The sequence below is a fragment of the Pomacea canaliculata genome, linkage group LG5 (genome assembly GCF_003073045.1).
Source record: "Pomacea canaliculata isolate SZHN2017 linkage group LG5, ASM307304v1, whole genome shotgun sequence".
Lineage (NCBI taxonomy): Eukaryota > Metazoa > Mollusca > Gastropoda > Architaenioglossa > Ampullariidae > Pomacea > Pomacea canaliculata.
Window position 1 is genome coordinate 11,148,353 of NC_037594.1, and position 243,094 is coordinate 11,391,446.

A 243,094-nucleotide genomic window follows, 5' to 3' on the forward strand; every position below is an offset into this window, starting at 1 on the left:
GATAGACGTTACACGCGTTGACCTCTTTCTGAGTTGAGGTTCACGAGGTAGATACAAATCCCAGAGTTTACTTTCAGCTTCTGAGAATACACTTTAGGAAGTGAGGATTGTAGTAAGAGTGTGTTTAGAAGAACTGGGGAGTAGTTGTATGGCAGGAGGACTAGCATCACACTATGGCGCCACTATTGTGGATAGTGATTATAGTTTGGTGTGAATAACTTATTAAATACATTCACTTGAAAAACGTCACAGTGTGTCAAGGATATACACACATAAGCATAAACACAAACAACACTACATAACACTTCACCTCACACACACATCATTGCACACCCACGTAGTGTCGTAACTACATGTGAGCGAGTTTGTGTGAACTGTGTGTGGGAGTGTCAATAAGAAAACAACATCCTCCCACCCCACTAACCCCACCCCACACCAGCTGTCGGCGATAACGACGCTTTTCATCGATTGTCCCGGGTTTGACCTCCGGCACTACAACGCATCGGCATTCAGACAAAACACAGAGTAGAGACCTTTCCTGTCTGAGATTCGATGATAAGTCTGACGAGAGCGGGAACGTACACGAGGCTATGAAATGTGGTATAACACTCGAGGGTGTAACGATGTGGACATGTGAGATAAGTAATGAGCCAGCAGTAGTAGTTGAATCGTCCCTCCTCTCTCTGTCTTTCTCTCTCTCAGCATGGATGTGTGAGATAAGTAATGAACTGGCAGCATTAATTGCATCCTCTCTCTCTTTCCCTCGGCAATTCTATGTCTTCTCCCAGAGGTCCATCTCCCCAGAGTCCTATGATAAAGAGTTCCATAGGGTAGTTGTCGTACCTTGGTGGTTCAGGGTGTCTAGGGCTCGGTAACCCTCTTTGTCTCGACCTGCTGTGTAAGTACCCGAGTGTACAGCCAGCATGATGCATCTCGGGACTGTCTTCTGAACAAGCAGCAGCACTTCTTGGAAAAAATAACAAAGTTAGATAGAAAAGAGAATGTTCCGGATTCCAGTTCGCAAAATCGCATTTCGGGTGAGAAGATTGTCTTCCAGTAGCAATTTTTACTTTTCTTTCATTATACCGTATTCTTTTCAGTTTTTTAAACATGTCAGCAGTATTTGACATTCCATAAATTTTCAAGAATAAAAACACACCCTCCTAAAACACTATTCATGATACTGGACTTAGAGAAAAGGAGAGATTCTAGACGTTAGGACAATAACAACAATTTACATAGCTGTATGTTAGAGAAATTATTGTTATTATTATTATTATTATCTAAAATAGCGTTACCAACTCATTCCTTGCTGTAAGTACAAATCAAGCGAGTCAGAAACTTAAAAGCAGGTGCCAGCACTCAGCAGCGTTAGTGTCAAAGGTCAGAGGTCACACTTACCCTCGTTTATTTACTGTTGTCCGTGTAGCACTGACATTCTTCACCAGCAACTTTTTAACGTCGAACGTTTGAACAAGCTCAGACAACCTTGTGTGTGGAGGGCTCAGGCAACCAAGGATTCTGAAACGAACTTTCGGGACATGCGAAGTCCAAACTTTTCCAATATATTTGCCAGTAAATTTGCCAATACAATGGCGCTTTGGCTAAGAAAAGCTTTTTGTAGAATACGTAATTATGAAGCTTACAAAAAGGGGAAGAACTGCTGGTGGCAAGTAGCGTCCCTTTAAATGCATCGTTAAACATCGACAGATAGCTTTACAGGTAGTTCTTTAGGATGCTTAAACTGCTTTTGAGAAGGTGGTCTGATGGTGTAGGTGGGTCTGAAGCAAAGCAAGAGTATTCAATCGTGTAGCTACTTCAATTTACAAACGAATGAAAGGAACAGATTTATAAATGGAATAATAAATACAAAAAAATGGTCAGTATGTGCATCCATCCTTCCATCCATCCATCTAAAAGCATCCATTAAGCTGACAACCCAGTCAGACTAGTGCTTACATAATCCACATCAACCTCTCATAACTTCAACAACCGCTTCCAACATTTCCACATTTGCTGTAGTGCTTTTTAATACGGGTATTATTTTAGGATTTTATTGTCCAGATACGGCCTAAGCTACCCGGTCATTTTTCATGGCCTGAGCCGGAAAGGAGTCAGGTCTTATCACTTTGAAACACGCAAAACTTGTTCAGATCATTTTGGATGCATATTTTGGGATCGGTCTGACTCGATTGCATACAAATTAATTATGGATGTGCCAAGATATTTGAGAATCATGTTGAAAGAACCATATAAAAAAAACACACACACAGGCTGGACGTCGTGCGAACAACCTTCAAATACTTTTCATTTCGAGTTTCTTTATATAACAACCATCTATTTATAGAAAAAACTCTTGAGCGAGGAAAAAAGAGAATTTGATAACCCGACGAGAAAAAGGTGAAAGAAAAAAGAGAGAAGAGAGAAGTGAGAGAAGATTGATTGATAGTCTCACTTTTTTCCGACTCCAGTACTGGTTCACCCCAACGATGTGTTTTATCCCCGCTTCTGTTTATCTTGTTTACCAACAGATGTCGCAGTTCCCACGAGGGTCAACATCTCGTCACATTCTCTGATGACACTGAACTGTTTTCTCTTCTTAGCTGGCCAGTAGATACCCATGGGTAGCTTTTGGGGACTTAATATCCTGGAGCGACGGCAATGTCTTAGGAGTTAATGTGAGTAAAACCAAAGAGGTTGTCTTTGATTTCTGTCGGAATTATCCATCAGGTCCAGTAAGTGTCATCCACGACAACTAGCTTGCTATGAGATTTAAGCACTTTTGTTTACCTACTACAGTTAAGAAATATTAATTACTTACCAAGTTCAACAGGACAGATACAAACATGTTCTTCTTGAAAAACACACTCCTTTTTAAAAGTTACCGTTGCCAAACATCCAGGTAAGTTACAGACCACAGCTCTAGCAACGACAGCAATAATGGATGGGACTTGGAATTGCTGGCACATCAACATCAATACAATTTTCTTCCTGTCCACACACACACATGCGCACACACACACGCACACGTACACACATATTATGTTAATCACGACACAGATAAATTGGCCATTAAGAATTTTTGTACTTAAGGGTTCAGCGCCAGGAAAATATATTTCCCTCACTCGTTGCCCTCTTTGCACCGGAAGCCCTGTCTCGCGGCTGGCAGGTTCGGCTAATGGAGGCTGCGCTAAAAAGCGGCGCAGCGAGAAGTGGGAGTGACGGTCGGTGAGTTGATGCGAACATCGCCGCCGACAAAGATGAAAGTTGCGAAGCATCACCGAAAAAAATGAAGCCAGTATCAAGAGCAGAGAACTCATGCAGTCGAAAATAAGATGCTTTGGCCTCCCAACTCTGGCGAAATAAAAAGAGGATGAAAGTAGTCTCATTAGGGGAGTCAAGGTTTCCAAGTACAGGTGGGATGGTGACCTCACAAGTCCTGTGACTAACATTTTTCTAGTGACCAAAGAGCAACGGATACGGGGCTGACACCGCGGTTGTGACCATGCCCACGGAAGGCCACGAAGTTGCCAGAAAAGGACAGGTGTCCCGACCCTTACAAGGACTGGTGACCAGGCCCAGACAGACACTTTACCAGCCCCGTGAACATACCATACCCAGAGAAAAAACAGCGTGCCCAGGACGAGAACTGAACACGTTCCCTGGGAACATAGTGGGCCCCTGGAAGACATCTGAATTCGCGCCCTTACGAGCCTCAGTGCAGGGGCGACGAGCACTTGTTTTACCCATCGCACCACTCGACTGCTCCCCCATTGCCGGATCGAGAGTCAGTCGTGAGAGAAGTCACTCAACTGTCACTAACGATGCCACGCTCAATTGTTTCTGACCTGATTATGATCTCGGTCACTTCTCGGCTTTTCCCTCTGGAGCTGTAACGGAAACCTGCGAATGCATCCAGAGACTTTGGAAGAGGCAGGCAGCACAAACAACTAAAAAACATCGCAAAAAAGCAGTTACAGAGGACAGATGACTTGCATTGGTTGGTTATTTGTTGTGTTGTTTACAGTATGCTGTGTTATTATTCTCTATGCTACAATATAGCAAGAGATTACAAGACTGTTGTTATGCTAGACTAAACTTTTATCTCTTATCTAATAACTGCCAACAAAAATCACTGTTACTACCTCCTGGATTATTTTCTGGATTATTACCATCAACACTAACTTGACAACAGTTTTGAAAAGACTACTTGTACATTCTCTACGATGTTGTCGATGTTAACTTAGGAGCTGAGGCTAATTTGGGGAGAAGCCAGACAGATGAAACAGTTTGTGATCGCAGTGCGTGGGAAGCAGAAGAAAAGAAGCCAGTCACACTATGGCCGCACCTTGTGAATACACGAGTCCACTTTACAAAAATAATGATGTATGACAAAGCATCCAATCATCACAACACTGTCTTTTATACGAATATGTCAAGAAAAGATAGTTTGACCATCAAACACCATGACAACAACCTTCCAAGTAGTCATCAGTCTTCGAGTCTGTGAGCTGGCCTTGCTACTTGCTACTGTCGACAAGTTTATCCCACGTGGAGACCTAACACGAGAGTTCACTGTGGCTGTGAACAACCTCTTACAAATAGCAAACCAGTTTTTTCTTGGATCACGTGATGTACAGCTTCGTCTCAGCCTTGATCCTGACTTGTCCAAACTAGGCCACGGTCTGGGGAGCATCTCGAAGACCCACCTAAGCTGTTGGCAGCAGGTGGGGGAGCTACGTGACGGCCTCGGCAAGAAAGATGGCCACTTTGCAGGAAGTGGACAGAGCGGCTTGCCAAGGGTGCATTAACTGGCACGAAGGCGCTTGACTCGTTTTGTCTTCTCCCGTGCGTCCGTCACTCACCATCACTTTGCCCTGCCACACACTTCTTTTTAGTTCTCGGCCACTCCAGGCAATTTGCGTCGACATATTTTGCCAGCCTTCCTTCGTCGCCGGGTGATGGCATCCAGAGGATGAAGTGCGGCACCAAACGAGTCCAATGTAGGGCTCTGTGTCTCCTCGCAGGGTGTAGAGCGCCTCGTCAGACGCAGACATTTGCATATCGTCTGCACGTGCAATAGAGTGTGGCGGTTGTAGGACGCGCAAATGGATGGCTGACCGCACGCTTTCAAGAACACCAGGTCATTGCCCTTTTCTTGAGTCCTTTGTACGGTTGCTGGGCTTCCGGTGACGAGTCTACCATGTCCTCTGCAGTACTGTTCTCAAAAGACATTGGAATCAATAATTTCGTATTAAAAAATTCCCGCTGTTTAAGTTTTCACTTATGTTTGAAGGGTGGTGGGAGACAACTTGAGAATCAAAGATCATAGGACTGACAGACGACCGTCTGCTTCTATTGCCGCTGTAATCATAGGAACAGTCTCAGTTCATGACACGATAATGAACGTTGCAAAAAATGTGTCAGCTGATTACACGAAGAGTGTATATGTTAATTTAAAGAAATATCGGCAAAATAATACTTGCTAAGTTTTCACAAAATACTTAACTAAGAAAAGCCAAAAAAATAAAACCATCCTAGCTTGTGGCACGAAGGAGTGTATCAGTTTATTACACAGAGCCTTGCCAGCAAGACTGGAGGAATATGCCAAATTATTTCGCAAAATTCTGACATCAGTACTGGAAGAGTTTGAGCTCGTTACACGACATCTTGCGGGCAGAGCCTGAGGATTGGCTGAGCTCATCACATGACACCTACAGGCTGCTTGAAATGACACTAGTTATCGCGCCATCAGGCTCATGCAGATCATGTCCCGCAGAAACAAATTTAGTCTTACGCACATTTCTGTGCTGGATAATTAGTACCTACAGCATGTATCAGGTTCCTTTGAGTGTTGGATTATTCCAAATGTCAATATCCTCCAGCTTAATGTAAACATTGCGAGGAAAAACATCATACACTAGAGTGTCTAGTTTGCCTCGATATTTCATCTGGGCGAAAGGACAGGCCACGTCAGCACGAAGGGTGGCATGGAAATGCCTGGGTGTCCACATTAATCAACAGGGTTGTGCAGGAGGATCTGACACTGTACTATGGGAGCAGTGTTCTGAGTGAAGAGCTAGGAGTTCTGTGAGAAGAACAGACCTTGTAGAAGTAGTGTTCGACAGTAGGGATAGGGGTTCAACAGAATTTGCCCCTGTGACCCCCAGCTCGCAGTGAAGGACCTCCTAATGTGTGGTTTTTTTTTCACTAGAGACCGCAGGAGTCCCTTGCTAACGTTTCATCGAGGTTGATGCCAAGTAGTGTTTCGTGATTCTTAGCAATATTCTGATCACGTGACACTGAGCTTGTCCGATGTGACCGCCATGTCACCTGTCCCACCAGACGGCTTCATTACCTGATTAATGAGCGTGTCTGTAGGGGAAGGCATAACAGTTCGTTAGCGATAACGACTTTGGGGAACTTTATAAACTGTAAGACTGGAGTCTGTTTTAGTTGTTAGACTAGAAACACAAAATGGAATACATTTCACTGCTGCACAAGGTTTGTTGACGGAGGAACCCTTGGAGAGAGAAAGAGCTCCTTAGTGGCTGAAGCCGACTCCCTGTTGTTCTAGTCCGTGGTCTGAGCCTTTATCTTTTGTTCTTAACAAAATACCGGGTAATTGGCTTCCATGTGGAATAAGTTCATAAAAGTAACACCACACGCAAGTCACTGCGGTTCACTAAACTAATTCACTGAAAACAGCAAAGTCTTGCGTTCTAAAGAGCAAGATATTTAGGAACTATGTATATTCCGTATAATTTACAGAATAATTGGGTATAAAGTAGATGGTATGTTTATATTTATGACCCTTTTGGCTGCAACAGTAACCGACTATCTTGTAGTCAATCAGCTCATTGTACTGACATTTGTATGCGCATGAAAGTTTCTGTCTTTGGTCTGTCTAAATAATAATAGTGGAAAAAGAAGAGGATGGGGATGAAAAGGAACAAGAATATTTGTGAGCAACGGTTGTAGACATTGTCATGATTACAATAACTATAGTTGCAATAACGTGTGTTTAAGTTCTTTGCCCTAACCACACCAAACGGCTGTCCACCTTGTGTACTGGGAACAGAAGCAGGACACTCCAATTGTCTTTTAGAGGCTGTAGGCCTAAGTTATTTGCTTTTCCAAATAGAAACTCTAAGATCTGTCTGTTACTACCTCCTGGCACCCATTCGGCATCTGAACCAGTCAGAGCATTCCAGTCACCCGGGTAATATGGAGAGATTGTATCTGATTTAAGAGCTAAGTCCGACCATTCCTGGCTTCGTCATCCTGTAATTTGATGTAGATAAGTAAACCAGTGTAGCTGAGAAGCTTAGTTGATAAGAAGACAGGCTGATAGGTGCACCGGTATGGTGGAGTGATAGTACAATGATGAAAATGTAATGGTTCATATTCTGGACACAGTGATCAGCTGCTACTTCATCACAGAAAGTTGCAACAAGGACCCGCCAGTTCCAAGACCAGACTGTCACATTCCTTTGCATGGAAACAGAATAGACATAGAGTCCAAAGAAAGTCCACAGAAAGTCCACACAAACCTTTCCAGAGATTGACCCTCGTCACAGCAACTGACCGAGTCAATAATATTATTAGTATTAGTATAGAAAGCAAGCAAACATCGCTCTGGGTCTGATCCCAATGACGATGAAGACACGGACAGGACCGCTTGATTGACAAGAATCAATGCTTGGGGAAAGTTAATTCAGCCTGGAATCCTGGGCTCTGTGTCTTCAACTTTCCCATTTAACAGGTCAGCTACCACAGCTACTAAGTGCTTGCGATGGTCTGTATCTCAGGCTGGCCGTCCTGTCGGGTCTGGCGTGAGCCCTAGGGTCAGCCTACCAGTGCCAAACATGCTTCCATCACGATCCGTCTCTGTTTGCTTGAACCTCGAGTCCTTCCGATAACTCTCGTGTGGAGAAGTCAAACTTAGGGTACGTGCTGTACCGGCCAACGAGTCTCCTCCCTTGGAAAAGTCTCACCCTATGTTCGGGTGACAGTGAAGCAAAAATGCAAACAGTGTGGGGGTAGTTTTCTGTACTTTCGTGGCTTTCTTTCCAAAAGGCAATATTTTTGCTCTTTCCTCACTAATTCTACTGATATTGTGAGTGCTCACACAACTGATTGCATTGCTTGAAACAAGCCGGCGAAATTATTTACATCATGGTAACTATGGTGAAAAGACTGAAGTAAATAAGCTATTTTTAAAATCTTCCTCGTGCCTATTAACAACATTTCTTTCAACTGTAATTTTATCTTCAAGCTTAATGAGTAACAAATGTTAACTTTGTAAGGTGACCAAAGCCCCAAACAGTTTCGTTAAGTGAGGTCTTGTAGAAATGTAAGTAAATTATAAGTACAAGCAGACAGACAGACTTGCAGGCCCTCAGGCACAAGAGAGAGAGAGAGAGAGCGTGCCCCCCCCCCCCCACACACACATCCCAACTCCCAACACACATATACTTCCACTACAGCCACATCAAAATAGAATATCGTATGTGAAACTTAAATAAACATTCATAATTAAAGTGAAGCTAAACAAGAACAACTTCTATCCTAAAGAATGTTTACTCCAGTTGAATGTCAACATCTTTACCTAAGCTCACACCTGTATTCAAGTACAACATCAGCCAATATTCTTCATCATTTTCTACGAAAATTTCTTTTAAAAAACAATTCTTTGACGCACTGCTTTCAAGAAAATATCCTAATGTTCTCCATGGCCGCCTCCTCCAGGTGCAAAATACCGTTAAACACCTGTGCACGTCTGCTGCTGACGTCACGAGTAGGAGGCGCTCCTTGACATGGCCTTGCTCATCGTACATCTAAATGTCTTTTTGTAAGATTTTATTTTACAGGCAAAGACCTTTATAAAAGCCTTCATTGCCATGCTTGTAATTCTTGAACACAGTTATTTCTTCTTAATGCAGACAGAAGACAGAAGGTGTGGGTTACACTGACTTGCGATTCTCGCTCTCTGGAGAAAATGAAACCAAAGTATTTAGCAGAGGAAGAGTTTATCTTTTATTCATAAGAGTTTAGTTCTGTCAAGCCGTACTTAAACTCTCTCTCAAACACAAAATTCACATAGACACGCAGTCGTAATATAATCACAGACATATCTCATTGCAATCTTTACAAATAAATAACTCTCATGGACGCCAAGCACCGCTACTACATAATCATACAAAACAATAGAAAAAACACTTTTTAGAAACGTTCTTTACAAGAAAGCTTTTAAGGCAGTTTTTTTCCCATTCATTATTCATATATAATTCTCAGTAAAGGTGTGTTTTTGTCTCAAACATAAAAGCGAATGTTTCCACACAAAAAAAAAAAAAAGTTTAACAACCTCGGCGTTTGCAGCCACAGAGTAGAACTGATGGGTTCTGGCAAACTCACTTCTGTTTAATTGTAATTTTAAATTGAGTCTCTGTCGTAAATGAAATAACAGGCAGAAATATACTGGACCATTAGACCTGTCAGAAATAATAGGAAATGATCAGTGTTTAAAGGCAGATTGATTAGACCAACAGGGTTAAATATTTCAGGCTTTTGTGTCGGTGTAAAGTAAAAGTAAAGCATTGAAAAAAGCTATTAGGAATCAGAATAATTAAACTTTAAGAATCAGTATAGCTAATCAAACTTGTGCAGTACACAGTACACACATAGTACATAGTACACAGTACACATAGTACACAGTACACACATAGTACACAGTACACAGCCACTCACAAAAGCTCTGTATTATAACTTTGTCAAGATAAAAGCTTTGTTATCAATGAGTGCATCTGAACTCCATTTGTATACAGCTGACATCCATATTACTAATCAGTATCGCTTAACTTTTGTGAAATATTCAGCTGAATTGTATTATTGATGTGTACACTTGAAAACAATATCATCGATCAGGACACGTGAAGTGTGTGAGACTACACAGCGCCCTCTCTACAACACAATTCACAGTGTACCGCACGTGCTGCTGGAAAGTTGAATCATTACTTTTTAATTCTCCACATGTCATAGACTTTACCCTGGGGGGACATCACTCCCTCCCCTTATGTTGTTTTCAAGTGATGCGCGTGAGGACCTGCTGATACTTTATCTGTATTGCGAGTGTTAGCTGTTTTGTTACATCATCATCATCATCATCATCATCATCATCATCATCATCATCATCATCATCATCATCATCATCATCAATGTGTAAGATATATATATATCGAGAGAGAGATACGGAGGATAAGGACACTGGAAAATACTGAGAACATCTCGCCTGACGATTTCCAATCTCGCGACTAGTCAGGCTTCAAGCGGAGCCAGCCACTGTCTGTCCATTAGTTTCAGCTCAATGGTCATTCATCTGCACACAGTGCCACGTAGATATGCTGGCTGAGGACACTGTCTCCGGTCAAGACGAAAGGTCAGAAGGAGGGGCAGTCAATCGTCTCCTCTCTGGCTTCTTGATGACCACGGCGTTGCATGGGCTCTCGCTCCTCTCAGAAGCTGGTCTGTCTGGCCATTTTCATTTGAGGTCGTAGGCTTTCCTCTACTTTTCTTCTATGAAATGATTTTGTCTTTCTTCTGAAGGAACGAGTCATCTTTCCCTATTCTTTTATTTCAGTGTTCCTTTATCTTCGCAATTTGTTGACTTGACTGTCCTTACCCCGACATTAGTGACTCAAGTTTGTAAAGTAGTGGACATCCACGATGGTCACTGTCATAATTTTCTCTGTATTTAATATCTCTCTTCGATGACAGCATATAAAAATTGCCAGAAAAAGATAACCCCCTTTTGGACGAAAGGGTAAATTAATTTAAATCTCCTTAAGAAAACTTCGTGACAGGCTCGATCTAAAATGCAAGAGCAACTTACCTACTCACTTACCTGTTCAACCGTCTTTTAATTTTTAATGTGTTTGCAATTTCCATTTCAGACCTTTCTACTATTCGCGTGTTCCTAGAAAAAAATCGAAGACGAGTCCTCAGGAACCTTCAGACTTCTCGCGTGTTCGTTACTTTGTTGTGCGCAGTCTAGTAGCCTCCACTAGAAGCGGGTAGCTCTGTACTGAGAACAATGGCACCCGAACCTGAATGTGGGAAGAATAGCTGGTTCGATGTACTGTCATCAATTTACTGTGCTGTGCAATGGGGACATAACTCAATTGAGGGTTTGGGGAATGTTAAGGCAACGAGGGGAAGGAGATAGATACCACCGTTATAAAAAAAAATTGTCTGGAGATAAGTGGGAGCTTTTATACCTTCTTTCCCGTTACTACACCTAGTGAAAATACTCTGATGGTGCCATCTAATGGACATCCCAGAGCCGTTCTCCGAGGCAGCATGGTCATCATTACACGTCTTTAGTGCAGAGAGGAAAAGAAGGAACCCAAGCTCCGCACCCTCTGGTGATGGTAGTAGCTTCAAGTGCTACCTGTCGTACACCGGAATCACATTTTCCTCGCTGTTTCGTCGAGTGCATGCCCTTCGCTCAAGATCCCACGGTTTTGCTATTCTGGCGATGAAGGCCCGCCTCACTTAAAGTCGTTTACCGGTTGCTTTTGCAGACATTCTAATTTCCTCTATGCAAATGCATCACATTAGTTTGTCAGGTTCGTTTTCCTACTCGATTATCGCGACAATTCTCCACCACTGCACAAACAAATACGATTTTTATTTATTTATAAACTACCTTGTCTACTCTTTCATTCCTTCTTCATCTGCTGGAATAACAAGGATTGCAGAGAATAATGAACTGCAGGAGACAGTTTACGTTTGGCGCCAAGGAGCGTCCATCGAGTTGTCACCCTTGTACACATGGTGGCCTTGTCGGTGCCCTCCCTTTTCGCGTTAGAGCTCATGCTCCTGGTTTACGGCAGCCGTAACTTGTATCGTTGCTCTGGAAGATTCTGGCATCAGACAAGAGACAAGTCCTTGTCCCAATTCATTTCTTTGACCCCCTGCGATGTTGTGGACATCGATTTCCTGTCTACGTGCGATCACCTATCTCAGGGAGATAAACCATGGCACTGCTTACATGCTTTTCTACTCTTTAAAGTCATTTCTTAGAATGTTTATTTAATAAACATACAATTGCATAGTAAATTATCAAAGCCTTTACTTCGAAAGTAAACAATTTCTTTTCCTATAAAGTTACTAAAGTTTGGTGTCATTATGGACAATGTCTACTTCGCCTCCAAGATGAAACTAAATTAAATTTTATTCAAAGATTCCATAAATACCCTTCACACCATGAAGGTAGAGAGCAAATATAATTTGACAGTTTAACATATTTGTTTCTTTGTATAAATCTCTCAAAACAAGAGACATGATGACATGAGTGTCTACATATTTTGAGTGTATTATAGCGCGTATTTGCATATTGTTTTCATTGTTTTGTATAAAATTGTTTTAACATGACATTATATATTTGGAAGTAAATTTTTTTCAATATTACTTTCAATAGAGCTTCCACTTCGTACATAAGTAGGGCAGAACTCTAAAGGTATTCGGTGCTGAAAATATATACTCACTATCGCCAACACCTGCAGCTTCTGGAAATAAGTAAACCTCAGGCAAAAGGAAAGAATAACACAGCCGCCGAGAAATAAGTCAGGGCATCAGGGTGATTCAAAGGTAAATAAAAATCAAGTCTGATGGACCCACAAAGGTTGGATGGCTTCCGTATGTGGTGGACACGTACTAGATGTTCCCCGATGAGTAATGGAGTCTTAGAAAGCTTTTGTGGTTAACAGCAGAGATTTTCTTTGGAACAAATGTCATCAGCCTCGCTTCAATCAAAAGTGAAGAGATAAAGGTATAAAAATACCGCTTTTCTCCAACACGTAATTTGATCTCGACAAAAAACAAACTCAAAAGAAAGAAAAACTGGAAAGTCGTCAAAGTGATACACACAAATATCTTTCATCATTGTGATGAGCTTTCAAATTTTATGTTCTAAATGTTCTAAATTTAATGAAATGTTAAACATCAACCACAAAAAACAACCCTAACCACTCTTATAGTGTAAGTTCTTGCAAATACATTGATGAACACATACGCATGACGACGCACACATTCACTGATTCACTCACTCACTCACCCAACCGCTCCAAATACTCAAATCAAAAGGTCGATAGAAAAGGAGTGAGAAATAAAGGCACGGAACAATGATTCATTTGTCAACCGCATTTGACAAACCTGTTCCTGCTCTTACTCCAATTTATTTCCATGACAATTGTAGCTCTCAGCAATCCGCATCCTAGTGCCCCAGGTCACTACTCCGCTCGCACGTGAGGAGTTGCGATGTCAAAGGTCGCTAGAGTTTTTCAGATTATGTAAGCGAAACCTTGATATAATCGAAGCGAAACGAGCTCACATTCTTCATGTCCACAATACACACCATTTTCTTTCTGGTGAGCTTTCTAACACTTCACGTGGCCGTATACAGTATCCCACTAAGCAACGGTGTTAAAAAAAAAAAAGAAAAGAAAAGAAAGCGGTGCTGTTGAAGCTAACAAATAATTCCGTGTTGTCCAGTATGACAGCTACGTCAACGTTTAGCTGACAGCGTCCCTCCAAATAATGGAAGATGTGACCAGAGAGACCGAGAAGAAATCCGCTCTCGGACAACTCTCGTTAACGTGAAGACGTCTCCAGCCTCGGCAAGACGAAAAAATCTCCTTCCAAACACAAAAAGAGAGAAAACCTGTTAAGTCTGAGCTTTCAGTGACACCGGGCTTGCATGTTTGAAAGCTTCAAGAAAGCAAATTTTGCAACCATAATTTACAAAATAATTATAAAAAATAATCATAAAAGCGCCTCTGGGCGCATAACACATGGAATCTTTGGTGACGTCATAACCTGACAAAGCCAAGTTTTTTTTTTTGTGTGAAGATTTTGTTTCTGATAATGTTATAAGGCTATAACAGAGGATTCTGTGAGATTTCTAATAAGGCTTCAGCAATGACGAACCTTTCAGTCATAGTATCATATACTGATGTTTTATTTAGACCTGACTTGGTCAGACCTGGATTATCTCGACAGGAAAACGCGGTTTCTGAAACACATTTTGCTGATGGCAATTAAGCAAAACAATTCATAATTAAATTTTTTTTATTTTCTTACGCTGGTTCTGCAATAGAAATCTATAATAGAAATATTTACTCTCATGCAATTTGGCAACAATATTTTTTGTCAAAGACCGAAACATCGCCTCTACGTGTTATGTTTGTACAATATATATATATCTATATTATGTTAGAAACGTATTTTATATTGTATTTTTTTTTTAAACCGCGGTTTCACTCATTCACCTGTGAGGTGAGAGCACTGCCGTGAAGAATATTTGCTGCTGAGTTTTCAACTTCTGCTACACAGCTCGTAAAAGCATTTGCCTGTGAAGAGTTACATGTTTCTGACAAAGAAAATTTCTTTAGTAAAACCGGGTGATGCCCTTTTTGTCAAAGTGCTTGGCTACGGCTTCGTGTACCAGGCAACCATTACCGGCGCCTGGGGCTCCAGGGGGAGACAGGCAGAACAAGAATTAGCCAAGACCGTCCCTTTAGCAAAGCGATGGCTTAGCAAAATGGTTGCCTTGGAAAAATAGCGCCTTAGGGGACAGTTAGAGAGGTCCGGTGGTGTGGAGTTAACGATGAGCCGCAGTCAAGATGGCAGCCCCATCATAGCTTGGGGACCGTCAGCTTGCTTGAAACAGTGACCACATCACGGAGTCTGTGTACGACACCATGGATGTGTAGGTGGACTGCTGTCTGTCTGCCGAGACCAACGCTTAGCCTCTTGCGAAGTTCTCCGCTGTTAGTCTCGGCGAGCCTAAACAAAGAATGTGACTAAACCGGAAGCTTTGTACAAACCTGCCTCGTTTTAGTAGCTAAGCTGAAATGTGAATAAACCGGAAGCTTTGTACAAAGCTGTCTCGTTTTTTTTAGTGTTTTCACTCCTGAAGAAAAATATTATGGACAATGTAACTGGAACGTGACTTGCCCTTCTGAAGTCTTTTGAAGGCTGACAGCAAGCGCATGACAGAAGTAAGATGATCCAACTCCGACCCTACCTGTAAGAAAACAACGCCTCCGCAACCCACCCGACCCTGGGCTGAAAAGCCACCCGTCTTCAAGACTGCAGCTCTGGGTACTGCCACGCCCTGACTCTCTCAGTCACCAGGTGCAGTTGCATTCGTTCGGTGAATTCAATATTTATTTAAGAAAGAACTAGAACTCAAAAATCTCAGACTTGAAAATAAAAGATTTTTTTTGGGTCGCTTAAAATTTTTACCATTTGACCCATTAACTCTCAGTTTCGTATCATAGTTCATGGGGTCACTAAGGTGAAGCAAAGGCACCGGATGCCAAGAGCCTAACATCTACAGTTTTTTCTAGTCACTAGTTATACTTTGACTTCTGCTTAGCAAATATCTTCAAAGAAACATAAAAATTCCCGAAAATGTCGAACAATTTTTTTTTACTCGCTATGTTTTAACTTCTGCAAAGCACATACCTCCATACAAACATCAAAAAGCCCGAGGATGTCTAATTTTCTGGGATTACTGAGGGAGCGAAGAGGACGAGCACAGGAACCTTATTTAAAGACTACCCTGCAGGGCTACTTGCAGGCGGTCTGGCAGCATGGTGCTGAGGAAATGAGGAGTCTGGTCGTCATAACGACATTTTATGCTCTCCTCCTCACGAGAGCATTGCTCTGGTGAACAATGGAGGCACGCCAAGTCCTGCTGGTGGATACTGATATCAGTGTAGGTGTCAAGTTTTTGTGTTTTTTTTGTGTGGTAAATTCGACTTCTCTCATTTTTTTGTATTTGGTTTACAGGGTGCACAAAGGCTGAATGAAGGGATAAAGAATCCTATCCTCGACCACAAAATGCTAGATGGTGTGAGTATTCTGAGGTAGTGACAAGTTCATGCAAACAGACATTTTTAAAATTATTATTTTTTTAAGCATTCACTCACACAACCCACGCACATACAAAATAATATTTGAGCAAGCCAGTTGGAAAAGAGAATTTTTTTTTAAAGAGAACTTGTTTTCATCTAAGCACATAATAGACAGCCATTCTAAGTAATTATTTACTGGGTGTGTCAAAGCTCTTTCCCAAGACGAGAGCTGAACCCAAGACAGCCAACCCTCCCAGTATTGGATACAGGCGTTAACCGTTGCGACACCGGACCACCCGACCGGCGAATAATTATAGAAAAGTGTTATAATATCATCAAATAATTAACATACAACTATCAGTACTAAAAGCGCCTGAAAGTCGTATATGCACTTTATTATCAACACCTATATTTTATTACCATCCCCCTCCTTTTGTTATCATCGCTCGCCTGTATATCTAGTTTTACTTGTAAGTTATAATGAAACAAAAACTGTCGTCAATGATGATTGTATTATATTACTGGTTTATCTTTATTAACAATATTTTCATAACCAATGTTTTCTACAGGAATTTTTTTTACAGAGAAGTACTCAGTTTGTTTCCCCTGTTCTGTACTAGCCAGTAGTGCTCATTCTCAATTTTTAAAAAATTTTCTTGAAGATTTGCTCACAGAAATGGAAGACTGAAATTTTGTCGCAGCAATGTGGAGACATAAAGAAGTGTCAAGGAAAAATCCGCCTGGTGATTCAATGGGAAAATATTATTTTTACTTTCCCGATCGACCAGCGCCATCATCCTTTTAACGGATGATTCGGCTGGAGATAGTTTATCGCCTGTCGTCTTCATCATCTGATGAGGAGCGAAGGCTGGTGGTAAGTAGCAGGCCTGCATGTGGTCGCACAAAAGGTCGTCACGTGATCCGTGTTTCTGACGTCCACGAGCTCCATGGAGAGATGACAGCTAAGCCGTCTACCACGACCGCATCTTCCTCCTCCTCCTCCTCCTCCTCTTCTGTAACTCATAAATAACACTGATGAGAAGGCTTTCAGGAAAAAATGATGAAGCAGAAACGGATCCAAGAACGAAGTGCTTCGCCGATGTATGAAATATAGCAAGAGAAGGAATTATTGGTGGTTAAACAGAAAATTGTTCCAAGTTTTGTTTTCGACTTGCTTGCCGAAAAGGATTTGTATTCTTTTAAGTGAAATTTAATTTAGTTTTTGATCTTATAATTGATGATTTCTTTCGCGAACAAGGAAGCGTTTGCAATGCAACTGCCGGTAAACAATTTTGTTGCTGTTGACAAATTCATTTTTTTACATTTCACGTTTTATTTATATTTTTAGCAATAAAATATTTTCATATTTTCGTTGCTTAGAAGAAACGATTATTGATTTTGAAAACATGTAAATAATTCATACTAAAATAACTAAACAGAAGATTATAAAGCTGAATTGCTCAGACTATCCTGTTATTTTGACCTTTGAACTGCTTTTGTTTGTTTTTCCCTGAGAAGAGAGTAGTTGAGAGCATTGAGACTGCTTACCTGGGAATTAAAGCACTCACACACTCACACACTCACACACGCACTGTACTTAATGAACTGAATCGTCCTTTGCGATAACCTAAACTGGTCTTCAGAAAGAAGAGTTAATGTTTATCTATCACATTTTTTTCAATCCAACTCAATCAAAGCCAGTGTTGAGAGGACAGCGGCTTGAAATGTGCTTTAGTCAAGCAGAACCTGTCAAACAATGACAGATCAACCACAGACTAAACTTGGCGGCGAAAGTTGTTTGTATTTGCGAGTTTGTAACTCCGGGTAACCATGGCTACATCCCAAACAGCACAGCCTAGAGAAAATGTTGTTGTCGCATCTTATCTTATCGGGTTGTGTGTGTGTGTGTGTTGTTATCTTAAAGATGAATTTACTTGCAGTTTGGTGTCAAGGTTTGGCTGTATCGATATTTCATCAATAAGAGAAAAATTGAAAGTTTAATAATGGGTTCTTGTAAAATGCCACGATTGACATTACTTGGGAGAGTATTCATACACATATCAATTCGTTCTGTTAGCTATTTTGCTGGCGCAAAGTTTCAGACGACAAACGGTTACCATGGTAACAAAATTATTTTTGGGGTTAAAAACACTTTTAGCCACACATCATTGCTTATTAAATGATGCTAAATAAGTTAGCTAGCACACTCTATCCCTAGGATGAGTTTAATGTTCCGAAAAATAGTTTCTTTTCCTGGCGAGGGACTCCCATCCATAAAATGCTTAAGATATTTTCGGACTCGTAGTTAAAATTGTGTTGAAAGTTTACAGAGCCTTAAATTTGTTGGAGGCTTCATCCTCATCCCTCACATAAAATGGACCATACCATATATTTTAATAGTTTTAAATTGTTACAATGAAAGAGAAAAATAGTGAAACAGTTTTTAATGTTTTTTTCCGTTTTACAAGCTACGTTGATGTACTATACATAATTATTGACTGTACCAACTACCCAGCACAAACTATGTTGATGTACTATACATAATTATCGACTGTACCACCTACCCAGCACAAGCTACGTTGATGTACTATATATAATTATCGACTGCACCACCTACCCAGCACAAGCTCACCCCTTCATCCTGCTCAACCCGTATTAGGATGCGCGCGCATGTTAGAGGGAAGTAAGCGGTTGATTAGTGCTCATCCCACACAGTCGGACTCAGTGATGTGAGCGGTCGTCACTCCACGTGGACATAAAGTGTCCTGCCACTCCAGCCTCATCTGAGACCAGCTCATCAGTGCCGACCAATCGATAGCCTCGTAACATCTCTCAGTCTGTGACTAAAGACTCGGCGTTCAAAAGCCGGTGCGCGGGTGGAACGGAAATAGTTGCAGGTGCAGGTAATGCAGAGAATTACATTGTGGTGCCGTGTTAAGAATGATGGAGGGGCTGGCCTGAGGGCCCGCAGACCTTGCGTAAGAGCATTACGGAGCAAAAGATCGGATTATCTAGCAGCTCGTCGGGATGGACAGACAAAAATAGCCTCATAAACACCAAAAGTGCGCAGTACCTGTGGTCACCGAGCTTCTTGTGTTACCTGATGGGAGAGAGTAGTTCAACTTCAAGACTGACACCACATCGACATATACACTGGGGTTTCTGTACATGGAAGCAAGTCTACAACCATAGGTGTTTTACTTTTGTCCCATTTCTTCCTGTTTCAGCTTTAATGTCTGGTTTTCGTAGACAGTGGTGGGATTTTATACTTCCCTACTTTTTTCTCTCCCTCACTGCTGAGGACTTTGAGTCACGATGTTTGCCATGGGTTGCCTCTGCCCTGGTGATTTCTGTCAAAAATTTCTCCTCACTGCGAATCACTGTCAATAATATCTCCTCACTATAGGGTACTGATGATTTAAATCACAAACAAAATACCCGGAGTCAAGACGGCTTAGATACGGCCTTTGAGACCCTTAGTCGATACAGAAGACAACAATAGGGAACCGACTTAGGAAAACAGTTGAGAACAGCGGCAGGCGAACGCAACTAAAAGCATAGATCAACAGTATTCAGAAAGAAAAGAAAAGAAAAAAAAAAGAAAAGAAAAAGAAAAGAAAAAGAAAAGAAAAGAAAAAGAAAAGGAAAAAGAAAAGGAAAAAGAAAAGAAAAAGAAAAGAAAAGAAAAGAAAAGAAAAGAAAAGAAAAGAAAAGAAAAGAAAAGAAAAGAAAAGAAAAGAAAAGAAAAGAAAAAAGAAAATAAAATAAAAGAAAAGAAAAGAAAAAAGACCAAGGAGAGTTAGTCCCCTCCACACTGGAAGGCGAAGAGACATCATTAAAACATTGGATATTTTACAAACTGTCATGTCCCATTGGTAGTGTTTGCGTAGCTGTATCAATGCCAGTCATGACCATGGAATAAAGCAATGGATGTAGAAACTTGCTGGGGAAACTCTCGATGGGATGCGAAACTCTTGACCCCGAACACTGAGGGCTGAAGGCAGAGTAAAGCTGTCACCACGAGACCATCTCTCGGACTCTCCACGCTTTCATTAACGGACGAGTGGTTTGGGTGTCGACCACTCAGACGTGTCTGATCAACCTTCTCTCATTGTGGCCGCGCGAGAAACCACGAGAAACCGCGAGAAAGTGGGGAGAGGCAAAGAAAATGTTACCTAACTCCTTTCTTCTTTCACGCTTGTTTCGTTCTTTGTATTTTTTACTTGCTTGTTTTTCCTGTGAAATCTGTTATAATCTCTAATTAGTGATTTATGAAAAAATAATAATTCATAGAGGCCTAGTAGCAGCATCGCGAAAAAACATTTTTCGTGAAAAATTAAAAAGGCTTTTTGTACATTTACGAGTTTGGAATTTGCGGGTACCTAGCAACTGAGGTGATCAGTCTGCTTCTTTCTGATTGGTTAGAGCTACACCAGTGGTACTTCTTCCTACCCTGAAGTGCTAACTCGTGTCAGAATTACTGTTCCAGAAGAAAGGACACAACTGCAAATTCGCCAATCTCGCGAGACTTGCCGGCTAAAACAGACATTTATAAAACGTAGGAGTGGGTCATTGCAATGTTTTTGATGGGACACAACTCGACTATCAGAGCCTCCCTCGTGTACAATTCCAGCAGCATAGACTTTCTGGAACATAAGTGCACAGACCTACTTCTGTATGCAGTCAACAAGATGTATATATGTGTCGAAATGAGCAGGCTACCAACCTACCTCTCCTAAACTGAATAAAATTTTAATTCAATTCAGCATGCGAACATTTCATTGATTTAAATATAAATTTAGTTTTCCATGTTTATGTGCGTTTCATACTACTTATCATTCCTTAAGAAAGATTTCAGACTAATGAAACAAATAATTTTGTGTTCTAAATGGGCAAGGGTTTGGTTAATTCTGCAATAAAACAACATTTACGGTAATTATATTGTTGACATCAAAAGTATCGTTGAATTCCATCTTCGTGTTTAGTTCTGTCAGCTCTTCCGGAAGTCATGTGGTGGGCTGCTCGCCGAGACTAACAACAGAGAACTATAGTTTGTCTTGGCAAACAATCATCTCCACCTATACACGTCCGTTCTTTCATCCATTTCATTATTTTAATCTTCATTTTTTCATGTTGGTAACTTTTTAACATTTTAAACCCAAAATCTTTAATTGCTTGTCATTTCCTTGTTATGATAACGGAACACCTTTCACGTGCTTTAAACGTGTTTTTACGTTGTTCATACCGACGCCAGACCGATACCTAAGAAGATCGATTGACTTTAATTATAACCGCCAGTCTTAAGCAAAGAGCTTGGGACAGAAATAGAGACATTATTTCTGGATAACGACTCTGAGCGAGAGAAAGAGAGGGAGAGAGAGAAACAAATACGGAAATAGTCTGCTAAACTCAATATTCCGCATACGTCAAAGTAAGTTCACTGAACCTCGTTACTCAGCCTCGTCGTGGAGGCTGGCGGTTATTTAACATCATCCACGACGTAAAAAGACGTGAGCATGACGATACCTGGCGGTAAATATCTTGTATGACGTAAGCCCCTGACATTTACAGCGCAGTTTAAGGCCGTTACCGAGCTCACGTTTTGTAAAAAAATAAAAATAAAAATAAAGACCCCTCAAAAAAAAAAAAAAAAAAAAAAAAATCAGCGAAGGAAAACATGTTGACAAATCTTGTGTAATGACAAGTTACGTTTCCTTGTAAGAATTTGAAAAGTGTTGCAGTCTTGTTTCGAGGTGACAGGTACTTGACATCATGGAATTGTAGACTGGGCGATCGTTGTAACCGGAAGAGAGAGAAATAACGCATGCCACGAGGGAAAGAAAGTAAAAATATCTTTTCCCTAACCTTTAAGTCATTGGTTCTCGAAGTGTTTGAGACTGAACTTTTCTGGAGGATACGTTTAGTTTGTAATGACTAATCCCACTTCTTCATCCTTCACTACCTTCCCAAACACACTACTAAATCCTCAACTTATTCAACTATAGGGAAAGTCCATTGCGCCACACAGGTTTCGAACCTCCAGACTTCCGGGTTCGGACTCCCGTGCTCTAAGCACAGGCTGTCAGCGTTTCTGTCCTTTAGAGTCTGTCTTTTTGCATGCCTCTCACACCAGTCTTCATAGTTTCTCGGTATATAAACAGATACTCTTACTAATGTAATACATTAACAACTTCACATTCAAACAATTATTAGGGGAGGAGAAATGCGAATGTCGAACAGGACGAAATGTGAACCTAACACAGTTTATCTCTCACCTAGTTTCTCTTTTCTTTATTTCTCTTTTCTTCAAACTTTCATATATTTTTTTAATTACTTGAGTTTCCTTCTCATCTGTTTGTCTCTTTTTCCATCCTTCGTTCTATTTTCAGTTTTTAATCGCCTAGGTCATGGACTGTAAAAGTAAAGCTGACATTTCATTAAAATATGTAGAGGAAACTAAAATAAAAAATAACTTACGTCTTAGGTTTCCATATTTTTGTACAAGCACAGACATCCGATCAAATCAACAAACATATCAGTTTAAACCACAAACACACCTGTTCAAACGAACAAAATAAACCAAGAAAGTGAACCCACTCACATACCCGCATCCCGTTTCTCTCAGCATGACATAAGGTTTTGTCTTTACCACCGTACTAACTCATGGGTAGGAAAACAGTTGGACTGATGATCTTATGTTTATTTGATGGATAGTAAAGATCAGGAAGACAACATCTATGCTAATCTCTTTTGTGTTTGTGTGTGTGTGTTTGTGTGTGTGTGTCCCTGAGGGAATTAACCATACCAATGAACAGCCTCTTCCAACAAACGTGGGTAGGTCCTCGACAAGAGTTATTGAAAAATGTTTTCTTTTCTCTCTCTCTCACACACACAGAAAGAAGATCGATGTCTGGCCAAGAAACGACCGCATCGATGTACTGAAGGGCTTGATCAGACTGCGACCGGCTCCCGAAAACTAAAACTCAGACTAAAATAAAATGAAGCTGCCTCCCAGCGCCTGCACCTGTCTGCGAGCCTGCTAGCGGGGCCCACCGTTCGCCGGCGACCACGTGACCCGAGAGCCGGGTGGGGAGAGGGGTTACAGTCGTCTGCACGAGCACGTGCTCATCGTAACGCCACGCGTACGTGCACCGCCGACTGTGTGCGTGCGCGCGCGTGCGAGCGGTCGCTGGCTTCTCTGGCACCCTCCTCCAGGCTCCGGAACCATCACTGCTGCTGGCGCTGGTAACCATCGCTACAAGCTGTACATCTGACGCTGGTAACCATCGCTACAAGTTGTACATCTGACGCCCTCGTTACATCTCGGACTTTTCTGAGGGCGTCTTCCGTTTTTCCTCCCGACTGCCGGAGCTCGTGCCGTGGCGGCTGCTTTAAATGTTTGTCCCTCCCGGGTTTTTTCTGACCTCTGGTCACTTTGTAGTAGTGGACTTCTTCCAAAACGGTTTTTGGCAAGAAAGAGCGAGCACGTGGAAGTGCGGATTGTTTTGGAGTATCGTCACAGTCGTCGACTGAGGAGTTTCCTGTCATCTGCATCAACGTTGTCATCCGCCAGTGAAGTCAAGTACTATCCTCCCTACTTCCCCCTCCATGGCTAGGTCATTCTAGTGTGCAAAACGAAGAAAGGGAAACTATATTACCTTGTCTAATTTATTATAGAGAGGAATGATTCTTACATATAATTAGAACGCTTTCTTCAAGCTGGATGAGGTCTTCACCGCTGCTGGATTGTTTACAACAAAAATGTTTTGGTAAGATGTTCATGAAGATTCCAGAAAAAAAATTCTTCTGCGGTGTGAAAGGGAAGACAATGGCTGCTCTTCCAAAGTTAGTGAAAACAATTTCAACTCGGCGTAACAAAGCCAAACTTGTGTTCTAGATACACCTCCACCTGTCTGGTGCTACGAGGTAGAGGTGTAGCAACTATCTGCTTCTTTTGGTTGAAATAAGCTCTTTGTACATTGCGGACGTATTGACAAAAGACTTTCACTTCAGTCAACATGGAAATTTTTACAAACTGTCTTGCAACCAATCTCTGGATTTAGACAGTTTAATTTCAACAAAAATATTCTCACTTTTCATCACTCCATGCCATAGCACAGTTCCAGACAGGCATCCATGCTTAGTTAAAGGATCTTCCCAAAGATATTTGCATTTCCCGGCTAGCTGTGAAGGAGGAACATTATCCAAAGAACTTATTTGGTTAGGGACAGCCCAACCCATGTGTGACATGTTTATAGGTGCAGTCTTGGGAAAGTTTGTTGGGGTCACAGGTCCAAGTGACCGTTGGAAGTGCACGTCGTTAAACGTCTGGGAAGCTGCCTCCGTCGTCTGCTTTGCTAACTGAAGGCAAGGAATCAGCGCAGCTGCCTCATTCTGGATTACACGTCTGCTTTCGTTTTTGGGAGGACGTCTGCTTGAACATGAAGTAAGTTTTTGATGAAATTTTAACAGGTAAATATTGCGTGTAATGAGTAATTGTTTGTTTAATACTCAATGAGTCGGCAATTTGAAACAAGAGTTGACCGAGCATCATCACACTTGTAAGTTATATTGATATCATCTTTAAGTCCAAAACTTCGTATTACGTATTGTGGTCTAAAGAACCTGTAAGTTACATTTTCTTGCTGTCTGATACACCTGGGACAGTAGTTATGAAGCAGGGGTAAGTCATTGCCCTGGGGCAACAGAGGATTCAAACGTTTTGTTTCCAAAGTTAATCAGTCCGCGGGCCCCGCAGATGTTTTGTACAACAAATTGGTGGCAAAAATATCCTAGGTTCAAAAACATGTCTGCTGAGTGTCAAAACCGTTTTATAACTTCGAAAACAAGATGTTTCTCCTTGAGTTCTTTATTTTTACCCAGAAAAATGACTTACTCTCGCTTGTTAACTGTGGCCTCGAGATTGTCTTCCCTACTCAGAAACAAATAAAACATCTTGTCATCATTGTTACCCGACAATAAACAAAGGCAGTCAGTAATATGCTCATCATTTAGACCGTCCACTTAGAAGTAATACTTAAAATCAAATACCCGTTAAACAATTTTAATGTGAAGTTGTTTCTCAGTGTTTATTTCTCGTCATCGCTCTCTTCCTTCTGGTCCCAATCCTTCCTTCCTCCTTTCCGTCTTTCACCTATCTGCCCTCGACAACCCTCCCGGTCGTTGCCGCTAGCTTGCAATCATCGTGTTTATCTCGTTTCCTCACCATCTAAGTGTTCGTTGCACCACAAACAGTCGGGCACGCACCGAGATGGCATCGAATCCCTGTCTAAAGTCCTGAAAACAAAGGGCATTGTCAGGTCTGGCGACGACACACCGGCAACAATTGCTCCTCCAGCGCCGGCTGCAGCATGCTGTATTGATTCCTCCCCCTGATGTGCAGGAATGACATCGCGTGCCGCACTCTTTGTTCTGGCGGAGGCTTCCACGTGGTGCCGCCTGACGCCGCTCTTACGAATAATAATATTAGCCTCGCAGCGACCGTAAAGGGCAACCAGACTAGGATGTGTCCAAACTCTGTTTACTCTCTTGAGAGAAGAACGAGTTCTGTACAGTCGCAGCTGTTTGTTTTCCACTCACAAAATTCATTTTGTTTCTCTCTCTCTCTTAACTTGAAAACCCTCCGGCGAGGACTAATCTGGCAGCCAGGAACAACATGGCGGTAAATATTGATTTGAATGCTGTTAATGACCAGCATCCATAGTTCTGCACGTTTCTTTTCTTCCACAAGCTGTCCTCCAAATGAGAATTTAAGCTTTCTTGCATAGCATGAACATGTTGGCCCTGTTGATAGACATTTAAGATCTTGAAAAGGCTGAAGACAAAAATCCGACAGTCGGTGTGGGTTGGTGATTCATCAACCAATTAAACACCTAGCAGCAGTTTGTGTCTTCTCTTTCCCACGAGGAGGAAGATTGGGTGCTCATCGAAGAACGGATCAGTCATGTGATATAACAGGGCGCGATGATTTTTGAAATTTTTCGCTGAAATTTTGACAAGAGTCTTCATCCACATGCTTTGATCTTTTCCTCTTTTTCATCTCTCTCGTTTACCAATAAATAACACTGCGCCATTGGCCAGACTTCACAAACAGGATGTTTGCGCCTGTCAGGTTGGTAGCTACAACCGGCGAAATGAAAAGCATGGGCAGGTCCCGGCGTGTTAGGATCCATTAGGATCCATGCTGGTGCTGTACTGTTGGTGAGAATTCGTGTCACGCAGTGTGTGGTAAATAAGGAGAGCTGGCTCGTGAGAGTGAGTGTGGACAAGCCTGAGTGCCCGGTGTGGCCGCCATCAGATAGATTACAACACGAGTAGTGAAACAACATCTGCTTACTGACCATCGACAGTGCCACACCCTCCGGCAGCTATGGGTCATTTGTCACAGGTCATGGATCAATGGCCCAGCTTCGATAATGAGTCATGGCCGTTCGTGCAGACGGGGTGTATGAGGTGTGACCGGTCCCAGGAGACTTAACAAGCCAAACAAGTCCACTAACTCCAGCTTGCACGATTTTCATCGATACACACAATACCTGCATCTATATATCTCATATTATCTCATTTACCAACATACATGGACACGTGCATACCTACACAAGTAAGTAAATACAAACATAAACATACTTGCCTACAATCGTCCTTTCAATTTTTTATCTCTTAACCATTTCACGGTCTTCTCTCCATAACTGCGATTACGTCCCATTACAAGATTAAGAAATGGCAACAAAAATATTTATCTCATGTGTAAACAGAAACAATTAGAAATTGTCGTGCTATAGCGTATGTTGAGTCCCTGGCATTAAAAGCTCCTCCTTCATATTCCTGTAAGCTTCCTGCAAACATTATTTTATGAATACAGTTCAGCTTCCATTACTTAGTCCAACAGTCCACCATCCCTCAGGCTCCTGGAGAAAAAGTTGAAATAAAATTTTCGCAAACTTTCCGAACTCTTCTTACGCAATATATCCGTAATTTTTTTATACAAATATAAGAAAATATATAAATTATTAAACTAATAAAGTGTAAGTGCCAAAACCTTATCGAGTACTCGGTCTATGATGAGGGAAGAAGGGAGAAAGACGAGCAAAAAAAGTAAGGCAGAAGCGAGTGCTAAGTCTTAACTTGAAATAACAATAAACAATCTTCAAAACTGCTCCACCTACTCATCTTCACAGCCATCATCAGTTCCTTGACCCTAAACAAGATTGCCACACTCGTAGCACAAAACCTCTACTTTCAACAGGCAAGCGACAGAAGCTGGTCTGGTCTGGTCATGTGATCTTGTAGAAGACTATCCTTCAAGGCACCTTCATACACATTCATACACACAGAAAGACAAGGTTGCGAACATGAGATGAGAGGCGATTTGAGGATATTGCGACCAACACACACACACTCTCTGTATTCTCTATGGCGGGTGAATGACAGACAGGCAGGCTCTCCACTTTTGGTCATTGTCTGCAGTTTCCCTTCCTTTGTTGGCCTCGTTCCCTGCAGGATCGTCTTTGCAAGACCCGATGCCCTTGACAAAGTACACTCACCACTTTAGTTTGGTCGTCTGTGGCCTGGAGGTCTTTGCTACTTGTCTGACTAGCTTCTACATCTTCTCGATGTGGTCTTCAGAGTGAGGAGGAGGTTGTACACTCTTGAAGGTGCCATCAATGGTCAACACGAACTTAGGTTCTTGTGACGGCCATATTGTTGGTTTCTCCCACACTCTTTGCTACTTTATCGTACCTTCCTTCTGTCAAACATTGGGAACTCTTTTTTTACTCGACACACTGTTCTCTAACACTTGCTTTTCACGAACAAACAAAGAAATACATAAAAATATGAAAGCAAACGAAAGAAAGCCTTCCCAGACCACACACCAAATCACCAAAAAAAAAAAAAACAAAAAAAAAAAAAAAAAAAAACCAAAACAAATAAGTAAAAATAAAAATTTTTCTTGACAAAAGACAAATACCGGGCGGCGCTGGGACTGGGACCGTCCTTATCTTTTTGTGCCTCGTTTTGATTGCTCGCCATACATTTTCACTGGAGCTACAGCGTGCTGAAGGTTTTACAACCCCGCCAATGGGTCATAAATGATGTACCCCGAGATCGATTGGCGGGTTCACGTGGAGGGCGACCAGTGCCCTCTGTCCTCCCGCCACCAACCCCAAACAAGGCAACGTACTCGAGATGGTTCGCTGGCCGTGGGAAACCGATACTTGGCGACTTGCACCCGCCGTAACGTGGCCACTACGTGACCGCGCCGTCCGGATTATTCATCTGCGGACAGTTCATGGCCACGTAACATCCAATATTCCACAGTAGGACTGCCTTAGGTCCTTCTTTTTGTGAGAATGTCCGACAGTGGAGTCGAATAGCAGGGAGCAGTCGGCTGGAAATCACTTCCCCAGGGAATAGTTGTTGCTGCTGAGCTTACTGTAGTCGGGCAACATGAAGTAGGTGGACTGAAACCATGCAGTAGTTCACATTATTTCTGTGCTGAGCTATCAGGCTAGAGGTGGATTGTATTACCCATACTACAATCCGCTTGATCGCTGTACTTAGTTAATAGCCTCGTGTGTCGTGGTGCATTTTATTTAATGGTTATTGGAAGTCTGGCGTATTTATGGGCAATGGATTGGCATGATGGTGACGGCAATAGTTCGAGAACCATACGGTAACTCCACTCTTTTCCCTCTCTTTTTTTCATCTTTCAAGAACTTCAGATCACAGAGAGTGGGTTTGCGCAGAACAAAATTTTATGATTTGTTTGCTTGATGGTTTACTAGGGAGTCAAGACAAGAAAAAGCGGTGAAAAGTGTTCCCCGGGCAATCCACGAGAGTCCGTTTGTTCAGGCAATGCATCAGTTATGTCTGCTCAATCTGTCCCCAGGACCTCAGTCAGCTCTAGATTGTTTGACCTTTAGGTCAGATTGTTTGACCTATAGGTCAAATACCATCAGATGGTGTTTGATCTATAGTTCTAATAGTTTGTCGTGGAGCTGTGGTCCTTGGAAAGGATGACTCCTTGCTCCACGACAGATACTCTCATCAGGATGGCAACAGTGGCATTGGCGAGGCTGGGCAGGAGCTGGAAGAGCCATAAATCAGGTTTACTACACAATACAATCTGTAAAAACCCTTGTAGTTCCAATCCTGGTCTGCGGATGTCAAAAGCTGCTTGCCGATACGATTCGAGAGCAAGTGCCGGATCCGGATCTCAGGGAACATAAAACTAATCACTTTGTACGAAACATGGTTGACACACTTGTAGGACACCTGGAAGCTCTACTTGCAACAGCTAAGCTACGGAAGCTGGTCTGGTGTGTCCACGTGATCTTGGCATGTGACCTTGTCGAGGACTGTCGTGGACGCCGTGATGGTCAGAAGAAAAACTGATTTTAGATGAAAGACTGAACTGGTCGTCGTGTGAGCAAAAACACAACTTATTTTAGGTCTACATTTCCTTTCATCCAACTTCAAGGAGAGAGCATCCTGGAAACAGACCGCTTCACGTCTCTGGGGAGCATCCTCAACAAAGATGGTGGAGCGGATGATGACATCAAAAGCCGCATCAACAGGGCCAGGCAAGCTTTCAACAGCCATCTGGAACTCCAGAGCATTCTCCTTCCACAGTAAGACCCGCATCTTCACCACCAATGTGAAAGCAGTCCTGCTGTATGGTTCTGAAACCTGGAGAGGGACAAACACGCGTACCAACGACTCTTTCCTTCTGGATGACCGTTACAAGATGTCACAGCAGGTCCGGGGAACGCAAAGTATCGACAATGAAAATCAACGTTCGCTGCAGAACTTGTGGAACCTAGCAAGTTCAAATGAATGAACTTTTTTTTGTATGCGCATGTGTGAGAGAGGTTTACATGTACATGTCTACAGCAAACCGCTAGCTGACTGAAAACAAGACAAAATGGAGTGCAGTGTTCTACAGGAGTCGTTCTCTACTTGACCTTACAAGTAACCCTATCCCTATCGATCTCGCGGTTCACGAGGTCAAGTCCTCAACCTTTATTCCTCCGCTTAGCGGACTCTTTGAACTCTGCCCCGTCCACCTATCTCCTTCATCTTTAATTTTGTCTTCATCTCGGGCAGGGGTCGCGCTGGTCACTTCATAAGCTGGGGACAAATGATTCTCAGTGTTTGAAGGATAAATGCATGAATACTGAATTTCTTGTTCACTTCTTTTTATTTTTTTTGAGCCGATGCGTGAGAAAACATCCTGGGTTCACTGAATCGCTAAGATGAACGAACCTTCAAGAAGCCAAGTTCAGTGTCGTGCTGACTGTGTCATCATAACTGTCTGAAATATTCGCATCTCAGTGTTCTGAGAAATATGCTGCTTGTGCAGGCACCTTCGTTAGATGATGACATCAGCTGTCAGAAGAGTTATTAACATGCAAAAATCGTTAATTTCGTGTGAAGTGTTATTTTTTTTTTCTTTATCCGAATTTTAAAGCAAAACACGTGCGGTTATTCAGTGCGGGGAGAAATGGGAAAATTGTTGTCAAGCAACTAAGGCAACATCCCGGCAAGGAGGCAACCCTGTAAACAGATGGCACATGCAGAGAAAGAACAGCGAGCCCGAGACGAGAGCTGAACCCAGGGCATCCAGTTCTCATTGTAATGGCGACAGACGGGAAACATTGCACCACCGATCCACCCTATATTCTGTACAGATTGTGTCAAGCAAGAGGTGAGGTTTGATTGATAACTGCCATGTCAAGTCTGTAGAATCCCCAGTGTCACCTGTAAGGTGGATGCTTGCATGCATGTCATTGGCTGAAAGCTGTCTTGCTGCCTTCCAGGACGTGTGCAATTTTAGGAGAATATGGACAATATTTGGGAAGAGCAGTAGAAGACAAACACACGAGAAACAACGAATTGCAGAGGAAGAGAAGTGAGGACGACAAAGTAGCTGTAGGGAAGGGCTGCGAGAAAACAAATGTAGACAATTATTTCCCTTCACTGGTCAAAGGTCAGGACCATGGAGTCAGCTTGTGAATACAAATTTTAAACTCATGGGATGTGGGTGGATTCTTCGCATGCGTGCGTGTCAGTCTTTGATCTTGCGTGACTTGCGTTTGCATAATGAAACTAGAGATCATGTGACGTAGGTGGAGGAATTGCCAAGACGTCACTGTATCGAGTGCTGGGGTCATGTAGTACGGGTCATGCGAGGGAGCGGCAAACACGCAAACATTGAAGCAAGGACGTTAAGGTGCAACAGCCTGAACCCTCGACGAGGTTTTAGAATACCTTCGTGAACTTATCACTGTACGCGCTCAAACATTACTCACAGTTACACAGTTGTCTATTACAAATTATTGTTACACTTGCCAGTTTACATTCTGCACCTTCACATCAGATTTGTCGTGTTAACTGCTTTGCGACATTTAAACTCTTCAACAATACAAAACTCTACCCCATAACAGCTCTGAAAAGATTTCAAAAAAAGTTCGTTTGGTTCTCGCGAGAGCGCATGGGACTTGGATAACTGTTATTGCTGCGCAGATTAGAGACCAGATACCCGAGAGCGGATGCATAAGAAAAACGAACCTTTTATCTGTTTGCCGTAAAACGACTGGGAAGCTGGTTCTGGAACAGCAGCACGCGAGTCATCAACTTGGCCGCCATGCTGGGGTGGCCGCACACACTCCCAACCCACCCCGTTATCCCGCTGGTGAGCAGACTCGGTTCTCACAGTACAAACTTTGTTTTCCAGCTCAGTGTTTCTTCCTCTCCAGGTGTACTAAGGCTGGGGTTTGTTTACACAACGCACGCTTGTAAACAATGTGGTTTTTCCAGACACGAGTACTTTGCTTTCAATTCCCAGGTGAGGTTTGGAGAAAGGTCAAGTGTCACCTGACCGACGTGAACCTTGGAGACGTGTCGCGTGGTTTAACGCGAGATGTGGAGAGATACTGCATGCATGCCATACTGTACCATAGAGAGATAGCTATTGGACTAGGTGCTCATCAAACAAATAAAGAGGAGTGACTGCTCCGTGTCTGTGGTTTGGGAAAACATTTCATCTATCCGTGTGTCAGGTGAAAGAAGTCTCCAGTCACGAGCCACCAAACCTCTTACTTCTCTTACTGACCTCAGAAATTTTTCAGTCTGAAAACTGCTCATTGCCTTAACTCTCATCTCTCCTTCTGGCTAAAGTGCAGTTCCTCAGGCAGTATTTGAAAAAAGTAAAATGTCATGCAACATTTCTTGAAAAGCAAAGAAAAACTAATTCATTAGCTCCGAGCAGGTTCAAAAGAAAGTGAATGAGGATGCTCACTGCCTCCCTTTAGTTTTCTAAGGAAACCAAATTGGCTGCCTGTTTCTTGGCAATAAGTTTTTCATCTTTGTGGATTTGTGCGCATGTGCAACAAAGGATCGTCGTCTGCCCGCAGCGAGAATACACTGGGAAAGAAACAAGACAAGAATTGGTAATGAAGATAATCATTTGTTGTCCGCCACTTCTCCCTTCTTTTGTTTAGTTGCTGTAGGGAAATGCTTGGAGAGACAGGATTCTCTGACTGATTTTGGCAATGGCCTGACAAATGCAGTTTATATGTTCAGAATTCTGTAAATATTTATGGAGCAAGAACTTTTGGAGAAAAAACCTCACTTTATACCATTTATAATACAGTTATTTATCATGAACATCTTATTGTAAGCTAGCACACAGAAAAGATTTTGAATACTATACGGTATTAGAATTTTGATAATTTCGCTATTTTGTATATTTATTTTAATAACAAGGATATATGGAAACGACAATCCAGATAACAGACTGTCACGTGACCTGCTGGTGTACCAGTCTGTGTTCCACAGTCTCAGTTCCTTCATGTAGTTTGTCTTTTAAGTTCCAAACTCCTGGAGGCAGATGCAGAGTGTGTTGGAGTGCTGGAGAAAAAGAAGGAAGACACAAAGAGAGATTGAAAAAGAAACAAAATAATTAAAGGGAAGATAACCCAAAATGACAACAAGAGGAGATAACAGCACTGATTTACATCTTTTTAAAGGCAGTGTTGGGGAATGTTCCCCCTGCCCACGCAGCCCAGGGTGCAAGAAGCAAGTGTCAGCAGCGTCTGTCGCCAGGAAACCACACAAATTACAGAGTCACGTGCGTGGTGGTGTGAGAGGTGGTTTGTGGGTGTGGAGGAGGTGAAGAGCAGAGTGGGGAAGGTCAAGGATGTAATTACCATTCTCTAAGTGGCCAAGTGTTAGTCCATTTGTCTGTAGGCAACCGTGTCTGCCTCTTCCACACAGAACAGAGTCTACATTTCTTTCTTTCTTTCTTTCCTTCTTTCTTTCTTTCTTTCTTTCTTTCTTTCTTTCTTTCTTTCTTTCTTTCTTTCTTTCTTTCTTTCTTTCTTTCTTTCTTTCTTTCTTTCTTTCTTTCTTTCTTTCTTTCTTTCTTTCTTTCTTTCTTTCTTTCTTTCTTTCTTTCTTTCTTTCTTTCTTTCTTTCTTTCTTTCTTTCTTTCTTTGCTGGACTCTATCCAATAATCAGCGAGCAGTAAATGCTTACTCCCAAGTGTACATTGAGAACTTCTGTTCGCTAACGCATGACATCAGATGTAGAAGGACCTGTAAGAAACACAAAGATAATGTTGAGGAATCCGATCATGCAAAGACATGGTCATACAGCATCCTGGCCACTGTCGAAATTCTCGCCCTTCTCGTGGTCCACCATCATGTATGGAATCTGGCCACTGCTGTTTGACTGCGTGTCACCCTGGGTTAAACTTTGCCAGGACAGACAGGCTCGTGGGCAGGAACTGAGCAACTGAGACGGACACAGAAGAGGAAATAAGCTTTGAAGAACAGAAAATGTGAAATAAATTCTGACACCCTCAGACTTAACAAGACCACATCGCCTTCATGGAGATGACATGGACTGAGATAACATGCGAACGCCGGTGCGTATGTGTGTGTGCGCGCGCGCGTGGGTGTGGAACTTGATAATCTGCTGTAAGAAGAGGAAACCAGCCCTAAGCAGCAGCATCAACTTCACAAAAAAGAAAGAAAGAAAGAAAAATAAAACAAGAGCAAAACCCGGAAGAGGATTAATGAAGTCTAATGGATACTGGGTGAAAAACAACAAGATGACCCGCATTTGTCTTTGTTGGCAGATGATTGCTTGTTCTCGAGAACAAACACGTGAAGCTGTATATCTGTTGTAAGCCAGCTGTCCTTGATATATTACATATTTTCAAGACATTGAGAATGAGCAAGTTTTGGGATCGAGGATTAATATCTTTAGCTTTCAACCGCTAGTCAACCTAACAGCTCGGATGATGTGTACAAAGCTACCTTCCTCATCCCCATTGGCATCATTCTCGCAGTCGTTGTCAAAGTCATCGTCGTCCTCAATTTTGTTTTCTGCTAGTCTTCGATGCTATTGCCTTTATTGTCTGAAAACAAGTAATGCCGAGCGCATACCTCCCCGCAAACACACAAACAATTTTATGTATTCATAAAACCAGAAAATTTATTATGCGAATTGTTTTTGGAGGCACAGAAATTAGATGCCCATCAAAATAATTCAAAACAAGGTTTTTAACACAGGGCAGGTTGAGGTCGAAGGTATCGCTGATATGTGCTCATAATTCTTTTTTTTTAAGTTTTATCTTTTCTACTTGAAAGAAGCTGGCACATGCATGCGATCTTGTTATCGGCAGCGACCGGGTCAGAGAAATCAGTTTATTTCATGGCAGCCAGCATGTCTGTCTTTTGACGGTTTCTGTCATTTATTCTCTTGTGGCATCATTCTGACATCCGGGCTTCAGGGAATTCTGGCATACGTGGGTGTTCATGTATCTCTCCTCTCACTTTCTGTCTCACAGAGAGGAAGAGAGAGAACAACTGAGAACAATACGAAGAGAGATAGAAAGGAAAGGTAGGGAGAAAAAAATGAATATAGATGAAACAACTGAAAACAATACGAAGAGAGATAGAAAGGAAAGGAACTGGAGAAAAAAAAGATGAAAATAGATGGAATGTAATTACAAGTCATACTCAACTGTTGGATGTGTGTAATATTTTTTTACAGGTTTATGGTGAAGCTGACTACCCACCAAATGTCATTTTTTCAGCTGTCATCCATTTAGTAATTTCCTTTTGCAAGTCCATTGCTTGTCCTCAGAAGAAGACATGTGGGATTTCTTGTCACTCTAAAATACTTTTTTAAAATTTAATTAGAGACTCTCTGCTTTGAAAGGCGATTTGCTGGTAGTCTTTTTCACCAACGATCATTTGTAAGTTTGTTTTTGCCATGGAGACCAAGGGAAGCGCGGTGAGAGAAAGGATTGTGGGCTGACATCTGTCTTGTCTTAGCTTTGAGTGCATTACTCTTCTGGATGTCTAATCTGGTTTGTGGAAGAGCGAGGATTTCGGCCACATACACACTTTTTCTGTTGACATGGTCGCTTAAAAAGTCTGAAAAAGCTTATTTCATTCTCGAAAAGTATGCTAGAAAAATTAGCTATTCTAGAAATATTTCTAGAAGGTATAGTCCGGCGTTTAAACTTGAAACCAGAAAATAGGTTGAATAACTACTGGCTGGTAAAAGAGAGCCTGAGGGAGGAAGGAGAGGGAGTGGGAGGATATTTCTGATGGTAACATACATTAACACCTGCTGGTGAGCAAGAATTGTTTTCCTTCTCTCGATGAGACTTGCCTGAAGAGATTGTCCAGCGTGTGGAGAACCATAAACCTTTCGCAAAGAGGAAGGTTTACGATGGTAACCATGTCATGAAGCGTTCAGCTGCTACTGTCTGCTGCAATCTACAGACCTCTTGGTGTTTGTGTGTTTGTTTGTGTGTTTTGCGTTTGTTTGTGTGTTTGTTTGTGTGTTTTGCGTTTGTTTGTGTGTTTTTTTGTGAGTTTGTGTGTTTGTGTGTTTGTTTGTGTGTTTGTTTGTGTGTTTGTTTGTGTGTTTTGTGTTTGTTTGTGTGTTTTTTTGTGAGTTTGTGTGTTTGAGTGTTTGTTTGTGTGTTTGTTTGTGTGTTTGTGTGTTTTGCGTTTGTTTGTGTGTTTGTTTGTGAGTTTGTGTGTTTGTGAGTTTGTTTGTGTGTTTGTTTGTTTGTGTGTGTTTGTTTGTGTGAGAGTGTGTGTGAGTCATGTGCGCGTGCACGTCTCAATATTTTCTTTCTCATCAGCTACTTTTGTTAATCTACTGTGAGCAGTACTGGACAGTATTGTAAGCAATACCATTTCTGGAAATTTGCAATTAGTGGTGTAAAAGCAAGCACTTCTGTTTTCACTAACTATTACTCTCGTCATACCAATCTCCTCTCTCTTACTGATAAGAACAATTTAATTATAACTATGAACTTCCTGTAAACATATTTTGCTCACAAGACAAGTGGAAAGTAGTCGAGGTCAAGAAAACAAGATCTCACCTAATTGAATGTAGTGTGTGAAAACCCGCATTTGTAAACTTTCCTGACAGACAGTAGCGTTGCCATCAACAGATGTGGGATTGTAATTATTCCACCAGCGGCTCCATCTTTGTGAACCTTCCAGCTGCCAACCGGAATTGTGACAGCACCGCGAGAATGGCGGTCAGGAGGCAAGATGGCGCAAACTATTCTTGACCTCTGAGAAGAAATTATTTTCCCACCATAAATATGACGAAGAATATCTCAGCCACTTGCGGTTGTATAGATATTACCTATTTAATCAAATAGGTTAGTCTGTAACATTTGTTCACAGATTGCAGTGGAGCAGAAACAGAGGAACGCTGACAGTTTGTGTGAGTTCGATCCCTGGAGGTTTATTTGATTTTTCTAGATGTGTATGTTTCTTGGTTGCTGTGGAGATATTTTGTGGGTTTTATTAAAGCTCTGTAACTTTAGGATTATTGCAGGAGTAAACTCGGAGTTACAGATATCCATGCGGGTTTCTTGACATGTTCACATCAGTAATTCGTCACTGGCATTCGTCCACGATATACAATATAATTGAAAACCTCTTTTAATTTAGTTTCGTTCATTGTTTGCATATTTCAGCCCCTCGACTGTCGGTGTTCCCTCTGCGAGGAAAAATAATTCCGCTTCCAAGGAGATAACGTACATGCGCATAGAAACGCGGCACGTGACTCGCGTGCGCAGGCGCAGTGAAACGTTAAAGCTCTACAAAGACGATCGGATCGGCGCGGGATGGGCGGGGGAGGGCGTGGAGGTGGGGGGCGGGGTTGAGGATGAGGCCAGAGCGGGTATCGGGAAACTGGGGGCAAGAAAGGGACACGTCATCACGTGATGAAGTGGAAGTCGGGGGACTGACCTCCAAGCCGGTGTTGTAGCCTGTGTGATGCCCAAACGTGTGAAGGACATTCGTCATCTCACGGGAGGTTGTCCAAGGCAGAAACACACTGCCGCGCGTGAGAAACACAAGAGCCGTTGATCAGCATGCATCAGCATTCCCGGCCTTGACACTAGAGGAGGAAGTGACGTAGTCGCCCTCATTAGCAGACGAGGGGTATACGACTACACTGGAAGCTTCTGTCATCCGGACGGCCTTAAAAATTTCTGTTATTGAAGTGTAAACATAAGCATCGTGCTTGTCCGCAAATTGCAAAATGGGAGCATGTTAATCAGAAGTTGAAACATGTTTATCACGTGTAAACAAGCGTGAACAATTGCCGAAATGAAATGAGAGGCGAGGTATGGCACTAGACCTTGCAAACGCCATTGGCCGATGGACGCACATAGGCACCTGCCAGACATTGATATCGAGTCTTGTGATTTAGAGGGATACTTGACATGGAAACAAGTCCACTTCCTTTAATAGACAGAACACATTATATACAATTGTTATTTATTTATTTTTATTGTCTCTGCTGTAGAAAACAGTTCCTACAATTGTTATTTATTTATTTTCATTGTCTCTGCTGTAGAAAACAGTTCCTTAACGTCCATTCGGCAATTTTTTACCGATGAATTTCTCAAAGAGTATTTATGACACTGAATCACAATTTCCAAGTCAGAATTTGAAATACAACAACTCTTAGACTGGAATTAATGTGATGCCATCCAGATAAGAGAATTTGGCTTTTCATTCGTCCTTTCCCTTCTGTCAAGTCCTGTGGGGCCATAAATACAAAAAAATCTATTCTGTTCCTGTATAACATGTTAAGCTTCTCGCAGGACTGGTGAGCATACAGGGAACACAATCGAATCCCGGTTCCGCCCCCAAGAGCCTCGTCTGGCTGTGTAAGCCCACCATGGCTCCAGTGGTTTGGCACCCACTAGTCTTCGCACAAGTGCTCTTCTTCTGTACAATGTTCGCCGGAAGAATGGTCCTGCCACTCTCATCCTCTCTGTGAAAAAAGAAGCTGACATAGCCGACGTGAAAGAGTGAGCACAGTTCACAATTCCAGACCACCGGACAGAGACGATCTCGGGGACTAACGATTCTTGTGGTTAGCGAAATCGATCTGCAATAACATTGGCCAGTTGAAGACAGAAGAAGCGAAAGAAAAAAAATGATGATGATGATGCTGATGATGAATATGATGATGATGTCATATCAAGACATGCAGACGATGATTTTTTTGAGAAACAGGAAAAGAGACAACCGTGTGTTTGCACACATGTATCATGCGTTTGCGTGCGTGCGTGCGTGCGTGCGTGCGTGCGTGTGTGTATGTGTGAACTGAATGATTTATTTTCCGCCACAGTTCTCGTAACAATACTTCTGCCACTCAGCCCCGGCTGCCGCTGGCTAATACACCACTACCGCAGTCATCTTCGTCATAAACTCAGAGATAGGGGCCTCGGCCATTGTGCTGAAAGAGGTCAATCGCCATTACTCGTGAGCACGTGGTCACGCAGACCGCTCTCGTCGGCGTCATCGATGTGAACAGTCTCCACCCATGTGTAGACAGCTTCTACAAGTGCTCGTGCCGTAGACAATGTCATCGATCACCGTCAGACGGCGGTCGTTAGATGTTGTTGGCCACATCCGGGGTAGCACTGAAACCTGTCCCCGTGGTACAGACCACTGATTAATTTTCTTTGACTGTGCTTTTCAAAATGAAAATTATTACATCTTGGGGAATACTTTCCAGTTTCCGTGACATTTTCTCACTTTTCGACATGCAGTAGTTTAGGGGTTCGGTCTATAAGGTCGTTTTAATTAACCAAAAATATATTTTATGTGACACTACACCTCAGCAGGTAATTCATCTTTCAGTTTCTCTGAGGTTGTCGGTCCTTCTAAATCTTCCGTCGTCATGGCGGCAGTGTAGTTGTAGACTCCGTGAACAGCCACCATTGAGGATCGATTCATCTTTTTCTTTTAATCCCCTCGCCATGCAGGGCTGAAAAAATCTGTCTCGGTTTCAAAACGAATGTAAACATATTATGTACAGTCTGTCTCGTCTGCAAAGCATGGAGTGAGTTTGAAAGATGGTAAACTGATCAACTGAAGTTTGAACGGACGGACAGACTGGAGCGAGGAGGAGAAAAATTTTAGTTTTAAATTTCTAACAAATGTATTTATTTTAGTTCATTCTTACTACATTTAAACCTCATCCGAAAGTTTTGTGACTAGGAATGATTATGATAGAATTCTCTGTTTCAGCTGAGCCAGTACACAAAAGGTTCTTTGGAACGAAGGTCTCTGTCTTTGGTGCAGACGTGTCACGGAGTAAGATGGCTACGAAACTGTGGGAGGCACTCGTCTTAGACTGCTCTGCCTCCTTCTTTCCTTTCCTCTGAGGTAAGATTCTATCTTGTTTATCAAATTCTATTTCTGTGTAAGCTTGTGATGCATTTCTAGTGTGTACATCTCAATTGATAATATTATTTTGTTTGCGGTTCATCGACGTTTAAGGTATGGGACCGTAAACTTGCGTACATATTGAATTTCTAGTGGTTTGATGACATAAAGCTACAGTAGAATAAAGCTTTTGTCCTCGAGGTCATTTTCAAGTGCATGATCACGAAGAAGCATGTTCTCATCATCTGAGACAAGAAGGACAAATGGTAAAAACGAAAGACGAAAGGAAAAACCAGCCGTGCAGACACGTAATCAAAGACAAACATGGAAGACTTGTAGGGGAAAAAGGAAACATGCAATAAGGATGGAGAGAGGCATAAATCTGCAGAGGAAGACAAGCAGGCGGACTGGTCAATAAACTATAATCACGACTATTGACAATTAATCAATGGACGAAAATAGTAAGAAAGGGTTAGAAAATGGTCTGGCATTGGTGTAAGGAGTAGTGCTCATGGAACAGATGTGTTTTTTACAAGATTCGATGGTGAGTAGGTGGCTGATATAGAAGTGAGGAAAGATCCGTTGTTTTGCAGCACAGAAACCAAAAATCTGGAGACAGAGATTGTGAGGGTATGGTCATCAGACAAAGAGTGGAATTGTCAGGCTGGGATGTAGAGGAAGATGAATTCATAGAAATTGTCATAAGAGGAACCAGCAAAGATGTGCTAAATGTTTCATTGCACTGACAGAAATTTTGACCATAGTTCAAATGTCTGGAACGTTCCCCCTAAAGCATTAGTTACCTTCACATTCACACAAACTCGAGGCTACGGAAGCTTTGTTTATTTTTTGAAGTACTTTGGCTCCTAATGAGCTAACTTTCTCCTATTTCTCAGGTCCTTGAAGTTTTAATAAGTTAATTATCTCTCCTCTGACAAGTTCCTTTGGTAATTAGTCCTGTAAGTACATAAGAAAAAGGGTATCTTGCTTTATAAGATTATCGTATTATTCTTGGTTTATTATTTATTCACATGTCTCTGTCTATTTTCTTTTTCTCCTTCACTCACCCACCTCTTCCCACACAAGTAGACGGAAAGGCAGAGGAGTACAATATGTTTCATTATGAGTCTGTCTTCTGTTCACTCTGCGAGTCCTGTAGGTGATGGCCGGAGCCTGGCTTACTTCCCTTGTACCGGTTTTCAGCATCACGCGAAAGGTGGAGGCAGCCAGAGGTAGACTCGAGCCAGGCTTTGTGTCTCTCACATGTTTCCAATGTCGCGACTGATACAGAGCCTGCTGTAAAGTTGGGTGGATGGAGAGAACAAACTTCTGTAAACGAATCATCGCACGTGCGAGTCTGTTCACGTGTGTTGCGAAAAGAACATTCGAACCCCGGGCTTTCAGAATGTTGGATGCAGCGGGTTTCATTATCTGGGGAGATGCACAGCCTAAAAGTCAAATAATAATAATAATAAAAATAATAAAAATAAATTTGTAAAGCTCATACTCACACTCCTTAGGACCGTGCTCTTAGCGCTGAAGAACAAGAACGAAACATGGACAGCATACGACGGACAGGAAAACAAACAAATAGCATATGAACTATAAAAAAAAAAATAAACAACAGTCCTAATGAAGAATAAAATGGAATACAGAAAACACAAAGAGGAACCAAATAACAAGAACAAGAGCTGAGAGTAAGATGATATGGCAAAGTACAGGTACGCTGCGTGTTTTAGGATGTCCATCGCCGCCACCTACAGCTTCTGTAACTGTACACCTCACTACACACACACACCCTCGGCCAAAAAGTGCGGACAGTTATACAACGACAGCCAGTGACACGTATTTCTTGTAGCGACTACAGTTACAAATAGTTATTCATGTTGGTACAAGTGTTTTAGTCAGGTGTCATACGCTCCACGCCATGTTAAAGTGCTTTAACAAGGGTCGGGTACGAGGACATTGAACTGAGAGAAGTGAAGCTGAGCAGATGGAACTGTCCTTAATGAACTAAATGATTTAGATATTTTAGACTGTTTGTAACTGTTTAAACTACCTCCTGCACTATGGCATCACGTGTCACCCAAGTAATGCATATATTCTGTAATTATTGACATTTTACATGAAGTAATTTTACACGTAGTCTGTTGATTTGATTCACTACTCATTTCTCCATCGAGGACACAGATATACTTGTGACGTAACTTCCGCCTATCCCCCATCACCGTCTAACTAGCTGGTGGTAATGGGTACCAGAGTCCATGGAGGGTGGGGTAGGTATGGCAGTGAGGAGGATACAGGCACCGTTCTTCCAAAAAGCTGGTCCGGAGGAAGGTTGGGGAACTAATACTTCACTCTCCTAGACCAAAAGAATTTTAGGGGAATTTTAAATGAAACAATTTTTTTAAAGCACAGAAAAAATCGGCGAGGACAGTCTTAGCTTTAAGTTCAGTCATTAGGGGTGGGGGGTGGAGTGTAGGGATTAGAAATTAATAGAAGTAAGTATAGCGGCTGTTAAATTACAAAACAAAAAAACAGAAAACAAACAACCCCCCCTTCAAAAAAAAAAAAAAAAAAAAAAAAAAAAAAACGAAAAAAATTGCTTTTGATTCCATCTGATTTTAGGCAGCTGTTCGCAAATTGATTTTTGTGGATGTGAAAAATTCACGACTGTGTCATGTAAGGCCGAGCGGAAGTCTGAGGAAAGAAAACAAAAGTGGTCTCTCGCTCGGGTACGTAAAGGTTCTTTGTTGGCGCTAAAACGGTTATTGACTGGTATGATACAATTCCACCCTCTACAACACTCCATGTTGTCAAGCATCAGAATTAGAGGATACAGAAACATTTAGCAGTCAACATTATCGTCATATTCTCTTGCGGATAATGTGTGAGTGGCACTTGTTTATTTATTGATGTCACAATAAGAAGCCGACGGACTTATATTGTTTAAAACATTGCCTCATTTTTGTTACATAGAATCATAGATAACCCAGGGAACAAAGGTTAACAAATTCTGCACACGAGCATGTGGCGTGTTGATAATTTTATTTGTGACGTCACACTCGCTGTGGAGTGTAGAAATGTCTCGGTGACATCACACACGCCGTGGAGTATATCTTGGTGACGTTACACACAATGTGGAATGTAGAAGTCTCTGTCGCGACACACGTGCTACAGAGTGTAGGCAATATCTTGGTGACGTCACACTCGCTGTGGAGTGTAGGCAATGTCTCGATGACGTCACACACGCCGCGGAGTTTAATATTTTTGTGACGTTACACACTATGTGGATTGTAGACGTCTCGGCAACGTCACATATGCTATTGAGTGTAGGCAATATCTTGGTGACGTCACACACGCTGTGGAGTGTAGAAATGTCTCGGTGACGTCGCACACGCCACGGATTGTGTGCAATATCTTGGTGACGTCACACACGCTGTGGAGCGTAGACAATGTCTCGGTGACGACACGCGCGCTGTGGAGTGTGGATAATTTATTTGTGACATTTCACTCGCTATGGAGTGCAGAAATGTAGCTTATAGTCGTGCGACCTGAGGTCACTACCCGCTGATGTACTAGTGGTTCGTGACACGGAAGATACCCCGGGGATAGCGGGTTATATTCTCTGCGCTCGTGAAATGGGTTCGACTGCCGCTGCTGCTGCTGCTGCTGCTGTGACTGCGACTCCGACTGGTGGCGCTATCGATCAGAGTGCAGTAGGGTCACTGAATGCCTGCCTGTCAACCACAACCTAGTAATGCTACGTACTTATACTAATGCCTGCAGGCGGATGTTTGTGAACATGTGTGCGTCCGTGCGTGACTGTGCATTTGTGCGTCTCACGTGCGGAATGTTCGAGCATGTTAGTCTGTGCAGGCGAGGGTATGAATGCCGTATGAAGGCCAAAGGTCGCGCGGCTGGAAGTAAGTGACATAACGGCACTCATGATCAGCGTTATCACGTTGTTCAACATGAGCTGCACGTCACTAGCAAACCCTGAATATAGGACAAACGTCACATCATTAGAGAACGTGTGCGTCACTTAGGTTTAGCCATTCAGTTTTTTCATCTCATTCGAAAGATTCGAACCTTGCAATAGTTCTTTCAACCTAACGTCTTCCAGCGCTCACATGTGACGTATTTACCCTGGCTCACCCTCCACCACAGGCTGGCACCACGTGCTAAACTGTTAATATCTCAGAAACGTTTTAGCTAATTGCCAGGGAATTAGCCCTTGGGCTTGTGGCTAACGGCGTACCGTGAACCTGGCCCCTGGACGTCAGAGCATGACTAACGGCGTCAGGGGCAGGTAATTAACACCAGCGCCCTCTGATGACGGTCAGCTTAGGCAGAATCTATACGAACTCGCCCCAAATGGGCAGACTACTCAGCACCTGAAGCATGTGATCGTTTGTGGATGCAGCATCCAGAATGTCTCGAGGTGCAATAAAAGGGAGGCAACGCCAGCACTTCCACGTCTTGCGTCTCCAGTGGCGACAGAGGTCGAAGATCTGTCATCATGGTGCTGATGGCCCACCCTGGACAGACCCGGATGTTGCCAGTCTTGCGGTTTAGAAGATCGATTCGTTTGAAGCCTTTAATAGTTTCGAATTGACCCTCGGTGCTGAGCATTCTACATTTCACATGTCTACACATCTTTTTGTTTTTATTAGGATTTGTATTTTTTTTTTACTGGCCATTTATTGAGATCGATGTCTTCATTCTCGGCAATGTTTAGAGCATCATGATAAGTGTATTCAGGAGTTTATTGTTTTTATCCGTGTTGGGGAAATAGCTAAACAAATGGCAATAAAAGAGAAAGATTACAAGATAATAGAAGATAATAACAGAGGAAAAAAGCGATTCGATATTTCCAAGTCCTGTTTGTCTGTTGATAAAGCGATTTCATTCTTGCCATTAAATCTTGATCGAACTGATTCACCCTCGTAAACAACACCTGACTGTAACATTGAAAAACATTGTGATTTTTGTCGAGTTGTAATTGCAATCATCAGAACAATTTAAATATTTTATCGTTGTTTTATTTGCTAAGATCACTTTAACCCATTCTTTGAAGGTAAGCTAGGAAATGCCATTGCCAGGCGGTCATTAATCACTGCACGGAACATCATAAAACATCCATTGAAATACATTTGACGATTTGTCTTTTACTCTTTTGCACTCTTCTTGTTGGTTTTCAATGACTGCCATTCCAGATTTTTGATAAACGATAATTTCAGTTTATGTAAATTTTCTTGAAATGACTCTACTTTTGAATTTTTATTATTTTTATATTTAATCCATATATACATTTTTCATTCTTTCTTACTGGCATAGTTACGTTTAGAAAATACTGATATAAATCAGTAGAAACTATTTCAAGCGTGGCAATCATATATTTCCTCAAAGAATAATCAACATCTTAATAGCTTTCATTTCTTGCTAATAATAACACCTGTGTATTTGAACTTTTATTAGCATTCTTTCTTTTCTCTCTATCATTCATTTATTACAACATTATCTCTGTAAGTCTTTTTTTCTTTTGACTAATTTGTAGATGACTAGATCCATAAGTATGTTATATTAACTGGTGAGGATGAAAATGGTTTGGTTTTTAAAATTACTTTAAAAGCGTGGGAGTGCGTTGCGCAGAATATTATTTTTTCTCGTTTATCACTTCAGATGTACCAATACAAATGCAATAATCATACATCATACATACATGTATAGACTAAACACATACACCCAAAAAACGGAACAGAAGACAGCATCTCAAAAAGGTCGAGATGGTCCAAAATGCAGCTGGACACTCTTCTGATTCCAGTTAATACATCTGGCATTTGAACGTGAGCTAGAAACAGTAAATACCTGTTTTTATTCTCTGGCTGTTTGTCTCCTCTTGCCCGTGGTCCTGATGCAGACACATATCATTGGTAGGGACAAGCCGTCAGCTCCGCACGCCCTCTGTGATTTAAGGTCCGGCTCTTGTAGGGCAGCGCCACACATCCTGATATTAGTGGCACCATCTCGGGCAAAATGTCTCAAATTAGGGCCTCCATCTCGCAGACTTCTAGACACTGGGGATCAGACCACCAGACGTAGCCCTTTAATTATATTTTAATGGACGCAGTAGCATACAACCAATATTGTAAAAGCCAGTAAACATTCCGTGTGCGTGTGAATTTCCTTTTTTCTTACAGAAAAATAGTTCCGTCCTCCTCCTCTTTGTGGAATCTGACTTTTCATACTAGACTTCAATGAATCCGACATGCTCTTGAAAGAAGCAATTAGAAAACAAAACAGATGTAGTAAAGCTAAATAATTCCAATTAACAGGACATTTTTCACGGTGTGCATCTCGTGAATAGCGGGCCGCAAGAGACGAGCGCGGAGGACGGCGGGTGACCCAACAGACAGCCAACAAGAAACTTTAATTCACTTATTGATCTCCAGACATTCAAAGGCGTTCCGCCCTCCCTCTCTCTTCGATTTCTGCCCTCTGCTTCCCCCGCCTCTCATCCCTCGACGCCATGAAGCTCAGATCCGTCTAATGTGGCTTAAGGTATTTTTCTTCCACCTTTTTCTCTCTAAGCCTCCAATGCAAGCGTTCTCCTGCAAATGAGGAGAGTAAAGTCCAAGCAGTTCCATAGTTTGCAAACCTCTCACGGTATTTCTCCCCCAACCACCACACCTACCACTGGTAAATTTTTTTCTAAATTAGTAAGTAGGGGAGAGAGGAGGTAAGCATATTAAAAAAAAAAAAAAAAAAAAAAAAAAGAAGAGGGACGGGTACCGTTGAGATCGGAATAACAAAAATCAACATGGCGGTTGATGTCGGTGGTTGGGTGAGTGGACTCTCGCTCCAGCAACTACCAATTTATTTTTCACGTCCGCCGCGGTTATTCACTTAGGTTTAGCCGCCATTGCCACTGCAGGAAACCACCTGAGTTCGTTAAAAAGTCTGACCACAGGGGATGCCAGGCAGGGATGAGGTGGAGATTAGGTTTGGCCGCATAGACTAGGCACAGGAGGACAAAGAATTGCAGCTTTTTACTCTTCCCGAGAACAACAAGATGAAGATGCTGACGGAGGGAGCGATTTTCAGTAAAGTGAGTGCAAGGTCCACTATTTGAAAGAAAGAAAACGAGAAAGCTGTCAGACCTAGAGAAGATGTCAGATATTAGCTGCATGCTCCCAAGAAGACACAGTAAGAGCATCAGATGATATGTAAGACATCTGTCAGATCATCTATAAACTATTAAAATCACAGACCATCAGACGGTAAGACCTACAGAGCGCTGTATCACATGACAGATGTGTCATCGATTGCAATGTCAGGTAAGATCGCAAAAAATTTCAAAGTGAAAGGTAAATCTCAAAGGTCAGGAGACTATTGTAGGACAAGAAAATATCTATCAGATTAGAAAGCGACAACAGTGGATACAATTCTAAAGCATCTGCATTCAGTCATCGTTGACAAGGTCTGTGACTGGAGGGGAAATGTTATCATCATGGCGACAGGAGCTTGTGTAGCCGGCATTATATTTCTCTAGGATGGTTTCAGTCACGCTTCTTAGGTGTGCGCTGACAGCTGACATCGTGAATCAATGTGGAAAATGCAGGGCGGTGTGCACCTCTTTGAACTCTCATCTCATTCGTTTGAACTTCCTTTGTCGCTTTATTCTGCTCCTGCATTGATTCTTTTTTTGCTGACCACAGTGTATACACATATCGAAAATATACCTATTTATAGATTACCTATATATATATATACACATATAAAAGCATCCATATATCACACACCTTCTTTCTATCCATTAACTGGTACCGTTAATTTAACCGTAGTGGGGGAGACAATGAAATGCAGCAGAGGTGAACGCCCACCACCGGTGGTCTTGCGCCCCCAAGGGACATCCGGGCCACTGCTTCACATTTGTTACCCAGCTTTTTAGTTGTTTTTCATTTGTCAAGGCATCAATCGCATTCACCCTTGGAGGACCATCTTAGACATGTCAGACGACTTGACCGAACCACGCCATTGCTGAGCTTGACGGTAGAGCAGAGACTCCACATTAGAGGAAAACAATCAAGAAAATGAACATAAGAAATATAAATAATATTATATGTTTATAATAAATAATATGTAATTATAATAAAAAGACTGATTTATATTTTAGAGAATAAAAACAAACCCCCTAACGGCTAACTTTCTTTCAGGTGGTCAGCTGGGCATCTGTCACGTGACCCGCTGATATGTCGCTAGTGCCGACATCGCCATGTGGTCTTCTCCTCACCCAAACCCAACAGCAGCAACAACAGCAGCAGCCTCAGTCGTATCCTCTCCACCAGTTCCAGGGCCCACCTGGAGGGGGAGACAAGCCACGCTCCCCCAGCCCGAGGTCCGACCTCCTTAGCATCCCCGATGGCACCTCGGGTGGCGTCTGTTCCGGTGCCAGCAACGGCAGCGGGGGCGTGAGTAGTGGGGCTGGGGGTGGGGGCAGCTACACGGGGGGCACCCACATCCCAGCCACTAGCCCTACCAGTCTCACCGTACCTCTCTTCTACGGGCAGGTGCCAGCTGGTGCAGGTATGCTATCACCTGTCTGTCGTCATGGTAGTTAATCAGTCTACCTGTATAATCATAATCTTGTCTGACTACTTGTTTCTGCATTGCATCTACATCCTTCTTGCTGTGTTCGTCTTTTTATATTTCTCACTTTATATCTCTCTATCTGCCTTTGTTGTTCCTTTATCATGTCTACCGAAGTATCAGGATGAGCAAGAACTAAATTGTAAACGAAATGTGAAAGCTTTTAAGTATAAAATCTTTATAAAACATCGTAAAAACTGTTTCGTGATTTGTTTTTATCCTTGTCTTTAGCATTATTAACATATATTTGTTTTATTTTCCACATTTTTTGTTGTCGCTGTTGTTACCCTGCACATAGAACCTTCCAGTTTTTTAAAATTGAAAGTTCTTCAGTTCTTTTGGGAAATCGTCCCACTGTGACACAAAAATCCATTTGTCTTCATTCTTTCATTGCTTAGGTGAAGGTTCACGGCATTGATTGCCCTGCAGCATACTGTTCCACGAACACAGATAACAAGCATTTAGATAGTTTGATTATTTGCTTCGGTGGAGAACTTCGCAGGGTTCGAATTTTTTTTCTTTCCTTCGCTCTATCTCTCTATCTTTTTCCGTTCGTGCTGTCACGGAATGAGGACTGCAACTAGGCTTTTTGACAGTTGCCTATTGGCAGGGGCTTGAGCCGAAAAAATGCTATTGACGTCTCATGAAAAGTCTTCAAACTGTTCTCGGAACTTCATTACCAAGGCCAATTCTGTGGCGGTTAATATTCATGTCGGAAACCGCTGTTCTGTGCCGTCGGTAAATCTCCTTCTTTCTGCTTTAGCTCGAGCGTCAGTGTTATTCTGCCATAATTGATTTTCTCTGTCTTCTGACCCTCATTATCGGTCTCTCTAACACACCCACCATCCCTCCCCACCCTACCTCCACCTCGGCGTCATGCACACCTTCGGCGACTTGTCTGCAGGCCTTTGGCGTCGCGTGAGCAGCACCTCGTCCTCCATCTTTGACCTGTCGGCGGAGTGCGAGCAGCTGGAGCGGTCCATCCGTGACAATGACGTGGTGGCGGTGAAAAAGTTCCTGCAGATCCATCACGGCAAGTTCCCAGTGGACCTGGCTGGAAGCTTCCTGGACAAGTCCAGCTGCGATTCGCGCAGCAGACGGGTCAGCCACGTCAGCCATGTCAGCCAGGACGTGGAGATCCTGCTGCGGAAAAGCCAGACGCTGATCGACTCGCTGGACCGGAGGGAGAGCTTCGGGACAGAGAGCGAAGTGCCCAGCATTTTCCGCACCTCCTTGCACCTGGCCGTGCAGCACGCCGCATATGACGTGCTCAAGCTGTTGCTCAAGTACGGGGTCGACCCCAACGAACCCTCGGCGCGCGTGACCTTCTCCTCCAGCAACATCCGCAGCAGCCGCGCTTCTAGCTGCCAGCAGCCGGAGTTCCTCATGCAGCAGCTGCAATACTTGCACTACGACCGTCAGATGCATTTGCACCATCAGCGGGAGAAGCAGCAGCAACAGCAGCAGCACAATCTTCACTTGCAACACGACTCCCTGTCGTGGGACGATCACAGTCACCACAGCGGCGGTAGTCAGCTAGGAGACTGCACGTGCTGCACGCTGCACCAGACCGTAGCGCAGGGACAGAGCCCAGGATCACACCACTCCACCACCCCTCTCATCACGGTGGCGCACGCGCTGTCCAGCTCCCCTCCCATCATCACCCCTGCTGTCACCACCATCTCCCCCCATTGTTTCATCTCCGTCCCGGCAGAGCAGCCCGCGCAGTGCTGGGCGGACACAGACCCGATCGCAGAGGGATCAGCCGCGGCATCGGCTTCCGGGTCATCGGCGATAGACGAAGGCAATGACAGTGTCTTCATCAGTGTCGACTCCAGCGCCGTCCTGCCACACAGCAGCTGCCAGTTGCAGGAAGAAGGTCACAGTTCAGCGGCAGAAGGCGACGTGCGGCACCAACGGCGGGAGTCTTCTCCGTCGGAGAGCGTGACGGCAGCACAGAGTCTCGCCGCCGCACCGCAAGGCGGCAGTCCGGCGTTCCGCGCCGTGGTCAGGAGCGCTGCAAGCCCCGAACCCGTCTGCGGCAGTCAGTCGGCTAATCAATGTTGCAGTCAAGCGCAGCAGCAGCAGCAACAGCAGCTACAGCAACAGTCCACACGCCCCTCTCCACGGACCAAGCAGTCACCCCCAGCAGGGCAGACCCCCATATCCACCTCCTCCTCCTCCCCAGCCACCCTGACGGTCAGTGTTAGCGGCAGAGGCGGCGACGGTTGCCCCGCCAGCCCCACCGTCATCGTGTGGAGCGACACTGGCGGCGACGTGGAAGTTCGAGCAGACAGCAGCAGCGTCGTTCCTGGGTGCGTGGCCCGCCTGCGACTGCCGGATATTGCAGAGTCGGAGAGCGAGTCCGGATCAGTACTCGACCTCGGGGTGACGTACAGCGGCGGAGCGGGCTGTGACGACTTGCTGTGCCTGCCGCCCATCTACCTGGCCGTCGTGGAGGGTCGCTCGCAGGCCCTGCGGCTGCTGCTGCGCTACGGCGCCAGTCCGCACGTGCAAGACCGCCACGGCTGCACGCCCTTGCACCTGGCCTGCTGCCCCGAGTTCTTTAACGCGGATTGCGTCTTCTTCCTTCTACGTTACGGCGCTAAGGTCAACGCCCAGAACTGCGTCAACGTTTCACCTTTCCTTCTGTACCCCAAAGTGGCCGAGGAGCAGCGGGCGCTGGTGTTCACCGCCCTCTCGCGCGTCCACGAGCTCATGTCCAAGCAGTCCAGCGGCAACAGCTCCTCCACTTCCGCTTCCACCCCTACCGCCCGCGCTGGCGGAAACCCGGGTGGCCACGACCACCCTGGTGCTGGTCATGGAGTGGGCGGCACCCAGCGATCGGGTAGCATCTCCCGATTCTTCAAGCGACTCAGTAGCGAGTCCAGGTCGCGAGGTCGCGAGCGAAAAATCACGCGCGATGAGACAGCAGCGGCAGCGGCTGCGGCAGCAGCGACAGCGGGCGGAACTTCTGCGGTCAGCGCGGCGATGTTCAGTGACGTGAGGGACAGGACATCGTCCTTCAGCTCCTGCAAGAGCCTCCGCAGCCGCCATCTTTCCAGCTGCGTGGTGGAGGATTTTGAAAGCGACGTCTCCGTTGTGAGTAACGTCCCTTGTTTTTCGTTTGTTTTTCGATCTCGAGTGTCTTGACCAATGAACTTCCATGTCAATCCGTCTTCTGTTCTGTTTAATATCCGAGCTATGTAAGGTCTGCACATTTAAGCATCACCATTGTTGTCTTCCCTTCTGCTTATTCAATGTTTTTTACGTGCATACATATATGAACATGTCTTCACCTTTTGACACATGGTAAAGAATGGAATGCTGTCCGTTTGACTGACACACGCGCGCGCCCATAGACACACACCCCTGCCCCCAACATATATAAAATACAAAGGCAGTATAACCCCCTAAAAACATCATGAAATTTTGGTAAAAAATATGATTGATGTTGTGAACACACTTTCGAGCTTCAGTTCTCTGGCAGGGAGCATTACACAGGAATGACCTTTGACTTTTTGACGCCCAGTCAGTGCGAGCTGCGACTACCGTTGGCATGGAACTTAAAAATCCTGCAGATGGCGCCATAACTTGACTAAATGCCAATAGTTACATGAACCGACTTTTACTTTTGAACTTTAATACTACGACCGAACAAAGGTCTGGAATCAATCAAACCAGGTGGATCTGTCTCTCGTCGCTTCCCAGCATTTTATTTAGAGAACTAGTGGGGTGCCTCCTGTAAAAAATTAAAATGATTAAAGCTCAGTGCAAGCCACAATTGTTTTTAGATGTAGGTGAATTGCCCTGATCCGTTCTCGAGAAAAAAAGATAAAAATAGTGTTGTCTTGATATACATACTAGCTGAGTGCTACCCGTAAACACCGGGTACATACATATCCATGCAATGTCCTGACGTCTGCGTTGTCTTTGGGTGGTGATGGTTGGACCTCAAGAACGACAATTGGCGTAGAGGTATTCACCTACATTCTAGAAACTAGTATATTGTACTGATGTTTATCTTATCATCAGAAAAAAATTCACACATTAGTCATTCAACTTCATCCATTAGCTCCGATACATTCCTGCGTTCCGATGGCGATGCCAAGAGTTCGATTAGGTAAACAGGACACACCGTTGGACGCCAGGAACAATAACATAAAGATTCTTTAACCGTTTCAATTTGTATTCGACGTCTGCTGTTAGCACAAAAAAAAAAAAAAAAAAGCTCAGGTCTGGACAATTTCGCTCAGGAATATGGATTGTGCGTGACGTGTTTAACAAAGAGCAAAGCGATTATGAAAAAAAAGATTGCGCTCTTTACTCGCATGCTATTGAAAACAGCAACTGTGTTGAGCTCTGCCGGGATTTATATTACATAAAACTACCTGCTAAATGGCCGAGGCAAGAGAGAGAGAAGTGGGAACACAGAGAGAGAAAAAAAAATGGGAAGTGAGAGAAAGAGAGCCGAAAGGAAAGGGAGAGGTGGAGGGGATGGAGGTATAAAAGTACGACGTACTCTCTGATCACGAAGACAGACAAAAGAAGAGCTGTTAAAGGTATTGACAGTATCGACATGTGGAGTCTTTCAGCTCGTGGGAAACGCGGCTTGCCCTATCGAACAGTTGCCTGCACGAACTTTAATATTCCTTATCTCGCGCAATCGTTGAACTGGCAATTTGCATAATGTCTGTGTTAGTGCTTTTTTCTCAAATTTATTTTCTTTGGCGGGCAAGGCGTATAATTGATTGGCCTACTCGGAGGTGGCGCCTTGGTTATGGAGGCATCACGCCTGATTACTCTCCACTGACATCCCAAGGAACCTTTGCTGACGTGTGAAGTAGCCAGGATGGTCTGGCTCGGCCATGGTTGGTTCACCTGGTCAAGGAGCGGTTTAGGGGTACCCGGTGGTACTGAACTTTAACACTCGGGTGGCATGTCTTTTGTGACACGTGTTCGCAAGGAAGGCGTCAAGGGGTTTCTTGGTACTCCGGTGCCCTATCCCTTTACTACCTTTCATTATTCCTTATTTTCACAGTTTTATTTAAGTTTCCCGTGATAGAATCTTGCAAATATGCAAAATAGCAATGTAAGTGCTCAGATTTTTCTGCAAGAGATCCACCAGCCGAACTGTGTATATCTTTCTTTGTGTGTCTTCATGTCTGTCTGTCTCCATTCGCCATTCCAGCTGTCACTATAGTGCGCCCACCTCTTTTCAGACCGGCCACCCTATTTTTTGAAGGGTGTAATGCCAGAAGACAGGATTACTTTTCAGAATAAAGTGTTCTCCTGACTCCACTACGTGCTGGGGGCGTTGCATTTCCTCCGTCTCCATGGAGTGAGCAGGTCAAAGGCCAGATGGAGCGCAGCAGCCGCATGCTGGGAGTGATAGCTACACTCGCCCTCACACTGTAATGAAGGCACTTCATTCCGCATTATCATTCATTACCATTTTTGTCACGAGCATGCTAATGACCTCATTATTTCCTCCCGTCCTTATTCCTTCACTCCTTTATTCCTATTGTCTTCTGTTCTTTCTGAGGGCAGTTGAAGCCGATGGGAAACACAGAAAGTAAAAGTCACTGTGTGGGCAAAACATCACAAAAATGCCACAGGAACAAAACTGAACTAAACATTAATGTTTGACATGATTCATGCTGCTTTAATCAAACTGACATTAATAATAAACTAACAACTGTCGTCTTTGCTTTCATTCAGGTAACATCACATCTGTCTATGATCTGTGTAAATCAAGTCATTGGCTTGTTATTGGCAATTAACTAGGAGAGCAACTAAAGAGTGATATATATATATAGACATAAGTAGCAAAAGGGGATATATTTTGTATTTATACACTTCTCTATTTAATTACTCAGTTACACTGCAGTAGACTTCATGGACATTAAAGCAGGCGGTGTACACTCACTCCAGTCTGTTGCCTCGACTACCAGACTATCCACACAAAAATAACTTTAAAGTAATAAGAAACAAAAATATATTAAAATGTATGTTATTGAATAATTAAATAAAAGATATCTTTTAATATTTAAAAATTAACCGATTTATAAGTCTGTACAAAAACTTTTTTTGTTTTAAGATAGTTCAAGCGATGTAAATTTTTAAGGAACTGGCTTAAAGAAAGACTGGACGAGAAGCTTTTAAGGTATTATCATCAAGAGGCATCAGAAGACTACAGCAGCATCAGTGAACAATCCTCTTCATAACTTATGCGTCGGTAATAAGGCCAGTAAATGAACGAGCACAAATAATGAATGAAACTAAACTGAGTTTTGTAAACAAATAGGAAGTGCTGGAAAAAATTATTAATTATTATTTTATTATATTCTTATGTATATGTAAAACCGTTTTGCACAACTGCGCGCTAGTCTCTCTTTGTACCTGTGTGTTTTTTTCACTGAACTTGTCGATTACCGGGATTCGTACCACCCATGAACAGCCTTAATGGAAAAATCCTAATATTTATTTTGTTTCACATTTTTATACGGTTTTCCTACATTCCATGGTGTTCTGTCTTGTCAGTCCTTGGCTCCTGCAGAGATGTACACAACACATGCAATCTCACTAAAAACTATGCATGTAGACAGTGTGTATGTGTGTGTGTGTAAACAGTAACTCCAATCTCAATACTTTCAAAGAATATTTGCATTTAGTTTTAATAAAGATGACTTGGAAGGTTATTGAAAATCACAAGGAGAAGCAGGATTGGTAGTTAGAGGAGTCGCTGCCAGTCTCAGCAGGGAGAACTATTTCATTACTTTTATCGTTGTGTTTAGTGCTTCGTTGCTAACACAGACCTTTTAGTGTCTGTAACTTCTATGGAGGCTTAACAAGCCTAAATAAATTCAGTAATACTACAATATCATAATCAGATTGTTGTGCATTGTCTAAGAAATCCTGTGACAGGTAAACTCATGAGGAGGGTGGACAAGAGAAAAGATAATTCCATTTAGTCCTTACATCGGAAACAAGGGTTTTGTTCAACATATTCCCTCATTTAAATTTAATTTTAGTTGATGATTGTTATGTTTGTGTAGTCTTTGAAGTTCAGTCCCTTTGTTACTAGCTTTATAGACTTCTCTCAAACACAGTCGATTGGAACTAGACAATCGTGTTTTAAAGAGACAGCATGCTTTTACCTTCTAGTCTTTGAAGAAAATAGCCTTGAAGTAGGATAGACTTACCCGTCTAACAACATTTTACTCCTTCTTTACGATGCCAGTTTTTTCCCTTGTTAAACGTGGAGATTTCTCTATCCTCACATTTGTTTGTGAGAGAGAGAGTGAGAGAAAAACTTTGAAAGATGAAAAAAGCTACCAATTTGTCATTCACTAATACAGACTTAAGGAATAATACATAAACAATAACACACACACATATGAACGCGCACACGAACGCACACACACACGGCGCCACCTGCTGTCTGAAAGTCAACAAGGGAGCTCACCCGGATCTTCAGGGAGAATTACATGTGGACAGAGTCCATTGAACGCGTTTGGCTTCTCTAACAAAAGAAGGGTAAATCTATACCCGGGCCTCGTTGTGGAGATTGAGGGCGTAGCAGACCAACAGTTCAGTGGCCCCAGTGACGCCTGGCCAGACCAGCCCCCTGGCAGCCTGCAATCAACGGAATTCGATTCTCCAGTGACTCCACCAAAAGGTGGTGTTCCTTCAGCTCACCAGACCCTCCTTTCAATGAGACCAGTTTGTCTCGTGGCCGTCTCCACTGGGCCCTCACCAGCGCCTTTCTCCATCCCAGAATCCGACTGAAGAAAAAAAAAAAGATTGAAGGTGATAGTTTCTGTTTGATTGCTTAAAAGGGATAGGTTTAAGAAAGAAAAACACAACAAAACATCAACACTTGCCTTATATACGTATAGGGCTGAATATGAGAGGTTTGTTTAGTCAAAATGTGTTTTCTTCCTCATCTCATTGCTCTGATTCTTTCTTTTCTTTCTCTCTCGGACTCTATTTTCGTGTCTCTGTCTTTTGTCATCTTTCTTCATTTTCTTTTTACTTTGTTGGAAGCCAGGAGACTTTACTGCTACATAAGAACAGTCTACCTACTTCCGGAAGTGTTAACTGTACCTTTGGGATCTCATAATCAACTTGTTGTCCATACTTTCCGGATGTCATTTTTCATTGATTCTGGTGTCCGTGGAGATGCTCACTTAGCTCACCCAGTAACAGTCACTATTCGGTGAGAGTGTCTGGACATTGGGAGACCTTGCCTCATCCAGCACTACCAAATCGCTTTCAGTAGACGGGAAAAGCTGTCTACGGGTGTGCTAAGAGTCCCCAGGTGAGCGACAGCAACATCATTTTCTTGTCGAGTTCCTGGACGATGGCCTGTCTGTTTGGATGATTACATGCCCCTTCTGCTCTGTTCGACTAACCTTTATTTGCACTAAAGTTGTTACCAGCATTTCGTTTGTCAGTCTCAGTAAGAACCACGACTCGTGTTCGTTGTCTGTATCTTCTACCTACTCTTTCGTTTTCTTTCTTTTGTCATTGCCAGAGCCTCACAGACTTGTAAAAACTAAGAACAAATTCTTCTCGCACTTATATTTTCTTCTTATATGAGACTTTTAGTTGTTTACTTATTCGATCTGAATATATATATGTGTGCGTGCGTGTTTGCAGTATTTCTTGTACTTCGATTAACGCTTATCGAGTGTTTCACTATCCGCGTCCATGGATCCAATCATGACGCAGAGACTCGGTCACGTGGTGCCTTGCACGCCGCCTAACGAGGAGCACTATAAACCTTGTACTTCATTTTCGACTTGACTGCGCGGCAGTGCAAACTTTTCCGCTTGATTATTTGCCCCTGACTTTTTTTTTGTTCCCTGGAACCTTCGATCTTTTGTGTTGCTTCTGCGTTCTTTTGATTCTGGCAACCCAGCCCATGGCACTTCCTTGCAGTGCTTCGATAACCGTTGTTTTGGCAACGATGGCGATGAAAAAAAAAAAGTTTAAATGTTTGTTTTGCACGTCTCCATTACCTCAACTGTAAGAGAAAGAGAGCAGTAAACTTTGAAGAGTTTTTGACCGTTCTGGTTATAGTCGACAATATCTTGTAGTCGTCTGCCAGTTCGTCTTCGTTTTTGTTTGTTTTTGTTTGTTTTTGTTTGTTTGTTTGTTTGTTTGTTTGTTTGTTTGTTTGTTTGTTTGTTTGTTTGTTTCCTGACCTCAAATCCAGTTGTGAAGTCAACAAACCAGTAGTCAAGTCGACAAACTAGTGGATGCCTTAAAAAGTCGTCTTTGGAGAAAGAAACAATGTGAAGATCATGGTGTGTGGGTAGTCTCATGCACAACCAATGAAAATGCAGGTGACAAAGAAGCAGGTAATCACGATAAGTATTGGGTTGCTCAGTCAGGTAATGAGCGGTTTTCACGGGAGAGAAGGCCATACACGGCAGTAAAGCTGCTTTATTGGCAAGCAAAGAACTGGATGTCCACGGAGACAAGTGTCTTCCTTCTATAAACTTGTCAGCCTCATATCCTGCGTGCAATTTGTTTGCATAACGAGCACTGCAACAACCAAGCTCTAACAACTTCCACGAGAAAAAAAAATCCGAACTGGCTAAATCCTAGTTTAATAGGGTTGACTGAGTGTATTTTTTTTCAAGTGTATGATATTATTGTAGCTCTAACTGCAGCCTGAGCCAAATATTGTAATTATTTAGAATACACCGCACTCACGTCTTTAGAAGGAAAGACGAAAACCAAAATATCAAGAATGAAAGAAATGTAAGCACGGAAACAAGACAACCAATAAAATCAAATAAAAAAATAATCAGACCAACCGTCGGAAATATGGAAGAAAAAAAGAAAACAAAACCTTGTTTGGCGTGACAATGTTTGTTCAATAAATGTCTGTCAGTTTAAAGTCCTGATGTGTGTGTGAGGATGAATGGCTGCGGACAATTTCTCTGCCATGCACTTGACACAGACAGACAGACTGGAATATGCCGAGACCAGAGACCACATCATTTTGTCTTCATCTGAAATATTCATGAACAGGATAGTCACACTGTATAACGAGAGCATATGCCACTTTGCTGGTGTCCCACTTTGCTGGGGTACCTCCACTAACCGCATTAGTGCCAGGACAGACCTCCCAGCACATGGAGAGAGACTACAGAGGAGGTCTCGAGGGACGAGGTGCGATGCTTTTGCTTCAGAGGTCGTGACGAGGATTTGGACCGAGCACTGGCAATGAAAATTTGGTAGAACTTCTGTGAGAGTTTGCTTGTGATGTAGGAAAGTGTTAAACTAATAAAGATGCAAACATTATACAGCAACAAGGTGTCAAGTGATTTCAAACGAGACTTTTATGAGCAGTGACACACAGAGGGCAGACCAAAGGCTTCCTAATAATAATTTGATGTTTTTCTTTCCGAGATAACATTTATTTCGTTTATGGAGTTATTTCTTTTTCATCACCTCTTGATCACAGGACACTCGTTTTTCCTGATGGAGAAGCGGATAACCATATGGTTAGACACTGGCATCTAAACCCGGAGGACGTTGGTTCGATACCCGTGCGACACAAGCCTTTTTCTCTTTCTGGTTTATTTTTTAAAAATGACATTTAACCCCTTCTTTCATCGGGTTCTGGAGCATCGCTTTGCTGTCAAACCTTAAAAACTGATTGCAAATTATTCCATTATTTAGGCCATTGCTGTTACTTTTATCCCTTTCTTAAGATCTGGGTTACCTTGACTGTCTGCCAGGTAACAATTGCTTTGACACTCAGGTAGCAGCTGTCCTCTGGGGCACACAGTGTCAGCTCCTGCAGGCTGAAGGAAAGAAACCCCGAGACCGACTCCCACCTCGGGTGGCGCCGCGGTGTGGCAGGCGGCAGAGCAAGTCTTTACCTGTGATCGATGGCTGAACGCCTCACCTGTGAACGGGGGGCCCACGGGCGCACTCGGTGTGGCTGGCAGTGGGAGATCAAATCTCACCGGTTAATGAGTCATTGATTGCGGCTTGCGCACCAGTCGCACCCAGCGGGGCTGTGTCCTCATTGGGTCCACACACAAGAAAACTAAGAAGTAAAGGGAAGTCCATTGCAGCCTGGACCTTGTATGGTTCGCATCTTGCTTCTGTCTGCACTGTGGTACTCCTGAGAAAAGAACTTTATTTCAAGTTGTATTTGTGAACCGCAATTATAACACCTGGCTGATTTAGATAACGGTAATGAATGGTTGCGTGAGATTTACGTATGACTATGAAGGAAATAATCTTCGACTGATACACGATGAATAAAAAGTATAAAGCAAATAAGGCCAACTGTGCGGCTCCCACACATGTTCATAACCTAGACACTCGATTAACCTTAGTATCATGAGGGTTTTGAACCACATAATCAAATCGTATGTTTCTTTAAAGTACAGAGAAAATATGAGAGTCCCCGACACAGACAAGTCACACCCGCACACACACCCAAACCCACCCACATACACACCACACAAAACTCACACACGCAACACATAATAAAAAAGCAAACACTGTCTCATATTGACCTGAATCCCCATACATATTCTTATTACGCAGAAAACCTGACAGATTATTCCAGAAACTTGGTTAACGATGCCTGCACAGCATTATGGGTAGGACCAGCATCCCAATGGAGGAAGTCCTCTAGAGAGCCGGCTTGCTGGACATGAACTCGCTTATGATGAATGTTTAGTTGAGGTGGGCCATGCATGTGTGTCGACTTTGTTGAAATGGTCCTGCTGTTAGTCCACCTTGAAGCCTATCCCACAATAAATTTGAGATGTATTCTACTGAAGCCTAAGCTGAAGTTTAAAGCGGTTGCCAACAACATCTCAGGGAGAACATGGGGCTAGTCATCACAACAATGACTGGAGGACGACCGCACGAGCCAGATGATGACTGCTTCACCAAGATGGTTCTTCCAAAGTGGAAGAAGGTATTGTTGTAATACACCTAGTGCGAGGTTTTAAAATGGAAAAGTGTCAGCAGAGAAGTATGAATCTCACTGCCAGTTTATTTTACCTCTGTCTGTCTGTCTGTCTACCTGTCTGTCCGTCTGTCTATTCTCATTGCAGTCCATCTCTCTGTTCAGTGTTTCCTCATCTGTTCCAACCTTTATTTTCTCGCTCTGGAACTACGACCGCACGGTTATGCAGTAAACAATTTGTCAAGCTGACAGGTATATTTTAAAATAATCCCCAGCAATATTTTCTTCGTTTCTAAATCAGACCATAACCACCTGTAAGCTTCAATGTTTCGATTTTGCCTTCCTGAATGAAATGGTCTTCATTTATTTGCTTCTTCCTTTTACAGAAGCATTGATTCTGGATTTTACACTTATTGTGTGCTATATAAGTCATCGTCATCGTCATCGTCATCGTCATCGTCGTCATTATTATTGTTTGAGTAATTCGGGTAGATTTTACAGAACACGAACTAGAAATAGGAAAAAGCTAAATAATCTTTGACTTTCTGCAATTTGTAGGGAATCCAGTTCATTCTGCACAGTAACTGCGGTGCTTTAGGTTGTCTTAATGACCAGCATGTCATTATCCAAACTCAAAATTGAGCAACACAGCTTCCTGCTGTCCTGTTCACAGTGTAATTTAGTTGTCCCCCTCTTGCCTGCAATCAATGGGAACAAAAACAGTTTTTTGCCATTTCAAAGTTTCTGCCCAAAGTTTCTTGTACCTCAAGGATCTGTCATTACTAACGTCTTTGAAATAATGCTGACTGGAGAATTTTTATGATCAGAGGCTGCCTGTCTTTTTGTACTTCCCCTAGATGTTTTTAGAGACCTCATTAGTTTTTTTTTCTACTTTGTGGTCACCTTTCCTTTCTCTCAAAAACTTTTTGTCGGTTCTACTGTTGGTGAAGGCAATCTTCTCATCCCGTTCCTTCTCCTTAGTTTTTTTTTCTTCTTCCAAACATATGGTGGCCATGTAACATGTTAGATATTCTTGTACTTAAACCCATCAGTTATCATCGAAACAGCAACTCTGTTGGTAACAAAACTCTTTTACAAAGTCTTATAATCGTACATATTTATCACATTTTAGCCCTAAAATTTTCCTGTCATCTCATTGATCCTCTACATCCACTTGAGAATTCTAAGAAGGCAACAAAGTCTACTTTAAAAGATTGACATCCCTCTCTTCTAGTCACTCTAAGGCTGTTGTGTTTATAGAAATACTGTATATGTGTTCTAAGATGGGGAAACAAGTGTTTTGCATTAATGTCCATTCTTGAACGATGTTTGTTTTGTATCGTGCGCTTGCCTTAAACATCGTCTGCTCTTCTTCTTCCTCTACAAAAATCTCAGCCTCTTCAGAATATGAACTTTAAAAAATACCTGTCAGTTATTTAAGATGCTGCTTTGGTTCTGGCTTCTTTTATGATCGTAAATACGGCAGCACCTTGTATAAAAAAATTGCAACTTTAGCATGGATGTTGTTTAGAGAGATAACTGACCCTCGGCCATGCAGGACAGTGTCTGAGGATGTGAGTGGCGAGGACTCTGACAGTCTGTAGTTACAGTTCACCAACACTCGTACTCAAAGCCCGGCATCCAAGTGCAGTCTACCGTTAATGCCGCCACACCATCGATCTGCTGCAAGCAAAGATGTTCCGCTGCTGCTGCTGCTGCTGGTGGTGGTGGTGGTGGTGGTGGTGGTGGTGGTGGTGTGGTGTGGTGGTGGTGGTGGTGGTGGTGGTGGTAGTGGTGGTGGTGCTACTTAGCACAGGCTCCTACAGCTGCCACACTAATGTTTTGGTTGTGGTGAGATTGGTGAGGAACATACACAGTGAGGACAGGAATGAGTGGCGGGATGAGTGTATGTAGACATGTGCACACACACAGACACACGTACAAACTGTAGCAATCCGGAAACTCTCTCTGCTACCCAACGGGAAAAATTTCTTGTCAAAAGAAGCGTAAAGGATCCGATACCTAGTTGTCCTAGGGGCAGCGGATATAAGTGGTTCACCTTGTCTAGGCACCTTGTGTCCTCTCCTTACGATGCGTTTACCTTTCGTGATTATTCGAATGGACAAAGAAGGGAGAAGATTCAGTGACCCCTCCAGAGTCCAGTGGACATATCAGAAGGATGAAATGATACAGATTTTTCCATTCTCCTAAAATGTCCGCATCCTTACCCAAGATACGGACACTGTCTGAACCACCAAGAAAAGCTGGAGTCAGGTTGATGGTAGGCAGACTGTAGGCAAGATGCAGTCTTTGAGTATTTTATTGTCTCGCTGCCAGACACAGGCCTCATGTTTCATCTGCTCTGGTTCGTGCAGGCTGCTTGCATGGAGGAAGACAGCACAGCAGCAGAAGATGTGGCCTGGAGCGATCACGTTCTCATCCATCATCTCCGTGTGTGTGTTCCATCTGTCAATGGGGCCATGTAGAGTATGGCGCCGAGCTACTTTAAAATAGTTTATTGATTCCAGTCCTTGCAAGTCAGAACATCCTTTTGTCTGTCCCTCCTTCCTATCTGTCCAGGTTACGTCCGTCGGCATCTTTCAATAACAACGAAGTTTTGTTTTTTTCATGGGATGTGTGTCGGGGGCTAGTCTATCAGGGCTGCTTTTTGTCAGATTTCCATCAATCATACCTACATTTTACCCTCTGATCTCGACAAGAACCAAGCCTGACAGACTGCATGATTCTTCAAAATATTTGAGAATTCCAGTCCGACATTTTAAAGATTTGTATCTGCGCAGTTGACTTCAGGTACAAGGATGTTGACCACAGTCGTGGCAGACAAAGTGTGAGGTCGGAGGTCAGCGAGTACCCTGATCAAGCAGCACATTTCACCCGTGAGTTGGGGGAGGACTGCTTGTCACCCAGTGCAGTTCACAGAGGTCAGCAGCTGCAGGGATTGACTCCCCCTCGGCTGCGGAGACAGCATGTCTGGAGTCCTCCCTCGCTGCACACGAAGCCACAAGCATCTGTGACCCGCAGGGTGGCTGGGCTCCCGAACGGGTCACTCGCAGGGTAGCTGGACCCTGAGAGTGGAGAAAAAAAGAGAAAAGGAGGAGGCGGATTGTTTACGAGAACGCAGGCGTCAACCTCGCTCTGTTTGCAGGCGACGAGGGAGGGGAAGGGTTGGGGGTGGGGTCTGCGCGAGCTTTCGTTGCACATCATCGGATAGATGCTTAACTTGTGGGAGGCTCACGGCATCGATCGCATGGGTGCTGATGGGAAGGAGAAAGTAGCACCCGCTGCAGCCTCACCCCCCACTCCAACGTCCCTCCTCTTCCTCTTCCATCTCCATCCCCTCCCCCACGGCAGCCCCAAGCACGTGATGGTGGCCCCATTCATCTCTATACCAAACACAATCAGTGCCAGGACAGTCTGGGGGCAAGCATGCCAAGCAACCATCTCCTCGCTCATTTTTTTTCAAATCCCTGTCCGTTGTTTTATTTATATTTTTCCTCCTTAGCACGAAGTCGAACGAAGAACAGACTTCGTTCCGATGAAATTCAGCGGAGAAAGGGCAGGTCACTCTCTTTGTGTGCGTACGTGCGTGTGGTTATCTGTGTGTGTCTGTGAGAGAGACAGAGCAAGCACCCTAGTATTAAACGTTCATAGTTCAGTGTATGTATGTAGATACCGAGCACAGTGGACATCAGATAACACACAGACGGATCGCTTAACGATGACGTCACGAGGTGTTCCTCCCTCATCTCCTCCCAACACTCCTCACTCCTCCACGCGCTAAGAAAGTCCTCACAGGTGAGGAGCACCGTGTTAATGGATTAATCAGGACGGGAAACACTTCTAAAAAACACCCACGTGCGGTCTTTCCATGTCCTCCCACCACGAGTCAGAAGTACACCATTTACTCTGGTTTCTCAAGCCTCGGTATTTCCATGAGAAAAAAAACAACCTTCGCATTCTCGGAATTTCAGAATGTAATCAGAGCGACACGTGCAGGCACTGGCAAGACAAACAAACGGTCGAGAGCCAGGTTCTAGTGCCAAATACATATTTCAAGTAACCGCACGATGGCATTCATACGTTTGATGATGCAAACTAGTTTCCACAAGTTTGGATAAATTGCTCCCCTGACTAATATATTCATCAAAAAGAGGTCAAAACAGAGGTCACGATGTCTGTAATTTTAACATAGGTTCCCAGCCCACTAAAGTCATCACAATGTAACAACATTCTTGTACTTTACTGAAGCTGTTGTTGACCTTTTTGCTGTACAGGATTTTTCTGGAGTGTATCTAAAGAACGGGATGAGTTCACCCAGATTTGGGGAATTATAGTTTGCTGACCTTTACTTAATAGTTGGAGAAAATTGTTCATCCTAGTAGTCCTTTAAGCAACGATTTCTCTAACCAGCCTGTTCATAAAAAAAAACAAAACTGGGCATAATGTAAAGAACTCAGTATGTGTAAACACAAGTGCGAGTGTACTGTAAACAGTGTTTACTGTAAACAAAGTATGCAGTCTGCAGGCATCGTGCTGGCACTGCCAAAATGGCGTGAACCTGCTTGCCAGGCTGCGTTCATCACATTCTTAAAGACCAGCCTGAATGTTTGGCGCTTTTTACAGGTATCGGTAGCTAGAGGCCGGTCTGTAAAACTGCAGGAACATCACAACACCACGTACTCGCTGATGCGGAACTCAGTGACCCGCGTGACGTACTCAGGCGTGACGCGCCCTCAGGCGGCCATGTTTGCTGCACGGTCGATGCCCTCGTTACGGCTGCTTTGTTATCCTGGAGGTCACAGGCTGCAGACTGGTGCCATCAGCAGCAGAAGTAGGGACGGTGGTAGTGACAGCATCAGCCATCGCTGTCCTAATGACTATCAAAGCTCCGTTCTGTGTTCTCACAAACGCGAAAATGATGAACACACGCAAAACTCTCTTTTTCCCTTGACCTTCCTGTCACACTGCATGGTCCAGAACCCAGCCACCTGTAGTACCCCTAATTTAAATTCAGATCGGTTCTGGTATGTTCCTGTCTTCATCGCTAACGACCTTTGGCAAAGACTTGAAAAAAAGAAGAAAAAAAAATGTGAAAGATAAAGCCATCGAAGAACATAGAGGGATCTGATTTCTGGAACATTTCGAGTGAGGATGCTGCCCGCCCCGCCCCTCATCTCCCCTCCCTGTCCACGAGGGTCAAGGTCTGGATGCTGGAGGAAAACAAGCAGTGCAGACAAGTCTGTGGGAGAATTATCTCGAGTAGTTCTCATGAGACTAAAACATTTAGTCGGCTGAATTCCCAACTTTATTCAATTATCGAAATTTATCTTTTGTATTACTTCCTGCATACAAGGCATATTCTGTCAAAAGTTGAGTGTCACTGCCGGAAGTGCTGTAACAACAATAAACACAGATCCTTGCTTACAACTAGCATTTATTGAAAACTAATAATGGAATGTCATTCTTGAAAGATTTTGGTTTTTTTGCAGCAGTTAAGTGCTAATGTGTGAGCTCGTGATGTTTAAGTCAGTATGAAATGGGTGAGGAAAGTGTGAATACACTATTTGCTTTTGTTCTTTATTTTTCCTTACTTCAACCCAAATGAACTTTATAAAAGCCAGTAGCCTAATGTAGGAATAAATCTTTAATTTAAAAAATATTAAAATATTTTTAAAAAATTTTTAAATTAAAAAATGGTATTATCAACTATATATCAACAGCACACTCCAGACTGTTCGCAAGAAAATCCCTAGAACATTCTACCATATTAAGCACAGCATCCGAGCTCCGCCGTGATGCTTATTAGCAAACGTGTAATGTGTACTCGACACGCTGACATTTACCTGTCTGGGTTTATGTTTGTGTTTGTCTAGTATGTCTTTGTCCTCAGGTTTGTCTTTCTCTTTTTTAAAATTTCTTTCTTATGTTTGCGCTATTTCATTCTTCTATGCCCTTCTCTGTCAGTCCCTCCTCCCCCATTCTCTTTCTCTCTGTGCACCAGAAGAGTTGCTGCCCATACTTTTCCCTCGTTCCGCTGGTGGCGCTGTTGTAGACCAGTTGGTACAGCACGTGCAGCGGGGCACGTCGCAGCTTCCATGAGACTGTCGCACGGCCGTCCAGTAAGGCTCTGCAGCACGGCGCAGCACAACACAGCCAGCAGGCAGTGAGTTCCCACTGAAAAAACGAGTCGATTATGTACTGGTACCAACCAGAGACTTGAACACACAGCTCTAGTATTGATGGGACTGCAGGTCAGCGACTACCGCCTGCTGCACGCATGGCGACTCGTTAAACTCGGGAAAAACTGTAATTTAAGGCAAAGAAACACATTTTCTCTGCTCTCTTTCTCTCACACACGTAATTTCCTGTTGAGTCTTGTTAACCCACCCGACAACCCACATACTTCCCACCCCGTCCCTAGCTGCCAGTCTCTGAACCTTGACACACTCTACTGAGTAAAGCGAGCCGTTCCACACCACTGCCTCGAGCATTGAGTATGCATCAGTGGAATTTTGTCTCTAATGCCGGACGTGTGCGTGCGTGTCCACACACCCACTCTCTCTTACACACACACAAAGCCACGTGCGAGTGTGTGTGTGTGGCTTTGAATCCAACGGTTTCTAGTCGCGCTGTCCAAAGGTAAGAGCGCCAGTGTCCCACAGGCTGGTGGAAACGTGCCTCGATGCTTCCGTTCAGCCGACCTGCCAGTCAGACACCACACACGCGCGCGCGTGGCAGAAGAGTGGACAGGAAGGTTTGGACCTCGGCTCTTAGAAAAGACAACATTCCTTACCACGGGAGCAAACTCGGTGGTCAAAAAGTAGTCCTGGGATAATTTGGAGGGTTTGTCGTGTCTCGTGTGTCAGCTGCAAAGCAAAACAAAGTGATCGCAAGTGCTAACACACAAGTACTTCTGAACAGGAACCGCGCCTGGAATTTTCCGGTGAAGTCAAGCAAACAACTGTCTGCTCGCAGCTGCATCTTTGCCTTCCGATCTTTCTTTCTCTTCCTCACTCTGTGAGTGAGTGAGTGTGTGACTGGCTGCCAGCCATTGAAGAAATGCAGTTATTGATTCCGAGTTATTGTAGGTTTAACACTTGTTGCTGGAGCCAGTCTAAGAGCCTCCAGGAAGCAGGGAACTCTAAGCCATTCTGCTAGTGATGGCTTGGCTGGCAGGACGAGCTACCCTGGACAGCAGCTGACCACACAAGAGGAGGTAACTCTCAGTACAGGACAGGACATTGTGAGTTTGTGCCAGAGTTGCTGCAAGGTTCCAGACCAAACACAGGCGGGCTGTCTTCTAGCGCCGGGCGCCGCTGGCAACTTGAACATCGACTGTGTGAGGTTTGGTGAAGCCAGCACGGGTATGGCTGCGGTGTTGTTACTACGGGGGAGCTGCATGCAGGTCTGGGGAGAGATGTGCAGACAGCTGCAAAGCTTCGGTGCTTCGCTCGTTGTGTGGGCTTCCTGTGGATACTAGGCGCTCGGGGTCACCGGCATGTGTGAGTGTGACACCTTCATCCCTTGATTACCATGATGATCTGTCTGTCTCTCTGTTTACAAATAATACAAACATAAAGTTTATTTGTTTACTTGATTGGCCGCTATTTTTTTTTTCTTTCTCTCTTTCTTTTATCGAGTCGAAAAACTTATTTGACGTATTGGATATTTAAATTATGGAAATATTTGGGTAATCTCACCCGGAGTAAACAAATGTTAAAGAGATTTAATGGGTAAACAAAGGGTGTGGGAGGCAGGCAGACACAGTCGCAGATACACAGATACACAGACACACAGACTAGAATGTCTGAGGACGACTGCATGACCTGTGGACAGGGTGTCTACCCCAGTCAAGCTGACTGCCTCGCATCCGGGTGACTAATCTTGTTGCGCGCCAGGCGTCAGAAATGTTTGACAAGCTCATTGGTCTGTGTCTGATGTTTTTTTTCAAACTTTTTGAACAAATGTTGGACTGCGGGGAACGCATAGTCACAGTCTGACACACCGACATACTGTCACATTATCTGACACCAACTGGATACACCAACTAAACATCTGACGCACACTGCTGTACACAATGTAACTGTTTGTCTGATCACATTTGTCGTTGTCAATGTGATCAAGACCATTCAGTTTTTAAACAGTTAAGTCTTTTTTTAAAAAAAGTACTCTTTTATAAAGAGAACGAGATATCTTCGAAGACTAGTAGGCCACAAAATTTTCTTTGTTTTTGTTGTGTCTATTTATCTTCATTTTACCTGATCTTTCTCTTCTTTCCTTTCTCTTTCTTTCTCTTGATCCTTCTTCAAGTCACTCCACCCGTCCTTCTGTCCAGCTTCCCAATCGACCTTTGACCTACATAATGCACCAAACGACTTTTGACCTACACACCGCACCGATCGATTCTCCCCTTCCTCTCTCTGCATCCCTCTCTCACTCCCTCTGATCCCTCGTTGTACTTATTTACCTGATGTTTACCTGCAACTTAAACTCGGTCCAGTCTTGTTTGTTTCCGGTGCTTTGTGTAGCTGCTCCTCGCTGGTATTAATCATAAAACTCTTAAAATAATTGGGAAGTAAATCATGATATTTGTCACCGCAGGCGATGGCGATTTTTACCAGAAGCACCGCCAAACATCCGTGGCCGGTCATTTTTCTGTCAGTCTGTCTTGGGGTTTCTGTCGGGCGCCTGATGTATTGATTGTTCTTCTCATTTTCAACGGGTGCTAGACGGGTGCAGGCGGGAACAGCGAGGTAAACACTCAAGTCTGACGGCCACAAAGTGAGGGTGGCGAGGATGTTTTTCCGGCCACCCTGGTATAGACACCAGGCACCAGGCCTACCCAGGCACACTCCTCATCGGTCATCGCCGGGCAGAGGGCAGACAGCGTGACAACCTCGCCGCTCGTGCGCTCGAGACATCGCTTGTCACGGATCGTCGAAGTCAATTTTCGTCGAATTCGTTATCTTTGAAAAGCGCCCTCGCAAAAGACGCCACTGGGAGGGAACGATGTTTGCTCGCCATCCTTCCTCCCTCCCACTACTTCCATCCTCCCATCCTCTGAACATGTGACGATGCTGCTTGTATTAAAACATCGATCTACTGCGCAGGCGATCCGTTATATTGCGAATGTTAATTTAGCCTGTGGGTCATTGTGATGCGCAGGCTAATGCTAGTCTATTGTGCATGGTCATTTAGCTCCGCAGGCTAATTTAGCTCACAGGCAGATCCCTTTCTGCGATTGGTTGATTGCTGGCTTAACGACTGGCTGACTTGAACATCGTAAAACCAGAGTGAACGAGATGGTAGAGGTTCATTTATTTATGTAAATCATAGGCTGTAAATTTTTTGTCTGTATTTCGATTATTATCCAGTCACGTGGAATATAAGAAAGTTGAACTTTTAATAAAATGAAGAGATTTTCTTCTTATAGCAGTAAAAGATCACGAACTGTTAAAACCAATTACGATAATTAAATTATGAAAATTAATCATAATGGTGTACTCATATTTCCGGAATTATTACTTTAAAAGGAACTTTAATCCGATCATAAAGAAAAATGTTGTGCTCGTGTTGTCATTACAAAAACAAAAAAAAAAAAAAAAATCGCAGCCCCGTTCACACGCTTGCCTTCGTTTACTACACTGTGTCCGCCATAATCATCGCTCGGCAAAGTACTCATTAGTCACAGACCTCGACCACCAGCCTCGTGGTGAAATATTTCAGTCAGCACGGACGGAATGGCGCACGAGAGTCGGACATGACAGCGCGCGGCTGGCAGACCGCGAGACTTGATGACAACAGCGACTGAAGCACTGGCCACCATCGTGACGTAGTCAACTACACCACCACGAGCCGCGCCTGCAAATCAATGTCTACAGACCCAACCCTCGTCTTTCTCCGTTTGTGCTTGCGCTCCCCGACGTGCGTAGAATAAACAACAATTGTGCTAATTGTGCTTTTCTTTCTTTATTTTCTCTTTTTTTCTCTCTGTGCTTGTTAGTCCAGCGCATTAACCCTGTTGTACACCGCTGACGTAAGGGGTTAACGAGAGCCAAGCATTATGGTGTGGCAGCGCCGGGACAGACTGCAGTGACTTCCGGTCTGCTTATTAGTCCACCTGTCTCTCTAGGTGCGGTGAGCATTGGCAGCGTCGTCATTTATTTATTGTTTATATTAATATTGATACCGACACCGCCTGCATTTGCATTTTCCACAGCTAATAGGAACATTTCCTGAACCTCCACAGTACACACGACCTGGGAAAATGCAGGCTGGAATATCAGAGTGGTTCCACTCGTCCTCACATATATCTCTTTCTCTCCCTCTCTCTCTCGCTCATTTATCGCAGACTCGTTGTTTAATTTCGCATTAATGTTTAGTCATCTCTTTTTGCCTTAATTCAGTTCTTTGTTATTAAAATGTTGTGTATCCTGAACAACAAACTCCTTTCATTTGATTTATTTTTATTTCTGGTTGTTTCCCCGCCCCTCTGTGCCTCTGTGATTGTCTCGGCCTCTCTATGTCTCTCAGCTTTATAGTCACAAAATCAATTGTCTCTTACTGGAAGGCATGCTCTGAATCCAATCACCAGTATTTTTCATTGTCAGTCCAGACAGGCGGAGTAGAACTACTGAAAAGCCTGCAATCAAAGAGCATGAACGCGAATCGAAATGCAAGGATGAAATCCATGTAAAGCTGCTTTTGCTTGTCGGCAGAGATGTTCTATTAGTTAAAAAAATCAGTTTCTCGCTCTGACATCAAATCTCTCTCAATAAGTTTTGCGCGTTGTTTACGTAACACAACTTTCACAGGAAAGCCTTTTATTTATTTATTTTTTATTATTTATTTATTTATTTTTTTTAGTACGCACCGTGTGATGTAGCCATCGTCGTGAATAATTTCAAACTTTCGTGACTAACCGTTCTCGAAATAGCTCGGCTGGTCACGTGGAGACGCGAGAGACTCCTGAGAGCCGGGACCCGTTGCCAATGGTGACGCGATGACAAAGTGTGTTACGCTGGATCTCATCTTGCTGATGTTAAAGGACAACGCAAACGCTCAGCGAACATGGCTGGAAATAGAGCATAAAGTGTCACACAAGTTATTCCGGTGGTATGCTATGACAAACATTAATGTTTTTCTCTTAATCACATCTGGATTTGTCAAGAAGACAGGAAGTGAAGAAAGGAAAGTATTTCTAAAAATAGCGATGTCTGCATAAGCTGAATTCGAAGAGGAAAGATGCAATTCTTTGTAAAAGAAAACAGACCAGGACACAATGTGCTGTTGCTGAGTGCTCTCCTCGACACTCAGATGGCGTTTGTAGTCATTTATAAAATCCTAAAGATAAAGGCAACAAACTTGGATTAACTTTGTTCACAATGTGTAAATACAGAGATCTTCCTACAGCAGTGCCAACCATACCAAAGCACGAGCTCTATCAACAAACTCCCATTGTTGGTGAAAAGCTTAAACAAAGACCAAGCATCAGAAATTCAACATGGACGGTTTCTACACCATCTGGTCTCCAAGTAACATCGTGACACAGTCACACACACACATCATCAGTCGTATCCATATCCAGCACAAATCTTAACCTCAGTCGATGTTTCTAAATAAATTTTGAATCTGTCGGGATGTATTCCAAAATCAACAGTTTCATTTTCTGGGCAAAGAAATTGCTGCTTGAGAACCTATTCGATTTTTTTTATTTGACTCGAAGACATGAATATGATTGGTGAACTGAGCCACACTCACTGTTACAAACACTACTGGCGTGTAACAGACTCTCCAGTGTATGAGAGTAGTTTTCTTCTGCTTTCTTTGAGACTGATGAAAATGTTGATATTTAAAGGCTTTTATCTTGGAAATTAAGCTTAATTGTGGACTCATATTTTGGGGGAATTATTTTTTTAAAAACGAATTTAACCCGAGCAAAAAATGTTCACTTGTGTTGTCCTTTAAATTATGGTCATTGTTCGTCATCTGATTCTTCAACGTGGGGGTGGAGTGGGGAGGGCATTGTTGTTGTAGTCTCGCTGCTATTGTACCAGTAGTATCCACCCTGCCGTTTCCCAACATCCACCCACTACGTCTGAACAAATATGAAAAGGTTGATGCATAGATACAATCAAATGATGGCGGGAGCGAGTAATGCAGTTGCCAGACGGTTGCTGTCCGACTCCACTTGTGTTTCTGTCAGTGAGTTACCGTCCATTGAGATTGTTTGGATAAACTGTTCTAGTGAAACCACGGGATTTGAACGCAGAAGTGACAGCCTACCAAACCGTTACACCACTCATTAGTTCTCTAGTTTGTTTGTTTGTTTTTCCTTCGTTCATTTCTCCTACTTTCTCTGGCCAGCTACCTCCATTTAGATTGTAAATCCATTTATTTAGTGATGTTAGGTTGTTAGAAATAATACCTAAAATTTTTTTCTCTCTACCCTCCAACCCCTTCAAAAAATGCGATTCAAGCCGCCATTATAAGTACGAAAAACATTTCAAAAATAAAACGAAGTGGCGATCTAGTCCTTTAGTCTATCTTTTCGTTTCCCATGTGAGCGACACGAGTGCCACATCCTTTCCTTTATTCAGTAATTACACAGTTAATTAGTTGATTTGATATTCAGTCAGTTGAGATTATTGTCAGCATGTCTGCCGTTGATTATCTGTTGAAAACGGACCTAATGTCAAGTCGTATAAGAATCATAATGAACTCCTCAAAGCTACAGAAAGTTAGTGCTTAATAGAAAATTCGTAGTTGGTATTTAAAAATGGAGGTGGCCAGCCGACCATATTGGCAAAATGTTGGTCAATGAGAACTAATATTGACAGGAGTGATCGAGGCGGTGTTTCACGGGACTGTCGTCTGAAGTTACACTAAAGGCTTCCGTGGTTAGTTTGCTGAATCCTTTCAAACTATTCAGTCACATGCACACTTAGAATATTTTATAGGCATCCCTGTCCTCATGCCCTAGTTCATAAACTCTTTTTTCTATTCTAGGTCTTTCCGCTTTATTTCAGTCCTCAGTGCTTGCGCGTGTAATTTTGTCATCGTGGTGATTTGTTTCTTTATATCACATATGTCAGACTGCGCTTTTAGTTGGACTCTTGAGAAGAAAACCCACTTTCTAGCATAGCAACAGTAATTAATGTCCGACTGCAAACAGTTGTGAAGACAGAGAAACGCCAGTCCACCACATTTTCCAGAAAGGTCGACACTTAGAGGAATTCTCTAAACACCGCCAAATCATGAATGTTACACTGACACTGGTGACCACCAAATAATCAAGTTTAACACATTCTCTTTATTTGTGTCTGACCTGATAGTTGCAGTTTCTTCCTTTCTTTCTTTCCATGTGCATACTTGCGTAAACTTTCCCATTATTTTGTTCATTGAGAGACGGAAAGGGAGAAAGAAAGAAACTGAATAAATGTATCTCTGTTTCTCTAAAAATGGAAATATCAAATTGAACCTAAAATTTTTGCCTTTTCTGTACTAAATGAGGATTTTAGAAAAACAAAAGTTAAAAATAGTGCAGTGTAAATCTAGGTAATTAATATATTATATAAAGGTGTTTGTTTTTTTAAACAGTTCTCTTCTTCCTTTTGTTGTTTTTTTTTTTCATTTGTACATTTCTCCTACTTTCTCTGGCTACCTACCTCCGGTTAGATTGTACATCGATTTAATTCTAAGATGTGTAATGGAATGACTACATAGTGGCTGCATTCCATGTTCCACACACATTCACTGTACCCAAGGACCAATAAGACTGCCGGGTTAATCAAGCCGTTAGAACCTACCTTCCTTCAGACATTTTGCGACCTGCGTCATCAAGTCTGTGCCGCCCGTGGTAAACTGCCATCTGCTGGCCAATCCCGCCATTGCTGTAGGTATCTGGATGCCATCCATTCTCTTGAAACTGGTTGTTACATTACCCCATATGTTTTTATTCCTCTCTTAGGGTCCAAAAAATTGCACATTCATGTTTCATCTTCCTTTTCGCGAGGAATCGCAGAACCCGATGGTTAAGTCGAAGGAGTCCAAACCCGAAGGAACGCACGCTACTTTGATACCAGCGTACCTGGGTATGGGAACGGGTATCTGATGTAGGTAGAAGAGCAAGGTGACACCGATATATTTAAAAAAACGATTATAAGATGACCTCCTACCTCCTCTTTTACCTGTCTCTTTGTCCATCAGGACACGATGGACTACTCAAAGTTCTGTCTACGTAGTCACTGGATGATGAAACTTAATTTCCGCCTTCATTAATACAAGATATGTGTGTCAGGTGACAATGGTATATTTGTAAATAAAATGCCATTGTCACCAAACCAGGAAGATCTTTTTTTTTTTTTTTTACATCGCAAGCAAACTGATCGTAAGATCGGAGTAAAGCTTCAGTGTTTCTATATGATGCATACAAATAAGAAGTTGCTTTATTGAAACAGAAAAATAATTACTGCATCACGAGCAAAGTTGATATTCAGCTTTGGAAAAATATGTTAATGCGAAGTTTTTGTCTTTCATCTGTTGATACCAGTTTTCAGTTTTTAAAGCGGGTGTAACATTTTGCCATTGTGTTGGACTGAACAGCCGAAAGATGATGTCCATACAGCTGTGTATGACTAATAATGACGACTGACCTCAGTATGTTTATCACCGAAATAAAAACATTCACTCATTATTACAGATGTATGGCGATAGGCGGAAAATTCCTGTGTGGCAATGCATATGCGAATACGTGTGTGTGTGTGTCAGTCTGTGTGTGTGTGTGTTTACGTGCGTGCGTGTGCATGGTGGATTAGACCGGGTGGCACAAAGATCGATTTACTGATAGAGGAGCGCCAGGGGTGGCGATAAAATCTCTGACAGTTTCAACTGACATGGACAAATGTCTCACTTTGAAGGCAAAACACATTTTTCTTGCAACACGCAGAATGACATCCTCACGTGCGCTGCTGCTCCCTAGGATGCGCGCTGGAATAAAATGTCGGATCGATGCAATTGAAAGGATGTATGGTCTCAGCCGTGTGTAGCAGGGTCATTCCAGAAAACATTTGCTTCCCATTGCTCGTGCTATTAGCATGGAAAGGACAAATCATGCGGCCGGCTGCTAACAGGCAGCGGAAAGCCACGGGTGGATCGGTGACATGTCCTTTTCTATCGCGGTCAAGGCTGTCCTGCACGGGTCACGGATCTCTGACCTCGCCGGGAAGGTCGAGAGAAAAATTCCACCGGACAGTGACCGAGGAGTGACACTGGAAAACAAGGCGAGAACCGTTGTTGACAACAGGATCTGTCAGAGAATTCAAGGGGAGAGGTCGTTCAAGTGCAGAGGAAGCAGGATATGGGAGGAGAGGGAGGTAATGGCATCACCAGTAGAAAAAGTGCATAGAGAGAGAGATGGAGAAAAAGCTTCTAAGGGAAAGAACTCATCGTAACCTCTGAACTCTTCTCAATGGCGCCAAGGTGGTTCCCTCCTTTCTACCATCTAAAAGAGAACCTATCACATGCTTGAGAGTGTTAATAGAAAATAAATAAATGCATATCTAGATGTGGTGGGTGAGGTGATGGCTTAGACAGAGTTAGGTTTCGTTTAATGTGAATTAAAATTTTATTGTTGGAAATGCCAGCCATTGCGTCATGCATAATGCAAGAAGTTTCATGCAGCCAAGCTCGCTGAAATGGCCATTTGAACCTTGTTTAGGGATGAAACCTTTTGGCTTTTATGGGGTGCCAAGAGGGAATTCCTCCCACACCATGTTTTGACTAATCGCTGATTTATACCCTTCTCTCTCAGCCCCCAAAGCTCTTTACGCCGGGAAGTTCATCCATACAGAACACCAGGGTCAAAAAAACGAATTCAATGCAGATGACATTTGATGTAAACATGTAAATGACAGATAAAAGAATACATACAAAGCTAAATATTAAAAAGAAAGTAAAGATAAAATAAAAAAAAAAAGATGGTTAAGTTAAAGAAACGCTTTATCGTAATTTTTAGCGTAATCCTGTCTTCTCTCTACACTACAGGGCTGTACTTACAGGATTGTATTTACAGGATTGTACTTACAGGGCTGTACTTACAGGATTGTACTTACAGGAGTGTACATACAGGATTGTACTTACAGGGTTGTCCTTACAGGATTGTATTTACAGGGTTGTACTCACAGGATTGTGTAGCGAGCTTCCAGAGGGCACGGCTCAAGATTCAAGCCATGAAATATGGATGACCACCTCGGCAACCTCCCCAAGGAAGTCGCGAAAATCTATTGATTGCGCATGCGTGACCTAACCCAGGATATACAACTACCCGCTGAGCGGCGCCACTGGCTGGAAACATGCAGCCCTCGGGGTCTTTCTTTACAGGACAAATATGGAGGAACCTTTGATCCACTTTGCCCCAAATGAAATATAAAAACTCGTTCACTCAGTAAAAAAAACTGCTTTTAGTCCTGGCAGCCCTGGGCCACACTCGCGCCTCTGGAAGGACATGTAGCATGGGAGGGTCATCTGGATGTACAGGTTCTGCACCACTAGGGTGGTATTGCTAGACAGCACCCAGGCAAACGTGGTCTGAGGTTCTTCGCACTAACAGCAACTTAGCCACAGGTATTTTGTGACTGGGTGGGTAGGGTGGGGAGCTAGTAGAAGTGAGCAGCTAGCAGCTAGTGAGCTCAGCAGCCTGTGTGAAAGCAAGACAAGAATCTTTCTCGCCATATTTCAGAAGTAGTGGATAGAGCTGCTGGATATAAAATGTGTTTGAAGCATTAATTAAAAAAACCCGCCAGTAGTTTCAAGTACGAGTTTTTGCTTTAATTTAAAAATCCCTTAAACCTCTAGATGGTCAAGTGCACACCAGTGAACATTGTCGAGTTCATGAACCAAATCCTGGTCAGATGTGAAGAATCAACTGGCTTTAAAGGTCTACAGGTATGATTTTTTTTAATGATGGGGCTGAGTAGGCGAAAGACCAGAAAATTCTAATAGAACCTGGAAGATACTCTCACTGACATCAGGATTTGCCTGAGTATTCTTACTCTGTCCGGAATACAGCCTATTGGAGATCGAAGATTGTATGATAATTAGTTTTATTCATGGCCATTACGACTGGAACTGGCGTGGTTTGCCTGCTGGCAGTGATACTGTTAATTATGTTGTAATGCTGGATACAGTAATAATTAGTCAGGTGGTTTGCCGTGCATTAGAAGTCATAGCAGACGGCTTAGATATCTTTCAGTCTATAAATCATGACAGGGTACCTAACAGTAAACAATATCAATAAAATACAAATTTCACGTGAGACAAATTTCACATGAACACCCAGGTGACCATTCCAATTCATCATTCCATTTACAGAAAACTCTGGATGTTAAATATATTTCCGGCATCTGTACCACGAGATATAAATTTTACACGAAATCTTAAATTTTTAATGTTTAGCTTCTTACATGGGTCGGAGAAAGTTTCCGTCAGGTCGTGTATACACGTTTCAGACACTTACTGAACATACAAGATATACTGCTCTTTGAACCTTAAACATCTGTGTATCTTTTATGTCAAACCACTGACAGTTACACCCAGGGTATCAGAGATGTTATCTCCTTCTTTCTCCACTCTCTCCTTATCTGTCTCCGGAGGGTGTTTGGGGCATACGTGAAGGAAAGTCGCCCATGATTCCATGTTTGAAGACTGGTTTTAAAGCTTTGACATTGTAGGCCCCGTTACACAGAAAGTGTATGTTTCAAAGCTGGGTAGATAGTAGTCACATAACATTTTGTTAACCTCCGACCTCAGATGATGTAACCTGCAAGAAGGATAAGACTGATTCTTTATACCCGGCCATGTAAACAGGGGCTACATGATGTAAAGAACAGTGTGCTCGAGACAAGATCTGAACCCAGGACACGATCATCTTTTAAATATTGCTCCTCCTGACTCCTCCTGACTCCATGGCACCAGCGAGGGGAAGTCGTTGCCCTGGAGAAATCAAGGGGAAGCGTCTTGTCTTATTAGTTATAAGCGGCGTCCACACTCCACATGTCCTCCTGTACCCCTGAGGTTGTAGTAACAAGAAATGATGGCCTCTAGTAAAGTAATATCAAGAATTATTTGCGGGGTCTTGACAGTCCATCGTAAGTCGTTTTCCCTTGACCTCCCCATTTTGTCCACGAGTACCGACTTCATGAATACTTCTTCTGAAAAGAGAGAGAGAGAGAAGGAAGGAATAAAAATGAAAGGCTGTTTGAGAAAAATAATTAAACTGTAAGTTCCAGCGAAAAATAAACGTTTTGACCTGAAACATCTTTGGAAGCCAGGGTCTCGACTTTGAAAAAAAATTTATATTTTTGTGTATTTTCTGCTCAATCATTTGGTTTTTACCCTCGTTGCCAGTAAATTCATCTTTAACCAATGCTTCTACCCTCTAGCTGTTCTCTGAGGCCAGCATTCAGCGCTTGTCGTCTGTTTAAATGTCAGTAGAGACGGATTGGGCAGATGAGAGATAGGAGGTCCTTATAGTTTATCTCCTCTTTTCGTCAGCAATTTTTCCTTTTTTTTTTAAAAGAAAAATCTCATCAGTTATTTTCGTCTTATCAGATGCAGAAAAATGCTCTCGAATGTCAAGGATAATGTGGAACATCTCAGTATTTTGACCTTTTATTCTGTAAAAGTTGTCTTATTTCTAACACTAGTAAGATGACTTTTACATTCTAGTTCCACTTCATTTTTCTGTCATTTTTTTACTGTCATCATGTTGAACAAGGACCAGGACATCCAGCAAAGAAATCTGATGATGAAGTCTGTTTGATGAGGAACTCAAAAACTGTTTTAAAGGCCGTTCCAAACCAGATGGATTGTATATGTACTAGTACAACCTGTACACGAGGACTGGGACATGTACGAGCGGACATCATCGTTGGCTTCAGAATCAATATCTCAGTGATACTCGATGTAGTCATTCATCTGCTCACCAATAACCCGGTCCTGATTAAAAACAACAGCAGCAGTAGACACACTAAGACACATGAAGACACCGAGACACATTAGGCACCACTCTAACTGATTTACTCGTCCTCTCCCATCCACTCCCTCCTATTACATATCAATAAATTGTCGGTATCTATCATTCTCACACTCCCCAACCACCCTCGGTCTCTCTTTCTTTCTGTCTCAGCGCGCAGCGATTGGTCACATGTGGGAGGAAGCAAAAACAACCCTCACCAAAGGACATTCTTTTATTTTATCGTAATTTTGCCTTTGTCACTTTGGTTTTTTTTCTGTGCTTTGGGTCAAACCTGCTGTTAAAGAACTTCTCTAAAAGCTGTGTGCACCAGGGAGGTTGGTTGGTCTGACAGAGACCTCCACAAACCTTCGTCCTGCAGACCGACAATCGCAGACACTAAACAGAATTTACTGATGGACATGAGTGTCGGCACTTGCGTGTAATTGTGTGATTGTGGGAGGGCAGGGGATGGTTCTGAACTAAGTATGCATCGATGAATATAGCGTGTGTGTGTGTGTGCACATAATGAACTATAGTGTTAATGATATTCTATCGCCTTGACAAGATAAAGTTAAATTTCACTGAAAAAGATGCACCGGCTTATCCGGAACAAGCCCAACAGTTCAGTAAACAAATTTATCGGGCTTTTCTTTCTGAGATAACAAGGTTGGCAGACTCCGATATCCATTTCTATCGAGATAATGTCAAGTCATTCCAGAAAGCAGTGAACTGTGAAATTAAGAGCAATTCTGTCTGTCAGTTAAGACAAGCTGCGAGGATGATAAGGAGCTGTAAGTTTTCCAGGTTTGGCTTCACAATGGAGAAGCTTTTTGTTTGGACAATCTTCTGTCGTGGGCTTCTGCCCGTGATGAACAAATGTTTCTTTTTGTTCAGCAGTGCTTTTAGGCCCTTGGTCACCCAAGGTTTGTTGTTAGGATAAACATACACTGCCTTGATGGACTGGTGCAATCAACACTATTTTACTCCTCACTTTTACTCCTAACTGTTTGTTAAATGTCTGTATGGGTATGTGAGCAAAGACAAATTTCTGTCCTCCTGGGCAGACAATAAAGTCTGTTTTGATTTGATTTTGATTTTGATTTGATTTGCTTGTCTTCAATTGATGTTTTTGTTGTTTCCACGTGTGATTGTATTTCTCCCTTTTTCCTTGTCATTGTCTTCGCTTTTGATCTCCTTGTTCTTGCTTTTTGTTTTCTTTCTCTTTCTTAAACCATGGAGATTGGCTGGATCCAAGAGGTCACTAGCAGGCTGCTTCCAGCTTCCGCCGTTTGGATAAATTGTGAAAAGAGAGTTGTAACCGAGCTCGTCCAGCCTCCCTGTGCTTCACATAGTTACCGAGCTCTCTGTCTCCTCCCTATCTCTTTCTCTCTCTCTCACTCGAACCATCTCCCACACACGTACATGTCTTTATTTATGCAATCTTACAAAAAGCCAGCAGGCACACTCGTAAATTTAATCCCGAAACGCACTGGTTGTCCCTGGTAATGCTGATATATATATGTGTTGTTGTTATTTTTTTTCATTAATACTGGTCAATGACGCCTTTGTCGCTTCTCATCAAAGACCCTGTAGTTATTTTTACCAAGAAAAATTCTTCACATGAAGCCAAATCTGTCCGTTGTGGGGAAAAAAACATCTGTGAGCTATGCTAATGAAAAAGAGAAGAAAAAATGATGACGTCATCGACGACCGCCATTTCTTCTCCATGAATGGGTCCGAACCTCTCACCAAACGCGCAGAAGTGGTTCCATGGAGAATAAAAATGTAGGTAATTAGGATCTTCACAAGACTTTCACCTTCCCAGAAAACACTTGTGTCACAAGGAGAGCGTGCTGGAGACGAGGAAGACGAGAGTGAGTGAAGGAGAGGTGGCAGACTAGGCGAGGGCGAGGCGCACAAGTGGCAAATCTTAGCCATGGTGGGGTGCATGGCATGGGGTGTGATGTGGGCATTTACAAGGCCCTGACATAAGCACGAAGACGTGCAGCAATAAAGATTGAAACTGGAGGAGGACCAGAACGCATCCTGCTCTCCTCCTTCACCCTTCAACCAATCGCTTGAGCGCTGGGCTGTGTCCTTTGCTGTTTTGTATTTCTCTGGCTGCTGCCTTCGGAAAGCTATCTTTCAAGACCCCCTGAAAATTAGGGCAGATATTTAAACTGAGGTTCACTCAAAATGAGATTTCTTGTTTATCCTTAAGGCAAGGAAACTAGCGCGCGAGTTATTTCGTGAAATCACCGACATGAAAAATGTTGCCATACACTGGTACCACAGACAAGAACCAGGACTGGGCCGGCTGACCAGATTGGAATGGTATTTTTTTACCACCAGAAATATCATACATCACATGGAACAGTTTCTCTATCTCTCGCAAGAATTTTTCTTGAATAGTTAGAACTTAGAAAATGTTCAGCAACCCTTAACATCAATATAGATCATTTGTTCTCTTTCTATTTCTGTCTGTGACCTCTGACATAGGATTATACTATTTCTAAAAATATGTTAATCACCGATTAACATTCCACATTCCGTGTAACTGGCGAACAGTGGTGAGTGAAAGTAGGGCCGTGTATGCTAGGAAACTTTTGAGTTTTGTAGTTTGAAAAATCTCTCATTTTTACAGACTTTGCTTGATTTTGTTATGTCTGCCAATACACAAGGATGTATTTTTCACGGTTGTTGACCTTGCTGCTTCGATGTAACAATATAACCCGTCCTCAACCTGAAAATATACTGATTCAATACGTTAAATTTCAAATTTAGGTTTTTTATCTCCCTTTTTAACCCACAGTTATTTCCCTTTATTCCTGTACGTGCGTCAGTTCATCTCATTCTCCTGCGCATGCACACACACACACACCTGTGTGAATAAGTCTGTATCTACTTTTTCTCCTCACCATCACGAGAAACAGTAGCAGGTCTGTTGTCAGCAGCTTGCAGCTCAGCGTGTACAACCGACAGGTCAAAGTGCAAAGTCTGATTTTTTTTTTTCTTTTTCTCGATTGAACTTACGCATGGCAACGGGGGCGGGTCACGGGGTCCTGCTTATTCATGCCGTTGAACGTGTGAAGAGCTACCCGGAAATGCCCGCACGCTCTGCTGCTGCTGCTGAGCCAGACATTGATTTTCGACACTCATCACGGCGGGTCAACCCGACTGCGTGACAAGATAAATCCCTTTTGTCGCCCCCAGGCTCGGCTCGTGCTCGGCTCTGGCTCAGGGTGGAGCGCAGGCACATTTCTGACTCTTTTTGATGGAGTCTGCTCGCCCTGCGGTGTGCTAGCTTCTTCCTCCGGCGGTTCTTCGCCAGAGACGTGAGTACCAACGTCTGGGTGTCTACCCGGCATTCAAGTCCATCAAATCAGGGAGGATACAAACATGTCTGTCTACCCAGGTACCTGTTCCTCCGCTCGGCGATTCATCCACCCGGGTCCTCTTGAAGGATGGAGGCGAGTCAGTTGTCGTGGTTCTGCAAGAACGACCGTTGGTGCACGTGACCACGAGACGACCAAGTAAACTCCATGCACACTGACTCCACCCAGGAGAGGATTTTTCTGATTCAAAAATTTTTGCCACGTCATGTAATGGATAGTCAAGACGACGAGTTCTAAAGACATCTGTTTAAATGTTCGGCTGGTACTGGAACATAAAGACAAACCTCTCCTAATACATCACAGACGGAAGAAGCGTTGTCTCCTTTCTGATGGAGTGAAAGATGAGAAGGTGAGAGGTTGAAGTGCTAAGGTCTTGTGTCAGGACTGTAAGGCGTGCTGAGGTTGATTGAGATGTTCACATTCGGGTGAGTAATGTGTTTACATTCGTGTTCAATCGCATGTTTACATTTGGCTGACCTTATGCTAGTCTTGTAATCATGTTTTCGGAATCTTTCTTTCTTGTCCACAGGTCAGAGAAATTACTTATCGATTGCTATGTCATGCATGATAGAGATCATAAAAATGGCAGAAATGTGACGGACATATTTTAGAGTTTAAAATTAAAAATTTTATCGTTGAAAAAGGGGAACGAAAATTATACGCGAGGGTAGAGATGTATTTTATTCCACTGCCTAGAGACCTGTACAAATGTCATGCTACTAACAATGGATTTTTTTGTCTAAACACTTCTAAACAACTGTAAACAGACTAGCATGGTGTGCAGCATGCAATACAGAAGTCGCGCCCTTAACCTTTGAGGAGTGGAGACAATTAACCCACTGGCACGACACACCGCGAGTAAACTCATCGAACTCCAGTAGAGATAGTTGATGGTTCTTGCTATTTTCCTCTGTCTACAGGAGTCTACAAAGTGCATGATGTGTGTTATTGTAGGGTGTGCTCCAGGATGCTATTGTAGGATGTGTCCATATGAGTAGATATGAGTGAAGATATGTCCTAGATAATGAGAACGGAGCACAGCTGGAGGAGGTGTTAAACTTTCAGTATATGGCAGACATCCTTTCCAACAAAAGCTCGTATTAAGGACAGCAGCGATGAGAAAACTGGACAAGATATGTGGCAGCAGCCCCATCAGACCTGCTACCTAGTGTTTTAGTCTTTCTTAGTTCTACTTCTGCTTTACAGATGTGGGATGTGGACTTTGTTCATACAGAGAGGAGAATTTAATGTCTTGGACACAAAATGCATGAGGAGGTCGTTCAGAATCTTCCACAACCGATGACTCTGTAGGAAGCACTCCAGTGAACCACAGGAACCTCTTCTCGCAACAGAAGAGCGGCGCAAGCTTACATACTGGGTTCGGTCACGTGACCCGACAGAACACCGACCGTAGTACAAGGTGTTTTGTACAGGGGTGGACACAAAGGTGGACAGAGGAAGAAGTAGCTTGCAAACGTGACTGGTCGTGCCGTACGAGACCTTGTCACCAAGACAGGACCACGTGACAACCCTCATCTGTCGCTGCACCCCTTTCCCCCTGACGACCAGTACTGGCGGACTGGTATAACTGTTTGTCCACCGGCATCGATTAAGGGATGAATGACCTGCGACAGGATGTGGGATAGGGAGTCGGAGGGATGGATTGTAGCCTTGCATCAATTTTAATAAATACAAAAAATTAAGCTAGTTCCGTAGTCCATTAATTACAAGAAACTGAAAAGCCTAGAATATTGTATGTTTACTATAATTTCTTGCATAAATAATATCTTGTGCATGCAAAAACTCAGAGAAAAGTAAAGCATATATAGAGTTGTTCTAATAAATAAGAATATACGATATTCGCATGTCCATACTTATCTGCCTCATACACACATACATAGAAAGGCTGACAGATCGGCAGGTAGTTAAACAAACAAAAATATGTCAAGACAGACATTGATTCTCCTGTCACGTTCTCTCACTCGGCATTAGAACCAGAGCGAGAACAGGCGAGTATCATCATACAGGAAGCTGACAGAGAAACATGAGGAGTCTGGTAACAGGTGGAGCATCTATGCCTATCATTTCAGTGTTTGGCCTCGTGTGCTCGAGCGTAAACAACACATGTACCTCTACATCCGTCGTTCACTTTCTGTTCACACCACAACCACTCTTCCTCCCACATCTCTCCCTCCCTCTCTCTCTCCCCCTCTCTCTCCCTCCCTCTCTTCCTCCCCCTCTCTCCCTCCCCTCTCTCCCTCCCTCCCTCTCTCCCTCCCTCTCTCGGTCTTGTTCCCTCCCCTACTCCCCGTGCGTCAGGTTGGTCTCTATGACTGCGGAATCAGAAGGCTTATCGGTTGATAACAGGGTTACATCTGTCAGTGTGCACCGTGCTTCCTGTTCACACTTGCTGTGGTGATGCAGTGTTGTGTGTGGCTGCCCTTGCGGACACCCGCGTGCACGCTCGCGTAAGCATGTATGCACGTGCGTCTGCGTGTGTGTGTGTGCGCGCGCGCATTAATGGAAGCTCTAAAGCATGTCTGTGGGGTTCTATGGCGATGTGTGGGTGTGCATTGATGGAAGCACTTAAACGTGTCTGCGTGGTTTGATTTAGAAGTGCATGAAAGCACGCAGGGCTGAGTGCGACATTTTTCTTGCTGTAATCTTCTAAAAAGATTTCCGAAAATCTGCACCAGGCTGTGAGGTCTTCATTCATTCAGTTCTTCCCGTAACTGGCACCGGAGGTAGGATAGATATGATCAGCTGGTCCACGACCTCACGTCAGTCACCCACCCTTTATTCTCTGCAAGGTCTTTAAATCTTTAAAAAGCTTCGAACGGACAGCCTGGTTCGCAGATAGTGTGGCAGACAGGCTGACTTACAGACTGACACAAAGGCTGAATCGTTCTGGATAGCATTGGTCTCTCCTTAATGTTCTTAGTAACGATCACGATGGTTTCTTCCAAACATTTTCTCAGCCCACTGCTATTAGTACCACTCTGCAGGTCGTGATGCCTTCTTCCGTCCATTTTCTCTAAAATCAACCACTAATACCCTCCCCTTGTGCAGTACCCACACAGAGGCCAAAGGGCGCCGTGTCAAAGGCCACGAACATCGCTCTTTACTTTTCTTCAATTATTTTATCGATCTCTTTAGCTTTGCCGGCGGAGTCATGGAGACTGAAGAGTGCTCACGTCGATTTGGTCTTTAGGGATCTCTTAGAGAGATCGAATTGATGAAAAAGTCAGGGACGGTCAAGAAGAGACAGACACGCAGAAGCTGGGATCCATTTAACAAGACAAGGAAACGCGAGGAATAATTGAACAGCAAATTACAGACCAGAAAGAAAACAAACAAAAGATGCTCTTTAAATGAGGAAGATAGGAGAGAAAGATGCTCTGAAAACAAGATGGCATGAGTGACAAAAATACAGTGTGAAAATATAAATTCATGTTTGTGGCTTATTTTACTTCTGCTTCTGAAGCAGAGCTGTATACATTCTGGGGGAAAATGTTATTTTAAAAAAGAAGCTCGGCATGATGCTTTCTAAACTCTTCACACACTCCAGTGATTTACTAGCTGACGAAAGGGTTGAATATCATGTTGTGGGAATTTTTCTACATCATAAACTTAGTTCGCTACTTATGTTATGCTCGAATCAAAGTCTGGAGCTGGGGTCCTCCTAGTTAACAATGAAACTGGAATCTTTGATGATCAGCAGATATTCCTGAAAGCTCAGCTTTACCCAGCTTTATTTGGATAAAGGGCAGTGTTTGCTGGGTGTTTGTTTGTTTGTTTGTTTGTTTGTTTGTTTGTTTGTTTGTTTGTTTGTTTGTTTGTTTGTTTGTTTGTTTGTGTGTAGGAGGTAACTTTTAGTACCAAGCTGGACATTTCTGACTTCTTCAAACCCGATCTGCTAGGATCAATACTGCTTCTAACAAACATTCCCCCTAGTGACGGGTCAATAAACATCAATCGCTATATTTTTTTTAAAGTTACAGAAGCTAGCAGCAAGTTACATCTTACAGTGGACTCATACAGTGAGTTGGTGGTCATCCAAGCCTCGTTATCACGAAACCCACTCGTGCCGATGTCCTTCTATCCTCTCAGGTCACGAGACTGCCCGAGGCCTTAGAGCTTGCGTCAGAGCGTTTCTAGGAGACTACCGCTACTTAGACTGAGCACAGCTTTCACGATGGCCATTCTTCACGAGCTCAAGGCTCACCCTGGATTGATCGGGTGACGTCAACGACACGGGTACACATCAGGTCTGACTTTACTCTGGGAATCGCTCTCGCCATCCGCGCTCGTTCACGATCGTTTCCCGTACTTCCCTACCTTGCTCAAAAAATGGAAGAAAAAAGGGGAAAAATTTTTTTTAAAAAAAGGAAAAACAAGAAAAAAAATTGGCTTAGTTGTTTCCACTAGAAATTAAAATGGACCGTTATTTATACTATTATGTAAACGTTCATCCATTCGTTTAACGAATTAACAATCAGAGTAGATTAAAAATGACTACACATTTAAAGAACAGTTTATTGTAGAAGACATTTATTGCTATCATTTGTTTAAAGCAAAATATTAGCCAAAAGCTGAGGCAAATATTGAAAAAAAATGTTGAATGAAGAAACTATTGTTTTGCTTCCTTATTTCACAATAAAACGCAGTCTAAGAGAATATGAATTTTTTATGTACTTCTCTGTATTTTGCTCATTTTGTATTTCATTGTTCTCTGTTGTTCCGTGTTACCAGAGTGATAAGTCAGCTTAGTTACAACTGTTTACAGTTACATCCTCCGTCTCACGGGAAAGGGGAATATCTTTCAGCAGACGATAGCTTTTTGCGCAGTGCTTAATTCTTATAAATACGATTGTAGAGCCTGCAGACGACTTTTTCGACTTATGACAGAATGCGATTCCTGTTCAACCATTAACACCAAGAGCAGACTATACGAGGTCTCGTACTGACGGAGATACAAAAGATCAAGATTTATGGTCTTTTGCGTTTTTGGTTTATTGTCCTTAAGCCGTGAAAGTCGACATCTTTTGCCAAAAAGAAATAATACAAAAACAATATCTAAACTAAGCAACACAGTTATTGCAAGTACACTGCTCACACTTAGAATTTACAGGTGATTCCGGATATTGGTTGTTTACGGGGTCACCAAGACCTCACAGCCTTCTTCGCGAAAAGCTAAGAAGACCATCAGAAGTCAAGTGAGAGATTTTTGTCCTCTAATGTCCTCTACCGTGGGATTTTCTGCCCATAGTCTCAGCCCCTACAACTTTGAATTTTAATGTAACCTCGGGTGCCATTCATTTCTGTGTTCATGGTGACACAGATTCTAGAACCAACCACACATCTCCACCGCAGTTTTCCCGAAGCAAGTGGAGATGAACCAGAATCCGGTTTGCATTCACTGGAATCGATGCATTTCTTATTTCGAGGAATCGAATCCGGATTCAGCGGCACGAAAGAGATTTTCTCTTTATTTTCTCTGAAAATGGGGAGGATGCAATTTTAGAAGCTGCAAAATTCTCCCTGGTTCTGTATCCTCAAGTGATTTAAAAACAAAATTGCTGCCATTGCTGCATATATCGGAATTCTTTTGAGTTTTATCACCGAGACTCAAAATGCTGCTTTTAATAATAATAATAATAATAATAATAATAATAATAATAATAATAATAATAATAATAATCGTCTCTGTGAGCCTACTAAACATCAAAGCCTGATAAACATAGTGCCATCTGGAATATGAAAAGGTCCTGGTTGCGGGTATCGTCAAATCTCTCGGTAGCTCAGCTGCCGACGTGGACGGGTAGCCTAAGCACTCCCATATCGTCCCCGACCTCATTTGGGTCGCTGTGGGTCGAGAAGGCACGTTTCCATTCCCTGATTATTGAGTGGCGTAGAGTGGTTGTCTGAACATTGGTCCGACCCAAGAGCTGGCCCCTTGCAATCGATACACATTCGCAGAGTTTGCTGTCACGGGGTGGGGTGGGGTGGGAGAGACGGAGAGAGAGAGAGGGCAGGTCACACGCGCTGTCCTCCAGTCCTAACGGTCACACCACAGAAGGTGTCGACACCTACGTTGACCCTGTCCTCCAGCATGTGGTTTTCGCTAAAAACAACAATAAAAGGATAACATACCCGTATTGCGCACCCGTGTATCGCGTCATGGATCTCACCTGCACAGTGTGTCAGGTAATAGCAAGTCCATTAACCCCCAGTCACACAGAGAGGCGGTGTTCTACTGTGACCTGGGTCACTGACCGGCCTCACGGTCTGCTGCACCATCGAATGGAAATGACACAGTCGAATGGACACAAGCCCACGACATCGATCTTAATCGGCCATGAAAGTTCTGTGTGTGTGTGTGTCTTGGGGGAGGAGGGGAGATTCAGTGGTATTGAAAAAACTAGGAAACAAGAGAACGATGTTGTGCTATAAATAAACCCTTGCTTTACTCTTTCTACCTGCTGTCAGGTGCCCTACCCGGATGGTGAAGTAAGCTGTAGGTCAGCGGTTCTCAACCTTTTACATGTGGCGACCCCCCTGACGAACACCGGTACGTCCGCGACCCCCTTAGCCAGCTAGGTCGGTGGAAGAGCGGGGGGGGGGGGGGGAAGCCTTAGCTAACCTCGAACGCCGCGTCGAGGAAATCAACAACGGAAGAACAAAGTTCGTATCTGCAAGAAGTATAACTGTTAATGAAATTTTACTAAAGCAAATTCTGTGGTGCTAATAAATATTATTTTATTGGACACTCACTTTGATTAATGAGAAGGTTGAGCCTGCTTGCTGTTGCATAGAGAAGCGAACCTGTGTGCGATGTTCGTACCCACTGCTATTCGCAGCTCAGCCTCTGCGTCCACACGATTTCTGTATTGAGACTTCAGTGCTGCCAATGCTGAAAATCCTTGCTCACACATATATGAAGTTGAAAATGGCAGAAGAACTTTCATTGCTTTCTCAGAAAGGAGAGAATATTCACCGTTGATGCTAATCCAGAATGTTGGCACTGGTGTTGTTTGGAAGACCATTTTCAGGGATTGGTCACTCGAAAGGTCGATGAGCTGCTCTTCTTCTTGCGTGGACAACCCGCTTGTGCTAGGATCAGCCAGAAATGGATTACGAATCCAATCGTATTTAGTCACATCAATTTCAGCGAAATAATGCTGAAACCTTTCTTGCAGTCCGCTTAGATGGGCAATAATTACATTCTTCACCTGATCAAGATTCAAGTTAACGTCAGCCTTGCACTTACACAAGCACGGAAACATATCAAAAATATTTTCTTGGAGTATCTTCTGCGTCCACAACGAAATGTTTCGGACGAAAGCATTCATCTTGTCAGTTGTTTGTAATATGGTGGTGTCCTTCCCTTGTCTGGTCATGGCCTTCTGTCAGGGACCTATAGAGTACTAGGACTGAGCACGTGCGAATGAAAGGGTGTGAATGATGGACGTTTCCTGAATGCCTGCCTTTTAGATGTTTTAAAAAAAAGAGAGGTGTGACTGGAGAGGGAGAGGGGAGTCAGCGATGAGAGATTGGGGAAGAGAGAGGGCAAAAGGTGAGAGGAGGGAGATTGGAGGCTTAATTGTTGAGAGGGGGATTGTGTTTTGAGTTTTGGAAGTGAGAAGTCACTGCATTGCCGAGACAGTGTACTTGAATAGGGAGAAGAGATTTGGAGTTTGATCGCCCTCACCACTCGGTTACACAATGTAAACTAATTTCACTAATACCAGTATAAGAAACTTTTTAAAAAAATGACCACCTTCGCGACCCCCTTGTAGGCACGTCGCGACCCCCCAGGGGGTCGCGACCCACAGGTTGAGAACCGCTGCTGTAGGTATTCCTTTTTTAATTTTTCGTCCTCGTCATTATCATCTGTTTACTTCATCGACGGTCGTAATTACTGTTCTCCGTGCTCAACAATATTAGTCTCCACCATTTTCAGCTCCGTTCCATCCTGAGGGATAAGACATGAGCGGCTGGCAGATTGTCTAAGGAACAAAGCACCAGAGACACAGACAGGGACAGACATGGACACAAGGAAGAGACACAAAAACTCAGCGACACCGCCAGACTGGGACAGACACTCAGATGATGAAGACCGGAAGTTTATTTCAGCTGAACCATCTATCGTCTTCCAGCTCCATGCGCCTTCGGCAAGTCGTCTCCAACTCCTCCACGTCTGCAGGTGCACCTTCCTTGCTTCCAGCGACTCCTGACAGGAACACGTGACAACACTTGCTGGTCTGCGGGCAAAGGTTGTGGCCCCCGGGTCGCCGGGTGGCAGAGGCTTGTGTCGGTTATATTTGAAGACTGGGGTAAACGACTTTGTGTCTGCAGCCAGACACTGTACGTCCATTGCTCCTCTTAAATGAAACACATTCTTCAACCCTCCAGTCGGTTTTTTTTGCGGTTGATCGAGGAGACACAGAGGACGAGCTTCTTTAGTGGCATTAGACAGAGAAAGTCTGTACATACTGTCCATGCCTGACTTGTCTTTTATTGTCCTTTATTGCTCCATATTAGAGTTATTTTGAAATTTTATCTCCTTTGTCCCAGATCCATTCCTTCTTCACCGACTCCCCGCTCATGAAATTCTTCTTCTAATTGTCTTATTTCTTTTTTGTATCTCTTGCTTGTCCAGGTTCCTCTTGTCTCCCTGTAAGGATTTGGCACTGCTAACCCGTTTACAATCCATTGTGAGGAAGCAGAGCTGAACATCAAGTATAGCAATGTGTTTAACTCGAGATTAACATCACGGATACTACCACTACCCGGATACAGCCTACATGTAGTATATAGATATTTAAATTTACAGCATATGTGTAATGTATACATATGTAAAGATCTCTTGCACCGACTAGAATCGTGACGGTAAATGTATAAAAAATGTTGGATATGTTTGTACTACTCGATACTTTTTCTATTACATCAACATCCGCCAGGAAAAACAAGATCAAAGTAAAACGAATTTTATTTTGAAAAACCAGAAATAAATATATTCTGTCGTTACAAACAAAATCAGCACCAGCCAACAACGACAGTAAAAAATTACGAGAAATAAAATACAGAACATATAAAATAACAGAAAGAAAAACGTGGCTTGTAGAGAAAATGTTTTTTTTTATCATCTTGCTTGGAGAATGTATGTCTTCGCCTGCTTGTGTACATAAAAAAGTGTAGTCTATCTATTTCGATTTTCGAATTTTTAAGACGTAAAGAACGTGTTTTCAAATGTTTCAAAGGTAACTTTTTTTATCAAGGCTTTTGGAAACAAACTGCACTGCTTTGCATGCTATGAGCTAATGAGTTCTTGTACTCGTCAGTCCCCACACTCAGCCGCCATAGTGTCTGTAACCATGTAAGACATTAAAGAATACATACTGGACAGAACGAAGCACTGCCATTGAAGTCAGAATCATTTATACATTGTATTTTCTCCCATCACTCCCGCTGAAAATAATAATAATAAAAACAAACAAAAAACAAAACAAACAAACAAAAAAAAACCAAAAGAAGAAAAGAAAAGGATGGAGGCTGCCCGTCCCGCTGGTAAATGGCAAATTAACTTTGCTGACGCACAGACGAAGCTACGTTTGATCTTGTGGATGGCAAGGTGCCCCGCGCTCAGCACGAGGCGCAGTGGTTCACTGGCTCTAGAGGCTGTGACGTCTCCGCTAGAGGCTGAACGTGCAGCATGCGTACAACCCTCGTTTTTTTTTTTCTTCTTGAAATTTGCTTTGAACGCAAGGCAAAGACCTAAAAGTAGATATTGATTCCACTAGATGTTTCAGACTAGTTTTTTCCCTCCAAAGGTTGTCGGAGAAGTGTGTTTGCATGCTGGAGCTATTAATGGAAGGTGTGTTGGTAAGTCGGTAAGTTTACCTGTTCGCAGGGATGGCGGTCTGGGGTTTTCTTTGAATACTCCGGTTTCCTTCCCCGTCCTCCTTCTCCACTTAGAGTGCAAAAATCATCTGTAGCTGGAAGTACAAACCAAGCAAGTGCGGGATGGAAAGAGCCTGGAGGGATGAGTACCGACGCGTTATCAAACTGTAATCGCTCTTGAATTAGAGTATTAGTCAGCGTGTCTGAAAATCTGTTCAGCATCCTGTTTATCCAGATTTTAAGGGGAAAAGAGGTGCACAGTTACCTTAGAATTTTTATATTCTTTGTTGTTGTTTTTTACTAGAGACACTCTCAACAACCAAGTCTTTGAGCTTGGGGAAGAGACACGTGTCTTTATTTATATCAACTTTATTTTAGTTTAGAGGGACCCTAGTGTGTAAATGTACTACTTGGATTGATGTTAGACAGTTTACAAGAGTGAACAACTTTCCAAGCTTATATCAAACGTTGTTATTGATGGTCTGCCATTTGTCTAATGCACCTCAAACAACTTTTCAGCCACGAAATACGGGTACTTAGCAAATGGCATTTTATTTAGTGTTTCTCGCCGGAAATGCCAATGAGTTGCAGTACGACAGAGATTTTGAAAACAGACTTGTTTGTATCCCAGTTCAGTGTAAATCAAGACTTCTATCAACTTAGTATTCTGACCATCATGCAAACCAATATATTAAAAGATGACAAGTGATCACAGTAGAGAATTATCGAGGTGTCCTTGTCTGTATGAAACTAGGCACAACAGAAATATTACATCTCTTGAACCCTTTCAGTTATGAAATATCCAGTTAAAAAGCTTGGAGCTGACTTAATTTTCACTTTCCGTTTTTGTCTTCAAAGAGACATTCTCGAATATCCTGTCTTCAAATTTTTCATTTAACCACGAAAAACATTTTACAGTAATATTTTGAAATGTCGTATTATATGTATTATATGTTTTGTTGTCTTTCCATGAACAATCTGGAATATCTTATTCATCTTTTACATCTGTTTCATTACAAGAACATTTAGGATTCTTATTATATCATCTCTCTTTGCTCCCACAGGAACATTCTGGAATATCTGAAAGAACAGGAAGCAAAGGAAGAATGAGTCTTCGGAAGGGAGATAAATCAAAGCAAAGGGACAGTTACTGTGCTGAGCAAAATGGTAAGTTTACATTCAACTTCAACTTATCGTCCAAAACTTTTGAGGTGTCCCTCCATCTGTCTATCTCTCGCTCACAATATGAACAATACAATTTTTTTAAGCATCGCCTTCTTGTTCTCACGTGCTCTGCTAACCTTAAAAGCATTTCTCAGGTGAAGAGGACTAAGACAAGAAGAGATTCATTGTCCATTCCACCTGATCCCTCCATTAGCCGCGCGCTTGTCAGTGCAAAAGAACACCCGAACCCACCATCGAGGTCTTCGTCGCCCATCCTTACATCAAAGACTCTAGGGGGCGCTACACGCGAAGCAGTGGGTAAACTACTCATATTTTATGAGCATTTGAGCTAACTACCTTGTGTCTGCCCTTCACGCGAGGGGTTGTGCAGTGGGCCACACGCTGCTCCCTTCTCAGTGCAAACAAAGTGTAATACTCTCACGAAACGGCTTTTGCCATTGGTCAGGGGGACACAACTGGAAATGTGGGAGATAAGGGTAATTGGATTCCTGAACCGCTGCAGGAATGATCTGACTGCAGCAACCTTTGATGCTGTGACGGTCTGAGTTATTGTGTTCACTCAACAGTAGAACCTTCTCGAGGTCGCTTGTACCTTGTAAATCACACTTCCGGTGACTTTGGGGGCCAAACCTATGCGGGTCCTGTAGATTAATTTTTCTATGGCTTGTGTATTTAGCTCTGTAACAGCCCCTGCCCCTCCAAAATTCTCCTTCCCCCGACCAACTTCCATCCCATTGTCTTCTTCCCTCACTCCCTACTGCGTCCATTCCGTGTTAAGTGCATACCGTGGCTATAACTGAAAGAGAGAGAGAGAAAAGATTGAAAGGGCCTGGGGAAAAATACGATAATGTGTTCAAAGTGCATCCAGTCCTAGATATTTATTATCCCTGGAAACACGTGATTCAAACTTCTCAACCGTTGGTAATTGCAAGTTGTATTTCATCCTTCGTGGTTTTGTACAGACAGAAATCCTCTCACGGCCATAGTTCACGAGTTGCTTTGTCGAATCCCTGAAAATATGGTAGTTTACAATGACGGCGACAAGTGACGTCCCTTGGGTTGCATTCTCTCCCTCATTGCCTCCCGGGAGCCTGGCCAACCGCCGCACAAACAATCCACGTGGTCGGCATCCGCGTAAAAACTCGGTCCTTGCCTCTCGCGATCGATGGGGCTCCTGATATAGCCTGGTAACACAATTGTGTCCGGCATGCAGCTTGATATTGTCTGCATTACACGCCTTTGAACAATCCTCTTGACGTGACACGCTCACGTCACCACGTAGTTGCACGACCTACGTTCACCAGTGCGGAGGAGGCAGACGGTGAGAAGGAAACCAACTCCATGCTTGCATCCATCATGACAACGGTATTGTGCATGCAGTGTGCACCGGTGCAGCTGGAGAAATCCTGGGATAAGAGGTGGTTAAGGCCGTTGTTGTAAAGGTAAAGCTAATAAGGGAGCTCAAAATGGCGGCTTGCTAGGCAACGTGTGCGACTTTTGTTTCGACTTGATGTGTCGATGTTGTTACAGTATTTTCTGTCGGTATCCTGGATTTGCTGACTTAGGAGAACAAGTTGCGCTGAAATAATCAATTTAGGCAAAGTGAATAATACTCTCCAGCCTCTAGATGGAGAGACTTATCATGTCTACCTAGCAATAATTTCGAAGGTTTTAGTTGGCTTCTAACCATCCTGCTAGCAGCGTGATGTTTCCTTTTACATCGGGTTTTACTTTCTATAAAAAATGAAAAAAATATAGCCTCTCTTTCTCCTTTTTCTGTAATAATCTTTTGACAGTAACACTCTAACAGTATATTGAGGTCTTATTGTTATTGAAAACCATTTTAATTGGCAAGGTCCTGCCGGTTAGGGGTCCAGAAGTCAGCTGCAAGTGGTTCACCATATCTGATAACCTGAAGAGAAAATATTAACCTTTTGCATCCTTTTAATTTTGATAATAAATAAGAAACGAGGGTAGTCAGATGGAGTCTACTTGTAGACTGGATCTCATGAACCTCAAGGTTTGTGTGCAATGTGGTAAATCTTTTCAAATTGTGGCGAACTCGACCTCTCAGTTTTCAATCAATTTTTCTGTTCTACATGCGATGTATATGCACACATCCATCAATCCATCATACAGCGATGAATATGTAAGTTTATGAATAAAAAAAAAATAATGGATGTCTGTCGTAACAGCAGGCAGCTAGGTTCATTCGTCCGTTTCCTACCGTCAGCAGCAGGTCTGATGGACGGCCAGGCGGCAAGTTCTGATAGACGAGCTGGCAGCCCGGGAACTCATCTAATCAGACCGTGAAACATAGTTTATTAGATGCCAGAGCCATCTAGAAGCTCATTCTCACCTGATCCGGAAACTGATCTTGACGGTGTGCAGAGACTGCCGCCATGCGCAGTGCGACTTCCTGTGGCGCTGTCACTTCGGATTTTAGTCAACGCTCCTTTTCATGTTTCCATGCACTCGGGCTACTGTCTTTCTCGAAATTTGATGCGGTTTTACAAATCTCATATGTTTTCATGCATTCCTGCTATTCTTCCCTTTGATGAGGATTGGCTGGTTTTACAGGTGTCCATCGACTCTGACTGCTGTTTCTTGCATTTCCACGCATATTTACACGTGCCTCAGGTTTCCGTGCACTCCAGTCTCTTTCGCACCCTCAAGAGGGTTGACTAGTTTTACAATTTTCTAAGCACTCGAATTCTGATGCATGTTTACTAGTATGACACGGTTCATTACAATCAGGCCGATGCCTCTTGATGTTTGACCCGCTTTTAGCGGTTTCCATGCACTCCAGCTGCTGATGCCATGGTTAGACTCTCGAGGACAGAAAGGTGAGGAGCTAGTGGAGAGTAGGGGGAAGGTATGAACAGGGGGTAGGGGAGTAGCTCAACACTAATCAAGCGTCCGAGGGGGGAAATGATGGTAATGGCTCGTAAAAGTAAAGCGAGGCCCACAAAGGGTGCAATTAATGCGATTCGATTTTCACTCAGGAAATGAATCCATGATAGGATGATAGTAGTACATAAAAAAAATCCAGAACGTGGATATAGTCAAACTGGTAATTGCTAAGAGAGGAATTGAATACGAACACAATGATTCATTCACACCTATAACTCGTGACATTAGCTCGAAGTAATTAATTGTCAGTAGCCCGTTAAATACGACCAGCAGACAAAACCACCGGCTGCTTAATTTTAAACATCAACTTTAGACAGAGCTACAAGATCACAAACATGAATACATGCCCTCTATCAGTTTATTTTCAAAAGCAAGTGTGGACAAATGGACAAGCTACACCTTCTATCACGGTTCACCGATCGACTTATTTTCCTAACATGACAAAGACAATTTTTTACTGAAATGTCAAGGGTCATTCGGAGGGGCATACAGAACGATGGAGTTTATCACAAAGGAGTACATCTTGCAAGGACTGCAACATGCCAATGACCAAACTCCACGTGAGCTGGTTCGTGCCTGGCCTTATCAAGAGAATCTGCCATTTTGTTCCAGATCGCTTGTCGAACAGCATCTCCCTAACCGCGAGAAAATGTATATAAAATGGTGTGCAGTGCAAAAAGCCCGGCAATATGGCTTGCAGGTGCGTGATAAAAAGCACATGATTGCAATATTTCACGGGAGGGAGGATAGTCGGCTCTGGCTCGTGTGTATCGCGCACGCAGCTGTGGGAGCCTGCAGGTCAGCATCGCCATCTCTCCAAGACGGAATGTACAGAAGTCGATAGCTTGTCAACCGCTGGCAACGGAAGCTGTCGAAAATGATAAATGGAAATCACAACCCCTAAAAAAGTAAAATTTCACAACATGAAGATTACCCAGGTTTGGAGATAAACCCACGTGTTGTCTAGGACAGTGGTGTGAAACGTCTACAGAAGACAGGTATAGACAGGACTAATTAATTCCACTTCTAGGGTGTCTTTATTTTTTTCGTGGTTCCATGATCTGTCGCCATTTTTTTCTTGGCTTTTCTCATGGAACTAAAAGCAAAGTTCTTGGCCAGTGTATTTCCAGTGTAGACCAAAATGTCACTAAAATACATCCTGACCATACTTTCCTTTCGGAACTAGGTCCGATTACCGTTAGCCCGATAAAATTAATCGCGACTAACGTTTGGAAGCAGCCGGAAAGAGATTGTGTGTGGAGTCATCCAATACATCCACAAGTCACACACTTACTCCTGGAGTTATCTCCCTTGACGGCAATTCTCTCGTCTTGTAGTGGATGATTCCCCTTGCCGTCAGCGCTGCTGAGGAAAGTGATCCTCCCCTACTACTACCGTCTGATGGAGACAAAACGTTTCTACTTCTAGTAATCCACAGTAGCTGGCGCTGGTTAGACAGGCACTTTAGGCAGAAGGGGACAACACTTTAACTTCCTGTGGTCATCCTCAGCAAAAAAAGCAAAAGGTAGGACGATGTTCTGGTCTCTTCTGCTGGTCCGTGATGAGGCCTCTAGTGATACCTTCCAGGAAACCTTGTAAATGTCTTTTCCTCTTCATCGGAAAACACACACTTGCACGGACGTACGGGTGCGCACACATACACCGGAAGTAATCTAAACTAACGCCATTGTGTTTATTCTTCCAATGAAAAAATAATAAGTACACGTGCATCACTTTTTTCCTATTTGCTTTTTATTTCTCCGTTTTTTCCCCTTTTTAACAACCAATCTATCATAGCATATAGCTTGGGATCTGATAAGCTAAATTTTTGTTGTTGTTGCTGTTGTTGTTGTCGGGATGGCCACAGAAAAATTGCTGGCCTTGTCGGTCTGTCGATACACTACGTCAATAACAGCGCCACCTGCCCCGAACTAGCTGCCCAGGGAAAATGACTTAAGCTTTATTAACGAAGTCGCATCACCCATAATGGAGTTTGGCCCCTTTTTTCCAGCTTCAGTCGGTTACATATTCTCTGCAGACATGCACCAGGAAGTCCTGGAGGACCGACACGCCGCCTGGCGATCAAAAGACCGATTGGCAAGCACGAGAAGCCGGCATCCGGTAAGGGAGACAAACAGCCTGACCAGCGCCACCGTCGTGTTACAAGACCTTTTCCCCCGCCCCTCCACAACCCTTTCCTACATCACATGCCCCTCACTCCAGTGAAATTAGAATTAGAAGGGCTTCAGGCAAGAAGTCCGCAGCAGCGCAAATATGCGAGGAAGTCTAGACGCATTCTTGTACTGCTCCTATCTAAGGTGCAGACAGGTCTTAAAAGTTTGGCTTTTAGGTTATTGGCGCTGCAGGGCATCGAGCAGCCTCCTGTCCTGCCCACCATCGGGTCTGTTGGTCTTGCTGATAATCCGGAGGTCGGCATAGCAGCTGCACGGGTGGCTTCAGGAGGATGGCAGCTGGGTTAGGCATTGCAAGCGCTTGCTGATCCAGACTTCCGACCAGATGGCGCTCAGCAGGGGGAGTAACTACAGAAACAATTCTTCCCGGGAGGTCCACAAGCATCACTTGTCATGCTGATGATGTGTGGGGTGGGATGGAATGAAAGGGTAATGGTGGCGTGTTGAGTCGTAAAAGTGATTATTTCATGACCTATTATTTTCTTCAGTTCTTGTTTAGAAGTATCCCGTTCATTCACCTGCCATCAGTAACCCTTCTTTTCAAAGAACACTGCCTGACCTCTCTAATGCAAAGGATCGAAACTAGAACACACACAGAGAGAAGTAAGGGCTGAGAGAGAGAGAGAGCGGTGTGAACAGCAGAACAGATAATGACTCAGATACAGCATTGAAGAGAAAACCTTTTATCTTGTTAACTTGGGGAAAAAACCAATGATTTCCATAGCTACATGGACATTTTAAATCTTCGGTTAGAGCGGATATTTCATTCTTACAGCCCTAAATGCATTTATTGCCGCAATGCTTTACAAATTTGTAAAAGGAGTGCATTGATGTCAGAAATAGAAATCAGAGTGCACGGAGGCCGTGTGTACTTACCGATGGAGGCCATGACGCAGGACACGATGAAGCCCTCTCTCAGGAGAGGAAACACGAACAGAAGATTCACTGAGTTCTTGGGTTAGACCTTTGGTTACTTGTAAGTCGGATTGTTGTTGCTGCTTTTGTCATCTTCTTTCGGTCATCTGTTATGTGTAAAAGTGGGGCACAATGCTGATGATTTCAGGGCAATATCATTATTTCTTTGCTAGCGCCTTTGAGAAACAAAACTAAACACCAACATGTAGCAGTGTTCTCGATTGCAAAGAATAATGTGTTCAGTGATTAGCAATACCCATCTGGAATAATAATGCAAAAATAACAGAGTAACAAAATGTATGTAATATTGACTAAAATTGCGGACGTGTTAATGACAACGACATATTAGTTTCAAAGAAAGACAAAACTCAAAAGATCTTTTAAAATAAAAAAATTGTCTTACGTTCGTCCGTCAGAGAAGCAGAGATCCTGTTTCAGTGTCGCACCTGTAGAACTAAAAGCTGGCATCAGATGGAGGAAGAGGGATGTTAGTGGAATCTCTGTGGCCACACAAGTTGATTTTTTGGGAGGTGGACATTACCTGCCAGCTCGCCAGAGTCCAGGTCTCGTCAAGAGCTCAGAGATATGGCGATAAATTTCGTCCTCACAGGCCGGCTGGCAGCCACTTCAACGCACATTTCCTCCTCATCAACAGAGTCAACACTTCAAACTTGCCTTACACGTCTCCCTACTCCAGCAGAATAAAAAAAAAAAAGCTCTTTGAGTATGAGATGGGCAGAATAAACAGACTGCAAACGTGCGAGGAATGTTCTAAGGACGCCAGGAATGGGGTGTGCTGCAATTGTGTTTGGGGTGGGTGGTAGTGGATGGGGAGGTCGCTGAAGAGCGGACAATTGGTCTGTTCTGTTTAAATTGCAATGCAAAAGACCCTGCGAGCGGGTGCTGCTAGAGACTTCTGAATGAGCCTCGAGAAGATCTGCTTTTTTTTTTTTTTTGGTTTGTTTGTTTGTTTTTGTTTCCTCAAACACGGCGATCACTGACCAGCGCAAGAAGCGAGATGTCTGCAGAACCCAAGGAAATGTCCGTTGATGCTACCTTCTTGCCTTTCTTTTGCACTTTGAGTATCATTGTTTTTTTCGATAGAAACTAGTTCAGTATTTGGCTAACTGTCGTCTACCAACACCTCTTATTGTCTCCGCATCGTGCCTAAGAAACTGAAAAAACAAATCCATCGAGGACGCATGCGCTGACCCGGTGACATCTGAGTCCCTGGACGCAATCAACGGTTTGCGGTCGCCCTGGAGCTGAAGGAAATCTTTTCCGACTGATGGAGTTGACTGCGTTGCTAAGAGCGATGTAAACTGCAAAGCCCACGACTATACTTAAAACACAAAGCCCGTGGTGTCTCTCTTTTCTCTGTAATCCGATTTCTCCTCAATTTTTTCCAAAGACGACCCGCCTGGAATAGATGGAGTGGTTGTGGTTGGTGGATGTGTGGATGAGGAGATGGAACCAGAATCTGAGGGATGAGTATCTATGTCTTTGGTAGAGTAAAAGATTAAGATAGACAATTCTGTCACTCTGTTTACTTCTACAAACAGTCGGCTTAACAAGGTTTCACTCACAACAATGGTAACCCTAACAGCCCTTTGATGAAATTCTCCTGTCCTCTAAAACCTTCTAGTATTTTTCCCTGGTTTTCTTGACTCGTTCTCTAAAAGCAGTCACTACACGTTAAGATTCACTATGTCCATGCTCTTTGTTAGCAAGCACTGAATCCTACTCAGTCCCGTGTTCATCGGAGAGGATCATCGAAATCTCCCGACAAGCTTTTGTGATGAAGCAGCAGCTTCTGGCGAAAATTTTGCTGAGCATAAATTTTATGTAACCATCCGTAAACTGTGTTTCTGAGGTCCAGAAGGAAGGGATGGAGCTAGTATCCTGTTTGTGTTGGAAGAGAAAAACCATCGTCAGTACTGATGGCGCCTTCATGTGCGCCTCGTTGTTGGTAATGGTTTTGCCTATAATTCCTATGTTGCCAACAGGCGCTGCCGCCTCTTCAAAGACATCCAGGTCAAGAATAAGGCAACAGGCGCGTCCGTGGTTTCCTGCGACCACGAATAGTAAGGAGAGGAGAGCGGGGTGGGGCGTAAGCTAAATCCAATCTGCAGCAGCATCTCTAGTGGAGCCTGGAAAGAGCCTCCTCCAGTTTGGCTTCAAAATCGATTTCCATCTTTCTTCATATTCTGGTCGTTGCTTCTCCCTCCCATCTCTCACAACGCACCCTGCCCATACCCCACTACCCTCAGCTTTGAGTCTGTTGTGTGTTCAGGGTTACAAATGTCTTCCCTGTGCATCTGTGGAATGAAATATAAATATGTTACTTTATCCCGAGAATTTATGGAATGATATATATATACTGAGAATCTATGGAATGATATATATATATTAAGAATCTGTGGAATGATATATATACTGAGAGTCTGTGGAAGAATGAAGTGGTACTTCAAGAAGAGGTACAATATAATCTAGCTTTCTAAAGAAATTTCAATCATTTTTATTTTACGCCCTCAGGTATAATGCTAGCACGGTGTATTACATATTGTGCTATATTTCATGTAATGGTTAGTATTTTCACAATCTTGCGTTTGTTGATACTATGACTTTTATTATATCAATATAAGTTTAATTTGTGTTGGGTAGGTGATGTATATAGGGTTTATTGTATTTAGACGTTGAAGTTTGAGGTTTGTCAGGGTTTTGGCTAGAAAACTCAACTGCCCACCCAGATAATGTGTATCATGTTTTTTGTGGGTAGATGGCCGTATTGCCAGCAAGCTTTGGGACACTTACCCTGACTTCACATTGCTTTCTGTTTTGATTTAGTGGCAGTGCATGATAGAAACTGTCATTCTAGTAAAAGCAACATGAATCACTATCGCTATTATAAACTAAACTCATTTTGCGCTATTAAATTCTTTTGGGATGTTTAAATAACATTCATTGCTCCCTCACCCACGTATCTGAGTAAATGTTATGTAAATTCAGTTTTTGATACATAAAAACTTAAATAATAACCAGTCTTGAGTTATTTAAGTCCACTCTTTGAACTTTCAGAGAGTTGCCCCTCTCTTTACCACAGTGTATGGCTCAATTCATGTCGCAGCAAGTTTTTCAGACATCAATCCACTTTTCTCTTTTATTCCAATGACCTTTAATACTAATGGCTGTGTGTAGTGAATGGACTAAGTGCATAGAGGCCAACATCAATCCAGACATCCACATTTGTGATGATCACCTCATTGTACAACACTGATTGTGGTGATGACCCTATTGTTCAGCTTAGGTTCACAATTTGAAATGTTTAAAAGCAAGGTAGACAAAAAAGGAAACTGTTTACCTAGTTTGTGACAGTGGACCTCTCATTCGTAAAGTATTCTTCTAGATAACAAGGAATTGTTTGGGCTGTAGTCTCTTAATAATTGTAAAATTTCGTCAAAGTCTTTTGCCAGAGTATTTCTAAACACTGCTACTCTCTTTCTAAACCTTTTACAACTTCTAGCTGATGTCACTATAGCAGGGACTGGATGTTCCAATAATATTTGGATGTCCCAGAATTGTAGTTGCCATAAATTTGTAGCATCTGTTGAAGATTTGTTGAAGAAAGGTAGTCTATGTGTCTAGAGATTATAAAATTGCAAAACTCGTGTCGTTTACTAAAATACAATGTTATAAATACCTAAAAACTGATTTTAAACACAATTTTACCCTGGAAAAGTTATGAAGAAATAATTCTTTAAATAGTCGAGATGCTCAAAAAAAAAAAAAAAAAAAAAAATACAAATCTTATGTGGTCCCTGTTCTCCCCTCCACAGAGTGTGTGATTGTAGAAGGAAATAACATAGACTTTGGTGGAAAGAATGTAGCTTATACACAGTTTCCGGAAACTTTAAACAAGGGGTTGGAGGCAAAAACGAGAATGATGGAGTGTGTTTGCTACAAAGAAACTGCTGTTCTTCTTCTGATGCCGCCATCAATCAGACTGTCTGCAAGTCTCAGCATTCCCACCGCAGCTTCCACCACAACCAGCCTGCGCCACCGACTTTTAGGAGAAATTCTTTGGTCTATCAACAAATAAATAATGTAAACAAGTGCTTCAATGCGCGTGTGTGCGTGCACGTGCACGAACATTACATGCTTGCTATTACAACATTTCATGATATCACACGATACAATATTGCGTGGCATGCTATCTCAGCATCACGTGATATTACATGGGATTACAACATTGCAGGACGAGATATTACATTACAGGGTGTTACACGGTAGACGAGAGACAGTTATGAAGCTGTTTAGAAAAACAGAGGATGACAGGTAAACCAAGAACATTATTGTTATTTTATTCGGTGAAAAAAAGTCCTCCTTGCACATGTACGCGTTGTTGACTTCAGACAGAAATAAAGGACCGGCTCGTCCTCTCTGATGTTTCTTTACAGTCAGAACTGTTTTCGTCCTGTCGTCCATCCATCTTCCCAGAAAGCAAGGTCGTTTGTATGTTGAAGTATTGCCCATACGCTTGCAGCTAATCGAAGCTCGGTGGGTTTCAGCCATTTCCACCGAATGCTTCAGCGTTTCTGTCGGAGAGTGAGTAGTATTCACTCTGTCACAGTGTCCGTGCGGAGCTTTCAGCTGGGTCTCTTCCTACAAACTTTGGCCGCTTGAAAGTATTGTCTAGCACGCCATCGTCTCAAAAATGAATGAAGCTATTTTTAGCAGCTCATCCTCGACGACCTGCTACGTCATCGCGTCGTTCTTTGTCAACCGGTGGAAGCCGAGATGACACATTCACCGGACTGTTTGGTTGACCTTTTTCCCAAACAGATGTCGTGTCCAGACACAGATTTATCACTTTGTTTTGCCCATGAGAAACTCAGCAAATTCATCATTTGTTGAGCTTTATGTTTTCTTTTTGGAAAGTTTGTCTTTCCGGACGCATCTCTGATGTGCGTCTGTGCATCTGTATCAAATTCTTTTATATCTTTCTTTCTGTCTCTGTCCATCGGCATTCTTCTCTACCCATCAAAAATTATTTATTTATTCTTGTGAAGCAGTGCGGGGTTTTTTCTTTATGAGAATTGACGTAAATTGAGAATTTACACTTGAGAATTCCGGTCAGAAGAGCCAATCAGGAACGTCCACGTTGTCGGCATATGTTTGTTTAGAAGCCTTATCTTGCTTTTCTTCTATTCCTACTGTGGCTTCCCCTAAACTTTCTTCTATGCCATTTTTTTTTAATCTTAAAGATGCTACTGGAATGTTTATTAAAAATGCAATCACCTCTCGTTAATTCCAAGTGAAAAGAAAGTGGCATAGCAGTCTGACTGATGTCGCTCTAGAACCATGCTTTGTGTTGTATCTGTTTCATCAACCTTCAACCTCAAGCAAACATTTTTTGAGCCTAGCAAAGTAGACTGTGTTTGTGCACACAGAATGAAAAACATCCTATCGGTTTAACGGCTGTCAGCGACTTTCTGGCATGCAGTCAGCACCTAACCTACAACGCACCAACAAATGTTATCAGAATATTAGAATGTTGAGCGGAATGTTGATGAACCAGATTAATATCAGAAACGCTGCAGGTAAGAATCCCTCGCTTCTTATAAAAAAAAAAAAAAAAACCAACGGGAAAATATTTGCTAGACGTTTTCCATATTGTTCGAAATACATACATTGCCACTTGTTGTGCCGAGTTCAAATCAACATATATTAGAACATAAGAGTAGGACATATGGATCTGTTTGCAAGGATTACTGAGATAATTGAAGTCGGAGGATTAGGTAGAAAATGATCAAAATTCTCATCTCTTGAGGCTAGCCACCCAGTTACGAGCATAAGAACTGGCTGCAGGTGGAATGAAAAAACTGGGATGGGTACCTTCTCAGTAAACCCGCCAGCGGCACGACACCGCGAGATGTTCACGGCCATTTGACGAGCGCCAATAAGTCCTGTCTCCAGCACGCCAAGGAAACTGAAAGGAGAAGGGGAGATAATAGCTGCAACTTCCCCCCCCCCTTACCGCTTCCCTCCAACCCCTCCATCCCAACCCTAAGCACCTCCCTACCCCTCCCAAAGCCCTGCCTGCGAGTCGCAAGAAAACTGCTTTTCACGAGGACGCGGTGCTGCGGAGTTCATCTCTGTCCGCCACGCCATTTGTGAACAGGCTGTTTGTGAACGGAGGCCATTTGTGAACGGTTGGCCATTTGTCGTTGGTCGGTTTAGTGTCTGAGCCTGAGGCCCGATCTACCTAAGGATGATGCCATCGGTCTGATCCTCTAACCCCGAGGTCTGGCCTGAGGTGTTGCGGCGCGCGCTTGCAGGACTTCGTGACTCGGAGAAAAAAATATGGTTTCTTCTTGCTCGGCTCCTCCTCACATCTCGGCACCACTCCTCCGTATGTGACGTGCAAGCACTCCTGGAGGACACATCGAATGATTCTGCCTGGCTCGCAGGATCACGGTGATTTTTTTCTCTTTTCGCTTTCGTGTGAATTCCCGGAAAGGTGTTGATTGATCTTGAAGAAATTCGCTGGCACGTTGACACCAGCCACCGTTCCTGTTAGCATCCTCTCTCCACTATAGCAGCAGCAGATGAAAATATGTGTGGTTGGAGCTGACAGTTCGCAGTCACAGAATGGAGGACATCATCTTCGGGTGGTGGGGTTGTCGGGGTGTGTGTGTGCGTGCGTGTGAGACCAGCTTTAGCTGTTGTCATGCAGGCAACACAGTGCCACCCTCATGGCCCTCGTGGCCCTCATGGCCCTTGCAGTGAGATTGGCTTGTGAACGTCGTCGATGTCGCTCATCAGACTTGTTGTCGGTACGAGGAAGAAAACTTCCCCTGGTCGGCTGATGGTGAAATGAGGTGCATTGTTGATGGCAGATTGTACACCGGGTACTGTCCTCCTGGGCTTGCTTCTGATTGTGAGTCTTCTCTACATGGAAGCTTGGGCACTAGCGCAGTGCGTCTCCAAAGACTTTTATTATCATTATTTTTAATTGAACAACTTTCTCTCTCATTCACTCTCTCTATTTCCCTATCCTTCTCTCTTTCACAATCTCTCATTGTGTCTCATTCTTTCTACCATGTTTTCTTTACTCACTTTTTTTTCTCACTTTCATGCTCCTCAATCCTTCCTTCTGTTGTTTGGATTGTTTATTCACACATTTACTTTTTTTCTCACTTTCATCTTTTCATCTAGTTACTTAACATTATGGAATTTTCTTTTTCTGTGAAATTCACTAGCTTGTTATAGAATGAAAACTCGTGATCTTTGGATTTCTTCATGCTATATTTTGGAACATAGCTTTTAGTTTGGTAGAGTTTCTGTTGACTACCCGACCTGTTCAGTTTTCTAAATTTCTAATATTTATTCCTCAAATTTTTAAAATGGATTTTTGTTTAAGTGGTCTAGTATATATTTTGTAGTGTTTCGGAAGGATACTTGGGATGGTTCACACGTCTTCAGCCGACAAGAAACAACTGTTTCTAAAATGCTGTAAATTTAGCCCTGAGATTCAGGTTTTCATTGCTTTGAGTGCATGAAATCTTAATACCATATTGCCTTCTCCACTTTCCACTTCTCATTATAATTCTCCGCTTTTTCCTTTGTGATTTTCGCCATCTTTTTCTTTCTTTTGATGTGAAAACCTCATATTCTCTCTTTTCACTTTTGATCATGTTCTTTACTATTTTTTTTTTTCTTGTTCGATTATGTCTTGCCATCAGGTCGTATTTTATTTTCCAACAGAAAGTTTGTTTTTTACGGATTCAACAAGTCTATACCTTTCTTTCTAGAACACTTAATATTAAAAGACTAGTATATGGGCAATTTTAATTACTTATAATTTAGTAAAAGTCAGTGAAAGATAATATCTTCCCAAATCTGGATGCAAATTCCCATCAAGTTCGGAAAATAGTATCCAACATTGAGCTTCATCCAATCATTAGATACAAACATTTGAACTCCACTCGTTCTTTAATAAAAGTCAGGCTGTTTGGCTTAGTGATTCTTTAGTTGATAATGCGAGAAGGATGAGAGTTGTCAGTGGTGATGATTACAGCATAGGCGGATACAAAAAGTCCATGGTTACACGGATTTGCCAACAAAAAGAAATTATACTAACGAATTCTTAATAACTTTAATGCATTAAGGCGATCAGCAGGGCTCACGCCATTTTTTGAACATGTTTGATGGCATTTCTCGAGAACTAGAGGTACGGAAAGATATTTTAGAAGACTTGAAATCAGAGAATAGGAAAACAGTGACAACAAGAGATTCTGTAATTCCTAAGACGAGAAAATCGGAGAGCTGCCAAATGAGATTCTAGAACTCTTTAAACCACAGAATTAGGTTAGGTTCCCCACAATTGAAAACATATTTTTTTTGGTGGGGGTAGCGGGGTGAGACATGTCAAGACGAATGTACCGCGGCATTTTCTCGCGCAGGGAAGAAAAACCCATTGTCATGAAAAATGTGTAACCAGATATTTCTATGTTTGTTTAAAGAAGAGTGTTTCGTCTGCAAAATGCCGATGTGCATTTTTTTTTTTATCGCGATGTTCCTCAGAGAAGATGTAGCTTTGGTGGAAAAGACAATTCTGGGGTTGGGGAATCTGGCAGCCAGGTCTTAGCAGCCATCCTGCTGCAATACGTGGCACATGGCGGCCATAAATGTGTCAATTTGCAGTAGGGTCCGCCTGTGATTAGCAATTTGGGTTGCCTTCAAAAAACCGCAAGGATGCTAGGGCGCTGATAAAGGACCGTTATTATGATTGGCTGTTTGAGATGGCCGCTTATTATGATTGGCTGTTTGAGATGGCCGCTTATTACGATTGGCTGTTTGAGATGGCCGCTTATTATGATTGGCTGTTTGAGATGGCCGCTTATTACGATTGGCTGTTTGAGATGGCCGCTTATTATGATTGGCTGTTTGAGATGGCCGCTCATTATGCTTGGCTGTTTGAGATGTCCGTTTAGAGCAGGGGTGGGCAATTAATTTTCCCAAGGGGCCGGATGAGAAACTGGGATGGTTCTAGAGGGCCGGACTAATATAGTTAACTCAGTTTTACCCAGTACTGTATATATAGTATATTTACTGGTGGGCGGCCAGCGGGCGGGCCGGTCAGAGACAGGAGGCGGGCCGGATCCGGCCCGCGGGCCGGCGTTTGCCCAGGTCTGGTTTAGAGAGTTCGTTCGTGGAAGCTGAAGTAGATTTCTGGGCCTTGAAGCTGCTTGTCGGAAGTGAGCTTTAAAGAACAAAGTTTTTGTATTTCCGACCTGGTGTCTGTTCCAATATCTGTTTCTGATAGTGCAGAAAGCTGTCGCCATTAGGAAGCAGAGCTGGTAGATGTGCATTTGTTTTGATGCCTCCAATGGTATTTGATCGATCTGTTTATTTCGCAACTCATATATCACACGATTAAAGCAATTGATTAACAATTTTTCTTAATTACACTCAGTCATATGTCTTTAAATCTTTTCAGACCCGGTATTTGTTTAAATTTCTGAATCCAATGGCATGCTCGGTTCTTCCTGATGTTGACAGGAGCTAATCAGGGGAGGTTTGGAGCGAAACCAAACGAAATCAGACATTATTTTGCATAAGTTGATTAATAAGCTCTGCTAGCAGTTATTTCATGAGCCTGCGTGACATGAATTACATCATTCATTATTTCATGGTTTTATTGCACTTTAGGGGAGATAAGGGATTTTAAAATGTCCATCTTTTGCTGGTATCCTGGTTTTGTTTCTAACTTTGCAGTATTTTTGTGAAAGAACTTGATAACTTTTTGTTTACGATTTCATCGAGTTGCTCTGTTGTGTATTTTTTTTTTAATTCAGTAAAATGTTAGGACCCTATTAGTGTTAATAGCTGTGATTAACGAGCTGCCATCTTGCAAATAATTCTTTTCAAAAAAGTATTTCTTAGATGGCTTCTATTGCCATGGAAAAATCATCATCATAATCATCATCAGCCATCAATCATCATCTCGCCTTTCACAGCTTGTCTTTTATTATTTTTTTTATAAACTTTCTCTCTGTCCTTTGATTCACAACCCTGTAGGTTTATTCAGTCTCTGAGTGCACCTGCACCAGTTGGCACCTGGACATCTGAACCAAAGAAAATTCAGGACTTTATGTTGACTTCGACTAGTGAGAGGTTGCAGTAGAAGTAGTCGCAGTCAGCCTCCACCAGGAGATCGATGCTGAGCATGCAGGTCTTTGCACGGCCGCCCGTGTGCACGCCGCCCTGCAGTCGGCAATGGACGAAGGAGGTCGGCGGCTACCTTCAGATCCTTGGGTCAGCCAGCAACTTTTTCACGGCTCTGAACAGCAACATCATTCCAATGCCGCGAGCATCGATCCCCTTTTTTTGTTCCTCCCACTCTCCCAAGTCTCTCTCTCGGCAGATATTTCCCGGCTTAAGCGAGCGAGATTTACGTGCAGAGGTCGATACTGATAACCTGTTTGATGTTCCTATTGGGACTCGCGTCCGCCCTGAAAAGCGAGCAGGCTGGCAACCACCCACGTCATTGCCGCAGATGGTCAAGCCTGGCAGCGGCAAGTGGTTTAACGGATGTACAGCAGCCGGGCAGTGACCGCCGCTCCGTGTAGTGCAGCTCGTGATGTGCTCAACCATGACCAGCATCTTGCTACTTCAGGAACGTACGTCATCGGTCATCGGCTGGGCAGCTCCTCCTTGTGTTCCTCCTTGTGTCAAGCTTTTCACCTGATGACCCGGTGTTTGAGAGGCTGGTTAAGCTGCTGGTCCGGCTTTCTGATGCTGTGTGATTTTTATGGTGTGCGACAGTGAGTCCTTTTGTCAAATCTGCTTTACACGAGGATGCTAATTGGCTGCTGGATAATTAAGAGGACCTGACGAAGAGGCATCTGGTTTTATTCTTTAATCCATTGATTTTAGTATTTTCTGTCTTTAGATGTTGCTTTGATGATATAGGGATTATCTGAATATATGAAAATTATTCATTCTTGAAATTATTTTATAGTATTAAGTCCTACAAATCACTTTTTTAATAGATTTTCTAGTTTACTATAAATTTCTTAAAACTGTCCTTCTTCTCTTCCTCTTCCTCCTCCTCCTCCTCCTCCTTCTCCTCCTCCTTCTCCTCCTCATCATCCGTCTTTTTCTTCTTTTGCTGCTGCTGCTGGTTTTTTCTTTCGCTTGTCTTTCTAGTCTAGTAGATGAGATAAACCGGGTCTTTGATAAACTGCGTCCATCCCATCAAATTTCTCTTTTCTTCCTACTGGATCACGTGCTACGAGCAGTTTCGCAGAAGGTATTCAGAGTATTCACAAAGTATCTATAGAAATATCTAGAACATGGTCTACGTCCCTCGTTTATGCGCAGACCTTTCTCAACCGCGTACAACCGTCAGCTGGCTGCTCGCCAACCGGCGGCCTCCCGTCTGCTGATGCTAGACGCTTATATCATAAAAAATCTTTTTCATTGGCACTGCATATTTCATTTATCATAAGCCTTTCGCTGACTCGCCATTTTTTCTTCTGTCGTCGGAAGATTTTTTCCAGAGCCACGGCGATGTACGTCGTAAGCCTTTTTTCCACTTCGATTAGCTTTTCTTAAAAAAAACAAAAAACAAAAAAAAAAAAAACTTTGCTCATTCGGTAGCCATGGTATTTCATCACTCTGGAATACGCAGAAAGCGAGCCCAGCCTTTACAAAAAGACGCATGCGCAGAGAAGGATTTTGTAATGGGTGTGGACAGAAGCCACAGGTCTTGGGAAGGACTGAATGATTAATGCCTTACATTTAGAATGGCAAGCTGGGTATTTTTTTTTAATTTCTCAACTGCCACTAAATTTTGTTGAAGTTTTTTTTAATGTTGTGGCTAATGATAAATTTTCTTATAACTATGACTACCATTTCTAGTCTTTTAGGGCGTTTATGAAAAAGCCCGACTTCTGTGAGAGATTTTACTTTGTAGTCAAAGACATTTTTGTATGACAACATCGGATGTTTCTCTATTTTTTTTAGTCTGATTAGGAAGCCATGAAGAAGGATGCCTTTGATTACAAATCCAAATATTGCGAATATGGATCCGAAAGAACGAAGAAGCTGAATGTTAGCAATAAAAACACATTTCGAAGTGTTGTCACCACAAGAGAGGAAAACACAAATCACCTTTACTCTTGCCTGTCATGTGATTATATGAAATGTTTTTTTCTTGTTCTGTCACGAGAAGAAAAACATTTTCAAGCGTTGCTGGGATTCAGGAACTCAGCTAAATATGACAGAAATGTTATCAGTGGGTTTGTGACATCAGCCAGCTCAAAATTGACTTTATTCGTTCAGGACTTTTCTTTGTGTACGCCATTTTGTTCTCTCGTTTTCGATTTCTTGATCGGAAAATGTTTGGACCGCCTAGGAAAAGCAGCAATGTGCAACGCAGAGTCTTCTTAGCATGTCAAACTATTTATAAAAACACATGAAAGATAAAAGATAAAGGATACTCTTTGTTAAAGTTCAGTAGAGTCGGTTACAATTACAATAAGAAAAGTAGCAGGTATTTGTTCAATGTCAGATAAGTGCTAAGAACTCAAAGGATTTTTCCATCTGATGCTTAATGTCGACTTCCTCCCGTGCTTTGGTCTCCTGCTGCCATCTTTTACTCATTAATTTTTGTCTAGGGGTAGATTAATTTCATTCCCTTCGAAGGAGGTTCTGAATGTCAAAATTCGTAAAAATGCGTTAAACGCATTCTTCTTCAGTCAGGGTTATTCAAGAATTTGAACAATTGAAAATCACGTGACACAAACGCCAACAAAATCATATGCAACTCACCGGAAATTAATCTAAAAAAATGAAATAAAAATAAAGTGAAATGTAACTTCGTGATCGTGCGTTGATTAAACTAACATTCATTAGGATAAAATCATTTAGGACTGTGATGTTCTGGACCGATCTCTCTTGAATATTGATTTCTAAAAAAAATTTCCGACACAAGTGAATATTTGTAAACAATGAACTGACAAGATTAGCAGCAGTATGCAAATCATTTTACAAACAAAGTGTTAATCAACGGAACCTATCCTCAATGTGTCAGCAATGTCATCCGATGACTTTTTAATTGGCATGTGGTCTGATTGAAAATACATAGTCTGAACAACATCCTGGAGAAATCTTGCAGAGTCAACCAATGTTCTCCAATGGCCGCTTTCTGACACGAGTTGTGCCAGAAGCACTTCACATCCCTGGATGCCGATCCAAGAATCGAGTGTCATCCTCCGGATTGTCAGCGCCACACTATTTGTGAAACATTTCCGCCAGCTCCATCTTAGCAACAGAGGGCATTCCACAAACTGTTTACGGTTAAAGGAATCCTCCACCGAGCCCACGATTCCAGCTTCCGTTGTTAAATAAACACAGGAGGGCGCGCGGTTGCGTTCGGTCTTTATTCCTTGTAGACACTTACCCTCGCCATGTCTCCACGTTTACTCTGCGCTGTGTTATCACAAACACGAGAGATTATTTCACAAAGACTGAATTTTTCTTGGGTATATTTTATTCCTTTGCATCCGTCCTTTGCTAAACAAGAGATTAAAAAAATTAATGGCGAGGAGTATTTTTATTTTCTTCAGTTGGGTAAAAAAAAATGATTCTGAGGAAGACCAAGTCTGGCGAAGATGTATTGCTAGTTATGAGAGTTAACAAGGGATGATTGTTTCTCAGGCTACTGATATCCGTGTTCCTGTATTGGAGAGATAAAGATTCACTTTGTCAACTTTTAACACAGGAGTCGCTACTACTTAGATACAATAAATGCCCCAAATGTCGAAGTTTAACAAAAATTTACTCGAAGATTCAAAGAAAAGCTAAAAATATCAAGCCTCTCACAGAAGTAGCATAATGATTTTGTTTTTGCATAAATAGGAATTGGAACAGGAATAAAAAGTAATAGTAACCATTCTGTATTCCAAATTATAAACCAAAATTCACTGACATGCGCAGTTAGTGTAAAAAAATTAATAATTAACGGGCTCGCGACAACAAATTCTTCTTTATTTATAATACTCGTCTTTTCAAAGTCTGGACTTGTTTCCTTAAATACCGTTTTAGCCTGACAAAAATGACACAAACCTTTTTCGCTAGAAATAATTCTCGCACTTTGTGCTTCACGAAGTTGTTTTTTTCTCGCGAGAGTTCAACGTCAGCTCAAAATGGCGGAAACTCTATCTCCAGAGTTCAAGCAGCACGTACAGAGCCTCCTTCTCCTTTTTGTTGCATGTCCCCCTTCCTATTCTCTAGACAAAGTCTTCAATGATCGTCTCGTTGGTGTATCAGGTCAGTCTGGCAGTCGAGCGAAACTCTTTGAACTTCAGGAAATCTTGTCTTCAATGGCGAGAGACTGCAACTTGTCATATCAATAACATGTCAGTCTTTTTTATTGGCCGCCCGTTACAAGTAAGCTGGACGATGGCTGTCGCAACAATCTCCTTCATCTTTGTTTATGGATCGCATAAATCGTTGCCACAAAGTAAAATAGGGGAAATAAGCATATTCACCTTGCTGTGCTCTGTAGTGAAGAAGCAGTGTTCAAACCCCGCGGGTATGCTACTTAGTCCCAGGACATATTTGTCGCTGCTTTATAAATCTGCCCTAGTAGCAAATCAGCATCCGCAAGGTCTGGATACAGTTTCCTAACTACAGAGACAAAAAATCTTGATTTTGACCAACCCAGGTTGCGACTAAATAACCGTTTAGCTTCTTAACTTCGGTTGTTGGATTTATTCTGTGGAAGTGCTTCAGAGACGTGTCCCGACTCCAAGCTTCACGTGGTGTGGTAGAAATAAATACCTGGAAATTTGGCCAGCCCACCTACCCCACTTTCAACCCTCAAAACAAAGGAAACTCGAATTCTATGCGAGCAGTTGGGAATTATAATGTGTTTTCGTTCATACCAAGGAGAAAGCTTTGGCTTGGGAGGAAACAGCCTGAGGAAAAATTCTCCTGATTGTATGTATTTCGCGAGAAATATGCGATGAATATGTACATTAGAGGCAGACAGAGCCCGAGGCAACACCCTGCGCAGCAACATGGACTTTATTTGAGTCAACAATTTCAACCCTGAGTGTGTTTAGATAGCTCGCATTGGTCAGGGTGTAACTTAAAATTAGTTCGTTTGTTTTTCTGTTGTCCGTGTTTTTAAGCCACCTTCTGTCGACTCTCGTGTATTGTCTCTCATGCTTTGCCTCGCGAGAGTCCTCTCGTAGGCTGTTGATCATCATAGACGTAGGTGGTGTTGCTGGTGTGGGTATTATTTGCCAGGTATTTGAATTGCTTGAGAAGTGGTGGTCTTCACGGTTGTCATGCAGATCTGTTGATGGTCTTTTCAGGGAGCATTGTCGTACTTTTAATTCACTACCGAATGCGCAAACATTTTCGCTGGTTGTCATAAATGGTGCTACAAACAAACTCAGGATGCAGGCTAAGCTCTCTGAAGCAAAGTGCTTTGATCTTGCCGCAAATGCCGGAGGAGCTTGATAGAGTGACCACCAGAGCACCTTGGTGCACACTTGGATGTACTGAGCCACGCTGGACATCGTGTCATTGACCTCCATGATCCCAATGGCCGACACCTCCAACTGTCTGTTTCTGCAAAAGCAAGGACTGGAGGCGATTCCAGAATGTGGTCTTCCAAGTGCAGAGACGGGTCCACCCTGCTTTCCGATGCCAGCAGAGCTGGACTCCGCAACCGGAAGTCCACCTAAGGTCAGGAGGGGTTTGCACGTCACCAGAAGCCCCATGCTGGACATGTGCAGAAGTCCCTTGCTGAGCTTGCGGCGGAGTCTGAAGCTGGGCCGCAAAACTAGTCCCTGTGACAGCCCCGCCAGCAGCCCTAGAAACAGCCCCAGGCCAAGTCACAAACGTAACCCAAACCCGAGCCCTTGGTCTAGTCCCCGTGCACATCAACACTCGCTACGAAGGGAGGCAACTGGTAAGAACTGTTGCTTTTGTTGCTTTTGAGTTAAAGAGATGTTTTAGATTGTGTTTAAATATGATTGTTGATTGGTTGGTTGCTTTGGGGGTGTATGTGTGTGTGTGTGTGTGACGTAAGCGATAGGGATTATTAGCTAGCAGTAGAAGTTTAATATTTCCCCAAATACATCAGGTATACTGTCCCATAATTTTACACTAGTATTGTTTGCCCATCGTGAATATAGGAACATCAGGAGGAGCGGGCATTAAAACTGTCGATTTAAAAGCTGTATGAACGGAGAAGCAATTGATCGTTCTAAATGAGTTCGTCCACCTGTCACTTCTGTCGGGTGCATGAGGAAGGACAAAAAAACAAACAAACAAACAAACTAGTAATGTAGAAATGTTGCTCTGACACGATGTACACCATATTCTATAACAGAAAAAGCTCCAGGTATTTGTTCTTCTTCGTCTTTCTATGTACAGAGCTGGTTTGAGGACAATAATTTCTGACAGTTATTCATCGTCACATTTTTGTGAGCTGCCTCCACAAAGTCACATGATCGTGTGAGATATTTCCTGTCACATCTTCGTTTGCCAGGGTTTGACACATCTTATCACTAAAATGAGGAAAATTTTATTCGTTAAGCTCTGTCGTTACTCTTAAAAAATACAATTATTGATGTCTTCGTGTGTTTTTGAAGTCAGTAATTTATTCATTATTCGGATAATTGGCTCCTTTGTTGTTTTGTTGGTTTTTTTTAGTTGTTTTGTGTTCGTGTGTTTGTTTATTGCTCTGTTTCTTTTTTGTTTCTGTTTTCGTGTTTGGTTTTTGTTTGTTGGTTACTTGCTTTTTGTTTGCTGTTTATTTTTGTTTGTTTACTTTGCAAGTTTGTTTGTTTGCCCTTTCTTTCGTTTGTTAACTCTTTTATTTTATTGTTTATTTATTCGTTCTCTTGTTTTTGTATCTGCTCATTTGGTCTCTCTTTAGCATGCACCTTTACGTAGTTATGTAGGTGACTATAGAAATGATATCCTCCTATATGATATATTTGACTGTATACACGAGTGAGAATATACCGACCTTCCTGTCACTCTCACTCTCCTGCACTCTCTCACACACACACAAGCAGACACAAAAGCTCAAGTGGTCAGGAGAGAGTGATGGTGAGAAAGAAACAAAGGTCACGCCAGTCTCACTCCCTCAAACCAATGAAGACCTTTCTCAGAAGAAATGAAAGAAACCCAACTGAAGCTGAACGGCGAGCCCGAGCATTGTGACTCCGCCATCTGGAAGATGTGTATGAAGCAATCAAGTCTGCTTTCCTCGCATGCGAGAGCTCGCACAAGGAGGGAAAGAAAGAGGCAGTAAGATGCCTGCAGTTACAAATCTAATTGCTGCCTTCCACTGCATGGCATTTTCTGGGTGTGCAAGCTTGCTTCCAGCGAAATCATGGCTGACTGCCTCCATCCTCTCGTCACGTGACGCTTGGGATTCCCTGACACTCTCTTCAGACGAAAAAGCTGTGGACAAGGCTTGAACGATCTGAACGCTCAACTGGAAATTACTGAAGAATCGCAAAACTTTCAGAGAAAAAAAAAAGCGAGCAACATATCACAGAGAGGCATGTCTGGGGAACTGAATTTTTTTATTTTAAATTCACCAAATACTTGTAGTTGTCAACGATGCTTCTTCACTTTCATGGAGTAAAGGAAGCTATCACAAACAACATGCTTTATCCTGTTTAGAATTCGCTGACAAAACAAAGGGTTAAACACTCTCACACCTGGATTGCATCTTATTCGGTTTTAATTACTCCACATGTAAACATTTCCTGATGCAGGTTGCATGAAAACATACGTACACCCGCCATTCGCAAAACTTCTGTAACAACATAGACCTGCTCCTGCAGCCCTCCACTTGTTTATTTACAAGAGAATGTAGTTTCTTACGTTTAATTATTGCTACTTTATGAGGATTTGACTAGAATACGATTATTTTTAATGGAGGTGGTCCAAAACTTTAAATGGGGACAAAAACAGAAAGTTGTAACAAAAAACCTGCTAGATATTGTCTGAGTTCCCTTTAAAATTTATTGGTTAATTTGCTGAGGCAATGGATATATACTTGGTTTTCTTATTTTAACAAACTCGAGACTTTCCAAAAGAAGCACGATGTTTTTGTTTTTTTTACCTCTTGCAAATTTTTTCTTCGGTATTTTTATTTTGTATGTCTGCAACCTGACGTCACACGCTTTTTTTATTTTATTTACAAGTTTGAAAGATTGTCATCCTGCAGAATATCCCTGAGAGACTTTCATTCTCCTGCACAATATTGCTGCTGAAAAAGTTTCAATTATTTAATAATTTTCCTGCATCGCTCATTCCTCAGTCTGCACTGTTCTGTTCGTACCCCAGGGGTAGGGGCGCAGCCAGTCCTTCTCCCAGAGTTTGTTTGTTAATCCGCGAGGCCGCCGACTTCATTCAGTGAACTAAAGCTGAGAGATGGAGTAGTCATCTTACTCTCCTTCCTTGTTTTCACCTTTTACATGGCCAAGCTAGAAGGCATCTAACAAACTTCACATTTCAGCCCCCAGGCATGGTGCTGGACTGGCTGAATGATGCCAGAATAATGCACTAAAACAGCATGAATATTATACCCTGGGTCTATTCTGCAAACAGCGATTCTCTATTCCTTCCCTTTCACTCTCACAACCTTACCACAAAAAAAAATAATAATAAATAAATAAATAAACGCAAACACTGACAAAGTGACTGCAAAGGACAACGTGTGTCTAACATTGCTCTCTTTACACGAAGCTTGAGTAAGCTGGATAATATTGAATGTAAATGTCCCCTACCCAAACACACACACAAACACATATGCATGCATGGGTTACAGGTTGCTGTTCTATTTTATGGCGGTGAATTGTAGAAAATAAGCTTGTTCTTTGCTGTAGACAACCACTGTACAGTCTCCAGAAGTAGATGCCCCGTAACAATGGTCACAGTCAATTAACAAAAGTAGGCACTTGCATACACAAATACATAAACAATTTATACAAATACGGATAATATTTACACGACAGACAGACAGCAGTGGTTATCTCAGTCCGATCGTACTGCAGTCAGGCATTGGCAGGTGTGTGTTGTTACAGTTGACAGCAGGAATCCAGTTCAGTTCACTCATTTCAGCAAACTTTGTAAATTTTCAGTTTTCATCTTCATGGTTTGTAGTCTGCAGATTTTCAGTAAAACAGTTTGACAATGGACAGTGGACTGCGGTCAGAATTAATCGACTGGAAGAAGTCATTTTGAATAACCTTTTAGCGCATCATATCTCAGTTGTCTCTGTCTCACACGCCCTGTCTCACGTGCTGTCTCACGCAGACTTTGTTTACCCCGCCCACGTGCTCTGCTCCACACCAGCGACACCTTGCGGCCTTGTTTACCAAACTGTTGAGTAGTCACTAAGTGCCAAGGAGTTCCGCACATCCTTCCCTGTGACACACATCCTCTGTATCTTCAAACATCAATAAGAGGCTGTCATTGCAGAAAACACATTTAAGCCGAACTTTCAGACAAATGTCCAAACTGCAATATTCCACTTCATGTTTAAATCATTTTCGTCAATCGTTTTTCGTTTTAGACTTTAAGAAAGCAGTTGATGAGTCCTGGCATGTAGTGGAGGCCGCTGACAGTTTTGCTATCGCAGAAAAGGAATTTGTCATTTTCTCAGCTCATCGATAAATGTCTTCAGAATTGAGCACGAAGTTACAAAAATGGAGTTCGCTGCTCACAAAAGGCTGCAACTGAACGAAAAAAAATGTTAAAATATTTTCAGGGTGTCTCCGGGTTTGAACTATGCGGGTTTAACATCGTTTGATAAAAGATCCAAACTAAAGCTACTGTTACCCAACTGGAAGAAATGTGAAGGAGGTGGAGCAGCACTTACCTGTACAGGTGTTACACAGTAAGGCATGTAGGATATTTTAATGATTCTGTATCTGACTGTTTGGCATTAATCGTGGTTTTGCTGAATCAGGTGGTGCGATCGCACTGAGCATCGACCCTAAACGTCAACAACAAAAAAACAGATCAAAGAAAAGATGGAAAAAAGTAAAATGCATAAGGAAACAGATAAAAGGAGGGAAGAGCGAAGAGAGTTTGATTAGCGAGAGTGAAGAGATGGGAAGGAGGAGAGGGAATGAGACCATCAGAGGATGGCTGGAGGACAAAATTCTGTAACCGCTGGACAATCACAGTTCTGTCATCGATGACGAGCGAAGACAGGCATTGGTGTTGAGGGGCATTTAGAGACCCAGTGGTGCTAGTTGCTACGAGTCTGACGGGCGCTGACGAACCTCGTCTGCAGCTGACGCTCGTTAGTCAGGCACCAGAGCGAGGCTCACACCACGCCGTTGACTGACGTCACAGCAGAGCAGCGGTCTGGTGTTTCTCCTCACACTCAGGCGTACAACAAACATACATACAGTTTTATAATTCACAGGAGTGAGAGAGAGAGAAATGTGGCCAAAAGAGAGAAAAGAACAATAAAATACGCGAAGACAGATTACAGATTGAAGAAAACAATAAAAGGAAGGAGTGCCAGAGTTCAATGAAACGAAAGAATGTTTTGCGTTGCGCAGGCTGTCATTTATCTTTCTGTCAGCAAGCCCAGGTCTATTGTTCTTCTTTCTTACTCTACTCTCATGTTGGGGTCTCTGGGTGGCGCGGTGCTTCATCTTTTGTTTGTCAAACCATTCGTCGGTTATAACCCTTTGCCCTTTACACCTTGTCTTTGCGGATGCTTACATCCATCTGTGTGCCTGCGTGCATCAGTCGAGAAAAATTCTGTCTTCGCTTCATCATTGTGAATTTTATTCCCCTTTTATTCAAAATCTGTGCTCTAATATTCAATGATGATAATGTTTGTGGATATCTCTGTGCACGTGTGTGGGGTAGAGAGAGAGAAAGAACAAGTGGTCAGTACCCTCCCATAAGCATTTGCCTGATCTAGTTTGTTTCTGTTATATTTCTTCATTTAATTCCTTCCTCCAGGTTTTCATTTTCTCTGTTCATAAGAAAACTAAGCCGATTTTTTTTTTCGGGCTAAACTTCTTTTCAGTGGCCACCAGTTTCTACCCAGCGCAATGAAACATTAACGCTCCTGGGTCAGCCTGTCCACAACCCCGAAACTGTTCTCTCATTATTTATTATTCGCTTTCTTTCTTGCTCCCTTGGAACTCACCCTTCGTTTCCCAGCAAGTCTGGGTATTAATCATGCAATAAAACCAAGTCTTATCAACCGTGAAGATTTTTTTCCTTGAAATAACGGCGAGCGAAAGCTTGCCTCTTCTGCTTTCTTCTCCACATTTATTTATGTTGTGTTATTTAGCGAGAAATAATTTACACTTTTTTTTCATTTACACAATTTCAATTCAATGCCTATTCCTAAAAATGTGTGTTTAATCAAAGCAGACGTTTTACATGCGAAACTACCCAAAATTTGGCATTTAAGCATGTTTTATATAAAATAGTATCTAAAACATTTTATTGTTCGGAAGCTAAGTTGTTAAAATATTAGGAGTAAGAGATGTAGACAGTGTAGATATTTACACTGTTCATGTTTATGATTATTAGTCATGTGCATTTTTGTTATGTCATTGAAGCATAGCTTAGCTGCTGGCGCGGCGTAAAATCACTGAAGCATCACACAGGGTGGCCCGGTGGCGCAGCGGTTAGCGCCTGTCACCAACACAGTGAGGGTTGGATGTCCTGGGTTCAGCTCTCGTCTCGGGCATGCTGTTCTTTGATTCTTTTTACAGTTCTCGCTGCCATGCCGTGATATAACCTTAGTTGCTGGCTCGGCTAAAACACTAATTACCTCCAACCCCCAACTCACTCATGCATTAATTATCTCAGCTGACTCCAGAAGCTGTGATGACAGTGCACAGGCAATGATTAAGATGACTGCAAGAGCCACCGATCTTCGAAAATTTGCATGCTTGACTCTTAGAGCAGTCGGTACTATATTACACGTGCGTCAACAAATAAACAGAAATGTGCAAACTTTAACCTCCGCACAACCTCTCTTGTGCGCATGCGCGATTAAGGTGCACGCGCCAGTGCGCTTTTGAACAAGAGACGGTCTGTGCCTTGAGGATGGAAAAGTGGATGGAAGCGACAGTATCATCAACTCACCTTCATCCCTCACGTTCTTGGGGAATGTGAACTGCTCTGACGAAGATCAAAGAATGTAAAGCCTACTGGACAGAACTCGCCCTGCGAATGAGAATGAAACTCGAAGACTTTGAGAGATCGCATGAAAAAATACCGATTTTTCCTCCCTTGAGGCGAAAAAGTAATGATTCTATCCAACACTCTGTTTCCCGCACGATATCCTAGCCACATAAATATTTATGAAGCATTCCATCAAGTAATATTAAGAATTGATTGTTTCTCCTTTCTTTAGATGAAAAGAGTTAAATGTAGCAAAGCACAACTCTGGAGGTAATTTCCAGCGACTAAAAGTGATCAGCACGGTTGCTGCTTTCATCTGTAGTTGTGGAAGTTCACCCTGGAGTGTATAACTCAGTCTTCCACCCACACACGGGTATGAAGCACCCCTAGTTCCCCTAATATGTGGCATGCTCGGGTACTCTCGTCTGATCTTGAGCCGCCATGTGTTTACGAGTCTGAAGTCCCAGCGGATGAAGAGAAATTATTCCAAAGGTAATTGCAACTAACCAGTCCTTGGTCTCAAGAAAAACCATTCGTATTTTTGTTTTTGTGCGCTGGCCATAAGGAAAGCGGTTAATGGCACGCACAGCTCTTGAGTACGGAAGGCAGGGAGTGACAGCCAGCGCCACCTTGTGTCCGCCAACTCATATACTCGGGATGTGTCTATGGACCAAGGCACGCCAGCTGCTGCAACCCAAATCGATGCCTTCTCATAAGAACCTTCTAGAAATAGCTGCATGCAAGACCTTCTGAAGGTCGTGCTCTTGGAGAAAACAGTGAAGTTGATTTAACTCCAGGTGCAACAGCTGGGACACATTTCAGAACATCTACCCTGGAGTTCTTTGTCCGGTTAAAAAAAAAATACTTAAACTATAGACATGTCAGATCTTATTGCTTATTATTAATTCTTTGAATAAAAATAGTTCTGACAGCTTTCAAATTAACAGCTCCTGTTGTGTATGTCTTTCAAATAAAGTCTCTCTTGTCCACATTGTCACTACCACAACCACGTCCTGACCAGAGAGATTCCCTGATGTTGTGGCTGCGCCATTGTCTGTCCAGTCTGGCCATTGCCGCTGTTGCTGATGTTGTCGTGGAGCTGCCATGCCTTGGAGAGGGTGGCTGTCAAATACTTAAAGCTGATTTTCTCTTCCAGCCGTATCCCGTTCATGTAAATATCGGATTTGCTGTCGGCAATGACCATGACTTTACTCTTGTCAGTGCTTGTCTCCATTCCATTATGTGTTTGAACTGTCCTGTCAGTCTGCAATGTCTAGCAGTTCCCTATTAGTGCTTGTATTAGATTGATGTTGTCTGCAAAGTGCATGCTGTAAATCACCTTCGACCGATAAAAAAGCGTGATGGTTGTGGAGGGTTTCACGTATGACATTCTCCAGAAAATTATTGGACCACACAGGTGTTACTGTACACCACGAATCTCTTATTTGGTTATTTACTGCCCTCATTGAGTTAATATACAGCACTTCATTGACTTGGACGAGACCTTATTGGATGCTAAATTTTTGCATCACCTGCAGTAGCCCCTCACGACAGACCGCGTCAAAGCCTTTTCAAAGTCTATGAAGCTGCGGTAGGGTCCTGCTTATGTCGAAGATTCTTGTCTATCAAGGATGTCTGTCTATAGTTAAGTGTTTTAATAAATGCTCAGTCCTTTTCTGAAGGCAGTCTGATTTTCTTCAAGCATTCTCAGCAGTTATGCTGATTCGATTCTGCGTAATTTTCAACATGGATTGGGTGGCATTCGCACCATTTGGTGATTGCAACTGCTCTAGGGTATGGTAATGCAGGACACATCGACAGTATGGTTGGTGAAAGCAGTTCCTTGTGCTTCGAGGTGTTCCCTTACAGTCCACCAGTTGGACACTTAGTGCTAACCAGTAGTAATGTAAGTAACCCAAACCTTCTCCCTTCTTGACTTTGAGAAGCGTGAGATGGGATGTAAAGTATGTATCACCCACCCATAATCAACACAATTTCCCGAATATTTAACATAATACTCTACCCAGAAGGAATAACATTAAAAACTAGATGTTAGTTAAATAATGGTACAGACATTTTCAAACAGTTGGTAGAAAAATTAAATAATCATAAAAGACGGATGATTGTACACACTGACAATACCTGGAAAACCTCTTCAAACACGTGGATTAAGGAATTCATTTTGAGAGCTGGTAACATTATTCTCCTACAAATCTTTTCGCGTCCGCTAACCGGTCTCTGACCTCATCAATAAAGGTCATTACCACACTGTAATTAAATATTAAACAACTCTTTTTATGGTAAGAGAAGAGTTTGTGTGTTGATAGGATTATCAGAAGTCGATGTCGGCGAGGCAGACAATAAACCGGACATTACTCAGGTTTACTCAGTAACAAAACCGTGATGTTGAACTGTAGGCGTGCAAAGGATGCAATCCACGTTTGCATATTTGAAGGTCTGTGTGTGTGAATGATGTTTCTATATTAACTCTGCCTGCTTCTCAAATTGTTTCTATTTTTGTTCATTTAATTGTTTGTACTCATATTTCTTTCTTTTTTTTGTTCTTGTGACTCCTTCTCTAAGCCAGGCTGTTCATTCACTTACTAATGGACTTTTGTTGAGCTGCTTTCCACGAGCAACTATATTCTGTATTTGTAGCGATTTTCTGTATTTATCTCAGTGACTCATCACGCTCGTCGTCGTTGTCATCATTATTATCATCTTCTCCTTTTACACCTTGTCTTTCTTCTCTAACTTTTCACTTGTCATGTCATAATGACGAAGTTAATGACACTAATGTGTTAAATGTCATCGTCTATTGCTTTCTTTCTCTCTCTCTCATTTTCTCTCTCATTATCTATTCTCCCCTTTCTCCAAACAGATGAAAAATGATTCCATCATCCTTCCTCCCCACTCCCCTACCCTCCATCTCCCGGTGTCTATTCCTCTGAGTCTTGACATCTTGTTGCACTCGTTCAGATGTGGATCGTTGCCTCAGAGATGCACCACCTTCACCCTCCCTCACCACCAACCCACCCAGCCACCCAGCCACCCCGACAACAGAACTGGAATTGCTCTAATAGTTGGAATTATGCTGATGGTTTGCGCTTGCACAGCAGCCGGCCATCTTTTATTGAAACCTTAATAATCGAATTCCGAAATTTTCCTCACTGTGCACTTTTTTTTCTCTTTTCCTTGCTTCTATTGTAAACGCGCGGTGTGTGATGGGAAAATCAGCATGAAAAATCTACTTCCATTTCATTTCCTTTTCTGTCATGGAGAACATTCCGGCATATGTCGGGTATCTGGCAGAGTCTTATTGCTTTAGTCAGATCCTCCCACATTTACATTCATCCTTTCTGTGATCACCCCCACCCTATACCCTTATTATTTTCCTCGCTCTGTCCCTGTCATCGTCAGAAGCCTGACCATCGACATTATTTTCAGCAGCCCAGTAAATTAGAAATGAAATCCCACAGTCCTAGAGTTGTTTGGAACATTCAGGACCATACCATGTTAAATAAGATGGCGATTCCTTCAGATCGTTCCTCGCTGGATGGACAAAGCCCAACCCTTCCCTCTCTCCCTTTACGGTTCTGTCTCGGTTTGATCACGCTAATTCCCCATCTGGTCTCGATTAGCCTTGCTCAATTAGATGCCGATGAAAGGCGAGTGGAAATGTATTGATTTCTGCTCTTGTGATGAGTAGTGTCATGATGCCAAGCACAGCGTCTGTGGGCGGCCACCTTCCGTACTCGTGTCATAGATACACACCCTCCATTCCTTCCTGTCTTCCTTCACCTTTTCCTCATGCAAGCCTACACATCTGCAGGAATGAAAGGGTCTAAGGAAGAATCAAACAAATCAAAACTAAGACATAGCACTTTTTATGCACTCCTTCCATCCTGTCTGCTCTAGGCTCTCTGCTCTACCAACAAGGTCGATGCTTTCATGAGCATCAGCCAAACGACGTAGTGAGCACGTAAAGGACGTAGAGTGAACAAGACAAACTAGTGACCGAAAGCAAACCAGAAACCGTTCGTTGAGTCCTGTTCCCGAATAATGTCACATTTCGTAATAAGTGTGACATTAACGCTTGAAATAAATAAATATTCATGTAGGCCCAATAAACATCCGTTCATATATAATCAAGCTCGTTTTACAAACTGACTTGTACAATCATTTTCATTCAATTTTGTCGATTCTCTTTCAGAATTCAACGAACTTTCGAATCACTCCAATAAAAATGAATGAAAAACAAAATCCAGGATGTTGAGAATAACATTTAATTACAACCTGTATTTTTCTGTAAACGACCGGCATTCACGAAGCCATGATCTAACATTTGTGTCCCTGAAAAATTCATCACTCATTCGTGTATTTAGCTTCACTTTACTTCTTCACATATGCTCTTGTTGTTAAATTATCTACAGCTCGAAATAAATGTCTAGATAGGTTGCTGGGTCGGCTTTTTAACCCCTTGTCACACCAACACCACCCCACAAATTTCCCGCGAGATCTCACTGAAGTAAACGTTTAAGAAAATGTAAACAGATATAAAATTTGGCGAAATGTTTACCTTCGTTGAAAACAATAAAATTATATAATCAAAGCGATTATCTTTGTATCTAGCCAGCTGACTTACACTGTGAGCAGTTACTCTTACTCAAGCTACGAGAATGAATGTAACCCTCGAAACAAGAAAGGTGTTTTGCAAGCAATACTGTAACATCTAAAGAACCGGAAATTAATTTGTCTGGAAACTTGGCTTGGAGGCTGTGTCCTCATAAGAAACAGTGCTGAATTACTGACGGTACTATTTTTTCCCATGCAGGCAAGGAAAGGGGCACATCCTTGATAAATTACTCTGGCTTTAACCTCAACGGAGATATCTATGGCGTCTTCAAGCCATTCGTTTTCTCCTGCACGGGACCGAGGGGAGGAAGAAATCCCCCGTCCTTTTATGTAGCTTGTGCGCACGCTTAATTATAGACCTTTATCTTTTTTCGGTCGTGAAGAAATCGCCAGTCTGATGAATTATTCATCCTGAAACAAAATACAAGACTAGCTTGGGCCAACAAAATCATTTGTCCTATAGGCGGTCCGCCAGCGGAAACCTAATCAGACGCCTTCCTCGACATTAACAGTTCTGTGGCCTGGCTTGACTCGAAATTACCCGGAGGCTCTGGCTGTGGAGGGGTTGGGGTCATAGAAGAAGTGTCCGAAGGGGAGAGGAGGAGAAAGGGTTAATGGAGAAAAAAGAGCTGAGGTGTTGGCTGGTCGTCACAGATGGTGGAGAGATTGCAGAGGCGGAGCCTAGGTGTCAGGAGTGACTACCGGTGATGGAGTCACAAAGCGGAAGTACTTACTGCTGGACGTTCTGGACGCTGTCTTTCAAGTCGGGATACGAATACCTAATGAGTGAAACCAGAAACCTGGTTCACAATGAACAAGAGTGTGGTTTGATGGCCAGGTGTTAAAGTCCAGATGGTACAATGAGTGAGGAGGTCAGTGTTTGTTATACAAATTGTGTCATGAGGCTCAATCCATTGTAGTCCAGATGACACGATGAACTAGGTCAGTGTGTCGATGGTAAGAGATATTTGAGTCATTGATTTGTAGTACAGACAGCAACAGGAATGAGAGACTCATTGAGTTACAGCACAAGCACAAATGAATAATTCAGAGGATCGATGTGAGTATGAAATTGTGTATATAGAATATCAGCATTGCAAATATTATTAGATCATCACAACCCATGACAATACAAGTTTTCAATCTATAAAGCCATCCGTGGAGTATAAACAGTATCGCCATTACTGGAGGACAAGAACAAAGACGAGAAACGCTCCAAATACTGAAGTATTCAACGGGAATAAGCTGGCTTCTGACATCTAAACACCTGCAGAGGCTGTGTGCTTCCATCACCATGCAGGCAGACGGTCCGTGCCTCTGAGCGCTGTGCATGGTGGGAAGCCAAGCCCATCACGTGATCTGGTCTGTTGCAGAGAGGGCGCTGGCGGAAGATGTGGAGAGCTCGCTGCTGTCGCTGGTGCGTCTGGCGGAGAACTGGGAGTGCGTGCCCATGATGCTGGACGGTCTGGCGGCCTACGTGCGGGGCCTGCTGCCTCTCATGGAGCAGCGCGAGACACCCAACATCGAGAAGGGCATCAACGAGCTCTTCAACCAGATCGTCCAGGTGAGATGAGGGGCAGCAAAACGTGGACGCCGTAAATGCTTCTTCCTTGCTCATCATAAAATGTAAATCTAGGTAAAATGTAATTCTGAACAAAATGTGAATCCATGGCAGGTGTAAATATTTGCAAAATTGGTAAAAGCATAAATATTTGTTAAATGTAAGTAAAATATGTAGAGAGTGAGATACTTTCTTTTACTTCTATTCTCAATCTATTGGATCTCTAAGTACAACAAGGTAGTGTTTTAGGTCAATATCCATTGTAGTGAAAAAGTCTTAATGATTTAAAAATAAAAAAAGTTTCTTTTTCTTAGTTTTACTGTGCTCTTGAACCAACTGTTTTATGACTTTGTTTACCAGACTTGCTACGACCAGCTTCAGCAAGCTGTTTTGATCGACTCCAAGCTCGCCGTCTTCCTGGAGCTGTCCAAGCTGCTGCAGGCCGCCTTCGAGCTGCTGAAGGGCAAACAGGTGATGCACTTCACGGCCCTGGCCATCCTCAACCGCATCATCGACATGTGCATCGTACACAGAAACTACGAGGTCGGCTCGCTGGCTTGTCAGTCAGAAGTGGGCGCCATGTTGGGCTTCCCATCAGTGGTCAGTGGTCTGGGGCTGTGCGGAGGTGGGGTCGGGGCCAGCGAGAGCAGGACGAGCACCTTGGGAAGGTCAAAGGACAAGGATAAGGACTGCCGCAGCGGCACGTGGCCGGAAGGTGCGGCAGCCGAGGGTCATCCCCACAACCAGCATGGGGGGAGTCGCTACCACGGACGGTTCGAGGCCGCGGAGGACACACCTCCACCTCCCCAGCCTCTACCTCCCAAGCCCCAGCCCAGCTGTCTGGGGAGGATCCCATCGTTGCATCGCCGTCGAGCAAGCGTGGTCACCCCTCACCCCGACGCCAGTGTGGACGCTCTCAAGCCGGAGGAGGGCGTTGGCGGAGGAGGAGGAGGAGGAGGTGTTGTTGGTGGTGGTAGTGGTGGTGGGGGTGGTGGTGGTGTCGGCAGCAGTGTTGGCGGTTTGAGTGCCCACGTGACTCGGACGCCGTTGGAGTTGCTAATGGCCATGGACCCGGGCCAGATTATGTCGGTGCTGCACAACAGCATCACCATGCACAAGCGCATCATCGGGACGCGACAACGCTGCACGCCCGGCGTGCGGTGGCGCCACTGTACGCACCACTGCCTGCAGATCCTCAGCGCGCGCGTCCTCACCGTCATGTGCCACAGCGCGCACGTGCAGCACAAGGTGGTCAGCGCCGGTCACCTCAAGCCCCTCATCGACGCCTTGGATCCCAATCACGATCCCGTGAGTGCTCAGGCAGGCAGACATAAACACACAGATACGCGCATGGAATAAACAGATACAAAGACACATCACACTGATAGACAGACACACAGAGAGATCGACAGATAGAAGAACGCAAAGACGCAAAAGCACACACACACACAAGCAGACAGCCGTCGTCGACATAATTATCACTGCCATCGTCATTATTGCTTTGGAACTTTAAATCAGGACATCTGTGTTGTTTGTTGACTATGTTTACCAGAGCTTTTGTTGACTGTTTACCAGAGCTTGTAAATCCATTGTGTTTCAGTTTGAAAAAGTCACGTGTGTATTGTGTCCAACTGTTTGTGCTCTCTTGCGACTTTGAGCTAAAAATGGCGTTTAAAAATACATCAAGTGCATTTTTCAGAGAGCATCTTTCTCTACCTCAGTACACGTGCACTGATTAATTGCTCATATCTAGGGAGTTAGCTCCCCTATCAATTTTCAATCGTGCAAAACAATGACAGAATAAGCATTCTTGATTGAGTGAAAGCACAGACGACAAAAAAGCGCTGTGGTACGGTTTTCAGACCTTTATTTTCAGCATTTAAATAAATGAATTTGCATTTATATGTCTCTAAAGTCGTGGTTCCTGGGCAGACTGGGTTACTTCCCCTCTCAGTTCATCGCAGCCTTTCTATAATACTTACAGGTTTTATGTAAACGTCTGAGAAGTAGCAGATAATTTGATACATAGACTCGGAAGTTTTAAGTGACAGGGAATGGGAAACCTGTAGCACTTCGAAAGATGATATCGATATAAATGCTGTCCTTAATTTTTTAAAGTATATATTTATACTTCAATATCGAATTGAGCACTTGCATCGTGAGCCTCGTTTTCGCAGTGTCACTGTTTTATTTAAGGTCAGACAAAGCTTTACAATATGATGTGGACAGAAATGTTTCTGTGACCCGAGGTGCAGAGAAGATACTGAGAGGTGATGCGAGCAGAGAAGATACTGAGATGTGATGTGGGCAGAAACTTGTTGCGACCTGACGTGGGCAGAAGTGCACTCGTGTGACATAGGTTATCGACGACTACAGCTACACGCACTCAGCTCCTCTTTTTTCCAATCGTAAATCACGGTTTGCGCAATCAATGCAAAAAACGATGTTTTCATCTGCTGCTCTTGCAAAAGGTCATCGCCAAGTGCGTGGCGCTGCCTGGCTGACTCTGGTCACGCGCTGCTCTCAGTTCGCAGTCGTTTTTGTTTCAAAATAAATGCTTCACAATCAATTATAGTGTCTGTTGCTGCAGTCGCGGCTATACCATTGCTGCTTCCATGACGACGACGAAAGTTGGCTTTGGCGTTGACGTTGTCCTCGCTACTTCAGTATGCCACCGACTCTCGTCATCGATAACCTTTTCTCATATATCACATCGGCGGTCATAAAACTCAGCTGATTCTTCAAGACGAAAGTTTGCTGTTTCATGGACAAGGTTAAGGAAAAAAAAAAAGGAAAAAGTCGGACCCTAATTTCTAGGTCGTTTGAAGTTGAGACCTCACTTTTCTCGGGGTCAGGGGTCAGGTCATCTTCCACTGCCTTATTCTGACCGACTCGTCTGTGGAGTCATGTACCTATTCCCGACAGCAAGGTGGAGTTGAGCAAAGTTTTCTCCACCAGTGGGTTCGGAGTCCAGAGCTCTAACCATTCGACTACCTTCTTCCATTTTCGTTGAAAAAGGTTTGCCGGACAGACTTTTCGTGTCAAGGTTCTATTAATGGACACGACTGTCGATTGCAAACTAATGAACGGAATTCTTTCTTGAATGTTCAGCATTATTTTTAATTATAAATTCTCCAGTTTCTTCCAACCTTGCTCTGTCTACACTGACCATGATGGTGAAATTTATTTGACTTTTGCAGCTTGCTGGACTTGTAGCTGGCACCAATTTGTGTAATACAAATCAGCATAGCCTTATAGTCTAGACAGGCCAAGTAGTACTTGTGCATAATGCTCTTACGTGTCGACAGCTCCCTTCTTCACTTCCATCAATCTGTCTGGGTCGGTCTTGGTCCTACCAGACCTTACTACCTTTTGAGGAACCAGGTGTACGGCACGCATTTAAAAAAAAAGTTTTAACATGCATGGTCTACCGTACGACTGAGGTAGCTGTCACACGGATGTGAAGTCCACGTATTCTTTATTTGTTTTTTCATCCAGTCCTGTTTGCTCGTCATTGATCGTGGCTTGACAGCTGCTAGCAGCTCCCAAATAAGCCGAAGACATGTGAGAGAAGCTTTGTGTACACTCTTTTACAAACATGCCATTTCTGCATTTACTCGGATGATCTGATTAAATATTTAAATTACAAAATGGAAGGAAACTAGATCCGCATAAATATCGCCTTTCTTTCTGTCTGTCCTTAGTATGTTGAGATATAGTCGTGCAAAACATGTTGTAGCTGTGAGACACACTTATTTGTTTATTTACTTAATAATGAAGATTCTCTTCATCCATGTGGTTAATATTTTCTGCGTCTTCTTTGTCGTAAGGTTTAGTAATTGTGTGCGCTTGTCATACATAATTAGTGTTTACAAGAGAAAGATCTGAGTGTGTTTGTTATTATTATTAATTTTTGGAGGTCACCTGATCCATATCAGCATTAATGTTTGTGTGTGCGTGTGTTGGGGATGATGGTGGACAGAGAAAAGGAGAGTTGCCACTGAAATAAATTATATTAAAGGTAAAGATAAATAAATTACGTACGCACACACACAAACACATACACACACACACACACGCACGCGCACACAAACACGCTCACGCACATACAAACACACGCACGTACACACTAACACACACACGCACGCACACGAATACGCATACAAACACAAACCCACTCACCAACGCACGCACACACACACACACGCACACGCACACAAACACAAGCACACCCAAACCCTAACGCACACACACACACACACACACACAAACACACGCACACACACACACACACACACACACACACACCACACACACACACACACACACACACACAGTCCAGTGAAGGTACGGGTACCTGCTCGTGCCGCCAGCGCGCGGTGTGGCGAGATCAATATTGTGCCCAGCAAGGAATCAAAACATTGTATGGCGGGGGCTTGAGGCCGTCAACGTTTTAAATCATGTTCCTTCCCGGGGCTTTCCACCTGCCACGGTCAACACTTTGGCCATGACTGATCGCAAAGAAATGGCCGGAGGAGGCTTGGGTTTCCTTGCAGCTCTGACCTCAGTAATGCAAAGGGAGACAAAAACTAGATTGAGTTACGCACCCGCTTATTAGCAGGGAGCGTCGCAGGCCCACCCTGTTTTTTAGCGCAGATGTGGCAACCTAATCACGACTGCGGAATTTCATCGGAAATGTGTGTTCTGTGTTAGTCGATGACCGCAAGATATTTTTTTTTTTGTCAACGGTTTCTGAAAGAGCGGATCGGGGTTGGAAACGGTGTGTGGGTGGTTCGGAGGGAAAGGAATAATTCAAGAAGAGAACTGCAGGACTCGATGAACTTTGCTGAAACAGAATCCTGAATAGTTTGGCCCATATTTATTTATTTATCGACGTTTTGTTTATTCAAATAACTGCATATCTATCCATTATAAAGACCAATCCTAATAAATTTGTTCCATCCAGTGGCTGACGCATTAAAACAACCTTACTTTTCCACGTGACCAAAGCTTGAACCGACAGAACTTATCTTCTGATTTAATTGGGTTTTATTGTTACCATTTATTTATTTTATTTATTTAATTTTAAGTTATTTTTGCATTGATTTTTTCAGCCATTTATTCTATTATCTGATTATTTACTTATTAAATAATTTATTCATTTAAATTAAAACCATTTTGCCAATGTACATTTTTCTACCGCTCTTCCAGTTGAACAAAAACAAAGATGATCTTACTGATGTTGTTGCTGTTGTCGCAGCATTTGCTGTGCCTACTGCTGCAGTCGCTGGCTTGTCTGGCGCTCAACCCCGCCTTCCACGGCGCCATGAACGAGGCGGAGGTGGCCGACATGTTGATGCAGCTGTTGCTGCCGTCGGACGAGTGGTACTACACCAACCACAGCACCAAGTACGCCAAGTTCGTGAAGTACCACGCGGCCAGGATTCTCGTCTACATGGGGCTTTTCCACAAGCTGGGCGGCCGCGTGGACCTCTTCGACCGCCGGCGTGAGTAACGTGGGCACCAAGCAAGATTCGAACACTACTCCCTTGGTTCTGTTGGGTTTTTCACGAAACTCGGGTCACCCTGGTCCATTTATTTCAATTTTTCCTTTCATCTTCTTTGTTTATTTTTTTTATTTATTTTTGTCCATGAATGATGTAACTGTCACATTTGTCTTGTTTTCTTATTTCCGTGTAAGAGGTTACACGCTGGTAACACTGGTTTTGAAATGTGATGAATGAGTGGGTGTCATCGCTCAAAGGGAAATTGCTGTTCTTTGATGTCCTGACATGTGGGTGGTTTGCAGCGTTCATGGAGTCCAACACAAGCACCTTGCTGCAGGTTCACTCGCTAGACGACAGCTTCATCGAACTCATGGCCATGGGCCGCATCATCCACTTGAACGACAAAATGCACTTACAGGCCGCCTCTGTGGAAGGACTGATGGCGGAGCTGATACAGGTACAAGCTGAGGTTGAACTCAGTCAGGAACTTTGTAGAGTCTTTAGTCTTTGTGAAACTGCATTTAACTTAGGAAACATTTTAATGACCGAAAAGTATCAGTAAAGCTGGAAAGAATCTGGCATCCGTTATCCGATTTCTTACATTCATTAATTTCCCTTTTTTACATTTTATCGCACAGCAAGTGACAAGCTCCTCCATAATCAGATATAGGGAGTTGTAAGGCCTGGTGCCCTTTTCTAAAGACTTTATTAGAAATAATGAGCAAGAAACAAAACAAAAAATAAATAAGAACATGCCGATACCATGGCTGGAGGGGAGAGTCAGGGGATAGCACCACTGATCGCCGCTTTTACCATGGTAGGATTTGCTTCCCTTGGCTTAAAATTTTTCTGGGCTTTCTTTCCTTTCTTGTGTAAGGCTACGATTTTCTTCTACATCTAGGTTCTTTAAATATGTTACTATTATTATTATTTTTAATATTTTTTGCTTCTTATTTTCACCCTTCCTCTGTCTCACATTATTATTTTTTTCTTTTTTATTCGTTAATCTACTCTTGGTCTAGCCTTAATTGGCACAGAATAAAAGACAACCAGCCAACCTCGTTTAGCTATGCAGTTATTTTGTAGGATTTTGATTTATGTAAAAACCTATTGATTTTCCTGCCTCCATGCTTTATGTTTATTAGCTTTATCATTAGCGAATACTGTTTGATGTGACACTTTTTAAAAAAAAAATCTCTATGTTGGCGAAGAATAGCATTGAAATACGTTTGCTATTAATTGCTTCCACAATTCAAATGAAATCAAAGTTTGATTAGGATATCGCACACCAAAGCTTTCAAAACGGAAATTTATAAAAGCAATAATTCATAATAATTTTTGTCTTAGTGGAATCTCACTTTTACGCTATTATTAGTAGTAATGGGATGATGATGATTGATGATGATGATGATGATTATTATCACAGGAAGCGGTAGCGGAGGAAAGAGAATCGCAGACGCCCTATATTCACCTCAGCAACTCTCTCAACAGCCTCAGCACCATGTCAGACCACGACTTCGCGACTCACCTCGGTCACCGCCACCGATTGGTGTCCCCCTTCATTTCACCCTCCGACTCGATGGAGTTCCTCAAGGACTTAAACCAGCAGTCGTTCCGGGAATACCTGTTTTCGGGGCTGCCCATGGTCGTGCACCCTATCATCGTGCTGCGACTGCTGGCACACCGGTTGTTCGGCAACATGATCCGCCGCAAGACCCTCCCGTCCGATGCCAAGCTCAAGCCGCCCAAGGTGGACGACAAGATGGAGTGTCCGCCCAGGAAGGATTTCGCGCAGCTGCGCGAGGACAGTAGGGACTCGCTGTCTCGGCGGCGCAAGGCGAACCTGCAGCTGCAGATCACTGGTCAGCCAGGGGAGAAAGATGACTCCCTCCTGGAGCTGTGTGAGACGCTGGAGGCAGCGTGTGCAGGGGCAGGCGTGGTCCCAGTAGCAGCGGCAGCAGCAGCAAGCCCAGCAACCACAACCACGTTCAGTCCAAGAACGGTTCTACGAAGATGGCGATCAAGAGCATGGTGGAGAGCTTGGTCACTCGCTAGACCTCGGAGTCATATCCCAAAACCCGGAGGCCACGGGCTCACCCACGCAGCTGCCCGACCCGCCGGACTCTGCCAGCGAGGTCAAGCCTCCCTCCAACACCCGCACCTTCTTCCGGTGGTCGAGCAAGAAGCGGTTGTCCAAGTCGCATGCCAACGTCTCCTCGTTGGCGCACCGCGACAGTCTGGTCAGCCAGCCCCCGTCCAGCGCCTCCTCCGCCAACGACGTGGACATCGCCGCCTTCCAGCGCGAGCTCATCAACCTGCCCACCTTCGTCATGGACACGCCGCCAATCGACGTCTCGCCTGTCTTCTCGCGCTGCAGTTCCGTGCCAGAGAACCTTGCCGGCCGCAGCAAGTCCCCCCAGGTGGGTGGTTCATCGGGAAAACTGGATTCAGGCCGGTGTCGAGACTGAGTCTGAGCAGAACCTGACCAAGGCCAAGTTCGTGCTGGGTGGTGTACCGATGGGCAACTGTCACCACCACGGCACAACGGGCTCGCTGGTGACCATCACCACCACAGACATGGACTACAACAAGGACGAGTCGGCCGTGGTCAGCGACGTCGATTCGCCCGCCGACGGACTGACCAGCATCGTAGTGCACTTCGAGGCGCCCTCCTCCCCACAACTGTCCACCTCCAGCCAGAGCCCGGACGCCATGGTCTTTCAACTTTCCCAGCATTCCCTCGCCGAATCAGCCTACCATGCCCACTAGCAACTTCCTGTCCCCTCACCAGGAGTACGGGGCTTCTTCCTACGGATTGCCCGGTCCTGAGCGATCAGTGACGTCGGCGTCCACGCACACTGTCACGCATGCGTGCTCTCCGACTTCCGACAGAACGCTAGCGTCTATTGTCACCCACAAGAGCTCCGTGGTGTCTGTCCCTTGTGAGGTGCCCGTGCAACATCGGGGAGTGCTCAAGGTCTTCGAGACCTGGGTGCAAAAATGTCATGTTGACCTGGATGGTAACTCTACCCTGGCCATGGAGACAAGGGAATTTCTGAAAAAGCTGTCGGTGCTGGGCCATGAGTACAAAGCTTGGTGCCAGAGAATGGGATCCATGCTGCATCTGGAGGTAAGACTTGTGAAAGGTGTAGTCGGGATAGCATTGTTGATGCGTATTTCAAATCGTACTTAACGATTTTTGTTTATTTTATTTATTTTATTTTTTTAGAGGGATGGGGAGTGGAGATTGTTTACAGCTTTACTTACAATTTGTCACTCGGTGCTAGAATTGTTAGGAATGGCCCAACTAGAGGCCTCTCCTCCTTTCCAAATACACCAGTCTCGTGACTTGCTCGTTGGACATTAGGGTTTAACCGTCCACATCTTTATTTGGATCCATGCACAAGTGTTTTGGGCTCCGTGTGTCGTTAACCGGCGCCTGGCTGAGGTTGTCGCCACGTGCGGCGTTGCTAGAGCAGAAACACGAACCAGCGTCTGCGTGTGAGGGAGGGAGGATCGAGGGAGGGTTGGGGAGGTTGGGGAGGAGTGGCCAACAGGACGCACGTACTGCCGTCACATCCTTGAAGCAGACGAACTCAAAGCCACCGCAGACCAGCTACAACTGCTACATCATCCGCGGTCAGACCTGACAGTAATTGAAATGTTGACGCAAAGATACTATTAATAGAACGATGGACTAACGTCAGGCTCTGATGAAGCTTGTTGCACTCAGGTGTAAATGCAACTGCAAATTCGTGTTTCGTTTTAAAATCTGCTTCAAGTGGTACAAGTATTGTGGTAATATATTTATTTGTCTTCATCATTTGCAAAAAATAATAAAAAAAAATTAATAAATTATAAAAATTGCGGATTGAACCTCCGTGAAGTCTCATTAAATCAGGTCCGTGTGATTTTAAGGATTTTGTTTTACTCTGCGCCACCTGAAATTTTTTATTCCAGCTTTATATTTCGTCCTAATATAATATCAATATCAATATTAAGCTTATCGCAAAGCAAAGTCGTCCCCAGTTGACAGGTCAAAAAGTGTGCCAAGGGGTTATTTCAGTCTTTCTCTTCAAGACTGTTAATTAATCATCCTTTGCAAAGGTTTGGTACAATTTTTCTCTTTTCTTTTCTCTCATGCTTATACAGACTACCTAAACATAGACGTTCGTACGGACTTTGTTAACATGCTCGGTGCTCGGTCTCTTGGCGTGCACGATGACAGACCGGAAGTGCGTTATTTGGAAGCACATTAATTGCTTCCTGTTGCCTGCTCGTGACCGTCCGCGACCTTCACGCTTCGCGACCGTTGCCTGAACTGCGCGCTCGCAAAGTAAATGTGTGAGCAGATAAAAATACAGTGTTTATATTTTTTGTGAATAATACTGTCAGACCAAGAAAAAGGATTCTAAACCCGATCAACCATGCCTCATGGGACACGAAATGCTTCGGTCAAGCGTTTGGCTGCTTCTCGACAGTAAGCAACTATAAGTTTAGAATTTACCTGCATGCAACATCTTCCTCACTGTCTGCATCCTCCTCCCTCACCTCCATTCCGTATGGTGAAGAACTTTGTGTGAAACCTGTCAGGATTTCGTGACAGTTTGTGTCATTGTTGTGACTGAAGCCAGAAAAACCGCGGTACAGTTGATGTCGTCACTGTCACCATTTCTTGCTCGTACAGTCACACCCGCTGCCTTTAACCCCGGATATAGTTCCTATGATCACACCACGAGGAACCACCGAGCCATCTATAGCTAGCTGTTCGTAAAATGTCGTTCGACCCTTTGACCCTTTGTCGGTGCACGAGCGGTGTCAAAGCAATTTGCAGTAATAGCCATCATCGCGATGCTCCATCGATCTGACGTCCTCCCCCTGACCTCGTTCTGGCCTCCACGCTAGCCTCGTGGTCAGAACAACTTGCTGCCGCGTCTGCTCGGTGACCGTTCGATTTGGGAAAGTGCACTGGTGTGACCTTAGAGGTCGCCTCTGCGTGCCTGGGGTTCTGCCTTCCCAGTGAAATTTTGAAGGAAAGAGTTTTGAGTCTTCGACGTTTGTTTTCATATTGTTTATTTCTTTATTTATTTGTTCTTTTTTTGTATGAGAGTTTTCAACTTCTTTTTTGGATGGCGGTGTGTTGGCTGGTTGGATTCATAAATTGCCCAATAGATGGTTGATCATTACGTTTTAAGTTTGTACAGGAGACAAACACATCGCGAGGTACCTCAGTTCAGAAAATTAGGGAAGATCCAGAGGCTTGTGGACATCTGTTAAGTGCTGTTGTCAAACTGAGGTGAAGCCTGTTAGTTTTGTCCTTATCCTGTACCACCAGAGGATCAGCTTTTGTGAAGAAGCTTTTGTACACGAGCGTTGTGAATAAAGCTTACTGTCTGAGGGTCCACTCACCGCATGCAACCTTCTTATTTGTTGAAAAAAACTCACCAGAGGAAGCAGACAGCAAGTCTACAAGTACGCCTATTATTTCCCAGCCTTGACCTCCCGACCGACTTTACTGCACTCACTGGCAGGAGAACCACAAGGCTTACATGAAGCACTACTGGCCACTAGTGCCATTCTTAACAAGATACACATTTTTGTACTACAAGTTTGAAAAACTTTTTATGTACCGTCATGTAAACATTTGCCAAACATCGACAAACTTTTCCAATGAAGAAAAGGTCAGAATTTTGTAATGAGTGACCCGGGTGTCTGGAGGTGAAGATGGTTAGCGACATCATGGCCAAGGAGGTTGGAGACAAAGATTCTCTCGATTGCTCTTAGAAATGATCGAGCACTTCTTTGTGTATTGGACTGTCAAGTGTGAAGGTAACTCCAATAGATCCATGTGACGTGTACACAACAACTGTATATATATTTATATTAACCTGGCTAAATTGTTAATTGTATAAACTGTAGGTCTGAAGGTTCGTCCCAGGTGTCAACATATCGTATTTACTCATATCTTCCATGTACTCAAATTAGATTATGTTCTGAATTCTTTACAATAATTTTGTAAATTAACTAAGAATGTCCGCTAGTAAACAATTGCACTGACTGTACCTGTCCAGGAGTGCATAGCTGCAGACAAGGCGGCGGGCGCGAAGAACGAGGGAGGCAGTACACATGTGCAGTACAGAAAGGTAAGGCGATGGTATGTGTGTTGCCTGTACAAGTTTACTGTGGTGAAAGGTAGATATGTTCCTTGTATAACAGTGAACATAAGTCCCCTCAACCTCAGTATGATTAAGTTAACCTTAGTATGATCAAATAAGAAGAATAATTTTAATCTGTTTGCCTGTCTACCTTCCCGCCTTCCTGATAAAGAATATTGTAAAAGCTTAAAGTTTCTTGAAGTAACATAAAAATCTGAGTTTCTTGCAACACAAGAAACCTCAGTAGATGCCTTCAGATATTCTTTCAAAATATCCATTGTACAAAATGCAGAAAGATTTGTGTTTTGGAAGTTGAACAACACGCTCTTTCCTTTTTTGTTTCGTTCTTCCGCTTATAAAGTTTTTTCTCTCTCTCTCCCTCTTCTCTGTGGCGTTTGCGTGCTGTCTTTTCCATGATCGGCTGAAAGAAACAATAATGCCTTAAAGAAATGATAATGCTAAAGAACTTCTCAGGCTAAAAGGGTTCACGAGACCTCGTGAAAGGAGCGCCGTCTCTCGGCGACTGGCGTACTCAGACCATCCTCCCTCCCCACAACCATCACCACCCTCCCACCTGACATCGTTAAAACAAAATACCACGAAGGAGCAAAGAAATATCGCGAAGAGAAAACAAAGCTTGTCGTTAGCTGTGTGTCCACGGCTACGATGGGATGTGGAAGGAAGTAGGGGAGGCCACTTACCAAGCAAGTTGACGGTTGCAGAAGACGGCGCCTTCAGGTTGCCAGTGATGTTGGCACGCGCACTCGCCCAAGAGCCGTTTGTAAAGTCCTCGTAACAATTGGGCGCCTAAGTGGAGGCAATCAACTGCCTCTCTCGGAGTCGTAAGTCATTGTTATCAACGTCTGCTTCCTGTCTCCTGGGACTGTGGACTGGCGTCCTGCCATTGTACACTGCGGCGGCCATTCATCTCTCTGGACAAGGTGTTTACTCTTGTCGTTTCGGATTGCAACATCGCGGGCTTATGGTCAGTATCGTCATCAAACCTAGTGTGAGCGATATGTCTGTAGGTGCATGTGTACTTTGCAAGCACCTGGCGGTTGATGTGTACTTCTTTCAGTAGCTGCGCGTGGGATGTCCTCTTGAAATTGTGAAACTGTAAAAACCTTCATGATGTATAAGTTATCATTGGATATCATGTATTATTGTATACTTTAACCTAGTTTCAATTTCTCTTCTTTGTCAAACGTGGTGAGCCTGGATTTGGTTAGAGTCCTTAGTAAACACACTGTTTATTATCAAAATATTTTGACGTTTGACATACATGCACAGACGCCATTACAAACCACACACACACACTTGTAACGAGACTATTTTTAGGAGAGAACGTCTCTTCCAGTCTAGAAAAATATTTTTTAAAAAATAATCACTTGTCTTGAAATACAATCCTGCAAATATATTTGTGAACACAAAGAGGTCAAAACATTGACAGGCAGTGACAGAGCTCTCAGCGCCATTGGTCCATTCGTGGGATTTTTAAACCTCTTTGTGTGCGTTGTAACATTTTGTTGTCCTGTATCTCCACAACATAAAAAAGAATTATTTAATACAGCGTTCAGTCCCATCATGTGAAAAACCCAGACTGGAAAAGGACATTTCAATGCTAGTGTGGTGCAAATCCTTTTTTTTTTTTTTTTTTTTTTTGATGGCTTGGGACCCAGTCATGAAAACCAGGCAGAACTATAAAACCTCGTGAACTCTAGAGAACCTTAGCTCGAATTGGCCCATTATAATATTTAAGGTAACTATCCTTAGCTCTCGAATCTTTGAGGCATTGTTCGTGCAATGTTTACATGCAGGTCACGTGGGCGACAAACCAGATCTTTACTTGCAGATGTGGCATTGAGCGCAGTCAAAGTTTTAAACGTACTTGACCTCTGACCCTCATGCTGAAGGACGCTGAGACAAAGAGGGAGACTGTGGGTGTAATGCGAACTACAATAACGATTTGAAAGCAAGGGGTTGCATATTTGTGCTTCGGAATGTGCTTGGTCGATTTTTTTTCCGACAGTTGCATTCATTGTTATTCAGATTTTCTTGTCCTTGTCTGGTGTTCGCCATGGTTCTGTAGCTCTCATCACTCCCCTCCTCTAGTTTCTTATTGACCGGAACACACGTGCAGACAGTCCACTGTGTCGCTAGGTGGCAGATACAAGACTTCAGTACAAGACCGATGCACTGCGTTCACTTCTTGCAGGGAGGAGATGCTTGCGCCCACTAATCGATCTCTTCCATCCTGGTTCATCGTATTCCTCTTCTTGATGATGAAACCATTTTTTGAAAAAAACCCAACATATTCGCCAGGTAAAACTACAGGGGGTCAGTCATCCAAGTGATTACACTAGGAACATTTTGTAGACGAATGGTAGAAGAAAATAACGATTTAAGTAAATGATGATGATGATGAGGAGGAGGAAGAAATATGGAATACAGATGACAACTTTCGTACCTTGTGTGATGTCAAAGAATTTGGGAGGTGGGGTCTGGATTGGAAAGGTGGGGATTGGTGGTGGTTGTGTGTGGGGGGGTAGTGGTGGTAGTGGCGGCAGTTGTTTCTGGACAGTGAACGATCGGCGTTGGGGTCTTCTCGCCGTTGCTGTCCGGGCCACGCATGCGCAGCCGGAACATTTTGATTGGTCAATCACTCAACAGGAAGCCACGGCCGTCAGCGTTCGATGCGGCCTGGTCCGTCAGGTAATAACCTGTTTTTTATTCAATTATCGCCACTTCCGCCTTCCTCCTCTTTTATTATTATTATCATTATTTTTGTTTTTGCTGTGCGCCATATTGCGTTCCTTCTCACCGGGCAGTGGACAACTCGTGTTTTGCTGAGTCGGGTCGCAGTCTTCAGTGGCTCGTCACAGAGAGGGAAGCTGAGGACCAAACTTTGAACTTCTTAAGGTGCACTCACTGTCTGCAGTTCTTAATGTCAGTGTGTGTGTGTGTGTGGACATTGAAATTCCGTGGATTCCTGATCATCCAGTCACAAGTCGAAGGACGAGAAGAAAGTGGGCGCACATACCTCCACACAGCCGTTGTCATCTCAATATGTTTCATTTTGCGTTGTTCAACGATGAATGGGTGGCGTGAAGCGTGAAGCAAATATAGACCCGACAGGAAATGTTGCATGGATTGTGGAGGATGGGTACGAGTGCACTTCTTGCACGGGAAGAGAGTGACACTGATGAGAACATGTGCAGGACAAAGGAACAGTGTGTAGGTGCGAAAGTTCCCAACAGCCTGCTAGCCATCGCACATGTCTGAGAAATAGAAATATCGGCGCGCCGTCGTCGTAAAATTTCTGGAATCTTCTTTTTGAAAGGCTGGCAAGGATAATCATATGCAGCTCCAGAAGTCACGGTAACTGATTGCAAAACGCGGATTAGAGACGGATGTGACAATTGCACAGATAATGGATACAAGAGCCATAGAGGGACAGCAGGTAAGAAGACGACGACACACAACACAAATTTAAATGAGCTAGTAAATCTAAATAATTATAATATTTCGGTTTTTTAAATGAAAATAATAATCGTCCGGGATAAAAAAAAAAGCTTGAATTTTGCTGAATTTGTCATTAGTTATTCAACATGATGTAACTGCGCATGCGTCGAGATTGATCACGTATATAATAAATGTTTTACTAGTAACATCTGTAAAACCAGCGACTTCACAAGAAAAGATTAATACCTCGTGGGCTCTCAGGATTCTCTGGGTGACATAATTATAGACGACGAAAGGTCCAGACTTCTGTAAGAGTTTGCGTTGGATATGAACTGTGGAACCTACTCTGTGAAGTATCGATACTTTTTTTCTTCCCGTTCACCTGGTACTTCTTTTCACTAATAAGTACTTTTATTAAAACAGGTTTCTCATTTCACATTCAAGATAATGACATAGCTACGATATATTACACGATTCTATTGTTGTATCAGATTCACTTACTACGTAGTTGGGGTTTGAATCTCGGAAAGTAGTCTGTCAGACATCCTACCAGATGGCATGTCATCTGTCACATGGATAAAACATTCTAATTTTCTGATGCTGCTCTTTCCCTTTCTTTGTCTTTACCTTTGTATTTCCCATGTATATTCATTTCTAATTGAAGCTCGAATTTCCAATCAAACACACACTCACCAGTTGCCATGACAGCAGTCACCTTACGTCCAATTTGGTCAGCTGCCACCACTCTTCTCCTCTCAACTAAGTTTTCTTCTCACTCTTGTCTTCCAAGGAAGACAGCAACAGAGTCATCATCACGGTATTATAACCTCGTTATGTCGGTGACCAAACGCCTGATGTTGTTCTCTGAAAGGTATTAGAAGGCCGGCGGATGTCCGTATGACTGCTGGTGCGGTAAAGGTGTGAGTGTCGATGTGACGTGCCTACAGATCCGAGGCGGATCTGGTGTGAGCACCGGCCATGCAGTGCCCTTTGCTTGTGACGTAGTGTTTGTGCTGCAGCCTGCAGTGCCGCACGTGTTGCTGCTGCAGCCAGGAGCGTATGAGTCGCAGGCGCTCGCCTTGGTGAGTAAGAGCTTAATAGTTGTTTACCTCTGACTGTTTACTTCTATTGATTTCAACGAAATCGTCGGTCGTCCGTCTTCCTGTCTTTCTTTCATTTACCACTCACAAACCTCTCTCTCCAACTCTCTCATTACAAACACTCATGTCTCGTTCTTTACCTCCTTCACACTTCTTTCGTGGTTTTTGGTTTCGTGTCATGGATACCGAGGGTACGTAGACCTGGCAAAGACCTAACAGTAGCAAAGTGTAGCAATCGTAGTTCAAGTCAACACCAACCGGACACCTGTGCCACTCACGACAAAAACATCAAATGTCGTCGTGATGAGTCTATTAATTATGTAGTCGCATATTCGTTATGCACGGTTAGGTAGATCCTAGGAGACGGCAAGTCAAACACCATTTGAGACCTAACTATAAACATTGTCGTTCTGAATCTTTCCCACTCAAGCTTTCGGGTTGGCAAACAATCACAAATATTTCTCTCTGGCGATAGAGGGAGGTCTCTATGTTTGGTTATTAATAATGTCATCGAATCCATTTGGTAAGGTAACTACTTTCATACTTCTGGGTTTTCGAGAACATAGGCTCAGCTAAATAGGCTCATCATTTGTATTATTTGAAACCCGAAATTTGTAATGGAAACTTTTCAGAACATCAGTATTATTTAAACCCATTTGCCACCAAACTTGCTTTTTCCTTTAAAGATTCAGTCTTCATCCTCTAACCTCTAACACCAAACAGCGTTGAGATGAACATTTCGGTGGTTGCCAAGCAGGCAGTGACTGGTAAATAAGGCGTTTGACATGTTCGACCTGAGTTTCTTTCGGGAAAAAAATGGTCTCGATTAACTGTTGCAATATTCTGTCTGCTGTTGATGCATTGTTTTACCTGAAAACCAATTTCTGATGTGAATGTAATAACAATAATGCAAAACAAGGACAGAATCCTGCAATAACTTCATTAAAAAACGATGTGTTCTCGTCGCCACACTAAATGACTCAGTGATGAAGTCAAACTTACATTAACCCTGTCACTGCTGCCAGGACAACGGCTCACTTGGGCAGACAACTCATACATGGAGTTGTCCCAGAAGATGATAAAACTGGTCAAGCAGCTGCTTTTCCGATCTCAATTTAACTTCACCTGTTTACAAAGGATGACACAGCAGTTTACCATGAAAACAATCACAGTTAAGTGATGACGTAGTAATATCAGTGTGGTTCCGGTGCTGCTTTTCACGTTTGGCTGAATTAATGGATTTTGGATGGTGTCCGTCTGGATTTCTTTTTTACTTCGCCTTCTGGTCGGCCATATTTTGTCCAAGGAACAGGTCTGCGTATTGACGTAAGTTTCTCTGTACGGTGACGTCAGTAATTATGATGTCAATTTGCTTGATGGTGACATCAGTACGTAATTATGATGACGTCATTTGCTTGATGGTGACATCATTTCCTATATTGTGATGTCATATTGTAGCCGACCTGGTTTACTGTATTCCGATGTTGATCCACCGTCCCACCCCAGAACTCATTGCTGTAAATGTTTCAGAACCTCTTCCGGTTTCCATTGAAGCACCCCGGGTTAACGGGTTTTATTAAAAAAATTTGTTACATGCCGTAGCATGACCGACACATCGTCTTGAACGTCTGTCCGACATTGAATAGTGTGTTCAGCTGTAGCTCAGTGCCGTGTTCAGTCCTGTACCCCGGGTGTCTAAACGTGTTTCATCTTACCACTCGCCCGAAGTCTCGTTTCGTCGGCGGAACGCTGTGGCCCTGGCCTTCCGGCAGTGAAAAGGTTAAAGTGGCTCCCGCTCGCTGCCGCGTGCATAGCTCTGACGTCACGTGATGTGTTGGACTTCATTTCCGCCGTGGGGCTGTGTTGCGCCCCTTTACTCCCCCTCCCCACGCTCGTGCGTGCAGCAGACCGCTGGGGGCGTGCAGACAGACCGACAGACCGCGAAATACTGACGGAAGAGTTTTTTGGGTGAGCGTGTGGCGGCGGGATGTACAACAGACCACGTGACTACTGTGGACGATGACTGTCACCAGCTGGGCGGACTCTTTCTTTACTCCATTAGTATGTTACACATTTGTGTACAGTACCAGATTTTGTGTTTATTCCTGTACGTCTGTGCTATTAATCATAATAATATCCATAATTTATGTCTGAGTGGATCAGCAACGGTATAGACAGTAAGCAAGGGGAGCTCTTTGTCGATAATAGTTACGAAAGCAATTTTTTCAGAAATGTTATTTAGGAAAAAAGTATTTTGCCCTGGAAATGCCCCTACAAATGTCGTTCGTGGCATAATTTCTGTGGTATGGAAAATTTTCCTTTGAAATGACACATGCTACAACCACGCTGTTGTCTGGTGAACTCGCTAGAAATTACTTTTACCACATCTCCTTTGTTGTCTGGAGAATTTCCGTTCAAAAGGGACAACCTACAAAGGGCGGAGAGCGAGCAGCCACATCCACTCTACTGTCGACTGCCAAATTATTTCATTTCCACTACTTTCAGAAGTCCAGGGCATGAAAGTACTGTAGGTCACTAGGCCGGTCTAGTCATTCACTGACAGCAACAATGAACCCGTTTATATCAGATATTCTCCATACACCTTGTAGAGAGAGAGAGGGAGGTAAACAGTGTTTAAGGAAGTATATTGTAAACAACACAAAATCCACATGCAGTCTTCTCACCCCAAGAGCATACACACACCCGTACACATACACATACACACCTCACTACCCCTTCTCTCTGACAAGGAGAAAGAGTGAGATTGTGTTCATGTGTTCGTGTGCGTGTTTCTTCACCACCCAAAGCTGACTTTACATTCCTTTACAACAACAAACACCCTTGACTCTCATGGCGGGAGGGTTTTGTTAGGGTACATACACACAGAAAAAGGGTACAATACACGAGATACTGGGTGAAGGACGGGCTAGGGTGTCATGAAAGTACAAGAAGCTTTTCACCTGTCGCTGTGCACCGGAGTGTAACGACCAGGTGATCTCTTCCCGACCAGAAACTACAAGACGTTGCTAATGTTTACTGCAAAACAAGTGTTGTACCCGTCCTTCTGTCCGTTCTGTCGGCGTGTTCCGGGTACGACAACAAATGAAATGATTTGCTGGTTGACTGAAGTGTGGATTGAGAGTCCGTGTGACTGAATAAAATGATGAATTCCCGGTCACTCCAGTCTTTTAGAGACGCCAAACACTACAGTTTATTGTAGAAAATGTTCTTCGCTCACTTGTTCTCTCCTATATATTTATATTTTCTTTCTTGTCCCCTCTACTCACATCAACAGACGGTGTATCTGTAAAACATTTCTTTAACTTCTATGTTCTATCTCTCGTGTCCCGAGACGGGATCTGAATCCTGGACCTTTCGGTCATCACTGCAGTCTTACTGCTATGTTACCGGACCGCTTCCTAGAGTCAGGGACGGACAAGTCGCCCACTGACGGATTGAGTGTGGGACTAAAGACGATTGTCTCTTGTGGGACTGACTTCGTCACGCGTCGCTGAACTCACCTGTCCTGCCGTCTGCCTGTTGCTGTCTGTGTCATCTGGCCCCGTATGCATGTAGACCGGAGAAGGGGTCTAATCGGTAATAACGCTCATCCGGGTGGATAGGAGCGAAAAATTCGTATGCACGAGAGCCCGGAGAAGCTGTCCGGTCTGGCTTCTCGCGTATAAAGTTATCGGCGGTCCCGGGGCTGTGTAACTCGCTATCCGGGCGGAAAAATGGCGGCCTTCACTGTGTTTACTAGCAACAACGTCGATTGTCGAGACGAAATCGGTGTTTGGTGACAGATCGCACCCGTTTGAAGTGTTGGATGAATTAAAAACTGTATTGCAAACTTCATTTTTAGACGAGAGAACATTCTAGCGATGACCGCTGTAGTGGCATGCGAAGATCGCTGTCACAGTCGGCAAGGCACACTAACATCGTCACTACAAGTGCTTCATCACTTTACGATATTTTGCCACAATATCAAACTTTCAAGAAGTGTATGGAGAATTCACTGATGTAGACAAATCGACTGTTATTAGTACTGGTGGGAGAATCACCAATGGTTTGCATCGGCGAGCCCCTAAAGGAATTTCATTACCTGGATCAAGGTTGTGCTGAAAAGACAAAGACATGCAGACACATCGGGCCTGTGAATGTCTTAATACTTGGATTTAATCGACAGCAACTTGATTTCAGACTCCAATGAAAAATAAAGTAAACTTATCCATAAATATTAATACTTGAATTTGTAAGGCGCTGTGTAAATGTTTGCTGAATGCACCACACATGAAGTATTGCAAAACAAACCTACAGTACAAAACATGTGTACAAGAAACATGTAGACAAAATGAAACCCTAGAAATGAAAGGCTCTACATACTTTGTAATTTCATTATCTATTCAACTCTAATCAACAAATAAACAGACCCTTATTAGATGAGCTAAGTTTGTTTACTTAGGACGGTAATCTAGAAGAATTAAGTGTGTGGAGGCGGGAGGTTTACATATTTATATATCAGTAAATATGAGTATATGCATGTGTGGATGTGGGTAGTATATCTATAAGCAAATATATGTATGTGGGGAGATTTACATATATAAGCAGATGTGTGTGTTGGGGAGGCATTAAAATATATTATAGATATGTAGGGAGAGGGGGATTATATATATATATGCAATATGAGTGCGTAGGGTGTGTGTGTGTGTCAGGGGGTATTTTATATATGCAGATATATTATATAAAGCAGATATAGAGACTATGTGTGCCAGGGTTATAAATAAGCAAATATGAGGCTGTTTGTGTGTGTGCGTAGTTGGATTATATATATGCAATATGAGTGAGTAGGTGTGTGTGGGTGGTGTATATATATATAAGCAGATATGAGGCTGTGTGGGGTGGGACTACACCTGCATACATAAGCAGAAACAAGTGTGTATGAGTGGAGGGGAATTATATTTATATATGCTAATATGAGTGAGTAGGGGGAATGTGTCGGGGGGATATTTTATGTAGATGCAGATACATGTGTCTGTGGATTATATACATATGTATATAGGCAGACATGAGTATGTGTGTGTGTTGGGGGGATATATATATATAAGCAGATGTGTGCGTGTGGATGTTTACGTATATATATACATAAGCAGACATGAGACTGTGTGTAGCAGGATTATTTTTAAATATACAGTGGAACCTCGGTTAACGAACTTAATCCGTTCTGGAAAGCTGTTCGTTATCCGAAATGTTCGTTATCCGAAACAATTTTTTCCATAAGAAATAAAGGAAATAGATTTAATTGGTTCCCAGCCCCTGTTGACTCGCTAATATTTGAAAATTTGAAAGTTACAGGCTATATAGGTATTTGTTTTAATGAGAACAGCTATAATGCAATATAAATGGAGTTAAATAAACATCAAAACATTAACGAAAGCATTTAAAAATCAGAAAACTTTCCGTTTTGACGGCGTGGTGGAAGCAAGGGTGGGGAGGAAGGGGTGGAATTACTGCTTTGATTCCCCCTCGATGAGCACACGTGACATTGTAAAATCGAGGGTGACTTCCCTTTTCTGTAGCTTTGAGGTTAAAGGAAAAAAACTTGTCCAGTGTCTGTTCCTTCTGACTTTTTTGTAAAACTCTTCAGCAATACGACATCACATATCCGACAGACGCATGCCACCTTCATACTTTGAAATCATTTCCTTTTTCAATTTATTTGTTGGCCGCTTCCTTGTCATTACCTCACTACTATTAATTGCTCTTAATCTAAAAAAAAATAAAAATCACTAAATAAGAAGGATGCGCACAGATAAGGAACGACCGATCGTAACTTTGTCTCGAGCGCGAATGATGAAATGCTGGTCGGTCACGTGAGGTTCACGTGGCTGTTCGTTATCCGAAATTTTGTTCGCTATCCGAGACAAACTTTTAACGAAATTTTTGTTCGTTAACCGAAATATTCGCTATCCGAGGCGTTCGCTAACCGAGGTTCCACTGTATATACACGTATGAGTAAGTAGGTGTGTGTGTCAGGAGGTATTAGATAAATATATATGTGCAGATATGAGTAAGTGTGTAAAGGAGGTTACATGTATATATATAAAAGCAGAGATGAGTGTATGTGCATGGGGGGTTTACATCTATGTATATAAGCAGATATAAGGCTGTGTGTGTGGGTGGGTGGGGGTTACACATGTATGCATAAGCAAATGTGTGTGCGTTATATACTGATATGAGTAGGTGTGTGTGTCGGGGAGGTTTATATATATGTGTGTGTGTGTGCATGTGGCTTGTGTATATATAAGCCTCAGTGAGTAAATGTGTAAGGGGGGGATTTTAGATATGTATGCAGATATAAGTAAGAATGTATGTGTATATATCTGTGTTTAGGTAAGAATGAAATGGAGGGGCAGAAACATTCCCTCCAAAACTTTTTGCTTGTGTACATGTGTTTATATACTTTGATTTATTTGATTACACATGCTGTGATGCAATTTGCATTAAAGGGCTAGATTGCTAGAAGAAGGAAAGAACAAGTGAGTGAGGCAAAAAATTAGCTTTTAATGTATTAACTGTTACAAACTGACCAGTGAATGTGTGTAAGTGTGAGGGATATTGCATGTAAGATATATAGTAATGCGTGTGAATATCTCTATAGACCCTTGAAAGGGTGAAAAAAATAAAGATTCTTGAATCATAAGCTTCACAAACTGATGACACTCTGAAAAACATGAACTAAGTGCACTGGTGAAGATGTAAGGAATGAACCAAGTCAAAAAGTGCTAGATTACACAAATTGTTTCTTCAAGAATTCTTAAAGTAAAAGGTTATAAAATCAAATGCCCACAAATACAAGCACTGGTTAAACATGACAAATGATGTGCTTGTCTGCCCATGATAGGAACAGCTTGAACAAAATTACCCATGTTAGTTATAAGATCATTGGTGTCAAGCAGAAGAATTTGGGTTTTTGTTGCAATTAGTAAATTGCAGGAAATTGGTATTTACTCAATATCTGAACATGTCGGTGCAGAACTTGTTTTATTAAATTGAGGCAAACCTAATGCTATTCCATAAGTGCAGAAGCAATAAATATATATATACACAAAATCATTTCCTTTATCATTTCAACTGCTGAATACTAAGTGAAAGGTGAGTGAGTGTGAAGGGTATGGTCCTAGAATAGATGCATATATTCCTAGAATAGATGTAGGAAACTAGGATTTTTTTTATGAAGCCATTCATTTTTTTTATGATGTACCACTTTGTTTTGTAACTGAGCACTTGCTTTGTAACTTAGCAGACTTAAAGTTAACCTCTGGTATTTCTAATGGTTGTCATTGGTCAATGACATAAACTACAATGTTGCCCTCTCTAAATGCCACTCTGTGTGTTTAGCATGTGTGTAGACACTTTGTAAATGCAATGAACTCCTCTATCGATGTGTGTATACTAAATAGTCACTTGCTTTCAACTGTTAAATTATACATCATCTTGATTATCTGTGTAATAATGTAACGAATTAAACACAACCTTTGACTAAACACAGGCTATATATTGTCAATATTTACATTTCAAGGCTTAAGGCTCTTCATTTGTCTTTGCACTCAGGGCACTTCTAGTGCCAACCCACATGCAGGTATTCACCTTTTGCATGTTGACTCCTCATGAATTTTTTTTTTTAGGTTATGACTGTGACTGTGATTACCAAATAAAACAGGATGCTTGAGGGAGATTTCTACAAGCAATGGCGGAACGCCTTGCCCATATGTTTATTTCTTGAACATTTTAAACTTTTGCACATGTAATATAGTCACAAGATACAACTCCCTTTGGTAGTTGACATCCCGTCTACTCTCTGACAAATCCTTTCACCAGCCCCTTTGTTTATTTTCTTACTTTTTTTGTCTCCGCTAGTAACCACGCAAACACACCAAGGTGAGAGATCGCTGCCTCACACTCTGAGTCACTTGACTCACTACAACAGGGTCAAATACCTAACATTTAGACAATGACTTGCTAATTAAGTAGGTGGGACCTCAAAGACGACAGTTCGATGTAAGGAAAGAACGAGGTGACGATAGGAAGTAGTTAGCCTCCTTCACCTCCACTGACAACCACCGGGTTTTCCCGCAGCCAGGCCCGGAGAGCTAGTTGAGGGCGAGTAGCGCTTCGTGCATGCGGAATCCGGAGAGACCGTAATCGGGAGTAGGTCCCGACTAGCTTTCCGGGACTAGCAGCTACTTGGAATTATCCTCAGTCGATTTTCATGCATACGGGGCCTGTTCTCATCGCCTGTCTACCACAGCTCAGGTCGCCGACCAGTCCCCAGTTTTACCTCACCTCCCTCTCTTCTTTTTATCATCGAAAACCTGAAGAGGTTATCGCTGTTCATCAGGTGGCGTCACCTGCCTCAGGGCACACTTCTGCTTATTTTCTCATCGCCTTTCAGAGACAGAGAGACAGAGACAGAGAGCTGCTCAGTAGGTTAAGTTGCCGGAGACGTGAATCATTAACACTTTATTGTCCTTCTATTGCTTGCAGTCTAAAATTCGAGTTTGTTAAATAAACAACAACATCCCAATGCTCCCTGACCACACTGCTGTGTTGTTATATACAGTAACTTGTGAATCTCAAATCCGGAAAATTTATAACATCACGACAATAATTCCAAGATTTATTTTATCTGTTTGTGCGCGTGTGTATGTATGTGTGTTGATCGAGATACAGGCCCTTGTACAAGTGTATGCCATTTAGAACACGGATTTGATGTTTATTGTCACGTATTAAATGATATACATAAACTCTATCACATCATCAAAGATAAAACGAAGCACAAACACTGACTTGAAGATAGCATGTCTAGCTACTTGATAGGAAGAAAGACGAAGTAAGTATGGCCGTCGTCATAACGACCGTAATCTCAATACAACCCTCGTGTTAACACACCTTCATTGTCACAGGTAGCGATACATCACATTTGCCTACGGGGATGCTTCAGACTCCCTGTGTACCTGAAGTGAACGCGTATTTATAACATTACTCATAAGCTTTGCTCCTTTGAACTTTATGAGCAGTGTACGTGTAACTGATCGCCTCCCTTGAGCGCAGACACACACACACACACGAACACACACACGAACACACACACACGAACACATGCAAATCGAATTTTACTTACACTCGTAGGACTTCTCACTATGATGGGCTTTGTACCTTTAAACTGGTGCCGAGACGAAAAAGCAAGCACCTTGAGGGAGGGAACCTATAGGGAGGGGGACTTACAAAGTGTCACGTGATTTGTTTTATGCCGCTGTAAGCAGATTGCGTGTCGTATGTGTGATGATGAACATCTTTCCAGCTTTGATGACCAGAGGCTAGTATCGGGAAACTCTTGCCGCGGTACTTCCTATTTACTGAGGTCATTGAGTTCATTGCAGGACCTTGTCGTCTGTTATCTATGGATGCTTATGTCAGTGCACGGCTTGCGCCGGGTGCTACTAATTGACTTGCCACGTCAGGTGGAAACAGAATGTTAACCAGAGACACAACCTGGTTCAAGTGGTTTTTGGTTTTTTTTTTCCATTTTAATGTCGTACCCATATTTACATTATATTTTTTAAAAAAAAGTACAGTCAGGCTTAACTTCTTATCAATTACCCTCACTATGGCCTGGCAATAAATAAATAAAGATGTGACTGGCAAGGAGGTGACAGGTGTTTTGGAAATATCACCTTTTGTAAGTCAACGAGTTCAAAGAAATTAGCTTCACCGTCTTGGACTGGAAATGATTTGGTGACTCGCTTCTCTACCTGCAGAACCTTAAGGGGGCAAAGGTCGACAGTTTTGCCACCCGCCGCTCCTGGCGTCGATTTACTTTGCACTCAGGTGTGCGTCAGGCCTGGCAGGCGATCTTTCTCTCTCTCTCGTCGGGGGGCTGCACCCGGGGTGATGAGTGATAGACTCCAAGACGATCGAGAACACGAAGCCAGTTTTCTTGTGCATTTCCTGGCGAGCTGGAGCAGGTAGAGGTGATGTTCTCGCGAGGCTTGGCGGACACCTGCACCCGTTTCTTTTAGCGCCTAAACTTGACCCGGTTGGGAGGGCGCGGGGCAGGTGGGCTGCGAACCTCACTCGTCCCCATGCCTGCGCACAGCCCGCTACACCTGTGATTGTTACCTGCGCCGTAGAATCGCCATGCGTCGTGGACCGCTGATGGTGTCGTCTACTGCTGCTCAGTCATCCGGCTTGTCGTAACCGATGTGTGGTGTCTCCACCCGCGGAGAGAAAGAATACAGTTCATGGATGAGGTAAGTCCTGAGGCCAGCCTGTGTGTATGAAATGTTTGTGTTTTCTGTGGTCATAGGAGCAATCGTCTGCGCTATCAAACCTTATCCCGGTTAACCTGATAGAGTCTACAATGTCGTACCACTCCCATGTACCTGTTCAGAAGAGGGTTTGACACGGTTAACCCTTCCACAGGTGTCGCTTAGATGTCTCAGTCCTCACGTTCTGGAAACTGTGCTTCATGTCTGGCGGCCACTGAATGAATGTAAATAAATCATAATATTCAATGCTCAGATCATTTTGTAAAACTATACCACATGACATGACAATACACACTAGCTAGCACAAACACACAGAGAACACCTGCATCCTCTCCTCATCCAGTGACATATACACGATCGTATTTTAAGAAAAAAAAACTGTTGTCTTCATTCTTTGCCGACAATTTTCAGGTGATGACATGTAATATACACAAAGTGAGATCTGTTATAACAATAGGAGGAATGAGACAAGGGTCATTCGACAAAGGAACCAAAACTTCAGTGTTGAAGGCAAGAAAATTCTGGCGATTCGAACTTTATTGTGACATGATGAAAACAAAAGTCACACACACTATTGTCATCACATTCACTACACATGGAAGGACACTACTCTTTATCTCGCATATGACCTCTGACATGGAAACGGTTGTCTAATAGTTCCGTTACTTCGTGTTGTTGTTGCTATTGTCATTGGTGATGACAGTCGTGGTGGTTGTTGTTGACTCTGCTGTGGCTGTTGCCGAGGGCGAGGACTGATGATTCCTCCAAAGACTGAGTTCAACCTTCACTCGTTCTCGCGCTGTGCGTGTTACTTGGAATTTCCGCTCATTGTTTGTTTGTTTGTTTTACTCGTGGCTAATGAATGATTTCAAGGCTTGACACCTTTGTTCCCCGCCCTCTCTCTCTCCCCGTCACCTATTTCCCACTCTCTACCCCAAGCACATGTTGACACACTGATAAGGCACTGAATATTAATTTGTCACGCTCCAACATTGTGTAGTGTGCAAACAAAGAATTTTTCTGAGTTCATGCGACCCAGGCCTTGAGAAGACATTCTGTCCCCTGACTGTGGACACAGGGATAGCGAAACCCGCAAACACTGGCATTGCAAGATTGACGACCTGTGGTAGCAGCCATAATATGGGGTATACATCAACCCGGTGTTTGGCCACAGGTCTGTGCCGGGTGCCTGAGTTCCCAGGCAAGGGCAGCAAGTCGCGGCGGACACAACACTGGAGTTGTCCTCCCCTGAATGGGGTCTTTGGTGAATGTAACAGTGACTGTCCTCCGTTCGAACTTACATGCATTGGCTTTCTTTGCAGGTGGTGATGAATTATAATCGTCGATACATATCTATGTAAACCTACCTATACTCAGGTAGCCAGGTGAATAGACGCTTTTGTTGCTACCTGCCAACGTCGGAAAGAGAGAGAGTGTGTATGTATACATTATATATATATGAGAACAAGGGCTGACCACGCGTAAATGGTGACACCTGAGAATGCTTTTAGTATAAATAGGTTTTTCTTACCTGACAAAAGAGTGTACCACAGGGGAACACCTGAAATGCTTAAAGTATTTGAGGTCTGTTGTAAGCTGGCAAGGAAGAAGTCTGTCTGTCTGTCTGTCTGTCTGTCTGTCTGTCTGTTTTCGTCAGTCTTGCCTTAACGAACATTGATATTTCTAGGAATATATATCTTGGCAATATTTCACTAGAGTCAGAATAAATCTGAAGAGGACCCTGAGGTCACAAGTGAAGAATTTATAATTTAACAACCTTCAGGACACTCAAAGGTAATATGTGTGCTGTACAGTTAGAGTACCCGGATCGGGCGGGCAAGCACTAAATGTTTACCTGGAGAGTAAAGTGGATTTAAAAGCTATCACTGGATGGTCTTCTTGAGTTCATCAAGTGTAAAAGGAAAAGCTGAGATGTGGAACTCGAGTGCACAGCTGTACATGTGTTTCAATCTGTATTTTTATATGGCTGTGGTTGAGTGGTCTAATGTTCTTCAGTTCGAGTTGCGTGGCTTGGAAGAGGTTTGAACTAGTGAACACGCGGAAGGAGTCTTCAGCTGGAGTGGTAAACCGGACCTACTACAGCAAAGCTGGACTCATAACCTCACAGATATTGTAAAATAAAACAGCCATCTGCAGACCAGTTTGGACTAAGCTCAAATGTATCTTGTCTACAATCTCTCAAACTAATTGTGTCAACGTGTGCGCCAGGCTTTAGAAGGTGGATGTCGAATGTTCGTTGTAAGCCTGTTGATGGCGGATGTTGCAATAGCTGTTTTGGACTCCATGCTATGAATGCTAACATCAGATTTTTTGCAGCGTTGAATACCTCAGGCGATGAAATATTCACATCTGATAAATGGCTGTGACATCACCAACGGGAACGACAGAGCAAAGGCTTCAACGTGCGAATCGCATTTTTAAAAAGCTGGTGCAAATGTTCGAAGCTACAAGAGGACAGCAAAGTCTAATTCTCTTTTTAGTACTTAACAGTAAACTGAAATAGGTTTATAAATATTAAACGGATCTTATTTAAATATTTTAAAAGTGAGACAAAGTACATATTTGTGTTAATCCTCACTGCGACACAGGGGTGTACATTGTACATGGATACATTATGTTGCCAAGGCCGCACCCGCTGAAAGATCTCGGATCGTATGTCAATTAGGCAGGGTGAGAGGTCACGACTTTGAATTTCTGATCGTGGTGAGGTTTGTGAACGTGTATCTCAACTCGAGAACACAAAAGGGTATTCATCCACCTTTGGGAAAATAATCTCTTGCATAAGCCTTAAAGTGATGCCACACGTGCTTTGGCAAGCACTGGTTTCCTGAAACAGTTTCTGAAACTGTTTTTCGTCCACAGTGTGGCAGCACCATTACCCAGTCGTTAGAACAGCAACGATGCTGGTTTCACACTGACGCGATTTCACGCCTTGGCGCGATTTCACACTGCTCTGCGAGTCCTATATGGGATGCAATTTCACACTTCGCCACTTTTTCACACTGTGATCACGATTTCACACAACCACGCGACGTCACACTGTGGTGAAGCTTTGCTGATGTTGTTGGGTCCGCCTTCCCTCCTCACATCGACGCGTGTTCTCTGAGACTCGAACCCTTCGAGCGTTTACTGAGCGTTGGCTGTATTCCCGCCTAGAGGCACGGAGTATAATTGTGTGATGCAGAACCTATGAACTTTCAGAGAACCATGCACAACGTCAGGGGCAGCAAAACAGCAGATAAGCACTCGACAAACGCATGCACCCACGTGCAGAGGTAAAGTGCACGGGTGCATGTAACCGCCGCTATCAACGTTAAACGACGCTGCTCGCACTCTGCTTGTTTTGTATTTCACGTCTAGCAACGACAAAATGGGGATGTAGAAAATATCTTCTTTATCTATATATATATATAAAGTCATTCTTTTGCAATTGATGGACGTTGAAAACACCAGCAGTAGACGTAACCGAATTCACCTCGTTATGCTGTGGTTTTAACAGGTCGCCCAGTTCCCCATTAATCAGCCCATTGTCTACCGGGGTCACCAGCGTTTTTGTTGTTGTTGTTGTTGTGTTGTTGTCATTATTTAAAAAGAGATATACAAATAACAGGCCTGTCCGCGCCTGCTCGCTCCGGTGACCACCAGGTTGCCGGCAGATCCAGGAAGAGCATCGTTACTCTTGGTGATTTCCCCCGACGACCTAGACCTGAGATTGCCATAGCAACGAAGATACCCCTGAATCCCACGTACAGTCCGATATCGAACGGTGCCAGCCTCCTCCTCCAGCACGGAGCAACTCGATGCATACCAACCTCCCCCCTGACCCAAGTCGATGCAGGGAAGGGGCGAGCGGAGTAGTCATCTTCACACCAAACGAGTTTTGTAACAAAGATGTGTTTCACGCGTAGTCTCGTGACTCCTAGTATGACTAATTAGCATCGAAGACAATGTATTTTTTAATCGACATGTGGACAGGACAGAATCTTTGAAAAAGCATGGTGTGCCTGGGTGGGCTGGCTGCCGAATGGAATACAAATGGGTTTAGTATGACGGCAGATACGTGGACGCCCTAGGAAGCCATCAGCTACATGGCAACAGCACACCCTCCGAAATAATAGCCTCCCCCATCCCTTCTCCACTCCCATCCACCCACTTGTGTGATCGTGTTTTTACACTCGCATCGGTCTTACTTGGGTCCCCTCAGAACATTAATAATGTAGTTACTGCATGACCGATAACATCGATTCTCGTTTTTGTATGCTTTGTTGTAGTTGCCGACACAGTGAAGGTGCGTGTGTGACACCAACTGATTCAGTGTCATTGCTTCATCGGCCTGCTCTTTAATGCGACATCAGATCGTTGTTTGAAGTGTCACAGCACTGGCATGGTCGCTTTCTGTTTCGTGAATAAAGTTGTTATCTGAGAAAAGGAAGCAAAATTTTATTACTTTTTTAAGAACAATCAGGATTTTCTGTATTCATCGCACGAAAGCCCCTCCGTGTGCTGTGTGTCCGTCCCGGTCTTTTATTTCAAAATAAATCGTCGGACTTTGAACTGTTGCTGTAAGTGCAGCGGGCACGAAAGTCAAAGGTGAAAAGATTGGGTAGTTTGATAGGTGAGTACCTCAACATTCGGATGAAAGTAGAAGATGAAAATAAATCTTTTTTTTTTTGGTTGTGCTTCGCAGCTACAGAAACTCGTTGTGAGCGGAGACTTGCCGTGCAGCAAGGAGGAGGCCGTGACCCTGGCCAGCATCCAGCTGCACATCGAGGAGGCGTGGCCTGATGAGGACGACGACGACAACGATGACAGCCTCTCGAAGCTCAGCGACAGACACGCGGCAGACGACGACGACGAGGTGGGGATAACTCTGGTGGGGGAAACATTGTGCCGAGATTATAGTGTTTGTACAGATTTTGATTTTGTCCACGAATGTCAATCTTGGGATTTTTATTTATTTATTTTTTGCTTTAGATTTTCTTCGCTTATTTTCAATAGCAGACGACACAAGTATAGATACAAATGTGTTCATTTCTCAAGCAAAAGGATTTTTGCAAATTAAAGTTTGCGGAGAGGGAGCGAGCAAACATTTATTCTATTCTTTCCAAAAAATATGTTTATAGTTATATGCATATTTTGTCTTTTTTTCTCCCGCTTGAACACGCTCCCCCGGGTGTCGACTTAAAGTTGACATTCCACTTTTGCTCTTTGATGCAATACCGGTCAGTTTTAATTATATTCCGGAGACATGAGGTTTTACCCACTCTTGACCTTTCAGATGACCAAAAGTTTTCACGCCACGCCGCACAACAACCGCCAGCAGATCTTCCCCACGAACACCCACGTGGCGGAGCAGGAGCCGCTGCTGATGCGTGGCCGGGACGCCGAGCGGCAGGAGAACCTCCGCCGCAAGAAGGAGCTCATCCGCTCCAACCGCGCGCAGCGCATCACCAGCACGCGCCGCAAGAGCAGCCGCCTGGCACGCACCCTCCTGTGCGCCAGCGACAGCGACTGGGAGAGTGCAGGGGAGGAGGTGGACGTCACGCGCTACTTACCTCCACTCTTCACGGCCTCCAAAAAGATGAAAGAGCTCATCAGGGTAGGTAACCACAGAGAGAACTCGGATAGATAGGCAGGCGGAAGTAGCAAGTATTTGCCGTCCATATTGCAGTTAAAAAAAAAATGTAAAATTCCTTGTGAAAATAGTGTTTATAAAAGTCTTAATATGTTGAAAAATTATAAATGTCTCGACTGGAGGTTGCTGTTGTTAACTTTGTAAGTTAGTAGAGCTGGGGGAAGGGCAAAGACATCATGTATGGTTGATATTTCTTTCTGATGATGACAAATACAGAAGACTCAGACCTCTTGCCTTCTCTATCCTAGGTAATAAGATGATTTAGGTGACGGTGTTACTCCTTACCCTCATCCCTACCCCTTACAAACGAGTTCTTTGATGTACAAAAAATGGAAATATGTTTAACATACAAAAATAATTTTTATCTGCGTATTTTGGAAAGGTCAATTATCTCGTCCACTACAACCCCTCTTCGCATAAATAAGCCTAGAGTTTTCAGCCTCTCTGCTGATTTCCTAATTGCTTAAAGGTTGGCTGATTTTATTTAACCTAGTGCTGGTAGAGTGACTAATCACGCTTAAGAATGGACGAACAATTTAAAGTATGCGAAAACAAACTCTACCTCCGAATCCAGTTCTTTTTAGGTGAAACCACCGAGAAGCCAACAAAATAGTTTTGAACCTGAGAGCTTTGAGCTTTTCTCCTTTTTGTGCAATAGAGCGAACAGGTGCGATTAAAAAATCCTAGCTCGTTAACTTGAGGGAGTGGTTGTTGTCTGCTTCCCAGGAAAAGCAGAAGAAACTGTGGCACTCGACTTACTATGAGAGCGAGACGCAGTTCAAGCAGCTGTACATCAAGATCTGTAAGAACCTCCCGTCCTACGGCTGCAAGCTCTTCCACGTGAAGGAGGTCCAGAGGGGCAACACGCAGAAGAAGGTGGGTTACAGAGGCTAAGCAGTCTTTCATTTAGCGATAGACATTCTACGACAATTATGTAGATTCTTATATATTTTAACTTATATTCAAAAAATTTCCTTCTACCAAGTCGCTGATGATAAACACGCGTACCAGTACAAGAAGTTTGAAACAATTCACTGAACTGTAAACAACGCGCAAATCCATTTCTTACACACAGACAACCACACACCCACACACACATTCACATTCACGCTCAACTGGTGATAACGGATATGAATCAGATAATAAATTTATTTGTGCGTGTCTTGTCGTCAGTGTATGCACCCGGACTCACAAAAACAACACGAAACGTAAACACATCAATACATACCAAACGTGTCGTATACAAAATAATTATCCTATCTGAAAAGGCTACCTATGCTAAAATATACTGCTTTAGAAATATACCCATACAATCTTTAGAAGGACGATTCATCCAACACCAAATTCCCAATATTTGCCCACACCTCAGATTCCTCGCCTTCTGGGCATTTCATCCACCAACATCATCCTGCTGGACCTCAAGACTCACGCCGTGGTCAAGACCCAGAAGATCTGCGACATAGATGACTGGCTGTCCCCTAGCATCAAGGTCCACGACAGCCTCATGCTGGAGTTCAGAGGCACCAAGCCCTGGACGCTGATGATGTCGTCGATGGAAAGTCTCAAGTCCGTGACGGCTGCTATCTGGGAGGCTCTGGACATGGACGGACGCTTCATCAACAACGGAGCTCTCCGGCGAGACAGCTTTGAATTCGGTGTGTTTTCGTCCTCCTGAAATTGTATTTGTCTTGGTCCTGTTCTATCTCTCTTTCTTTTTTTTTTTTTCCTTCTGTTTTGTTGATTTTATTCTTTTTTATGTTTTTTTAAGCTTTAATTAAGTTAATTGGGGGAGAAGCAATCAAACGAAATTTTCCATGATGGATTTTTTTGTGTGTATGCATACAGTGTGTATATATAAATTAAAAAATTTTTTGTTTACCAGTATTAGTGCGCGAACAGCACATTTCCCCTGATTATTAGCTAAATAATTTGTATACCTCTTATCTCGAAGTCTGTAAACATCGTCATTTTCTCTAAACAACTTCATGTCAAATCACTAAATACCATCATGTCGAGTCGCCACCGATCATCATGTAGAGTCGCTAAACATTGTCGTCTGTACAGATTTCAATCGTCGTCAACTGACCATCCGTCCAGAGCTTGGGGTGACAGCAAATCATTCGAAGGAGCTGGACGCGCTGCAGAAGTTGCTGGCCTTTCCAGAAGAGGTCGCCATGTTGATGACAGAGCAGGAGCACACACTTTTTTTAGAGGTACCACCTCCCAACTACGTCAGACAGGTCACCGTGGAGTTGTCGAGAAACTATCAACCACAGGGCTCGCGAACAGTGGAAGACCTCATACGCCGCTTCGACGAGGTTGGGCGCGAAGACACATCTTGACTTTTATTTGTAGCTACACTTGGTTCTTTATGATGCACTGCGCTAAAAATAGCAATATCATCATAAAAATCTCGATAATTCTTTGAAATATGTTGTCTACCTGTATTCCCTACATAATCTTACGTATTCAAGCATAGATCGTTTTCAGACTTGATTTCCTGTAATGCAATTTACTCACCTGACAGGTGAGTTCATGGATTACGCAGCTGATCATCACTCAGGCCACGCACGAGGACCGTAAGGCGGTCTTATCGTGCATCCTCCGCCTTGCTGTCTACTGCTATGTCCTCGGGAACTTCAACTCGGTTGTGGAAATTCTCTGCGGCCTGAGGTAAGGGACATAATCAGTACTTGGAACCTTTTTCGCGTTGGAGTAGTTGTCTCCCCTACACCATGCTCTCTGCTCACTCAAAACATCTTTCGGAATTCCAGAATAAGGTGGTCTGAAATAAATGGAGTGGACAAACAGTTCTTTAAGTCTGATGAACTTTATGCATACAATTAGCAAGGGCAGACAAGTGGCAAATCCTGTCAAAAGAATTTAAAAAAATCTTCATTGACAAGGTTACGCGATAATCCTTTCTGGAGGCACTGTCAGTACCTGACCTTTGACCGAGTCATCACAGATCATGCTGCATGTTGACAAAAGGGATATCTTTGACGGTTTATGTATTTTTACCTTAAATTTATTGATATATTACATGTTTAACTTATTAGCTTTCTTGTGCAGGCCCCTCGAAAGCTGACGGTACTCTCCTAATAAGACATGTATATTATCTCACAACATTACAAACACATTAAAAAATATCTGCCTGTTACACCAAGTCCGAAGGTCATTTGACTAACTCACAGTCTGCAACAAACTAAATGTCATAAATTTCGATTCAAAATCATCTAGAGGGGAACAAGAAGATATGAAAGACATTCCTCAGAATAAAAAAGATTTTAATACGAATTATTTTTTTAATAGTTTAATTGTCTTGGTTCGCTTCTGGGAAATTTTTTCTTAGATCCTCCTCCAAGTATCATGCTTACTGGAGAGAAATTCGTGGCAATTTTCTTTGATGACTTCGTGGTCTGATGCATAAAATCCACGGGTCACAAGTTCATTGTGTAGAGGAGCCGGCATCACGTGGGCTGGCTGACGAGCGAAAGTCGTGTCAACACGAGTAGGCGAGGGTCTAAACTTGTATTCGTCTGAGAGCAGACGTAAACATAAGACAAAGCTTGTATCAGAAGTTGGTCAGCCGGAAGAGACACGTTAGAGATAATTTCGCCTATCTCCTTGGTAAACAGCGACATCTATCTGCCCTGTCATCGATATGACGTGTTTTATCGACCGTAACATCACTGGAGACTTCTAGATGTGTACATTTTCCTCAGTAATGATACAATCGCGGAAGATTTCTAGATTTACATAAGTTTTAAATTTTCTGAGCATAATGTATTGCAAAATTTGATCTTGAGTTACTCTTTGTCAAGAGAGGAAAAAAAATGGTGGAACCTTATTTCAACAAAATGTTCGTGGGTAAGCTTGATTAAAACTTGATAATAACTTGATTGGTTGAGTAAGTTTCTGAGGAAAAAATGGTGAATATTAATCAGAGGAGGAATAAAGAAGGTAGTCGGTCGCCGGTTACAGCGACATCAAATCAAGTATGTTATAGTCTGGCCCTGGTCATTCATGAGGTCAGGAAGTAACTTGATTTTAAGGAGATAACATTTTAATCTAAAGTTCTTCTGTTTTTCTCTTTCTCTTCGCTTTTTCTTTTCCTCTCTCTCTCCATTGTATTTTTTATCATCTTTTTTCTTTATTTCTACAGGTCTGAGAAGCTGAAACCCTTTTGGCTGTCCATTAGCGACGAAGACCTGAGCACCCTGCACACCTTGTCTGATGCTCTGCTGACAAAGGACCCCTCCATGGAGTACCGGGAGGCTGTTGGGAGGGCGCTGGACATTCCTTCCACTAAGGTTGTGCCTTTCTTTGGGGGGTTCCTGAGAGAGCTGAAGGGGATCTTTGTCGGCGTTCCAAGCATCATTGTGCTGCCGTCGGAAGAAAACCAGTCCCTAGAGGTGGGTGTCTGGGCGATGGTTTGATTTGTGTGTTCAGGACCAAATGGGTTCCCATCAAGAAGCCGCCAAGTTTATTGATTTCGCTGAGCATCTTGGCATGTCCTCGTCCTGCTGTAGCCATCGGGCGGTTATTTCTGTAGTCAAGTGTATTGATCTTTGTCAACAGCCTCAAAATGTCTTTTGTGTGTGCTAATATTAGGAGCCTTGTGAATACCAAGCCAAGGTGTGTGATTTTTTTTATTTTTATTTTTTTTGCTTTAGTCATATTATTCATATAGGTATGAAAGCTAACTTCGAGGGACATAAATAATTGTGATTACTTCTGCGTGTGTGTGCGTGTGCGTGTGCGCGCGCTTCTGTCTGTGTTCTTCTGTCTGTGTGTATGAGAAGTTTGTGTCAGACTACAATGGCGAGGACCGCTTCATGACTAGAATAGGAGTCGGAGGGTTGATAAACCTTGACAAGCTACGACAGGCCCACATCGTCCTGAACGACATTCACCTCTTCCACCATCACGGGCGCCAGCATCAATCCTCGCAGTCCAAAGCCGACGACAAAGTCTCTAGGTCAGTTTGTCTATCATACCTTTCTCAAATGTTTGTAGAATCTTTTTGAATATTTGTGCCATGGTTTCCTGATTATAAGGATTTTATGATCTTAAAAAAGTGACAACAACCATAATACAGGCATACACAACACTAAACATATACATGAACTAGTACATTATCATGGAACCTACCTTTGTCTTGTGTGGCGCCATTAACCGATGGACGTTGTCTTCACAAAGGAATACAGCTTTGCTTCCATGACTGTCAGCAGAGAAGTCAACTAAATAATCTTTGCATCGATAAATTTATATTAGGTATTACATAAACTGCCTTTTAGCGGACACTTTGCGTTGTTCTGATAAAGACTGCCTTTAATAGAAGATTAGAGGTTTCTTTTTAAACTTGTCTTAATCTGAAGATTGGCCTTCTTATTATAAAGATTGTCCTTAGAGAACTTTGTCATCGCGTATCGACGTGGGAGTGACAGCAGCGGGGAGGGGATGAAAATAAGTAGGGAAGGGGGAGGGGTTAAAGGTTATTTAGTCACCCGCGCTTTGTTCAGGACCTTGCTGCCCGAAGTTTCCAGACTGTGTGCGTGGCAAGCTGTTGTTATTGCTGTCATTATGTCTACTGCACGAGTCACTCCGTAAAAAAGGAAACGTTTTATTATTGCTGCTGTGTCGGTAAACATCAATAATGATTTGACGATCGATTCTGGACAAGTTAGCTTTTTATTTGAAGGTTGGTCAATTCGTAATGGTTCATTTGCCAAGTTTTTTTTCAGGTTTGTTTGTTTTTGTGCTTTCTATTTTCCTCTATTATACTGGTCACAAGAATTCCATGAAAATTTGTTTTTACACTTTTATTTAACTCACTATGTCTGTCTGTCTGATTGGAATTTTGTAATCAATTTCACATCCACTTACCATCTTCCTAGAAGTCTAAAATTTTCACCAGCTACTCGTTTCCGGTTACAACGCAATATTAAATCATTTCCAGAAGTCAACAAGAAGTAAAATAATTTTTTATTTTTAATTTTATATCAAAACTTATAGGCAGAATTAGGGGGGATAACGATAGTTTACTAGTGCTAGAGCAGAACAAAGATTCAAATAATAGAGGAAAAGAAACAAAAAAGACTAAGAAGCCATGTTTTTCGCCTTGATGTGGCCTTAACAGTTGGTTGGAGTAAAATACCAATTACCCGCCCTTTACTGACATATTGATATTTTTTTGAAAAATATACCTTCCGAATCATCACTCATGTATATGTTTTACTCATAATTATACATACGTGTATCAGTTATTATATTTATGGTATATAGTACACACAGCATCAGGTCTTTGGCATATATTATAGAAATGCACATGATATGCTATTATAAGGTACTTGAAGTGTATCGCGTCGATGTTTTTGAAGATTGAAGACACAAAGAAGCCTCCTGGACAGATAGGCTTGCCAATGCCAGTTGTAATTTTTCTTCTCTCTCTCTCTCTCACAGACTGCCTCATTTCATCTGACTTGGCTTTATGCAAAGTCAGAATCTTCATCCGTGCTTTTTCTCCTTGTTTTTCCAGCCTCACTCTGCTGTCGTCATCTGCAGCCCGACTCTGATATTTCTGATGCTACAGGTTGCTAATATTTGTGGACTCAGTTTGCCCTCGGGAACAACGACTCAAATTTGATCAGAGCTCAGTCTCTGTTGACTGTTGGTCAAGTGAAATATTATTCAAATCGCTTACAACCCTGTTTATCCTGGAGCAACAGAGGCTGATTTCGTTCAAACTGATTTTCACCTTGTCATTTTGCTTTGATGACCAATAATTTAAATACGGAGTCTGAGTCACCAGATAATGAGCGCATGATCTATTTTTAGCTTCGTTTGTGTACTAACATGGTCATTTGCTTAATTGTGATTGCTCTCGTGTCTCACATTGTCTTTTCTCTGTTGTATCTGAGATCACAGAACCACCCGGGAAACAACATTCATTGGCCTGCTTTTAGGTTTTCTCAAGTTTTGCAATGTTCTTGCAATGCCATGGGATCAAGTGAAGTGCGGGGCTTGAAAGCATCCTCCTCTTTCCTTCATCATCACTCTTCTGATTTCTCTTATTTCTACCCCTTGTTTTTTTTTTTTTTTTGTTTGTTTTTTTTTTACTCATTACATGACCAAGATTGTTCCATGTTACCTTATTGGAGGCTACGGGGAGGCCACTCACTGCTTTGATTCTCTGGTGTAATCATCCTTAAAACATACACACAGAGAACCACACACGATCTCTCTCTTGTTCTTACACAAACAAGTTCAACACAGCAAACATGCCTATACGAACAAGATAATAACAATCGAACATGCTTGCTATTTCAAATATTGTAAAGTTGTTGTTTGCATCTTGATGATGGGAAGCCCAAGTGCCGTGAAAATAACACTGTGGGTAATTTTACCTCAGCGATGAAGAGAGACAGAGAGAGAGAGACAGAGAGAGAGACAGAGAGAGACAGAGAGAGCTTTATTGCCCAACCTTTATGACAAACACTCTTGAGACAGGGCGTGAATAGCTTTCAGTCCGCTTGCTGGTAGAAGTCCTCTCATACTCTTCACTGGGGATGTTTTTGAGCAGACGATGAGTGATTATCGCTCTCTAGAGTTCTCTTGTTTTCGATAACAATTCTTTGTCATTCCGAGTTTTTTAGGTTAAGGCACTTTTTTTTTTACATCCATTTTGTTTGGCATCGTTTCTCGGTGGTCTGTAGGTCAACATGGCGGTAGAAACTAAATACAAGAGAGAAGGTGAAGGCTGACCCCTGACCTTCTGCTCGTTGGAAAATGTGGCTTTAGAGACTTCATTTTTCTGGAAGCCACTTTATATAAGGTGGTGTCTATGCATTGTCCCATGTCTGTCTAATCTTCCCCAGCAATGGACTGGGTCAGTTATTCATTCAATAGCTGAAGCAACCAGGAAAAATAAGCTGTGCATAATCGGTATCGAACCGGCTAGTTCCGTTTTTCCAACATAGGACACGTGCTTACCACTCTGATGTCACGTTTCCCTCCAAAGGGAAGACAATGAACAAAGTTTTCATTTAAACAAGGGGACTTTTTGGACCATTCCCTTCCCCTGTCTCTCTCACACACACATCTCCCTGTCTCCAAGTCCCCAGTGGCCAACTGCTGATGTTTTTGTGCATACCAATATGCTGTTCAGAACCCTTGATAAAGGGAATTCCACTTTCCAGACAAAAAGAAGTGTTGATAATCTATTTCCGGTGCTGTTTTGTTAACGAATTTTGACATGCTTTGTGGACGTTGTTCACTTTCAATTGATTTTGTGTCTCTGATTGATGCCTTAGGATGGCAGGTACTGGTGCCTGTTAATAAGTATGAAAGATATGTCAAAAAAACCCTGCAAAAATACATGTATTAAAATGCCATCAGTCCCTAGATTCTATGCCTGAGTTCTTATTCAGCTGATGCAATTATTACACAAGAATTTTCATGCCATCTCTTTTAACACCAAACAGTGTTTAGTCTTCATTCCAGTCAGTAATGGACGTCAGCCATACTCACAGACTGACCTTACTATACATTATTATAGCTCAAGCTATCCTCGCAAGCTAACGAGAATTAAGTGATAAATCTTTTCGTGAAGCCAACCGCATGAAAAGCTGTCTGGTATTCCTCCCCTGGGGGCGGCAGCACCGTGTGGCGCCGCTTGTTGACAATCTGCTCGACACCGACCATTCCAGCCTCCATTGGTCAAAGTACCTGCTGTGGACAAGCACTGGCCCGTCTGCCAGAGTCTCTCAGAAAAAAACAACAACTTTGGCTGACAAGAACTGCTTGTAATCGATGATCCTGACCTCTTCACTAACCACCGGAAACAACTCGCGCCACGGGGAGATAACTCGGAGAACGGAGATAGCCGTTGTTTCCTTCAGGATCCGGGCTCTCTTGCCACTACCACCCTCTTCCTCCCTGTCTTTTCCTCTTTTCAAGTATTTGTCATCGGGACAGCGGATCATTTTTGTAAATGTGTTTATACAGCAAGTGCACGAATGTGGCGATGGCAGGAAAAGTGCTCCCCTCCCTCCATCTCTCTCTCTCTGCTTCCCTCACTCGCTCGCTACAACCGTATTATTTTTAGTCTTCACAAACTTGTTTACAGTCAGACATTTCTTTATATTACACAATATCTGCCATGTCTTGCAATACCAGTTTAGCCTTGTCAAAACTGCAAAGTATTTACAGTAATAGTTTCGATCACAATCAACAATATCGCGTTCTTCACTACAATAACCTGAGATAAAACAGTTTGTATGTCAAGTCTTTCTAACTTCTGTATTTAGTCCAAAAAGTGATTTTCCAGTTTTTGTTTACAGACAAAGTTCTGGGATGGGTTTGGATAAAGATGGCTCCGATAGTGACTACGACCTGGACTTCGACAGCTACCAGCCGGTCCGGCGCCTGTACAACGACCACGAGGTGATGGTCGTGACTCCACGCTTGGCTGACCTGGACCACCATTACCTGCAGTGCGTCAACCACGGCACCACGCTCGTGCACTGGGAGGTCGACTCCGGCAGGTGAGTGCGCGGCCACAGGTGCCATCACGACAGGTCAAAGAATAATAGGGATGACGTCCGTGCGTCTACAGCGTGCTTGGGTGGGGAACGTATGTCAAAGGTCAAGGGCCTACTCGTCGGTGTCCAGTCATCTGTGTGAGGCGACATAGCTGGCTGTCGACTGCGGCGATGATAATTATGTCAAACCGCATCGATCCTTAGAATTGCGTGCGCCAGTCTCTATCAATTGTAACATAGGTGTCTGTAGCCAGACTAACGTAAAGGGCAAAGGTCATGCAGATGTCACCCTCCCGGCACTTCATGCTAAAGGTTAAGGTCTATCTTGGCCTACCCCTCCCCTTATCACTGCATCATCGTTACCTTGAAAGTTACAGATTAGGATTAAATCAGTTTTATTCAAGCGTCAATCTACGAACAAGCTGAATGTTTAAATTATAAATAAAACAAACAAACAAATTGAAGAGATATGCATATAACGTTTGTTACGCGCAAATATCCCCGTGGACTGTGCTACTACACTTCCTTTATACAAATATGAATCTTTCAACCATTAAATGATTTAAATACATTTTTAAAAGTAAATAAAAATTAATAAACCAGTCAATAAATACCGATTTCTTGCAGTTTTAGTGGTGAATGAGGTTAGTATTTTCAACTAAGCAAATTTACAGTACGTTCGAAACCTGTCCGCCTACCCGCCTACGCGCCTTCCCTCCTTTATTCAGTGGGGCAGGCCAGAAATGGATTCAGATTTCGTCACAGAAAACGTCTTCATCTCGCGCTCGTCTGATTTTGAAGGGTCAAAAGGTCGTGGCGTGCCAGCAATGAGATGTCGATCTGGAAATGTGAGGCGACCAGGCGCAGAGCGGCTACAGACCTCGTGCTGATGCTTGAGGCGGTCTTGTCGTGTTTTGTGTTTTGTTTTGATTTAACGGTTAATTCTCAGACGATGACAGCCTCATAAAATGGCGACTGAATGTTTCTTTACACTGGGTCTGTGCATTTTCACTATCCCCCACAAAAATAAACAAATACGTACTTATTGTAGTTGTAACCTTCAGTTTGACCTGTCTTTGACGCTGTTTGACCCTGTGTCAGGTCGTGCCTGGTGTACATGCGGTTGGAGTCGGATAACTGCACTCTCACCTGGTGCCGGCCCTCCTGGAGCTCCCTGCGGGGGGCCATGTCGCCGCCGGACTACGTGTTGAGGGGGGAAGGCGACCATCCACCCTCCCTGCTGCTGATGTGTGGACGCTACAGCAGCGCCGCCGAGGCCTCGTGTTACGATGGCATGGAGGAGGGCTTCCTGGACATCTTCTGCATCAAGGTAACCAAATCCTTGACATCAACAGCGCCTTGAACTCGTTTTGGCGCAGAACCGGGGAATTTCTTTCAATTACTCCTTCAGTCAGCCAACCTTTTAATCAATCGATTAATTAATCAATTAGGGGTAAATACATATCAAAAGGAAAGTGTGTTCTCCAGATATACAGACCTCGGAGGTTAGCCAACAGTCTGGATGTTCTCGGCGTGTCTGGTCATGGCCGAGGAGGTCTGACTCGTTAAGGGGGGAGTGAAGGAGGGGTGGAGGAGAAGTGGGCTGGGTGCACACTCAGTTTAAAAGATCAGGGTGGTAATGCAATCTCACAAGGGGATATTGCTCTTCTTTTTGGCTTGGGACCTGAAAGAAAAACTTTTCTTTTCAAAACTGTTTCATGATGAAAGCAGATGTCAACTGTCATTAAAGTTCAGTCAGTTTGTGTTACGTCATTCTCGTCAGAACCTCTACCCGGTTACAGAGGTTATGTAAAATGCGGAGTGTTTCCTTGGCGCCAGTCTTTGTTCACTTTCTGTTCTTGGTGTTCAGATGACACCCACTCCCTATCATGACATACTCTGTTCGTGACATGTCATTGTAAACTCGCGATGTGTTGGTCACTCTCTGTCATGGCGTATTCGTGATGATTGAACGATGTGATTGGACGATGTGATTGGACGATGTGATTGGACGATGTGATCGCCTGCTCGAGGCGTTTCCGTGGTGCTAAGGACGTTCAGATGACGTCACTCTCTGTTCAGGACGTCTTCATGGGCGACGAGGAGGTGGACCTGAACTGCATCGCGCGGCGCCACAGCCTGCTGGACATGACGCACGAGGACAACTGCATCACCATCCTGTACGGCGCCAACCTCGCCGAGAACCGCCGCCTGTGCCTGGTGGCGCCCTCCTGCACCGCCGCCATCTGGTTCCGCAGTCTGCGGCAGCTGCACACGGCGGCAGTGCGCTTGCGTCAGCAGACGGACAAGCGAGGGACGTGGTTGAAGCAACAGTACCTGCAGCTGTATTACGAGGGGGAGCGATGCCAGGGGCCGACACCTGCTGAGGCCATCAAGGTGAGCGAGAGAGAGTGAGAGGTAAAAATGGTGAGCGAGTGATTGAAGACTGAGTGAGAGAGAGAATATAAAGAAGAGATGTGGAGGAGGGGATGTGAACAAGGGGAAAGTAACTATTTTTAACATCTGAGCCTGTTGGCCAATCCCATGGGTCGTAAAACCTACAGCCTGTCTACAGCAAATGAGAAAATATTGATAATTAACTAACAGCTAATCATAATATAAAAGGATAAAATATATTGCCTGGAAGGCAGCGTAAGCAAAAATAACCCCAGAGACAGAGATAATTGCGCTGAACTGAAGTCTAGAGGCCATCGCTCCGTGAACAACACGTGGCTGAGTACACGGCCAACAATTGAATAACTCAGTGACGTCAGGCGAGACAGAGAATGGGTGAGACGGGGAAAAAGGGAAAAAAGAGTGGGAGATGGGGAGTGATAGAGTAAGAGTGGGTGAAGGAGTGAGGGAGACAGGAGGGTTTGTGGGAGAGACAGGAAGATGTGGTCACGCGACCCAAGATCATCCTCCACAAGGAATGGGATCAATGGTTCAACGGAGGCAACAGTTTTTTTTTTTATCGGCATGAACACAGCATGGTCATGGACAGAAATCGTCTGTCCTCTTTACCTTATTTTGTTTTTCTTTTCTTTATGTTTTATTCAAACATAAACTCCACATCGCTCGTGTCAATTCCCAGCACTTAATAATGCCATTTATAGAAATGTTTCTTGTCCGACCCAACTGTAACTGAAATCAAGTTTGGGGAGTGTCTTTTAGTACCATGAATACCACTCATGTCATTTCTATTTTAAAGTACCTTCCATGTGGTTCAAGAAATGTCTATTTTTAGTACTTACGACATGATTTCTGCGACGAATTTCTTGAAAGTCGACCGAGAAATCTCACTTGGAAAAATTTGTTATCGGCTCTGTTTGTTTTCCGAATGGTGTCATGGTGCAAGCTTGGTGTGGAGACGCAGTTCTTGTCCAGGACTCTGAAGGACCCGTCGGTTTTCTTTTTCCTTGTTAATTTGGATTTATTTTATTGTTTTCATATTGTTTTAATTTAACATTATTTTATTTAATTTGTGACTTTATTTTTAGCTACTTTGTGTTGCTCGAACGAACACTAACGCGAATGGAAAAGCACAAGTGGTTGAAATCGGAACAAGTGTTTTCAATAAATCATCAAGCCGTAGAGCCGATGCCAAGAGAAACCCTCTTCCAGTCGCCTTATCGTTTTGTACCGTTGGGTCTGCTTCATTTCCAGCGAAACAGGACGCTTGAAAACCTCGGTAAATGAAGGAGGGAAACCCTCCAAAGGATAAAAATAGCTGCCAAGCTTGTCACCCCGTCGCGCACTTTTTCTCGCGTGCTGGCCACGGCTTGACGTGTGCGTTCATTGGGCATGGGTCACGTGCTCTAGGTCTCTGAACAATGAACACTTTTTTAAGATTTCATCGGACAAGTGATAAAAAAATATTTCCAATAGGAGAGGCTTCATAATACATGTACTGACCACGATATTTGTATTATTTGAGAAGTTATCTCGCTTGAACAATATTATAAACTGTTTTAAAAAGAATTGGCAGCATCGAGACAATGAGGACAACAGGATTATTGCCATAATTATCAACAGCAGAGCTTTTACGCCGAGAATAAATTGTAAGAATGTGATTACACCTGCTGGCTCATCGCGACCAGCTGAGAGGCGGAAGTGGGGAGGCACAGCTGTGTCAACAGGTAGGAACGCACAGCTGTGTCAACAGGTAGGAACGCACAGCTGTGTCAACAGCTGACAAGGATCGCTCGTGCGAGGACCGTGACCGACAAATAGTCGAATGATACGCGCAGTCATCTGCCAGGGCAGCGGCGTCCGGCCTGACACGCCAGCAAGACCGACTTGCAGCCCTACAACACAGGATTTACACCCTGCAGCCTCGGTCGATGCCTCGTACCCTGAATCGATACCCCACAGCTGAACATGTCACGTGACTGGTCGGTCATCGCAACGACGAGAAGTAACCGTCCACAAGATAACTGAAACTGAGGGCAAGGTCATGGCCGCGAGTTTGTTCCTTCTCTCTCTCTCACACACACACATCGGTTTTCTATTTTTAACATCACTTGACGATGCATAAAATGAGAACAAAGATGGCGCTGGAGCCGGTAGTTTCGCTTTCTCTTGGTTTCTTTGCTCCGTAGGCCGGGTATGATGGATGGGCGTCAGAGGGCTGGCGCGTGAATGATGCGCGAGCAATACTTTGATTGTAACATCTAGGACCGAGCTGCTGCAGATGTAGGATGCCCTGCGTTTGTCTGTCTACTAACCTGTCTTCCACCTAAGCTTTCTGTTGTCTGTCTTTGTCAACCTGCCTGTATGTCTTCCTAGGGTCGTGTTCACAACAAGAGAGGGTAACCCTATGCTCGGGGTTAAAATGTGGACACCAAGGACAAAGTTCTCATCGCCGTAGGCATTGTTAGTAACCCGGGGGTATTGCTTTATTTACTTTACTCCCAGGAAATCTTTATCCCTGCTTGACAACTATAGACCCTGAGGTAAAGCAACACTCACGGAGTTTGCACTCAGTATAAATACGAGCCCTTACTAATCGTTATGTTCTAATATTTCTCTGTGTGCATGTCTTCCTACCAACCTACTTGCATTGTTATTACCAGCGTGTCTGTTAGTCTGTCCCTCCCTTCTCACATTTCAACCATCTCTACTACCGCTACCCATACCCTCCCAGTGGACAGTCTGTCCGGTCGCCTTTGAACTGGAGCCATAATAAACGGTCGAAACAAAACGTTTCGTACAGTTTCTTTCCAATTTTAATCAATCATCAGAAAGAAAAAGCCGCTGAAACACTCGACAGTTCTCGCTGTGTTTTGTAGTTGCCTCCCGAGCCAGGCGGCTACTTGTCAAGACACTTCATCATGTCGGCAAAGCTGTCAAACGGAGAAACCACACGCGCGCCTGCTTACTTGGGTGGACAAGATCATGCATGACATATGAATGGAGGAGATCACACTGCATCTCAACCTACACAGAAAAAATAAGTTTGCTCGTACAATTTTGCTTGAAGCAGACATTGCAAACGAGGATCTTTGCCAATTAGTTTTGGCATCTCAAATGTTACACAAAGATTTTGGTTTCCTTCGACTTAGGAGTCGCTACTCCACTTCTTAGCAGCAGAGGGAAATGTAGAGCAGAGGCCATAGAAAGTGCTAGAAACTAGCTTAAAGGGAGGAATAAGGACTTGTTTCCCTCTCCTTGAATGCTAAAGACAGTCACTTGACTGTCTACTTGTAGACGTTATTCCAGTTTGTTGTTGTTGTTGTTGTTGTTGTTGTCGTCGTCGTCGTCGTCGTCGTCGAAGGCTGAAGGGTAATCTGTTCCAAGTTGATGGGGCTTGGTAGAAGAAAGACCTCTGTCCATACATCCTGGTCTTAGTGGGACTTGCAGAAGCTTGGTGTCAGAAGATGAGTCCTGCTAGTGTTTGAAGAGGTACCGAGGACCAGTGCCAGAAACTGAGTAAGTCAGAGTAAAAAGTTTATAGACTGTACAACCCCGGGTGAAGCCAGGGAAGAGAGAGAATGATAGGTGATACAAGTTGCGTATGTTTATATCTAGATGGTCTGCAGATGTGGCAAGCATCAGTATTCTGGACCCTTTGAATTGTGTCAAGAAGATGCTTGGGAATGTCAGCCTAAAAAGAATTACAATAGTCAATCCTCGAGAGCACAAAGTCACAAATTAGCATCATCAGTGGTGAGATAATTACGAAAGGTACTAATGAACAAAGTTCAATGATTTGCCAATCCATCCACAGCCCTGTACAAGTGTTCCTAATTTCTAAAGAGTACTCACAAGTCCCAGATGAGCTCCAGGCCTGGGGGAAGTTTAATGTTCAGAAGGGATTCAAGCTCCTGCCATGATTACATCCTCGCTTGACATAACACTGCCCGCAGGCTTGTTCCTCATCTGACATTTCTGAACACTTATACGTGTGCATGGAAAGTAGGATGTTCATACCCCTGAGTACAACCATCCTAAATCATGACTGCACTCTTCCCATACCCTCTTCACACCCTCTTCTGGACATTCGATTTTGCCATCTCACCGATGTCAGCTGCCTGCAACATTTGCCGGTCCCAATCTCGAATTTTCTGCCACCATCCCAGCAGGAACATTTCACCGAAAGTGGGGGCGGGGTAGGAATATCCCAGAGGGTGGTGAGCTGGCTCAGCAAGCCTACACTTGATCTGTTGAATACATGCAGATCGGCTTCCTGTGGCCACTTTGAAGGAACTCTCTTCCTTTATTGCCTGCAGTTAACAGCCTGACAAACACAGCGCCAGTGAGCGCCACGCTGCTGTCTTATCTCGCAATAAAAAGTATCGAATCTTGTACAGCATCCTGCTGGAACAACTAGATAAATAGCTGCTCATGCTGAGCGGGTATTGGCTGATAGTTGGGAGGCGTGCAAAATAGTGTGTTTACTCACCTCACCGTGCCCGAGAAAAAGACAAGTAGGGAGAAGAAGAATGAATAGAGAGAAAGAGAACAAAGGATGAAAAAAATAGAAGCTTAGAGAGCGGAAGTAATAAAACAGAGGGAGGGAGGAAGGTGGGGTAGGAGAAGAGATGAGAGAGAATTATGAGGTCTAGAGCCATTTGTTTTTGTGAAGCCCGAAACATCCACCCGGCCGTTGGCTGGTATCGTTCGTTCTGACATCGTTATCCTCAAACAAGTGACCGGGATGTTGAGACAAAGACGCCATCTCGCGTCGATTTTCCAAACATAAAGCTAATATTTCAATCAATTTTTGATCATTGGTGAACCTGCGACAAGTAAACCTCCGCACTTGTGTGGGAGCGGTTCGGTATAGATATGTCAAAAGGAGATAATTTATTCCTCTCTTGATTCGTCCTTTGTTTACTTGGGTTCGCTGTCATCGTGCACCTGTACATCGCAACACAAGATGTCTCCGTTGTGGACAGTAGACTCGAGTGTTGTCTACAGCAAATTGCAAAAGGCAGACAAGAGGATAGGAACTGGCTTGTAAACAGGAAGATGTGGACTAGTTGTTCTGTGCAGGACCTGCTCACCACCTTGGCAGCCATTGCGTTCTGTCCAGTTCTTCTCCCTGGCGACCTTTTCAGGCAGACCAGCAAAAACCAAAATCAAGAGCAGTCTGTTGTTTGAAACTCGTAGTCCGTAAAGAGGTCTGCAGTTTTTGGACTGTAATTGTTAAATGATATTCTTTGCTTAAATGACAGTCTACGAGGACCGGCAACTCTTCTTGAAAATTTACGGTTTAGCAATGGTAGTCGTGGACGAGTTGCTTATTCACATCAGGGGAATACTTTTAGTCTTATCGTTTCTAACATTTGGAGTATTGGAATGTGTTGGTTATTTGTGGAGTGTGTGTGGACTTGCACATGCCACCACGCTGAACTTGATAGCACACTTATTCTCCAAAGTAACTAGCAAGTGTATGATGATGGATTCAACTTACTGCGATGACAACAGTACGAGCCTCTTTCAACACCACCGTGGTTATTGGCACTTAGCTAAATGATAGAGTCTGTGGAATATTTGTTCTAGTAAAAAAAAATGCTTCGTGAGATATTATAAGAACGTTTACACCTCTTGACAGCTCGTTAAAATTTCTAAAATGCCGAGTAGCTTGTTTTCTGTGATCAGAAATAGACTGAATAACAGCTCGAACGCAATTTTCTCTCGTTTCTGTCCCTCGAGGACACACCCCGCCAGCATGCAGTTGATCCGTTTTGTCCTCAGCAAAGGTGTAGAGCCTGGAGAGGATGGGCAAGGGCAGACAATGCAATGTAGAAAGCGTGTGAGAACAGAGTGCCCTCCTCTTTCCATCTCTCGCCTGCTTGTTCTGTCTCCTTCCGGTCATGGCCGTCCGACATGCTACAGAGATTTGTGAATGGCATCTCACCCGAACTGCAGCCAATCGTATCACTCACTGTCGGGGTGGAGTAGAAATTTTCAACACAGGTTTAGTATGTTTCTCATACTTTTTAATTCCTTTAAACCTAGTACAGATATAGAAACAGTTGTAACTAACACATATTGGTACAGATGTTAGGGCTAAGTCAACTGTTTAAGAAAGCTGAGAAACAAAAAGAGTGGTCTAAATAAAACAAATATGAGAAGAAAGTAAACCTGGTCCCCTGTTACCATGACATCAAGCCATGACATGACAACTCTGTATCCTGCTGCACCCATCAAGCGCCTCAGACTCTCAAAGTGCAGCTCATCACAGGGACAAAAATACCAGAAGAAACGGATGTCTCAGTATCAAAGAGATAGTAAGAAAGAAAAGAAGACTACGGAAAAAAATTAAAGAAACTAAACAGTAAGATACAGCAGAAAGAAAAGCAACATGTGTAAACAAGAGAGAAAAGGTAAAGAGAAATGAAAAATTGTAGGAAGAGACAAGCGCGGGTTTGTCTTCATCTCAGAGTTCAGTTTCTGGACCTCTTGCTGTCGTTTCTCTAATGGCTTTCAAGATGTATTTTCACATTCCTCCGTCTGCGTCGATGTTAAACACTTTGCTTTTACACTTCCTGTTTAATTGTGTGCTTCCCATTGTCTACTGGTCTCTAAAAATATTTCTTAGAAATCGGAAAAAATATTTCATGACATACAATGTTCGGTTATTAGGAACTGCTGATGGAGGTGAAGGCCTCTGTGTGTGTGTGTTCTCATTATCAGTCCTCTCCTCAACTATTTTGAGAAAGGATGAATGACCATGCATGAAACATTCACGCCTACTTTCCATGTTTTGCCAACAAACAGTTGTGAAGCTCTTCTCAACGCAGTTGGGGAACAGGCTTGGCTCGTGGGATGTTTATGTGTATTTTCATGAAATAATGAGTATTTTGAATTCACTTGAAACAATAATTACAGTAAAAATAAACATTTCTTCAGAATCCAGCTTCAGAAAAGCAACACTGCCGATTTGCAGAAAACCCTACAGAAACATTCCGGTCTGTACAAGAATATAGTCAGCCCCTCCCATTGTGACTTGTAAGGTCTGTGTATGATTCAGATCAGTAAGGGTTAACAGTGATAAAACATAATAACTAAATTGTCAGACGTTTCCTGTTCTCATGAAGCAGGGGTTAATAATTTCTTGGAAATCCCTTGACTTGTTGGTTCTATAAACCACATTCCCAGTTCCCGTGGTCTCATAATTTTGGAATTGCTTTTGGCCCCGCACGGTGGAGCTGACTTTGTACCAAGCTGGGGGTCGTTTATCTGACCTCGCACTGGCTTAATTACTGGCGGGTGCCTTGGCTTTGTGCTGATGCCAGGCAGGTTGTATGGTGCCAAGACTGGCGATTGAAAGCCATTGTTGTCCAGTATTGACCTACCGGCCTTGTTGTCTGAAGCCACATCAGTCGTCTGCTGAACCCCTGTCTTATTATCCCCGAAACCGTCTTGTGTTACTACTTGTCATTATCTACACTTCCTACTATAAGAACTACACTTGACATTATCTTCTGTCCTTGATGACATGAAGGAGTTACATCTTGGACATTGGTATACAAGTTCTGTAGTGTCTGCCATTAATTAGGAGCAGGCGGGTGTTAATCAAATTCGTTTTCTTTGCATAATCATAGTGATAATGATGATACAACAGTAACGAAGCTTGACGAGGGTGATTACGGATTGACTGTATCTGAGAAGCCAGACAGTGGAAAGAACCGCCCCCCACCAACTCCAGACCTACCATTCCAACGAGAAGAGGTAAAAAGAGTGGCACAGCTGAAGGAAGTGACGTCATGACCGCCACCGTGCGCCACCAGGAACCCCTTCTCGCAACACGGAGGCAGCGCAAGCTTATCTGGTTCGGCCGTGACCCGGCACGACACTCAACGACCGTCCTTGGGAGGTGGACGCCAAGTGGACAGGCTTGCAAACATTCAATATTAGACTGATCGTTTCAACCAGGATATGCTCGCCATCGCTCAAGACAACCCTCGGTCGCTGCGTTAGTCCAGTTGGTTCCCCCTGCACCCAGTCCACATCCAGCACCGGTTGACTACTCAAGGGATGAGTGAATGAAAATATCCGGTTACCTCCTCGAGAGGAAGAATGGATGGCGCGTGATCGCGTGCGTGCTGGCGTGTGTGCGTGTTTGCGTGCGCGAGGGGAGCAAGGGGGGAAGTGACCCCATCAGACCGCGCACCCATCTGTTTGGCAACACCCGAAGCACAAGCAAAGTGTGAGGGATCGTCACAGGGGGTCCTCGTTGCCAGCCACGGGCGGCTATCGTGTCTTGATGGAGTTGACCACTCCGGAGCAAAGATCAGTAAACTCCAAACACTTTTATACCTCGTAAACACCGCGACAGTTTGACAGCACTGAAATATGGGAAGGCGCAAGGGAGATTGCTAGCTTCCACCGCTGATTACTTGTTGAGAAAATCCCTGATACTAGATAATGAGATTCCAACTCGAAAAATTATCCTTTGTTTTCTAACATCTGTTCTTTGATATGGTCGTCGAATATGAAATATATTATCATAATGAATTGTGTGGTCTGATGGACGAAAACCTCAACAAACAAAATACCAGATTTCAATTTTCAATTGACTTCCACCGGTATAATTAAAAGGAAAGAAACATATATATATATTTATTCACATAGCAATCATACAAAAAATTATTAGTTCAGTATCAGTAAAACCTTGCCGGCAACAGACATCTCCATCCTGCAATGATCTCCTCTATAGCAGGATCTCGGCAGACATTTTGAGTTGTCATTAGAGGAAAGGTACTCTCTTCATTTATCAACTCTTCCATCATAAACAGTATTAGTCAAGCAAGGAGGAAAACACAAGAAGCCAAGACACTCACGTCGCAATCATAACAACAACAAATCATGGAAGCTGAAGAGGAAGAATGCAAGAGAGATGGGGTCTGTTTCTCCACTGACGAGGGCTGCACTCTGTTGACGTCACGTGTTCACCTGTCTTTGTTTCTCCTGTGAACTCAAGGGAAGTAACTCCCAACAAACGTGTCCGAAAAGAACGATCAATCACAGGGTGCAAGGAAGACAACCCGATAAGGGGAAGCCATGTGCCGGGGGATAATTTGCCTCCTGCTCTTTCAGGCACTCATTCCGGTCGGAAAGACCTGTGTGTGTGTGAGTGAGCGCGAAAACAAAAATCGGAGAAAGAGAAGAAAAACAGTAGTCATTCATGATTTAATAAACAATTCATTTTCTTGACATAGAAATTTTAACATCTATTTATAAACTGAAATTAAATCTGTCAATGCTGCTGCGGTTGGTTTCAAAGCATTTTTTTTTTTTGTCTGGATTGGTGAAGTCTTATTTGTTGTCAAACTAATTGCTTTGTATTTTTCCCACCATTGACTTTGATGGGTTTCCCTGTTCATTTTTGGTACATTGTTGATGATCAGAGCTCTCGGAGGTATGAGAATATGATCTTGATTAGGGTACGATATACGAGGTTTGTCTGAAGAGTAACCAGACTGGTGTCGCAAACAATTTATGTCATTCCTAACAACAAACTGCATTATTTTCCTTTCAAAGTAATCCCTCGAGTCTAATGCACTTTTCTCTGCCATGCATCTTTGCATTGGTGGAAGGATTTTTCTGGGATACCCCTCCGATCCATCATTACGGCCGTCTTGATCTCACGTCTTCAAAACGGGTTCCCGTCTACATACTCCTTGAGCTTGGGGTTGGTGGGTAATTGGTGTTTTACGCCGAGCCACCAACTAAGGCTATATCACGGCAAGGCAGCCAGCCCTGTGAACAGATGCCACATACAGAGAAAGAATGGTGAGCTCGAGACGAGACCTGAACCCAGGGCATCCAACCCTCACTGCATTGAGTCAACCACCAAGTTGTTACAGCCACAACAGAACTGATTAAAAGTTAATCGCCAATGACAGTATTTGTAGACATGCACCCTGTCGTCTCTATCATTTTTGCTGTTTCTCTCCGAGAAATGGGATGCTCTTGGCAAATCCCAAAGAGGACAAGACATTTTCTTAATCCATTTCAGGGTTATTGTCAGTTCGTTTGCCTGCTCTGGAGCAAAATACTGAAAAAAATTTCTGAATTTCAGTCTTTTTATAAACCCTTAGTGAAAAAAGTGTTGAAAATAATTTATGAAGCAGGCAGCAGATGATCGTGCAACATTGCGGAGGCGACTCTACGATAGAGTACTCTGTATGAGGAGTTATTTCCCTTGTTAAAAAGGTTGCTGAACCTTGTAGCACTCACACAAACACAGACACACAGAGAACTGTTTGACCTTCCCACACTCATGAATAAGGAGACAGACCATGATCGAATTCTGAGATCTGCTTTTGAGTTCGCCTTAAAGTTTGAGGTGCAATTATGCTATCGAAGAATATAAATAATATATTTATAAATAATATATAAATAATAGCTTAACTCAACTACTGCCCCTGACCTCTTGTGCGGGGAGGATGGAAAAAAAGCAGTAAAGTACATGTCTGGTCAGTCAGGTATTTTTATGAGCAAATGTCCATTGGCTTTGCATGCGGCTAACTTCTCTTCTAACATCAGTGAATTGTTATTTGCTCACAAACATAGAAAACATTCTTCTACCATCCCAACACTTCAAAGTCCTGCACACGTGGTCATGTATAGAAGTGATGGAAGTGCTACAAATACATGTCTTCGTAATGAGTTTTCTGTTTTAAATCTGGTCACGAACAGTCAGAATGATTTCCGAGTCCGACAAAGGAACACAGGATGTTAGTGTGATGTAACAAGCTTTGTCTGCGAGTTCGTCTTGTTGTGGCAGGCGGCTCATCAGCTCTAGACGAACAATCCCGGAGTGTGACGTGTCCGCCATCAAATTATGAAACATGCATTTCTTCCCCAGCTCTCTCTGGGCACAAAAGAGCCGAACAGCTGCACAAAAATTGATACAGGCTGTAGAGAATTCTCCCTCCCACCACCACCCCTTTCATCAACATCACCCATGCCAGAGGTCTGTGGAGGCACCATCATTAATGTGCAAACTGCTCCACTTTGAGGCTCACCAGAAGCCGATCCTGATTAAGTCAAGAGACGGTGAAGAAGTCGGCTCCTAGGTCTCAAAGAGGAGGGCAGAGAAGATCATCTTTGGCTGTTGGGTGATGGTGTGGAGACAGGGGTGGGGTAGGGGATGGTTGCAACTATTGATTCCTGACTGGAGTCAGCGTCCACGAGGCTGCGGACTGGTGGCGGAAGACAAAAGGAGAAGTTTTGTTGAAGACAAAAGGAGGAGAAGTTCAGTGAAACTCTCAGTGGCCATCACTAGTCAGGCGAGCCAGGACACTACGATGTAGGAGCATAGAATTCACACACCTCACACTCAGTTTCTGTCGTCGCCATGTCAAGTCGCCACTGACTTCCGGTACAGGCAGAAAGCGCCACCTTCCTGGTGTTTTAGTGATGTACACTTTTGGGTATACTTTCTGGAACACAGACACGGTCATAATTGTATATGTGAGCATTTTGAGCTTTGAGTATGACAGGGTTGCATTTCGATATACAGATACTAGATGCCTCCTCCTTCCAACAAATTTATTTATTATTTATTAAGAAGCTGTTTGACATAATCAAAAAATTATTTTTAAAAAGCTCAGTACTTCGTTAGAATTAAGATATACAAATGTTACAAAATATAATAATGAAAGTATGTAATCCCAGTCATGACCTGACAAGCTCAAAACCAGTTACAACTGTTCCCTGTTGACGACCAGACAAGACATGATTAAATTACTCTTACTTTGAACGATCTTGAAACAGGTTAAATATCAGTCGTTTTATAAAGTTGTCGGTATTAAAAGAACTGGTATATCTTTATCAAAGAAGTTGAAGACCATATAAAAATTACAATAGAACTTCAGAAGCATGACCGTATAAAATAATGGCATCTGATGTACTCAGCAATAAAATTGTTAGCAGAATGAAAAATGTACACATTATAAGCAAAAAATGTCAATGAAGTTAATTAACTTTTACACAGCCACAGAGATGTAAAAAAATAACACCAATCTTTATATTATTTTAACTTATCTTCTCTTTCATTCACCTAACTGGAAACATTGATTCTACATTATGAATGTTTTACTTGTTGCTAGAACTTTCTTACTGACATCCTTTCCTCTAAAAATAAATGCAATGAATAACAGTTCTTCCTGGTGTTTAAATAATTCAGTCGGATTACCGAGGCTAATTTTTAAAATTCTTGGCCACAAGCCCTTCATGATGGATCTGATGGTAACCTGAAAATGTCAACACACAAGTGAAAAAATCTTTTGGATAAAATGCGCTTTTTAAAAAACTAATTTACTATTAATTTAGTTTTCAGTAACAGATTAAGTTTCTGTTTTGTAAATCTTTTAATGTTTGATAGGGTTGTAAAATTTACAATTTACCTGAAATATCTTCATTCTATTTTAAATTCATGTCGTATTTTGCATGTTATGTAAGGCAAATTATTTAGAGATGTATTTTGATCAGATTTTAAATAAACATTAATTTTCTTGAAAATGTTTTAAATGTAGCTTTTATGTGAGCTGAAATGCTTTGCACATATCGATGGCAATTATGTTTCGACCTTTACATTTTCACTAAGCACACAAACAACATCAAAATGGAGTTTGCACGTGAAGAGACTTGTTGACTCTTTGGTCTGTCGGCTGGTGCAACCACCTGCACAGCACGAGCTCACCATTTCTACAAATGATCAGAAATATACGGGGACTGGTTATGTAAACAAACATCTGCTCCTCACTCTTCTTGCCTGTGATTGAAGTTCCCCCCCCCCCGTGCTTTGCTGCTGAATTCGAGGAAATGCTCTGTCTAGAGAGTACAAAGGTCTGAGGACAGGAAGCTGCTTGTGTACACCTGGTCTTGGTCTTTCCTCGCAAGGGTTTGCTGACCACGTGTGGTAATACCGAAATATAGTCGACCTCGGATTTAATCACGAACTTGCATTACTGGACTGCTGGCTCATGAATTTTTCCAGTTAACTACTAAAACGAGGCTGGTATATACAAAGCTTCCGGTTTAGTCTCATTCTTTGTTTAGACTAACAGCGGAGAACTTCGCAAGAGGCTAAGTGTTTGTCTTGGCAGACAGACAGCAATCCACCTATACACATCCCTGGTTTAGTCTTTCTACGCCGATAAATGTGTAGACAGTGTCTATCTTTTCCTTTTGCTTGTTCTTTCTTTCGCTCTTATGGTTTCATTTCTTCACCGGGCTCTATTGTGTGTGTGAGAGTGAGTGAGAGAGAGAGACTGTACGGAAAAGATTTTGTCTTCCTGATCGTTCGTGTGTATAATATAATTATATTATTTATGTGTGTGGTGGGGTGAGAGAAAGAGAGAGTTGGAGAGAATATTCCTGCCTGCACGCGCATGTTTCTGTGCGGTGATCTTCACTTCTCTAGAGCTGCGCGATCTCCTAATCTGTCAACACGGAAGTCGCGGTCACTCACGCACCACGTGACATTTCCTCCACAGCCCGGGGGTTTCTATAACCGCAAGCGTGGCTGCTCTTTGGCATCTCCTGTAAGATAAATCAACTCATGACGGAATCATCCCAACGATTTTTCCCCGAAGTTCAGGAGTTGGGAGGGAGAAAAAAAAAAAAAAAAAGGGAAAGGTGGGTAACTACGGGACGGTGGTGGACTTGAGAACCATTCAGGATGAAACTTTCTTCTTGCTGCGACGCTGGTTGAAAAATAGAAACCAAAATATTTACAGGACATGATTCTGGATGCGTGCGCACGTTCTTTCTCTCTCTGTGCGAGATTTCACGTTACACTTCCGGTTACAGAAATATACCATTCGGTGGATGTGATCGTCGCCTGCTGAAAAAAAATTAAACATTAGTATGTTGATTTTACTTGTCTTATATAAATTTTGTAATTTTCTGTCCATCTCTTTCTTACCTTTTTGAAGGGAGGATGGAGGTCTGTAGGGATTAGGGGGGTGGATAGAGAGAAGAACATGATCGATTATCGTTTCATTTCCATCAAGTGGAACAAACACTTCATACGCGGCACTTAAAGCTAGTGGAGCAGCCGCCTGCTCGTGCAAACTGTCTGGTATCTGGTCCGGGAGACTGCCAGCCCCCAACTCTGGAAACGCAGCCACTCTCCGCCGCGGTGCCGGCGCTGCATCTTCGACCGGACAAAGGTGGTGGGGAGGTGACCATGGGCGCGTGGACTTAGCTCCAGACCTTCTCCTCCCTGTGCATTGATGTCTGGGACGTGCGCGGTTTCTCTTAAGGTGAGTCCATCGCCTCTTTCCTCCTTTTTATTTATTTACTTTTGCCAATGGCGATCACCGATGATGACGTGCCGTTGATATGTCACCGACGAGGGTGTGATTCCATCAGCGCCATTTGTGGCCACGTTCGTCACTTGGTGTCTAAATTCGTCCTGACGCCTCTCCCTCTCTCTCTCTCCAACAAAAATATATTTCACTGGCAACGGAAGGCAGAGAGAAGGTCAGTGGGATTATATCGTCCGTGGAGGTGTATTTTCTGTGGGAGTGTATTGGTGTGTTTTCAGTCTGGGTCTTTTTGTGTTCATGATGCTGGTTTACACTTAATGATAAGATTAACCTTAACCTTTTTTACGCTAAATAAAACGATCCAGTGTCCGGATTCTTGCATCATACAGAAGCTAAAACTGTAGAAGTCTGAGCCATCGTCTTAACGATAAACTCTGAGCTTGAAATAATAGTAAAATCAGGTTCACACATAACAACAATGCACATCTTTCTGTTATTTTGTTTTTAATGAAAAAGATGGTAGGTAGCAGCGGCGGTATTCAATAAAGAAACGTGCATGCGTTTTCTCCTTCTTATTTGATTCATGTGTCTGGAAGCAAGTGAGTCCCCTTTTCATTTGTCTCTCAAGAAGTATTGGTATGGTAACCTGAATAATTAATGTCCATGTTATTTTCCAATCCGCATAAAGTTTTTTTTTTACCAAACTAATCTCTCTCTCTCTCTCTCTCTCTCTCTCTCTCTCTCTCCTCTCTCTCTCTCTCTCTCTCTCTCTCGTAAACTGTGCTCATAAGTTGCACAAATTTTATGTTTGTCATTGGTCTTGTATGTCAGTAACAAACTGTCAAACGTACGAACGCACGAGTAGGACACAATTCAAGCATGGAAGTCGACTACTGACAGTTGGTGGACTGTGTGCTCACAGTGCAGGATACAGGTGTGTGTGTGAGAGAGTTAGAGGACCTACCTGTGGTGGCGACAGAGTATTTCTGTTGCGGCGACCATCAGTGTCGTTTCCGCCATTAGCATGTTATCAGAAGCTAATCTCTTTACAGACCACGTGACTGTGTGAGTGTGTGTGCGCGCGTGCTTCTGTCGTTAGTGTGTGTGTGTGTGTGCGTGCGTGCGTGTGCACTTGAATGAAAGAGAGAAAGGGTTCGTTGATCTGGTTATTTATTCGTCCTCTTTGCGACTAATCGTTAGCCGTGGCATGTCTACTCCATCATGTGTTCACATTCCGCTTTGGAAAGTCTATGGAAACTACAGACAGCGTTGTAGAGCTGTTGTGGTCTTTGTCTGTGAGAGGCAGACTGTAGTGAAGGGAGTGAAGGGCAGGTTTGAAAATAACTTGTTGTTTGGACGGAGAATTCAATAGCGGCTACCATATGGCAATAGTTGTGGCGATGGAGAGGAAAGAAAATCGGGGGGAGTGGTGGACGGGTGGACGGGTGGACGGGTGGGCGAGCAGCAGCTGATGTTGCTGTGGAGGATATTAATCACCATTGTCATAAGTTACACTCGTTCGTTGTGGAAGTGTCTCAGCTGCACTTTGTCCTAACACTCGGGGCTTAGTGTTGTCAGTACAGACGTGTGCCCGCGCCATCCACGTCCCATACGGCAAACAGACTGGTTGTATCGACAACATATCTTATCAGCACAGCTTTACAGCTGTTAGTCCTGCATGACGAAAGGCACGACACACAGACCCACACAGCGCACGCTCACACACCGCACACACACACGCACACAACACACGCACACATCACTTCTATCATCTTCTACTACTCACGGTTTTCCTCTATTTCCGCCCACTCAGAACCGTCCATCATTTTGTCCCAAAGTTGTGTAATATTTAACTCGTCGATTGTGAACGCAGTGCCCCTCCCCCGCCACACACACACCCACCCATCCACCCATCCCATTCCTAACCGGTCTCCAGGCCTGTGACGTCATTGAGATGAAGACCGGCCAGACAGCTCGTCAGCCACAGGTTGATATGTAGGACCGAGTTTCAAGGGATAGGGATAGCCTTGCAGGAGTGTATCCCCCATCCCCTCCCTCCCCAACTTTTTCATACCTCCCTCACTGTACTTGCCAGTCGCTGAGATCAATACAAAGCTATTTTTGTGTATTCCCCATCCCATCCCCCCCAACAACTGCTGCCTACATCCATGGTTTAGTAAGAGGCGGATCGATGCCCAGCTAATTTTGCTCAAAGTCCTGATTTCATCAGCGGAAAATTCATGGGTGATGTCAGTATTCCTTCATCGGATACACTGCACGACAAATGTTGGGAGGCGATTACAGTCACGTGACACGGCGTAGCGAGCAGACTTTGTTATCGCATGCACCACACACATCTGTAGCAGCTAATTGTGGGATTGTTTAGCTTTTGAACCGAATGTCTTATTTCCGTTTACAACTTTCAAACTCTGGGTGAGTGCGTAAATGTGTATGCAAGTGTGTGCACAAGCACGATATGAACGTGCGCGTGTTCGTATGTGTGTGTGTTGTGAGAGAGAGAGCCTGCATACAATCTGTTAACAAACAATTTTATCCATAAATTGCTTGTACAAAATCTTGAAATAGCCGTGTGATTTTATCCCAATTTATTTATTTTTTTTTACTTCATGTAAGTAGCTTTAAAATCATTGGTCGGAACATCCTTACTTTTAAAACTATGTTATTAGCTTCCAAATTATTTCAATAGCTCAGAGATTATATAGATTTTTTAATTATAATTTTAATTACATGGATCTTGCTAGTCCTGAAAGAATTAACCTGTGTTCAATTTCGTTATTAAATGAATTTGTTATTTAGTCTGCTTGGCTTGTTACCAATACGCAGCTTTCGTTCAATTGTGACCCGACTACTACATTTTCTGTGAAAATTTTCTGAATGAGCGATTTTGAGACAGGTAGTGTTGTCAGGATAATTGATATTGACTAATTATCATAAAAAGCACCATATGTTCTAATAAAAATGAGTAGTACAGAAATAACAATACAGACGATGATCAATAACAGATTTGTATAGTTTATATTTATTAAGTGCGTTATAGAATTTAATAGTTCTAGATAACTAAGGAAGAAAGTCAAGCGCTATCCCAGGAATTATCTGTATTTAAAACTATGAAAATATCCTCTGACCAAGCTGAAATCACCTTATAACAAGTTCGTGGTAGATATCTTTCAGTTCTAGAATACTCTGTAGTTGCCCGAAGACTGTCATAAAAGTTTATGAAAACTTTCATAGTTCTAGACGTGGTTGTAATTACCATGGATGCCGAAGGCGGCATTGTGATTACATTAGTACTTCTAGTATACTTCAGTAATTGTATTAGTAGCTGCTACCTGTGACTGCTGGGTGTTGAAGTTCCTACAGCTCTGACACAGCTTCGTCTCCTTGCTATCCGTTACCAAAGGTGTCTTCACATTATTGCAGGTTCATTGGGTTCTGGGCTTTCCTTTTCTCTCTCCTCCTCTCTCCTTTCCTTTCTCCGTACTTCTCTCTCCCTCCCTCTCTCTCCCTCTCTCTCTCCCATCTAGACAAAACAACACACACACACAGACAGACACACAAACACACAGAAAAAAATGGTGGCACGAGCAAGATCACGCGCTTTGCGAATTTTCTGCTCGAGTTTATATCCCTTGACTTTGATCGCATGATGGCGTTTATTGCTCTCTCCTAGCATCTTTTTCAATTCTAAAATTTTGTATAGAAGTAGCCAAGCGGCCAGGCGTTAATTTGTGAAGATGGTTGCAAATATTAACGATCAATATGGTTTCTTTGTGTGCTCATTCATCATTCACTGCGACCTCTAACAAGGCGTGAGAGTGATTACTCGTTTTCTTTCTACCAAAGCCTCGTCTCCAAGAGAAAATCAAACGATAATTCATGTATCCACGTTGTTGGCAAGTACCCAGTATGCTAGCGACAATCATATGCTTTTATATTATCTCTTTATATGATGCGTTGTGCTGTTGTTGTGAATAGACTGTCCCGGATGTCTCGAAATAAACATAATGACTTCATAATTGGTATGTCTTCTCTTGCACTTGATTAACCTTTCGAAATAAACATAATGACCTAATTATTGATCTGTCTTCCCCTGCACTTGGTTAGCCTTTCTGCCTATGTGTAACACGGATTGATCATTTTCCCCTTTTTTAAACCTACTTCCGGTTTTATAGGGAAATACTTCCGTTCTTCTGAAAAAAATGCTTTCGTTCTTCTACAACAAACACTTTTCCATCGGCCGAAGTTCATCGCACTTCTCATGGACGCCATCAAAGCACAATGGCGAAAATCGCATTTGTTAGAGATAGGGCCAGTAATTATTGTAACTAGCCGTCTGGCGGCAGCACTTTGTTGGCTGTCAGAAGTGTGAGTATTCGATTTTGAGGCACTCTCCTTCCTTACTTACTTCCTGTTAGTTGTTGTCTCGCCGATGGTCGCATGAGGACATTAGAAGGAGGCTTTCAACACTTTGCAGTCCTCATTGTCTCGTTGGCTAATGAAAATTGTTTTCTATTGGTCTAAATCAACAGGTGGTCAGTTGCGGAGACATTTAATATCATTTTATCCATTTTAGACACATTTCTGGAAATACAAACGAACGATTACACGGTCACTGTCATCCTCGTAGACACGTTCTGTCACCAGGCTCCTGAGGGCTGAATCCTCTCTGTGTTGCCGGAAAGCCTGGAAAACCTTGTTGAAATAATTCCATTCTTATGACATTGTCACCGTTGTCCAAAGCATCTCATTATTATGATCGTTACAATGTGATTCATGGTATAATGTTCATGGAAGGAGACAATTTTACTTCATCTGGTTTGTCTCACCCTCGCCTCGACCTCCCCACCCCTCATCTGACCGCTCCAGGACATTTTGCTTTTACTTGATTGATGGAAGAAGCGGGTTGACATGACGACATTCAGCTTCTTTCCCCGGGTGCGCCAACAGACTCGCGGTTTTCCGGGTATAAAACATCATCGGTGTTTTCTATACCATGACGTCACAAGAACGTCACAGGAAGTTGGCGTGGCTTTCTTTAGCTCGGTCGTGCGTAATGCACCCGGTTGTAGTAGAGCTGCTATTAACATACACGTGCTCGCCTCATCCTCCACACACTTTATTCAAGCGCAGTCGCATCACAACCGCCCAAAGCCAGCGCGCGCGAGAGCGTGGGTGCTTGCATGGGATGCACGTGCGCCAGGGAGCCTGGGTACCTGCAGCGTTGCACGTGCACGCAGACATGTGAGCCTACATCGTCATATGACTTCGCTTCCTCGTTTGTCATTACTGCCTCAAACCCGACATTCCATACCGTCGTAGTTTTCGTTGACACGGTTTTTTTTTTTTTTTTACAGCAACAAACTTCATCGTCGTCATAACAATCATCATCAAGTATAGTCATCGTCAGCATTCTTTTTTTCTCAGACTGCTCAAAGTCTGATTGTAGTTGATGAATCTTGTACTTAGTGCAGTAAAGAACTTTTTAGTTTATTTTGTGCTTTAGGCTGCACGTGCTTCCATAGTACAGTGAAATTATTATTATTTTTTGTTGTTGTTGTTGTTGTTGTTGTTGTTGTTGTGTGGGTGGATCGGTGGGAGTCTGCGCGTGCTTGTTCATGATCTCCATATTCTTGTCCTTATAATAATCATCGATTTTCGACCATATTGTCCACGAGTTTGCCTACAGACCACGTGACTACGTCAGTTGCGTAAATACGACGTCGTCGACCCATGGGCACGTGCAGACAAGCAAGGGACTAAAGCTGAACACGCATGTGTCGGCCATTTTCGGCGTCCATCCCTCATTTCCTAAGTTTAAAAGGGATGCAAATCATTGTTTCCGTTTGCTTTATTTCGGTTAACGAACTGCTCGCGTGCATTGCGAAACTACTTTGTCGGCAGAGAACGTACCATGAGACTGAAACACGGGTACAGCAGTCTACGTCACGTGACACCACGGGTCTTACCCACGTGCTGATGCTGATGCCGACAAAGAATACGGTACACTAGTGTCTTCATCTCTGATGTTCTTTTAGTTGCTCAGAATCTTTGTCTAAGGCGGTCCGGTGGCACAACGGCTAGCGACTGACTCTCCTGGGTTCAAACCTCGTCTAGAGCACGCTGTTTGTTTTTTCGTTGCACGTGGCATATGGGATCAACACAACAGCAATTCAACGGTATACACCATCGTCTCATGGAGCTGATGTTCAATGTGAGTGAGTACTTACTTTCTCTTCCATAAGGGGCATTATTTAAAAAAAAGGATACTTGTCTTTTGAACGACATGTCTAACTTGTATTTGATTTATGTTTTGGAGTCTGAACCTAACGGAAGTTTTGGAATTTATTGTTCTACATTAATCACAGGCCTAGCAAAATGTGAACCTGGTTATCGGGTTCGGGTGTCGTCGCAGTGTCACGGGTGCTCATCTAGCATCTGATTGACTGGCCACGAAGCTACGCGACGCATTATATATAATTATAATTACATAATTATATTTCACTTCGGTCTTACGGGTGAGCATCGCGCGGAGTGCACGAGATGAACGGGAAGTTTACGACAAACTGTCGTGCACGTGTATTTCTATGCTGACCTGAGTGAGCATCACTCAGACTGTACTCTAAGCAAATTCTGCCTCGCACGTGCAGGGTCATTTTCTGGAGGGACGACTAAATATTAATATATTAATATTATATTATATATGGCACGCTTTAATGTGCTAGCATGACTGAACAGTCCAAAATAATCGAGTTGTGTTTTCAAATACGAGTTGATTCGCACTTTAAAAAAGTACAAACAACTCTCGTTTCTGAAGCAAATAAAAATCGCTAATTACACCGCCAGGTGTTTGTGCTAATTACTCTCACGGGTATATCCGCTTGTTGTAATGCCAGCTACCCGTTGTCACATCAAATTAAGCGGACGAAAACTAGCTCGCCATTACCTGATGCACAAACTACAGATTAATACATTTCTAGTTGAAATACCTTAATACATTATCCCACGATTTGAACTCACTGGCTTTTCTCTTTGTTTTTTTGCTTTTTTTTTTTGTTTTTGTTTTTTTGTTTTTTGTTTTTTGTTTGTTTTTGTTTTTTGTTTTTTCTACATAAACAAGGAAAGAGATATTAATTTTGAGGTAATCATACAGTGTATTGTGTATTAACCGTAAATTCCAGTTATAATCTACAGTTTATTTTGGAAAAAAAAAATTTAGGACGTGAGCTCAGCATTCTAGACCTTTGCTGAAAGTTAACAAATGGCAATAGCAGTACAATTTTTTTTAATGCAAAATTGTAATTATTTAGTTCAAAATAAATGTAATAGAGTATTACAAATATCTATAAAAAGCTTCAAAACTTTTAGCAAGCTTATAGAGTTCACAAACAGATTACAGAGAAAATATCAAAAAGGTTAACTGTCGTTAATAGGAAATTAGTAATTAAAGAACAAATAATTGGAATGAAATCCGATTGTAAGGAAATGTTTCCTAACATTATTTATGCTCTAACTTTTTCCTGTTTTAATTTTTCATGCCTCATACCAACCATAAACATGAGTTAAATATTTTCAAAAACTTGGTTGAATTGTGTGTAAAATACATTTTTTTATGTCAGTTGTGACTGGTTGCGTAGGAAACTTGTGATTTGGCCAGACAAAAATAAAACTGTTAACATGTCTACTTGGCCACAAAAATAGAAAGATGTCGATAAATTTCGTTACGAGGAAGACCCTGCAACTCAAAATTCTGACAACTCAACTATCTGAATGATGAACAGTAGGGGCCAGCATCGGGTCATTGTCCTTTCTTGAGTGTAAAACAATCGATGACCATAAATCACCGGCCAGTCCAGCAGTTAGTGGCTTTTTTTATTTTCTGTTTCGATTTGTAGAACACCAGTGGAGTGGAGAGTAGCTTTCCTTTCAAAGAAGTAGTTCATTGGGTTCCTCCTGCTGATTTGATTAAGGGGAGGGTATGCTAAGTCTGTGGCAGATGTTTTTCTGAGTGAATTAAGCACACACACACACACATACAAACTAACATCAAACATTTCATTCAATATCATCTTGTTATTTGATATTTTGAGGTCGCGGCGAGGGGAGTTCTGCTAGTTAACCGACAAAAGGAAGTGGACGTCACCTGTCGCGCACCGACTTGTCGTATGGAGCGGGGGGTTAATGGGGAGCTATTTCTGGCAGGTGCTCATACCCAGCAAAAATAAACTTTTCCAGAAAACGAGTTGTTTAGAGACCGTGAAAAGCACTACAGTACTTGCCAGCGGCAGCCACATTGTCTGTGATCGATGTTTGCTGTTATCGTGTGATGTTGTCTGTGACGTCGACAACCCTGTCACGTGTTGTATGTCTGTGACGTCGACAAACAACCCTGTCACGTGCTTTATGTCCAGGAAACTAACTTTACCCAGAGTCTACTATGATGTCGTTTATGAGTGAACGACGGAAAAGAGTGAAGAAGGTGGATGTTGGGATGGAATATCAATGAACACCTGTTCCTTGGACCAATCAGAGTTGGCTGAGGTTCAGGACAGATACAAAGATTTTCCCTAATTTGTGTATGAAATTCTGGTTCTGGTCTAAATCGAGGCTTGTCTGTGCTTCTGAAGCTTGCATCAGATTCGTTTTAAACTCCGTCTCTGTGGGAAGTGTTGTCAAGACTCGCAGGAAACCCGAAAAGTACAGAAGAACCCAGATAAGACCAATTCGGGAAATTTGTTTCCTCTCTCATTCAAGCCTGTTTTCGTGCAAGTACGGTCAGAGCAACTGCTTAGAGACAAAAGAGCCTTTTAAAGGAGAAAAATTTATTTATTTCTTGGAAGCGAAACTCGCCTTAAACTTGACAGTTTATCCGGGTGTGGCTCAGCCTTCATCCGGCGCAGTGTGTCCCAAGGTTTTGTAAAACAAGCAAACACACACACACAAACAAACACACACACACAAACAAACACACACACACATGCATCAGAGACAAAAAGAGAGATGAGACATGCACGTGACCTATTCAGCACATGCCATGCCAGCACGACCCACCCAGACCGTGTAAGTGCACTCATCAGTTCACCCGTCTGTTCAAGAGCGTGTTCACACAGACAAACATTCTTGAAGTACGAATTTAGCTTGCAAGCTTCATCGGCAACTGCTGCATAAACCAACGCCATTTTTTAAGCATGCTTCAGAAGATGAACCGCCAATCAACGGTATGTGAATTAGGGATGAGAATGATGATTAAGAGACACTCGGGGCTCAGTCCCTCGGATCAAGTGCACCTGCTTCCAACCCCAGTGCTGACTGTTTACCCGGGTATGTTTATATAAACGTCGAGAAATATATCTGGAAGGAAGTGTTTTCATCCACCACTTTTTCAAACGTGTTTTTGTTCCGTCTAAAGTTTAGACAACCTATTTCGGGGTGGCAGTTGGAGTGAGTGAGGGCGCAAGTACGGTTGGTTTTAGTTTTGTCTTGGTAGCTTGATAGTCCGCCATCTTTTTTGCTCTGTTTTCTACAAACATTTGAGGTTAAGGACTCGTGTCAGGTACCAAACTAGTTCTCTGGCATCTCTTCTGAGCAGGTAGTGTGCAGATGGTCGCTGCTGGCTAACCGAAATAAAATGAAGCCCTCGGTTCTGGGATCGTCATCGTGTGAGCATCGCAGGCTCTTTGGATGCTGCACGAATCGCTGCCATATGCTTTGGCAACTTGTGATCTCACAGGAGGCTTGCTTTTACTGGTTATCTGGCGAGGAGACTGTTATTTTGAAAGCAACCATTTGAGATTTGCAGTGAAAGTAATAATGCTCTAATTGCAGCTTGTCTGGGTGTCTGCCTTTGTGACGTCACCAGGCCGGTTATTTCTTGGCCAGTCCCATTAAAGAAATCGAAAAAGAAAGCGGAGGTTGAAATGGTTGAGTTGCAAACACTGACATTAATTTTAGAGTGCGTGGCTTCTGCTTGTCTGTCGATGTCAAAGCACCGACATGACATCCTCCCGGCAATGAGTCAGCTGATCCTCTTGCTTACTCTCCCTTCCCCGGCATCATGATGTGCAGTCTCCGTATCCTGGTGGTGAGTGCGCTCAACTGTCAACCAGGAGTTTCTGGGTTCAAATCCTGCTGGGTTCTTTTGCTGGACAAGGTCCTACCCATCAGTAACTTCTTTTTCAGGGAATATGAAAGCGATGAAGTAGAGGTAGGCTTCCTGTACCTTTCTACCTCCAGGGTATGGGACTGCTTACTCTTTGAAGCACTTGTACAATGCATTTATCCGTGGTGTCTGCACTTAGAAAACAATGGGAAAACGCATAAAAAAGAAGTAGAAAACAAACTGCGTTTGAAAAAAACTTAATAAGTTAAAGCAAAACTGATTAAGCAAAACTAGATAAAACAGAAGCTCGAAACTTACCTAAATAAGTAAATAAACAGATCCTAATACTGGACAGCAAAACAGTAAACAACAGTAACAAATTCTTTGCGCTCATCTGATTCTGTGTTCGGCTTGGCAGCTTCCTGTGTTTCTTAATGCACTCCAGGGCATCCGATGTATGGCATCTGCTAAATCCCAGATTGTCAACAACTGCCCTTCGTGAAATAGGAAACCACAATACATGTATCAACAATATTATTCTGCTCGTGTGACATGCTAATTTTCCCTCGTATAATATGCTTCCGCCGCCACCATAGTCCTATCAGCACACGGAGGCATATCGAGATGATGACAGTCTGCCGGGTGTTAACAGCAGAGACTGGGTGAGAACTGAACTCACAGTATTCAGGGTTATCCCCATGCCGGGTGAGAACCAGTTTGCAGGATGCTGGGGTTAACAACAAGAACAAGTGCACAGTTCGCCAGTTGTTATCAACTTTTCGATGCCGACAACAACGAATTCAAACTCGTGTCTGGCCGTGCACAAGATGCTAGTTCTCAGAATAGCTAATGGTCTGTCTATACAAGGAGACTCCACAAACACTTCCACGACTGGGTGGAGGAGTATCCTTAACAGACCATGGAGAGAGTTTCGGTGTAGAGCGAACATGAGCCACTGTCCAGGACTGGGTGGCGCCGGACCAGACAGTCTTGTGGTGCAGTGGATGAGTTTTCTATCGAGGTTTGCGAAACAAAGCATCCCACTCAGAGATGCACGCAATGTCTCGACATGAAAGCAGCAGACGTACCTCCAGCGAAGCTTCTAGAAAAAATATGTAAATTCAATAGCAATAACAACAATAACAATAACAAAGCCATCAGGAGGGTTTGTGTTGGGCAACAGGTAGACGAGTTATACAAGCGGCGAGATTCGTCTGGTCGTGCGCACAGCTGGTTGTCGCTTAATCAGGGTTAATTGAGTTCGATTTATAGAATCTCTTTATCTAATTTATTCTAATTATCCTGTATTTATCTATTTCGCCACAGAAATATATTCAGACCTTCTTCATCAGAATTCTGGATTAGGATGCGTGAGCGCTTTACTGCCTGCTAATCGCTGATTGGTCAGACCAGCCCGTGTATTGTCGGGTAGACATATGTGGGTTATGGGGTCATTGATGTCAGTGTCCTTGTTGAAGTGGAATTCCTGGCTTGCTCTATCCCGTCAACGTCTGGGCCAACAAGGTTCATCATCAAGGCGAGAAAAATAACCTTGTAGGAAGCTTTGGATTTGGTCCGATCGACTTGATGAGGTCACCAGACTACATCTGCAACCACTGATGGTGACTGCCATGGACAGCAACTGCTACCAACAGACTGATAGTAGCAAGACAAACAGACATCCAGGTAATTTTACTGGCATAACTAACTTCACACTTTTATGCTGGACATCGACACTGTGTAAAAGGACTCAGCGTTTATTCACACGTGCACGTGACACCCGACATGTTGTATTACGTTCACACGCACACGTGCGATAGCAAAACTATATACATGGATACACCCTACATTGTTTCTTCTCGACACACAAAGACAAATCAAAGTCATCATAAGAGTCTACAGAACCGGTCAGGTGCCAGTCTGTCTCAAAACAAGGGTGTATGGGGGAGAGAGGGGGTGAGAAACCGCAACACACACGTGGCGTTGGCCCCCACCTTGTAATAAAAAAATAATAAACAACAGAAGCGATGGTGCAGATAAATAATGTCATCAGAAGACGACCGTACGGACGCCAGCCTGAGCGCGAAGCCTTACAGAACTCAGAGTCGTGCGCGGCGATGACGCGCGGTTATCAGCGGTGCCGCGTGCGGCGAGGTCATGCGAACCGCCAGAAACTGTATCAACGTTGTTGACTGACCCACAATCTGTGACCGGCTTCTCCCCCATCCTGTCCCTAGCATCTGCACTACCCCCACCCTGCCTGACAAGGGTGGACCAGCCCAGCACGTACTCACACGTGCACGCAGACGCCAGGCAGCACGCACCCGGGCAGGTAAAACGTCTTCCGGTCTCTTTCTTTGCTGCTGACCTTGTAAAAAGTCTTACCTGTGTGCAATGTAAATGTCAAAAATTTTGTTTTAATTCCAGACGTGTTTCCAATATTTTTTTAGCTGTTTATTATTATTTATGCAATACTGTCAATGTTTTGTTTAATCAATATTTTATTTCATATTTAATTTCATGTGGGTTAGAGATACGTTTTGGGATCGAGGTATGATTTTACATGAATATAATTCTTACCTGCATGTTATCCAGTTCGTTGGAGGGGTTACGCATGTTTGAACAGCTGGTTGGAGCTGTCGATACGAGAAGAGCTTTGCAAAGTTCTCCTATTCACACATCTTTCTGCTTTTTCATCGACTGCTTATAGGTTTGTACTTACACAAGTTACACCAATGACATGAACAGGTATACAGACTTGCAAGATGAGTGTTCTATCTTCCAGTCCCCTCCATCCAAGGTACCTTCTGCTGACTCACTTCTGGTGAGCAATGGCCACAAGTTCACTGTCACACCCCGAACTGGTGTCACACATCCATGGTCACACCTTGCTATGTAGGCCGTGCTCTACTTTCGTCTGTTCTGTTTATTTCTCGACTGTTTCCAACCTCAGGTGTGATGCAAGCCTTGTCTCCGTTGTCCATCGCAGCACCTGTCATTTCTTATAAAAATTACAAATTTCGTTCGCAAAATTCTGTTTCTGCTCGTCACGAATACTGTGTAGGCCTGTCACTAATTCTACAGACGTGACCGAGGGCTGTGGGATTTTTGTATTTAAATTTGTTGGACGAGAGTAATTGATACTGAGTGCCTCGGACTATTTTAATCCTTCGAGAGAGGAAAATAAGCTGATCCACAAAAGTCATTTACAGTGAGGAAAAAATTCCTTACTTCGAAATGGAAAACTAATGTAATATCTCTGAAAAATTAACTCTGCTTTGGACATTAATGTTTACTATTTTTGCAAACAGCACGCGCTGAGGCAGTACCGTTGGTGTGTATTATTAACAAACAATTACAGAACAAAGATTAAAGCTGCTATCCCAAATAGTATTGAAGATGGTGTCAGATATCAGACTTTTCAGATTTGTTTAACACAATTCTCTTTTACCGACTGTGCAATGTGGGTAGGGTGACAGCTTGTGTTGTGAGGGCGATGGCGGTGGTCGAGGGAAACAAAAGATAGGATGGCGAGGACAACCAGGTGGTAACAGAGCAATGCGGATGACATATCTCAGTTTCGAGGTTACTATACACAATCAGGTGCCAGGTTGCCGGTGAATACTCGGTAGGTCAAACGATCTGGTGTGAAGTGTGGGACGCTGCACTCCTCCTTCCCTGTGGTTGAGTTGGACACACCCACCACAATGATTCACTTGCTGCCTTTCTATATATATATACCCTTTGCTGTGCTGTATCCTGATTTACTGTCTGTATACAGTATATTCACACTCACCACCACATCATCAGCATCATTCACGAAAGCTAATTCAGCACCAAGCAGTACGACATCAAAGAGCAGCAAATCACAAGAACGATGGTTCCTGTGTCAAGCTTTGTCCTAGCTTGGAATAGAATCAGTGGTTTTAGAAAACTAGATAATTGTGTCGGAGTCATCGGAAAGTGTGCAAAGCATCGACTTATATTTTACAAACGATTCTGTTACAACATGTTACGAAACTACACGTGTTGGCCTGATAAATGCGCCACCTGTTGGTCGTACAGCGACACTTGATTTAAAGTGACCTTCTGACCTCCATCCTCCAGCCGTAGTCGATCTACCTTGATGCCTGTGCCAGCTCTACATGGTAGCCTTATAACACATGTGGCTGCGTGTGTATATGTGTGTGTGTTTGTATGTGTGCATTGTTGGATGCATAGTCTTCATATGATGGATGTGTACCGTAAAGTGCACGGAGCCTACCTTTACTCAAAGAAAATGTCTTAGATATTATAAATAACCTGCTATTACTGTTATCAATGTATCTCCTGATGGCCACACGACACTGTCGCCATCATTTGTCATCCGACTATCTGTAGTCTCGTGGCAGGTGCGACTCAACATGGTGTGGACGTCCCTTTTCTGTGGCACCTCATCGCCGTCTGGTCGTCTGCACTGTAGGGAGGGACCTTGACAAAGACCGACTTCAGAGACACGGACATTAAGGGCAAGGGACACCATAACTACACATAACGCCTAAGAGCAAACCCATGCAACTGTAGGAAACAAAACATTAGCTATAAGTAATTAAAGAAGTTGTTTGGCAAATCATTGCCGCTGCAGCAAGATACGCACGGCAGCAACTGTTGTTCCAGCTGCACCACTGCTTCCAATATAAATCGCTCTATCCGATTGGGGATACAAACTGTTTTGGACTGTGAATCGATACAGAATGATTATTACTTTGTCTCTGTGGAAAGACTCTCAGGCTGCCTGGCCATTGGTACCTCAGTCGTACTTTACGGGAAATAAATAGCGCGGTGAACTTGCCACGGCAATGATGTCTATGTTTCTCGCTGCCCTGGGGATAGGTCCTGTCTGCATCGTTTCTCTTGTAGTCCAATTGATTTTATCGGCAAGAAACCAGCATCAAAATCTTTTCTCATATTTCGAAGGTTTTTCGAGAAATCTTTATCTGCATTTCGAACAGCTTTGAACGACATTCTCATCCGACCAATATTTTTGAGATAATTCTTGCAATGTTTTCGAATGTGGCTAGATTATCCTTTTGATCGCTGATCTTACAATTACAATGAGGGCGTTGTGTACTTCCTACACCTGCTAGGAGAACACCCATTCGTGTTTACAGCTTATTTGTTGAGTTGCAGGAAGCCGGATGTAGAATAAAGAGAGGAAAGGGCAAGAGGAAGATGAGGATAGAGCTGTTCAGAGTTACACCATCATTTGGCCATGGTAACTGAGAACTGACCAAGGTGACGTGTGTGTGTATGTGTGTGTCGCAGGTGTTCGGAGGGAGGACGTGGTCGTCGGGCACCACAGCAGCCACCACCACCTCGGACCAGCCGTCCACATGCAAGCGAACACCCAGCAACTTCGGCGCTCTGAAGAAAAGAATGAGTTACAACTTCTCGTCCAGTAAGGTGAGGGCACCTGCTCGCAGGTCTCATCTCGCGCTTTTTAAACTCGATAACGATTTGGATTATCATCCTTGTAAAGATGACTGGCTACATACTAAGTTTGTTGCCTCACGTGAATATAATAATACAGAGTTCATCCAACCCACCCATACACACCCAAAAAAAGCTATTCAACAGGTTTTGTGCGCTTGAATTAAACACACACACACACACACGCACACACACAATTACATCCATCAATGGTCTGAATGAAAGATTAGATAGTATGGATATGCAAACACTTACTCACACATCGAAGTGACTCTAATAACTGATGTTAATGAGACACCTGCACAAAATGAGTAACACGTGTATCTCCCGAACTTTATGCTTTCACACAACTAACGAGGACACTTTGTTGCTGTTTGTGCCCGGATGCTGTAAATACAAAGGGTATTATGCTCTTTTCCCCAGCATCCTGCCTACTAGTCGTTGCTGGTTTATGATATCAGAACAGCTCCAAGCTCCCTAACCCTTTTTGCTGTGTAAAACAGGATGTCGTAGGTTGGTGGTGTCGATAGAGTGGCAGCTGCAGTGGCGTAGGAAGATGTCCGGTTTGGGGGATACTGACAGTGAACACCATTCTTGTCCTCCTTAGTATCTTTTTCCGAAGGGGTGGATGCCACCCCACCTTGCCCCACCCCTTGGTTCCTACGCCACTGAACACCTGCTCGATGTCGTCGATGCAAATATGCACGTACATCGAATGTCAGGAAGGGCAGAGGCTATTTACTGCATGTCTCAACAGTTTCTTTCTTCTTTCCCCTGCACAAACAGTTCTACAGAAATGATTAAAACGACATGTTGTTCTGGATCTGATACTGCACCTTCCCCTTCCCTCTTCTTCTTTGCAGCAGCATGAGAGCACCAAGTCTGGCGTGGGCGGAGGCACAGGGGTCACCGCGGAAGGTCAGGGTCACTACTCGAGGAGCGGAGGAGGAGGGTCTGGAGGCGGTGGAGGGGATGGAGGAAGCGGCAAGCACAAGCGAACTCCCAGTCCTCTGCGAAAGGTCAGTGGTCGTCGTCAGGCGCCGGCTGCTGTGCTGCCATCACACTGTAAAACAAAACAAAACTCGTTGCCCGAGTACTGACTAGACTGCGCCACCAGCGGGAATAAACTTTTTCTCCTTTTTTTTTTTCCTCTCTCTGCTTTCGACTGACTTACATAATTCATGATTTAATTTGCGTCCAGGAACAGCATTTCTGAAAAACTCGGATAATTGTGGGCCTGTGTAGAGATGGAATCTTTGTAGCGAGTAACCAACGCAGACAAAAAGTTTAGAGAAGTGATCATAGATAAACAGTATATTTCGAAACATATGCAGCAGTATATAAAGGTCATACAACTGTTTACAAATCTTCAAAACGACAAAAAAACAAAAAAAGAAACTGCCAGCTTTTCTAGTCTTCACATTGAACAACCACCCTATTCCGTCTTTCTTCCTCCTTCTGGCCTCCCTCTTTCATCCCATCTGTTGCCTGATTTGTGATTTTAAACTGTATGACTTGTAGGTTGCTTCACATTAAAAGGATTGCTTGGTGTTCTGAAGATGTTCTTTGATGCTTCTGTTCTTTTTCCGCGTGCTCCTGGTCTCGATCCACACCCTGTCTTGCACCCCTTCCATTTTACCGGATTTGTTGCAGATGCGGTCGGACATTCACAAGTCGCACGCCAGCGACCCCAGCCTCAACAACATACCCCGCGGCAGCCCCACCCCTGGGTTCCGCCCCCGCTCCCTCACTTCAGCTTCACCAACCGCTACCGCTCCCACCGCCGCCGCATGTCGCTGGGCTGCCGCTCTGGCGACAAATCCTCCGCCTCCATCACGCATTCCACGCAGCTGTCCTTCCTGGACTTCGTGGACCTCTTCAAGTCCTTCGGCCTGCGCTGCCGCAAGGACCTCAAGGAACTCTTCGAGCAGATCGCCGTCCCGCGCCAGAGCATCGGCAACACGCATGCGCGACCTCAGCCCTACACCCCGAAGGACAGAGACATGAGTGGGTGTGGCAGGCTTTCAGACTGTGTGACATGATAGTCTAATGTGGTTAGGGATGTGGAATGGGATGGTTAGGGGGAGATTTGCTGTCGTCATATCATAAAACTAACAGTAAAGGCGGCGGTTAATGGGGGAAGTGCACTGAGGCGACATCATGTAAATGTCTAACAAAAGGAAAATGAGGACCGGTTTTAAAAAAAAGAATGGTAGTTGATTGTGTTTGGTATCGCAGATGAAATCAATGCTGTAAATCAATACTATCCCAAACTTGTGTTGTGAATAGCACGGTTGTGGTCATTATATGGTGATCAGCAGTGAAACAAATGTTGAATTCGCTAGTGTTAATAATGAGCAACTCACTCTCCCCAGTCGACCCAGCTGGCAGGAATGGGTACCTGACTCCAAAGAGGGTTGGGAAAGAAAGATAGTCAGGCAGAGGAGATAAGCACTGTCCTCACCTACAGGCTGGCATCAAGAAAAGTGAAGTCTAACACCTCACTCCCTAACAACCTGAAAAGGTTCCTGGGATGACCATTACCTTTGATAATGATGGACCTTCTATGTTAGATTGTTGTAAAGTATGAAAGTCTAGTTTAGCATACAGTAATAAAAAAGTAATAAATAATCACAACTCAAGTGCCATGATGTTTTTATTTATGATGTGATACAAAGACATGACGGGACATTTTATGATTAAAAAGCACTAGTGAAAAATATGCAAAACAAGCATAAATGATGACCACGTTCATTTTTCATTTTGAAGTTCAAATTTTCAATTTTAAAAATACTTTGACAGTGTTATTCATGTTTATCATCTAAGACAAAATGTATATTCAATGTTTGATTGTGGGTTTCTTTATCCTGTTCACCGCAGATCTGATCACCAGAAACAACACATTTGACCTAAGTCAGGATAATGTACACCGTCACAAGATATGTGATGCCCTGGCTGTCTCCAGCATCATTTCCAACTGTGCTGGAGTTGAGAGCACTACTGACCGGTGCCTTGGCCTGCAAGAGTTCAGGGAATTCCTCAGAGACTATCAGGATGAGCAGCTGCCAGACCATGAGATTCTGGAACTGATACAAAGACATGAACCAGACTCTGTACTTCGTGACCAGTGTTGCTTGTCATTTGAGGGCTTTGCACGATTTCTCATGGACAAAGATAACTATGCCTGCATACCTGAGAAGATGCCTTGTAAAGAGGAGGTTTGTCACAGACCAACATTTTGTCACATGACATCTTTCATCATTGGATTAAAAGTAGTTTAATTACAAATCTGTGTATGACATGAATTGCTGCTGTATGCTTTATAAATAGTTCAGTCTACATTTACAATCTAAGAAAGAGAGAAAGATTGCACATGGAGGAGAACAGTCAGAAAGATATGTTATTATACAGATGTAGAAATTCTAGACAAAACATGTTTTTGCAGAATGAAATGCAAGAATAACTCTTTTTACCTGTAAATGTATACATTCCAGATAGAAGAGTGAGAAAAGCACTGTTACAAATAGCAACTGCAACCCCTTCCCTAATTACCATGTGTTAATTATCTACCTCTAAGTAAATAACAAAACAATTTGAGTATCAAATTATTTTAAAAAATTAATGTAAGCTTAAGGTGTTTGAACTTTACTGTGACTGCAGCAGAGACTACTACTTAAACATTTTGAGTATAATCAGAGTGTTACTGTTCTTTTATGATGGCATGTTTAATATTATGGAATAGGACTGCTTTTGCACTTGTTTCCTTTTGTTCAGGACATGGACCACCCCTTGCCACATTACTACATTGCATCGTCCCACAACACATACCTCACAGGCCATCAGCTGAAAGGGGAATCATCTGTAGAGTTGTACAGCCAGGTTCTCCTGCAGGGCTGTCGCTGTGTGGAGCTAGACTGCTGGGATGGGGATGATGGAATGCCAATCATTTATCATGGACATACACTCACCACCAAGATTCCTTTCAAGGTACAAAATAATTCTCAAGACAGAGCTGAAAAAAAAAAAAAAACCCAACCGGCATCATGTTCACCTTGCTGACATCAAATTTCAGAATATTGTGTATTGCATTTAGATGAAAATGATGTTGCTAGCATTACTTTTTTTTATTATTATTTTGCAGTCCGTAGTGGAGGCTATCAACAAAAGTGCCTTTGTGACCTCCCCTTACCCTGTTATACTATCCATCGAAAATCACTGTTCACTCCCACAGCAGCAAAAGATGGCACAGATCTTCATTGTAAGTAGCTTTATAATTTTATTATAATATTTGAATTTATGAACCATATTTTCTTTAAGTACGTATTCACATGAGCACACAACAGAATATCAATGCATGCAGCAATATATATAATTATATATACACACATATACACAAAGATATGGCGATGTCCATTCTAGGCATAAAAGGATTTAAGGATGCAGTGCAATCCATTCTTACCATTAGTGAAATATTTCCCCTTCTTGTGAATCTTGTGAACATAATGAATACATGGTTGATCTATCTCTACATGTATATTACTGGCATTCCTCTTTGTCATTTGGAAGAGTGTGTTTGGGGAACGCCTTGTGACAAAGTTCCTATTTGAGTCGGATTTTGCGGAAGATCCACAGCTGCCTTCCCCTGCTCAGCTGAAGTACTGCATCCTCATCAAGAATAAGAAACTTCGAGAACCTGAAAACCCACAGGCTTTGAAAAAGGTTCTTCCCTTTTTATGTAAATCAATTATGTTTATTGTTATCAGCTCATTGTATATTCTGTGTTCTCCGCCAGTGAGTTCATGGATTTATCTAGGTATCCTGCACATGAATGCTTTAGTGGAGATGATTGGTCGTCCCTGTTTCATTATTTTTATCCATAAAGATTATGATCAATTTTATGGTGTGCATCACAGGTCACAACTCAGTCCCGGACAAGCAGTATTCCTTCCTCGGAAACAACATCAATGAATGACTTTGATGAAGATGATGATGAAGACGAAGATGAAGAGGATGTTGCTGATGGTGTGTCTGTCTTGCCAATGTTTTCTCTCTTTTTCGTTTCCTCTCAGATTCAACCAGCTTTCTATCAGAAATATTTTATCAGAGTTCAGCAAACTTTATTTTTCAGCAAAGAACTGGGCTAAAATTAGGACTGTTTTACAAAAGCTAAATTAATAAAGCTCTTCTATTTTGGGGATACATACTGCAATAACCACTATGCACAGAAACTTAACCATAGATAATTACCATATGCTTTAATGACTAACAATTAATATGCATGGACTTTCTCTGCATGGTCAAAGTCTTGCACCTTCAGAATGGAAGACAGTTGCATTATTATGTAAATAAATGCATTGCAAGATTACAGACTGTGTAAATCTTGAAGTGGGCTGCAATGTATTCTTGTATGTAAATGAGTCTGTCATAAGACCGTGGATGTATTTTACAGCAGTAAAAGCCATGCGGCATTCTGTAGACAGTCAAGACAGCCCGCTTCCAGATCATGATGACAAAAGCAAAGGACAGATGCAGGCATGCACCGGGTCTTTTGGAGAGCTTCGCAATAGGTGAGGCTTTGCATGCAAATGGGTAATCACCCATTCATCATGGAAAAATGCAAAATAGTGGCATCCATTACCCAGAGACTGACTGTTCTTGTTAGATGAGGCTAAAAATGTTGAGAACTAAACCCTCTCTTGTAATTGCAAATAAAAGACTTATTTAGGGTGATATTTTTTCCTACTTCTCTTTTCTTCTGTAAGCACAGTGTTTTATTTTATTATAGGTGTGTGCTTTCATGTGTATGCAGTCATGTGTGTATGTTTGTGAATGTGTTTCATGTGCATGTGTGTACTATAGAAATGTTCATCTTCCTATATATATATATCAAAGTTTTCATTTTATAGCATCAGTGTATAGCTATGAAATCCAGAAATAAAGAGATTCAGTATAAATTTTTGTCATTTTTTCCCATTCAAATTATTTGAGCCTGATTTTGACCTTTCTCTCTTTTTCTGTTATTTCTTTGGCACCAAATGTATTTTTCCTAAAAAAAATGTACGAAACTGTAGAACTGATGGCAAGTTCATTTCTTAACATTAAGATCCTTCTGATCAGCATGCAAGTGATGTGATCTGTTTGCAACACAGGGAGCCTTCTGGCTCATTCAGTGAAAAGACCAGGTTAAAAAGCCATCCTGAACTGGACTGGCATTTTGATGACGACATCCAGCAAGTCAAGGTGCCAGCCAGAGGAAAGCCACGCAAGGCTAGTCAGATTGCTAAAGAGCTGTCTGACCTTGTTGTGTATACTCACGCTGTCAAATTCAGAGGTAAATGGAATGACATGCCTTTTGAACAACAATAATTTTTTTTACAACATTGTTTCAAAGCAAACCGTTTATTACTGTAAATAATTTCCTGGTGGCAATAAAGATGAAAAATTTTATAATTTTGTTGAGCATTTAGAAAAACAAAAACTGATTTTTATTTAAATAAATTCTGATTAATCATGATGCATGATTACCAGTGCACATCTGCATATAAGATTATGCATACATTCTTCAAAATAGAAATAGAGAAACAACAGGTAACTGATTACTGAATACACCTAAATTGTGCAGCTCTGTATCTTACCATAGCGATGCTGTATTCATTCTTTTTTTCCCCTTGGTGGTCTCTAGGACTTTCTCTCAGTCCCAATACGTCACTCAAGCAGAAGAAAGCAACATCAAGAAAAAGTATCCTTGTGCCCTCCCTTGGTAACAGTCCCAGTACACCTGCGCTTACCACTACATCAGGTAAGTATAATTGTGAGAACACATACTTTTTTTCTGGTTTTACTTGATATGCTTCTTATTTGTATAGTTTTTGATTCATTATTTGAGACTATATTTACAAGACAGTTGGGTACCAATCTGCTGGAAAGCAATTCTTTTAATGATCTCTTAACTACAAATGCTAACAAATGTAACAAACTGACTTTTAATCTAATATTTTTGCAGCAGACAAACTGGAGACAGTTCCCTCAGTTTCTTCCTTCCCAAACTGGCCTAAAGCAAGGCGACATGAAGGTATACCACCATGCTATCTTGTCTCTTCTCTCAACGAGAACAAGGCAAAACAACTGTGTCGCCGCAACCCTCTTGGTGTTGTCAAATATCCTTTGCAGACTTAAGCAAAATACATGATAGTGTTCTGTGTGATCGGGGAGTGGGAGAGCATGCAGGCATTCTAAATACCTTTAATCCCCAGACATTTGATACATCTTCATATAATAATCACTAGTTTAGTTTTAGTTTATTCCTTGTTACTCCCCAAGGAGCTCCTTAACTTGATATACTCATTCTGAACGGCAAATGATGCGAACATATCCAGCTGGTATGAGAATTGATTCATCAAACTTTAACCCTGTCATCTTCTGGGCTTTTGGCATCCAGATGGTAGCACTGAACTATCAAACTGAAGGTACTTTTTATTGTATGTTACATTTCCTCATTAATACATTCTATACCTAAGGACTTTTGTAAGAATAGCTATACCACTATAAGTAGAGATGCAAACACTTTATAAACATTAATTAAATTTTAACTATCTCAAGGTTGTGTAGTTTGCCATAAAGGTGTTGTTTAAATGTATTGCACAACTCATTGTGTATTACATAACTCAAACTCTCACTTCAATGACTATAACTTGTTAATATTGCAGACACAGCCATTGCTCTCAACACAGCCATGTTTGAGCAGAATGGTCGGTGTGGATATGTGCTGAAGCCATCGGTAATGTGGGATAAAAGCCATGTCATGTATAACCACTTCAACCCTTGGGACAAGGAGTTTGAAGGCCTACATGCCACGATTTTTACTTTACATGTATGTTTGAATTTTCTCAATTTTTGTCTGTTTGAATCATTAACCTACCCCCACCCTTTAAACAAAAAAAATACACAAGGCACATCTACTTGTTTTACATTATGAACATGGAAAAATTTTACAATCTTAATTTAGTTAGGTAGACTGCAATGAAATAAACATTTATTTATGAAATTTCATGAAATCCTTCAATATTCTCTCATTTTAATTCTTCATAATCTTTGAATTGACCTTTTCATCATCTTTTTCAACCTCGTTTGACAAATGACAAATGACCAGCTTAATGAAAAAATTAATCACAGTGGACAGTTATACTCCACAAGTGTGCTGAGTTACAGAAGTTAAAAAAATAAAGACAAAGCAAGAGCTACAGTTACAAAATTTTTTTGTGATATCTTTCACATCAGCAGTAAAGTAAGCCAATTTCTAGAACAACATATATCTTTAAAAAAAATTGAGCTGGTGGCTACATATAATGTCCAGGTCATCTCAGGCCAGTATGTCTGCAACAGCTACACTGCCAATGTCCAAGTGGAAGTAGAGGTGATTGGCATACCTGTGGATTGTGCTAAGCAGAAGACCAAAGTTGTGCCCAAAAATGCTCTTAACCCCATCTGGAACGACATCTTCACATTCCAGGTAATCTGGGCAGTGTTCAAGGAAAAAATAAATAGTTGTCATGTGTTTGTCATGACCATTGTTGCTGTAAGGCATATGTATTAAATGACTTCCTGAAGGTGCAGTTTGTGAGAGAAAAATAAGTCAATGTCATCAACTTCATCATGATCACTATATATATACTATTGTCAGTAATCATTTTCTGTACTTTCTCTTATAAGGTATAATCTAACTCATTATATTAGTGGTTATTTGCATCTCCTGACAAATTTTTCCTTTTCCATAACAGATAATGTTTGCAGACATGGCGTTTCTTCGATTCATGGTGATTGACACAAATACTGGTCACATGGTTTCCCAGCGAGTTGTCTCTTTCCATAGTCTACGTCCAGGTTACCGCCATCTTCGTCTACGGTCACCTAGCAACCAGCCCTGTGAACTTGCTACACTCTTTATCTATTCCAAAACAGAAGAAGATATCCTAGAAGCTCGCAGCAGCATAGACATTTCTCAGACAGCTGCTGCCACAGGGAAGCGCATGTCACTTTTCACTAAAGTGAAGGAGCTGTCAGAAGCTAGCAAGGAGATGAAAGAGGTGAGGTGTTTCATAAGAGGCAAGTCCTGTTGCATGCGAGGTCAATGCACTTCATTTACTCTTATAGGCCCTTCAGTTAATAGCAAGCTCAATTTATAAGCATACTATAAGCTTCCAGTGCTGTTTGAATTCAGAAAGTCAGTAATTATATTTTGATAAAAGCATGCTCTTGAGAAGACTTGCTGATGAGAGTACTGTCACACAAGATGATCATGTATGAATGATTTTCCCCAAGTTTGATGCTTTTTTTCACTTAAGTTTCATAACTTATTATATTCATCATCAATAATATTGACAAACTTCATCATCTACATAACAAAAAAAACCCCAAAATAATCAACAGGAATTTCCTTTGAGTTTTTTGTTTTGACATGAAACTGAAACAACACAAATATCCATTGCATCATACTTACAGATTCAGCCATCAAGTCAGACGAAATGGCCGGCCAGAACTTTGAAATTTAATCTTTTTTGAACAGAGTAAAACTTAACCATGTTCTTCTCACAGGTTCCAACTCTAGGACCCAAACTGAAAAGGCGACTGTTCTTCATCAGCGTGTTTGGCTTGACTGGCCCAGATGAGTATGTCATTCTGAAGGTGACTCAGGAGTCTACAGTGTATGATGTTATTGCTCAGGTATATCCAATGACTGAAAGAAGAAATTAAAGTTCATAGTTTATTAGCAAGAATAAATGGCTGCTGCTAAAATATCAACTGATTTAGAAAAATAGTATTGGCACCAGCTGATGTACAGCTTACAGACTTGAAACATTCCTGATTTGTGTCTTGACTTTGATGGGCTGTTTTGAACTAGCTTTTTTCTGTGTTATTCTTTATGGAAATGCTTTGAAAACAAAAACAGACTTTTAAGATAAGTTTAGGGCATTCATTCCTACTGTCATGCTCAAACTAATAATCAAAGATCTCTTTTGAAGCCTCTGTTAATGGCTCATGCACATCCATGTCAGGTCAATGTGTTATGCTGATATGATACCTGTGTGCAGGCTCTTCTAAAGGTTCAACGTCTTGAAGACAAGATAGGGGACTACATGCTGGTAGAGGATGTGCAGAGTGGGTGGGAAAAGAAAGACCAGGAGAAAGCCAGTACTCAACGCATCCTGGACATCACTGAGAAGGTTCTGCAGGCGCAGAACAAGTGGAAAGGCGCTGGTCGCTTTATCCTGCGCAAACTCAGTGATGTATGTATGATGAGCTGTATACTTAGTAACAAGACAGGAAGAACTAGAGCTATGCAAATGTTTAGATATGTAAATGTAAATATAAAAGGCCATTGAATGTTGGTCAAATGGATTGGAAGGTCAGTATGCTTAATGAAAAGTAAATCTGTGTGAAATTAAATCTTGATGGAAGCAAATGAAATCAGATAGTTATTATCCCACAGAAAATATATATATATATGCTCTCTGGTAGCTATAGTAGTCTTTATTCACTACTGCTGGATTGTTTGATAGCTAAGACAGATCATTTGTACAAATGAATATAGGAAATAGGTCATATATCCATGGCAAGGATTGGCTTCAGCAGCACAAAACTTGTTTTGACGACTGGGGCATGACGGGAGAGATGAAAGATTTTAATAACATCTTCTAAAAAGCTTTTAAAAACTTGTTTTAATAGAAAAGATTATGATGCTCTTTTTTAAAACTCTTTTGATAGCCCAGACCAACATTAGAGTAGTATATGTTTGCAGACTTATAGAAGTAATCATGGGAATGTTGAAATGGAATTGATATCTTTTCTATGCCTCTATAATGCTTTTCAAAAATTTGATCTATCTTACTAACATTTACTTTAGGTATGACTTAATTCTTTTACTTTCATGAACTTTGTTAAAGATTCTCTTGTGTGTCTACATACCCATTCACTTTCATTTACTTTGTCCTGTGTTTATTCTAGGACCCTACCAGTCGAGCATGGGTAACCACCATGCTAAAGGAGCAGAAGGTACAATGCAAATCTATGTAAACCATGAGAGACAACTGCACTTTTTCCCCCATGTTAGGCAACACTGTAGCTTCCTAACATCTGTATTAGAGATGGCTCTTTACTGAAGTGGACAATTGGCTTACATGCTCACATGACCTAAACACCCCCATGTTGTACTAAAGACATGTTGTAGCACAACTGAAGTCATTGCACTTATTGCTGGCCCAGGACAATTGGTGCCATTGCCACCTTTTATAGTTTTTACCTGAAATGTTAAGAAATGAATTCATTGAGGAATGTATTATAGTCTAGAAGCTTTGCTTCTATAATCTTTGGCACTGACATGATGTCTTCGTCTTAGTAATAATGTAGGACAGCTTTGTGAGAATGTTGAAGAAGTGCCTCTTCGTCTTGGGTGTTTACATTGTAAATCAAGTGATGACACTTATCATGATGTGTTGTGTGTTTACAAAGCGATTTTTGGTGGAGCTACCTAATCAGCCATAGTCACTGCAGACAAACAGTCCTGATAAATTGAAAGGGCTGTGATGCATATAAAAGTAGTGTGGCTTTCTTCGCTTGCAGTGCAAGCACACCTAAAGTTGGTGTGGTTTTATTTGCTTGCAGCGCAAGCTAGAAATGGAGCAGGAGGCAGGGGGTTGGGAAGTCCAAGAAAAAATGTTTCATGTGTGTGTCTACAATGTGTCCCCTGACCAGCCGTACACTGTCTTCAAGGCACCCTCCTCCAGTACAGCACTTGATGTCATTACGCAGGTCGGGCACTTTCTTCCAACCCTTTTAATGTTGGCAGCAGTTTTATTCACTTGCTTAATTGTCTGTAGTTGAAGAGAAGTGTGCATGAATATAATCATACATTTCTGTTTTGCATTGTGTGCATTAGTGCATGCATGCATATGTACTTGCATATATCTTTGTGTGTACATGTGGCTGTATGTATGTGCATATGTGTGTAATTTTAATATGATTATGTATGTTACTGAATGGATATAAATGTGGCATGTGTGCATGAGTAAGACAACGCACACTTCAAGTGTTATGAACAGTATTTTCATTACCAGACAAACGCTGACAGATGACATATAATTATCTATTCCTTAGATCTGTATAAGTAACACATTAGAATATGCGTTTGATACTATTTGATATTTATATTTTATACTCATACTTTTTTACTTTAGCTTTACTTTTACTGTGTGTTTTGCTTTTTTAATGTTTGGACAAGACCTGATGTCAAAAAATTTGTAAATACTATATGCTTTAATCATCTTTTTAACAACCTTTGCTTTAAGGCAATATGGATACTTCATTATTAGCAACACAAATTGCATAATATTTTCTTAAAGTTGCCATAGCAGTAAGTTAAATACATGATTCAACACAAACTTGAGTCACAAACACGACCACAGCAAACAAAAGCTTTTTAATTGTTATAGGTAGCAAAATCCTGTGGATTGTTAATATTGTCTGTAAATTATAAGCATCACCTTCTCATTTACCCATCAAATCCTTTGAACAGGTTCCTGCTTTAAATTTGCAGCCTTAAGAGTGATAAACTCTATTTTCCAAAGTGGATGTACTTTTTCAATGATGCAGACTAGTAGGTGAGGGTTTAACAGTTCAGTGGTAATCCATTTGCATCCAACTGTCCTTTTCACATAGGTGACAACATACAAATGGCATACAGGGAAGAATTCATGCACAAAGACAACTGTCATGAATGAAACCTTGGATATCTCATACAATATAATCAATTATAAGCTGGTTCTAATTACTTCCATATAACAGGCTATGAAGAAAACTCATCGAGCTGGAGAAGATCCAAGGAGTTATGTTCTTGTGGAAGAACTTGACATTCCAGGACAAGGGGATACTTCTTCATTAACAAGCAGAAGACCCGGCAGTGAGAAAGTGGAGATGCGGATCCTGGCAGATGATGAAAATGTTCATGATGCCCAGTGTGAGTGGAGAACTACTGGACGCTTCATCCTCATGCCAAGAGATGCAGTGCCCATTGACAATGAAGAGGTAAGTAAATACACTGCAGGTCTGTCAAGTTGCATTGGAAGGCATCCCTGACATCTTTCATTTTCTGCATTATGGATTTTGCTCTTAAGCCTTTGTTTTGAACTACTTTGGTGTGAACATGGTCACCATCTAGTAACTTGGGTACATGGTCCATACTCTTACCAACGTTTTTTGACAATGACAGGACAAAAGTAAGGCAGGCCTGCTGAAGAGCTCCATCTCCCGCAGCTCAGGCTTCGTCAAGCGATTTGGATCAAAGCGGATCAGCTCCAAACACCAAGGATCTGGAGATAAACTTATGATCTTCCAGCCAACTCCAGGTATGACTGCCAACACAAATGAATGACAATGTTTCACTTATCTGACTCCATCAAATGCTCTGCTCCACTGTTCCAGACTTTCATAGCTGAATAACTTTTTCTCAGCTGAGCCAGAGCACATGTACATGTACTACTGGACTGCAAAATTGTTACAGAACATGTATTGCTGGACTGTACAATTTTTACAGCATTGACCACTACAAAATCTCTTTAAAAAATTCAAATGGATGCTGTTGTTTTCTGAATGTCTGGAATTTTCAGGAATTTCTTTAATTAAATAAATGTTGAAATAAATGCTCCAGACTTTTATTTAATAATAAAATTGAAATATTGGAAACATGATGGGTAAAAAGAGGTCATTGTGAAAGGGCAAAATACTCATGTGGAGGAAATGTAAAAAATCCATTTTCTTTTATATGAAACAGAAACAGTTAGGCGGTCCATCAGCTTCCCATCACAAGTGAACAGTACGCCAGTTGTTGCTGCAGCAATGGCCCCACAAATCCAACTGCAACCCCCACCAGAGCGGCAGGGCACCTTCAAGCTGAAACACTTTTCCAAAATCAGCTTTAAACGAAACAAATGATGCACTTTGAAGAAGAGAAGTCAACTTGCACTTTATGTGTTAGATATCTGATGCTGGAATGTATCCTGCATTGGTTATGGCAGTTGCCATATGGTGTGGATCATTCAACATTGTCTGACGACAGATTTCCCCTCTGTTCAGCTTCCGCAACACAAATGGAATGAGAGCAAGGGAAACAACTTCTTGGCATAACCTTGAGGAGAGTTGACCAAGAAAAAGGGAAGTAACCTGTGAAAACCATTCCATCCAAAACATCTGGATGTGGTCAATCAGGAGCATCCTGTGAATCATCTTCTAAATAATGTACCAGGGTTTTCAGTTCTTGGTAGTGTGATAAAATGTGGTATAGGTTGCATACCAGTGCATGTTCCCACCAGGAAATGGCAGCATTTTGCAATATTGAGGAGTACAAGGCACCTTGGTGAAGAGGTACTGACTGTCAATACCATTCAATCCCCAGTTGTACTGAGCATATGGCAAAGTTCTGTGTCATGACTTCTGATGACAGCTATAGCATGAAGCACTTGCATTCTGGCAGAGAAGTGTAAGAATGTTATGCTTTCTAGAAGTATGCAGCACAAACAGAGTTGCAACCAGAGGAAGATGAACGCTCACCCACTACCTCAGCAATACCAGTGACTTCCCCCTGACTCTACAAGCTCTGTTACTAGTGATGTCTACCAGATTCCACAACCACAGTTGTAAGTAATTCACGCATCATTTGCCACTGTCAAGTACATAGTCTATCAGTTTTGTATGCTCACCATCCTACATCGCAAACATTTTTGATCAGGTCGAAAATTGACTGGTTGATGCAAACAACAGCAAGATCATAGTCTTTGTGGGCTTCTTTTTCAAAATTTGTAATGAAAAGAGAAAATGATAAAGATCCAGTTTGGATCATTTGACAACGTCCAGAGAAATACAGATTGCAGAACATGACATTGCAAGTGCCATTTGATAAAGCATTTGTGAATCATTTCACGTGTCCAGGCAGTATTTAAACCATTCAGAAGGATTTTAAAAACTATTATTGTGTAGTTTCATGTACAACTACTATCTGATTGATACAGAGAATAACTGTACTTATAGGTACATTGTTGAACAGTGCTCATAAAGTGAAATTGATTGGATTACACATACTATTGTGTAAACAGTCTAACCCAAGTGATTAGACAGAAGTAACAACACTCAAGGAAACTACAAGACAGTCTTTAAGATCAATCTCATGACTGCCTTTAGATGCTGAATGCTCCTAGAATGCTTTAGTTATTCATGGTCTGAAGCAAGTTAAAGCATTTTTTGGGGGGCAGGCAGGGAGAACGGGATGGCATAGGGGCCTTCTCACATGAGAAAAATCACAAAATATGTGAATACTGCAAAGATTCCAGCATAATACAAAGTCTGCTCTGGTTTGACTTGCTAAAGACAAGTGGTTGTGCTTTTTTTATATTTTTGTTCACAGGGCTAGGTAATAAAGCCTGACTTTTTAAAGTATCTTTAAATGTGTGGGTTACGTACCCTGTGACATACCCGTACAGCTCATGTTTTGGAATTATCTTGGATGCATCCTTTTTCTTCAGTATGATGCATGACTGACTGGTCATCATCTGCATTCATTTTCAGCATTATACCATGTGACAGGAGAAATATTTCCTTCGTTAAAGCAATCATGATTTGCCAAACTAAAGGTGTACTGAAAGATTGATGAACCCCTTTCAATGGAGTGAAAGTTATGTTGACTGATACTTTCCAGTCAAAAACTACAGAGGAAGAGAGAAAATGTGGATAATTTATCTGTGTTGGAGCAAAGAAAAGTATAGATCTTTATGGGTTTGTGGCACAAACATTTACCAAATGTAGCAGTCGTTAAGCTGCTGCCACTGTGGAAGAATTTTGGTACCATGTGATTTAGCCTACCGCCTGAATCATCACTTTTACAGAGATGATTGGTCAAGATTTCACTGTTTTCATACAAGTTTGTTTATACGGTTCTTTAAGACATTCCAGACAATGCTAAATTGAAGAGTTTGTTACATTCTGATGTGGTATGTGACTGTGATGACATTTGTGACAGAGTGGATATTTATAAGGACTGCAGGATTCATGAGTGGAGTAGAGAGAAATTTCTCTAGTCTGCATCAAAGCCCACAAATTATTTCTACTAAATATTATGACATGTCTGTCATCTGGTCACTTTTTGAAGGCAGATATGTAAACCTTGAAATGCTGTGTTCACAGCTGGCTAACAATGTGATGTTGTTTTTTCTTTTTGAACAGTTTTTAACAGTAGCATGGTTTTTTGACCATAAAAAAATAATTCATTGTTTATTAGCAGTAGGAAGTTTGGACTACTGAAGGGTTAAAACAGTATGATATGAAAATGAACAATAAATGCAAAACAGCAATATGAAAATTCTCCTTTATGATTTAGGCATGCTACAAATTAAGGGAATTCAAAACCTGATCGGATCATTGTGCAAAAAACATTTCCATTAAACTGAAATGTTTGGGAAACAACAATGCACAACCACCTAAAATTCTGTTTGTTGTTTTTCAGCAAATCTTTCATCTAATTGTTCATGTGATAAAATTGCCTTGCTCCATGAAATGGTTTTCCTGCATGTTTGTTTTGCCAAATTTGTTCACTTTCCTGTTGTTTGCTAGTTTTGTGTCACATTTCCTTGCAATCTGTATGCATGTCTTACTTCTAGATTATCTTAAGCACTGTTTTCACCAATGGGATGTCTGTGATAGTCACTACACCAAGTGCTGCAGTTTTCTTCCATTGTGTGTATAATGTGTAATGTGTATGATTGAGAGCAACCTGAGTGTGTTTCATAGTTTTTCAGCGGCCATAGCTTTTCCAAGAGAAACGTGGAGTGAATTCGTTGACCTTCCAATGCAGACAAGTATAGGCTGCATTTTAATTTTCTGTTAGATGATTATTATACATCTGAGATGAACTGCACTCATGCACCCACAAATGAAAAGTTAATTGTATAAGAATCTTAGTAAGCAGTGTCCAATTTTTTGTCGTTCATAGTAAACTTCAAGAGAAAAAGGCTATGAAAGTTGAATGAACATAGCTGAGGTGTTTCTGTTTTTCAGAACATAACTGACTTTTGCACTGAAAACCTCTTTACATCCATTTACTTGTAAACAAAAAAAATTCCTGACAACTGACTGTTTCTTAAACTTGTTTTAAGACTTTATAGGCGATAGTTGAATTCTATTTCAAAGCACTCAGACTTAAACAGCACATGGGGTAAATAATGGTCTCCTAAATGCTATACATGCCTCTTTCAAATGCAGTCAATGTCTCTTTCTGAGCAGTCCAAGGGTCAATAGTGCAATAAAGTTGATCTCAGCTGGTCAAATACATTGTCAATTTCCACAAGAATGTTGCTGCTTTTGTTGGTCAATAAATTCTATGTAAATGCTGTGTTTTTCCTTCCCTTATACAGGGTCATGGCAGTTTGTGGTTTTTTTATCAATGACACTGTTAGATTTATTATGAAGTATTTAGAACATTAATTTATAAAGTGTTTAACGCTAATTGTTTAGATTTTGTGCAGTGTTTCTTTTCCAACCACTGTAGTTTGAAATGTGCAGTTACTTTGTTTTTATAGTTTATGTCTTGAGTAAGGAACTAAAAAAATACAATTGGTATGCAGATGCATGATTTGTTTGCAAGCATATTTGTGCATGTGCATCTATCTGTAGTTGTGCAGACATGTGTGTCTAAGTGTGTATGCACATGTGTGTGTGTGTGAATTTTATAATGATCGACTGGTAGAACTACTCTATAAGTATATAATGTCCATTTTTTTAATTTACAGATTATTAATTAATTAAAATTTAAGAGATGCTTAGTTTAGTCCTTAATTGTTACTTCTCAACCAGCATAGGGCCGCAAAGAGATCCTTAGGATTGGAAAAAATGATAGTGTGCAGAAAAATATTGCAGGTTGAGATATAAATATTTGAGCTTGGTAAGATGATTCAAATTACTTTGGACTGCACATGCACTTTCATTGATAAATGCTGCAGATGTAAAAAAGAATGGCACATAATTTTTGTGAGTATATTGACTGGTGCTTTTGTCAGTATTGTTGTTTACAGTAGCCATCAAATCTATCCACCTCCAAACATTTACAATCAAAATGTCAAATGACAATAAAATATTAAAAAAATAAACAAAAATAAACTAATCCATTGCGCATCCATTTCTGGGCATGATGTCTAGTTATGTAATTTTTCAAATAAATTTGTATACAGGTAACTCTACAAATTGTCAATACTGATGCAAAACTTTAGTATTGATTTAAAGAACACATACCTATTAGTGGATTTATTAATTATGCTTTTGGGAGATTGTGTGACCATTTATTTGTAACAGCATGGTATACTTTTGTAAAGGTATTATGAGAAAAATACTGTGAAAAGAAAAAAAAAATAATCTAAGTAAATGCAGTGCTTTGAAGGAGGGGAATCTTTGCTACCTGATCTAAATATTTGACATAGATGACTTATGTTGTTGACATTTATTCTATGGCTTCTATAGTCAGGTCAATAGTTTTGTGTGCACAGTAGAGAAAACTGCTTTTTCCTGAGATATTTTCAAAGAAAGTTAAGATCTTACAGTATTTCCGATCCAGTTTTGCGTAATTAGTATTTGAAATAATCTGTAATATAATAAGAAAAAGTAGCAGTGATTCTTTTGAATGAAGAAAAAGTGGTTTGCATGAACTCTGTTTTTGTCTAGCCCCAGTTCCTCATGTTATCATTCTTGCAACATTTTGCATCGCATACTTCCCCACCAGTGAAAAACACTCTCTTGATTTTTCCAAGAGCACAATATGTGCAATTTTTTAAAAAAAGATTAAAAGATTGTTTTAGTGCTTACATGGTTGAATCTTTGGACAGCAAATATTTATGATGTTTAATCTTACAAGGTTGCATCATTCTGATGCTCACAGTCCCAGCAAAAATCTGGTGACTGTTGACAAAAGCGTAGCGAACAACATGGACCAATAGAGTATCACACCGCAATGCATTTGGGACACTTTTCATTACTGACATCATCACTTTTGTCAATATTAAGTTGAAGATCTTTTATACCACTCAGCCTAATGGTGTATAAACCCAGAGTTTTCTGTGATGTGATGTTTTTGTTTGTTTTTCAAGTGCAAATGGTCTACTTCCACTGTTTTGTTTCCATGGGGTTTTTTTTGTCAGCATGTTGAGTATTGTAGCAGTAATGATGATTCCCTCACCATTCTGTTGGCCAAAGAGTAATGTGATATTTGTTGTGAGTGTGATATATTTACATTGTTATTGTGATTGTATGACTGGGCAATTGTATATATTTATTTAAGTGTCAGTTTGTATTTTCAAGAAAACAAACCAAAAAAATTGACATATCAGATCAAATTAAAACGGAGGCTGTTTTCACTTCAAGTCTCAGTGTTGTTGCCAAATCCTGTGGAACTAATTAAGCAAAAGAAAATGTTTTTAAGAAATCCAGTCTTTTTTATAATAATAAAAAGAACCCTAATGAAAACTGTAAGGGTCCTTTAAAAGACTATCTGTGGCACATTGGATATTATTTTACAAATATTAACCCATGATGACAACTTTGCTATTAAACTATTGGTCAAAAGATGCTTTTTAAAGTATGTTTTCCCAGCCTGACAAACTTATATGATACAAAATCTGCAAGTAGCTGGGCTTGTATCATGTTGCTAATGAATACCTATATTTTTTCAGTGGAAATAATTAGGTGTGCTACATGTCTTTTACCTTCCTGTTTGATGCACTGAGCTCTCTGTCCAATGACAAGCCAGAATCTGCAAGTCAGGCAGGTCTCAGCCGGCCAGTATTTCTCGGTTCTTTGCCCCTACTAACTACATACTTCATTATGCTGCGAATTTAGGAGCCAGTGAGTACAAAGTTTATAAGCAGCACCCACCTACTCACCCACACACCCCAACTCATGCTACCACCCTACTACTGGGCTTCTCTAAAAGAAAACCATACGTGAAAACGAGAAAACTTTGGTTAGGGGATAACACTGTCCAATACAATTACGCTGGCGTAAAATCCCCAAAGATGAGCATTATGCAAAACAGATGTTTAACATAAAAGGAAAAATACTCTGACAATAGAAATGGTTTTAATAGGAAAATTACAATGCAGTTTTATAAAACCTCAATAAATATGATATAACAAGCATATGACATTAAAGTACAATAAAACAATATCATTTAAATAATAATAATAAACGCAAAATTTGAATTAGTCAACCACACCAAAATGTGCAAATGTGTACTTTTCTGTGTATAAAATTCAATTTTTCCCAAGCACATTTTTGATGATCTAAAATGAGTATTATTTTTATTCCTCACGTCATCATCATAAGGTAATTTTATCTTTTACACTGATATTGATGTTGATTACAGATATTGCTGATCCAAAACTAACACTATATTGGTGGACAAAGTTTAACGCCTGATCTAATTGATAAAATTTGTTTTTTTTTAGATTCAACTAAACAATAAAAGACAATTCCTTTCTCTTGAATTGTACATTCAACATTCCATAAACTCACTTGCACCCTTTTTAACAGACTTTAACAGCTCATGCTCAAATTGTGGTACATAAAGGAAAATGTCTCATGTACTAAGCAATTCACACAATCTTGTCAGAGGAAAGTATAGATATGCCATTTAGAAGAATTCTTGACAATACATGCAGTTACCAGAGTGACAACCTCACCTTCTATCTATGTTTTTATAAAATATAAGTAAATAAAATGTTTTGAAGAAGACACTTAAATGATCTTGGTCCCACATACAATGCCTTCTTCATGAAGTGAAATCTGCCACAGGTATCATCACAGAACTTTGAAAATGCATGGTAACCTGGTGATAAGTACTTTTCACTCTGGAACAGAGGGTCACTGTTTCATCACAGATGCCCGAGACAGGAAAATACCTCATGCCCAACCAGAGGAAATGGCTAAATACAATCTGAGGATCATGTGCATATAACAGTAAAAGAGTAGCAACAGACATAATTTTAACAACTCAAAACAAAAGTGAACTATCTTTCATTATTGTCAGGGTCTTTTCTGCATCTTCAGTAAAAAGTGCCTGATACCTGATAGATGTTGATGAAAATACAGCTTACAAGTGAGGTCCTAAAGCCTGCTTTTAAACATTTGCTGTATCTCGTTCTGCAATATCAACCATGTCAAAAATGCTGATTTGTTGAACATCAGTTGGTGTGCACAAAAAAGTGATTCTTACAATTAACCCAATGCAGCTAACCCTTTTACCAGGCAATAAAACTGAAATGCCCTAAGAATATTGTAAAGGTAACTTACATAGTGTCATATCCTGGTCTGTGAGTAAACTGATGGTTTACAATGACACACACAGAGATAATGCAATATAACATGCAAATGTGTTGTCTATAGAATGTCATATGGGAATGATGAAAGATATGCAGCTTGCTCAATTCATTTGAAAAACTGTAATTCAGGCTGTAAATGCTCCAATCCACATCACAGTTCTAGTCATAGGATGGACTTAATAGGTGTGAGTTTTTTTTTATTGCTGCAGATAGAGTAATCTGCATAATGCCTCTTTGAAAAAAATATGAGTTTACAATCTAATTAGAAAGGAATCAAAAATCCACCAATATAATACTTTCAAGATGTTCAACTTGTCATCAACCTTTACGAGTCACAAATCCATATTTTCTATTTTGCCTATTGATCTGGTGCTTTATGAATTGTCAAAACACCGCTATGATCTTCTGCAGAAAATGATATCACAGAAAATTTTTTTTCTTTCTTGCAAGAACATCTAATCAACTGATCGCAAAGTTTATATTACAAAGTATGTAAAAAAAAAACCAAAAGTAATATCTGAGTGGCAAAGCCATCATATCGTGTTTATGAGGAAGGATAAAAAAAAATATTAAAAGTTGCCAACACCCTAAGTAGGAAGAACTAAGAAACCCCACATCAATACTGACATTAAAGAAATCAATAAAACATTATTTATATGGCTGTTTACAGACAGCTGCATCATATGTTTCAATATGGCACATGATAAAGCATGACAGTTTAGAAATTTTGAAGAACCTTTCAGTAACAAAAGAGTTAAATACAGAAAAAACATATCATTTACTTTTTTAAAATGTCACGTTTTCTTTAAGTAAAACCCATCATTTCTTGTTTTTTTTTTTATGTTGCTCTCTTTAAATTTATATGTGTGTGTGTATATATATCTTCCTAATTATACATTTTTGCTGAAAGGCATATTTTTGAAATGCACATTTCTCCAGCTGCCGTCTAAACTCAAATGTTTCTTGTAAACTGAAGCCAATATGTATAACATATAATCAGACTATCATCTACTCATGTTTAGTGAGCCATCTGCACAATTTTGCATCAAATAGGTTTCACATTTTACCTCCATCCCCCAAAAAAGTTTGAAAAGGCTCGTAATTCTCCTAATTATGGTTTACATTGCACTGGCTAGCAAAGTGCATCACACTATGAGTATGGCCATGTTGGAGTATTTTGTACACACTTAAACTCTGCCAGAAATAAATTTTTACTAAATTCTTTTATATATCTTGTATCTCATGCTTTTTTTTGTAGGGAAGCTTTTAAATTGAATTGTCATATTCAAAGGAAATAACGAATGGCATAGAAAATGAGCTTTACTCATGCATGATGGAGTTGATCTGAACAAGTGTAAGAGACAAAAATAACAGCTTTCCCATTTTCATGCAGCCTGGAGTCAAACAAATCTGGTATCATATTACATAAGGTTTTTAACTTTACCTATAACCATTTCACTCCAATGTTTACTCAGTATGCAACCAAACAGCAGCAGAAATCTCATAAAATATCAGAAAACAGTGAGAAACTCTAGTTTTACTGTTAACTAATTTTCATATGTAAACCAAACAATGTGTTGACATTTTTAACAATGAAATGAAATGCACAAAGCCCTGGCCAATGTCAAAAGAAAGAACATTTTTAAAGTTTCACAAATGTTCACAGTAATCTTAATTATAGTATCTTGCTCTGATGAATACATCTAACAACTTGTCTTTACCAACCACACACACACTATTACACTTCCAACACTCTATTTTTAACACCACAGTAATGTTTCCTTACCTGACATTCAACAACTGAACATCGTAAGTCCTGAGAGGTTTTTTTCATCATTTAATTAAAATTTTCTTTTAGCTGTCATCAAGAAACGAGACTGACCCTGATTTATTACCCTGAAAAATATAGGTAGAACCTTGACTTATCCTTCTTGATAAACAGAGGTAAAATTGGTATTTCTGACCAAATTGGTCTTTATTGACCGACAAAGCAACAATGGCTGTAAAATTTGAATAAATACCAATCATTTGTTTATCATTCACTAACAGGCATTATATAACAATTATTTCACAGAAACTGCTACATAGGATCTCACAACAGAAAAATAGCAAACTCTGTGTCATAATCAACTTTAAATCGCTTACGCCCAAACTTTTCTTACCCGATGGACGCACTGGACATAATATAAAATCTCATGGGGGAGAACATGGTGGTTTTGCCAGAATCATGATGTTAAAAATGAAATTATGTTGTGTGGTTAAAATGAGCGGGCTAGATGAAGCACCTTCACGGGCCAGATGTGGCCAGCGGGTACCCCTGGTTTATACCTTGTATTCAGGAGCTTGGCCGCATAGACATACTGCCTCTTGACATCAACATAGTTGATTTTATATTATTTATGATTGCAGCAGCCTAAATAGAACACACAATGCACCACAACAATGAAAGGATAGTGTTCTCATCCTAGCATGAGAAAATGCAAACTAAATCTTGACACACTGAAATGCCACTTTCAACAGCGCCTGAGTGCTTTGCTGATGATCAATAACTGGACTTACTCTTTTGAAAATTTTCTACTCCAAAAACCTTTTGTTCTACAGAATGACTGACTGCATTCAAAATAGGAAATAACTTCTCTGTAGAGTTACGTACCTTGAGAAGTATTTCTCATATGGTGTCAGGATTAAGTTAATCCTATTTTTTTTTTCCAAGACAGCATGCATGGTGCTACTGGTACATATCTAGGAGAATGCACAAACTGAGAACTTAAAAGTTTGATTCTGTATATCTGGCAAAGAAAACACATTTGATTACTTCAACAACAATAAACTTTTTTACTAGATTATTTGTGTTACTCATGTATTTATTTTGTGTTGATTTTCACCTTGAAAATGCAGTTGATCTTTGCTTTGTAATCAGTATACAGACTGCATAACCCACTGTGCCCTGAGTATTTACTGCATAATTCTGACTGTTATTGCATCAATGGAGAAGTGACCAAAGGTCACATGACGACATGAGTCAATAGCTTAAGCTAGCGTAACAACAAATGTAGAAAAAGTGAGAGGTACATTGAATCAATTATTCTCATCTGCAACAAGTTCACTCAATGCTCAACAGAATGCCCCCTCCCAGCAATCTCCACTATCATCAAATGTCTGCCATTTCATTCTGGACTGATGCTTGAAGAATCCTCCTGTGTAAATAATATATATATATATGATCTTTTAAAATATTTTTCAAGTATTCACGCTACTTACAGTTATGTCTCTAAGAGGAGGAAATAAAAATAATGCTGAACTGAACCAGCATATGTGTAATATCTGGATTGTTCTGGATGCCATAAAATGGAAAGAAAATTTGTCTAAATTATTGGAATAAGCATGAATAAATAGTCTTAAAATGTAACAATAATGTTCAGATTACAATATACGCATCAGTAAAGAACAGAAATTATGTTCCCTGTAGCCTGTAGATTTATACACAGAGGGCAAGAGACACAGCTAAGGGAAACAAAACACAAATAAAGGCCAACAGTGTAAGAGTGAATTAAGAATGTGTCTACGAGTTCATGTGTAGAAACGTTCCATACAACAACTCATATTAGCACCATCTGCTAATCAAATCTACTTCCCTTGCAGCATAAAAGCATCACAATCACCATGAAAGACACAAGGCATTACTAATTTGTCAAACAGGAATGTGCCTGAATGGTCACTGGTACAGGACTGGTAGATCGTTGCCCAAATATCAGCAAATCCAGCCATGTTCAAGCCTAGCCACCTTTGTGTTAGCATTCACCAGTGAGGTTATTAGCAGCAGCTGCACATTTTATATTGAGAAGAAAATATAATGTAGCCTTTTAAAGGAGTGACTGCAGCACAATATTCTGTGAGAAAGATCTTCACTTTATGCTCATATTCTGCCCAATTTTCTATAGAGATAGGTAAAAGTACATCAGCGACCAAGAAACACAAAATCTCACACTTCCCTAGCGAGTCAGCAGGAGGACGTGAGTAGTCACTAAAGACCTAACAGCTGTTTACAGAGTTTAGGAACATCTGTCTAATGAAATTTTTGGGAAGACTGGTGATTTGACTATTATGTCCATTCACATAAATGTCTTTCCTAGGCTCCTTAGCAAAAACATCAGGATCTTCTTGTACACAACAGATAGTTACAAGAAATTAGGAAAAAGACCATTGTGTACTTTTGGTCGTGCAGCACAGAAGTGGAAAAGTTTATAAACCACTATAATATGCTGTCTGTCCTTCTTGTTTGTCTGTTGGAATAAGATGACTTTCATCGGTCACTGGTGGATCTGGTATTACTACTGCTTTATTTTGCCTCCATCTTCTCACAAAACTGATTGTTGCAATGGTGCCGAACACCACAAATACTGAAAAAAATAATGTGTTTCCAAATACTAGTTTGATTCCTAAAGTAAAAGTTATTGTAGTATGATAAATTAATAAATTTCAAAAGGCATCCTAAGCAAGAGAAATCAGCAAACAAAATGATGGAATAACCTGTTCTATGGTCATACCTTTAGCTGTGTTGCAGTTCAAATGTAAGAAATGAGGCAGTTCTAGACCTTAACATATGCAAAGGAGAAAACACTAAAATCTATGAGTAAAATAAAATTTATACTATACTGGATTTTTTTGAACTCTTCAGTTATAATGTTCAAAGGTGTAATGTTAAATGCAGATATGAAACTTGTCATGTTTACACATGATTTTGACACAAAACATCTGCCAGCAGGGAGATGTATTACTGTAAAGATCATGTATCTTTAGTATTTCATCATTTAATGACTCAACACTCTCTGTTTCATTATTCATTCCTTTTCTCCCAACCCTAATGAACTTTTCATCATTTAATTTTTCCTACATATTAATTACATCAACAGTTAAAGACACATGCTATCAAATAATGAATTTCACTGTATGAACATAATCAATGTTTTAAATAAATCTGCATTACAGAATTTATCATTCATAACTGCTAAAAACCATTTTAAAAACAAACCTCCAGCTAAGCCACATATTAATGCAATCAATTCTGCTGTTGGGACACATGATGCAGACTCTGAATCAATCTGGTAGAATGGGGCCGAACACTGCTGAGGAGCTGTTGAGCCGGCAGGACAGTAACTGTTGGCCACGCATGGCAGGGGACTGTTGTCTGTTTGCTACATATATATCCATTAAGAAAGGTTTATATTTGATGAAACCCAAAGGGTAGGCTACATATGTCTTAAACATGCATCACCACAATGCTCTGATACTGTAAGCTGATTTTCTTTTTCCCTGCCTAATTTTTCCTCATCTTATAAATGCACAGACATTTGTAAGCACACTAAATAAACCTTCCAAATAGGAGAAGTGGATAGCCTAGTGGTTAAAGCACTGATATCTGAGGCTTCAGGCACATGCATGCACACGTGCACACACACAAACACACTACCCAGTTTGATCCTCAAGTAGTGCAGCTTACTTCCCCCAGACTCTGGGAGAGAAGATGGGCACCACCTTTATAAAACAGTTGGTCACTAGGAAGTGGGAAGTTAAGGATTATGCTTATCTCAGGCCCTATTTTTTTCTGAGTGGTGTATCTTCTTTCCCTTGGTGCCTTTCCTTCCCTAGTCCTCTAAAACTTTGTGTGTCTTATTTAACAGATGGGTTAACTGAGTGCACTGCAATACAACAGATGGGTTAACAGAGAGAAAAGGCTTGCACTAGCTGGGTATCAAACTAACTTGTGTGCATATCTCTGTGTCCCATTCAACAGCTGGGTTAACAGATGGAAGTGCACTGCACTACAACAAATGGGTTAACCAACTGAAGTGCATTCAGTATAACTACTTGGGTATCAAACTGACTTTGTGTATACCTCAGTCCTTAAATGTTGGTGCTCTAACCAGTCACCTATCTGCTTCTCTTATTTCACAATGACAGCTAGTGTATATTTTTCCATTCTGACTATGCCATTGCTAAAGTTAAGACCAAACTGTTCATCTTTGGGATGACAAAGTCCTTCATAATGACAACCATTTCAATGCAAGCCTTCAAGATGAAGTTATGCTTCTTTTCTACATCTTTATGAAATTACAACATGTTCCAGTATTTATTTCATTGCTTCTCTTACACAAAGAGCAAACGAGAAAGTGCTAAGGTCAGAGAACTCACTGGACAGTAGAAGTTTTTGGGACACTGTATACACTCTATGGCTCCTTCAGAAGTAAAATACCAACCAGGAGGACAAGACTGACATAAGAATGGACCTTGATCTTTCTTGAAGTCCCCTGTTACAATGAACAACAGAAACCATATTAAAGTAAAACTCTGGTAATTAAAACAAAACCAATAATAATAATAACAATAATCATCATCACCACCACGATCAATATATGTTTCTTGAAGAAGTGTGTTTGAAGAGGAATTTTGAAAGACTCTGTTGTCTGCTGATGGCATATCATATGTGGGAGGGTGTTTCAACAACCTGATGCTGAATGAGTAAACAGCATTCACCAAGGGTTTTCGACCTGATTGTGGAAACCGAAAAGAGACGAATAAATATCTGCAGAAGACCAGAGATAACTGCTTAGAGTGTAGCAAGCTAGAAGGTCAGAGTAGTAAAAGAGACCAGCACCTGCCAGAACCCGGAGCAAAGTGTAACAAGTTGATATTCTATACAAGCTTGGAGAGAAACCGGTGAAAAACAAGGAAAATTGGTTTTGCATTTCCTTTGAATGCTTGGAGTATGCAAGTTGTACTGCAGAACTTTGGAGCTTGTTGGGATACAGAGAACAGCCAGACAAGAGAGGTTTACAGCAATCTGGTCTTGATAAAATAAAGGCACAGATGAAGATGTAGGTAGTCCAAATGAAAAGATACTGACAGATACTGTGGAGTATTTAATATGCAGTTCTGCAGATGTTAAAACAAACTTGTCTAAAGATATATATCAGACATTGCAGTAAAACCAAGGTACCTGGTTGAAGAAGAAAATGTCAAATCTGTCAAATCTACTCTTATGGATGCCAAGACTGAATCAGTTTGAGTTTGCTTACAATGGTCTAAGACTTAATTCTGAAGATACATAATTCTTAATTCTGAAAAGCAGTGCATACCATCTGAGGTGGGACAGAAGTATACAAATATGAACAGTTTATTTTGTTAAGCCTTTGGGCCCATTCAAAAAGACTGGAATACAACGTATTACAGGAAAAAAATATATAAATATAATACACATTATAATCAAAACTGAGTAATTGATTGGTCACATGAATATTTATTGTGGGTCATCTAAAGACAGTACAAGGTACCTGGGACACAGTAAGTACAGTTGACAGCGCCTGCATGCTGTGCCTCCATTCCAGCAGGACACCCGATGCAGGTAGTGCATCCATCATTTCTGTAAAAATAAGCTTTTTTAAGCTACACATATCCCACAGTCAACTGTAAAGGCAGTCAGGGCCCAGGAGTACAGTCATGAAAACTGGATCCTGTCACCTAACAATCAGCTAAAATGCTTATAAAATATTGGTAGTTAAGTAGACTTCTAGGGGATAGCATCTATAAATGCAACTGTGCACGTAGCCCATCATGGGTTAAACAACTTTCTGCTTCAAAAAAGGGTAATTTATGTAGTCCACAGAATCACAGATAGGTTTCATCTTGTTCTTGTCATCATCAAGGTAAGCATATTTTAATGACCAATTTACAAACACTTGTGTGTGTGATATGTACATGTTTGAAGATGCATGACAGAGTACATTTGGGCATGTGTATACACGTGCATCCATAAATGTAAGTGTATGGATATATATTTATATATATGCAGGTGTGTAAGATCCAGGTGAATTTTTTTTTATAAAAGCAGGTGGAAGTACTATAAATATGTGAGAATGAAAAATGCATACTCACTCACAATATGTGCCGACATCGCACGGCAAACACTGATACTGGCCATACTTATCCTGGTAGGTTCCTTTCTTACATATCTTACACTCTGTAGCATTCTCTGTATCTGAATAGTTACCTGAATGTATAAAGCAGTCATAAGTAGTTACCTTAGTAGTTACCTAAGCATGTGAAGCAGTATAGGTAAAATGTGTTCCACACTCTCCTTTTCTTTCTCTTTTTTCCTCATACACAAACCTATATTGTTATCAAATACATTGCCTCATGTGGCTTAGCATCTGAGAACACTTGAAACATACACATTATCCATTAAATGGCTGGTGCAACTCACCTGGTGCACATTGGGAGCAGAGCTCAAGGGAGGTGAAAGGCTTGTAAAAACCCTTTACACAACCTGTGCAGTTCTTTGAGCCCTCAGTCCTGAAGATGATGACTATCTTTTAGCAACAAATCTATCAGTTGTTCATAGTTACATATTAAGTCCACAAAAACAAACATTTATTACAGGCAGGAAAGTATTCTTAAGGTATAAACACCTACTTTGCTTCAAAACCTGCTTCACAGGGATGGCAGCCCGTTTCTCCTGTCCGATTTTGAAATGATCCTGTAATGAAAGGTACTAACTCATATCTGTTTGAACGTTATTGTTTGCCCCATGATTATCATTATAAATTTACTCCTATGAAACATTGCTATGCTGCATCTTTTTCCAACAAAAACTGTGATAGTTTTTTTAAATTTGTTATATCTGCCTGAAACTTATTTTTTAACAACACCCAGAGTGAAAAATGAAATACATGAAATTGCACTTTCATACTATCTTTTGCCAGGTCTAACACATGCACCTATAATTGTCTCTCTTCTTCCTAAGTCTAATCATCCAGAACAAACATAAAGAATTTATGTTTATAAAAGATAGGTGATATGGGAAGTGCACATAGAGAAGGGGATAAGTACAGACAACAAGGAAAATGAAAAAACAGACTTCCAGCTTTATTAAAGATTTCTGAATATTATTTAATAAACCAAAGACTTTTTCAAATTAAATACATAAAGCACAAAATTACTTTGAAAAAAAAATACAAGCCTGAAATAAACTATAGACAAATATATTAGGAATGACAATCCATAGTTGATGGTGCTAATTCACCACTCTTTTTATCACAATTACTCACATAGTTTATGTATGTGTTATATGTCAGGGCAAAAATAACTCTGTGTGTGTATGTAAGAGGGAATTCTTAAAATTTTAAAAACCTTATAAAAAGACTCACCAACTGTACAGTTGATACAAAATGAGGCACCCGTTGTGTTGGCAAAAGAACCAGGTTTACAAAGTTCACACTGCTTACAGCCCATTTCACTGAAAATTAAATATTGATATGAGAAAGTAACAAAAACTATAGTCTATTAATTTTTATACACAAAACAATGAACTAAAAAAATTTAGAGCAGAAATCTGCTATGTTTTTTTCTTGATATATAATTTAAATGTCATAAGAAAACCATTTCAATTCTGCACAATCAAGAATCCTGTTGGCATCGTATAAGATGACTCTCTGCACAAAAATCCCTCCAAACTGCAGTGTCAAATGATAGTTTTAATTTTTTGTTTTCTCTTGCAAGTCAGATATATTCTTTTCTCTCTTTGTTACCACCCAGATGGGATAGATTATGAATCAGCAACACAGAACTTTTTCTGGATTTGGCTTCAGAATCCTACATAATGAGTTAATAGACCTTGGGAACTTTACATCAGGTATAAAAGGCAAAAATTTCCAAAACATGCAAAGGTTAATTTAGTGTGCAACTTGGTTAAACTACCTCAAAACCACTGAATGTGGGTTATTAACAAGTCACTAAATTTCCATTGATTGAAAGAGTCAAAATTTGTCATATCTCTTTGCTGTTGTTTACTGTTGAAATTGCTTGTCCCAACAAAGTTTGTAACCTGCTCCTTAGGCAAAAACAACACATATTTACCTACAATGCTGTCCATAATCACATGGATTGCAAGAAGTTTGTCCAGTCATGTTTTGAAAATATCCAGACTGACAAGAAAAACACATATGAGTACCCATGTCAGGTGCAAATGTACCTGCAGCAAATGCAATACAAGAGAGCATTAGGAAAATGTAATACACTTGATGACAGCTACAACCTGCTATTTATATGAACAGTATCATCCCATTTACATGAACAGTATCATTCTATTCTGCAAAGGCATCATCTTTTTTTTTGAAGTCTTCATAAGAAAAACAGAAATGAAAAGCAAAAGATGATGGAGTGTTATTTAATGCATGCTTGGATCGAGTTTTTATTGCAAAATTTCAATTTTTTAAATTTGCTGCTGAATTATTCATAGCAGTTGCTATTTTTTAGGTTTGTTCTATTGTAATGTCAAGATGGACTTTTCAGAGGCAGAAGCAAATGTAGGATGTGTGTAAGCGAATGTGTCCCTGAGTTATATGAAGTTTTCAGGAGGGAATAATGATTAAATGTGTTCTTTCTAGATCTATCTTCAAACTAGTGAAAATATGATTTAAATAAACAAAAACACAAACACACACACACACACAAAATGTTTAAAAAAGTCACTGAATTAGATCTGATTAAAATTAGACAATAAATTAGATGAACTAAAATTGTAAACCATCAACTAGACAGGATACATGAAAATGTTAAAAAAGAATAATTTCTATTAGTCTAAGGATTAAGAGGGCAGAAATGACTGGTTACTTACCTTCTGTACACTCACTGCAGTTTTCACACATAAAGTTGCTGCACACATTAACACAGGAATATATAATACTACTGCAACTAAGAGAGAAATTGCAATTGCTGTTGTATCATCTTTTACTATATGGCTATGTGACCTTGCTGGAGGGGCAAATTTTGCATTCACATCCATTACCGCATGCATACAACAATTGTTTTATTCCATGAAGGTATTTTGTCAATTACTCAATGAATGCACAGTACACACTTGTCTCTGGTTAAAAACAGAAGTGGTAGTCCCTTTGATAGCCACTCTATTGCCTTTATCGAGACCTGTGAATGTGAAGGGATGGGTGGAAAAGATCACTGTTTTGTTGTAACTGCAGTATTTCCGCCAGATTCTATACAGGAACCAAAAGCAGTGTTATAGGGCTCTCCTAATCAAGGGAGACGAACCAGTGAGAAGAAGAGGCACAAAATTGAAAATTCTAGATAATGCCAAAAAGTCACTAATAGGAACAATAATCCAGGCTGTAATGCTTTATCAATCCATACAGCTGAATGAAAAGCAAAAACTTTTGAAAGAATGCATTTCTTCAGAAGTCTAGTCATAACTGATTTGATAAAAGTTACGGGTCCTTTCAACATGTGCGCTCTATGTGTTACAGTTAGCTTTCTTGAGTGGTCTCCTCTACAACATGATGCTGTATGCAAAATTTTACGCCGGTACACTTCAAAGCAGTTAAGGCTGAAGTAATAGATATGATCCTATTAAAGTCCTGCAAGTTCTATATCAGCACGTTGTAGATATGGAAAAGATACTGTTAGTTAATTGATTTAGTAAGACTGGAGTAGATTACATTTTCAGGCTCACCCAGTTCTTGAAAATCCCATTGCCCACCCAAAATATTAGTGCCTGATTGATCAGGGAAAGTTAAATAATAAAGGCTGGGATCTTTATATTTAATTATCAAGCTAAAACAAACAGACCAGTTAAAAGTCAGGGTCTGTACAAATACTAACTCATATGATTTGTTTCCCATTTCCCACTACAAAAACCCCCTTTCCTCTTTTTCCTCAATACATTACAAAGCAAGAATCCCAGCTAAAGTAAACAAAGGCATGATAAGTGATAAGTGCATGCAGAAACATACTTGCAATGAAATCCAGGTTCACATAAGGTGCAGTTGTGTGACCCTTCCTCATAAGCAAAAGAACCAGGTTGACATGGTAAACATTTAGTTGACTGAGGCTCACTCTGGTGATATCCTTTATTACACAGGAAGCAAAAAGCTTGACCAGTGTTGTTCTGGAAGCTACCTGGCTCACAAGCATCACAAAAAACTTGACCTGTTAAGTTCTGGTAGAAGCCAAGACCACATTGCTCACATTTTATGGCTGCTGACTTGTTGGAATAATGTCCTAGAACAAAGCATAGCAAGGACCATTAAAATGAATGGAAGACATTTCTTGGTAAAGACCACATTTTGTTGAAAAAGATGCACATCACATCAACACAATCTTTTACTTTTTTCCTGAAACACATACACAGTTTAATAATAAACTTAAGTGGTGCTCAATAATGGCTCGGTTATTTACCCCCCCCCCTCTCAAAATGTGATAATAAAGATAATAAAAAACAGCATAACAAGACTCTGTATTATCTAAACAACCAAGTGCATAATATCAGTCAAAAGCATGATGGAACAAGTGTGTCTTCAATCACCGATTTACTAGTATTTAATACCTAGACTTTCCCTCCCCTTATAAAACTTCACACTTGAAGTGCTGTGAGCTCTCTGACGGTTGCACATTTTTGAAGTCTGTTGCCACCCTTTAAGTCAGTAGACGAAAATACTAAACTCAGCCTTGCCATTATCCTTTTCGAAAGAGCAGTAGAGTCCAGCCTTCTCCTGTTCCCTCAGATACCATTCTCCCCTCTCCCTTGGCAAGTACAAGGAGACTCTCACACTGTCAGGGTATTGGCTTACACTGTCGTTAGAATACACATGCACTTACCTTGCTCACATTCTTTGCAAAATGGAAGACCAGAGACATCAGCATATGTCCCAGGTTTGCACTCTTCACATTCAGCACTGCCATTCTGCCCACTGAAGTGAAAGCATTTTATTTATAAATAGGTGAATGTGCCTGCACTCTATATATGTTTTAATAATTACTTCGTTGTAAGCCATTATTATTGTTCATTGTAAAAAACACTACTGTGATCCTTTTACATGCCAGGTGGACCCTAGAAAATTGTTAGTCACTTAACAAAAAACACTGTTCAGCTCATGACAAGATGTCACTGACTTCCCATAATCTAGAATCTACTCCAGATAAGGTGTGGTAATACAAACAATATCAACACACTTTGTAGATGTGCCTTGATCACAGCTGATGCACTGTGATTGTCCACTATTTGGCTGCTTCTCTCCAGCAGGGCAGCTGGTGCAGTTGTGTTTTGTCAGGCACTGGCCTTGTCCACTGCAGCATCCACAGTCAAAAGTGCCTGATAAAAATTGCTTTATGAAAGTTTTATTTCACATCAGGAAATGTTAAAATAAAAATAGAAATACATAATAAGTAGACAAAATTGTGCACAATGTGCTTGCATTAGTGTCCAGATCTTTTAGTATTAAATTAGTATTATACAGTGAAATTAAACAAATATTACAATCAAAGGTTGTCTTTTGTGTTCTTTGGTTACTGAAGTAAATTCTTTTTTAAAAGTTTTGCTAATTGAAAGGGTGACATTTGTACAGTCTCTTTATGAAATACATGTCTTACTGTTGTCTGAAAATGTTCCATTTTCACAAGCTGAACAGTTTTCATAGACAGTTCCATTGCAATCCGCATTATACCAAAGAACTTCAGATGTAGAAAAGGCAGAGTTATTGGTCACAACTACCACACAAAGATCTGTAATCATAAAATAAAACTTCATTGAAATCATAAAATAAAAATGGATTTTATTCTCACTACTGTAATACAATCAGGTGAAACTAATTTCTGTTCCTTCCGAATTTACTAGTAAACTGACAATCATGCCTTTGTTAGTGTAGAGCATTGAATACTGAGTATGCGGTGACAGACTACATATTATTATAATAATATTATATACAAAATATTACTAACCTTAACCCTAACCCTAACTCTCTGGCCACTTTACTGAAGTATGCGGTGGACAGACTACAGGAACGTCAGGACAGCTTTTTAATTCGCATGCTGAGTATGCCTTTTAAACAACTATCTCTGTATACTCGGTATGGTGCGAACCGGGTGAAACTGAAAATTTTGTAGTTTAAAAATTAAATACGATATGACTGTTAAAAGTGACAAAGACACATTCAAATGCGATGTTGTCAATGTAATGCTAACACTACCTCTTGCTACACTCTATGACTTTAAGTTTTACTCAAGACGTTTTGTTGTTTTGCATATCATCATTCAACCACATGATTCGTAAAACTGATTGATTTCTCTGCGTGTTTCTGATCGTCTCCTTGCTTCTCTCTGAGAGACGACCAGAGTATGAATCATGATGTGACAACAATTTTTGTAGTCTGTCAACTCTTTCGTTTTCCGGCTATTCAGTGTTGTTACTATTACACTATTTATTTGATGCAGTGCATTCGGGTTCTCAGCGATATATTTCAACAAATAAAGAAAGTTTTAGATCAATGCCCCACACAAACTGTAGCAATCCACGATAGCAAACGTCTAATAACGAAAATAAATGAAACCCCAGGAACACATTTCCATTGAGAGAAACTGAAGGCAATGCTGTACTCACAAATAACAAAACAAGAAATCGCCACAATTTTCATTTTTACGCTGCGGCATCACACGTCTACATCACCTCGCCGTAATCAGAAAACTGAAAAAACAAAACACTGCTGATAGTCCCTCGAGTCCTCGCCATCTTCTCGTCATATGACCACGACACTGGTTGCTTCCCTTAGATCCGCGTGATGCACAGCTGTGCGTTTTTTCTGTTTTTTTGTTGGTTTTTTTTTCGTCTTCTTCTTTACCATTTATATCCCTGGGGTACATGCCTCTATTTTTGTGTGAGTAAAGGAAACTTCACATTGTCCACCATTTTCCTCGCTTTTGTAACATAATTAGGCGAGTTTTTTTTTTATATAATTTATTAGTCGCTCTTTGACCCCACAGCAGAAAAAGGGAGACAAACGCTTTTAACAGGGTTCCCAGGTCCTTGCAAGGTCCTTTTAAGTCCTTTTATATTGAATTTTCGCCGAAAGGCCTTTTAAGTCCTTTTATTTGCAATGCGGTCCTTTCAAATTCTCACACAGGTCCTTACATTTTCTCTGTGACCCTTTTAAGTCCTTTTATCGATAAAATATTACCACAAATTTATTTCCGGAGTGACTTTGGCGCAAAATACCGACGATTTTTCGCCGCATGTTTGGTCTACACATCTGTACAACACTAGTTGCCCTTCCGTATTCGCAAAAACCACTTTTTTCAAAAGGTCTTTAGAAACTTACTCTTTCTTGAACTTTGATCTTCTAGTACTACTGTGCATAGCTCTATTTCTCTCTCTCTTCCCGTTAGAGTGTGTGTGCGAGAGAGAGACACGTGAACTGACTTTTGTATTACACCAAAGAATGGCTTTCAGGTTTTGCAATTATTATTACTTAGATTTCTAGAAAACTTGGAACATTAACGGTGTATGTTATTAGCACGCTAACGACACTTTTTAAGTTATCTAATCTAAATATGGCATACAGGCATCAAAATTAACTCTTTGATTATTTATTACTAGAAATACATGTATTTGAGAACATAGAGAAGACCACAGATTCATAAATAATACATCTTTCCGACCACACAAGAGAAAAACTTAAGCATTGATGACTGCCACTTAGGTCCTTACGAATGCATGAAAGGTCCTTTTAAGGTCCTTTTTTGGCACCATCCCTGATCCCTGGGAACCCTGTTTTAAGGTCAGCTGGTGCATTTAAAGCCGTGTGTGTAATTATATTTACGACAAAGATAGCATTTATTATCTTTGATTACGGTTTAATTAGCAGTGACAGGAGGAGGGGAAGCTGTGGAAGTGGTTGACTGTGTCCAATGCAAAACACTGAAAGCGATCGATTCTTCCACCACATTTGCATCTGGACAGAGGTCTGTATTAATTCCTGTCGCAGCTTAATCCGCGCTGCGAACCTCAGGTGTAATTATAAACATGCGACTGATCAACGAGCTCCCTCACCCTTTCCCAAACCAGCCATGAATGAATGCTGGTCAGCTTCTGCATGAGTAGTCACTGATGTACACAGGTGGTGGATTGTGAAATGACCCAGAAAGTGATGACCGACATTTCAAAACAAACAAAACAAACTGATCCTCTGTGTAGACATGAAAGATAAAAGTGCGGTATCAGATTGTAAGTACTCTCCACACTATCATAGAGACAGGTCAAATGTGACAAAGATTAACATCACAGACTATGGAAAGGACGCCGGGTTGACAGCGGAAGTGAGGAGCATAGTGCACGGTAATAACTGCGTTATCGCTCATTCCACAAGGAGAGGTCCTAAAGGTGAAAGCATTGCAGAGGTTTAAATGGCCCATATTATCCTTGTGCCATTGGACACTTGATAACGGCTAAAAATTTCACCTCGGATTTTCCCCAAATTTCTCCCACGTCAGCTGGCGACGAGGTGATTTATACTTACAGAGCTTGAACGGCTAAGAAGAGCCTGTGGTTGGAAGGGTTAAGCTTGCTTCAGCCAAAGCTGTCGCGACAGATTTCAATGAGCGAGAGAACTGGACGGCACAGTGAAGAAATGTGATGAGATGCATACCTCATCTTTATCTTGTCCTCATTTTTATCTTGTAACTAGCTCTTGTTGTTGGATTTTGTTGTATCTGAGCAGTGCAAGTGTAAGTGCCCACTGATAAAGTTGGTCATCGCCATTAATTGTTTCCAAAACCCATATGTGTGTCGTGTTTCAAGCAACATGCAATCAAGAAATTTCGTGGAATAGTTCACCTTCATTGTTCAAAGAAAGATGTTCCTATGATACAGAAGTTCCGATCTTGCCAAAACCAGAAGAATAATGGCTTCCTCAAAACTGGTTAGAGTTGCAATTTCTGCTTTTATACATGTATCTGTCTATTCATATTTATAGCAGATATAAAATGTTTCTTCCTTTGGAGCTCACAAGCAATAAACTAAACAACACACACTCACATCCTACTCACCCATACAATTACTACCCTTCCTAGCAATAAGTATCAAAGGCGCACGCACATACACATGGTATATTTGTTAGCCCTGTTCAAGAGTCGGGACAAAGGAATAAGCAAAAGCACTCTTCTTGGCAACCAGTTGTTTCCATCTTCGGACAGAGAGTAGCATTTGGAAATGGTTATGTAGTGGATGAGAGGGATCTGTGATAACACTGATAGCTTTATCAGCAATAACCAGCTGGTCTTCTCAAGAAATGAGGAAAATAAATCAGCAATCTTTATTCATAGACTTCCGGACCTGACATTAACAAAGCACAAGCCTGTTTTCTGTCTTTCCTCCCACTAGCTGACGTCTTAAACCGAATAAGTCAGCCTTTACAGCACAACAAGACATTTTTCTGCCCAAGCACTTATTCAGATGGGAGCGATTCCTGCAATTCGTTTAATTAAAGGTTTGATTAGATCGCTTCCGGTGCATCTCTGGAAGAAGACAATTTCCATATTCTTAAAGCACTTCGTCGGTGCCTCGACTAGTTGGTCAAATCTTGTAGCTGTCGCAATATTTAATTTTTGTCATCATACAGTGGAACGATTATAGTTTTGAGGGAATGAATTAATAATAAAGCTGATTTATATAACGCTTTACACCACCATCAAAGGCAGACTCAACGTGTTCACAAAAGACAACAAAGAAATAAATAAAAATACATGGACATATTAATAATAAAGTTTGATCTCAAAAACAATAAGATTATTGCATGTCCACTTAGTTTAACCACTCATGTTAAATAACTCCATCAGTACATATGCGGACTGCAGCCTTGCAATTGCATGAAATCTTAGATAAGTCGATAAATTTCTGCTTTTAAAAAGTAGTTGGGAGTTAGTACGATGTTTTTGTGAAAGCTCAACTGTCAATCTTTGGTGGAGTGACTTAACTTTTGCAGACAGAAATATGGTTACATAATGACAACTCTCGTGAGAGCAACACGCTAACGGTCACAAATAGTTTCAGAGATGCACAATGTTAGCCTATCAGACTTGCCTTTACTGTGCACGAAGCTTGCTTTGACAGCTCACCATCAAAACTTTAGCAATTATAGAAAAGGAATCAGTTTGGTTGACACTGCTGATGATGTATAATGTCAGTTATGGCAAGATGGCGCTGACATGGCAGTAGAAATGGTGTAGAACAGAAGACAGGTAGCACAGGCATAAAATTAAATCCAGGAATATAGGAACTTGCCTTACAGATGCCAAGATCAATATTTCAGAAAAAGCTTGAACTCAGATTAACAGTAAAAGACGAAAAGGGACGGAAAGCTAATCCCCTCTAGCCATCTAGGACATCACTGGTAAAAAAAGTACATACTTCTACTTCGATTCTACTACTTAAGTTACAACAACTACGACTACTCGTCACCAGCATCCACATCACCGTCCTTAATCTGCTTTCATTAGTATTCTCATTATATAAACACACACACACACACACACACACACACACACACACACACACACAAAAGAGAGTGAGAGAGAGAGAGAGAAGGGAGGAAAAGAAAGAAAGAATTGACAACTGACAATGTTTATTGCGAGTGTTAAGACAGTGAAAGGAAGAGAAGTAGAAAGCTATAAGCAAGATCCATTTAACAGGCAGTCTTCTGCCTTGATCGTGTATATAGGACATCACTCCTACTGTAGGTCTCATACACTCAAGCCACATTGTGTAAATTATACAAGTCCGTCATCAAGCCAATCCCTTAACTCGAGCAGAAAAGAAAATTCTTTCGCTTCAAAATTGACTGTACACTTCCTTCCCGCATTCAGCAAAACCAGCTCGAGTGAACAACCCACAATTGTTTGCCTACAACGGCGTTTTCTCCTTCAAGGGCCGTTGATATATTTGTAGCATTGCTTGTGTGGCATATAAAATCATCAACTGAAGAATTAACCTGCTATATATTTGTCATATGCTGTAGTTTCACAAGAGTGTTACCACTTTTGCAACATATAATACACACACACACACTCCTAGCCTACTTGGCAGTGTCTTCTGATCGAGTCACCGGAATACAGATAGACAGGGTGCGGGCATCCGACGAGAAACATTCATGTCTGTCCCATCATATACTCGTTTGTGTCCTGTCTGTCCTGTAATGGACCTATCTTGCTTGTTCCTCAAAATTTCCGTTATTATCATGATTCACATGATACAAATTTGAAAAAGCTTCTAGATTTGCTGAATTTCGAGTCCTGCCTGTAGCTGCCTTGGCAAGTCCAGACTATCACCGATGTGGTATTGTAGCTCTTGCATGAACTAATAGAATGAAGTTAAAGAAAAATGGTTTTGATAATTATAGAAGAGGAAACTCTATTAGCAAAATCGCAGTGAATATAAAAACTTATTATTGATATTTTAATTACACGCTCAAACGTGTAATTTGTACCTGTACTTTCTGACCCAATGCAAAAACCATGTTCATAGCAGAGGTGAAGGTTAATAATTCAT

The 243,094-nt window shown here is 42.1% G+C and overlaps 3 protein-coding genes across 10 annotated transcripts; 2 read left to right on the forward strand and 1 right to left on the reverse strand.

Moving 5' to 3' along the window:
* Positions 1-23,914: 23,914 nt before the first annotated feature.
* LOC112565387 lies at positions 23,915-136,258 on the forward strand. Its single transcript, XM_025240812.1, has 10 exons — positions 23,915-24,369; positions 39,542-39,679; positions 47,899-48,268; positions 49,236-51,433; positions 93,683-93,785; positions 128,050-128,240; positions 128,598-129,545; positions 133,498-133,744; positions 134,047-134,201; positions 135,171-136,258. Exons 3-10 carry the CDS (start codon positions 47,935-47,937, stop codon positions 136,227-136,229), a joined length of 5,235 nt encoding a protein of 1,744 aa, XP_025096597.1. The 5' UTR covers positions 23,915-24,369; positions 39,542-39,679; positions 47,899-47,934; the 3' UTR covers positions 136,230-136,258.
* Positions 136,259-136,264: 6 nt separating this feature from the next.
* Positions 136,265-221,963, forward strand: LOC112565388 (1-phosphatidylinositol 4,5-bisphosphate phosphodiesterase epsilon-1-like). Of its 7 annotated transcripts, XM_025240817.1 has the most exons (21): positions 203,973-204,319; positions 205,193-205,530; positions 206,087-206,299; positions 206,454-206,570; positions 206,879-207,031; positions 207,226-207,334; positions 207,762-207,879; positions 208,462-208,643; positions 208,995-209,111; positions 209,316-209,469; positions 209,654-209,778; positions 210,019-210,182; positions 210,666-210,821; positions 211,090-211,395; positions 211,904-212,032; positions 212,401-212,595; positions 213,314-213,361; positions 213,971-214,117; positions 215,150-215,389; positions 215,574-215,709; positions 216,135-221,963. In XM_025240817.1, the coding sequence occupies exons 1-21, from the start codon at positions 204,103-204,105 to the stop codon at positions 216,293-216,295; spliced, it is 3,525 nt and encodes a 1,174-aa protein (XP_025096602.1). In that variant the 5' UTR covers positions 203,973-204,102; the 3' UTR covers positions 216,296-221,963. The 7 variants fall into 7 exon arrangements, with proteins under 7 accessions (XP_025096598.1, XP_025096601.1, XP_025096600.1 ...); XM_025240813.1 differs by lacking the exons at positions 206,087-206,299; positions 206,454-206,570; positions 206,879-207,031; ... (14 more) ...; positions 215,574-215,709; positions 216,135-221,963 and adding exons at positions 136,265-136,874; positions 139,816-139,887; positions 159,498-159,668; ... (10 more) ...; positions 202,148-202,285; positions 203,176-203,331 and having other exon boundaries at positions 203,966-204,319; positions 205,193-205,330; XM_025240816.1 differs by lacking the exons at positions 206,087-206,299; positions 206,454-206,570; positions 206,879-207,031; ... (14 more) ...; positions 215,574-215,709; positions 216,135-221,963 and adding exons at positions 136,265-136,874; positions 139,816-139,887; positions 159,498-159,668; ... (10 more) ...; positions 202,148-202,285; positions 203,179-203,331 and having other exon boundaries at positions 203,966-204,319; positions 205,193-205,330.
* A 492-nt stretch (positions 221,964-222,455) lies between these two features.
* Positions 222,456-238,324, reverse strand: LOC112565390 (proprotein convertase subtilisin/kexin type 5-like). 2 transcript variants are annotated; one of them, XM_025240823.1, is made up of 15 exons: positions 238,157-238,324; positions 237,151-237,282; positions 236,734-236,872; positions 236,380-236,471; positions 235,515-235,782; positions 234,386-234,423; positions 233,626-233,740; positions 232,917-233,005; positions 232,183-232,246; positions 231,974-232,062; positions 231,646-231,760; positions 231,045-231,133; positions 229,906-230,021; positions 228,746-228,908; positions 222,456-225,609 (listed from the first exon to the last, which is right to left on the reverse strand). In XM_025240823.1, the coding sequence occupies exons 1-15, from the start codon at positions 238,188-238,190 to the stop codon at positions 225,605-225,607; spliced, it is 1,548 nt and encodes a 515-aa protein (XP_025096608.1). In that variant the 5' UTR covers positions 238,191-238,324; the 3' UTR covers positions 222,456-225,604. The 2 variants fall into 2 exon arrangements, with proteins under 2 accessions (XP_025096608.1, XP_025096607.1); XM_025240822.1 differs by having other exon boundaries at positions 222,456-228,113.
* Positions 238,325-243,094: the final 4,770 nt, after the last annotated feature.

Bases quoted from the DNA above. Each gene is read 5' to 3' on its own strand.
- LOC112565388 (XM_025240813.1), top strand. From the start codon at position 136,503: ATGCCCACTAGCAACTTCCTGTCCCCTCACCAGGAGTACGGGGCTTCT. The intron at 172,388-202,147 runs GTGAGCGAGAGA...TGTGTGTCGCAG, and splicing joins CACCTGCTGAGGCCATCAAG to GTGTTCGGAGGGAGGACGTG. The intron at 203,332-203,965 runs GTCAGTGGTCGT...GATTTGTTGCAG, and splicing joins CTCCCAGTCCTCTGCGAAAG to ATGCGGTCGGACATTCACAA.
- LOC112565387 (XM_025240812.1), top strand. From the start codon at position 47,935: ATGTCGCTAGTGCCGACATCGCCATGTGGTCTTCTCCTCACCCAAACC. The intron at 48,269-49,235 runs GTATGCTATCAC...ACTTGTCTGCAG, and splicing joins GCAGGTGCCAGCTGGTGCAG to GCCTTTGGCGTCGCGTGAGC. The intron at 93,786-128,049 runs GTAAGTTTACAT...GGTCTGTTGCAG, and splicing joins TTACTGTGCTGAGCAAAATG to AGAGGGCGCTGGCGGAAGAT.
- LOC112565390 (XM_025240822.1), bottom strand. From the start codon at position 238,190: ATGAAAATTGTGGCGATTTCTTGTTTTGTTATTT. The intron at 235,783-236,379 runs GTAAGTGCATGT...GCTTTGTTCTAG, and splicing joins TTGCAAAGAATGTGAGCAAG to GACATTATTCCAACAAGTCA. The intron at 228,114-228,745 runs GTTTGTTTTTAA...TATTTTTTTCAG, and splicing joins AATATGTGGCTTAGCTGGAG to TATTTGTGGTGTTCGGCACC.